Raw genomic sequence first — 243,793 nt, forward strand, 5'->3', positions numbered from 1 at the left:
CGGGATGAAAACGAGCTCACACTTGAGATGGTCAAAGTAAAGCTAATCGACGAAGCGGATAAGCAGAAGAGCGAAACGGGAGACACGGCTCTGAGAGTTGGATCTAGCCATCAGCAGCAAAAACCAGTGGATCTTTCGTACTACTTCTGCGGAAAGTTGGGGCACCGCAAACGGAACTGTAAAGCGTTCTTGGCGGCGAAGAATAGTAACGATAAAAATATGAAGAAGAAGTCAAAAGAAAAGGCGAAAACAGTGCGCGAAGACGACCAAAAGTCGTTTACGTTTATAGGCCTTTTCATGTGACAGATCCGTCTATGCATTTGTTTACATCGGTGGAGGACCGGTGCTAACACAGGCCTGTCATTTTCATAGAAGAACTGTCAAAGTGCATCCCGATCAGCTGATTTGAGACGTCATGTGAATAGGCCTATGGTGCGGTCGTAAGATTTTTGAGCTGGTGCGTGGTTAATTGACGTCGCACGTAGCTAACGACAAAAATTTGTTCGTTCGGTTGGATAAAAGTGCGCTTCCGAGTATTTCGGCGGCGGATGGCAAAATGCTCCGCACGGAAGGCATCGGAGATTGTACAATATAGTGCGTGAACGATCGCGGTGAAAACGTTTCGGTAACGTTGACGGAAGTGATTTTTGCTCCGGAGCTCGAAAGTAATCTCGTGTCGGTAGAAAAACTTTCGAACAAGGGTGTGCGCACTGAATTCGACGGTGAAAAGTGCAAACTGTTGCACGGACAGAAAGTCGTCGCTGTTGCTGACAAAATCAGTGGACTTTATCGTTTGAATTTGGCCGGTGAGCGGTTTTTGCTAGTGAGTGATAAACGGCATAGTGAAGAATGCCTGCATATGTGGCATCGTCGGCTAGAAGTCTGGAAGCACTCAAGGAAGCGGTGCGTAAAGGCTTGGTGTCTGGAATGTGTGTTAGTGAGTGCGGAATCAGGGTAACATGCGAATGCTGTATCAAGGCGAAGCTGGCTAGACCGTCGTTTCCACAGGTAGCTGAGAAAACGTCGAAGAAGGTACTCGACATAGTACACAGCGAAGTCTGCGGTCCGATGACGGAGACCCCGGGCGGCTGTAAGTCCCAGACAACCAAAATGTACGTATAATGAAATCACCTGGAGGTTTTGTATGTGCAAAATTCCACTTATAAGATGTCGCGAAAAGGCCTTCTACGTACAAAAGTGGAGGCGATATACGTGCATTATGTGATGAACAATAGCATATAATGCGAGAGTGTAAATTTTCTACCGAACCTGTGATCTTATGCGACTTAACCTATGATAACAAATGTTGATTTGACAACTGCTACGGATTGATTCGATTTACTTTGTACGAGTGTACGAGACAAAACAAAACGTACGAATGAACTCAGAAAAAAGCGTTTTATGCGAGGAAACTCATCAGTCTGATGATTTTATCCACCGTGTTTTGCGATCTTGATGTAGTTTGTATGAATAAACGAGTTATAACGTGAAATTTCATGCGACTTCTGGTTGTCTGGGGTACTATATGACCATGATCGACGACCATAGCAGGTACACTATGGTGTACTTTCTCAAAGAAAAATCGGAGGTCGAAGACAGGATCCGCGACTATGTCCGATTCACACAGAACCAGCTAGGTAAGAAGCCGAAGGTCATTCGCTCGGATAGAGGAGGTGAGTACACCAGCAAACGACTCCGTAAATTTTATGCTGAGGAGGGTATTAAGCCTGAATACACCGCCGGGTATGCTCCCCAACAGAATGGGGTGGCGGAGCGAAAAAACAGGACGCTCAATGAAATGGGGTTGTGTATGTTACTGAATGCAGGACTGCCAAAACGTTTTTGGGCAGAGGCGGTCAACACGGCCGCGCACATCCAGAACGGATTGCCGTCAACAGCTGATGACAAAACTCCTTTCGAGCATTGGTTTGGCAGGAAGCCGGACCTGAAGGGCATGAAGATTTTCGGGTGTGCTGCATATGCGTGGATTCCTCCTCAAAAGCGTAAAAAGTTCGATGTCAAAGCCGAGAAACTTACCTTTGTCGGCTACTCTTCCAAGAACAAAGCTTACAGGCTACTGGATGCACACACTGGCAGTATTGTTGTGAGCCGAGATGTGAGATTCGTGGAATTTGACGAGACAAAACCGGGAATCATCGGAAGAGACGCAGAGGAAATCGAACGTTACACGGATGAAGAAATGTTCGTACGACTTGGAAATCCGTCGGAGAAGGTGGTTCCTCCTGCTCCGTTGGAAGATGGCGTTGTTAACCGTAGTCTCGACACAGAGGAAGAATTTTTCGGTTGTGAAAGTAGCTCGGATGATGGCGAGGACCGTCTTCTAGGTTTGGAGAATGAACCGATTCAGGAGAATTTGGAGAATGCTTCAGGTGGATTGAGAAGATCTACCAGGAGGAATATTGGTCTACCACCGGAGAGATTTCGAGAAACCATTGGCCTTGCCGCAGCGGTGGCATGTGAGCCGAAAAGCTATGCAGAGGCGTTGGCTAGTCCCGAGAGCGTCAAGTGGAAAGCGGCTATGGCAGAAAAAATGGCTTCGTTGCAAGAGAATGGTACCTGGAACGTCGTCAAGCTACCAACGGGACGTAAAGCTGTTGGATCACGATGGGTGTATAAGCGCAAGGAGAGTGCCAACGGGGACGTCGTTCGTTTCAAAGCTAGGCTCGTTGCCCAAGGCTTTCGACAAAAGTTTGGGTACGACTACGACCAAGTTTTTGCGCCGGTTGTTAGGCAAACCTCCTTTCGCACCATTCTAACCGTTGCTAGCAGCAGGAAAATGTTGACAAGGCACGTTGACATAAAAACGGCGTTGAAGCTTGGAGTACTTCGGGCAGCTATTGGAGTAAAGTCGGCTGAAGTTGAGGAGGAGTGTTGAGCCCCCTGAGCGGCGACAATTTCATTGACAGAGAGATACTATGACACATTGACTGTGTAATGCGTTTGTTTACCTCTGCTTAATAAAACTAGATTCATTCTTTTGTTAGTTCACGTTCAGTACACACGTATTTATTATTGCTTCCCTGATCCGAGTTCTTTTTCCATTGCGGCCACTCCGACAGTTGCATGCTAGTCCGTTGTCTAGTGTGGTGCATCCTTCGAAGAGCAAATCGTCCACTCGAAGCATTAACGTGTCGGTGTCTTTTTTTAGAGACCTCTGTGCGTGCTCCAGGCCTACAACTTCTTCGTATCATCACCCACCTCTAACTGATAATATCCTTTCTTCAGGTCAAGCTTTGAAAAATACTTGCCTTCCTGAAGCGCCCCAAAAATCTCCTTGATCACAAGAAACGGATGACGATCGCCCAGCAGGAAGGGGTTGACCGTGATACGGTAATCTGCGCACTGTCGATGAATCCTTTTAAAGAACGGCGACAAGTGACGTACCTCATCCGGCCTCTTACGATGGTGCTTTCGATAGAATTTCATTTACTTCTAGTCGGTCCAGTTCCGCTTCCGCCTTCTCCTTGAATGCGGAGAGAAATCTTCGCTGTATTGTTCCCTCAAACATGTAAATCGCATCTCCGCATTGTATGTGCCGACTTCTCGGAAACCAGATCCATTGTAGCAAATGAATTGATTCATCTTTAGATTCGATGTTCAACGGTAGCGCAGAAAACAATGTATCGTGAAGTTTCTTAAAAACAGCATTCACCGGACTACCGGTGTCCACATCGACACTAATAGGGACATCCGTTGACTTAAATCCGTACCATCATCGGTGAGGTTATATCCATCGTGTTGACCCTCCAAGTGGTTTACTCTTGAACCTCGCTTCTCTGCTCCAAACGATTTTTTTTCTTCTCCTTTGGTTGCTCCGACGTCTTCGTGGAGCGAACTTTTGCCAAGTGATCCTTCTTTTCACAGAACTTGCACACGTAACTTTTGTATTGGCACTTCCAGAAATCGCGGTCCGGTCTACCCAAGGGTGGAACTGGCGGCTCTTTATTGCTACCCCCGACGTGTCGCTGGTTCTAAAATGTAAACAACCATACATTATAACGACCAAACAATGGTAAAGGCGTAATCAATTTTCTCGAAAACATATATTTTGGGAATTTAGCAGAATTTGCTGATTAAATTGCCAACATCGCACTGCAGTAGCACGTCGCAAATAACTGCTTGCAAACAATATCTTTCAAACGCATTCATCACCCACAATTTTACGAATAATAATTTTCACTTTTCTGCGTTAAGCCTTAAAACTGGTTCTGGACTTAGGTTGGCGGCTTTTTAATTTTACTCCCATTTGACAGCCGCCCTCCACCCTTGGGTCTACCATAGTCCAGAACGCCTCGCTGTTGTTGGGTACATTCTTTATTCAGCGCAATCTTCATCAAATCGTCGAAACTCGTTGCAGCATCTTCCTCGCTCAAAAATGGACCTACAAAGGAGGCCCACCACGAACAAAGTCTTGATAAACGTGTTCAGATCTTCTCCAAAATCGCATTCGACAGTTAGCTTCTTCAGGCGTTCCACAACCAATTTGGCATCTCCTTGCCGGGCTTTAAAAAAACCGTGCTCGTTCTCGGAACACAACCAGCGTCGGGGCAAACCGCTGTTTCAGCGACTCGCAGATCTCGGAAATTTTTTTTCTGTTGTGGCAGCTCCGGGAAGCACAAATTTTCCTCCATTTGATACACCTCCATGGAAACGGCCGTCAACAGTCGAGCTACTCTTCGCTTAGTCTTAAGTTTAAAGAGATCAATACATAAATAAATGAATGAAAATTGATACGTCCACATTTCGGGAAATCCGTCCTCTGAATCATTAGCATTTAGTACAAAACTGTCCAACCTTTTAGAATCGCGGGACAAATCTCGGAAAATTATGTGTGATTGGCCAAAAATAAAACCCAGAATTATGTGAGTCTTTTTATTGGGATTTCGTTACCAGAACTCGGAATTGAAAAACGCGGATACTTCGAGAATAATAAGGGAGCTTTATTTAAATGCGACTATACTGCACGTAGAACAATTTGAATATGGGTCACAGCTTACAATGACCTTGTTGGGTTGGTTGCTATGCAACAGGCATTGCCACCCAGCACGGCATAAAAATTTACAAGGCAGACTCTTTACTGATGTAAATATCAAGTTTGATTGTAAAAATGTGACGTCACTCCTATCGTACCATATACCTTCCGGACAACTAGCTCATTTTTTTCGCAAATTTGTTCGAGGTGGATAGGAATGACGTTGTCAAGTAGCTGTCAGCTTTCGGAATATACCACCTTCTTAATAAAGTACAACGTGCCACCCAGCATGGATGGAATGATCAAATTAATTGGCTTACTTGAAATAACGAACGATATTTTCGGCAACCGACCTGGCAACGAAATAAGGACTATGATTGGAAACTCGGTACCTGGAATGTCAGGACGTTAAATGAACCCGGACGAGTGAGCCTTTTGGCTCGTGAATTGCAGAAGTTTGGAGTGAGCGTGGCTGCTATTCAGGAAGTAAGATGGCCTAGAACTGGAGAACGTGAATTCAGGGCGGTGGATCCCGTCGCCAACACCAGTGTTGCATTTGAATGCGTTCAGTTTGCGTTCCAGTTCAAACTTTTGAACGAGAGATCAAGTAGGCTTGAACAATGAGCAGTTCAAAAATTTGAACCCGTGCGAGCTGAAAATTGAACGTGAAATGAAAACTGTCGTCATGGGAGATAAACGATATACCGTTTTGATTCATATTACGGACACTTAAGGCCTCAGTGAACTATAACCCAGCTTGGACTATACAAAATAAATCATTCTGTATGATTTTTTAGCGTTATCGAGCGTCGGAAGCCCTTAACTTTCGGATGGTGGGTAAAGAATACGCGTCCGTAACTTGAATAAATTTAAATAAATCAATACGGTTGGCCTTTTCATGATTCTTATTCCGGACGCTCCCTCACTTTTGCCTCATATTCCGGACGCTTTGATTCGAATTACGGACAGCTCATGATAATCATTAACACTCCGACAGCTATGACTACTTTCACTTACACGAAGTGCTGTGACCCAAAATTAGTAGGAACGGTATTTTCAACTCGCTATATCTCAGTGAGTTTTCATTCGATTTCTAATCTTTTTTCACGTATCAATTTTCCCAGGTATCAAGATTACTGCAAAATGTTGAGAACTCAAATTTGTACAGTATTTTTTTTTTTTTTAAAGACAATTTACACCGTCTTCAGCCAAAGGCTGCACAGACTGAACATTCACGAACATTAGGCAACGGACAACACGGAACACCCAGTAGTCCAGTGATGAACTTTTCGTTTGACGAAAAGTTTCCACCGACTGGAGTGGGAATCGAACCCACGCTTCGTGGAACAATACGCCTAAACGACTGACGCCGCTAACCGCACGGCCACGAAGCCACAAATTATAATCTTGAGAACTGAAAAACCCGAGGCAAGTCTTAAAAAAATGCTGTTTTTTGATAATAACTTTCTTTTTATCGCGAAGATCTATACATATTTTTTGCTTAAAATGAGCACAATCTCATAAGACATTAGAAAATGAAAACTTTTTGGTAGTTTATCTTAAAAAGAACCACACAATCTTCACAAATTTACGTATAATACAGATAAAATGCTTATTTTGTTTGAAACTTGAAATTTATCGCAATGACCAATACATATTATCACCTTTAAATGTACATATGTATATAGTGAACAACTTTCCAGAACAATGTTGTAAATTTATCTTTCAAGAAACTACAAAATTTTCACTAAAATACGTATAATACAGAAAAAAAATACTTATTTTGTTTGTAACTTGAAATTTCTCGAGATGACCAATAGATATTATCACTTTCAAATGTACATATGTATTTAATGAACAACATTCAAGAACAATAATGTAAGTTTGAAACTCAAGAAACTACACAATTTTCCCAAAACTACGTATAATACAGAGAAAATACTCATTTTTGTTTGTAACTTGAAATTTCTCGAGATGACCAATACATATTATCACCTTCAAATGTACATATGTTTTTGGTGAGATACTTTCCAGCACAATGTTGTAAATATATCTCTCAAGAAACTACAAAATTTTCACTAAAATACGTATAATACAGAGAAAATGCTCATTTCTGTTTGTAACTTGAAATTTCTCGAGATGACCAATACACATTAACACTTTCAAATGTACATATGTATTTAGTGAACAACATTCAAGAACAATAATGTAAGTTTGAAACTCAAGAAACTACACAATTTTCCCAAAACTACGTATAATACAGAGAAAATACTCATTTTTGTTTGTAACTTGAAATTTCTAGAGATGACCAATACACATTAACACTTTCAAATGTACATATGTTTTTGGTGAGATACTTTCCAGCACAATGTTGTAAATATATCTCTCAAGAAACTACAAAATTTTCACTAAAATACGTATAATACAGAGAAAATGCTCATTTCTGTTTGTAACTTGAAATTTCTCGAGATGACCAATACACATTAACACTTTCAAATGTACATATGTATTTAGTGAACAACATTCAAGAACAATAATGTAAGTTTGAAACTCAAGAAACTACACAATTTTTCCAAAACTACGTATAATACAGAGAAAATACTCATTTTTGTTTGTAACTTGAAATTTCTAGAGATGACCAATACACATTAACACTTTCAAATGTACATATGTATATAAAGAACCACTTTGCAGAACAATGTTGTAAGTTTAACTTTCAAGGAATTACAAAATTTTCCCAAAACTACGTATAATACAGAGAAAATACTCATTCTGGTTTGTAACTCGAAATTTCTAGAGATGACCAATACATACTATCACCTTCAAATGTACGTATGTATTTAGTAAACAACTTTCCAGAACAATGTTGTAAATTTATCTTTCAAGAAACTACAAAATTTTCACTAAATTACATATAATACAGAGAAAATACTCATTTTTGTTTGTAACTTGAAATTTCTAGAGATGACCAATACATATTATCACCTTCAAATGTACATATAAATATAGTGAACAATTTTGAGTGAGTTGAATAATTCAAGTGTTTTATGTTTTGCATAGTAAACGAAATAAGATTACAATAAATTTGTGTGTTTCTTATCACTTTAGTTGTCGCGCTCTTGTATTTTGTACAACACTGGTGAAAAAGCTCGTTTTTTGCTCACAACAGCAGTGTGGTGGTTCTGACGGCGGCAAACCGCGCGACGACTGGATGGTTAAATATGTTTTAGAGTTTTTCAACAATGAGAATGACTTCGAAAATAATCCTTTAGCACCGCAATTCAGAATAGAAATTAACGATACTATTGTTGCAGTAGGTCGAACCATTGCAAAACTCAACCGCCGGTAGAAAACTAGTTGTAACTTCATACAGATTTGAGTCAAAAATGGTCAAAAATAAATTCTGCTTTCATTGTGAAGTTTTTATGTCGCATTATAACACCTTAAAATTTTCAAAAACAAATAAACTTTGTTTTTTGATGACTGTGTTGTAATCCGAATGATTTAATATTGCAGTAGGACGCTAATGCATCTATATTTCTAATGGACATATCCGAGTCATATTTTTTCAATATTTTTTGAACTAACATTATTTTTTCACGCTTCACTAAAAAATAATATTCATGATCCACACTTACAAAATCTAAAAAGTGTCTAAATTTATAATGGAGCCAGAATGCTTTCACCGGCAGCTAAATACTGCAAAAGCATTCGCAAATTTTTCTTCTCCGTAATCTCTAAAAATCAAAGAATTCATAAAGGTCGCCAAATTTGGCTATATACTAAGAAACTATAAAAATTTTGATATTTCGGATGCCGCATCAATGAAAAAGGTACCAATATATCTGGAGGTTTGGCAAACTTTAGACACAACGCCTTCAGTTTATTTTCAAAAAGTGCTAGACGATTGTGATAGCCACTGACATTTTCAGAGTTAATACGAATCAGGAGTATGTATTTCTTAGCACCATCCCTAATCGCACCATCAGTCCAATCTGAAGTCAACAGAGCATCCTTTACTAGAAGTAGTTCTGGATCAGTAATGATTGCATTCTTAATTTCCGAAACGTCTACAGCCACTGAATCTGTAATGGCGCTAATGTAGAGTTAATCATCACATTTGTCTACGTCTTCGTTAATTGTCGTTAGAGATAGCCGAGATAATGAATCTGCTATATTTTGTTTACCAGGCCTATATACAATCCTAAACTTGAACGGTTGCAGCCTAAGTACCCACCTTTCAATGCGTCCGGGAGGCTGTGATGTGGAAGATTGCAGTTAATGGGCGGTGATCGGTTTCGAGTTCGAAGACTCTGCCAAGTAGGTATAATTTGAATTTTTCAACGCACCACACTATTGCCAGCGCTTCTTTTTCTGTTTGGCAATATCGACGCTCTGTTGGTGAAAGGCTCTTGCTAGCATACGATATAACGATGGGTTTATCATCATATTCGTCTTCGAACTGTATCAAAACAGCTCCTAAACCAACGGGCGATGCATCCGCAATGACTCTAGTTCGACGGTGGTTATCGAAAAAACCGAGCGTTGGCGCTGAGCATACAGCCCGTTTCAGATTATTGAACGCTATCTCGTGCTTCGTCGTCCAGTCGAATTTTTGTCCACTGACTGTCAACTGCCGTAGGTCGAATGTTTTAGTTGCTAAATCGGGAATAAATCTTCCTACATAGCAAACGAGTCCCAAAAAACTTCGAACTTCTTCGGCAGATGTAGGCGATCTGAACTGCTGCACTGCTGTTATCTTATCTTCCGTTGGTCTAACGCCTTGCTGAGAAATGTCATGACCCAAAAATTCTGTTTCTGTAACTTTGAATTTACATTTCTTAGTGTTCAACACGACATTGTGCACGGAGAAAATGCAAAATACTAATTAGATTGAAATTTATTATTTGTATTTCATTTAAAGTGTTTATTTTTTACAAATTATATTAATTATGCATTTCCAATATTTATTTTATACTAGTCCGTGCATTAACGGAAATTATTGATACTCATGCATTTGTGTTGTCTGTTGCTACACTTGGGACTTTGTTTTTTGTTTGTTGCAGTTTTGGTATATTAAGATGGCCGGAGGAACAATTTTCATCTGTGTTCGCGAGTATTAAGTTTTTCTTCTTGATTCGATAGTGGGAAATAAATGAAAATAGCCGTGATTAAACTAATGGAGCTCTGAGATTGTGTGAGAAATGCCGGACACACTTTTCGCGGTCCGGAAGGGCATTGTATTGACCAAACTAGAGTCAGTTTCCTCCTGGAGGTGGATGAGATTGATAGCGACCAAAAGGCATGGTAAGTTAGATTATCTGTTTACCCGCATGGATTGTGATTGAATGTTTTCATCCATTTTCAGGATATTTTTTCATCCAGCATCCAGCAAAACACTCATGAGGCTGATCATCCGTAAGGGATCTCAAAATGGACAGCAAACGAGATGAACCATACGCCGGAACAAAGGAACCCGGAAAACACACCGGGAAGATGAGGAGTGTCCATGTATGAGAGTGCACATTTATAATGAGTATTATCTACACGCTAAGAAAATAAAATACTGGATAAGTTAAATATCATTCTAAAACCATATTTGGTCTATTCACTCATTGGAATGAATATAAAAGCAATATGCATTGCTAGTATAAACGTTCATTATATTTGAGCATGCTTATATCAAGAATAATCCTTCTGGCTGATAAAGATGAAAAAAACTATGAATTTGATAAAAACTGTTTTTATATCATTTAGGAAATATGAAAACAAAATAACAAAAATGAAAGTGAAAGAAAACGATAATTTTATTCATAATTATGATGTAAAGCACCTTTTGCTGACACGAACATTTAATTATTACACATTGAACTATGCCAGTGAAGGCGTTAAGGACGACCCAACTTGTTCCACTCGTCTACTCTTGCTCAATAAAGTAGTTCGGTAGTTCCGCACCATTCTTATTATCTGCTTAATTCTGCTAGGCAAAATCCTGTCGGCAACGTTTCCGCTGGTGGTGTCCGTCGTTGCACTCCAGATCCAATGGCCGGAACTTTTGGGTAGAATTCTGAATGAACAAAAATGTTTCCTAATGATGCAATTACGGAGCCGCTGAATCAAAGAACTTACCTATAGCAACACATGCTAGTTCCATATGAACAATTTATTATACTTTTCACTTTTTTAGGGAAACAATTATTAATTTAGTAACGCACGATCACCTGGCTTGAGGACAAGCGAAAACAAAATGTCTGAATCGAATTGGGTGATGTCAGTTATTTCATTAAGTCCCTAGACTAAAATTAGCCGCATAATACGCATTGAAAATAATAAATTATCAAAATGTTTACAAATGCATAAAAGATATTAGTGCAAAGCATATCCTTTATTCGTTACAATGAATAAAGATGTGTAAAGATTATAAAGTAATATATATTACACTAATTAGCATTTTCCATTTTATCCGTGTATGGATCAATGCACGAGTTCACTAATTTGACGTTTGAGCGGTGCCAAGTTCACGCGTTCCCATGGTCACATAAATAACATGGCACCGCTCAAACGTCAACGAGTGATGTCGTGCATTGGTCCATAGTGAATGACATGTTAATTTAATCATGAACATATTGATTGATTCAATAAATGGGATTCAGTTTGTTTTATTTTATTCGTACGGTATTTGCGGGTCATTTTCTTATATATCTGGTTCAGATTTTTTTATAAACAAAAGATCAACGGCGGTATAGAAATAGGGGCGTAATAAGCATTACGATTATTAAACGCTTTTTATACTATGAAAGCATATTCCAGAAATATGCATTACAAGGGGTGAATAGACCGAATATGGTTTTAGAATGGTATTTAAGCCAACTAGTATTTTATTTTCTTAGCGTGTGTGCTTCTAATGTGCGTAGAACACTTTCTAAAGCAGCGTCATGTTCAGCCTCCGTCTTCCCATGCATAAAAATGTCATCTTGATAGTTGAAAGAGTTTGGACAATTGCTCAGAATTTGCTCGATAATACGTTGGAAATGTTCTGACGCACTGCAGATTCCGAACATCAACCTGGTGTATCGAAACATACCAAGATGAGTAATAAATGTCGTTATGTGTCGACTTAACTCGTGCAATTCCACTTGGTGGTACGCATCCTTAATATCAAGACAAGAGAACCACTTGCAACCGTTTAACCTGATCATAGAAGTTTCCTAAATAATTTAATTTGAACTATTAAATTGTCTAATACAATACCTTGCGAGAAGATCATCAAGCGTAGGAATCATGTGATACTCTCTTCTGATTGCGGTATTAGCTCGACGCATATCAATGCACAGTCGAACATCACCGTTATCCTTGATAACAATTACTACGGGGGAAACCCACGGGCTGGGACCGTTAACTCCTTCAATAATACCCATTCTTAGAAGTCGGTTGATTTGATCTTCAACTTGTCGACGGTAGTTGTATGATGTGTAGTGTTGAATTTCAAAAACATACTTGGCAAGCCTTATACAATTTTCGGCTCTGGGGGTTTTGACCCCCAAAACCCCCCTTGGTTACGCCACTGCTACGAATGATACAGAGAAAATACCATTCTGGTTTGTAACTTGAAATTTCTCGCAATGATTCATACATATTATCACCTTCAAATGTACATATGTATTTAGTGAACAACTTTCTAGATCAATGTTGTAAACTTAACATTCAAAAAACTTCAAAATTCTCCCAAAACTGCGTATAATACAGAAAAAAATACATACTTGTTTGTAACTTGAAATTTCTCGAGATGACCAATACATATTATCACCTTCAAATGTTCATTGTATTTAGTGAACAGCTTTCCACAACAATGTTGTTAGTTTAACTTTCAAAGAACTTCAAAATATTCACTAAAATACGTATAATACAGAAAAAGAATAATATTGTTTGTAACTTGAAATTTCTCGCGATGATCCATACATATTATCACTTTCAAATGTAAACATGTATTTAGTAAACAACTTTTAAGAACAATGTGGTAAGTTGAACATTCAAGAAACTACCAAATTTTCCCAAAAATACGTATAATAAGGACTGTTCATTTTATAAAAGTGGACACTTTTATGCTATATCTTTTTTTATTTATTGATAAAATCGTAATCGGTTTTCGGTACATCGGTCAGCTATTAAAATATAAGATCTTAGAAAATGCTTTTGGTTGAAGAGCTAAATAGTTTTTCCAAAAACTTCTAAGAAAAGCTGTTCGTCAAAGTTTAACATTATTTTCGCAAAACAAAAATCCTAATTTTTATGAACAAATTATATGTTTGTATCCTTACTATTCTACTGAAGGTATAACTTTAAAAAAATCAATTATATTCCACCATTCTCTGACATTAGGTTACTTTAGTGATTTACCCATTTATGATCAAAATCCTTTCATTCCTAGCAAAAGAGAAAAGTAAAAAGCCTGTTAAAGAGCAATGGGTACACGACGGACATGCTGAGCAACGGGCGTCACAGTTTCATCGATATCGATTCGAATTTTAACACCTTTAATTACAGGAAATATGTCAACGGCATTCTCAGAAACATGTTGGATGGAATCCGAGTTGTTGACACTAGGCAAACCAATCAGCAGCACTCCCAATCGTTTTGCAGTGTCTCTACCAAGCAAATTCTGCTTACCTACTTTTATTAAGTAGAAGGCGGCAACAAAACTCATATCATTGCCCTCCACAATCGCTTTATTTGCATCGAACGTGCAAATGATGTCCAATGAATCCTTTTGTGCATATGCTGATAGACGTTTTGTGGACGGTTTCACATTGTCGACTGCAGCATTCCTGCTTTGCAAGTAGACCCATGTCTGTTGATCAATGATGTTGTATTTATTTGCTGCCCGAGTCAATCATCATTTCAACGAGTATATTGTCCACCTTGCACTAAACCATTTCATCGTGGTTATCGCTGATTGCGTATATGAAGGAATCCTGCACTTGAGTTTCCGGCTTCATGTCACGTGTTGTAGTGATTTCATTATTGTTAATCGCATTAACTTTTTGTGTTTTGTGACCGCGATGGTTTGGATTTTCAGCAGATGGTTTGCGCACCCAAGTACCTTTGTTGGAACCAAAATGACACTTCTTGGCAAAATGTCCAACACGGTTGCAGTGGTGGCATTGAACGTCTTTGGCTGGACACTTTTCTCCTGGCTTGTTGACAAACGTGTTACCACGACTTGCTTCCAACAGATTTCCAGCACCGGAGGTATGTTGGCCAAGCTCGCGAATCTGATGCTGAACGTAGTTAGGTCATCCAAGTTGATATTGGGCTTTTCTAAAATTTTCCGTCGGAGTTCGGGAGGCGCAAGCATGACGATCTTGTCTATAACTGCTGCATCTCTGCTCTCTTTTTCCGATGATCCAAATCGACATTTGTTGGCCAGAACTTTGGCCCGCAACAAAAACTTGTCCAATGTTTCTCCGGCATCTGGTTTTTGAGTCCAAAATGAATATCTCTCGAATGTGTCATGCTGCTTGGGAGCAAAGTAATGGTCGAGTCGACGAATCATACTATCAAATTCGTCCTCTTCATCCTCGCACTCTTGGTTTACCTCAGGCAAGCTTTCGTAAAGCCGTTGGAGTTGACGACCAGAAACAGCAAGGAAAATGCTCTTCAATTTTCTCTTCTTTTTCTTGCTCATGACGGCCGCGATATACTCGAACTGCTTTTTATAGTCAAACCACTTTTGCCTGAGTTCCGTTATTGGAACGCTATCGCATTCAAAAGGTGGTAGTTTGAACAGTTGTTCTTCCATGTCTGAGAAATGATTGAAATTAATTTCAATAATACCATGTGAATGGTGTAAGTACATATATTACAGAATTGTTTTGAATCTTTTAGTCTAGTTAACATGGGGTTACCATAAGCAACCTATTACCGATCGCCTGACCAAACGGACCGATCCATTGTTTTGGCAGTTTCTTTTTTTTTTGTAATGAACTAGCCTTTTTTCCGCCTGACTCAACGGATCAAAACCGCTTTTGAGGCAGTTCACTTTTAAGGTGAACTTGTTTTTTTTCCGCCTAACACTGAGGCAGTTCGCTGTTTAAACGAACTTGTTTTTTTTCGCCTGACTCAACGGATCTAAACCGCTCCTGAGGCAGTTCCCTTCTTTGGTGAACTTGGTCTTCCTTTCGCCTGACACTGAGGTAGTTCGCTGATAAAACGAACTTGATTTTTTTTCCGCCTGACACTGAGGCAGTTCACTGTTGAAGCAAACTTGTTTTTTTTTTCATTCCGCCTGACTCAACGGATGAAATCCGTTCCTGAGGCAGTTCTCATGTAGAGGGAACTTGTTTTTTTTTTCTTTTACCCGCGTATCGCAATCTGTTGCTGGGTAACCGCTTGTTTAGCTTGACTTTTCTTTCTGGAACAATCTCCCAACATTTGTTAAAAACTAATTTGGTTTACCTTCTGATTTTGTTTGCTTGAATCACCGCAGGTTCTACTCGTCGCCAATATGTGATATTATTCACTAATTTCTAAAATTGTGCATATATTGCAATTTTAGGGAAAACTTTCCGTTTTACGGTGCAACGAAAAGCTACCGCAGCTGTCACATCACTGATTTGCACTGGTGAATCATCAGTAGGCTTCAATGATACATTGGATACCGTCTTGATGATCGTTGTTTGTTGTTATTTTTCATAGCGTTTTCTCTTTTAAGCATACTATGATTGAATTGTTTGCTTCAATGATGGAATGATTTCGAAGCCTGCGGTAGAACTTTGACAGCTGCGGTAGAACTCTGCGGCTACCGCAAACCGGCAAATTTTCTTAACAACCGTAATATATCCACTTATCCGCGAGCGGGAATGGCGTCTTGTGGGTGCTTCTTGATGGTGGGTGGGATTCAAAGTTTGACGTTTGTTGGAGGTCGTCAAAGCAAGGGCACCCACCAGTGAAAATTTTGTCCACGCTGGGTTTGATGTTTGCAAAATATCAATGTGAAAAAGCGGTACGTTTTGATAAAAGTTTAACTTGAACAATTCGAATTCCATCGAAGAAAAGTTGTTGAAATACCAACTGCTAGAGTGAGCACACTGTCGGAAGAAAGTTTATTTTTATATTTAACCAGAAATTCGCCCAACCAAGCTAACATCAATTTCGTAAGAATTCAAGCTTTCAGAAGCTATAACAACAACTTTCTCACCAAGCTCCTCTCGTAAAACAAAACACTCTTCTTGCAGCATATCCGGAACCTACACTATCTGAACATCCTGTTCCTCAGAAATATGTGTTCCGCAGGAACGTAGCATCGGGATAGCTCGAGAGTTCATTCATCTTCATGGATGATCCTAGCTTGTTTGTGCCATCGGCGTCGCTCTGTTTGCTTAGAATTGGGATAGGCTGGGAATCTGTGGAAGGACACTGTTTTCGGTATGCATTTTAATATATATTTACACATTTAGATTTACATTTTTTTCCAAAACTATCATCACCTATCATGGTTTAAGACAATTGCCAAATTTACTCTCCGATAGATGCTTCTTTTTCTCCTCTGGGTGACAAGACTGCTGTCTCCGGTAGGAAACTTGCTTTGACGACCTCCAACAAACGTCAAATTTTGAATCCCACCCACCATCAAGCAGCACCCACAAGCCGCCATTCCCGCTCGCAGATAAGTGGATAGAAATAACTATCTTAGGGTTTATTAATATTTAGTTCGCAAAGTAATATGGACTGACAACGTGTGTTCACTCAAAGATCTCAGTTTTCAAACTGACGGTCTGAACTTCAGGCCTACTATGTTTCTTCAGATTCACCACACTACTGAAAAGGAATCGCTAAAGAAATTTCTCGCCGATTCCTTGCAGAAATTTTCTACAGCGACTCCCATTTGAACTGACATTTCTTTTCAACTGCGTACTGCGATCAGAAAATAGCGCATTCTTGATCGATTTCTTGCACAAATTTCCCATGCATCAAGATAGGCCAAGAAATTACTTGTCAGCAGCGAATCAGGCTTATACCTACAAATTCATCCAGAGACATGTCTTGTTGGATTGGTGTAGATTCCTCGATGATTTTTCCAAAGGCTTGCCAGTCCGCCTCTGAGTACTTCCAACGGCGCCTAAGGGTTATTTTCGGTGTTTTTGAATAGCACTAACAAGGATCATGGGGAAATGGTCACTCCCGCATGTGCCTCCATTAACACACCATAGAAAATTAGTTGCTATTTGATTGGAGGTAATCGTCAAGTCGATCGCAGAGGTTTTCCCTGAGGCATTATCAAATCTCGTATGGTCCCCATTATTCAAAAGCGAGAGATTGTGCGTGAGCAGAAGTTCTTCTAATTTGATCCCTTTACGGTCAGAGATGGGACTGCCCCATATGATGCTATAGGCATTGAAATCACCCAAGATGAAAGGTTGCGGTAATTCTTGCAGTAGTTTGGTGATCTTGGAACTCACTAGGCGTGGTTTTAGGCGATAAATACAAGGATACGAATGTTGCTGCAACGGGATGCTTCATGGTGATTGCGACTGCTGGTAACGGCGTTTGCAGATCTAAAAACGAGAACGATGAGTCACATCGGGCGGCGATGGACACGACGTTTCTGTGCCGCGAGAGGTGGTCTTCCCGAAAACGCCATTCGTAGTTTTTCAGGAGATTGGTAACTTGGTAACTTATAGCCTACGATCGTTGTAGTTTCTCCAGAGTCCTCTTATGTTCCTTTGAAAAGCAATGGTACTCGTGCTTGTCGAGTGTTCATCGGGTGATGCGCTGTAACTTAGTGATCGATCAGGAAGAGAAAGTTCGCATGATTTTTTATACTTGGAAAGCAAGCTGGAAGCCCCTTTCTTCTTGTCTGTTCACTAGTTCGGGACGAGTTTTAGCTTTGTGTTTTACTGATGATGATACTAGAGCAGAGGGTGCATCGGAGGCTTCCAGAATGCTTGTTACTTGACCTCCCATTGTTGTATGTTCCAGCGAGGAATTGCTATTTGCGCTTGTAGATTGGCACGTTCTATTTACCATGATAGATGTAGCCCCGGAAGAGTGAAGAAATCTCGCATAACCTGAGATCTCGCCCTAAAAGCCATTGGGAACCGAGTGTGTAGCTGTTTGTTACCAAGCAAACGAATGGATTTACGCGTTGTTCAACAATGTTACGATGAAGAGAAGATCCTTTTCTATCTCCCAGTCGTGATAGTTTTCATCCTGGGTCATTCAATTGCTTAGAATCAGGGAGCTACACACTCGGTTACCAATGGCTTTTAGAGATCACCAGAGACGGACGGTGTGTTTTGCAGATTTTTGGTACTTGTACCATTGCGTACTACTTACGAGTACAGAGCAAGTTCTCCACGATCGTCGGTATGCGAGTTGGTTGTTGGGGCTGCATGGTTCTCATTTGATTGAGATGCTGTTTTATGGGAAGTTGGCAGAAGAGGTTTGCTTACAGCTTTACGATTCGTCTTGATACGCAATCGCTATTGCAAATAGGTTTTCCTTGATTTGCTGGTAGTTAGCGCACTTGAGCTGTTCCCGCGTTTATTGTTCGTTGCCATCCTTTACGGATACATTGCAATTTTCAGTCAGATGGGTCTGAACACATTTGACGCACTTTGGTATTAGATTGCAATGCTTTGAGCCTTTTCCGTATCATTGGCATCGATAACGCTGTGTGTTTTAACATTTTTTTTCCATCTAACCTAATTTTCTGCTAGTCGTGGAGCCTTACGGTTCCATTAGCACTTCACTGCTCAAATGATGCGTGAAGTACTCAAGCAAACTTGCGCTCATTATCTCCGTTATTTTCTTGTGTGTGTCAATAAGCTTCGTGATGACCAACAGGCAATATCTTACACCTTTCGTGTGATTATCAAGGATATTATTTTGCCTGAGTAAGTTGCGAATATGCTTTGCATCTTGCTTCATGCATGGACGGGCAGTGTTCCCTCTTGTTGGTTGGAGTTTTATTATTGCGGCTGTTTCTGGCTTGTGCATTGTCATTTTGATCGACTAGTTCGTATTCGTGACCGTTTACTTTCGGCATATGGTTGGCTCGGGTATTGTTGAGACAAGGCATTGTTCCTACATTCATTTCGTTTTGTTTGTTTTCTCGCTTGTTTCGTTTAACTTTTTGCCCTCCACTAATGGAACCTTCATTGTTAAACGACTAATCATTTCGATTTTTGTTGTAGATTCTCTGAATAAGAATCTGCGATGACCCACACGGTTCCGATGTGTTTCGGTCAGATATTTTGACCCCAGCCTTGAAAATGTTCTTGGTAGGTATCAGGTATCAGAAGGCCGGCTCCAAAGGCACGTTCCCCACCAGTTGGGAGATTTGTGACATCGCCATATTTGAGCCTATTTCATCATCTACCCGATGGGAGAGGAAAGGGAAGGGAAAGATGGGAGGAAATAGGAGTGGGGTCCCTTGAAGAGGGAAGATCGCATTAGCGAAATGAGAGCATGTAGCTCCATACCACAATGGGTTCGAACAGCGCCCTAAAAAGGGCACTGCAAAACGCATGAGCTTAAAGAGAGCTTATAGCTCATTACCACAGCGGGTTAAGAATAACAGAATGTCCTGAAGATTCAGGCTTCTGAATTCAGTTTCACTTAATAAGTGTTTGCCAAGTAATTGGAATCGCATTTGCGCAAAAACTGGACAGTTACATATCAGGTGATACGAAGTTCCATAATCGGAGTCACAACTATCACACACAAATGAGTCAGCACGCTGAATATTTGCCATGTGATAGTTGAGTCGGCAGTGGCCTGTCAACGCTCTGACCAAGAGACTGCAATTCTGCTTTGACAGATTTGTTAAATACTTCGCCACCCTTGGAGATGGCTAAGTAATGTACAATTTTGTTTGACGACACGACTCCAAACTATTCCAATATTGCTTGTGCTGAGTTGCCGCCCAAGAGTTTATCTTAAGCTTCACCCAGCACTTCGAAATTGGAATCGCGAGCTAGCTCATCAGCCAATTCATTTCCAACGATGGAAGAATGGCCAGGTACCCATACAAGGTTTACAAAGTTGACTGAATTCAGTTCCTCAATTTGAGTTCGACATGCGATAACAAGCTTCGACCTTGAGTTGGCCGAAGCGAGAGCTTTTATAGCAGCTTGACTATCTGAACAGAAGTATATTGACAATTCGAGTGACAATTAGAAGTTCGGCAGTCAAAACTTCGGCGAAGTTCGGCGTCAGCATTCTAATTTGGTGCTTCACCGACGCATAAGGATTGCCTTTGTCGGCGTAGCACTTCGGTAGAATGCCGACGCCGAACTTCGGCGAACTTTCGGTGATATTTCATTTCTCTTATGAACTTCGGTCTAAAGTTAATCTGAATGCACAATATGACTTTACCCATTACGCGCTGTTGAAGTGCTGATTGCACTCCACACATAAGGGCAAATATTTCCGCCTGAAAAACGGTGCAGTTTCTACCAAGTGAGTAAAACTGATTCAGCCTTAGCTCACGAGAATATACTCCTGCACCAGCTCTACCTTCAAGAAGGGAGCCATCAGTGTAACATACTATATTGTTTGATATACTTCTTTCCAAACATTTTGAGCGATTTCTACAAGATTTTTTATGAAAATCATCAAAAGATTCATAATTAGTTAAAATACTTTCTAAAGTTCCCAACGCATTACACTATTGACTAAAATCCACCAAGAAAATATGTTTATTCTTTGTCCAATGAAAATTTTCTGAGAACTTTTGAATGTTATCTGAAAGATGCTCTGAAAAATTCCGAAGAAATTTATAGTTCATATGGTTAGATGTTTCAGGCAAAATTTTCAAATTATTGTGAAATACAATTTTTTAAAGAAATCCTCCCAAACATCCATCTGTTTTTAGGCAGAGTTTTGAAATTTTTTGCCCTGAAGAACTAGGAAGAATTTAGGAGCTTATGCTCGAAATAGAATTCGAAAAGAAAAACAAATATATTTCATTTTTTCAAGATATTCGTACAGAAACCGAAGAAAATTGTTTAAGATTTGAAAAGATTTTTTTTTATAAATTTTGCGTAGATTTAGTCAAGTTTTCCTTTAGAAGTGTTATTCCAAAACAGCAATGTGGAAATCACAAACTTTGTAACTAATCAATAGTAAATTACTTGAAATACATCAAAGAGTAGCCCCTCAATTATGTATTCAAATGATAATTAATATAACCATTGTCTTTGAAAGCTGTTTTCACAGTAAGATACCAAATAAAAAGGAAGTATTTACAAAAATTTTAAAAGTTTTTTTCAGAACCTTTTAATTGAATTTCACGGTGGATGAGAAGGTTAATCAAGGATCTATTAGAAGAAAGTTAACCATATATACTTTCGATGAAAAAAAAAAACAAATAAACAAGAAAAATCTCAACCACTGCCAGGTCAAATCATAATAAAAAATATCGAAGAGGTGTAAAAAGTAACATTCAACCATTCTACTACAATCTTTTATGGAGCATTAAAGGAGTTTCAGCTTGTATAGAACATTTTTTAGGTTATTAAAAATGTATTATAGATTCTAAAATTATGTCTGCTGTGGGAATTTTCGAGCAGTAAAAAATCAAATGAAGATTTAAAAATTACTCAACATTTTTTCAAAATGACACTTGAAATTCTCGCGTTTAGTATCATACAGGCGTATCTGCAATGATCGATTTCTCTTCGTCGATTTTCTCTTTGGAGTACTACACGAAATATAATCGATTTTCGCAACATTTCACGATGCAGAGAGACAAAGGACGATGAATACTTTCTAATGAATCATAAACTGCAATCGAATAAAGCCGTCGAGCAAGTAATTAGCTAAAGAGAAAATCGATGAAGAGAAATCGATCATTGTAGTTACGCCCTTATGATACTGAACGCAAGAATTATGTGTAAGACCGATCAATACGAAGCGAGAGCTTTGCTTAGAATCCTGTCCTTGATTTGACCAATTTTCTGTTGAAATTCTGCCCAGAGTTTTGTTGATCCCGCTCAGGATTATGTTAGATTCATACACATTAGGGTGCGGCTTATTTTTCGAAAGTTCTCAAAACAAAAAATTCGTGTGCTCTTCTGGATTTGAATCACGTGAAAAGGGAAACCTCAAATATGATCCAAAAATATTGAGATTTAGAGGTAGCGCAAGCGACTTGAAGGTGAATTTTCAAGTTATAAAATATGACCTTCAGTGACTTCATGAAAAATGATTTTTTACTAGAAAGAGGAAAAATTTAGAGAAAACTACTTTTAACTAAAACTAATTTTGATATTAGGCAAATTTGTACACTTTTCTACGAAAATTTCTCTTAGGATCCAGCCTGGGATTGAGTGACACTGTTTTCTACGAATTTGGTCATGATTCTGCAACCTTTTTCAAGGCTTAGAATGTAGGCGGGAATGTGTTTCTTGTAATTTAAACCCCTCTACCAGCAGCTTCTTTTTTTACCACGAAAAAGAATATTCAAATCGTGATAACATTTTTGTTTCTCAATATTTGCACCATTGTTTTACAAGTTCACATAAAAGACTCTTTTAGGTTATGAATCCATTTCCATACCAAACATTGATGATCTACTTTTGAAGATATTCCAATGTTCCTTGGGGGACCGACGGCTGCATCAAATCGCTTCATTTTTTTTCACAACCTGCTGTCATTAATGTATTGTTCCGAAGAGTGAATATCCGAATACGACAAAAATTCTGTAGCCTGAGAAATTAACGTGAGTTATGGCTAGGCGTCGGTCCCCTAAGGAATTTCGGAAAATCTCCCGATCCAGATGACCAATAATCAATATAATAAATCAATATCATCAATATCATTGAAGAGTTTTTTTTAGAATTTGTGAAAAAATTGTCCTAAAATATCAAGAAACAAAAAAGTTATCGCGAATTGATTTTTTCTTATTGCGGTAAACACTGGAGCTACTAGTAGAGGGGTTAATAAATAACTCTAGTGATCGAAACATATAGTCTAACTTCTACCATACATACAAATCTAAATAATAAAAATATTTGTTTCTTCTCATTAACAAACTTAATTTAGGTGTAATTATCTGAACTTCAACCTTAAAAATATATACAAGGTATGAACAATGTATTTTGAAATGCCTATTATTGCATATTTTGTTAAAAACTTTTCAGAAATTGTTTCATATTTTTCTATATTATGTCCAATAATTCTTTTGAAATTGTTACTGATAAGATTTTTTCAATGTTCCCTAATTTAATATCTTCAAAATAAACACCAAGTGTTTCACGCATTTTGGCGCCCCTGTAGGCTGGCGCCCTTGGCGGGTGCCAACCTGGCCAACCGCACGCTACGGCACTGAGAGCAAGAAAGTGCTTCTTGTTTAAGATATATGTGTAGTGGCGCAACGTCGAAAAGGGCCTCGAGCGCTGCTGTGGGAGTTGTGTTTCGGTCCGATATTTCGACCCCAGCCTTGAAAATGTTCTTGGTAGACTTCGTTCGGCCGCGATTTTTTTAAAATTAGATTAACTAACGACGTAATATATATGCAGCAGAAGAAACGGGTATGCGTTCGCTACGAGATACAACACGTAAAGCGAACTCGCTTGCATGAGCCTACAAAAAGCACTGTCTCTCCTGTCTAAATCCACCAAATTCAAAAATACTGATTACGATTAGCTTTCGGTAACTCAAAACATGAGTACACACAAGAATACGTTTAGAGTACTTTTCTAACAATGAACAATTCATGGAGTTTTCTTTCGATTCTTACCATCCTCCATCAAAATTTAATACATCAAAAAACTATATTTACCAATTCACCTTCACCTCCCGCTGGGATCATTTTCGTACTTGATGGGAATTCCACTGCGCCCTTCCTCGACAACGGCCGGCGCATCTCGACCCAGATTTTGCTCCAACCCTTGCCACGATCGACCTTGCAGAACATCCCCGGAGCTTACCTGAGCCACCTCATTCTTGCCACGGAGCTGAACCTCCCGGCAATCGGTGGAACCATTCGTGGCCTCTTCCTTGACCCGATTCACGTTACGAACCTTCCCAGTTACCAAACTGACATCCGCTGGAGCTTCATTGGCCAACCCGGCGTCGAACTCCCTGTACAATCGTCCATTGGGAAGGACATCGCCAAAGTCGGAGCTGTAGCTTTCCGGGAACTGGCCACTCCAGGCCGGATTGAACGCCAGCTCGCACTCGAAAACCGATACCAGTGGTTTGAAGAAGTCCCTCGAAGTGAACATATCGTTCTCCGGACATCCGATCAGCACGAAGCAATCGATCTCCACGAAATTGGCCAGCTTGGCCGGATTGATCTTGCCCACGGAAATTATGTACGTCCGAACGCCACGAGCCTTGGCCATCTTCTGAATACGGTTGACGACGTCCAGGTATCCGCTGGCCGTAAGAGTGGCCACTACGATCCCCAGCGAACTGGCATCCTTGCACTTTTCGATGTAATAGAACCGCCTTCGCAGCCATTTGGAATCTAGGGGATAGGCATGGGCCAAGGAGCTGGTATCCGAATCGAAACGGAACCATTTGCTCGCTTTGATCCCGTTGGCTGTGTTGAAGAAGCTCTGATTATCCCGACCAATATAAATGCAAACGGAGCCATCGAAGGAACGGCCGCTCAACTTCCAGCATAGTAAATCCGGCTGCTCTCCGGATAAGGCCAGCTGACCGACTGTAACGTTCTTGAAACTAGCTCCAATTCGTTCTTCCACTTCCTGAGCAATGTGAGCAAAACTCACATCGTAGAATATTCCCAAATTGATGTCAGGATCGGGAAATTCTCTTTCCAGGGCCTCCACAAACCGATCAACGCTAATTCCGCCCTTGACAAAGATATATTTTATGGGCAATCGAACCGATCGGCTAAGGCAAGCATGTCCAAAATGTATCATCGCATCGGCACCGATATGCGAGGCAGCAATCTCATCCACACAGCAACTTCCATAGGAAGTGTCCCCCAGAATGTGAATGCCAGCCGAGGAGGACTCTGATTGTAACTGCTCGGCAATCATTGTGCTGTACGGGAGCATTGCGTCCGGGAATTGAAGGCAAACCTAAAATGATTTCAAAGGATCAGTAACCACTTTACCAAAGCATCAAACCAATTTCGTTAGGCACCTTTTTGAAGCCATTTTCCCGGATCCAAGCGCTACATTCCGCCAGTTGAGTTTCGCACCAGAAATCGTTCAACTGGATGTCGACAGTCTCGGGCTCCTCCCCCACCTGTCGTTCGATTGCGGCCGCATCGCTGGAACTGAATGCAGAGGTCATGCTGGCAGAACTTACTTGCTTCAGAAAGCTAACAATCACTCGAAAAACTACCGAAAATTGCGGTTTTTTTTATTACGAAATGCAAGCGCTACACGAAATGGATGGTTTGTGTTTACTTTCACATTTTTTTTTTTTTTTTTTTTTTTTTGGATTGTCTTTTCGACTGGCTAAGACCACGAGTTGGTCCATCTCGCCGCCGTTGGCTTGTGGTGATAAAGATCCGTTATTTCTCTATGGGTGTTCGACGTCTTGTGGGCTGTTTGTTCTCAAATGTGGAGGTTGTTCCTTTTCAGGAAGTATACTATTTGTTTCATGTCTTCTTCATTTCTGTTCTGGAGTATGGTTTCTAGCGGCTGCATATATTCCAAAACTGGATATTCGGCTCTTTCTCTATCGTATCGTGGGCATTCGTACAGGATGTGTTTCAAATCTTCGGTTGTATCACACCATTCACATTGGTCGTCTTCTTCCCACCCCCACTTGAATTTCCGGTCCTTGGTGAGACAATGTCCAGATCTAATTCTGTTTAGAACCTTGATTTCGTCTGCGTTGAGTGTTAGGTGTTTGCTCCATATCTGTTTGTACGGACGATCTAGAATTTGGTAGTGCCATTTTCCTTTGTCGTTCGATTGTTCTTGGTATTTTCTTTTCCAGCTGTCCCATATCTCGTGGTTGCTTAGGATGAGGGCATCGCTCATAGTGATTCCGTTGAAAAAGGATTGTAGTTTTTTCGTTTGTTCGACGGCTTCTAGGTCTGCTCTCTCGTTTCCGTCGATGCCCATGTGGCTAGGAATCCACTGAATTCTGATGGGATTCCCTCGTATTCCATATAGTTCTTTGTAGATTTCTGCTAGCAAGTAATTTCCTTCAAAGCTTTTACTGTTCAATAGCATCTCACAGGCGCTTCTAGAATCCGTGAAGATCACTGCTTTTTTGTAGCCCTTGCTTTTGACCAACTCTACTGCCTTGAGTATGCCAAAAAGCTCGGCGTTCGTGATGGAGAAATTGTTGTTGATCCCTTCGGAGACGATGCTTGAGTCTGTTTCGTCATATACTGCAAAAGCTGTTCCCGATGTCGTTTTGGAGGCGTCCGTATATACTCTGTTGTGTAGCTTGTAGGTCGTTTGGGCTGCATCCAAGAATAACTTCCGCCATATTGTTGGACACGCATTGTCCTTCTTCGGTTGATCTTTCGCTAGGGTTGTTTTCACAATTTGACTGAAGTCCACTCTCATGAAGTACCGCATACGCATTAGAAATGGTAGTTCTCGATCCGATGGTTGAACCTGATAGAGCAGATCTGTGTGTTTGTCGGCCGTCTCCGTGAGGTGTGATTCATTTCCCATTTCTCTGCTCAGCGTATCACCAATGAACCTCATCAGTGGTGTCCTGTACCACATGGCTCTTATCAGTTCCCGTTTTGTGAGTGCCTCGATTCGTTGTTCCATGGGTAGTTGTCCAGACTCAGCCAGCATGACGTGTACCGGGGTGCTGGTGAGATAATTCATAGCCTTGCGAATGTAGGCGTTCTGTAACACTCGTAGCTTGTTGAGGTTTGTCGTTGCAGCATTTCCATAAACCGTTGCCCCATATTCCATGCGGCTCCTGATTAAGGCGTTCCCTATTTTAATCAGGGTTTCTGGATTCGCTCCACTGGACTTTCTCGACAGCATTTTTAACAATCCCAGCTTCTTTCCGGCCTTTTCTACCACCGAATCAATGTGCTTTCTATGTGATAGACTCCTATCCATGATGTATCCAAGATACGGGTGTGTGTTGACGAGTTGTATGGATTCGCCTCGAACGCTCACTTTGATGTGGTTTGTGTGCTTCCTAGTGAACGGTACTATCGCTGATTTGTGTGGACTTACTTTCAAATTTAGGTCTTGCAGTTTGGTGAAAATTCGTTGAAGGAACCTGTTGCAGCGTTCAGCTGCTTCTTCGACCGAGTCTGCTTTTATTATGGCTGCAAAGTCGTCCGCAAATTGAACCAACTCCTCATCCTCCGAAGAAAGTTCGTGTAGCGCAGCTGTGTATAGATTAAACAGCAACGGCGATAGCGGGCATCCTTGTGGGAGTCCTTCAGATATTTCCATCTTTACTGAGTTGGTTTCCGTCTTTAGTTGCATTTGTCGACATCTAAGGTACTCATGCAGCCATGAGATGAGTTTTTCGGGAATCCTCGCTTTGGCCAAGATCTTAAGAAGTGTTCCAGTATTCACAGAGTCATACGCTTTGCTGACGTCCAAGAAGATGACAAAGACTTCCTTTTTCATTTCTTTCGCTTTGTGGATCGAGTTAACAACATAGTTTATGCAGGTTGATGCTGATACATTTTTCCTAAAGCCGAACGATAGCTCCGGTAACAGCCTGTTGATTTCTACTATTTCAGACATCCGATCCTTTACCACCGCGTTGATCAGCTTAATTTCAATGTTCATGAGGGCAATAGGACGCAGGTTGTTTAGCTGATCTGCTTCGCCTGATTTTTTAGGGATCGGCCGCACCTCCGTAATCCTCCACGATTCCGGTATTTCTTCCGTTACAAACACCTCGCTCAACATCTCGCAGATTTTGCGTTGCATCTCCGGGTTCAGCTCCTTTAGCACTGCATACGAAAAACCGTTCGGGCCTGGTGCTGAATGGTTTTTCCTCTGCCTAAGGACGTGCAAGATTTCCTCATCTTTTATAGCCATTTCATAGCCTTCCAGTTCCTTGTCCGTACTGGTACTCGGCATGTGTACTTCGTGCAGTTTATTACTGAAGTATGTATCCATAAACTTCTGTCCCTCCTCCGCTGTTAGATTGACCAGCTTCCTGTGTTTGCCCGTGAGCGCGGTATCGATTCCTTTCACCAGGTTCCATAGATGACGGGCTGGGGTGGACTCGTCTATCTTCTCAGTGAGTTCTCTGACATAACCTCTTTTGATCTTCCTGACTTCCTTTTTGAAGCGGGCTCTCTCCTTCTTCAGTTTAATGAAGTTTGACTCCGTTTTGTTTCGATTATAGGCTCTTAATGCTTCCCTTTTGGTTTCGTACAGCCTCCCAATCTCGTCGGTCCACCATGGCTTCAGAAAGTTGATCTTTTTGTTCTTCAGGGTGTACGAACTTGCTTTCACTGCTTCGTCAATCACTTCCACCATTTCCTTGGGGTCATATATAAACTGCGGCCTTATGCTGTTGAGGTGTTCTACGAGCTTTTGTTTGTTGATCTTGGTGAAGTTTCTCTCATTCCTCGGAATTTCGTCAGTAATTCCTAAACGAACGGCCATGTGTACACTGCCAAACTCTTCCTCTTTAACTGCCCAGCAGGATTTCCTCGCCACTCCAGTTGATACCAGCGTCAGATCTATAGCTGAGTTTTTTCCACCGGGTTGGCTGATCATGGTAGGTGATCCATCATTCAATAATACCAAGTTGGACAGGTCGATCAGTCTGCGAAGATTTCTCCCTCGACTACATGCGGCAAATTCCGGGCTCCACGAAGGATGATGGGCGTTGAGATCTGCACCTATTACAACCTCCCCTCGCAATTCTTCCAAAAATTTGAAGAACTTTTCCAGATCCGCTCTATCTTCATTTGCGGATCGTCTTACTGGTGGAAGATATGCGGAGATCAAGTTGATGGGGTTGGAGCCTTTTATTATCTTTATCCCGACCACTTCAAGCGCATCGAAGTCCGGGAGGTCAAGCCTTTTGTAGGCTAGTTCTTGGCGAATCAAAATTCCGACCCCACCATATCCTTCGGGTCGGCGTTTGGACACTAGCTGGTATCCTTTGAAGCTAAAGGGCTCATTTTCCTTTAGCCATATCTCTTGCAGTAGGGCTATTGAGATGTTATCGTAGGTCATGCATGCAAATAGTTCTTCTCGTTTTTCCATTAGTCGTAAGCTTTGGATGTTATGTTGGATGATGTTGAAAGTGTTATTGTCCATTGCTGTTGTTAGTTGATCTATTCTCGGTATTAACTTCGAGTCTTCCGTTCTTTATTATTGTTTCTAGTTGCATGCTGACCTCGATGAGAAGTTGATCTGTCTCTATTTCCGTTCTCTCTTGTTGGATGCGTTGGCTCAGCTTCTTCTGGACTGCGATGATCGGTTCCATCCACAACTGGACCCGACACAGGCGTAGGATGTCTTGTCTCAGCTGTGCAAGAAGCCTTTCGATTTCCGTAGCTCTGTGTGGGTTACCCTCCGCTACCACACTGTAACTTGTTCTGGATTCGCGACGAATCGACAGAACGCTGTTTTCGCGTGACGTGTTGCTTCCTGCGGTTGCTCGTCTCACTCCCTTTGTCCTGTGACTTTTCCGTGTAGCTCCTGTATATAGCGGTTGAGTCTCTTCGGAATCTGTAAGTCCGGGATATTCGGACTCGTCCTGCAGGCCATCGTATCTGTTCTGGGTTCTCGGATACGATTTTTCCGCTTCGGCATATGGCACTTTTCTGGCTTCCATCTCCTTGACGATCTTCCTCCTTCTATCCCTCTCCGGACATGTGTTGCTGTTTGCGGCGTGTCCTTGTTTGCAGTTAACGCAGCAAGGTGGGTCTGCACACTCCGCACTTGTCTCGTGCTCCTTACCACAGTTTCTACACTTCTCCTTACCGGCGCACTTTTTCCTCGTGTGACCGAACCTCCAGCAAGAGGAGCATTGCTTCACTGGAAACACGTACAATTCCGGTCGAAAGTTGGCTCCAAAAATGCTGATCACCCTTGGTAGCTCTTGCCCTTGCACCGTGACTTTGACATTTCGTGTTGGCTTGAGTGTCCCCTGTTCTTTTCTCAACATCCTTTCGACTTTTACCACCCGGAACTCCGTAGTTGTTTCGCTTGCCAGTTCTTCGTCGGTTATCTCCATAGGTACATCGCGGACGAAACATATCGTTTGCGTCTGTCCCTGTGGAGAGTACAGCGCCAGGTTTTTAGATGCCAGGTTGATCTTCAACAGTTGAGCTGGGTCAACCTTCCCGTCCAGCTCTAACTTGAACCGGAACATTCCGATTTTGGTGATCTCTCTGCATCGCTTGAACCCAGCCTCCGCTAAAAACTTCCCCACCATCGCGGGATGTTGTGGGTACGGTTCATCATATTTCGCTGGTTCCAGGTAGAGCGTGTCCGTTAGTTGCACCGTTTGCGTAGGAGACTTTGGTTGGGACTGCGATGCCCTATTTGTCCCCCGTCCTGGGACTGCCTTCGATAACGAAGTCGTACTCCGCGTTGCGATTTTCCTCATGCTAGCTACCATCCTGCTTTTTCTTCTGTCTTAAACTATTTTTACTTAAAAGCTAGTTTCTCTTATTCTTCGGTTTATTGAAATCAACTTTTATCTTAAAAAAATATTTTTCTCTGCTATTTACAAGTTTCCTGAACGAGTTCAAAAATTTCTCTAGGTGTCTATTTCTAATAATTATTGCTCGACACACTCGCACTGCTACTCTCCTGCCCGTTACTCTGCTCGAATTTTTTATCCGGTAGTTCCACACTATTCCGCTTCCTTCTCAGCAGGATCCTCGGTGTGTCCACTTCAGCGACCACCTCCTTCAGACAGGTGCCTGAACGAGCCTTCCTGGCGTCACTCGTTCGTAATCAGGAACCTCGAAAAACACCGGAAAGTTACTAATTTTCGGAGACTGAAAAATCGAACGTATAAAACGCGCCGGTCCACGAACAAAACTTCTTTCACATTTTTTGTCGATGAACGTGCAGCTCGTGCGGTGGAGGATGGAAGGAAAACAATCATTACAATCATCAAAACTCAGCTGTCAAAAAAGGGGAACGTAGCGATGATGGAAGATGAAGTACTGTGCGATTTCTGTGTTGATGTTGAATCGGTTGAAATATCTCGCATAATTAAGGTGAACCATGTCGTAATCCAAACATGGCCGTCACAATGGCCGTCTTGTGGTCACGATTTCAAAGGCACTTATCTGCAGAATTAATCGACGTGCGAAGTCTGTTGGAACGTTTTCGGATGTATTTTCGGAGTTCTATGAAGCACGTTGTCTTTGGGGTTAGGCGAGCTCAAAGCTATTTATTAAGGGGATAATTATAAGTTTTAGGCGAAACCCACCCCCTAAAGCGTTATGAAATTTGTGAATGAGCCCTTATCCGTCGGCGAAGCACTAAATTAGAATGCCGACGCCGAATTTCACCTACACGGAGACGGAATTCAACTCAATTTTGGGTTGTTTCAACGCAATTCCGTAGTTGAGCCCAATAACTCAATTTTGGCTAAATTTCCAAGGTCCCCACTAGGTAGTTTGGCTTTAATTCCATTAGAAAAATATACTCAATTTTGGGTTGATTTAACGCAAAGTTGAGTTCTTTCCACCCAAACATAAGAAAAGTTGCATTTACCCAAATTTGGCTTATTGGGCCAAAGTACCCCCATTGGGTAGATGCAGCTCTCTCTATTTTTGACAACATTCGTGTGGGAGAATGAGAAAACCGAGAGATTTTGGGTTGAAACTATAATCGATATACTTAATTTTGGGTAAAGTAAACTCAAAAATTAGGTAAAAATATTTCTCCGTGTAAGTTTGAGCTTCTAACTGTCACTCGAATTGTCAATATTTTGCCCACAGCGTGAGCACCACGAAACAGTTTGTGAACCCCTGAACCGATTGTCGCACAGCACTATTTTACCGGTTCAGATTTGACGTTTCCCTTCGCGAAAAAGGGAAAATCAAAAATCTCTGCAGCCGCGGCCCTTCGTTTCGGTTGCTCGTCGATCAAGAGCAGAGAATTTTTATTCGTGTCGATATGTTTGTGGTGATCGGATGTGATTGCGTCCGCTGAATAATTTTCGATTGCCATCAGTGCCGTTGAGTGTCCCCGCCCGCGCGTCTATAGTGTCGTTTTGACCAAGGTTAGATACCTTGGTTTTGTCCGCGATTGTGACGAGCCCCCCCGGGGGAAGCTGGCTGTGATCCACAGTCCAGAGACAGAAGTTCTGCCATGGGAAGTGCGAATCGGGACCAATCGAGTGGTGAAAAAATCTGGTGCGGATTAACTTGTGTTGTTGGGTGGAAGGAAAAGCAATAATAGTCGATTTATGGCCGCTGATGGCGATTGTGGAATAAGTGGATGCGTTGTAAAAAGTGAATTTCCCCGTGCGTGAACAAAAACTGCGTGAAAAGTTGCTGCAAAGAATCATTACTGTGAGTCAAGGATTGCTTCGGTTTTTGTCCCCCTTCTGCTGAGTGCGGATAAGATTGAGTGAATGTGTGTGAGAGTCTTGCATTTCTGATTACGACAGAAAACCGATGGATAGGACATGAGATAGGAACCGGGGCCAAGCAGATGAAGAATCATGAAACGATGGGTGGAGCCGCCCAAGGAGGTGGATTTGTCTGTCTCGGGGTTCGATGGAAGTTGGGTGTTGGAATTCCTTGGAAAGGACGAGAAGAGGGACGAGATTTTGATCGATTATGTAAATATTCGGACCAGCTGAAAGTTCATACTGTGAATTGAAACGGAGTGATTACGGATAGATTATCCGAAGGAATTAGATCTTTCGCTAAGCGAAATGAGTAATACGGGAACTTCAATCCCCCTGCAACGCTCCAGTAGGAGAGCGGTGGAAAGCTTGATTGTCTACAACAGCGTTGCCAAAGATTGGCTAATCAACAGTATCACTAATTCGAATTCAAAGAAGTGGATTACAACACATCATTTGATAAGAAATGGTACATTCCACGTTCTATCGGGATTAATAAGAAAAAAAAAACAAAATTCAAGAGATTTAGTCGGACTTACGGGTTTACGATAAGATGCAAGATAAAGCACTAGATACACAGCTTTGAGAATAATCATAGACATTCCGATGGATGTCTGAAAGCTACTCCTAAATCGATCCTATGAAAGCAACAGAGGTAAAACAATTTGCAAGTATTTGATAATCCGTAATTTCACCAAGGGTACCATCCTTCTGATCGGGCTGGATTTTGATATAATGAAATAAACCTCACAATGCTTTTATGGGATTTCGATTAAGGTAGAAGCACTGGTTTTCATCAGTCTAAGACATTTGTTTGAATATTGTATGGAGCATTCCGAGTTATATGGCGTGAAATTGTTGACGCGGCTCCATTGTAATAACAATGTAATACCAATAAATTAATGAATGAATGGAGCCTAAAGCCTGATTAAAGTCCGCGGCTACAAAGCAAAGCCATGCTGAAGGTTTCTGGTTTCGATTCCCGGTCGGTCCAGGATCTTTTCGTAATGGAAATTTCCTTGACTTCCCTGGGCATAGAGTATCATCGTACCTGCCACACGATATACGAATGCGAAAATGGCAACTTTGGCAAAGAAAGCTCTCAGTATTTATTAACTGGAAGTAATCATAAGAGCACTAAGCTGAGAAGCAGGCTCTGTCGCAGTGAGGATTATCAATTTGCTTACCAACCCAATAAATCTACAGTCACAGCTCTTAAAGAACTGGTTAAGGACTGTTTATTTTATAAAGTGGACACCTTTTTTAAGCTATATTTTTTTTATTTATTGATAAAATCGTAATCGGTTTTCTGTGTATCGTTCAACTATTATTCTACAATGCTATGAAACAGTGGCGATTCCCTAACCTCAAATCTGCCTGTTCCACGAATAGAAATTCTTGAATTTCAGCAATAAATTTGCATGTAATGAGTAGAGATTTGTTAGAAAGGACGATTTCAATAATTAACGTTTTGATTTATAATCTAAATTTGTCGAAATAGTCATTTTTAGAGTCCTAGAACAGGTAGAAAGTGAGGTTACGAGCATTGGCGTAAATACAGGGGGTCTCAGCCCTCCCTAGAAGAGTTTAAGCCCCCCCTAGAAAATTAAAACCCTATGTCAAGTACGTATCTTGTTTGAGAATTTGTTTTGATCATGCCAAGCCCCCTCTAGGCTAAAGTTTAAGTTACGCTAATGGTTACGAGTCGCCCCTGCTATGAAAATATAAAATCTCACAAAACGCTTTTGGTTGAAGAATTAAATAGATTTCCCAAAAACTCCTAAAAAAACTGCTCATCAAAGTTAAGCATTATTTTTCGCATAACAAAAATCCTTATTTTTATGAACAAATTGTGTGTTGGTATCCTTTACTATTCTAATATAGGTAGACCATTACAAACAATAATAAAATTGGTTCGCATTAGTAAAGAAACTATATTTGTATAAATGAAAGCTAAATCGTGAGTTTTAATTGCATTCTCAAATATAAATTTTACTCTTTATGGTCGTTATATTGAAAAATCTCATACTTTTAAAATCATTTACGCATATTTATCGATCTACAGTAAATTGTAGGAGTGTTTCTTCGAATATTTTTATCGGAAATCTCAGAATGACATCATAAAAATAAGACGTAGAAAATAAATTTGATTCAATTATACCAGTATTGCCAGTTTTGATGATTATCATTGTGCTTTGAGAGGTCTTCTGAAAATAAAACATTAATTTTGTTCTTCTATTGTACTTAAAATAATGTGGACTTCACCGAGGCATTTAGCCGCATCGTGCTAAGGAGTGTGGGTTCGATTCCAGCCTCAGACTTTTCGAGAGGAAAGTTTTCCGACTGTGCCACTGGGCGTTGCATGCTGGTCCGTTGTCTAGTGTGGTGCTTCCTTCAAAGGGCAAATAGCCCACTGGAAGCATTAACGTGTAATGTCTTTATTAAAGAAAAAAAATGTAACATGTGGACTAAATTAGCAACTCCTTGAAGGCATTGGTTATTTTTCATATTAATACTATACTTGTACTTCCGTCAGGATGTGCTTTGAACCTAAAAAATATACTCATGTCAGTTACATTCCAAATTAAAATATTTTTCATCAAAAAAAAAATCTGTGAAAAAAGGATTTCATGGTATCCGATAAATTGTTGCTCCAAAAATAATTTGAAATTTTGCTGCAGGCTTTTGATTGATGATGCTTTCAAATAGCAAGCCTTTTATAAAATCGAAAAAAATATCGAATTTTCCAGATTTTTTAATAATCGTTGGTTTTGATAATCTCCAAAAATCGATCGTTCAAAACTTTGTGCCCTATTCGTGTGAAATTTAATTATTTTGGTATTTTGGTTATCACAAAATTGTACAGCATTGAACGATGTACAGAAAACCGATTGCGATTACAATAATAAATTAAAAAAGATATTGCAGGTACAAGGTGTCCACTTTATAAAATGAACAGTCCTTACAACAAATTGTCAACAATAGAATCCATGCTTCACAGAAAAGAATTAGTTCTTATGGCATTTCTGGATGTTCTAGAAGCGTTTGATATTGCGTCCTATCCTCTTCTTATTTTTCTTGGCATTAACGTCCTCACTGGGGCAGAGCCTGCTTCTCAGCTTAGTGTTCTTATGAGCACTTCCACATTTATTAACTGAGAGCTTTCTTTGCCAAAGTTGCCTTGCCATTTTCGCATTCGTATATCGTGTGGCAGGTACGATGATACTCTATGCCCAGGGAAGTTAAGGAAATTTCCATTACGAAAAGATCCTGGACAGACCGAGAATCGAAAAAAAACCGTCAATAAAAATTCATTGAAAATTTTAGCTAGAGCAGCTTCTTAGGAGTTCGAATAGCTGTAGTAATTGTTTTACGCATAAATAAAGTATGATTCAAGATAATCTTCGGAGAGATTCGCACAAAATTAAGATGGTACAGTCAACTTTCTACATCTCGCCATCTTTCCCTATGTCGATTATTTTCTGATCTCCCAATCTCGATGGTCCCTTCGATATCGAGATATGGAGAGTCGACTGTAATAAGATTCTTACAAAAAGGCAAGATTCAAGCGAAAACTTGGAAAGGACATTGAAAAAATCTTAAGCACTGTGGCGTACCGAAAGCACTGCGTCACCGCGCTGCAGCAACATGCAAAGGGGCACGAGCGTGGCGTCGAAAACCGTCAAGCGTTGCGGCGATGCAGCACTTCATCCTTGGAGATCTGTTGGTGCTTAGCAATCAGCTGGTTGTTGATTCAAACTACTATATAAGTCATCCAATTTCCATTCCCTAGTTAGTTTAAGAACCAGCTTCAATACAGTTACAAGCCAATCTTCAAACAAGTCGTCATCAATATCCTACATTTTGGTGATGGAAGGAGAAAGGAAGTTCAAGTTGGAGATTCATGGCCACTCTACGAAGAACGTTCGAAGCAGTTTTTTGTGGCCCGGAAAGGAGATGCAGAATCGGTCCTGTTATGGTCCACACGTAGCCTCTTCAGTCGATTGTGATTTTGGAGAAGATCTGAACACGTTTATCAAGACTTTGTTCGTGGTGGGCCTCCGTTGTAGCTCCATTTTTGAGCGAGAAGATGCTGCAACAAGTTTCGACGATTTGATAAAGATTGCGTTAAAGAAAGAATTTACCCTACAAAAGCGAAGCGTTCTGGACGTGCATAAATCCAGCATGGAGCAGACAAGAAGCAGTGAGGTCCTGGAGCGAAGCGTTTTGCCTGGGTTAGAGAAAACCACGATTTCCGAAAGTGTCAATACAAAAGTTACGTGTGTAAGCTATGTGATAAGACGAATGCGCTATTCGTTTCGAGATGGAAACAGGGAGTCCGGTGAATGCCGTTACCAAGGATCTTTATGATATTTTGTTTTCTGCGCTGCCGCTGAACATTGGATGGATCTGGTTTCCGAGCGATCGCCACTTTCATTACGGAAATGCGATACAACGACCACGTGTCCACGGAGGAGATTTACGTGTTCGAGAGAACAAGACAGCCGTTGCTGAGCCGGCGGACCATTTGCCGCTGGAATTTGAAAATCGATTTTTGCCACGTTTCGAAGGAGGTTAAAAAAAGACACGGACACGTTAATGCTTCCAGTGGACGATTTGCCCTTTAAAGGAAGCACCACACTAGACAACGGACCAGCATGCAACGCCCACTAGCACAGTCGAAATACTTTCCTGACGAAAAGTTTTCCGGACTGCGGCTTGAATCGAACCCACACTCCTTGACATGATGCGGCTAAATGCTTGGTAACATTAACCGCACGGCTATGAAGTCCACAAGTTGATTGCAAGAAGCAGCTGAAGCCGCCATTAAGCATGCTGAAATTGTCGATGGTGAGTTGGACCATTTCAAGCATGGCAAGGTTTGACTAGCCCTCAAGGAAGAAGCAGTCCCGTAATTCTGCAAGCCCCGAAAGGTTCCTCTCGCTTTCAAGCAGAAGGTGGGTGTGGAACTGGACCGACTGGAAGAAAATGGAATTATTTCGAAAGCATCATCGTCACAGGGAATGAGGTACGCCACTTGTTCCCGTTCTCAGAAAGGATTCGTCGATACGACTGTTTGCAGATTACCGTATCACGCTCCCCCATTCCTGCAGGAAGATCGTCATCCATTTCCTGTGATCGAGGAGATTTTGGCGGCGCTTCAGATAAGTAAGTATTTTTTAAAGTTCGACCTGAAGAACGCGTATTATCAGCTAGAAGAGGTGATACAAAGAAGCTGTTGGCCTGGAGCACACACAGGGGTGTCTACTGGATGAAATGACTTCCGTTCGGAACGAAGCCAGCGTGTCCCTTTTTTCAAGCGACATTGGAGAAAGTTCTTCAAGGCTGCCGTGGAACAGTTGTTTACCTGGACGATAAAATGGTGTCAGGCCGGACCATTACGGAGCACTGGAGGCCTGTACAAACCCGGCTCAAGGAGGCCGAATTTCTGCTGAACAAAATGAAGTGTGAGTTTTCCGTTTAAGAAGTTGGTTATCTTGGTCACGTTATCGATCAGGATGGCTTACACGAGGATCCTGAGAAGGTGTAAGCAATCGCGGATGTAACATCTCTGAAATATGTCAAGCAAGCTCGAGCGTTTGTGGGCCTGGCCAACTATTATGTCTAATTTTGTCCAAGCTTGCTGCCATTGTAGGACGACGTCAAGTTTTTGTGAACAATAATCGGCAGAAGGCTTTTGAGACAGCGAAGAAATTTATTTCCGAAGACACAGTACCTATTCACTACGATCCAAAACTTCCAGTCAAGCTTTATTGTGACGCTTCGAATGAAGGAATTGGAGCAGTGAATATTCACGAGTTCCCGGATAAAAGCAAGCGTCCCATCTCATTTGCGTCCAGGATCTATAAGAAGCCATAAGCTAATTGCTCGGTATTCGACAAGGAAGCACTGGCCATTTATTACGGAATCAACAAATTAACTATTTCCAAGGCCGGCATTTTGTGTTAATGACAGACCACAAGCCTTTGACTGGTCTGTTCAGTTCCAAAGGTGTCCCGGAGATGGCAGCTGGTCGACTTCAACGTTGGGCGGCGTTCCTATCAGGTTACTATTACGATATTCGACACGTGAAAGGAGTGAAATATGTTCTCGCAGATTATTTGTCCCGGTATCCCACCGGAAGTGACGAGTGGACAGTAGATGAAGATGAGGACGAATTAGCAAGTTTTCTGAATATCATCGAAGCTGAAACTTGTTCACTGGTTGACCGTAAACAAATCGTTATTGAAAGCCGACGTGACAAGTTGCTTAGAGTACACGTGGACCATTTCTCGTTCCGAACTTCGAAAGAATCGATCGAGAGGATTTTGGAGTTTATCGGCAGATTTGGTTCCATCGATACACTGGTATCGGACAATGGAACTGTGTTTTCTTCGGAAGAATTTCAAGCTTTCTGTTCATGCTGAGGATGAAATCTGTTCATGTTCCTGATGCGAGCGAAAGTCATCAAAAAGCTAGGTTCACTCCTCTATGAATGTATGGTAGCAGAGCTAGGAGTTATCAAGTTTATGAGTCATCAATTGCTGAAATATCGATTCGATGACTATGAGGAAGACACAAAGAGAACTACCAATAACGATGTACAGCTTCCAAATGAACAATCTGATGACGAAATGGACTATGTTTCAATGAGTGAATCGGATACTTAGGAGCAAACCGTACAACTACGTCTAGTTGGATCCTTCTTCTTCTTCTTCCTGGCATTACGTCCCCACTGGGACAGAGCCTGCTTCTCAGCATAGTGTTCTTATGAGCACTTCCACAGTTATTAACTGAGATCTTTCTTTGCCGATTGACCATTTTTGCATGTGTATATCGTGTGGCAGGTACGAAGATACTCTATGCCCTGGGATGTCGAGAAAATTTCCAACCCGAAAAGATCCTCGACCGGTGGGATTCGAACCCACGACCCTCAGCTTGATCTTGCTGAATAGCTGCGCGTTTACCGCTACGGCTATCTGGGCCCCTAGTTGGATCCTATGTTACCAAATACAATCGAGTGTTAACACAACCACTTCGCTTTGTGGCGTATTGAAAGCACTGCGTCACCGCGCTGCAGCAACAAGCAAGGCGACACAAGCAAGCGTTGCGACGATGCAGCCTTGGAGATCTGTTTGTGCCTAGCAAACCTTCCCTAGTCAGTTTAAGAACCAGCTTCAATAAAGAAACAAGCCAATCTTCAAACAAGTCTTCATCAATGTCTAACAAGCACAATGCTCAAGATATTGCTTAATTCAAAATTCTCACATATTCCTAGGTAATATTGTGATAAAATCCTAGATAGACTTCATACAGATTTCATACCACGAAACTTTAAATATCAAAAAAAGATGACATTCGCAGTCCTGGGAAGAACTCTCAAAATTCTAGCAACAGTTCTTTCAGATTCATGACTAAGGTTCGCACAAAATTTTATAACAGTAAAGTACGAATATGAGGGAAAAGCTGTGAAATTTGTTTTCCTAACATTGTTCATTGGGAGTGCAATATGAAATTCTGGCCCGCTCTATACTGCCCATGTTTGTATGGTCGACGTAACCAGCAGCACTATCTTTGCTGGGAAAATGCGTTTTTGTGTTCCCAGCTGCAGTCTTGAATCTTTCAACAATTCCGGTCGAATAATATGTGCATATGCTAAAGATTGAAGTTCAAAAGTTGACTGGGGGAGACTTATTGAGTAACTTCTCACTTTTGTCATCTGCAAACGTGTACGTCGTTTTATCAGTCAAATCAGTGAGTTTGATGAACGATTACTGTCATAGACAAACCGGGTGTTTCTTCGAATATGTTGGTGTATTTGCTCATGTCAATCCGTTTTCCTCTCATAGTTCAAATATTTCAGAACAAATAAACGCTGTATATTAGGCGTATTATTAAGTGTATTATGAGGAAAAGAATGCATGTCAATGAAAAAATGCATTTTGGTTATATAGGCGCTTACACCAACCATGCGAATATGGGCAGTATAATGATGTTTCTTGTATTTGACTCGCGGTTTGTAAAGTCTGGGCAAGCCTGATTTAATCTCTAATAGTCCTCAGGAAATTCTCCCACAAAACATATTTGAAATATTTCGTATAACTTCTTGCCTCTAGCTCTTAGTGTTCCGCTGAAAATATTATTGGCTTAGGCCAGCAGAACCAGTTTCGGCCACATGATAGAGAAGGTAATAATAGTGGAGACAACTGCAGACTTAGATTTATCGGATACAGTTTACTCGATCTAAAATTGAAAGATCTATCGTGCGATCACTATCCTAAATTTTACCTACAAAGTACTATCACAGATTATCTTTCAGGTCTACCACTAATTGCAAATGATTTTGTGGGCAGTCATGAAGCTCGTTCTATCAATGGCCGCTTGATGACGGACTAAATCTTCACTGTACCCTAAATTATTTAGCAATGCCGTGAATATCGAGTCTCAACGCGTTACCTGTTCATCGATTTTAAAGCGGCATACGATAGTATTGGCCGCAAAGAGCTATGGAAAATTATGGACGAGTACAGCTTTCCAGAGAAACTCACAAGATTAATAAGAGCAACGAAGGACGTTGTGCAGAATAGCGTGAAGATTTCAGGCTGTCATGCGAAGAGTCAGGTTTCACAACCGAGGTACGATTTTAACAAGATCCAGTAAATTTGTTTGCTTCGGATATGGATATTGTCGGCAGGACCTGCACGGTGTACACGGTGTATGGCAGCGTAGAATGAATTAGGAGCACGTAAGACTCCTCGGTGAGCCCAGTATCCAGGAGATGGAGAAAGCCGGAAGAAATCGCTGGGCAGGGTATGTTGCAAGACTGCTGGACAACAACCCTGCGAAATTGATGTTCGCCGTCGATTCCGGTTGGTACAAGAAGACGTGTAGCGAAATGGCTTGATCAGATGAACAGGATCTTAAAAACGTGGGCCGAAATCCAACTTCGATATAGCTATAAATCGAGTAAAATGGCGTAACATCGTTAACGAGGTTTTATCAAATTAATTGATATAATACCAAGTAAATAAAATAACAGCCAGCCCAACTCCAGTAAATTTGGCAACCACTATCCACGGTTCGGTTTGTTATGGCTCTCAGCTGGGTGGGATTGAGTCCACGAGAATGAGAGCGAATAAAATCCGACATAAACAGCGGACTCTCTCACGGCTGACCGACCAAACCAAGCAACGAACGACGCAACACTTCAAGCATGATTTTTCAAATAGGCGTAACTAACATTTGGAAGGATTCGAGAAAAATGCAATGCAATATATTGTTAAGCATTTTAAATCCTATTTAAAATGTTTTGCATTTTTTTCTATTACTTTATCTACTATAAGTTGAAAAAAGAACACTGTTTCTAACCACTATTAAACAACTCGGATTTGTTTTGAATTAGATTGAAAAACTGGTACAATTATCGAATAAACCCTTTTGCTTTGTGCTGCTCACATACACCTTGATGGTTCGTCGATATCATACCTTGATTGATACATACACCTTGCTTGATGCGTCGGTTTGACAGTTCGTTTTTCACATGCGTCACGTCATATACACCAGTATTGTTTTGTAGTTGCACATACACCGGTTTGCAAATTCCCATAAAACTTAATAAAGTTAGTTTTTACGTTCAACTATACAACGAATATTGGTTTCCGAATGATTCCAATTTCATCTTAACTAACAGGAGCACCTGACGGAGCCGTGAATAAGAAAAGTAGATGGAGAACAGTTCTTGTGAGAAATTTGGTAAGAAATATTGTCTAGAACCGAATATTGATGGTGTTCCACATCAGTTTGCCGACGCGTCAGCTAGCTGCAGCTGTGGAAATCCGAATTTCTCGATTTCCAACATGTTTAGTGATTCCCAAACAGTATGACGTATCTGCTGATTAAAATTTTATGTATTGATTTTGCATATAGGTCGCTTTACTATGAGCAATATGTACGGTGTATGTGCTAGAATGAAAAATGTTGACAGTTGAGTCGCTCTAGAAACGTAGGGTGTATGTAGCCAAATTGAAACACTGAGTAAAGTGCACATAGGGCAGAATTGAAATTTATTTCAAAAAAGCGAAAAATGGTTTTAGGAATACTTTTATAGGCTCAATATGTAGATTACGCGTTTGTCAAGCCCATGCAAAGCAATTCTCGATTTGTTTATTTTTGCAGATACGTCGGATTGAAGAATTATGCTTGACTTTTAACTTCAACAGCGGCAGCAGCAGGTATTTATAATGGCTGTTGTTGATGTTGCTCGTTGGGCAATGTGCCGTTCGTTGGGCCTTGCGTGGGTCCTCTTGTGTTATTTTTGCACACTCCTTCAATTTCTCACTCTTTCTTTCTCTCGGTTTACGGTCAGCTCTGTTCAGTTTGGGTTGGCCCCGTGAGATGGGACCTGACTTGGCTCAGTCTCAAACCAGTCCGCGAGAAGTGAACATCGCGCAAGTTACGAACCACGGTTACGATTTCAACGAAAGTTTAACTATAGGTACATACCTATTCGAAGCGCCCCTTCCGCAACCCTTCCCTGCACCGGAAACCGTTTGTAAGCGATTACAAACACGGTTTCTGGATTGGTTTCGGGCCGCGCAGCATCTCCTGGATATCTTTACCCGAGTGTGATGCGAGTATGGGCCCATAACTATATTTTTGAGTGAGTGTGGACGTGCATGTGTGCGGTGTGTTCGGGATTAGACAGTCGGAAAATTTTACCAAACTTGTTCTCTAATGAAAGTTGCTTTTCTCCGTTTCCCAGGAAGACGAGACACGGAAAAGTCCAAAACGATAGCCGCCTCGGCCAGTGTCGGTAAATTCCTGTCGGCTAAGGAAAAGTGCTCATTGAGTGGGTGTGTGTCTGTGATCACTCTCACCCTAGCAGTGTGCGAAGAAAACTTGGCTCCACGCGCGAAAATGGGTGTTTAAAATTAAATAGCGGATGAAATGTCACGCTGCTTGGATGAGTGAATCGCGAGTGTAAGAAGAAAAAAGTGCGGTTCTAATTTTCCCTTTAATCCAGAGAAAGAGAGAGTGTACGTTCTAAGGTGAGATTGGGATAGAGGTGACGTCATCGAACGTTGGAAAGACACATCAGAGTTCTAGTGAATCGAAGTTTCGGATATTGTGCGTGACGCGAAGCAGGCGAAAGGTGAATCAGGACCGAAAACAGGTACCGTTTTCACGTTCGTGATTGTGTTTTGTCCGGTGTCTGTGTCCATCATCAGGGCATTCTGTGTTGTTTTATTTTGGCGGTGGTTAGTGTGTGTGTGAAAGGGATAGAATAGAGAGAGAGCGCGAACGAGAGCGCACGGCACCTCTGCTGGCGAGGAAGTTTTCAAACAGCTGATAAGCAAGTGCGCCGGGCCCGGAGCAGAGCCGCTCTGCCGGAATTGCATGTCGAAAGGGGGTCGGCGGGTGCTGCCAGTGAGAAACGAGCGGGTTTAGGGAGGATTCGATTCTTCTGACCAGCGAACAGCTGTGACACACAGTATCAGGTGAGTCAGAGTTTTATGGAGTCGGGGATATGAAAAGAATAAAAATGGGTAAGAGACGGACGTAATCTGGGATTGAACAGAGGAAGTTTTATCAATTTTTTCAAAATACTTAACTATTTTTTTATCTCTAGACAACTTAATCTCTGAATACTTAACCAAAGAATCTTTGAGATACAGAACTCCCACAGACTACAATAAGATCTTAACCGAACGAAATCAACTAGTTCAATCTTTGGTAGCTTTCCTTCGACAATTTCTGAGTTTCCCAACCGCAAGCTTTACGGTTTCCTAAAACTAACATAGATTAGTAAGAAGCAAATGTGAATTAGTAAAAATAAATCAATTCAATTTGGCTCCGTTATGCCGAGTGGCGCTTGAGCCTGTTATATTGAAGTAAAAAATTCTAACGAAAGATTCGTTGAATCTCTAATGAAAGATTAAACGAATCTTAAACGTTAAATCGTTGAATCTCTAACAAGAGGTTCGTTGAATATCTTTACAGAGATTCGTTGATTCTCTGTATATAGATTCGTTGATTCTATTTACAGAGATTCGCTGAATCTTTAACGAGAGCTTCGTTGATTCTCTAACGAATGATTCGTTGAATCTCTGACGAGAGATTCGTTGAATCTCTGACGAGAGATTCGTTGAATCTCTGACGAGAGATTTGTTGAATCTCTGACGAGAGATTCGTTGAATCTCTGACGAGAGATTCGTTGAATCTCTGACGAGAGATTCGTTGAATCTCTGACGAGAGATTCGTTGAATCTCTGACGAGAGATTCGTTGAATCTCTGACGAGAGATTCGATGAATCTCTGACGAGAGATTCGTTGAATCTCTGACGAGAGATTCGTTGAATCTCTGACGAGAGATTCGTTGAATCACTGACGAGAGATTCGTTGACTCTTTGACGAGAGATTCATTGAATATCTGACGAGAGATTCGTTGAATCTCTGACGAGAGATTCGTTGAATCTCTGACGAGAGATTCGTTGAATCTCTGACGACAGATTCGTTGAATCTCTGACGAGAGATTCGTTGAATCTCTGACGAGAGATTCGTTGAATCTCTGACGAGAGATTCGTTGAATCTCTGACGAGAGATTCGTTGAATCTCTGACGAGAGATTCGTTGAATCTCTGACGAGAGATTCGTTGAATCTCTGACGAGAGATTCGTTGAATCTCTGACGAGAGATTCGTTGAATCTCTGACGAGAGATTCGTTGAATCTCTGACGAGAGATTCGTTGAATCTCTGACGAGAGATGCGTTGAATCTCTGACGAGAGATTCGTTGAATCTCTGACGAGAGATTTGTTGAATCACTGACGAGAGATTCGTTGACTCTTTGACGAGAGATTCATTGAATATCTGACGAGAGATTCGTTGAATCTCTGACGTGAGATTTGTTGAATCTCCACAGTGATGTGTTAAATCTCTACAGAGATTCGTTGAACCTCCACAGAGAAATTCGTTGAATCTCGACAGAGGGATTCAATGAATCTCCACAGATAGATTCGTTGAACCTCTTCAGAGACATTCGTTGAACCTCTAGAAAATGATTCGTTGAATCTACTCATAGATTCATTGAATCTCCACAGAGGGATTCGTTTAATCTCCCCAGAGAGATTCGTTGAATCTCTTCACAGATATTCGTTAAATTTCTTCAATAGATGAGTTGAATCTTTCCACAGATATTCGTTGAATCTCTTCACAGAGTTTCGTTGAATCTCTTCACAGAGATGAGTTGAATCTCTTCACAGAGATGAGTTGAATATCTTCACAGAGATTTGTTGGATCTTTTCACAGAGATTCGTTGAATCTCTCCACATAGATTCGATGAATGTCTCCACAAGTTCGTTGAATCTCTTCACAGAGATTCGTTTAATCTCTCCAATGACATTCGTTGAATCTGTCCACACAGATTCGTTGAATCTGTACACACAGCTTCGTTGAATCTGTCCACATAGATTCGTTGAATCTCTCCTCAAAGATTCCTTAAATCTCTCCTCAGAGATTCGTTGAATCTCTCCACAGAGATTAATTGAATCTCTCCACTGAGATTCGTCAAATCTCTCCACAGAAATTCATTGAATCTCTCCACGGATACTCGTTTGATCTCTTCACAGATATTCATTGAATCTCTTCACAGGGATTCGTTTAATCTCTTCACAGATATTCATTGAATCTCTTTACAGAGATTCGTTGAATCTCTTCACAGGGATTCGTTGAATCTCTTCACAGAGATTCATTGAATCTCCTCACAGAGATTCGTTGAATCTTTCCACAGAGACTCGTTGAATCTCTCCATAGAGATTCGTTAAATCTCTCAGAAATTCGTTGAATCTCTCCACAGAGATTCGATAAATTTCTCTACAGAGAATCGGTGAATCTCTCTACATATATTCGTTCAATCTCTGACGAGAGATTTGTTGAATCTCTAACAAGATATCCATAACAAGGGATTTGTTAGATCTCTGACGAGAGATTAGTTGAATCTCATTCTCTTTGCAGAGATTCATTGCATATTTTTACAGAGATTGCATCTCTTTACAGAGATTCATTGAATCTCTACAGAGATTCGTTGAATCTCTCAACAGAGATTTGTTGAATCTCTCCACAGAAATTCGTTGAATCTCTCTTCAGAGATTCGATGAATCTCTACAGAGAATCGGTGAATCTCTCTACATATATTCGTTCAATCTCTGACGAGAGATTCGTTGAATCTTTAACAAGAGATTCTTTAAATCCACAACAAGGGATTTGTTAGATCTCTAACGAGAGATTAGTTAGTCATTCTCTTTGCAGAGATCCATTGCATATTTTTACAGAGATTGCATCTCTTTACAGAGATTCGTTGAATCTCTACAGAGATTCGTTGAATCTCTACAGAGATTCGTTGAATCTCTCTACAGAGATTCGTTGAATCTCTCCTCAGAGATTCGTTGAATCCCTCTACAGAGATTCGTTGAATATCGCTACAGAGATTCGTTGAATCTCTCTACATAGATTCGTTGAATCTCTCCACAGAGGTTCGTTGAATCTTTTCACAGAGATTCGTTGAATCTCTCCACAGGGATTCGTTGAATCTCTGACCAGAGATTCGTTGAATCTCCCCACGGAGATTAGTTGAATCTCTCCACAAAGATTCGTTGAATCATTTTACAGAGATTCGTTGAATCTCTCCACAGAGATTCGTTGAATATCTCCACAGAGATTCGTTCAATTTCTTCACAGTGATTCGTTGAATCTCTCCACAGAAATTTGTTGAATCTCTCTACAGAGATTCGAAGAATCTCTCTACAGAAATTCGTTTAATCTCTCTACAGAGAATCGGTGAATCTCTCTACATATATTCGTTGAATCTCTGACGAGAGATTCGTTGAATCTCCAACAAGAGATTCTTTAAATCCACTTTTGTTGTTTTGACGAGAGATTAGTTGAATCTCATTTTCTTTGCAGAGATTCATTGCATATTTTTACAGAGATTGCATCTCTTTACATAGATATATTGAATCTCTCTACAGAGATTCTTTGAATCTCTCTACAGAGATTCTTTGAATCTCTCTACAGAGATTCTTTGAATCTCCCTACAGAAATTCGTTGAATCTCGCCACAGAGATTCGTTGAATATCGCTACAGAGATTCGTTGAATCTCTACAGAGATTCGTTGAATCTCTCTACAGAGGTTCGTTGAATCTCTCCACAGAGATTCGTTGAATCTCTCCACAGAGGTTCGTTGAATCTTTTCACAGGGATTCGTTGAATCTCTCCACAGAGATTCGTTGAATCTCTTAACAGAGATTTTTGGAGATACTTAGAATTTCCACAAAGATTCGTTGAATCTCTATGGAAAGAGATTCGTTGAATCTCTACACAGAAATTAATTGAACATCTCCTTAGAGATTCTATAAATCTCTCCTTAGAGATTCTATGAATCTCTCGGCAGAGATTCTATGAATCTCTCGACAGAGATTCTATGAATCTCTTTAAAGAGATTCGTTAAACGTTTTCAAAAAGATTCGTTGAATCTCTTCACATAGATTTGTTGAAGTTCTAGTCAGAGATTCTTTGAAGCTTTCAAAAGAGGCACGTTGATTCTCTACAAAGAGACTTGTCGAAGCTCTCTTGATTCATTTGCTTCAATCCTTAAATTCCGCAAACCTCAATTCGCACAATTTGGGGCCATAGGCTTCACACACTTTGTCGCCATTGCTCGCAACAATGTCTCGCCAGCATTCTTCGCTATCTCGGTTGCCAATACCGCCATCGCCGTCGCCGCCGCCACACTCGTCGGCGGCATATCTATCAACTTAAATGATTGTCCGTCGGCGGCAGAGTGACAATAGTGCGGCTCTGGGTGGTGCCAATGAATTAATCGAGACATTTCGATCGAGCAAATTATTCAGTCCGCCAACCAAAAGCCAAGCCGCCGCCATTCGATTTGGTTTTTCCCCAGATTGCATTTTTCGTCGGCTTGACGGTTGCCAAAAGAAAAACGGGAACGCTGGTTCGCTTCCAATTAGCTGCTGGTGGGTCAGTGGTGTGAAATTGGTGGGCCTTTCGCAGGATTTTCTTTAGTTAGTTGCTGTCGATTAAAAAACGACGTAAGTAAGATTTTTTATTTTCGAAAATCAACCACTACTTACACACCTTTTTGTTATATGAAGTGACATAGCGACGTAATCACGAATCATATCAGTCAGTGTTTCATGCGTCGATTTCACACTGGTACAAAAACGTCGTAAGTAATTGAATAAAATGGCGTATCATTCCGTCATCAAGTTTTTATGGAATAACATAAGCTGATTGCATGCGAAGTTTAAGCGATACCGGACGATAAAATTTGAAAAAGGGGAATTAATTCTAAAACAGTTTTAGAAGAAAAAAAATTGTTTTTTCTCAATTAATTTTCTCAAAATCGTATGAAAGTTAATAACGTCCATTTGAAAAAGTAATCTAGATTTGTTTCAATTGATTTACGTTCCAAACCCTGGGGCTGCCATAGAAGTTATGACAGACTCGTTAGGTCAAATTTTCAAATTTGTTGGGACTTTGATCACTTAAAGATATCCCATTTAGAGTTACTTTTCCTTGACGAATCGTTTTCCAGCATTCTACCCTACCCTTCTGAAACGTCCTTTTATTGTAACATGCATAACCCATTTCCAGGAAATGTTCACACCTCATTTTTCGCAACAATGTTCGCAACATTCATGCGTGCCCAGATCAAATTGTTCATCAATTAGGGCTCAATTGAACATGCAACTTTACGAAGCCACGTGCATGTTACCATAATCGGTTTGATTGAACGCTTTTACATTATCTTTTTACAACTTCAGTTAGCCCCTCTGCCCGCGATGCTTTTGGATTCGAATCCACCACCAACCACCACCAAACGGACGAGCTGCAACCATCACAAGTGCTTTTCATTCACGGTTTCTATTTTGAAATCGATAATGATGCCGCGGTTCTCCGATCGGATCGAGAGGAGAGTCAGTGTGGAACGAGACCGATGTGGTTCGATTTTTCCTTTATCTTCACCGCGGCCAGCCAGACAGTGGTCTAGATTTGGAAAATCATGGCAAATATTACGCAATTTACATATTTCTTAAAGACTTATTCAAATAGCCGCAAGTCAGAAGAGTAAACAAACTTAGTATATCGATCTTACGTGTTTAGCAGAGGAATTTTTACACGTTCCACTTCCCACGTTCAATATTCGGAACAAAATGACGTGATTCAATTCCCGGTCGGTCCAGGATCTTTTCTTAATATAAATTTCCTTGACTTCCATGGGAGTAGAATAGCATCGTACCTGTCACACGATATAGAATGCAAAAATGGCAACTTTGGCATAGGAAGCCCTCACTTAATAACTCTAGATAAAACATGGGGGCCCAGATAGCCGTAGCGGTAAACACGCAGCTATTCAGCAAGACCAAGCTGAGGGTCGTGGGTTCGAATCCCACCGGTCGAGCATCTTTTCGGGTTGGAAATTTTCTCGACTTCCCAGGGCATAGAGTATCTTCGTACCTGCCACACGATATACACATGCAAAAATGGTCATTGGCATAGAAAGCTCTCAGTTAATAACTGTGGAAGTGCTCATAAGAACACTAAGCTGAGAAGCAGGCTCTGTCCCAGTGGGGACGTAACGCCAGAAAGAAGAAGAAAACATAATATCCGACCAGGAAAACTGATGTTGAAAACAAAATTTGCACAAGTTTTAGTGATACTGAAACAGTTGAGTTTTAAGGCAAAAATTCAGTTCAGTTTTTTTATGTGCACCTATTGAGGATCAAAACACGAAGAAAAATTATTTTCTACTGAAATTTTGGTTTTTGCCAGCTATTTAGAAAACTGAACCTCTGTGCAAAGCAGTGCGGTGTTTGGACTTGGACCAGCGACAATTTTCCGCGCCGACTTTCTTTCGGCACGCACCAACCGAGAGGGAGAGTTCGGTATCAGCTGCTCTGCTGTGGCAAATCAGACAGCGATCGATCGATCGGTTGACCTAGTGCTTTCTATCCTATCATGGGAGGACCATTTTTGGCAGGCTTCTCGGTGCAAGTGATCTATCGTTCGGTTGGCTTGTTGGTGTAGAGAGGAGGAGGAGGAGAAAGCTTTCCCCGAGTTGTAGTCCGACCGTTGCTGGTTGTGTGGTAGCATCACAGAAAAATGGACGTAACTGTTCCACAGGTTCTTCGGAAATTTATACTCAGGATTCTCGAAGAAAAGCTCAAGGGTTTTCCTATTCATTTCTACAGAGGCTTCTACTGGAATACTTAAGAAATTCATCTAGAGATTTCTCCACCAATTTTTACAGGAATTTGTCTAAAAGTCTAACGATTTTCGTTTTCGAGCAATTCTTAAAGCGATTTTTTCAAGGAAACTTTACAACAGTTTCTCCAGTAGTTCCTACGCCGATTTTTTCAGTACTTCTTCCAGCCATTATCATATCTATTTTCTCAATGGCCATACAGGGTCTTATGCACTCAAAGCATCGTTTATGTCCATGTATGTTGAAAACTAGTGAGATTGAAAAAAACCGCGGCTTTCCAAGTCATTTTTAACGATTTTTAACTTTTACGGATGTTCCGGATCTTCCGGAAGGCATATTTCAGTTTTTCAAGGAAACTTCCATGAAAGTGACTCCTTAAACCACTTGACTATCTTTCATGTTGCACGATTGACTGTTCCTACAAAACTTAAGTAGTTAAATGACAGTTTAGTATTATAAAACGGTTCAGGAAAGGAAGTTGATCATTTTTTCACCCGACTTGACCCAGGAGGACACCGGAATAACTCCGGCCACAGGCAAAATTTTGGGCCACTTTCTCCAGCATAGGAAAATAGAAGAGTTTGGATTTCATGTAGTGAAAGAAGTTTGCAAATCGGATAGAAAATAGCTTCACGAGAATTTTTTGATTTTTTTTTCTTAACCCGGTCGGATACGAGTTAACATCCAAATGAGCTAGAAAATTGGTGCCCTCGGCAAAGCTGTTCAGCAGATCAATGGCGATCTGACGGTGAATAGTAGAATTCGCTAGGTGGCCCTAGTAAAAAGAAATCTTTAATCTTCTCTACCTCAAGATTCCTATCAGCTAGAAGCTTTGGTAAAGATATTCAGCAGATTGAGGGCTAACTGGAGGTGAAAAATATTGGCACCAATGTATGACCGCCCTGAAATTTTTACCTATACGTTACTCAAACAGTTATAAAGTGTGCCAGATATATAATAATACAAAAAAAAACAATGAAACTGCATTTCATAGATTATAAGAGAAGCCATGAAAACCAACCTTTAATATGGTTCTATAAATCAATATCAAAAATTATAAATATATAGTTATGGAGAGATCACTGTAGCGCCATTTTTCGGATTTCTCCTCAACTCAAGTGTGTGACAGGATAAGCAGGGTGTCAAGTACCTGGAAAAACCTGGAATTATCAGGGAATTTTATTCAATCTGGAAAAAAGCCTGGATTTCTCAGGGAATTACGATTATAAGCAGGGAAATTACTTTGAGGCAGTAATTCATGGTATAAAATGTTTATGACAAAGGATTTTTGAGACAAAATACAGAGTCTAAAAAGTATCTTTTTTGATAAAAGGTCTATGGTCTCTATTTTAACCAAGATGGTTTCTAAAGTATCTTTTTTCCTAATATCTTGCTTGCAGTGGAGTCTGATGTAAAATTCTACAGAAGAAGCTTTTTGAGAAGCTTCCAGAAATAGTTACGAGACTATTCAACTGATTCTTCATGAATTTCTTCTTATATTTTCCGAGAAAAAACGTCAGGAATTATCCTAGTGGTTTCTCCAGAGATTTCTTATGAAATACTTGCAAGGACAAATACAAAGTTCTCTTCAGAAATTCTTCTAGAGATTTTTCTAGCAATTCTCCCAATAATTTTCAAAGAATGTTTAAAGGAATTTCTCCAGAATTTGCTTCAGGAAATCCTTGAGCATTTCAACGTTACTACCTCCAGTAATTTTCTCATGGATTACTTTGAATTTGTTTTTCCAAAGACTGTCCTAGGACTTTTTTCAGACATTTTTTTGCTAACTTTTCAACCGAATTCTCCAGCTGTTACTCTAAGAGATCTTCCAAATATTCTCACATAATTTCTTTTAAAAAAACCGCAAAGGTTAATTCATGAGTTTTTAATGAAATTCGTTCTAAGTTCTTTTTTAAACCCGACAAAAATCTGTAAGCCATTTCATCCACGGTCACTCAAAAGAATTGCTCCAAAAATTCCTCGAGGGATTATTCGAGTAAATCTTTAGAGAATATTTCAAATAATGAGACCTGTGTTTCGTGATTCAGTTTCTCCAAATTTTCTTCCAGGAGTCTCGCCAACGTTTCATTAAAATAATATGGAAGTTCTTCCAAACATTTCTTAATGCATTTCTCGAAGACATCCCCATAGATTCTTCAAAAGTTCATTCAAGGTTCCACGCCAGTTACCACTACAGCAATTTTTCCAAGAAATCCTTCGATCATTCCTACGAATTTTTTTAGAGATTTTGTCCAATGTTTTTCACAGAGATTGATTTGGTTTGTTTTTATTTATTATCTTAGCAATTCATTTAAAAAATCTTCTAAAATTTCGTCAAGAGTTACTATAGAATTTCATATTGTAACTCTAAGATTTGCTTGAGAAATTCATTTAAGACTTCCGTGAGAAATGTCTTAGCAATCACTGGAGTAATTCCTAAAGATATTCTTAGAGAAATTCCTAGTTAAAATTGTAAAGAAATTCTGAAGGACAATTTTGTATGAAATCCTGAGCAATCCCTGTAGGCATCGGATAAATTTCTGGTTGAATATTCCAACATGTTTAGAACCAGAGGCTTGGATGATGTTCTAGGAAAACCAATTGGATAGTCGCCGGACAATAACCTTGAAGACTGAAAGCTTACTTGAAAAATATCTGAAACTACATATGAAGTACTTCCTTATGGGATCTCTGAGATAATTTCTGTGGTAATTTTTGCAAAAATCCAGGTTGTATTTTGAGATATTCAAAAGAAAGTCCTTAAAGGAATTCCTTAGGAAAATTCTTGAAGTGATTTCATTGGAAATAATTACTAGATGAACTCTCGAGGATAAAAAAAATATCTATTTATCTATCTAAACTAAAGAAATCTTCGGATTTATATCTGAATCTATTGGACATTTTTTGATGAAATTCCTTTAGAAAAAGTCGTGAGAAATCAAAAAAAAAGTTTAAGGAGTTTAAGGAAATGTCTGGTCTGATTCCACGACGCTAGTCAGTGTAGTTATCTTGCATCTTGAGGTGGAAACATGCCAACGTCAGCTTTATTCACATAAGAGAGGATTGATGAAGAAAAAGCGATCAAGTTACATTTGCCCTAATTCTAGCATACGCTTGAATTAGGTTTCACCGTTAGACACCAACCTTTGTCTTTCCAGTTTGTTGATATATTGGAGATTGAAAAAAAAAAGTTACTAGCGTTACCTAGCGGTTGAATTTTCAATCAGACTTTTAGTCAATCTGCTGAATATCTTTGCCGAAAACACCAACCTTGTAGCTGATAAGGATCTTGAGATACAGATGATTGAACCTAGCGGATGAATTCTCAATCAGATTTTTCATCGCCATATAGATAGATAAGGATTTTGAGGTAGATAATATTGAAGATATCCTTCTACAAGCGCCACCTAGCGGATGAATTTCCAATATTTACCGTCAGATAGCCCTTGATAAACTGAACAGCTTTGTCAAAGAAACCAACCTTGTAGCTGATAAGGATTTTGAAATACAGATGATTGAAAAAAAAAAAATGAATAGCGCTACTTAGCGGATGAATTCTCACTCAGATTTTTCACTATCAGATAGCTTTTGATCTGCTGAATAACTTTGCCAAATACACCAACATTCTAGCTCATTTGGATGTTGAGATTTCCGTTTGAGGCCAAATTTGGACCTCTCGTGTCCACATTTTTCTGCTACCTAGAAAATGGGGGATGCGTCAGGGGGGATGTCTCACCCAAGGATTGTAAGAGCAATCAACCACATTTACTTCAAAATTTATTTCAAATTGAGTGATCTAATGGTCTTCGAAATGTAAGCCAATTAAAAATTCAAGGGTCGTCTTGGGCTTTTGAGGGTTTATCTCTTTAGAATTCCACGCTTCAAGAGGCTTTTAAAGCTATTCCTTAAAACGATTGCTAAACTGCTTAGTTTTGTACCATGTAGGTTCAGTCCAACCTTGTTATATGCCATACAACATACATAGATAAGAGTGATGAGAGAAATTTCTATAGTATTTTTTGAAGATACATATGTTGCCTATTGGTTGAAACCTGGAAGAAATTTGAAGGAAACTCTTGCAAATTTCTGCTTCAATTCTTGAAGATGTTCAAATCAAAATCCTAAAGTAAACCAATAGAAGAACCACAGTAACGAGAGCAATAATACTTGTCGTAATAACACGAGTAATACTTGTCGCAATTAAAAACTGAAAAAAAAAATAGAAATCTGCACAAACATTTGAAAATAGCTCAAGAGGTCTTGGGCTTTTTTTGTTTGTTAGTATTGGTGAGCATGAGCGAGTTAAATTGGGCTTAACAGCAATTAGCAAAGTTATTATTTACCAATATCGTTGTGCCCTTTTCTAATGTTTGTCTAGAAATATTCATAGAGAAATCCCGCTGAATTTTAATAAAAGACCTATGTAAAAATGAGAGATTCTCTCCTTTCCATTTGCGCTTTTTCCATTATAGCAGTGCAATGCCGTTTCATACAAAAAACGCAGCAGACGAGCTTAATGTGACTCAGTTAAGGTGAAGATGAATCGAAGCCAAAGTTCAAATTTTGAATGTTTAGTTCTGCAGATCCGTGCTCTTGAAAATTTGAACTTTGGCTTCAATTCATCTTCACCTTAAAGAGAAACTAATCAAAAAGAGCATCTTAGTTTTACATAGGTCATTTTGAAAAGTTACACGAGAAATGTCTGATTGGATTCTATGAAAATTCTTATGAAAACTCTCATCTCCTGGTTCCTGATTGGATTGGCTTTGGTCTCTTTTTGGTTCCTGTTCGGTCTCTGTTTTCAAACGAGAGGACCCTAGAGTTCCTATTTTCAGGACACTTAGTCGCTACCAGCCCTGCAGGAATTGGGTGGCAAAATACGCTATCCCTTCGTAATTCTGGGGAATTTCTTGATGAATAACTGGTTGAATCTTTGAGAAATCCTGAACAACAATAATGAAGAAAATTTCAAGAAATCAGTGGAGGCGTCTCTAGAAAAATTACTGGTTCTATTCTCAATGATGTTTTAAACGGAAATCTTAAACGTATCAATACAAGAATCACTTGATGAATTCCTAGAAAGATATTCTTGTGAAATCTCTCAAAGAATATTTGGTGAAATTCCTGAAAAAAATATATTGGTTGAATCTCTGGAAAAAATCCTGAGCTTGTCCTTAGAAAATCCGGGTTTAAATCTTGAAGGCATCTTGAACGAAATTCCTGGAGAACTTTCCTTAGCAAGTTCATACAAGAATCCCAAAACGAACTCCTGATGAAATCTCGCATAACTTTTCAAAAGGACCTATCTAACAGAAGCTCTCTTTTTATTGCGTTTCTGTATGATCCGCTAGCAAAGGATCTTTCGATCTTTAGTAAAAAACTTCCCAATAACTTCAGTATTGCACTGTTATAATCAAAAGACAGCGAGAGAGGAGAGAATATCTCATTGTTACCTAGGTCCTCTAGTAAAGTTCAGCAAGAAATCGTCGGAGTAATATCTAGAGGAAATTTTGGGCAAATAACTGAGCTAATTTGTATTTAAATTCCTGGGGAAAATCACTCGCTCACTGAGGAATTCTTATGCAAATTCTTATTTCCTGATTCTTATTTGGTTTATCGGTGGCGAGTGGTGGTTTGGCCGCCTACAATATTTTTGAATCAACCGTTAAAAAGGTGGTCGATGAACAATGATGAGAGTGTGACGTCTGTTTGTCTGTGATCGAAGGTTCCTCGTTGGTTAGCTTGGCACCACACACATGTATCTGCCAACAATCAGCCAGCGGTTCGCCTAATTGGCGTGGCTTTGTTTTCTGTTTTGGCCCATTGCGAGCAGATATTATGAAATTTTTGCACCAGGGTTCGAAAATTAGTCCGCTTCCTGAGCCGTCGAAGGAAGTTTAGGTAATGGACCTGCTTCTTCTGGGTGTTACGCAAAGCCTATTTTGAAAACCAAAAATGAAAAATGACTTGGAACGATCCATGACAGGCGGCACCCCTGCTGGTGTTTTGCAGGATTCATTAGCATGGTGGTTTGTTTCAGTGTAGGACCTGTATGAAATCTTGATGTTGTGTCGTCTTTGTGGATTAATTTAATGGCTTTTTTGGAAGCGGAGGTGCACAAGACAAGCCGCGATTTGACCATGGCTCGGAGAAGAAAGTGATACTGTTATGGGTGCTTTATCGCGATACGGCGTGCGGTTGATTGCCAATTAGTTCACGGTAGATGGATGAGTGATTGTTTAGTGCTCAGCGGTTCGATTTAGTGATCTATTTTTAGATTTCAACTGTTTTGAAATTTGATATTGATCAAATCTCTGCTTCAATATGTTAGCTTAATTTGTTACAGTGTTGATTTGATTTTGAGTGTATTTCAGCGAAGTTTCATCAGTTTGCAGAGGCGACTCGTAACCTCACTCACTTCTACGAATCTAAAAATGAATAATTCGGCAAATTTAGTTTATAAAACACAAAGTAAATGGTTGTAATCTTTCTTTCTAACAAAGCTCTATTTGTTAGATGCTAATTTGTAGCTGAAAATCCAGAATGTGTAATCGTGGAACAGGTAGATTTGAGGTTAGGGAATCGCCACTGAATTTGGTAAAAGGATATTTCGAAGCTAAGCATCTATGCTCTCATTTGGAGACATTTCCGACGTCTAATAAGATCCTCTCCACATACCAGCGTCACCAATCAATTCACTTGTTCGTTCAAAATCTGGAACCGGACGCACTTGATCGTTGGCAGCTCTAATGGACATCCAGCTCGATTGACGCGCGACATCGTCGGACACGGCCAATATTGGTCGAAGATGTCATTAATATTAATATTAATAATCAATTGAATGCCGCCCTACAACGTCGTTGGCGACTGCATGATTGGTGCGTGCCAACTTCAGTGACGTAGATCACGACACCCGATAGGTACCTCCACTAAACGATATGTATGTCAAAGCCGAAGGAGTGCACGACTTTCTGTACATGATTCAACGGATAGTCAGTCTGTCGGGGTAATCGATTGTGTTCAACTTGAGTACGTACAATTATGCAAAATTATGCACAATCGACGAAGGGCAACGCGTCATGTCCATATTAAATTTACAGTGGAATAGTACTTTCTCCTATCAATTGAGACATTATTGTATCTTATCGTTTAGGTCAGGCCCGTTCAACCTTTTTGAACTGCGGGCCCAATCTCAGAAACAATATTGTGCGGTGTTTCTAATAGCTAATAACATACATATTGAAAATTAATTAACTCATTACACGTGGTAAAGATGGATAAATTATGAGTGAAATCATGAAAAAAAAAAACACGTGCTCAGGTGAGATTCAAAATCACGACTTTTATATGCCAGACGAGTGCTTTACCAACTAAGCTACCGGGCCAGTGGCTGCAATTGGTAATTGGATTGGTCTATTGAATTTATGAAATATTATGTTTCGGATGTCATTGGCACAAATACGAATTGATCATTAGGCTGTTAACAATTGTAGAAGTCCTGATAGAACACTAAGCTGAAAATTAGGTTCTGTCCCAGTATGAACGGATAACCAGAAAAACGAAATTAACCTAGTTATAAATCAAAATTTAAAAGGAAGAAGGGTTGCTTGAGTGCAAACAAATATTGACTCGATCCTTTGAATTATATCAATTCCCACCAGTGTAAGACATCCAATTCCACATTCACACGGAAAAAATGCTCCAATTTTCTCGTTAACCCCCAATCAATTGGGTACCACCTCGAACGATAACAGCCAATCGTAAACTTGTCCTTGTCATGTTAACTACATAGATATTGTGAAAGACACCGCTGCCAGTCAAGCCAAATTAACTCGTCACATACATGGATTCCTCCTCTCTAGTCGGTTGATTGATTGCGTGTTCTGATTTTGTTCCGATGATACCTACGCATTACTTGGTGTCTTCTAGGAAGGCTTAAACGTGTACCGCTCACTTGGACGGATTGACACAAGTACCTACGCAAGTAGCCTTGGTGCAATTTCTGAAATTAATTACATTACCCCTTTGGCAAGCGTTCAATTTGTCGTCGTACACAGTATCCATCTTTGCAACTACTACGTCGTTAAACATCGAAATCAGGTTGCGCAAAGCGAAAAAATGTCAATCCATCAGGGAGGCAAATTACCCGCCTATTTCAACGCACTGATAATCAACTGTACTGGCGAGCATCTCTTTCGCGTCACAATGAAAAAGGGCCAATCCACAGATTTTTGGATTTCTAAAAAATGCATTTTCAATTCTTCGTATTAAAATCAGTAATTATTAATTTGATTAAAAAAACTACCATATGCTTGGCCTTTTTGTTCACTTCAAATGAACAAGAGAGAGGCATTAGCCGTTTTCTCCATGCTAAGTTCAAAAAAAATTTACGGAATTTTTCGATTGTAGGCCCTTTTTATAACGAGAGATGTGTTCATTGGCCGTTTGAGGCAGAGGGGCTATAAATCTCGATAACTTATTCAAATAAACTCAAGTCAAAAAAGTATACAAACCTAGTTTATTGATTCTACGTGTTTCGCAGACGAAATTTCACACGTTTCGCTTTAAACCAATTCGATTTTTCACTTAAGAACGTTTAATTTTTGGATTTACAAAACGACGTAAGTAAGAGTTTCGACTTTCCCATCCTAACCACTACTTTCACCGCTCCGTTCTATGGAGAGACAAAGTGACTTAACCACGAATCAAAACAAAACACTACTTGAGTCGATTTCACACTGGTACAAAAACATCGTAAGTAACTTAATGATATGGCTTATCATTTTGTCACACATTTCTTGTGGGAAACAATAGAAACTACCTAGCGAGCTGATTGCATGCAAAATTTATGCGATGTACACGGCGAAAAAACGTTAAAAAAATAATTTTAAAACAGTTTTAGAAGATAGGTTGTAATTCTTCTTAATTATTTTTCAAAACTTTTTGAAAGTTACTTACGTCGATTTGAAAAAGTAGTTGCTGAGTGTTGAGGGATAAGTACTATCGAATGGTACCAAAATAAACTTTGCTTACATTTGGATCATTGGCCCTTTGGAATCGTAACGCAAGATCTCGCGGTTGGCTAGTTTGACTTCTTTGTGCGCTCGCTTTGTGGCAGGTTAGGGAAATTGAAAATTGACTGTCGCTTTCCTTTCCATCGCAACGGTCGGTGCTGTGGTCACCTTGCAGTCCGGTTCGGTTACGTCCTATTAACTCTGCTGGGTGTTGTGTGCCGGTTGATCGGAGAGACGCGTATCGATTTTCTCGAGTTTTGCATTCAGCTTATTTTTACCCCCCGACAGATCGATCAATCGGTGACGTCAAACAAAGGAGGTTCGGATGCCAAGTTTAGATTTTGTGCCAGAGCTTCGGGTTGAAAACGAAGCCAAATGCGACTTTAAATTATAGCTGGGGAAGCTGAATTCAGTTATATTATGCTCAAAGCCATGAACATAAAATCTGAAAATTTACGTCACACATAAGTTTTATTTTCTATTTATAAACTACCTTAAAAAATTATATGAAGCTTTTAGCATATTTCAGTAGCGCAACCAGGATTTGGCTTTAGGGGGGGTTTTGTAATGTTTTTATTTTTTTAGAAAAGAAAAGTTTGTAGAAAATTCCGTGTGGAGAATTTTAAAAATTCTCATTTTTATATTAAATTTATCGCTAGCCAAAGAGAATCTTTTGTAGCTGACGAAATTTTCAAGAAGTTTTCCGACAAACGCTTGTGGGAAAAGAAATATTTCATGTTTTTCAAAATTTAGCGTAGATTTCACTTTTTAAATAACATTCCAGTATTCTGTTATGGTCTGTTCGAAAGTTTATTCATTTGGATGCATATATATTAGCATGATAGCGCTCTTCGCCTGTGATGTTCCTTCACCCCTCTACCAGCAGCTTTGTTTTTTTTTCCGCAAAAATATATTCAAATCGCGATAACTTCCTCAAGGAATTTTCGAATATCTCCGAATCCGGATGACCAATATCGACACAGATTCTAACAATATGAGCTCTTTGAGAATATGTGAAAAAATGGTGCAAAAATATCAAGAAACAGAAAAGTTATCGCATTTTTTTCTTAGAATACGAACTTAGAAGAACATAGCTGCTTATACAACTTACTGTTCCGGATTTTTCTGGATTGTAGTGTTGAATTTCAAAACTATATTTGGTAATTCTTATAAATTTTTCTGCCCTGGGAGGGGTTTTGACCCCCAAAACCCCCCCCTTGGTTGCACCACTGGCATATTTGTATGTGTCACACTGTAAAAGTAAAACTGATTTAAACTGGTAGCCGCTATTTTCATACTTATTTGCTTTGAAAAATAATTGGGTAACATGTAGTTTCGGCATTTTCGTTTTTACGTCAAATGGGGTCTTTCTAAAAACTGTAAAGCTCAGAATTTGCATTGTCATTTCTAGCATTTGTCTACTTCTTACGTCTACTTCTTTCTTGTCTGTCGAAATACAGACGATTTGGACAACAATAACCTCTTACGACGAAGAGAACCAACCTGCCGAATATGCAAAAGTCCCCTTAGGCACTCAAACAAATTCAGCTTTGATGCGTAACAACACACCAAAAGCTATAAATTTCCTTCACAAAGATGACTCATTCATTCAGAATTTATAACTTTTCCACAGTCATTTACACACTTACACTGTATCCTTAGAAAAAGTGCCATCAAGCGTCATCCACATCCACCGGAACACGCCTCGACGAGATTTCCTAAACAAGCCGCCGCCATTGAGCCTGAGGTGTTGTTTACTCATATTTTATCTTCACCGGGTGTCGGCGCGTGTGGCAAAAACCTGCGGCGAAATTTAGGAAACTGAAGTTGTCGTTCCCTCCCAACGTTACGGACGGGATACGAGATTAACATGCGGACAGCAAACACGTTCACCGCAGTCGGTATAAAAGGCGTCATCATCATCCCGTGGACTCCCGTGTTCCATTTTCGTCGCAAGTCCACACTGCTCGCGCGTTGCTTGTTAGAGGTGCACGCGCAAAAAAAGTTACACATTATTGAGTACGACCCACAACTGGTAAGAATTGCACTTCGATCCAAAAGAATAAGGGATGGGACTTTCCGCTTATTCTCGAAGTGCATATTTTTAGCAAATCTCAAGTTATCGATCAATAACGACGTCGACCAAGTCCTTACAGTCAGTCGGAATGGGGAAGAAATGTTAGTGTGTAATGATTGTCTCTGCTAGAGACCGGGAATTAGTGTTGATAGACTCACACTCAAATCTCAATCAATATGCTCTACCGTGAGAGCAAACCCCTTTGGAGATCTGCTTCGCAAATCTCACGCTTGGGATTTTGATGCAAAATCACTTATTCAACTCAAACCGTAAAAAATGATTCAGTTGCAAAACCCGTCAAAAACTCGTGAAACCCGAATGTTGTTGTTTACGTTAGAAAGGATTACTATAATTTTACCATACTAACAAGAAATTATTGCCGTGTGTGAGTAAACTGTGGAAATACGAGACAACGAGTCAAAAAGTTGAGCCAACTTATTCATGTTTTTTTAACTGCTGAGTTGTGTGATTGACAACTCACGCATGAAAAATATCAAGCGTTTGAATTGAAATTGAGTTTTTCACAACACTGCCGAGAATACCTCTGCATCTTCACAGTCATCACGGGAGGAGTGTTTATCATTGAAGGAGTAAAAAGATGTATTCAATGATGTGATCCATGGATAAGGAGGCGTATTTTATACGACTCTTGCTTAAAACTTGTTTTGCATTTTTGTCTTGCGGTGAAAATATCTCTTGTAGCCGCAGAGTATTCCGTCTACTTAATTTTCGTCGATATTTATAATGTCGAACTATTCAAAGGATATTTTTGGTAATGATGAAAAAATAAAAATGTGTTATCACGAACATGAAACGAGCTCACTATTTGGTAATCCATCCTATTCAATCCATTCGAATTCAATATATTTTCGCGAACGCACAACATAAATACTCTGTGTGTCATAAAACTTATCAAAAATAAGAAGAATTCTGCATATGATCGATTTTAATAGACTTGTAAAACTGACACAACTTATGTGTTTTTGAGTTTTTGAGTGAAGCGCACTCAATTTTGTGTTACTTTTTCTAAGCGTATATGTGCGCTCGATTGAGAATGACTCATTTCCGTCACTTGCCTTGGGATTGGAAGCAGACTGCTGCTGCTGCTGGCTGGGTTTGACCTTTTGCAACTCTTCTCGTGACACCACCATCAGCCGGTGGGATGTGACATGGGGACATGGTTCTTTTTTCGGCGGTGACAGACAACCTTCGCATCGTCATCGCCGGTCGTATATGTTGCACTGGCACTTGCAGATCAGCGATTTACTTGGGCCTAGAACGTGGCTTTGAGTGACACAGAGTGACAGAGTCATGGGATATAAATGGAATTTGCTGGAAGCTGCTTTAATTGGCATAACCCTTTCTTTTGGCAAAGTACGGTCGGAGCTCTACGGATGTTAGACGACATAGATTCAAATGAATATTGTACAGTAGAGATCTAGGGCGTGACCAGGATTTACATTAACGGATGGGAGTCGAATGATCTAAAAGGCTTTGCTCAACAACTTTTCTCAAAATGAATATTTATGAGTATTTTAAAAAATCTCCAGGAGAAATTTCTTCAACGGGGTTTCCATCAAAGACTCTGAATTTTTTGCAGGCATATCCTGAAAAAAGTTCTATTCTACAAGGGATCTGTCAACAATTCCTCACAATTTCAATTCGTAATTCGAGTTCAGATTTTTTATGAGCCATTTTAGATATTTCTCTTGAAAAGCTATATCATGAATTCCCGAAATTTTAGAAAGTTTCCTCTATAAACTACTTTAAGTTTTCCGAGAGTTCATCAAAGTATGCGTCTAAGAATTCCTGTAACGACTTATCCAAATATTATGGGGAATTATGGGGATGCACAGGCTTTGCATAATTCGCTTTGAGTATGAAGCACGATCAAAGCAAGCAAAGAAAAACATCCCATCTGTTGCGGTCCACGATCGTCATTGTATCGCAAGGTGTAACAAGTCTGATAAATGGAAGCCGTGAGCGAGGGCCCCAAAGAGAGAGCGATGATAAAACCCATTTTACTCGCTTGTTTACCGTTTGGGATTCTTTACTGGCACGATAAACAATCCACGAACTTCCAATAGCAATAGTGTGCCCCAGGCTTGGAGCATGTTTATAGGGGTTTTATCATACACTACTATCCCCCCAATCTGATCAAAGTTGTAGCAGTATACGATAAACAGTCTCTCATAATGTGCAGCATGTTATGATAGTTACAGAGAGCGATACGTGAGCGATTCTCTCAATTTTCTCAGGATTCAATCCCTGGGGATGCATGTTATAATCTTATAAAGTTTGATACGTCGCAAGATAGGTTTTATTCATTTCTGCAAAGTGGCCTCTTCCCCGGGGGCACCAGGTTCCCGGAGTGTCCATGTCAGTTCCCAATGTGGCCAAAAGTCTCACAATGAATCCTAATGTGCATATTTTGTAAAATCGTGAAGTTTGATGTGTCACAAGCGAGGTTTCAGATGCGTCAAAAAGTGGCCAACTTCACGGCAATGGAGGTTACCCCAGTACTCCCCTGAATATATCCGAAACCACGGTCATTACCGGAATGTCGAACTCAGTCCCTGAAACTAGAAGAATTTTGTGACCGATCCATGAAAAAATCTTCAAAATCCGTCAAAAACCGGCTGAGAACCATCAATTTGAATTTTAAAATTATAGTCGAAAAGGGGGTTGGGGACGTAAGTGTTAAAAATTGCGAAGTTAAAAAGGCAAAATATTATGTAACTAATAACCTGCATTTTGACGTTCCTTCAAGATCTTCAGTTAAATTTGTAGGCATCCTAATATTTCGGAAAATTGTTCCTATTCGCCTCATTTTACGGTAAATGGGATTTTGCTCTAGCTGTTGATAGCATTTAGAAAAGGAAAGGTTAAAATTCACTTACGACACCCGTAATGGTTGAAATGCTATCGACTGAGGGAACTGTTTTTAGCGTTGCAGTCTGTAGAAATCAAAAGCTAATTCGTTCCGATTTCCGACGTTTCGATGTATTTAACACATTTTTCAAAGATTCAGGAATTTTGCAAATCCTATAGAACCAAAAGCTTTTTCGTCAAGTAACTCTTAACTGTCAAGCGATAAACATTCAAACAAACTTCCTACAAACATTTTAAAAAATATTAATAATTTATACTAGGTTCAAATATACTAAATTGTTATAATTACTGGCACAAAAACACTTGGTTCAAAATCTAATTCTATTTTTGTTCTCTTTATTGCAAATCTACTTGTCTAACTCGTTTTGATCTTAATTTACTATTCAATATTGTATGCCTGCTGACTGTCAAGTTTGGTTGTGTGTTGTTTGTTCCAGATATTCTTCGAGAAAATGGCGTTCATCTCTCTGTGTCGTTGTATTCTATTCTTTTGTTTTTGATTGAGTGTAAGACAGCAGCATACTGTGAAGAGACCCGTGACACAGGTAGATCACCTTTATGTGCGTTACAAGGTAAGATCTACCGAACCGAACCTTAGCATCATACTATTTATATCAGGGTGTCTACTACCTGGAAAAACCTGGATATCTCAGGGAATTTTATTCAACCTGGAAAAACCTGGAATTCTCAGGAAATTTTGACTACACTCAGGGAAATTATTTTGAAACAGTAATAGATGATAGAATATGTGGTTTTTGTGACAAAAATCTCCTCAACCATAAATTTTGTCGGCTGCGCCGCTATCAAAACGCCGAACATGTTAGTCCTTTTAACGATTTTTAATTAATCAGTATAAAACATGTTTAGACAAGGATTCAGAACTTAAGGTTGCTAAATTGGCAAAGGCAAGTACAGTTCCAGTTGGGTGTCGTTCATGAGTTGAAAACTTAAAAAAAATACAAAATTGCTTTTTTCGCCTACTATACAAAATAAATAAACATCTGGTGCAAAATTCTAGAGGCTTCAGAGAAACCTACAAAACCTATTATTCCACAAGCTTTTAATGATATTTATCTCATATATTCAGAAGCCTTCAGGATTTCTAGTAATTTCTTCAGTGATTTCTTTTTGAATACTTTCATAAATTTCTTCAGGGATGCGATTTTTCAATGGATGCTTAGAGGAATTTCTTCAGGATTTGGTCCAAAAATCTTAGAGCGCTCTAACGATTCCACAAAAGTTTATTCTTTTCTACACTTTACCATAAAAACCTACAATAATTCCTAAGCCGATTTTTTCATTTATTCCTGGCATTTTAATAGGGATTTTTTTTAAATATTTATCCTCGATTACTTTCAGTAATTGCTCAAAAAATTCTTCAGGTGTTATTCGATGATGTCTATTATAAACTTTTCAAAGAACTCTTCGATAAATTTGTTTCTAGGATTCCTCATAAAGTTGCTTCAGAAGTTTCTCTTGGAATGTCTCCAGCATATCATCAACATATCCCGCTTCAAACACTCCTTTGATATTTTTTCTGTAAAATCTCCCAATCTCCATAGATTTTTTAAAACTTTATTCAAGGTTCAGGGATTCGGTCCAAACACTTCAATAATTTTCTTCAAAACGTCTTGTAGAACATTATTTGGAGATAATATTTGTTTATATTTTTTTCGAAAGAACTTCATCAAACATTTAGGAGGTCTTTCAGAGATCCTCTAGGGAATTCAAGGAAGTCGCACTTAGAACTCACACAAAATTACTCCATGATTTTCTTTCAAAATTCAACGCAGATTTTTTTTTTCAAAAACAATATAAAAATTTTGCTTGAAATTTATATAAATAACTAGAAAATATATAAAGATTTTCAATGAAAATTATTAAAAAAAAAATGGAGGAATTACTGTATTAGTTTTTGAAGATACTCTAAACGGAAATGCTGGAGGAAGTCCTAGAGAAATCAATGAAATAATTTTTGGATGGATGATTCCTGATGTGGTTACCTTATTAAAAATCCAGATTGAATTAATGAAGGTATATAACATTTTAATTGGAATAATTATTAGAAAGTTCATGAAAAAAATCAAAACAAACTCCTGAAGAGATCTGCGGAGTAATACGTGAAAGAAATCTATAGTAAATCAAGCTGTTATACTGGAAATTTCAAAAAGGCCCTTAGAATTATACATAGAAAAATGTCTGTTCAAGGTAGCAATCAAACTCTCATCTCGCGCTTCCTGTTTAGAATCTCTTATTATCCATAAGGCGCTCCGTGCTCGTGGCCACTACTGTGCCGGATTCTGTTCGTCTGTATCTGCTATACCGATACAGATCTCTTTTTAACTTATCTATATTTACATCTGCTTTCACTCTCTTCTACTCTTTTACTCTCACACCGAGCAGGTAGGAGAGAGCTCTGCGGTTCAGTCCAATCGATTTCCATAAGCCATAGTCCTTTGCTCTTGCGGTGGTTCATTTTGCTGTGTTCCTAAGTCGTTTGAGGCTAGCTGCCTACGAAGAGGGTCAGTTTGTCTCAGTCACCATCTGATACTGACGGAGGATGGATGTGCTCCCCCAAAGCACGGTCCTCCGTGTGGCGTCTTCTGGTGGCTGGACGGGTTTTTTTGTGGAGGGGCTGGGAATTGAATCCATGACCTTCCGCTTATGAAGCGAAAGCGTAACCTCAAGGCTATGGACCCCCCCAATCCGTACAAACTTTGAAGACATGGCTCTATACAATCAAGCATAATATATTCAATATTCTTGCATGGTTTTAAACATTGGCTTATTATATTCTTAAGAAGTAAGTTTGACACATTTACGATTTCAAATAATTGCAAAACGAACCCAAATGTATTGAGATGCCTTAAAAGGAGCTGTTTTCCGAGCTTTATGACATAAGAGAAAAGTCCATAGAACTCACTGGAGTTGAACCGCACAATTTTCTATTTCCAGTCTAACTTGAAGCCACTAGTAGATTACTTCAAATAATAATAGGACATTTGGATTCATCTCTTTTAGGTTTTAGGGATAACATATCTCCAGTATGACTAGCGGCCCTCAGGAAAAACGTCTCCGAAAAATTTAAATTTGCCTATCTCAGTTACAGATAATTATTTCGAAATTGTTTAAAGTTGTATTTTGTGTTAACAAATAGTTGAATTATAAATGGTACATGGACATTGACTTTTTCATTGTTTTCAATGCGACATCATCTTTCCAATATTTTGCTGTTCGGATAATTTGCGGACACCCTGTACATATGAATCCCATTTTAAGAGAAAGGATATGAGAAAGGCCATTTCAGATCATTGGATAAACATTCTTGATTTTCGCGGTAAACAACAAAAATCACCTTTTTTTAATATTTTCCTAGATAAATTTATTTTTAAAGATACCTTTCATTTGATAAAAAATAGTTTTTAATCATCTTAAATAAACTATTCGTATGTTTTGGGACTTTCTTTAACCTAGAATTATTTTTTAAAACATGGAAAACTCAGGTAATTTCATTTCTGTAAATGAGTAGACACCCTGTTATATCCTAGACTTATCGTTCTAGTAATTCAAGGATTTGCTGTATTTAGTCCTGTTACCGGTAGCAATTAGCACACTTTGGATTTAACATCAACAATTAAACATTATCTTGTAGATGCCATGGAAGCCTCTCAAGGCTTAACTTGACACAAGGGAAAAAATCGGATCTCCTGAATGTCCTAATCTTTCGAAGATTAGCAATTGCCGGTATTCACGAAACATTCGAGAATCCATATTACTGAACGATCATCTTTGTTTGAAATGCTTTTGTTTGTAATAAAAAGCTCTATGTTTTTTTTTTAACCTTTCTGAGGCAAAGCTTTAAAGGTTGTTCTTCTCATACAGTGGCCCAAATTCATATTCGTATAGGGCACCAACGACTTTACTTCCCTTCCGAAGGAGAGGACAACATCGAGCGATACGTCGAGAAGGAGTGCTGATGGGCAGGATGCATCGATCGCAATTGAGAGTCGTGATTCAACTGCACTCACTACTCCAGGACCAACAGCGGATATGCAACGACAGCAATTACGAGACTAACTATCGCTCCATATGGGCACAGCAGTTACGCAGTTTCGTAGGACAGTCCGCATGTCCCGGGACCGGATACCAAAGCTGCGGCATTCCTACCGGCTGACAAGTGCAGTAAGCATCCAAAATCAGGATATTCTGCCACAGTACTTGGAAGCCGTGGAGAATCTTGAGGATCTGCATTTTATCATGTGTTCATCTGCAGTAGCTGTAGTTACGACGTTGTGATTACGAACGCGCCCGCAAGGAGAAGCTGGCACAATGCACGGAAACCCGCATGGATGCGATGCATTGAGAGTCGGATCGCCACAACGACGATGGGATGTGGTTGGCAGAAGAAGATAGACAGTGTTTTGGAATTGGAGACATGACCACGGTCGTGGTAACCGCTCAGGATATACGTGAAGCTACCCGGTATACCAGGAATTGGGCTGCACTAGGACCTAGTTTTGTCCACAATTTTTTATATGAAAACTCACAACGATCCATGGGCGAATGGCAGAAGGCTTCAATATGGTACTAGGAGACCCCACGCAGCTACCGGAACTCATTACCAGGGGTGTCACAGTTCTTCCGCCAAAGGACCAACACAGCTGACCCAGCGATCAATAACGTGCCTTTCAAGTCTGTACAAAGTGCTATCGTCGGTAATAGCGAGGAGGATGCAGGAACATTGCGACGCCAACAACGTGATGACCGAGGAACAGAAAGGGTGTCGCAGAAACACACAAGGCTGCAAAGATCAGGATATCGTAGATGCAGTCATTGTAGGACATGCTACCCAAAAGCAAAGGAGCCTGACTACGAAAAGGCATACGACTCAGTACCGCACTCGTACCTTCTCAAGGTACTGCAGTTGTATAAGGTAGACGGGAACGTCATCAGGCAACACGCGATGGAGAGGTGGAGCACATCCCTACACATTATCGACAGTCCAGCTGTGTTACGGTCCAGTACTCTCAGTATCAGGAGGGGGATTTTTCAAGGCGATACCTTTAGTCCGCTGTGGTTTTGCCTGACCATGAAAGTCCTCAGCAAAACACTCAACTAATGCAACTTTGGTTACCAACTGAAAAGTTACCCACACCGTCTATATGGACGACCTGAAGCTATTTGCGGAATCAGTGCAGAGGCTGCATCAGCTGTTGCAGCTAGTTACGACATTCAGTAATGACATCCGAATGGAGTTTGGGATTGACAAATATCATTTAATTCATCTACGACGGGGTCAAGTTATTGATGCCAGCTGTTTCCGCGTCAACGAGCAGGCGAAGATTCTGAATATTGTTGAAGGCGAAATGTATAAATACCTCGGATTTCTGCAACTTACAGGTATTCGCCACACGATGATCGAGAAGGAGCTGCAGGAAAAGTTCTTGTCACGTGTCAACTGTATTTTGAAGAGCTTTCTGTCTGCCGACAACAAAGTGAAGCTGATCAACGCGTTTGCTGTGTACCTGTTGACGTATAGTTTCGGAGTGGTAAAGTGGACCAAGACTGACTTGGAGGCGATCGAACGAGCAGTACGAGTGGCGTTCACCAAGCATCGAATGCGCCTCCCAAAATCGTCCATTGAGAGAGTTACCCTGACACGTGCATCAGGAGGAAGAGGCGTCACCAATATCCAGGCATTATGAGTCTCCCAGATCCATCAGCTGCGGGCATATTTCGTAGAAGGCCAGAACCGTCACGAAATTTACCACACTGTATGTCGTTGCCAGATGTCCAGTATTAGCTGGATCAGCTTATCTCGATCGTCATTACGAAGTTTCCAAGTGGTGCTTGTTCTTAAGCAAAACTTGGTGGATCGATTTGTGCCCTACTGCAAATACCTGCCTGACCAGGTTCAGGAAAATAGTTGCATAAAGTTCTACTGGGATCGCGGGATCATAACGTCATCCGTGCCATTCGCTCCGACATTGTAGTCTATGACAAAAGGACGAACCTGGAGGACGTCCGTATAGTTCCGGTAGTCCTCTCAGCGTCCGAAATTGTCCCAAAATCTCTCCTAAGGTCCCTAGACGAGCTGGTATTGAAGAAGGACATACACTGCATCCAAAAGACGATTCCTGAATCACAACTGAGAAGCTCATCCAGCAAACTCATCAGGATGATAAAAACTGAGAAGCGAGATCTACAGAACCGGATCCCCTTTGGCATACAGAATGTACGGTGTAGGTGAAAGTTTCCAACATTTATTGCTGAGAAGTGTCAAAACTCTATAATTATAATAAAATCAATAGAGTTTTCAGCTTAAGCGGATGTTTGGTTCTTCAGATTTGTTTAATCTTCGCTTGTTTTCAGGCGACCCTGTACGAATATGAATTTGAGTTACTGTATGTTAGCCTTATTTGATTGAATGCAGAACCTAAGCGCTAATTGTTTTGTATTACGTTTCTAAAACCTTTCAAATAATTCAAACATATAAACGCTGAATTGCAACCAATGAAAGAAAGCTTTCAAAAAATGTCGATCAAAGATCCTTTGTTACTGTAGCACCAACGAAGACACGCACCATGGGCAGCCTACTGACTGCCATCGCACTGCTGGATGTTCCGTTCCTCCATGAACCACATTATGCATTCCAAACGAATTAAAAGACCGGCTATCAGCGATGCGTGTGCGCACATGTTATTATCATGAAATTTGTTATTGTTCAGCAGAGCCGCGGGCAACAGGGTTGGGCTGGGAGACCCACTCAAAGAGGCTAAAAAGCCGAAAGGCAGCGACGCGAGGCGACACACAGTGACAGCATTTAATGCACAATTTGGTCGAAAGTATAAATATCGCTCAAGGAACACTATATTTGGTTAGATGTTTAGTACAGAAATAGTGGTTTTGTTAGAATAGCATCCTGAATATTGAAAAAAAAAAATGTTCACTGACAACTCTATAGTTCCACTGTTGTAAAAAATAAAATGGACACCAATCGATCTGAAATTTTAGGTAGTTGCTTTTCAATACTGATGAAGCCAGAAAAAACATCAGTTAATAATCAGCAAACATTTTTTTTTAAATTTTGGGCAGTTTAAGGCCACTCTGTGCGGCAGTGCATCGAACGCCACGAAAGTAAACAAATGCGGCGTGTGTGCGCGACTGGTTTTCATCGATTTGCCTCGCACTGCCTGGTTCGTCGTTGATTTTTTACCGTTGTTGGTATGATGCCATGCTTCGGCCTCTTCTTCATCGGAGTCATCTTACTATTCCTATTCGCCCGCCGCGCACGCATACTTTCGTTGCGGTGGTGGACCCACCGAACAGAGAGAAGTATGGCATTGCCTATGAGATAACAGCAAGCAGGCTCAGCATCTTTTGAGAAGCGATAAAAAAACGAGCCGGAGAAATGTATCAATATAACTCTCGTTCGGGAAATTTTCTTGACATAACCGAAGTCGCCAGTCGTGTGCGTATTCAAAGGCTTTTGTGGTGTTCGCGATGACGATTGCGACGATCCCGAGAGTGACGCAAGACACAATATACTAAAGCTGAACTTGAGTGGGAATTTAAAACAATAAATCCCAAGCCAGGGTTAAGGTGTAGCCATTTGGCGTCGCTTGATCGGAAGCCATTGAACCAGTGCAGAGGACACAGCACTCTCCCTACATGTATGTAGCTCGGAACCGAGGTCGACTCCTATTTCGGCACGGCAATCAATTACGGTCGCCATATAATGGAGATATAATCCTAGCGATTACAAGCTTGTTTTTGGGGTTTGTGTGGATGTAAATGAAGGGATTAAAACGAGATATTGAATGCAAGGGGAAGTGAAAGTCTCAGAAGTGAGCAATTACATCCTATTGATCAGCATGACATAAATGGTTTTTGAGGTTTGAAGAAGCGTTTAAGTAGGGTTCCCACTTACTGGGATTTTCCCAGTTTTTAAATCCCAACATTTCCCATTATGATTGACAATTATTTAATTTCCTAAAACTAAACACCAGCAATTCAAATACATTCAATGGTTGGTAGCTAGTCTCTTTTTAGAAGATTTTTTTTGAAACTCTTACGGGATTTTCCCAAGTTCTTCCGAAATTTCTTCTCAGGCTACTCAAAAAAAAAAGCTTCAGAAATTCTTCGAGTGATTTTTTCTTAGATAACTTATGGAATACTTTTGATGATTCCTTCAGGAGTCTCTCAGGTAATTCCGGTAGAGATTTCTTCGCGATTTCTCTCAGAAGTTGGTCCGGGAATTCTTTCAATGATTTTCAAAGGAACTATTAGAGGAATTTCTTCATAATTTGTTTCAGGAAATTCTTGAGCACTTAAACGCTACTAGCTCCAGTGATTTCCGCGGGGGTTGAAAATTTTTCCAGTGACTATCCTATGTTTTCCTCCAGAGATGTTTCCACTTACGCTTTCACCGATTTCTCCTGTTGTGACTCTAGGAGGTTCATACTGGTGGTGAAAATACACAAAGGTTATACCAGAGTTTTTTTTAAAATAAATTCCAGTTCTTCCAGTTTATTTCCATAAGGGTTCTTCCAAGAACTCAACTACGATTCATCCCAGAATTTGCTTCGAATAATCCTGCTGGAAATCTATTATGTAGTCTCCCTGGAATGCCTCATGATTCTCCAGATTTTTATGTTATTATTTCCAGCAATTATTTGTTGAGGGATTCTGTCTGATGTTTTTAAGAAATTTCTTCAGTTCTTCCGGAGATCCGAGCAAGAATTTATCGAAAATTAGGCCGTTTTTTTGAAAGATTGGCGTGATGAAAAACAGCCCATTTCGATGAGAAATTGTAAAATATATTTTACTATATTGGTTCCAGAATGGAAAACCAGGTCTCACAGGAAGTCTGTCAGAATTAGAGTTCTGATAACTAGCTGAAAATAAACCCTGGAAAACCAGGACTTATCAGGTTATTTCAGCTACACTCAAGGAAATTATTTTTAAGCAGTAATATATGGTAGAATATATCCTTTTTGTAACAAAAAATATTTTCAATTTAGTAGCTATAAATCGCTACTTGAGATGTTAAGTAATGCTTTTTTTTATTTGTTTTAATTTTTAGAGTGTTGGTCACTATTTTAACACATGTTTCTAAGATGTCTCTATTTTTGGTTAAGGTCTCTGGAGACATTTCAATCAAAATGGTCTCTAAAGTCACTTTTTTGCCTTAATCTGCTTGCAGTGAATCCTGGTGCAACATTCTAGAGACTCCAAAGAAATCCTCAGAGACTATTGTATAAGTTCCTAATTATGTTTTTCTTAGATTCAGAGGATGCTTCATGAACTTAAGTAATATCTCCAAAGATTCACTTTATAATTTACTTAGGAGCTCCTTCAAAGATGTTACCAAAAATTTTTCAATGTATACTTCGAGGAATTTCTTCAGAATTCGGTTCAGGAAATCCTAGAGCACTCCAACGTTTTTACCTCCAGTAATTTTCACAGATATTACTCTGAAAAAAAAAAAAAATTCAGATGTTTTTCCACTGATTCTTTCGGCGCCTACTCCTGTTGTTTCTTTTACGAAATTTCCCACAGATCCTACAGGATTTTTTCCACAAAGGTTTATTCCAGAATTGAAAAAAATGGCATTTCTCCGAGAAACTACAAAAATTCCTACGCCGATTTAGTTTTTTTCATTGAAGTGTTCCAAGTATTTTTATACGGATTCATTTAGAAATTCATCTACGATTTCTCTTAGGAATTGCTCAAAAATTCCTTCAGGCATTATTCGATGAATTCTATTATAAACTTTTCCATGAATTCCTCGATAAATTCCATCTGGGAATCGACATTAAGTTCCTTCAGAAATTTCTCTCGGTTTAGTTATTCGATGTTCATAATTACAGTTATTCGATCATTCATAGATAAATTTCTAAAGAAATTCTGTCCGAATTTCTTCAAAATGTCTTGTAGGACATTCAAAGATTCGTATGTTTTTTCAGTAATTTTAGCAATTGATCAACAAAATCTTAGGAGAATTTTCATTAGGAATTTTTTTTTCAGAGATCCTCGTAGGAATTAATCAAGGCATACTTAGAGCTACTACAAATTGTATCAGAGGTGACTCTAGGATTTTCATTAAAAATTCTTTTTTTTCCAAAAAACTCCAAAAATTACTTCTAAAAATTTTCTTTGATATTTCCCTGGAGACATCCCTAGATGAATTAATTGTCTTCTTTGATGATTCCCTGGGGAAAATTTTCAAGCAAATTTGGAGGAATTCCTGAAGGAATTTTCAATTCTTGAATAAAAGGAAGGAATTTTCAATACCTGACGAACTGGAACGTAGGAGGAAGTCCTAGGACTTCTAAGAATCAATGGATAAATTTCTGGAGAACTTGTCTGAAACGATCTTTGAAGGTTCCTGATGGAATCTCCGAAGTAAATTCTGTGACTATTCTTAGAAAATTCCAAACTAAATTCTTTAAGGTAACTTAAACGAAATTTTAGAAAGAATTACATAGAAAGTTAATGAAAACTCATATAACATACCCTTTAAGAGATTTTCTGAACAATATGTGGGAGAAATTCATAGTAAAACTAATAGTAGACAAGTATTACTGCTGCCCTATATAATTTTTAAACCGAACGCATGATTTTACGTCAGACATAAACGTCTACTCAATTCTCTTATAGTTTGTATTGGTTTGAGTCTGAACAACAAATTCTTTTGTTATTTTTTTTATTTTATGCCTAACCCATAGATTTGAAATCAGATTTTGGGTAAACTACGTTTTCCGTGTCAGAAGAGTCAGATAGAAATAGCCCCAGTGTAAAAATCCCAGAGGTTTTTGTCGGCGAAGTAAACATCAAACATGAACTGAAGTGTCAAGGTTGAAATTTCAACGCATTTTATTCAGAATATAGCTTAATGTAATTATGCATTAGCTGTTGTTTGAGCAAGACACAGTGCCAAAGTAATTTTCATGTTTTTTCTTAAGGTGAAACATCTCAGAATCCAAAGATGGCCGACTCGTGTGCCCCTACTCACGTTTTCAAAGGCACTAATCTGGAAAAATAGTTGGCAAACCTTTCTGATCAGTTTATTTTAGGCTTTTTGCTTGTACACAAAGCCATAATTAAAAGTTCACTGTTGGATGCTTTCTTTGCGAGATTAGTGCCTTTGAAATTTTAGTGTAATCTTAGAAGTTTGATTCCGAAGTGTTTCACCTTAAGTGCTATTAAGTAAAAACAAGATTTTATAAAACATTGTATAGCCCTATTGAGCATCATCAACTGATACATGACCAAATCTAGACATATATAAAATTTAAATATAACATGTGTGTTGCTTGTACTATTGGACTTTTTCGCTGTTGATTAATTTTAGTGTTTTATTTTTCTCTGTTAATGCGGGAATTAACTTTTTTGTAACTTTTTATAATCCCAGTTAATTTTCAAAATGGTCAAATTGTGTGATTTATTTTTCGAAATTTTAAGTTCTCAATTTACAAAAAAGCTGCCTAAGATCTTTTTTTTGTATATCTCGTGCAGTTGTTCATGTTGGATTTTCTGACATATTAACTTAGCAAGAAATCGTAAATATTTTCGAAGCTGCATCATCAATCAGTCAAAATATTTTCTTTTCATGTTTTGAACCCACGAAAAAAATCTTCTATGCCACCGCTGCAACATAACCCAAACCGTGTCAACGTCTTTCACACTAGATATCGCGTTGTGGCGGCCGCGAACAAGATATTTTTAACAACAACCGAAAAACTTGTGCAAGCGATTCCAACTATTTGACATGGTTTTTTCTTCCTTCATCCACTAGCACTGCACTAACCAGCCGGCACATTCAGTTTCTCATCCACTCCGCACTCAAGACATGAGTGTGATATCCCACGTTTTCCACGACAACGGCTCCGACGCACAGAGGTTCAGATGGCAAAACCCAATTTAAAAAAATGGGTTTAAGCTTAAAAACAAAGTCAAACATTTATCTGTAAAATCAGATAATTAGATGCATACACAAGAATTTTAACAGAAAACTATTTTATCAAGTTGATTTTTGCTTCAAAAAATGTTCTTTATGCCAAATATTCTTTATGCCAAATGACTTAGACCCCGCGGAAATATTTTGCTCTTTCAAGACTTCTGAGCTACGTGGAAAGTGCGATGGAAAAAAACCCGTATGTTTTCACGTAGCAATGACGTTTGGATTATTTTGAGTGTAAGAATTCGCTTAGAAAAGATTCTTCTTACCTCTGTTTATCTAAATAGCAGTTTTGTAAAAAATGGAAACTTCAAATTGTATGGAAAACTACAATTCTGTTAGAATTTCATTCTGTGGAAATCGAAGAAAGGCAATTTTGTCCAAAAAAAACATGTCCCACAACACTTTTAATAGACTATCATAGTAAAATCTAAAAAAATCATTTCGAACATGTTTCGAATATGTGGACCACCGTGCGACGACCGAAAGTTATGAAAGAGAAGACCATCAAGATTATCGCAAGAAAACAAGCAGCTCTAATTTGTCACACCCAATGGTTGCTTGTCTTAGTTTTTAGTGGCTGCGTTTAGGAGAGATAGACAAAAAAAATGCTTTTCTGGGACTATTTTTAAACACTAGTGTCGGCCGACCAGTCAGTCAGTCAGTGGGTTTGTAGTCGAAAAATCGCATCTCACTCTAGGACCGATGACCGCTGAAGGCAAGGTGAAGTGGCTGCTGCACTGATTTTAGATTTGAATGTTGTGATATGAGCAACGAGAAGACCCATCAGTTACATAGTTGTATTACTGTAACTTTACTGATGATGTTTTTGTTACTGTTACGCACTCCTCTTGATTTAGTTTCTCATCATGTGCAATATACAAGTTGCATTGTTGCTGCAGCCCAGCTGTACGCATCTGCCGTGACTTTCGAAAGGGGCAATTGTATGTGACTTACGTAAATAGGTTGGGTTATATGAGGTCGGGGAATGTAACCAATTGAGAGTTCAACCGACCAGCGGACGCTATAAGAGATCATGGGCTTGCGGTTATTTGTTAGCTTTTAGTTTTAGTCGAATTAAGATAATCATCCATGATAATGAGGCAAATTGTGCATATTTTTAAGATTGATTCCTTACTTATAAGTAGCATGAACTAGTGGTGCTCATTTGTAACGTAACGCTAAATGCGTCCATTTTTAAATTGAGTTTTCTTTTTTTGTGTCATTTTTATATGACTTTCGTTTGTATTGAATGTAACGCATAAGTTTTACTCATCGCTCCCCTTCAAGCATTACGTAATTTGTGAATAACTCCATATTAATGAAGAGGTTTTAATATTTTCAACAATTTCGTTATCTCTGTTTAACTATTGATTGATAGAAGCTTCTTTATAAAAGGTACCTAAAAATTTAAATGAAAATATGCAGCCTTATTCGTAAATTACTTTAAGCCCTTGTACGATACCAAAAAAGGGATCTGATTTTTTTTGCCATTGATTATATTTTTTCCTTTGATGTATCTGTTGAATTGTCTTTGAAATCTTTGATAATTCTTCACCGGTTTATTCTAATGACTTAATTAATATTACTATTAGTTTTGCTTGTTATTCACGTAGCTACTCCATTCTAACCATTTATTTTTCTTCTACTCTCTTTCAGGTATGGATACGTAATTACTACAAGATTGACTCCAAGAGGTCTGTGGATAGCCCGTAAACCAGTTATGTTAAACTGCACAATTTCGTACAATTTCTTACAAATAGTATATGAATACCTCTGTTTAGTTGCAATGCAATTTGTGCAACTTTCCCGGCGGCTTCGTTGATCAGCGTTGTTATAATATCATGTAGGATAGAAAACGCAGTGGTTTGTAATTAAGAAACGATAGCGTTTATTGAAGTGTTCTTGAGGAGAGTCAGATTAGGAATTTTTACAAATTTTCTTATTGATTATAAAAAAAAAACAAGTTGCTAAGGTCATTCTGTAACACCAACGGTATTTTTGATGCCAATTACACCAATACCCCTTCTTAACCTTCCGTGTGCATTGGGGTCATTTTTGGCCAATCGGCACGGTAAATAAGCTGTAACTTTGTAGAGAAAAGAGATATAAATCTGAAATTTTCTGACTTTTCCTAACTTTTGAAAACGAACATTTCCGTGCTAATGCATTAAGGGTCAAAAATGACCCATGGCTTTAAAACGCTCTCAAAAATCCATTTCTTAACCGATTTTCGTTCTTTTAGCTTTATATGAAAGATATGGAACTCTTCTTGAGTATGGCCATTCTGGGCATAAGGGCACAAGGGAACCTGGAACCTGTTTCAGAAGGAACTGGCGTATATCATATTCAGCAGTTTTTACACATGTATATAACGACGGTTCAAATTTCATGGTTTTTCATTCCGATTTACAAGAGCACCAAGAGGACCAACATTCAGATTTGGTCGGTATTTCGGAGTATTTCGGAACCGGTTCCGCAAGGGTGTGATGTGGACATTTTCAGACCATTATATAGTACCATAATGCGACGACACAAAATACATGATTTTTCATCCAGATCCCAGACAACCAGAAATCGCATGAAAGTTCATGTTACAACTCGTTTATTCATACTAATTACATCAAACTCGTAAAACACCGTTGATAAACTCGTCAGATTGATGAGCTTCCTCGCATAAAACACTTCTTTTCTGAGTTCATTTGTACATTTTGTTTCGTCTCGTACACTCGTACAAAGTAAGTCGAATCAGTCCGTAGCAGCTGTCAAATTGACATTTGTTATCATTAGTTAAGTCGCATAAGATCACAGGTTAGTTCGGTGGAATATTTATACACTCGCATTGTATGTTATTATTCATCACATAATATATGTACGCATATCGCCTCCAATTTTGTACGTAGAAGGCCTTTCCGCGACATGTTATAAGTGAAATGTTGCACATACAAAGCCTCCAGGTGATTTCGTTATACGTACATTTTGGTTGTCTGGGATGTAAATGGACACCATGCCACATACCTGGCGTGGAGCAGAGCCTGCTTCTAAGTATTTATTAACGCCATCTTACTATTTTTGCCTATGTATATCGCTTGGCAAGCACGATGATATTGTATGCCTGGGAAGTCGAAAAAATTTCCAACCCGGAAAGATCCTCGTCCAGTGGGATTCGAACCCATTCCCTCTTAGTTTGGTCTAGCTGAGAAGCTGCGTGTTTACCGCCGGGCTTCTCAAACATAAAAATATTATATTACAATATTATTTCCGTTACGGCCAAATTAGAAAAAAAAAAATGATTATGCAGTCAACTCAGCATAACTGGATTTTGAACGGACCAGAGAACAAGGGAGGTATACCGTAAAAGCTAGAGTAACCTGACCAATGGATTACAACAGAGTTGAAACAGATTTTGCTATTCCGTTAGCGCGTTTTTTCTAAAAAAGTATGTTATAATTTTTAATGATTAGTAGTTAAAATAATAAAAATTATAACACAATTTACTCTAAACTAAACTAAACTGAAATAAAATATGTTGTAATTCAAACAAAAGTGTGACTCATTATGTTTCGAATCAAACCCAAATATAACTCATTTTGTTATTTTCCATTACTGAATAATAGCAAAATTTGTTATAAGCAATTGCTCTCACAAATTTTATGAAAAATGTGTTATAATTATGTTCTAACTAGTAACAAATTTGAAGCAGCTTTTGTTAATATGGTTTTGTTTCAATTATGTTTAAATTCCTTCCATGAATTCAAAGTACTTCTAGCAAAAATGAAACAAAATTTGATATTTGTAATAAATCTTGATATAATCGTGCAACAATATTGTTGTAATCCACTGGTCGGTAGTAGATAAAATAACAATAAATTCAATACAATTTCCTCTCTACTAAACAAAATTGAAACGAAATATAATATAATTTAAACAAAAATGTAACTTATTATGTTTCAAATCAAACAAAAAAATAACTCAGTTTGTCATTATTCATAACTTAATTATAACAAAATTTGTTATGTTTTTTACATGAATAAACGCGCACATGTATAAGTAACTTCTCTCAGATTTTTTATCACGATTTGTTTTATAATTATGTTATAAATTTAAACAAATTTGAAATAGCCTTTGTTAATAATCAATTGATTTTGTTTTAATTATATAAGGACATTGTTACAACTCAACGTGCATGAACAAAAATGAAATAAAATTTGATATTTGTAACAAATCTTGATATAATTGTGATACAATTTTGTTGTAATCCACTGATTGCATTCTGTGCACGTGCTGCAGCCTTATGTGCAGGAGCCATAAGATCCAAGATAATCTCTACTGTAATCCTTACAGCGATTTTTCCGTGGGTTCCACAAGCGGTTACCTTGAGATTTCTCCAAGAAACAAATTTTGTTTGCTACCAGACTGTTTCCAATAGAACTCCAGAAATACCAGCAGTTCCATCAGGAATATTGCCAGAAGTTCCTCCAGGGATTTTTCCGGGAATTTCTGCAGGGATATTTGTACAGGGATTTCGCCAAGATTTACTGCGGGAATGTCTCCAGTGATTCCTCCATAGATTTCTCCAGTAAAATTTTAACTAGAATTTCTCCAGGAATTTCTCGAACGATTCCTCAGGGAACTTTTTCACTCAGGCTTCCCAGACACCCGTCTAGAATCACATAACAAGATTATAACATATTGTCACAATAGCTGTTAAATTAACAGAAGTTCATATAACTTTGTCAAGATGGCTTTGTTCTTAACTTGTCACATTTTTTTTTGTATCAGATTAATTGCATGACATTTGTTATATTTTTTACATTGCATGTGTAAGTTGGTTGTAAATAATATCTAAAGTTATGAACAATAACAAAATTTGCAATAATGTGGTTTTGTTGTGACAGGTCGGTAACACGTTTTGTAATCATATTGGTATAATTTTAATAGGATTTGTTATATTCTATATTTATTTGGCGTTAAATTTGTTTTTCCAACTACTAGCGGTATATGTTTTATAACAACTGGTCTTATAATAAAATCATATAAGAGCAAACCTGTTATAATCATGTTTCTTCTATCTGGTCGGGGACTCTTCTTACCATTCCTCTAGGAATATTTCTACAAGGATTTATGCAGTGATGTCTATAAGGCTTCCTCCAAGTTACAATACAACGATTTCTTGATATTTCTCCATTTGTTTCTCCAGAATATTCTCGGATAGTCTTCTCGAGATTCTTCTACGAATTATTCCTGAGACTTCCTCCGGGATCGCTCCCGAAATTCTCCTGGAGAAATTCATCTAGGGATTCTACAATATATAACTTCTTGAATTCCTTTAGGGATTCCTCAAAAGTTTACTTTAGGAATTCCCTCAGGCATGCATCCAGGAAATCGCTACATGAATTCTTTTAAGGATTTTTATAAGGTAATCTTACAGGAATTCCCCTTCAAATTTCTTGAGAGACTCGTTCTGGACCTCCAAAAACTCCTCCGGGATATCTTCGAGAATCCTCTATAAATTCCTTTATAGATTTACCCATGAATTCCTCCAGAGATTTCATCAACATGAATAATAATTCATCCTGCATTTCATCTGCGATTTTTTCAAAGATTCCTCTAGGAACTCCTTTTCTCAAGAAGATGTTTGAAAGAAAATAGATGAGGTCCTGAAAAGATTCCTAGAGCAATCCCTGGAGAAACCTTAAAAAAAAAAACACCTTCACGTAAATGCTTCCAGTGCACCTTTTGTCCTTTGAAAGAAGCACCACACCTGACCACGGACTAGCATGCAACGCCCAATTTCACAATCGAAACACGTCCTTGACGAAAAGTTTTCCTAACTGAAGCGGGAATCGAACCCACACTCCTTTGTCGATGCGGATAAATGCGTTGTAATTCTAGAAAAATAGAGTAATCCCTTGAAGAATCCCCGGTTGATTCCTGGAAAAATGTTTGAAGTAATTCTTGCAAGAGCCAATCGAGGGATTCTTAGAAGAATTCTCTAGAAGATTCATGAAAAATCCCTGGAACATAAAATATGCTCTTTGGCTCCGCGGTTTATTTTTTACCGGCTTTTTTATAATAAAGACTGCGTAGACGAAAAGCATATTTCATTAAAATGTGCAATTGATTGTCAGTTCGGTTAAGAAGGCCGTCGCGAGCAGATGTGTCCTATTCAGTTCCGCGAATTCAGACGATTGTGATTTTTTTTTTTTTCATTTCAAAGGGTGATAGTGAAGCCGGTGTTTTGAAAATCGGGATAGCAATTGCTGTCGAAGAAATAATGTGTGATCTACTTGAAGCAGTGAATTTTCTAATGAATGGCACATAAGTTGAAGAAAATTAGCGATTCTTTTCTTAGAAGCTATTGTATGAGCATGGAGGGCCGAACGGCAGAGAAAATGAACTGACTTGTGAGTGTATGTGTGAATTAAAGTTGAAGAAAAAAAATGTGATTCGTTATGGGAAAACAACGATGGTTATGCTGAAAAATCTGGTGAGTTTGTTCCGATCACATTGCGCTACTATATGCGCAAATATTTCCTTCCAGCTTTCGACGCGTTTCCGGTTAAGGCAATATTCCTAGCGGATTTCGAAATTATGGAGTAAACAGCAAAACCAAAGTGCGTAGTCATGAGGGAGAAATTGTAATTGTGGATGTGAAAGCGTACTATTGACATATCCACCGATCAAACGAACTTGCTCGGTTCGGGGGATCTGACACTTGAGCGGGGCATACTTCTGAATGTTGAATGTGCTCAGACCCCGCTCAAGTGTCAAAGTTCCCGGACCGAGCGAGTTCGGTTCACTGGTGAATGGGTCAACGTGCGTTTTTTTAAAAATTGTATCTGTGTGGGTGACTCGAAGCATGCTGTCCAGTTGCTCGGATTTATCATGATGTTGCTTGTACGCTGCGGTAGGTCGGTCTATACCGAAATGCTGTTGCTCGTGTGGAGAGCATGCAAAAAAGCACCGATTTTCCGTATCAAGTCCACATGTATTTGTGTTATGAGTGTATGATGCGGCATGGCCTACGATGTTTTTTTTCCCCCATTTGCATTTGATTTGTCGCTGAACTGATGTGACAGACTACGGCCAGGGTTGGCAGATTTAGATATCGAATGAATTAAATGTTTCTATGTATCGATGATTAATTGTAGGAATCAGACAGGTTTTATAACATGCGAACAATCTTGGAGACGAACAATTGCCGTAACATTGTATTTTTAATGAAAATGGTTTAGTTGATTCAAATTTTTGTAGAGCTTAACCTGCCCAATTTCTCCTGTTTAATTTGTTTAAACATTTTTTTTTTATATTGACAACGGTTTATTGTATTATTTCAACGATTAGAGATGCTTTTTACCTTTTGACATTTATTCCATTTTCACTTGGGCCCTTATAAAGTTAACAACCATACTACAGTCAAACCTCCAAGAGTCGGTATTGAAGTCATATTCAAATATTCTTTGGAAGGCTGTTTGAAGAGACCATCATCGAAACCATGATTATTTATCTATTCAATGTAGTATGGTTCCATGAGTCAATATCAAGTAACAAATTCGACTCATGGAGGATTTACCATATTTTCATTCCAATATAATCATATATATAACAACACATTTCTCGTTAAACTACAATAATACGATGGAATCACAAAAATATTGGGTGTTTGTGTTAGAATTCTTAATTCCAGTTTAATTTGACGGGTTCTCTAGATGGCGAAGCAGCTCACACACAATTTGACATCACAGTTCATCATCATCTATAGTCGAATAATTAAAATATCTAGCATTAAGTCAATCTGCAACTTGCATCGTTTTCGTGCTCAATCACTATTCCCACAGGATTCCATTATTCGATCAAGCACCGTGCTTTCAACATAGGGCGCACACGTTTTCACAATCGCAAATTGTTGTGCTTTGGTGTTCTATTATATTACTGGTTATGAGTGAAAATATCTTTTTTATGTGAAATTTATGTAATTCAATGATTCGTTAATATTATGTTACACATATGCATTCGAGTGAGTGCATCAGGGCAGCGGGTAATACCCGTGCAATACACGAGAATGGAGTTGACCAACATGACAGTATGTAGGAGATAAAATATTATATAATACATTCTTTATAGAAAGCAGGTTAATCTACTTTAACTGCTGTAGCAAAAATGAACATCACAACAAACCTTCGCATGGCAAGTTTTACATATATTTTAAACTAAACAGTTCATTAATATTTTACAAGCCTTGAAGTAGATTCTAAAATTTCCCGGGTTCGTCAACGTGTATGAAGAAAAAAAGGATTTACTAAATTTATTATATTCTCACCACATAAATCTTTCTTGTAGGTATTCTAACAACGAAACAAAGGCGGTTCCAGTAGGACAAACTCGTTTTATTATAGTTGTTTTATTCCTTTTTAATTTATTTATAATTATTTTTTTTATTGCTTGCTCCAATATTATTATTTAATACTGTCATGCGAGGGGATATTGGGCCATGGGGGTAACTATGGGCCATTACTTTTACAGCAAACAAATACAATAATAATGGCAACAATGTAGGTAGTTTCAAAAATACGTTAGAAATAGCCAAATGCTAGCCCATATTAATCATGTCACGCCCTAGGTCCAATTTCACCCCACATGGCAGTATATTATATTTCGTTATAAAACATTCCACTATTACTACATATAATAAATTATGGGGAGGGAGGGGAACATCAGGGCATCATTGAAGTGCAGCTGGACGATGGAGTGGAGTGCCAGCCGGAGTCTAGAAGAATGCGCCGTAACATCCTTGTAGATCTTCTAAACATTGTCATTGTATTTTTTTCAGGCTAGTTGGCACAAACTGTGTTTAATATTTTAATCATCTTTCATTCAACGATTCCAGATTATTGCATGATATCTTACATTTTTATATCTTAAATTATTGCATTTAATTTTATTACATAACAATCATTTAATTAAATCATATAACATGGGTGATATTGGGAGGGTGCATCAGGGCATCATTGAAGTTACAGCTGGACAATGTAGTGGAGTGCCAGCTGAAGTCAAGGGTTGAAGTAACCGTAACATCCTTGTAGATGAGTTCTTCTATCCCAACAGTTGTAATGGATTTGACGCGCCCTTCTTATAACAAACCATCGCGTGGATAACTTCGCAGATATTGCAAATTTCATTATACTTTCTGTTGGATCATGTTATTGGAAGGTGATTCTATATTTCCCGCGGGTTTCGCGTAAGTGCTTTGACTTACGGGTCCACCATACCCTCTTTTGGCCTTTCAAACAATAGTATGTTGAATTCAGTTGGATAATGAAGGTTGTCCACATGCAGAGCAAGATTCAAGCTAGGATGGTGGCTACCTACTTACATACATATATACAAAGAAACAAGTTTTCAATCTTATTCCTTATAGCTACTAGTCCAGTGGAGGTGCATGAATTACTTATTTATAATTGGTTTGTTATACTAATTCATTGACATAATTTCCAGAAGCATCATGGAGTCATCGGAGATACTAACATAATCACTGCTATTAATATTTCAGCATGTCGTTCTATTCCGGAAATTGTAATTCGTCCTTATTTTGCAGACTACCTAACGAGCTTCAATTCATCACAATTAAAGAATGGAAATTCTGAAACATCTATATCCATATCATATACAACTATAAATTCAATTTTATATATTTTATTATAATTATTTTATTTATTATATGCGGGGTATTGAGAGGGTGCATTACACGAGAAGAAGAGAATAACTCGCCAATAACTTATGCATACCATATTTTGGTATCATACCACAATTAGGTATTGTTCAGTTATCAATACCTCATTTTGGTATTATAATGGTATTTGAAAAACATGTTTAAAACAATTAAAAATACTTCATTTTGGTATTCGACAGCTATTGAGGACTGCTGGAGGTATTGAACTAGTATTGAAAAATCTCACTTTTATATGAAAATCCATCAAGTATTATTTAGGTATTACAATACCTGATCAAATTATCAGCTTGGTATTTGTAGAATATGCAGATGGTATTATTTGTGGTATTTTACCTCTTATGCAGGGCTCATTCATACCTCATTCAGGTTGTAAGTATTGGAAATTATCTGGTATGGAATACCTCAATTTGGTATTCAGTAGTTATTTTCTTCTGCTCGGGTAGGGCATCAGAGAAGTCACAGATGGACGATGTAGTAGGTGGTCAGCCGGAATCTAGGAGAATGTGCCATCCTTGCACTACATGCTGCTACTTATAAACGACTTTAATGTAATTGTCTTTGTTTACTACAGTAGGCTACAGCGAATGAAACGAAGCGTCGGATGTAATATTATTTTGTATGTCCTCCCTAAACAGATGGAAGCTGGAAATTTGTTTATTTTTATCATTCTTCCCTCGACTAGCCTAATATCATCAGTAGCACAAATATTCAAAAGAAAAATATATGTCGGCCGATATAATACTGCATGCTGTTTCACTGCGTCATATTTTATTGTTAATACCATTTTATTTTCATATTTTATTATCATATTATTATATATATTATAATCTTATCTACTATATAACATATCACTATAATTGAATTTCTCATGTTTTGGGGAGGGAGGGAGCATCAGGGCATCATTGAATTTACAACTGGACAATGAAGTGGAGTGCCAATCGGAGTCAGGAGGAAAAGTGTTAGTCATTCGCGGCTAGTACTTTTCTCTCCAACAGTTGTAAAAGATTTGACGCGCCCTTCTTCTAACAAACCTTTCCGTGGAAAGCTTGACCAGTATTGCAAATTCTAATACTCAATCTGTTGGATCATATGGCTGGAAGGAGATTCTCTATTTCCCGCGGGTTTCGCGTAAGTGTTTCTACTTACGGGTCCGCCACCCCCTTTTTGGCCCTTCATACAGCGATATGTTGAATGCAGATTGGTAATAAAATTTGACCTTACTGTTGAGTGGAGCCGCATGCAGAGCAAGACTCAAGCAAGGATTGGTGGCTACCTACATACATACATACACATACAAAATGTGCAATTGATTGTCTACCAGCCCATCCTTCGGCAATTTCTAGAGGAAATCATTAAGATTTTTTTTAAAGCAATCCTTTGTGATATTCCTGATGAAAAAGCTGAAGAAATCCCTGCAGGAATCGCTGCAGAGGTTTTACTAGAGAAATCCATGATTCCATGAAGAGATTTAACAAAAAAATCAATGTAAAGCATTTACTGGAGGAATATTTGTAGAGATTTTCGTAAAATAATCCCTGAAGTAGTTTTTAGCATAATGTATGACTTAATTCCTGCAGGAATTCATAGGAGAATCACTGAAGGAATTTCAAGAAGAACTCTTAGAGGAATCCCTGTTGGTGGTTCAGAACGAGTCCCAGTTTGTCTGGAGAAATTATTAAAATAATTCATGTCGCGATTTTCCTTGTGGTAACTCTGGGAGAATTCCTCCAAGAAATTTTTGAGGAATTTGTAAGTTGCGAAACAACTGTAAAAATTCCTGATAGAATCCCTGGAGTAATTTCGAGTAGGAATCCAAGAAGAAATTTTCGGAATGATTCCTGGAAGCATCTTAAGAGGGCTACTCGGAGATATCTTTGTATGTTTCCGTGGAGGAATCATCAGAGAAAATTCTGAAGAAATCACTAGATAAATATCTTGAGTAACTATTGAAACAAAATGTCCTAGTGTAACTCTTAAAGAAATTCATGGGGGAAACCTTGAAGATATGAACATTAACATACTCTAACAATCCCTTCATAAAAAAGTGTTGCCTTGAAGATTCTCTGCAAGAATCCTTGATTTTCTAGAGGAATCTCTGAAAGAATACCAGAAAAAATCGCTTAAAAATTATCTGGAGAAATTCCGCAGCTTTCCTGAAAGATTTCCTGGAACAGATCTTGGAGGATTTCTGGGAGAAACTCCTGGAAGAATCCCAGTAAAAAATTTACTTTAGTAATCACTACACCCAAAAGTTGAAACCGTCATTATAGGCGTTTTCTGCGTCTATTGATGGCGGAAAAGTGTTCTTCTGAGCGACATGACGTTTTTGAGCGTCTATTGATAGGCAGATAATCCGGTCATTGAGTCGAGCAGTTTTTACGGTACAAATGGGGAAGTACAACTTGATATGCTTTTTGCACCACGCATACCAACAAGCGGGTTTAGTGCTGTGGTATAGTATTTGGTTCTCACGCTCATGACCATGGATCGATCCTGGTTGTTGTCGCATGTGTATTTATTTTTCATGTGCGTAGATCACCAACACATGTATTAAAAAATAAAACTTCCACACATATGCCTTTTAAGTGCATGTATTGGAAGTATGGAAACACGCAAAAAACCGAGAGGGTGCAAACCAGTTTCGAACCATAATCATCGGATTGACTAGCACACTATTTATCTACTGCTCCAAACTTACTCTTGAAATGAAGTGTAACCAAAGTCGATGTGGTTTTACGTTTCATATGCATGATTGCTCATGCTATTGATAAACATGTGAACATGTGTTATCCCCAGCAAAATAAAGATATACAGTCAAGTCTCCTTTAAAGCGTTAATCATCGTATGTTGAACAAGTTTTAATGTATATTCATAATAATTTATCACCTACCAGAGTAGCCACATTCTCTATTGTACAACTTACTTAAGGACTGTTCATTTTATAAAGTTGACACCTTGTGCATGCTATATCTTTATAATATATCAATAAAATCGTAATCGGTTTTCTGTATACAGTATCGTTCGACTATTATATTATTGCACGATGGTGTTATAACAAAAAAGCCATCAAAATAATTATAATTCACACGAATAAGGAACAATGTTTAGAATGGTCAAAGATTGGTAGGTCTGGAGCCAAGTATAATAGTTGAGTATACCAAAACACAATTCATTCATAAAAATTCGGATTTTTGGTATGTGAAAAATATTGTTTAAGTTTGAAGAACATCTTTTCTAGGAAGTTTTTGTCGAAACTTCTTTGTTCTTCTTTGTAAGATTTCCATATAAGAGGAAAATAATAGTATTACGATGCACAGAAAACCGATTATGATTTCATTGATAAACTAGCTAACCCAGCGTGACTAGCCACGTTCCATAAGAATTTTCAAGCAAAAACCTCTTTTAAAGATTAATAATGTTTATGTTCAATTGCAAAATGATAACATGGACGGAGAAATTTCTCTGTTGATAAATATGCCATTGGTGTATGAATAATAAGCTGAGACACGCATGATATTTATGAACGCAAAATCGCCCAAATTTATGCTCTAATAATACTCCATTGTTATAGTGCCGTTATTCTGATCTGAAATAATTACAGCCTTAAATGCTGTTGTGAAATATTTCAAAAGTTTCAGAAGCTTCAATAAATTAGAGAGAAGAATCTGACTGAAAATTGTAGAATATTCCATTGAATCCCGATTAACCAGGGCTACAATTTCTGTATAGATCTTTGTGCTGCGATGGCGATCTTCAACGATTTAAAACGAATCGAATTGTAATTAGGGGACTATCGACTAATGAATATATCGAGTCATCGAACAGGAATGCTTTGGAAAGCTCTTTTAGGGGACCATTATAGTTACCATAAAAAATATTTTTATTTTGCCTTCATAAGTCGATATCGAACCATGGAACATCGACTCAAGAAGGTTGTGTAAATAAAAAAAACTAGAATATTCGGCCCACAATCATGTTTATCTTTCCTTTGCATATATCTTATTTGTTTTTGAACCTTATATTGAAATGACGAAACCCGTAATGAATCACATTTTCAACATGCATTGGAATTTAAGTGCGGTCGAACAGCATAAAGTTGGTTTGTTTACATTTTGATTACCGTCCAAGTTCATAAAACCGGAAAACTACAATGATAAAAAGATCGTGACTTTTATACGAATTAGGAAGGACAAAGCTCCGGAAAACTCTAGAACACCCTGTGCAATAGCTGTTATAGTGCTCCACAATTTGCAATAGGGTCCTAAAATGGTTAATGAAATCTTGTTTTCATTTAATAACACGAAAGATCATATTACTGCAACTACTTTAGCAATTTTTCTCGCTCAAATAACGGATATATCATATTAAAACTTTAATTTCAAAATTGGATCCATAAATGAACCTTGACACTTGAGATCATGTTTGACGTTCGCTTAGTCGACAAAAATATCACAGGGGTTTTAGTTTTAACACTGGGGTTGTTCCTATCTGACATTTCGGAAGGGACACGGAAAACAAAATACACCCAAAATTTGAGTTCAAATCAAGGAGTGTGACAAAATCTATAGAAACATAAAAAAAATGTTTTTTGTACTTAAACAAATAAAAAACATTAAAATATTGAGTAAACATGTGTTTTTGGCCTGAACGTAAGTGTTTGGCACTCAAATTGGGACAGGGCTTTAGGACCCTATTGTAATGTTGTAACATTCAAATGGACTTTTGCAGTGCTCTTAATTTGACTGTTGTTGTGCTCTTAAATTGCTGGTGTATGCTGCTCAATGAAACCTTTCAAAGCGTTACTGACAGACAGAATACTCTGGGATTTTATTTACATGATAGAAAAGATATAGCATAAACAAGGTGTCCTCTTTATAAAATGAATAGTCTTGAAAACATGAAAACTCTGTGGAATCTTTTGCTGGTGCTATTCAAATAAAACAAGATCACGGTTCTACTTTCACATTGATAAAAAAATATCGATCCAATGCTGATGAATGCTACCCAGAATGAGCCGATTATAAGAAACCGTGCCCCATATATGGGATTAAATTTTAACCATGGTTTTAGTATAATAGTAAAAGAGTTTTCTATAGATGAATCGATCATTTTGACCCAAGAACAACTTCTGCAAATTGGCTATGAGTTTTTGCAAGCAATTTATTTTAAGAATTATGGCACCGATATATTGATTTTAGAACAGAACGTTCAGTGGGGAGATTGTAGTAAACCGTTTGGAGAAGTCAAGAGAACATATATACTGATTTTTTTTATCATGAAAAATATGAAAACAAAATTTTATTTTTATATAACGCAATAATCTTTTTTTATCATTTTTAATTTTGACTATCTATGAATTGTGATAGGAATTAGTTGTTCAGGACAAAATTTCATGATAGAGACATTTTCGATAAGAAAGTTTTTCTAAGAACAACTAATGCTGCCCATAAAGGCCCATATTGAAAAAAGTAGGCACTGAGAAAATAGCGCTCAAACTTTGAAGTTTTTCTTTCATACAAATGTTTATAATTTTCTATTAGGGGCCGTCCATAAATAACGTAGCATTTTTCACTGATTTTTTACACCCCCCTTCCCTCTCGTACCGTTTCGTCACAAATGCTGATACTTCCCCTTGGAAAATACGTAGCATATCAAGCACCCCCCCCCCCCTTCTTCTTCTTTTTGGCATTGACGTCCTCACTGGGACAGAGCCTGCTTCTCAGCTTAGTGTTCTTATGAGCACTTCCACAGTTATTAACTGAGAGCTTTCTATGCCAAAGTTGCCATTTTCACATTCGTATATCGTGTGGCAGGTACGATGATACTCTATGCCCAGGGAAGTCCAGAAAATTTCCTTTACGAAAAGATCCTGGACCAACGGGGAATTGAACCCAGACACCTTCAGCATGGCTTTGCTTTGTAGCCGCGGACTCTAACCACTCGGCTAAGGAAGGCTCCCCTTTATATTTTTTTATTAATTTTCCTCAGTGATTGGGTTGAAACAAAAAATTAGAATTCAGAAGTTCAATACAAAATTTGATATTAATTACTGACTAAAATGTAAGGATAATCTAATCTAACAGTATGATTTACAGTAGCGCTCGAAAGTTATTTGGAAAACAGTTTCAAATAAACACAGTTTGCTGTTACATAATTTTGGTATCTAGTTTCATATAGGCTAAATTGTATTACTTTTGCTGTTGTTACCAAGACAAACAAGTTTACTTTAGAAAATGTGAAAAAAAAATGATTGGATTGATGAGGCTCGTTATTGTTGAGTTAGGGTACAATATATTTCTAGTTTATTTTTAGTTAGAACAGAAATTTCGTTATTAGAGGATTGTTTTTTTTTAAATTATTCTTTGTTAGGAAATAGATTTCAATGAAAATGAACAATAAAATATATAAATTCGAAATGAATTATTATCCAAATTCAAATCCATTCAAATCTATATTCAGTGGCCAGATAAAGAAAAGATTACACTTGATATATTTGGAATGTTTAGAAAATTTTAGCGATTATTATACAAATTATTTATCTCTATTAATATTTGAGCTGAACTTCATTATCTTTCTTCATAATAAAATAAACCTACACAACCTATAATGAAACAGTTAAATAATAAAAAATTATCAAATTACCAAGTTATCAATAAAATTGAATGATAGGGCAATTTCGATATCACTCGAATCTGTTGTCCTCATTAATATTCAGGCTATTCCATCAAGAGCATTGATACATCAAAACAAATCGATGAGTTGATTGAGTGAGATCTCCTGTAACATTGAATGCATAATACACGGTATAAATATCTTGTTTCATGTAATATTTGCCGAAAAGAGCATATTTTATTGTCTTGATAACGGCTGACTTTATGACTTGTTAACAAATGAGAAAACAATGTACTCCAAGTAGTTAAAGCATTGATTATTAATTTATTTATTCAACTTTGATTTTGTTTATTTATAAATTTATCAATTAAGACCCGAATATAATATAATATTAACATAACCATTTAAAGCTTTGAAAAATCTGTTTGATTGCATTTATCAAGAAAATCTAAAATTGATGAATGTTTTGAAGCTGAATCATCATTTTATAAACCAAGTTTATAAGTCAAACAAAACAGAGGACAGAGCCTGCATCTCAGCTTGCATCTCAGTGTTCTTATGAGCACTTCCACAGTTATTAACTGAGAGCTTACTGTGCCAATGACCATTTTTGCTTGCGTATATCGTGTGGCAGGAACGAAGATACTCTATGCTCTGGGAAGTCGAGAAAATTTCCAACCCGAAAAGATCCTCGACCGGTGGGATTCGAACCCACGACCCTCAGCTTGGTCTTGCTGAATAGCTGCGCGTTTACCGCTACGGCTATATGGGCCCCGTAAAGATCCCCCTCCCCCCTAAATAGCTACGTCATTTATGGACAACCCCTTATATTTCTTCCTGACATATTTAACACAACCGCATAGCTAACTAATTTTGCTTCTAATAATCAGCAAAAAATAATAAACTTGAACACAATTCACGTTTTGCAGCTGAAATTTAAATGAAAAGTTCATATGGAGACTGGTATGCCTTTATTTTTCAATATGGGACCGCACCAACTTCATATTTTCCAATACATTTTCAAACAATGTGTGTTTATTTTTATATGCATAACAAAATGCAGATTAAAATAAGTTTTATTGCACTCATTCGATAACTGTCAAGCAATGATACATAGTTTTGACATCATGAATGGTCTAAAGCATGACTTCAAATCGACAATATGTTGAGCATTATTATTATAAGTAAATATAGAGTTGATCTGGTGGTAGGTCATTTGGCATAATAATCATTTGACATAAAGTCGTTTGGCATAATGAGTCTGAAACCAAGGACGTCTCAAGATGATATTCGTTTTTACGTTTTTCAGTCAGTTGATTTAAAAAAGGCACTTAATGCAACAATGATACGCTCTTGAATAAACTAAAACATATTGGGAAAGTTATTGCAAAAACTATTGCATTACTTATCCAGAAATCCTTTCTTTTAAATATTTATTCTTCTTTGGGCTCATTCGCTAATTTCACACAACGCTTGAGGGGGTGGGTGGGGGTCAGTAAGTTGTTACAGGTCATACAAAAATTTTATAATATTCATACAAAAAGCGTTACGAGGGGGTGGGTGGGTGTCCAAAATGACTATTTTTCGTCTTATTTTATGAACAAACCTTATTGAGTTTCGTTATTGGAATAATTTTTTGCACTGAAGACTTTGATATATCAATAAATAAAATATTTAGCACAAATTTACCCTTCCTTCAAACATTTCAAAATAATATGTAACCATAAATATAAAAACTGAAGATTTAAAATTAAAATGAATTTCGCCTTCTCTTATGCATAGGCTGTTCTTTCGAGCTATATTGTTTTTAGATATTGTTTTTTGTTTCCAACTAATATAAAAGCAACAATCGATAACATTGATCTGCTCAAGTTATCAGCGAAAAGAGAAATCGATTACTGCAGTTACTCCGATGATTCTGAACGCATTTTTTTGATGTTCTTTCGTTTTATTATGTCACAATAATTTTTGACGTCCAATAACCTAATGTTTTAATAATAAATTTTGCCTTCTTTTAAAAATAGGTTGTTCTTCATATAAGATCATAAGATAAAATTTTGTAAAGCTATCTGTCTATCTATCTATCTATCTATCTATCTATCTATCTACCTTTCTATCTATCTAAGCGCTTGCACAACCAATATTGAAAAACATCCTGGAAATACTGGAAATGATTCCAGTATTTTCTTGTCGACATTCATATTTGCAGCATATCGTATACAATATGACACAAACATTAAAATGGCCAGGCCCACTGTGCAGACTTTTGTTTTAAGATAATTGAAAGATTTACGACCATCAGATTATTCACGAATGAATAACATGGTGAACGAACATTTTTAAATTTTATAAGTGAAGAAATGGGGACAACCGTACAGACCGTTTCATTAAGAGGGAAAGGTAAAATCGTTGGAAGTGGCGTAGCTAAGAAAGTTAATGCACACTTCATCGCTGTGTTCCTTTTCCTGGGATGGGACATAGGTATTTCCCCCGTATGTCCTGGCTCTAGAGCCTTGGCTTAAGCGCCATTACTCGCTCTCTGAAACGAAAAGAAATTTAAATCTGATCCCTCTCCTATTATGCTGTGAATTCAGATAAATGTGTATAAAAACACACAAAATCATCACATTGAACAAAAAAAAAGTATTTTGAAATTTCTCACCAAAACTGCAACTCTGCATCAATTCTTATGCAGCAGAAACTAAATTTGGGGGCAACATGAATGACACATGAATGTGTCTTCGATCAAACACATACAAACTCTAAGTTTTCATAAACAAAAACTTTATTACCCGTTAACGGTAGACTCAATAATGCAACGCATTAGAAAAAAATGAACATTTTCTGTTCACATCAAATATGTAAACTGTTCATACCACACTCTTTCTTCTTAGAAGTTTTGTCTTCACAAGGTTTCATATACCATGCAGGCCATAGCATTTAAACAAAATATTAAATTCTCCTAGTAAGCCAATAAGTCATCACAGTAAGTTTCCTTGGAAACACACGTGTTGAGCAAAATCAATTGCATCAAATTTTTCACCTTCCGGCCGACAGCGTGACACTTTTTCGATTAACAAGGCTGTAGTAGCACACTCTGCTGAACAAAGTGATTTATTTTCACTACACATTTGTTCAATCCAATTTTCCTTAATTAGATTTCATAATTTCACTTCAATCAATTTCCTACGTGACTTTTACACTTAGATAAAATTTAGTAAATCTAATGCATAAACATTTTTATATATTACTGATTTATCAATTCTTATGAGCACTTCCACAGTTATTAACTGAGAGCTTACTATGCCAATGACCATTTTTGCATACATATATCGTGTGGCAGGAACGAAGATACTCTATGCTCTGGGAAGTCGAGAAAATTTCCAACCCGAAAAGATCCTCGACCGGTGGGATTCGAACCCACGACCCTCAGCTTGGTCTTGCTGAATAGCTGCGCGTTTACCGCTACAGCTATATGGGCCCCGTAAAGATCCCCCTACCCCCCCTAAATAGCTACGTCATTTATGGACGACTCCTTACATTTCTTCCTGACATATTTAACACAACCGCATAGCTAGCTAATTTTGCTTCTAATGATCAGCAAAAAATAATAAACTTGAACACAATTCACGTTTTGCAGCTGAAATTTAAATGAAAAGTTCATATGGAGACTGGTATGCCTTTATTTTTCAATATGGGACTGCACCAACTTCATATTTTCCAATACATTTTCAAACAATGTGTGTTTATTTTTATATGCATAATAAAATGCAGATTAAAATAAGTTTTATTGCACTCATTCGATAACTGTCAAGCAATGATACATAGTTTTGACATCATGAATGCTCTAAAGCATGACTTTAAATCGACAATATGTTGAGCATTATTATTATAAGTAAATATAGAGTTGATCTGGTGGTAGGTCATTTGGCATAATAATCATTTGACATAAAGTCGTTTGGCATAATGAGTCTGAAACCAAGGACGTCTCAAGATGATATTCGTTTTTACGTTTTTATTGAATCCCTCTGACGACATCAGGCTTATTTAGAGTCAGTTGATTTAAAAAAGGCACTTGATGCAACAATGATATGCTCTTGAATAAACTAAAACATATTGGGAAAGTTATTGTCAAAACTATTTCATTACTTATCCAGAAATCCTTTCTTTCAAATATTTATTCTTCTTTGGGCTTATTCGCTAATTTCACACAACGCTTGAGGGGGTGGGTGGGGGTCAGTAAGTTGTTACAGGTCATACAAAAATTTCATAATATTCATACAAAAAGCGTTACGAGGGGGTGGGTGGGTGTCCAAAATTACTATTTTTCGTCTTATGAAATTTATGAACAAACCTTATTGAGTTTCGTTATTGGTATATATTATCAATAAATAAAATATTTAGCACAAATTTACCCTTCCTTCAAACATTTCGAAATAAAATGTAATCATAAATATAAAAACTGAAGATTTAAAATTAAAATGAATTTCGCCTTCTATTATGTATAGGCTGTTCTTTCGAGCTATATTGTTTTTAGATATTGTTTTTTGTTTCCAACTAATATAAAAGCAACAATCGATAACATTGATCTGCTCAAGTTATCAGCGAAAAGAGAAATCGATTACTGCAGTTACTCCGATGATTCTGAACGCATTTTTTTGATGTTCTTTCGTTTTATTATGTCACAATAATTTTTGACGTCCAATAACCTAATGTTTTAATAATAAATTTTGCCTTCTTTTAAAAATAGGTTGTTCTTCATATAAGATCATAAGATAAAATTTTGTAAAGCTATCTATCTATCTATATATCTATCTATCTATCTATCTAAGCGTTTGCACAACCAATATTGAAAAGCATCCTGGAAATACTGGAAATGATTCCAATATTTTCTTGTCGACATTCATATTTGCAGCATATCGTATACAATATGACACAAACATTAAAATGGCCAGGCCCACTGTGCAGACTTGGGTTTTAAGATAATTGAAAGATTTACGACCATCAGATTATTCACGAATGAATAACATGGTGAACGAACATTTTTCAATTTTATTAGTGAAGAAATGGGGACCACCGTACCGACCGGTTCATTAAGAGGGAAAGGTAAAATCGTTGGAAGTGGCGTAGCTAAGAAAATTAATGCACACTTCATCGCTGTGTTCCTTTTCCTGGGATGGGACACAGGTATTTCCCCCGTATGTCCTGGCTCTAGAGCCTTGGCTTAAGCGCCATTACTCGCTCTCTGAAACGAAAAGAAATTTAAATCTGACCCCTCTCCTATTATGCTGTGAATTCAGATAAATGTGTATAAAAACACACAAAATCATCACATTGAACAAAAAAAAGGTATTTTGAAATTTCTCACCAAAACTGCAACTCTGCATCAATTCTTATGCAGCAGAAACTAAATTTGGGGGCAACATGAATGACATTATGTTTTATTATCTTACCTGAATGTGTCTTCGATCAAGCACATACAAACTCTAAGTTTTCATAAACAAAAACTTTATTACCCGTTAACGGTAGACTAAATAATGCAACGCATTAGAAAAAAATGAACATTTTCTGTTCACATCAAATATGTAAACTGATCATACCACACTCTTTCTTCTTAGAAGTTTTGTCTTCACAAGGTTTCATATACCATGTAAGTATCATAGCATGCCATAGCATTTAAACAAAATATTAAATTCTCCTAGTAAGCCGACAAGTCATCACAGTCAGTTTCCTTGGAAACACACGTGTTGAGCAAAATCAATTGCATCAAATTTTTCACCTTCCGGCCGACAGCGTGACACTTTTTCGATTGCCAAGGCTGTAGTAGCACACTCTGCTGAACAAAGTGATTTATTTTCACTACACATTTGTTCAATCCAATCTTCCTTAATTAGATTTCATAATTTCACTTCAATCAATTTCCTACGTGACTTTTACACTTAGATAAAATTTAGTAAAGCTAATACATAAACATTTTTATAAATTACTGATTTATCAATTCTTGCAAGCAACGCATTTAGAATGATCATTACTTTAGAACCTGCTAATATTTCTATATAAATAATTTTATAACAAACACATGATATCTATTCGAGATATGTTGAAAAAACATTATTTTAATCAATTTTCCATTCTTTCGATAATGTTTTTGATGTACACTTTCAAAATTCATATTTTTTCCATCTTTTACTAAGTAATTTTCTTCAAGTGTTTCGTTCCAACTGGGACAGAGCTTGATCCACGGCGGAATGTTCTATGAGCGTTCCCTTTATTATTAACTGCGAACATTCTTTGCCTATTTACTATTTTCAAATATGTATATCACAACAAGCTCAAAGACACCCTATTTTCTGGGATGTAGAAAAAATATTGTTTGGAAAAGATCTTCACGGGTTTTATTTAGATATGCGGCTTGGCAAACCTCTGAACGAGCACAAACACCAAAAAATCCACTTAAGGGTATACAAAATCATTTCGTGACGCGTTCACCATTATTTTGCGATTATGTTGTGCACATAAGTTTTTTTAGAATTATTATTTATGTATATCAATTCCAAAAATATAAAAAATCTGGCTTTGGTGTAAAATGTTGAGTGCGATAATTAAACCTTATTGTAATTTCTGTAAATTCCAGTTAGGTACTATTGCATCTTCTTTACAAAAAAAAATATAACGGTAAATGTAAATGACTGCTAATAAGAGCGGTTTAAGATTTAAAAAAAGTTTGAAATTCAAATCCCCATATCTTTCTTAGGGGTCGTCCATAAACCACGTGAACATTTTTCCTGACTTTTCAGTCACCTCCTCCCCCCTCGTGCTTTTGTGTGGTTTTGACGAATAACCCCCCGCTCACCCAATGATCATGTGTTTCATTTGTTCATGAATGAAACAGAAATTTGAAAAATGGGAGAAGAGATATTTATGAATTGGTTTGCTATTATTAAGCGAAATGTGAGATTATAGTGTGACAAACTTCTGCAAAAATCCCTAACAAAAATAGCTCAAAAAAGATTTGTTTCTACTGCAGTGTTCCTTATTATTGTTTGAGGAATTAGTTTTCACTTAGAGATAATTTTGTATTAACATTACAGTACTAACATGTGGGGAACATTTTTTCAAATTTTGTCATAGTAATTTCCATAGAAATCTTAATCGTCTTCTAATCGTTGTTGGTAAAGAAGATATGACATATTGAATTTTAAAACTTTTTTTTTAAACTTGAACCATCCGACTGCTAATGAAACCTTTCAGGTTTAGTTGATGGGGGAATTTTCTTTGAAACACAAATGGGTGGACCGTGGTCTTTGGCTAGATACCCCCTCCCCGCTAAATGATCACATGGTTTATCAACGGCCTCTATTTTGATAAGTAATTGTTAGAAGATACATAAAACATCCATGTCGTGATAATTGTTCCACTTCTAATATTGCGAAAGAATTACGGTAATCCAGTTTGCTGTATGCACACTTAGATGTTTGATTACAATATTACATCGTCAAATAAATCAAATCCCACAAACCCTGGGTCTCCTACTTCGAGGAGTCTCATACCGTCCCCAACCATGCGACTAATAGGAGACCAAAATGTAAATAAATTAAAAGTAAATCAATCAGCAAACGTCAACGATAAAATTCTGCTTATAAAGCGCCCGACTGTTATAGTCAAGTGTGTTTATTTGTTTCTCCCTAATATATTACCCAATCCAACACGCACGGCATGAAATTCTATTTCCACTGCAAATGTATAAGTTATTGCCGATAATATAGATATACAAACATATAGATTTTGACTCTGGTATAAGTAAGAAATTCCCGCAGCACCGCGTTGGTACTTTAAATATATTTATAGAACATATCATCTCACCCCTTCTCGCACTTGGCTGTCCAACGAGTGTTGTATTTTGCTCCTCTTGCAGGTTGTTCTCCGTGACAAGATGGTTCCATGTTGTGTGATGTAGAGACCCATACATGAGAAACTATGATAGGCATGTGGTGTAAGTTAATGTTTAAGGATCCAAAGGTTGCGGTTTCGAATCCAGTCTTTGTTATTAATTTTTTTGTTTTTCATATTTTGGTGTCTAAGGCAAATTTCTTGAGGCGGAGCCTTGGGGCAATCGGGTATATGGGGTAGCTAACAAGGGAAGGTCACGATGGTGTTACACGGGGTTTTCAACCGGACTATTTTTGTTGGATTGAACAAGTCGAAATATGTAAAACCCCAAAGCCTTTCGGGTGAAGAGCCAGGGAGATGTAGTATGTTGTTAACAAAATGTTAATAAAATCTTAAATTTGTTTTACCAAATTAGGATGATAGAAGAAATGAATGTAATGTTTGGAATGATACTAATAAAGAAATAAAAAAAAACATGTACATCGTAATGTTCTGAATGGCTTCAACGGATGACGCATGAGTTTGGATACTAAGTTCAAATAATGACTTATTCAGTAGGTACAAGAATGTTGACACTTTTGACCGGGTTAAATCCGCTCGATAAAGGCAATAAATACATTATTTGGAAAAAAGATAAGGCTGATACAAATATTAATTTTCTTTTATGTCACCCCCCCCCCCTTTCGAAAATCCGAAAATTTTGAAGGGGAGAAAAAAAAGATTCATCATTTTTTTGACATCAGTTAGGTTTTTTCAATTTGCAAGTAAAAAACAAGTAAAAACATGATCCAGAGGACGATTAAAAACAGTTTAACAACTATCATTAAAAAAAGAAAATTCGAAAAACTAACTTTTTTTTTTCATTTTTATTTGTTTGTTCCCTATTTATTTTTATCCCCCCCTCGTAACTTCCAAGTGGTCTCGGACATAGAAGAAATTTAATATTTGTATCAGCCTAACTTAACTTTACATAAAATGAGTAGTGGAAAATCGGTAAAATAGAATGGTGTTTGATTTTCGATGATGTTAATACTTTTAATAAAAGTAACATTGTTGCTAAATAAATAACTTAACTCAAGAAAATTGTTTTAAAAAGAATAAAATGTTTATTATGTATTTATGTGTGTTTTTTTTTGTATTCATACACTAACAAATGAGGCCATTTGAAATCACAGATCTGACTGTTATTTTTTTAGTTTCAGTTCAGTCATTTAAAACGACAATATTTTCACTTGTCCCACTAGTTTCCAAAATTTTCAATATTTACCTTGGCACAAACATTAAATTTAAATATAGCATAGATTTAGTAAGAAACAATCTGAAAAATATAGTAGATCTTATTCATTTTATTTTTTTAAGAACCATCTCTGTACGATTTCCTTTACCCATTTGTCACACGGTACCTTATTTCGATAGTCACTCAAGCAAAATGATTATCTAAATACAGGGACCGGAATCTATTATGATAATTCGCCACAAGAAATCGGGTTGAATTTCATAAATTTGCCTGAAGAACCAAAAAATAAAAACAAAATAAATACTCGCGCTTACTCGGAATCGAACCAAGGACCTCCCGATTCATAAACCAGTGCTATCTCTACGCACCTATCGACGGCTTGATGGAAGAATTGACAAAAGCAATATATAAAGCGTTTTATATTGCAATATTCATCCCATTCCTCTGACATGTCCACCATCCATTTGCCGCGTGACCATTTGCCTAAGTGTGCGTTTCCGATGCCATCATTCGGCTTCGGATTGGTTGTGCAATTGTGTGGGTCGGGTGTAAACATTTAGATTGCTCGAATTTTCAAGTCCAATGTGCTCGATTTCATTTGACGGGTTTGCCCGTCTACGCTTAGGAGGCGAATCTTACCATCAATAGGTGGATTTAGCACCTAATACGCTAGGAGGGAAATCCGCCATCCGATTTATTTTGGGTGTAGAGACATTCTTGCAGAAACTTCTTGCGAAATCTCTAAAGGAATCCCTGTAAATGTCTAAGCTGTCTTGGTAGTGTTATTCGAACAACACGCCAAGCCGTGCACATAGGGGGCGTTAGCCAAAAAGAAGGACGTTTCAAGTAATACTGTTCTATATGGTATATCCTCTTCAACATCTAATCCAATTCCACTCGCCGTTCCCTTACGGTACCTATCCATCTAGTATTCATTGCTTTCTTTTCCATGCTCCCTCTTACTTCAAGTAAAATAGACCGATATGCCGGTAACCAAATTAAATGCCTGTAAATATTGTTTGCAGGAATCCTAGGACGAATTGCTTTTCGAATCCCAGGAGAAACTCCAGGAGGAATTGCTAAGATATTCAGCCTATCAAGAGCCCTATCAAAACTGATCTAAAATGTCTTATGGACAACAATATTTCTTCCTAGAGCAATCTTTGGCAAATGTCCTAGTGAAGAAATTGCTGTAAGAATTACGGTAGAGATTATTCGTGAAGGAATTTTCGAAATAATTCCTGGAGAATTCTCTGGAAGAACCTCTGGAGATATTTAGAGAGTGATTCTTGAAGGAATATCTGAAGGTTTTTCTAAAAGGCTGTCTGGTGCCCTATTTGAGTAGGTCTCAAAATTGCGATTGATGTCAAAAGTTATAAAGTTATAAGTTAGAATTATGTCGAATGATTTCGATTCCTCATATAACATTTTCTTTACTAATTTGGTAACAACGGAAATAAAATTCAAGTATGATAACTTTATGTTTAAGAGACCCATGTAGCCTCAGCGGTAAACGCGCAGCTTTTCAGTCAGATAAAACTAATGGGCATGGGTCGATTCGCACCGGTCTAGGATTCTTTCGGGTTGGAAATTTTTTCGACTTCCCAGGTATACAATATCATCATGCCTTGGCATATATACATAGGCAAAAATAGTCAGATGGCAAACCTCCCCATTTATAAATGCTGAGAAGCAGGCTCTGTTCCACTAGGTGCGTAATGCCAGGTATATGGCATGGTGTCCATTTACATCTGGATGAAAAATCATGTATTTTGAGCCGTCGCATTATGGTACTATATAATGGTCTGAAAATGTCCACATCACACCCTAGCGGAACCGGTTCCGGAATACTCCGAAATAGCGGCCAAATCTAAATGTTGGTCCTATTGGTGCTCTTGTAAATCGGAATGAAAAACCATGAAATTTGAACCGTCGTTATATACCAGTTCCTTCTGAAACAGGTTCCAGGTTCCCTTGTGCCCTTGTGCCCAGAATGGCTATACTGACAAACAATTTCCAAGGTTCCATTCTTGAGTTCCATATCTTTCATATAAAGCTAAAAGAACGAAAATCGGTTCAAAAATGGATTTTTGAGAGCGTTTTAAAGTCATGGGTCATTTTTGACCCTTAATGCATAATGTGTAACTTTTTCTTAATGCATTAGGAAGGTTAATCGGTCAATCCAAGGAGTTTCTGGAATGCGATTAGTATCAAAAAACTTTGAGGAAAAATATGGCAGATAAACTGTTTCTAGCAACTCAGCCGCAAGATCGCATTTATGTTCGACGAATTAGAACAAAAATGCGGTCTTTAGGCAGAGTTGCTGGATTTGCATCTCTCGTTGAACCGCTACAGCCATTCCAGATGATTGCTATTTTTGCTACGGGTGCAAAGGTTTCATCATAATCCAATCCCGTCTTATGTTGAAAGCCCTTGGAAACAAGACGAGCTTTATATCAGACAGGGTTTTTCTCTTTACCTTCATTGATGCGGAACACACATTTAGTTTTGATTGGTTTTATTTCCTCGAGACAATCTTCTAGACGCTAAACCTGATTTTGCTTAAAAGAATGTATTTCATCCTTCATAGCTTGAAATCAGAATTCTTCAACAGGGTGCCCAAAGATCCCTTGGTGTGTTTCAGCATCTGTAGACAGAAATTGAACGACAGAGAACATTCTTCTAGTAAGGAAATCTTCAAATTTACCGAGGAGCCTTCACTCCCGTTCACCATGCCTCGTGGTTTTCATTTTAAGGTATGAACCATGTTCTTGTTGCGTAGTGAGCGCCACCGGTGTTGGAGAGTATGTTTCAGTGTCATTTACGGACTCATCATAAGTCAATAGCGTCAGTTGCGTTGCACCAAATCCGACAACGTAGATTACATTTCCTTCTTGTTCGGATCATGGTTCATTAATCGTTTCTTGCTGGACATCATAATGGATATCAGCTTCTAGATTGACGTCTTGATGATCAGCACACAAGTTTGCCATACCTCTATTGAGCTTTATTTCTCCAACTTTTGGTCCAAAGATACCGTCACTTCAGCTTTGGTCATACGCTTCACCGATAGCAAGTTTGCTCGCAAATCCGGGATAAGCAGTAGTACCCCGACCAGACGGAAGAATAAAGAATATAACAGAATGTGTTCCTCTGATATGTTTTTTTCTTATCACCAGTAGTCAAAATAACAAAAATTCTAACAAAATTTGCACCAAATTAAACTAAAATATAATAAACCCTGTTACAATTATATCAAAATTATTACAGAATGTGTTGCAAGGACGTTACAAAATAACAAAATTATTGCAAACTATGTTACTGTTTATGACAGCGGATGTTATTAGTAACAAACTTATAGATGCGATGTCAAAAATATAACAAATGTTGTTATAAATGTGTTACTGAAAATATAACAAGTTGAGAACAAAGCCATCTTGAAAAGTTTATCATCTTCTGTTATTTTTAACTGCTGCTGATAGGAATGTGTAATAATCTTTTTATTTGGTTTTGGTCGGGACGTCATAAACAGTCATACTCACGCCTAGATGTTTGACTCCACAAATAGTACCTTTATACCACGCAGCTATGGACTGGTCATCTTTTGCCACACCATTTATTACAGGTTGTTCAATAACTTTAAAAAAAAAATTATAGTCTCAAAACAAAACCTAAAGGTTTCTCACAAGAGCCTATCGTTGTTGTACCAGTGTTGTAAACACGCGACCTTTTGCATTACTCTCTTAAAAAGGTTAAACAAAATCGGGCTCCTGTGGAACAACGCATTTGATGAAAAATCGATTTTGTGCTAATTTTTGCTTCATATTCACTAATTTCATGTCACATTGAGATGCTTCATATGGCGAAACATTTTTGTGTCATATACTCTGCGAACGAGTAAAATAAATCAAAAAAGAAGTTTCAGAAAATATTGAAATTATACACATGATGTGTTGGTTCACAAGCGCTCGATTTTGTGCGAATCGTATTCATTTTTGTGTAACTTTTTTTGAACGTACGCACACTTCGTTGCCATGGTGCGCAGTGAGTTTATTCGTCTTAACTCATTCGCTACCGTCACTTTTTACTCGATAAATCGAACTACGTGAAACACAAAAACTATGAAATTAATGTCATCTGACATAATGACATTTTCGTTAATTTTATATATTGCATTATTTCAGGCAAACTAAACAATAGCCATGGATTTCAATGTATCTCAGATCGCAATCGAATGAATAAGAGTCTGCAGATCTGTCACGCTGAAATTAAATATGAAGACTAAATTCAGAAAATTCGTATCACGCAAAGGGCAGATTGGTTTGTAGCAATAGTGATACTTAGTTGGGCCTAGAAACCCTTACAAGTTGATAATTTATAACATTGTGGATAGTGTCAGATCCGAGGAAAAGACAAACCCGAAACATTTTAATGACCCCCTCTCAACTTGTCAATGTAATACGGATACCGCTCCCACCCGGGGACTCATATTTCACTGAACCATATCTCCACCTAAAATTGCACCCATCCAACAACAGGGAAATAAACCAAAACCCATCCGTAGTCAATTGGTGGGTGTAGAACTCCGGCCGACCGCGAGTGCACCAGATGTCGATATTGTTTCGATCGATCTGCTCCACCTCCTAAATGTCCCTCACACGGACTGTACACAGTAAAAAATAAACAATAAATTTTATGCAAGAACTTTCAAGTTAATAAAACAATTCTATGTTCAAGAAAATTACAAATTTTCGAGTTGAAATGTTTGGGAAATCTAAGTGTGTTCCTACAAATTTGGTTGTTCAGAGATAGTTTTTGAAGTTATTTTCAACATGCAGTTCAAAACGTAAACAGATCCGAACGTCAACAATTCCATTTTGAGTAGTAACACAAAACTGGAAGCAATTTAATCTCACTTTTCTCATCGTGGTGGGATGACAGGAAGGTATCGGTCACGAATCCCACTTTCTACACCAGGGTTCGTATCCCAGCTTTTATATTTTTTTTATGTTTTCTAAAAAAGCTTCTATTGATTGCTAGATCTCCATTTTCAACTATTCCGGCTGTAATTTTACAATATATTTATAACGAGACTAATATGCAGCTGACGTAATATTACAAATTATTTTTTACCTACATGGTACAATTGGCCCGTGTCAGTGCACCACCTTCATTGTCGATAGGCAGCGAGCTATGAAAACGTTGATGATCATTTTCCCGGAAGTTGGGGCATACTGGAAGATTTTACCCATTCGATTATTATTATTTTTGGTTCCAGCAACCATTTCGCGCTGCGCCACTTTGATTCGTTCCGATCCGACAGTCAGTCATCGTGCGAGGAGCGGCGCGGAACCTTGATTTTTCCTCCCATTGTAGCGGGTTTGGAATGTTACGACACGATGACAGTTACTGCACCACGGCCGGTGTGTGTGGTGGGCCATGGAGGAAGCCAGAGGGTTCGTTGTCCCCCCTGGCCGATGGAAAGAATTGGCTATGGAAATTATTTTGAGTTTAAATTTTTCGAAGATTGTCTCTAGCACTCATATCTATAAATTACGTTATGATACATTACTTGGAACAGTTTTGGACTTCACCAAAAAAAAAAGCTTCTAAAAAAGATTTCACCAGAAATTATTTTAAAGTTTTTTAAAGTGAAATCTGGACAAAAATCTTTCATGCAATTCAAAATCTTTCTGTCAAGAATATTGCAAAAAAAAAAAATCTACACATTTTTTTAAGAATTCATCAAGAAACATTTTTATGGACAATTTACATGTTTCTCTATGAATTCCTATTGGGATTCCACTTTCCACTTCAGAATTTATTTCATAAATCGTACCTGAAAATACCTCGAATTTTTCCAGAGAATCCTCAACAATATCTTAAAGCATGTTTTGGGAATACTTGTAATAAGTTCTAACTCTAGAAGTTCATTTATTAATTCCTCAGAGAATTGCTCTTAGGTCTTCTCCAGAAATTATTCTATGGGGTCATAGAAAAATAACGTCCATCATTTGGGGGAGTTGGGGTGGGGTGTATTTCGTCTATGGAAGTGTGACAGTGCATGTATTAGGTATTGAAAAGAGGACGTCATATTTGAATAGTCCCTATGTAAAAATACTGTTAAAAGGTTTTACAAAAAAACACAAGGAATTGCTTAATGAATTGTTCAAGGAATTTCAGCAAAGAACATACTGGGAAGAAACTTACCTGGAATAGTGCTTAGAGCACACGCTTTTCACACCGAGGACCTGGGATCGAAACCCATCCCCGAAAAAGTCACTTATGGCATTTACGTTTACGTTGTAGTGACGACTTCGTTTGGAAGAGAAGTAAAGCCGTTGATCCCAGGATTTGACTATAGCCCAGGCCTAAAAATCTCGTTAATAAAAATAAAAGCATACTAGGAGGTTTATTTGAATTCCTTCAAGTAGACATTTATCTAGAATTCCCATTTAGTAACTGTATGTTTTCAAGAATTACTTGTATTATTGTCTCATTCCAACTCCATTAACTCTCTTAAGGATCCCTTCAAATTCTCTTTTTGTTTTTCTTAGGTTTATTTTAATTCAATACAATCTCATAAAAAATCTGTGTTTTGCTAAGATTATCGGAGAATCTGTAATTATTAAACGAGTTTTCCAAGAATTCAAACAGAAATTTCAATAAGAACATTTCCAAGTATTGCTCTCTGTAGGGATTCTCTAAAAAAAAACTCTTCGTAGAAGAGCATTACGGAGCACACACCAGAGCTTGTATTTCAATGCCTAATTGTTGTTGCTACGCTTGCTTTTCAAAAGCACAAGCTCATGGAAAAGTGGTAGTCAAAAACTGTCAAATCGTGTTGAAAATCTTTGAAAACTTAAATTACTGAGAAATAAGTATACCTATTTCTACAAGCATTACTTAGATAAAAATAATCCTACAGCGATTACGAAAGGAATTTCTACAAACAATTATCTGGATTTGTCTAACAATTTAATCATTAAATTCTCTCTCGAGTACTGTTAAGGATTTTTTTTTTGAAAGCTGATCACAAGTTTCTTCGGAAATATTGCCAATTTCCGTTTGTTCTTTCGTTAAATAATGCAGAGAAGAAAGGAACTAAACCAGAAACCTTATTTGAAACATGTCGCATATATTTCTACTGGAATCATTCCTGCGATTTCTCTAAATATCCAAACAGGTATTCTTGCAAGGATAACTCAGGAATAATTTCAGAAATGAAAACCGAATTTTGTACTATACCATTTAATTCCACTAGAGTTTGTATCTTTTGACAGATATGCGTATTTTGACCTCAACTGTAAGGCTGTCTTTAGTGTCGTACATCCAACGCAGGCCTCTACCGACATTTGAGAGTGAAGCCACTACCCGGACTCATCAAGCTTACTGACAAAACTCTGAAGAATTGTATGGCGATCCTTGGCAAGGCTTGTTTGGAAGAGCCAAAACCCATTCTTACACAAATCAAAGGACTTCCGAAAACCCACAAACCAGAGAAAGAGATGCGAGTAATCATGTCAGCAGTCGGATCCCCCAGCCATAAACTGGCGAAATGGTTAGTCAAGGAATTTCAGAGAATGCCGAAACCCGTCACCACTGCACTAGGTCGGTCAAAAATACCTAGAAGTTCTCCCAGAAATTATTGGGGTCAGGAAACATCGAGGATGACGAGATTATGGTGTCTTTCGACGTAGCGGCTCATTTCCCCAGCATTCCAGTAAGGGATTTTCTAATAATATTCTCGAGCACTGGTTATTATTCCCAAGGACGCATGTAGCATGGAAAGGACATACATGACGTTCGCAGGGTTGTGCATGGACGAGAACTACGACCAATTTCGAAGAAACTTCTACAAGCAGACGGAAGAAGCCATTCTTTTCCAATCTCACTCTGTTTTGTGCGAGCTATTCATGGCGAATCTTGAGGAAAATTTAAAGAAACAAGTAGTTTTACCGGATAAATTATGGAGTTACGTCGAAAACATTTTCAACGCTATCAAGCGAAGGATCTACCTAGGATTTTGGATATCAACAGCGTAGACAAAGATATCAAGTTTATCAACGAGGAGGAGGAAGTAGGATTAATATCGTTTCGGATCTTTTTGTCATAAGGGAAGAAAGTTCATCGTTCAAATTCGAAATATATAAGAAGCCTACAAACACCCAGCGAGTAATTCCCTACAGTTTTTGTTCCACAGCATAAGAGCACAGAATGCAAACTCTACCCCTAAGGGAAGACGTAAAAACCAAGGAGCTGGGATATATTTTCGAGACGGCAAGGATCAACGGATGCAAGAAAAGGACGATAAAAGCTATCATCGACAAAAAGAAATGGCAGCATACTCGGAGCACTTTGACGACACTCGCCCCTATCACCGAACTCTTGAAGAGAGTTTTCATCCGAAATGACAGACAAATCACCAATCATCTCCGCCCAAAGCTAAGGAATTTCAGAATCGATTTGGTGTTTTCCAGCAGAAACAACAAACTCGAGACTTCGTTAGACTCTACCAAGAATCCGGTTAATACACTGAACAAGGCTGGCGTTTACAAAATCAGATGTTCTCACTACAGCAAGGTTTATGATGGTGGAGATCCTGAGACGAATTTCTGGGAAACATGTTGTCGAATTCTTTGAAGGAATTCTCAGAGAAACTCTCTGAGAGGTACCTCTAAAAACTCATGAGTTATTCCTGGATGCAGTTGATATAATCTATCTTGGAGGAACTATAAGAAATCCTTATGTAATCCAACGATCGTGTACAACATGAAACGCCGGATGAACCTTTAAAATTTAACGTTTCACGAAAAAAGGGTGCAAAGGCTGTGTAAAACGAACATTTTTGCTCGAATTTCGTGAAAGAACTTTCGAGGTCGATTGCCCTCCTTATATAAATCCTGGCTACGCCCATCGTGGCCGCTGTTAGATGTAACTCTCCGGTGCGGGTTTTCGTTTTGTTCCACCCGGAGCAGTGCGGCGGTGTCGGAAAAATTGGAAAATTACTTAATGGGAACCCACATTAACTTCGATTAATTTTAATAATTGCATTCGATTGTAAAAGAAAGGTGCCGAATGCAGTTTTCTGCGCAAGCTTTTGCCACCCTGGTGGGAACGGCGGAGTGTGAAACAACTTCTGTTGCCTTTGAATCGTCCGTCCGCTGTCGTTGTCGTTGGCGTTGCACAACGTAATGAAGTGGGAAATACGGGCCCGCAACCGATTGGCGACGGGTTTTTGGAAATGTTACCGATTCTCTTTGATTTTAATTGGTAGGTCACTAATGGCTGTGATGCAAGCGATCGGAAAAAGTTTTGCTGCAAAATGAGTTTGGTCGGTGCGAAATGTTTTCGAAATAATGTTTTCGTTTGGTGTGTGCCCGTAATTGAATGATTTGTTGGGGAAACCACATATGTTCGACTTCTTGTGGAGGGCTTCCTGTTCCTTCTGATAATGTTCACGGCTATGAGAGATAATCATGCTGATGATTGCTTGATGCGATTTCCTAACAAACAATAAACTGATATCGTTTGACGTTATTTCTGTAAATGAAGCAATAATTTCATATTGTTGCATTATTCAAAAAAAAAAAAATCGAAAATATTCGCTTAAAATGAAAAGAAACTGATTTGAGGAAAAGCTTAGCCTAACTGTACATATCGCCTAAAAAATATTCTTAAAATGGCTTAGGGCGCCACAAGATTAGACAGTTTGGGAAACGTTGCGTAAAGGCCCAGATGTAAAAAAAAAACATTTGCTGTATCTATCCTCGACAAGATCGTTTTTCATCCCGATATTATTTTGTTCCCCGTTCTTTCAGTTTTGAGACAACCTGTCTCAAAATCTCACCTTTTCGCAAGATTGCCTCAGTCCATTGGTCCGTTTCTTCCGACAACCACAATTACCCAATGATTAACGACGAACCATTTCTCTTGGCAGTGCAATACACTTCGGGTCGCCAACGTTCGTAAACATCCGCAAATTTATGCGGTTCTGATCTGTCCTTATTTGTAAACTGACAATTCACTTTCAAGGTTTGCTGTAAACCTTTTGGCATTTCGACTCAACGAATCGTTTCCACTTGAAAATAATTCCATCTGAATCACAACAAACGGAAAATCACTTTCCTGCCAATCCACGTGAGTCTCAATTTCCAGAAAATACGCAACCTAGAACGATTCGCGGGAAAATTGCCAACAGATGATATTCGCTCCTCAGTCCTCATTCTTCTGCCATAGGCTCCCTTCTGTTGCAACTGCACTAGAAGCTGAGAAACAGAAATAGTTAGCAGGGTACGAAATGGGGCGCGAAACGTGAATCAAGAAAAATACCAACATTTTTCCCATTCCTTTGAACAGCAATAACAGTAGCCGCCCGCAAGTCGACCAGTCGTCATCATCATCATCGTCTGCTGAAATCGAGAGTGCAAATAGTGTTTCTCGAATTCGGATACCATCAAGATTTCTGCGTTTCCATAAGATGGGGGTGAAGTTATTTGATCGGCTCACTTGGGAACCTCTGATGTACCGGGTTACACTCGTTAATACGGACCGCGCCGTCCGTCCGTCCCTGTTGAATGCTCAAAACGAAATATAGACAAGATCTTGAGTTGCATTTGCGACGATAATGGCGACCATCAATTGAGTGCGATGTGCACTATGCGGCAGGAACTTACTTTGGATGGCCAAAATTTCTAGCGCTCTGGGGATGCTTCTTAGAGGTTTGATATCTTGTCTTGATAAATTTTCTCGAGTGAATTAAAGCTTCGTTATGATGGTATTGAATTAGACCTAGATGAATTACAATTTATTCTTCTTCTTGACATTACGTCCTCACTGGGACAGAGCCTGTTTCTCAGCTTAGTGTACAATGAATGACCGTAGAACACAAAGTTAAACGAATAAATAGTTAGAAATTTATGAAGAATAAAATCTTGGAAAGCAGAAGTCGCATTCTCCTCTTTAATTTTACTCCAGGATCGTTTGTGTAAAATTGTTCCGGGTTATATATTTACAAAATGTCCACGAGTAAAGTAATATTTTGTCGAAATAAAAACCACTGACGGTTCAGTAGTTTTTATTTCGATTTTCATTCATTCCCGCAGAATTCCTAAAAATCTCATAAAGTTCTCAGAGAATAACCGCATGAACATGACTCTTATGTGATTCCTACAAAATTCCCAAAGCATTTACAAGGGATTTAGTATTCTCAGGAATACTAATTGTTTTCCACATAACTCTCACAGGATTTCCTAAACTCACACAGGATCCTTTCAGAATTTCCACAGAACCTTCAAAAGAATCCCAGCTTTCCCGTAGGATTCCCAATGTGTTTTCAAACTATTTGCTCTCTATTTCCGCAGTATTTCCTCATCATTTGTACAGTATTTCAGAATAACTCTCACAGGATTCCCACTGAATGTCCAAGATTCTCACAGGAATCACTAGATTCCTATTTGGGATTGTCCATAAACCACGTTGTCATTTTGTTTGGATTCTCGACCCCCCTCCCCTTTCCTCCCCCTCGTGGGGGAAATTTGTATGGACCGTGGTCATTGGCAAAAACGTGGTTTATAGACGACCCCTTGGATCATTCTCACTGCAAAGCCAGCATCTTCACTGTAATACCAGCATCTCCTCACTCATACTTCAATCCTAGGATCCAGACCGGACATTTTAAGATCCACATTAGAATCCCAGGATTCACCTTGGAAATCATGAACCCATGTTTCAATCCGAGGATCCACACTTAAATCACAAGATCCACACTGGAATCCCAAGGTCCTTACTGGAAGCTCAAGATCCTCATTGAAATCTCAGGTTTCACAGTGGAATTCCACGACCCACTTTACAATCCCAGCATCCAAACTGGAATATCAGCAGGGTTTCTACTACCTGGAAAAATCTGGAAAATCTGGAATTATCAGGGAATTTTATTCAATCTGTAAAAACCTGGAAGTCTCAGGTAATTTCTATCTCAATCAGGGAAATTATTTTGAGGCGGTAATTTATGGTAGAATATGTTCACGACAAAAGATTTTTGCGTCGGAACTCGAAGCAACTATTATTTGCAATAATATTCTTTTCAATCGAAAAGAATATTATTGCTGCGCCGCTATCAAAACGTTAGCTAGTCAATGAGGATTTTTTTCGAGTATGCAATTGTATCCACTTACCAAACATTGACGTTTTCAATATCACTATATTTAATCAGTAAAAGATTAAATATAGTGATAGCCTAGCTCTAGCCGGTAAAGGATTAATTGTAGCCTAGCCCTAGCCGGCCCTAGGGTAGGTTGTTTTTAGAAAATTGGTCTTTATTTTTATGTGAGTCTCTTAACAGTCTCTATTGTTGATGAAAGCTCTGAAATCTCTATTTGATCAAAGTGGTCTCTAAAGAATCTTTTTTCCTTATCTTGCTAGCAGATAATTATGATGCAAAATTTCTACCATATTTCTCAAGAACAGCTTCAGGAATTATCCTAGTGGTTTCTCCAGGGATTTCATCAAAAAACTGTCAGTAACTAATACAGAATTCTCTCCAGAAATTCTACCAATTCTTTCAGTAATTTTTCACAGGATGCTTAAAGGAATTCCTCCAAAATTTGCTTCAGGAAATTCTTAAGCGCTTCAACTTTACTACCTCCAGTAGTTTTCTCAGGGATTATTTTGAACAATTTTCCAAAGACTATCCTAGGACTTCCTCCTGGTATTTTTTCACTAACTTTCCAACCGAACTCTCCAGTTGTTTCTCTAAGAGGTCTTCCAAAGATTTCCACAGACTTGTTTTTTTCAAGAAAGCCCGCAAAGGTTTTTTGGTAAAATTCGTTAAAGGATTTTTTCCCAAGACACCCGACATAATATCTTCGCCATTTCATCTACGGTTATTCCTAAGAATTGCTTCAGAAATTTCTCGAGGGGTTATTCGAGGGAATCTATCAACAACATTTCAAATAATTCCTTAAAATCGACCTGTGTTTCATTATTGAGTTTCCCCAGATTTTTTTTTCTTGGAATTTGCCCAGCACTTCATCCAAGGATTACAGGAGTTCTTTCAGACATTTTTCAATGAAATTCACATGGAATATTCAAAAGTTCATTTAAGGTTCCACACCTGTTAACACTACAGCATTTTTTCAAGAAATCCTGCGATCATTCCTACACAATTTTTTTTAGGAATTTCGTCCTATGTTTTTCCAGGAGTTCCTTCGCAAAATCCTGCAGGATATTATCCGTAGATCCATTTTTTTTTCGCTCTTAATCAGGTATCTTAGCTATATCATGTTTGGTTTTTTATTAGGTATCAATAATCTAGAAAATCTTGTAAATTTTCCAAGAGTGAGTTCTTCTAGAAATCCTTATTCGTCAAGGGTGGTTTAAGAACTTACACAAGTTTTAACAGAAGTTACCCTAAGATTTGTGTTAAGAATACGTAACGTCTCAGATTTCTGGAAAATTTTATTCATTCAGAAATACTCCTTGATTTTTTTTGAAAACTTTCTTGAGAAATCTCTTAGTTATCATTATGACTTCCCAAAGAAATCTTCACACTTAAAATGAATCGCAGTATCCTGTGAAATATATCACTGAATTCGAACTGTAAACAACAAAAATAAAGATTTTCCTGTGAAATCTATTATTTTACCGAAAAAGTCCGTGAAATCGACTATTTTACCGTAGAAAATCCGTGAAATCTACTATTTTACCGTAAAAAATCCGTGAAACAAACAATTTTACTGTACTAACGAACAGTTCGGTAAAAGCATTATTTTCACCGAACTTCTGTGAAATCGTGTGACAGCCGCTCTGGCAGGCATGAGCTTCCTTTTGTTTCAGTTTTTGCACACCATTATCAAGCAGTGTAAGCTGGCTTAGTGGTAGCAAGCCTGCTTCCTGATCGAAAGGTCGATTCCCGGTTGAACCGTTTTCTTGTTTTTCTTTATGATTTTGTTCAATCATTTTACAGATTGTTCGGTGACTTTTCACCGAACCTTCAGCTGTTGAGATTACGGTGAAATTTCACTGTAATCCGTAATTTTTTTTAAGTGTGTTAGGGGGAATCTCTGTAGTCATTCCTGAAGTTATCCTTAGAGAAATTTATAGTTAAAATGTTAAAGAAATTCTGAAAGAAAATTTTGTTGAAAATTCAGAGAAATCCTTGGAGACATCTGTAGTAGTTTCTGGTTGAATATTCTAACATGTTCTAAATGAGAGTCTTCAAAAACCGATAGAAGTATCATCGGATAAAATCCTGGAGGACTAAGAGAAATCTTAAAAAAAATATATATGAAGGAATTCCTGTTGGAAAAATATTACATGTTGATTGAGTGTTGTGTTAATCTGATTTGCAAAGAATCATATTTATGTAACTATTGCGACGTATTTATCTGATTCAGTTTGTCATAAGTTCGACGAAAGCCAATGCAGCTCTAGAGCTACCATATGAAAGAGAGTGTTAATTTAGAATTAGTGGCGTCTCGTCCTAAGGTGCACTTGGTTCACTACACAGTCGAAGATTTCGGCTTTAGGACATTTCGTCGAATGACATTTGGTCGAATGACGTTTGGTCGAATGACATTTGGAAAGTACATTTGGTCGAATTGCTTTGGACCTTTTTTTTTGCTGGAATGACGTTTAGTTGAACGGAAATTTGGTTGAAAGCTTATTTTTAAATGGTTTATTATCACTCAGTAAATTTAATTATTGTTTTCTAAGTTTTGCAAAGCTGTTGAGATAATGTATTATTTTAAGTAATCTGAATCATTACCTGTTGTTGAATAAAAAATGGGACATTGTATGTCGTCTTTTTCTCAAATTCCATACATCTTTTGATTAAATGAAATTTTCGGAAATAGTTGTTCATTGACTGAAATATTTAGCCCTAGTGAATTTATTATTCTTTGATATTATCATCATTCTTTGAAAAAATGCTCAAGTTTTTATTTTTTTACTCAACGCTGTGAAGGCTTGCATTATTAATTACTCTTTTGAAATGTCATCGTTCTTTGTAATAAACTGCTGATCTTCATCTGATGGAAGAATTCGGAGAGAGTACTTGGGATCTTTCTTCGAATTCCGTGTCTTTCTGCTTACGGAAGTGGGTCAGATTTTTGAATGTGGAAATCATAATTAAAACGGCAGGAAAAAGTTGCTTTAGGGAAAACATTTATGGCCATCTGGCTTATTGTTACTTCCAGCTTAATAAAATTCCCCAATCAAATATATGGCTTTGATGACCTTGGATGAATAACATAGTTTGCAGTAAAAGCTTTGAATTATTAAAAATTTGCTGATTCTATGAATCGGGTAAAGGAAGACGAGCTTACTGAGGAGACAAAAAATGGCTTGCTTCCATTTAAGATCAACTTATCTCGAATTGCAGAACATGCCTGAACGAAAAAGCAGCATGAAACATTAAAAACGCAAGAGGTTGATCAATATGTTGAGAGAGCGTTCATCAAATAGAATATCAAAATTTTGCTAATCGTTCAGAGATTGTTAGTAAAATGGCTGATTCTTTTTCAATTATTCAATCACTCTTGTATTGAGCATGAGCATGAGCATGAGCATGATTGACCGCCCGCAGATGCTACTCCGTTATTGCAAGAACAGCTGTACTTACACAGGGAATCAACAGACGCTACTCGGGAGCAGTAGCATCCTCAATGTGTATGTACTGGTGCTCCCATTATTATAACAAACAATAACGGCGCCGGCTGCGTCCAAATGCAGGTCAATTTAGGGATGGGAGGGAAATGTTGACGTGTTACTTGCTTTATGGAAGCCGAGGAGTCCTCTGCACTTCCACAAGTAAACACTGGAAGGTTGGATATGGGGTAGGGATTCGTTTTGGTAAACGATAAATATATAATTTGAAATGAATGCGCCTAACCGGATTCGCGATATTACACGATAAACGCATTGAACGCCGAACAAGTGTTCGTCACTCGCCCCCATAGGAACAAGCGCCAAGATCAAAGGATCAAACACAACTAACGCGTTCCGCGACCCGCGAACGGCGCGCAAAACGATCGATCCGGCCCTCGTCACCCGCCCTCCTAAGAGCAAGCGTCAAGGTCGAAGGATCAAACACAACTAACTATCGCGGCACTTTTTTCACTACTGATCGACCAACGCGCGACATGTTTGGTCCTGCCCTCGTCACCCGCCCTTGCAAGAGCAAGCGTCAAGGTCGAAGGATCAAACACAACTCACTTTTTCAATTATTCAATCACTCTTGTATTAGCGACAAAATGCTACTCTCGACTATAGTCAGACTAAACGTAAAATTCTGTTTCCATACGATTAAGATTCGACCACTTACCTTTCCACGAAATGTCGGTTCGACCAAATATCATATGCTTTCTGTTGCAACTAAACCTTTTCGACCAAATGTCCATTCGACGAAATGTCCATTCGACCAAATGTACTTTCGACCAAACGTCATTCGACTAAATGTCATTCGACCAAATGTCTTTCGACCAAATGTCATAGATTCGAAGATTTCAAACTACAGTCGGGTCTCCTATTAAACGCATTCCTATAACGCGCACTCCTATAAGACACACTAGAGCATTATAGGAGATCCAGGATTATGGGATTTCATCACTTTGGGGGTCTTGTTGAATATCTCGTATGCCATAAGAAATAGCACAGTACTGTCTTTAGTTTCAGTGCTAAGTACGATCTACCTTTAGGAGTTAAGGATCATCCTTTTAGTTGAAAACATGGCCGGTAGGGGCGCTTTTTCTTCAGTAGCTCAAGGGCTATAACTGTGCGAGCCTGTTAATTTATAACTTTGCCTCAAGGCGGTGATAGTGAGCATGTAATTTCTGTTTTGCAGATTTCTCGGCATCTTATTTGCTTAGAAAGATGGCGTATTCGGTGAAAATTTTCAGTAGCTCATGGGCTAATTTTATTTGATTCATGATACTCAAGATTTTGCCAGTTGGTGGCGCTATCGAACGCGAAACTATTGTTTTGCAGATATCTCAGAATGCTTACATTAAAAAAAATGACTTGTTCGGTAAAGTTGCTCAATAGCTCACGGTTTGTCATTATTTTGGCCATAAAATATAAAATTTTGAAACAAGGTAGCGTTAGTGAGTATTAAACTTTCGTATGGCGTCTTCGGCAAAGTTGTTTAGAAGCTCAAGAGCTAGAATTATTTGAACCAAGAGATATGAAATTTTGGCACCAGGTGGCGCTTGTGAGCATGATATTTATATTTGGCACATATCTCAGGATCTTGACAACAGTTTCATGCTAACTGGAGCTGCCTGGTGGCCACATTTTGGATCACTTAGGTTGAACTAAGATAGTCTTTGACTCACTAAATTTATCGAAGATTCTTAGATATCCAATAAACATGTGTTTAATGTTCACTAGCGCTGCATGGTTGATAACGTTTAATCTCATGGCTCGAATAAATTATCATTTACACAAGCGGCACCTGGTGCCAAAATTATGAATCAGCCGAATAATGATAGCCTTTGAGCTACTCAACATTTATTTTGAAAACGCCATCTTTCAATTCACATTCCAATTCACATGCTCCATTGATTCAGTTATGTACTTGTTCTTAGTTTAACTATAACTTTGATAAATCCAAATATCAAAATACAGTTACATCTCTCGACTTCAAGTTATGTTCAAAAATCTACTTACTTCTAACTTGCGAAGAATAGTAAAGTTAATTAGATAATCGGCACTCACGCAAGTGATCTCGTATCGAATCAAAGTTCAACTTTCTAAGTGGTCTGGCTACTGAGCTATCCGCAAACCAAAAGTTTCATGCTCACTGGCGCCGCCTGGTGGCAAAATCTCGAATATCTTGGCTCAAATATTCCTAGTCGTACTACTGAACAACTTTGCCGAAGACGCCGAGCTATCCGCACCGGAATCCCAGAATCCACACGGGAATCTAAGAATCCATACTGAACACCTAGGATCCCTGCCGAAATCCGAAATCACATTATAATCCCAGAATCCATATCGAAATCCTTCGATTCACGCTACAATTCCCAGGATCCACACTAGAAAACCAGATTCTACAATGAAATCCCAAGATCCATACTGAAATCTCAAGATTTACATTGTTATCAGAGGATCATCACTGAAATACCAGAATTCAGGTTCTACACTGTAATCTCAAGATCTGCACTGAAATCTTAAGATCTACATTGGGATTCCATTTAAACTGGAATACCTGGCCCCACACTGGAATCTCGAAATTCGCACTGGAATCGCACTGGAATCCATGGATCCACACTTCAATCCCAATATTTTCACTAAAATTGGCGATCTATATTATAACCCCAGGATGTGCACTGGAGATACAGGATCCGTCATAGAATCCTATTATCCACATTCGAATCCCAAGTTTCATACTGAAACTCTGCGACCCACATTACATTCCCTGGATCCACACTGAAATCCTACGTTCTACACTACAATTCTAATATAGACAAACACCAGGATCCATATTAGAGTCCCATTCACATCTCGAAAGATCTGCACTGAAATATCAGGATCCACACTGGGTCGATTCTACAATCGCTCAGGTATCTGCGATTTGGAAACCACGCTTAAGTTGAGAAGCAGGCTCTGTCCCAGTTGAGACGTAATGCCAAGAAGAGGAAAAAATAAGCTCTTTTATCGTATAGATATTGCGTTGGCTCGTTTTACCCTGACAGCGTAGTTTACACCAAGTTTTCCTAAACGAGAACATTCTTTGCCAATTGACCATTTTTGCATCCGTATATCGAGTGGCAAGCTACTATGTGCCCTGGGAAGTCGAGAAAATCTTCATAACGATCATCCACTGGTGGGATTTGAACCCACCATCCCCAGATTTGTCTTGCTGAATAGCTGCGCGTTTAACGCTAAGGCTACCTTAGCATGTAAGTATTTTCAGAAAAAATGCTTGAACTTTGTTATTCTACAACTTTACTCAAAACGCTAACCCTAAAAACAAAAATCCTAATACATTGTTTTGCTCGGGAATATGTTTTTACTTAAGTTGAAGATGAATCAAAGCCAAACCTCAAATTTTCAAGAGCACATATCTGGAGAACCGAACTTCCGTTTAAGCGGAAAACTTGATTGATTGATCCCTAGCTGACGATGACCAATCGATCAAATATTCAACTCAAACGAAAAATCGGTTCCCTAGATTTGTGCTTTTGAATATTTAGCAGTTGGCTTTGCTTAATCTTCACCTTAACCTCAAATTAAATTTCTACAAATATATAGAAGAAAATTCACTTAAACGTCATCCAAGACCTCTTTGACTCTTAGAGGTTTTGATCGTCTTTTTCTGAAAAAGTTCCATAGTGCGGCGTGGGTCTAATGGAATTTGTGCTGTTTAGATCCCCCTTCCCTCCTCTCCACCGCACCCAATCCAAAATCATCAAAACACAAGCGGGCACTTGTTTCTCGTGATTGCATGTTGCTATAATGGGCGACGAGGGTACCCACGCTTGCGCCAGATGACTACGACGATGGTCGCCTATGGCCAATGGCGTCCGGATGCTGCGGCCGAGTGGAGCCCACTTACAACTTTTGGTGGTGGTGTTGCTGCAGCACTGCCGCAGCAATTGGGGATGGATGGAGCTGGCGGCCAAGTCAAGGACTTCAACCGACAGGCAGCTGGTTTGGTGCCTTGTCCTCGTCCGCCAATTTTGTTTGAATTTGCATTCGAAATATGAGCCAACTAGCAGCAGCACCCCGTTGGAGATATTAGGTGGGCTTTTGATTGCGCGTCGTAGGATCTCGAGTATGTGCGACGGCGGCGGCGTGTTGTGTAGTTATGGTCAACAAGTGCAAAATTGCAGAACGAAGATTTTGTGGACCAGCAATGTGGGTGATTGAGAGCGATTGAAATGAGTTCATGAGCAAATTGCAGCGTATGCTGGTTGTTGTTGCCTTTCACGCACAGCAAAGTGGTACCGAAAAGCTATAATTTGTTTCCAAAAACGAATTTTTATTGAAAAGGTTATGAGGATAAGATTTTGATCATGTGCAGAATTATGTGTTAATCTTTCACGTAGATTTTCTATCTTATGCAAACTGAAGGTCACATATTTTATGTGATGGCGAAAGTAGTGAAATGTTGTAAAGTAGCTTGTTTAAACAACGATATATGATCGCAGTAGAAATTGATAACAAAATGATAAGAAATTTTGTTACCTTATTATCGTCATTTGATAACTGATTTTGTTATCATCTTGGCTGAATTAAAAGCCAACAAAACAAAAATGAGAACTCGAATTTGATCGTCGAATAACAAAGTAACAGTAAATTCTGTTATCACTGAGTACATATTGATAACTAAATGTGTATCATCTTTTTTTTAATATTATGATCATAGGGCAATTCGCTAATGTTGAACGGATAAAATCCTCGTCTATTGTTGAACAGTCCGTGTATTCCTTATGACGTGTTCAACAATTAGCGAGCATTTTAGCTGTTCAACAATTGGCGAATTACCCTAGATCACGGAAAATGTTTAAGAGATGAATGTTCTGGCTCAAACTTTCCCTTCAAATAAATATAAAAATGTTATGGAAAATATGTGCGATGACATATATTGTTGGATTCGATTCCCACTTGAGCAGGTGGATTTTTCATTATTTCACTCATAATATGTCTATTTCTAGCACATGTAATAAGTTATTTAATTTGGAAAACGTGCCACTGGAGGTCTTCTTGATTCCAAAAACATTCTTCACTCGCTATACGCCAATGATCGTCATGTAGCGTTGCCAAATTCCATTGCTTCATTGGAAAACGTGTAGTCAAGCATCTTAATCCAAACTCATCTCACGGTACGCTGAAATCCGGCGACGATTTATTGGTCCATATTGCACCATCACTCGGTTGATGACGCCGAAGCGCAACAGAAGAATGGAATCTCTTCTCTGCCTGTCGGTGAAGAAAGATCGCGGCTCCTAGTAGTAGCTTGTCATGCGAAACTAATTGCCGGAGCATATGTTTGAATGTTCGGAAATTGTTACGTGGCCATCTTCAATACCTGTGGCGATTGCTTACCGTACCACTCACCGGAGACTATTGCGAAACGTAAACAAGCGATTTCAAAGATATCATTCCGGTGATTTGTTGTTGATGCCGGCCAGTTAGTAGACCAGAGCGCCACCCCCGCAATATGATAGCCCATATTTCTTCTGCCCGAACCCGCGTCAAGGTTGACTGCCCGCATAAGCTCCAACCGTTGCAAACTTCGTCGATGGTGAGTTTTTCCTACAATCCGTATAATTACGTGTTTTTTCGGAGCCGGGATATTAGCTGCGCAGCGGTAGCCCCCGGTAATGATCAACTCGATGTGATTTGATAGACGACGAGAAAGTTATGATCGCGGAATAATAGCGAAACGACTGTACTTCTCATCGGTCGATTATTCTGAAAAAAGTGACGCGGCTTTGGTTTTCGCCGGTCATTGACATCCAATGGCACACGCCATGTTCAAAGGGGGTTATAAAGCAACTTTTATTTGCCTCTGATTTTTATTCACAGGAAACTCGAGCACTCAACAGTGAAGAAGTCTCCAAGTCGCAGACAAAATAGGCCGGTCTAGTCTTACTACCCAAGCAGGTAGAAAATCTGACCAAGAGCATACTTTGTTGTTCTAAAATAATTACTGACGATCATAATCAGCTATTGGTTTGTTGGAGATAAGAGATAAAAGATCAAGAATAATATCAAACATCAATATGGAGAAGTAGGGAAGGTGTACCGGTATTCGCCATGTACCAGTTATTCGCCACCCCAGATTTTATACCGTTTTACTTCATATATGGTTGCCAATTGTTTAGTGTTTGCTAAATTGCTTTGAGATGATACGGAAACATTCTTGGAAACCGCAAAATTTTCTCAGAAAATAATAGAAAAAAATCATTTTCCTTAATTTTTTTGCTCCTTTGGACCTATTTTTCGCCACCTGTTCCTGAATTCGCCACCCTCCATAAGAAATCAACGTAAGTGGCGAATTCAGGAACCGAAATTAAAATGGTGGCGAATACTGGTGCAAGTGGTCCAGTATTCGCCACCACCATTTTTAATACAAAAACAAAGTTTCTGATTAGTTTTTATATTTTCCCTGCTGAGCATGGATTGAAAGCTTTCGTTTAATGTCCAGACAGTAACCAAAGGTCTTTTGATTTATAAATAAACAATATTTTTCCTTAGGGTGGCCAAAACTGGTACACTTACCCTATTAAGATATTATAAGATCAAAACAATATCTGGAAAGTTTATTGATTGACCAACAAATCAATATCAAAATATGATCTGACAGATGGCGAAGAATCAAAATAATCAAAAAGCCGGCAACCAGTATCGAACCCTCGACCTTCAGATTCATACACAGAGATGCTAACCAATCGGCTATGCCTATCAGATGGAAGATCCCTGAAATGAGAGCATGATTTTCTTCGCTTTTTGAGACTACTTCTTGCTCCTAAAGGTTGCCCTGACGTCACATTGTTCAGTCCCGCTATTTTCCTGTTGAATGTGTTTTGTTTCATGTCAAGAACTCATTTTGATCTTGTTTACCTATTTTCAGATTTTGAGATATAGTGCTGAGATTTACAAAATTTTCGAACATCTTTTCAATATCAAATTGAGATATGCGATCATAATTTGTTCATTTCGAGATGTGATTTTGGTTTTTCCGTCTGGCCGGGTAGCGAGTACTGAATTTTGAGAAAATTGAGAGAATCTTCCACTTATCGCTCTCTGCAACAATCATGATCCGCAACACATCATGAGAACCTGTTTATCATATCCTGCTATAACTCTGATTAGATCGCGGGAAAACATTGGTTGATGAAACCCATCTAAACAAGCTCCAAACCTGGGGAACACTGTTGCTGTCGGATGTTTATCAGATTGTTTATCATGGGAATAAAATAAAACACCTATCCCCAATGATAAATAGGCGAGCAAAATGGGTCCTTGCTTTTTTTTGGGCTCTCGTTTGCTGCTCTTATTTATCAAGCTAGGATATAAATGACCGTTTCCTTTGTGAAATTTGTATCTCTAAAGTTTATGTACAATACTGAAGTTAAGTTGAATGTCTCAGTGTGGAAGAGCTGGATTCCAAGCCGTTTCACCTTAAGACTACCAATCCAATGCAGAACAGGCTTAGCCACAGCTTCTGAACTACGCGAGAATTATCGAAGTCTATACATAATTCTTGGAGCAACAAATCCTCGAAGTAGAAAAATGTTAGAATAATATAAAAAATCACCGTTTGACGGTACATGAAAGTTGTATAATAACCCCCTTCTAACATAGCGTTTGCCAACCGCCTCTTCAATCCTCCATTACTTCGACATCAGCTTTCGCGCGATGTGTCACCTCCACCGCACCTCGCTTTTTTGTTGTTGAACGTCGCATTTATTCGGATGGTAGGCAATTTTGCTTGTTTTTTCTCCGGTTCACGCATTTTTCGGCTATTATTTCGAGCTCTCTGCTGTTTTGTTTACAATTCAGCTGAATTATTTTTATTGAACCGCACGCTTTTCATCTATCCGCGCTTGTTCCCCTCCTCCTAGCGGTTCGACGGCCGCCAACAGGTCGTGAAATTGTCTCCGAAAACGGAGCGATCTAGCTCTCTCTATAAACCACACCCTACGCGCCAAACCTTCGATACGTAGCAAAAGCAGTCAATGTTCGCCCCAACCCAGGTGACAGCACGTTGGTTTTTGTTTCTACCAATCATTTGATACGGTTCCATGAGTATTGGCCTCAAGAGGGTACCGCCGCCGCGTGCTAGGCGGTGATGTCGGAAACCTGTGAAGCAATGATGTGTCATCGATAATGGCACAACCTGTTGAACCCGCAGCGTGGCACGGGGATCGGCTGGGGAGACTTTCCATTGCGCTGGCACTGAACTAGCCAGCAACCTGCTTCCGCTGCCTGGGTGGAGGTTTCACTTTTCTGCATGAGTTATTCGTTGATAGTAATTGATGCATAATGTTTAGTTGTTTTTAGACCTAACGTACATAATAGCACTTTTTTATGTACGCTTATACCACCTAGATTTCATGACAAAATCAAATTTGTGTTAGCCTTAGCGGAAGTACTTTGGAGACAGTATAGATAGATAGATTCAGTTAGTTATAGCGGGCGTCAGTACAATGGATTTGTTTCATTCCAAAGATAGTAATTCCAACAATATTAACTAAATCGTGAACGTACGATTATTATAAAAGCCATCGATTTGTTTATTTGTTGAACTTCATCTTTCTATCAATTTTCCTATTTGTTTGATTGGAGGCATTATTATATTCTCATTGTATTTCCATAAATGACATAATATATGTTCTTGCAGGACTGCTTTTGAACTTCGATGGTATCAATAATTAATTCTATTTTTTTCTGCATATTTATTTCACAATTTCTCTCGAACCCAATATAGAAGACAAAATACTATTCCATATACAATTCCTTCAAAACAGTGGTTTACAACCAGTGGTCCGCGAATCCTTTAGGAGCCCTGGGGGTCCGCGGAACCATTGCACCAATGACACAATAAAAACATCATAGTCGGGTTCAGCATGGATTCCACTTCTAGTACCATGTTCGGTCTATTGGTACTACACTCGGTACCCACTTTTGACGGCGTTCTAGATTTTGTTCTATTATAGCTTTATTACCTCATGTACCATAATATCCGTGTTACCGGTACTATACAAAGTTTTCGAAAAACTGCTCACCCAACGCCTTTTAGATTTTTTGGATTCTAAGGTGTTCTTCTGTAACAAGCAATACGGTTTTCGTAAACGCTCCTCAACTCAAATAGCAGTGCATGAACTATTAGATAAGCTGTCAGATACGATTGTTCGTCATAAGAACATTGCTGGTTGTCTGTTCTTGATTTTGTCAAAGGCTTTCGATACAATCGATCACGGGTTTGTTCTGAAATAACTTGAGGCTTGTGGAATTCGGGTCTTCTTAACAACTTGCTAAGGAGTAGAGTGTCCATTTCCCGGCCATTGTGCTCGTCCCGGGTTTCGGGTCAAAAATCTAAGCTTGTCCCGGGAAATCCCGGGATCCCGGGATTTATCAAATTTTCAACAAAACTAGCATTTCGGTTAAAATAGAAGTGCAAATTTAACAACAATTTTTTTTCAATGAAATGAACAGATAGTGTCAATTTTCAAAATAATATTGCAATTATATCAAATCACATTTCTGATAGGACTTTATTTTTCTAACCTTACAAAAATCAAAATTTAGCTTGACTAATTATGGGTTTGCTATGGATTTTTTTCAAATTCTCAATAACACCTATGAATGGAAGTATGATAAAAACTTTAGTCATAATTTTAAAGCAATTTGCTTCGAACATTTGAAAAAACTTTAGAACAAAAAAAAGATTAAAGATCATCGAAAGTATTGTAGATCATGCTAAAAGTTAATTACTGAAAATTATTGACTGAAGTTTAGGTTACCTTCAAATTTGATATCTCAGCATAGGCTTGTAAAAACGGCTAAAGTTGAAAAGAAAAGCTTGAAACTTTACAACTAGACAAAAAAATGTGTTTCTTGCTTAGTAAGTTAATCTTTTCATAGAAATAATTACTCGTTTATTTTTTTTCTCATTATACTTTTCTATTTTATCAAATAAGGCACGATAGTGAGGAAAAATGTCATTGTTTTTCATTGAAATTTAGTGGTTTTTATAAAATTCTACGTACATTTCGGGAATCCCCGGATTTACGGGATGTCAGAAGTAAAATCCCGGGAAACGGGAAATCCCGAAATTTGTCAAATCCCGGGATTTTTTTATTCCGGGATGCACGGTGTGCTGGAACACACATTTTATCGAACTTGCATGAGCCTCCGATCTTTTTTCACTAAAAGTTAGCTTTGATAGTCATAAAACGCTTGCGGAATATTAAAAAATCTTTATCGGCAAAAAATTGAAAAATGTCGATTTTTGTACTTTTACTCTTCTCCCATATATGAGTTCATAGGAGAATATTAGAGTTCCACTAATATTGATGCATTGCAACAGCTCAAAGACTTATTTGATATAGGTACCTTGATAACGAATTGATTACAGACGTTTCAAATTAAGCATAATTTTTACCTACATTCACACAATGTGTCCAGCCAATGGTGGTATGCCGTTTATTAACGAATTCGCATTTTTACACAGTTAGAAAAAATCACCGACGTCGGTAATTCGTTTACCGTAATCTCAACAGCTGAACGGTCGGTAATCCGTTCGGTAAACCAAAAAATTACCGAAAGGACTATAATTTGAACCAGACGGATGAGCTGTCAAAATTACCGGTAGATCGGTAGTGGTTACCGAAGTTCCGCTTCTACTCGGTAATGGTATTTACCAAATCATCGGTTATTTTGGATTGAGGAAGCGAAATTGCAGATATTTTTGCAATATAATAAATCAATTCATACGCTTATTTTTACAACAAAAAATTATTAACTTGGCACACATAATCTCCTTTATGGCACAAGTCTTAATTGGTGGGACACGTTCCCTCTCTCGACATGCTCTTTACCATAACGAAATGCTGCTGACTCCAGGCGCATCCTTGAAGGGTTCATATTCGTCGTGCTCCTTTCATTCCTATAACATTTCATTTTTTCATTTCATTTATTTAGTTAACATCTACACAGATAACACTGAATCAACAATTTCACGCCAAAAAAAAAAAAAAAATACTCGGTTCGTGGCAGCATCTCTCCATCCTCGGTTCTGCCCCACGCTCGCCAAATCGATACGCACTTGATCCGCCCACCTAGCTCGCTGCGCTCCACGCCTTCTTGTACCAACCGGATCCGAAGCGAATACCATCTTTGCAGGGTTGCTGTCCGGCATTCTTGCAATATGCCCTGCCCATCGTATCCTTCCAGCTTTGGCCACCTTCTGGATACTGGGTTCGCCGTAGAGTTGGGCGAGCTCGTGGTTCATCCTTCGCCGCCACACACCGTTCTCCTGCACACCGCCGAAGATCGTCCTAAGCACCCGACGTTCGAAGACTCCAAGTGCTTGCAGGTCCTCCTCGAGCATCGTCCACGTTTCATGCCCGTAGAGGACTACCGGCCTTATGAGCGTTTTGTACATGGTACATTTGGTGCGGGCGTGAATCTTTTTTGACCGCAGCTTCTTCTGGAGGCCATAGTAGGCCCGACTTCCACTGATGATGCGCCTCCGTATTTCACGGCTAACGTTATTGTCAGCCGTCAGCAAGGATCCAAGGTAGACGAACTCGTCGACCACCTCGAACGTATCCCCGTCTATCGTAACACTGCTACCTAGGCGAGCCCTGTCGCGCTCGGCCCCACCAGCTAGCATGTACTTTGTCTTGGCCGCATTCACCACCAGTCCAACTTTTGCTGCCTCGCGTTTCAGGCGGGTGTACAGGTCTGCCACCTTTTCAAATGTTCGGCCGACGATGTCCATATCATCCGCGAAGCAAACAAATTGACTAGATCTCGTAAAAATCGTACCCCGGCTGTTAAGCCCGGCTCTCCGCATAACACCTTCTAGCGCAATATTGAACAACAGGCACGAAAGTCCATCACCTTGTCGTAGTCCCCGGTGGGATCCAAACGAACTGGAGTGTTCGCCTGAAACCTTCACACAATTTTGCACACCTTCCATCGTCGCTCTCATCAGTCTCGTGAGCTTCCTGGGAAAGCTGTTCTCGTCCATGATTTTCCATAGCTCTACGCGGTCGATACTGTCGTATGCCGCCTTGAAATCGATGAAAAGGTGATGCGTTGGGACCTGGTATTCACGACATTTTTGGAGGATTTGCCGTACAGTAAAGATCTGGTCCGTTGTCGATCGGCCGTCAACGAAGCCGGCTTGATAACTTCCCACGAACTCGTTTACTACAGGTGACAGACGACGGAAGATGATCTGGGATAGCACTTTGTAGGCCGCATTTAGAATGGTGATCGCTCGAAAGTTCTCACAATCTAACTTGTCGCCTTTCTTGTAGATAGGGCAGATTACCCCTTCCTTCCACTCCTCCGGTAGCTGTTCTGTTTCCCAGATTGTGCCTATCAGCCGGTGCAGACAAATGGCCAGCCTTTCCGGACCCATCTTTATGAGTTCAGCTCCGATACCATCCTTACCAGCAGCTTTATTGTTCTTGAGCTGGTGAATTGCATCCTTAACCTCCCTCAAAGTGGGGGCTGGTTGGTTTCCATCTTCCGCAGTACTGACGAAGGCATTTCCTCCGTTGTCCCGTCCTTCATTGCCTGTGCTCTTAGCACCATTCAGGTGCTTGTCGAAGTGCTGCTTCCACCTTTCGATCACCTCACGCTCGTCCGTCAGAATGCTCCCATCCTTATCCCTGCACATCTCGGCTCGCGGCACGAAGCCGTTGCGGGATGCGTTGAGCTTCTGATAGAACCTACGCGTTTCCTGAGACCGGCACAGCTGTTCCATCTCCTCGCACTCCGTCTCCTCCAGGCGGCGTTTTTTCTCCCGAAAGAGGCGGGTCTGCTGTTGCCGTTTCCGTTTATAGCGTTCCACGTTCTGCCGGGTCTTTTGCTGCAGCATGACCGCCCGCGCTGCATTCTTCTCCTTCAAAACCTCCTAGCACTCCTCGTCGAACCAATCGTTCCGTCGACTCCGTCCTACGTACCCGACGTTGCTCTCAGCTGCATCGTTGATGGCTGCTTTTACTGTTCTCCAGCAGTCCTCAAGAGGGGCTTCGTCCAGCTCACCCTCTTCCGGTAATGCAGCCTCGAGTTGCTGCGCGTATGCCGCTGCGACATCCGGTTGCTTGAGCCGCTCTAGGTCATACCGGGGCGGCCGTCGGTACCGTACGTTGTTAACGACGGAGAGTTTTGGGCGCAGTTTGACCATCACCAGATAGTGGTCAGAGTCGATGTTAGCGCCACGATAGGTCCTGACGTCGATAATGTCGGAGAAGTGCCGACCATCAATCAGAACGTGGTCGATTTGCGATTCTGTCTGCTGTGGTGATCTCCAGGTGTATCGGTACGGAAGGCTGTGCTGGAAGTAGGTGCTACGAATGGCCATATTTTTGGAGGCGGCAAAATCAATTAGTCGTAGGCCGTTTTCGTTCGTCAGCCGGTGGGCGCTGAACTTTCCAATCGTCGGTCTGAATTCCTCCTCCTGGCCAACCTGAGCGTTTAGATCTCCTATGATGATTTTGACGTCGTGGCTTGGGCAGCTGTCGTACTCGCGTTCGAGCTGCGCGTAAAAAGCGTCTTTATCATCATCAATGCTTCCGGAGTGAGGGCTGTGCACGTTTATTATGCTGAAGTTGAAGAACCGGCCTTTGATCCTCAACTTGCACATTCCCTCATTGATCGGCCATTTCTATAACAACAAGTATATATGTACAGATGCCTTACAGATCATGCTCAGATGTGAGCCAAAAAATAAATAACTAACCTGTAAAGTCACCTCCCAATTACTTCTTCCAAGCAGATATTGAAGAACGTTTCCCAAAAACAAACGGAATGGAACGGGTCTACATATTAGATCGCGGTTTATGTAAAAGAGTCGATTGAAAACACCATCATTGCGAATTTGACGTTTCTTGTTCCAAGTTACCGACTACGGTGTTCATTACCTACAGTTCAGCAGAATATTTCACCGAAGTCAGCACTTGAGCTTGTTTAACGATTTATCGGTTATTTTGTAATTTTGTATTTTTGTCTTGAGAAGTTTTTGGTAGAAGCTTTAAATATACGTCAACATCTATAATGTCGAACAATTCAAAATATGTTTTAAATAATGACGAAAACTGAAAATTACATGTATATATTTTAAATTATATGAAACAGGAATAATGCCGACACTTGTAGTGACGAACTATACATAGTTTGTTTGAAAATTACATATGAGTATTACTGTGCATTTTGTCTCGATATGGTAGAAGTTTAAAAAAATACGTCAACATACACAATGTCGAACAATTCAAAAGATAATTTTTAATAATGTCAAAAAGAGAAAAATATGTGTATATTCGAAATTGTATAAGAAAAAAGCATAATGCCGACACGTATAGTGACGAACCATACAAAGTTTGTTTTAATATTACTTAAAAGTTACGCTTTCATGAAAAAATGTGTTATCACAAGCATGAAACGAACTCACCAGTTGATAATCCCGTCCCGAAAACAAACCGTCTTGCTTGTGCCTTCCCAAATACCTACCCAGCAAGATGCTCCAAAACAGGAAAACAAATCTCCAGTGACGAAAACACGCGCGAAACCGTGAGCAAAACCTATCAGACGACGCAAAATCGAACTGTCCCGCTTGGGCTTCACGAAGCCTCAATCGATATACCACAGGCATTCAAGATATAAACAAAAATTACTATGGAAGATTGATAAAATCCATTATCAAATACATGCATTTTATCTGATTTACAATTCTGCAATTAATGCAACATTGATTTCTGAAGAGTTTTAGAATAGTACTTAGAACTTGAGTAAAAGAGATCCACTTACAATTTTCTTACTGAAACTAATGTCAAATATTCTGTAAAGTTATAACGTGTTGATTCAAAGTGTCCGGATGCTTCGAATCCCGGACACCGGCCTTCAATCACTTAAAAAATATTTTTTCGACTACTTTTATGCATGGAGATTGTAGAAGACATTTTGTTTATGGATCCTAGGCGAAAAAAAAAAATGGAATTTTGTCCAAAAACTCCGTGAAAAAGGCCAATGTTCGGCTTTCGAAGCGTCCAGCAATTCGATGCAGCACGGTATTTATTCACGCCATTTTATAAGCTGATATCACGATCAAATCAATTTGTTCGGAACTGCCTAGGATACGGAATTAATGGTTCCAAATTGGCAGTCGTAAATAATATTAAATAATTATTGGATTCGTAGACGTACGTAGATTCTACTTATCAAATATTTAAGTAGTTTTTTTTCTTGATATTAGGTTTTGCTGTACAGTGGATACTCGAGCATCGCTATTTTTTTAATTGCAGATTTATTGCAAATCTTTAACATGTTGCAAACAAAAAGTAGTTAAATGCGAGTAGTCTTCATTCTTTGTAATATAAACATGTTGCAATAAACGAATGATCACTGTGTCCTTATAGTTATAGTTCCACCTCTCTTAGTAAGCCACCGCAATCATTTTTTATTTAGAAAATTACAGCGGATTTAGAAAATTGAAGCGAAATGTCGAAAGCATACAAAAACTGAGATTTTCCATAGCTATCTTGTCCAACGTGGAGTACTTGTCCTAACTAACAAAGATAACCAAGTTGCAGAGATTAAAATAGAAATAATTTAAAAATTTATTCGGCCCTGTGATGCTATATGCTACATGAGCCCTTGGTTAAAAGTAATAAAATGTCCGATTTTAGATTTCTTCAAATTTTATTTACATTGTTTTAGATTTTTGAAGAAATGAAGATTCATGAAAAGTATTATCATACTCGATCTGGTAAATCGTCCACCTACACAGCAAAAAATAAGTTTCAATATCATGTTATTTTAGCTGCACATCAGTCCCGTCGCAAATATGATGTACAATCACATAATTTAAACGTATAAATTCGGACAACTACTGCTAAATATCGAGGTGTAGCAATCGATAGAACTGGTTTGACGAGTTGACAAAAATATGTAAAAGTCAGACTGGGATTTGATCCCTGATCTAGCGAATGGGAGTTGCGTCCCATACCTCTAGATCATCTCATCATACTGAAGGTGGTGAGCTAAATTTCATTCAAGTTTTGTGTTGCTACTCGAAACACGCTTTGAGCGCAATTCTGTTTGAAAATCGATGTAATCGAATTGAATTACGTCCGATTCTTGATACATAGCCAAAAATTACGTAGTTCTATATATTTTTTTCGGTGAAGATTTTCAACAGAGAAAGGACTACTATATAATATACTACATTTATTAGTTGGGAATTTCACCGTATGATGGAACTATCTAAAACATGGTTTTCTGATTCGCCCAAGCGATAATGACGTTGTGTTACTGGATCTTAGGATGATTCCAAATTCGGATGATTTAAAATATTGATGTCTTCAGCAAAGTTGCTCATTAGTCTAAAACAGGCCTGCCAAACCTTTTTGAAACGCAAGCCAAATTTCAGCAAGAGTATTTGACGGCGGGTCATATCCAACAAATACATTTTCGCAAAATTTCACAAACATAAGTCAATAAAAAAGAAACCGAATTCTGAGTAGGTTCCCTATATAATTCTCAAATATTGAAAACAAAATGCTGCTGAGTATCTAACCGCGGATTATGCAAGAACTGTGCACATAATTATATAGTCTAGGCCAACTTTTTATATGAATCCTGCCTTTCAGTCCAAGATTATATAGGGAACCTACTCAGAATTCGGTCAAAATACTACCTGTCCATTAAAGTCCTACCCAAGATTCCAATAGAATTATGTCCTGGATTTTTTTTTTTGAAAATGCTGTATAAGATTTTGTGAGAATTTTGCCTAGGACTTTTGCCGTGCACAGAATTTTTCTCAAGATATATTTTGTAATCCTGTTCAGAAAACTGAGATATTGTTGTCTTGCTTTTTATATGAATCCTGTTTAAAATTCCATCAGAATCCTATCTAGGATTATGTTATTGCCCTGTCCATAATTGTGTAAGAGTTATGTTCCAGATTCATTGTTTTATTTTTACGAGCATACCTACTGCTGACGATTCTGTAAGAATCATGCCCAAGATTTCAATAAAATGCGTGTCAATGATTTTTTTTAGATTTTATGAGAGTCCTGCCTATAATTTAGTGAGATTTTATTTTAAACAACTTTTGTTATAACTTGATCAAAATTCATTTTTTTCTACTAAGTAGTAAAAAACGAGCCTTGACATTATGGATTTCAAAACGGTCTTTTCGTGCTACATTATTATGAAGAAAACTTCTAACGGTTATTCAAATTCGAAAAAAAAATACTTATAATCTGGCTAACTTAACCCAAGCCCAGTCACATGCGTGTACTGACAATGAGTACACGCTCCTTAAACAAAGCTCGCTTTTCATACACAGCTCAAGCGAGATGGTCATGGCAATTGTTGAATGGGCGTCCGCTCTTTCAAATTGTTTTCAAATTGAGCTTGAAATTAAATAAAAAAGGAAATGATTGGACTTGGTATGTTCTTAACTTCAAATTGATATAACAATCAACGGGCCAGATATGAGACGAACATATGAACTGTGCTGTGCTTGGTTAGTAAGGCATTCAATAACTAGGATGCGCTTGTAAGAATTAAAAATTTAAAAAATCAAACGTTGGCTTATGTAGTTTGTATGGAAGGCTGTTGTTTTCGGTGAAGTTGTACGATAGATCAACGACTATATACTGCCTAAAAAAGCATAACTGTCTCATATGGATTTTCAAGCCAACACCATTTTGTATCGCTTAATTCATGTTTTAATGTATACTTTACTGTGCATAGGCGGCGTCCACAAATTACGTAACGCTCGAAGGGGGGGAGGGGTAGGCTCAAACGTTACGACCCATACAAAATTTTTAAAATTTCCATACAAAAAACGTTACGGAGGGGGGGAGGGGGTCGAAAATTTTCAATTTTAGCGTTACGTAATAAATGGATGCCGCCATATAAAAATTAACACACTTTGTTTTAAAATGTTGTGGAAAAATATGAAGTTGATGCAGTCCCATATTGAAAAATACCATGAATAGCTGTCATCATGACCCTCCGAGCTTGTGTTCTCTGCGCGATTCCACCTTTCGATAATCTTGCATCTGTCCGTCCTGTCGATGCTCCCATCCTTATCCCTGCACATTTCTATTCGCGTCACGAAGCCTTTTGGTGTAACTTCCGCGTTGTATGAGAACGGTACAGCAACTCCATCTCTTGACATGCCACCTTCCAAGCTATGCTTCTGGACCCAGTTCAGGCATGTTTGCTGTTTCTGCGCTGCAGTCTGTATCGTTCCATGTTTCGCCGCGTACTGTGCTGCAGCATTGCATCCAGTCTTCTGACACTTGTCGAACTAATCGTTTCTTGAACTTAGTTTCACGTATCTGACAACGCTTTCGGCGGCGTCATTAGGTATGGTTCTGATAAGTGCTGACATTGGTTATGTCGGATAAGTGTCTTCCATCGATCAAAACGTGGTTTATTTGCGATTTTGTTTGCTGTGGTGATTTCTAGCTGTACCGATACGGGAGGCTGTGAAGGATATGGTGCTACGAAAGGCCATGTTCTTGGAGCCGGTCGAATCTACCATTTGTAGGACATTCTCGTTTGTCAGCTGTAGGCGCTGAAGTTTCCGACCAACAATCTTAACACCCGTCGGAAGGGGCAGCCTCAGTACGTTATCGTACATCGCATTCCATAATAGTATTGCCTAGTATTGAACCATGAGGTACTCCCGCGGTAATTCGAATGCTTTTCTGCTCTTCCTGACATAGAGGAAGAGACAGAGTCCTTCCAGTAAAATAGCTTTCTAGAAGCCTACACAACCGCACCGAAACTTTGAGACTGTGAAGTGCGTGGTCTATCGCCTCCCAGCTAGCGCTTTTAAAGGCATTTTTTACATCTAAAGTGTATCCAGAGAACGGATGATTTGATTTTATGCTCGGTTATCACCTTGCAGTCTGAACGACAGGCTGGATAGCGTCCAGAGTAGATTTATCATTCCTGAATCCTAACTACTTGTTAAAAAGGCTATCCGCACCTTACGTTGGGGTACTACCTGTTCTGTTGAAGATCGACCTCTCCAACAACTTGTCTCTCGTATCTAGCAGACATATAGATCCTATACGCCCGCGGATCACCTGGTGGTGGCGTGACAGTGCCATTCCATCATCTGCCGGAATACCACTGTCACGCCACTGTGAAACGTTTTCACACTGATCGTGACCTATGACGCATTGTGAAGCGCGAAGTTCGATCTTTACATCAGAGCGACGAAGATGTAGGTACCGAAGCGCCATCATGAAATCGCAACTCACCTCCACGGTTGAGTGGTGCCACAACTACTCCACCAACACCTTTTTTTTTGTGGGGCTCTTGGTCAATTCGACTATCGGTCATTCGGGCTCCTGCAAGCCGTACTCGACGATGATCATTCGGCGTGAAATCGGTGCTCATCGAAGATGATGATAATAATAGCGCGCATTACAATTGAACTCGCGTAGACTGCATGGGTGGTTCAAAATATAAAAAAAAGTTTAAAATTCCTCACCTTCCATACAACACTTATGATAAAACAGAGTTCTGTTTAATTTGCATCAATTTTAGTGACCCAAAGATGTTGAAGATTTATATGAAAAACATATCAAGTCATTTAAATCAGCTCTGAAATTGCCAAACATTTCACACAACTTTGTTTTTAGCGTAAGGATTGTACTAAAGATATGGGAGATTGGATTTTTTGTAATTTGAACTGCCCTGATGTAAACGTATGTAAAATAAAGTGCAAAAGGCCACCTCGGTCAGTGAATGGCAGAGATAGATCTCAAATATCGAATGAAGAAAGCATCGAGCGGAGGAAGGGCACCTATCTCCATTGAATGAGAATGTTGCGTACAGAAGAGCACGTAAGTGAAATGCAACGCATAGCCCAGAAAACTGCAGCAGCTCACACCTTGATCAAAAAACAGCCAGTCAGTATGGTAATATGTTGCGTAACGCGAATCAAAGGCCTCAGCTTCTAAACTGAATGGCTCCGTAGCGTGTAATTGAAATAAAAAAAAGAAATGGTTTCGATTTACCGAATCGGGCTCTCGGCTCTGTTACCGAACTGTTTTACATGGTGTTGTGGCAGCAGCAACAAGTGTTAATTTTGATTTTGTGAAACGCTTCTCTGGCCGCCCGGCCGGGAATTAGGGTCGGTACTGAACTGGGGCTGGGAGGGAACCATTAGAGCCTCCGCGTTGCAACCAACAACAACAACAACGATTTGTAACACACTGACCGAGATTGTGCAATTTGTCTTTGATGATGTGTGGTGGAAGGTTTGTACGCACTGCGATTGAAGGTTCGATAATTGGTAGGTAAATTGAGATGGAGCTGATAAATATATGAACATTGTTTGGGCAAATATTTACAAATGTATGTTCATGTAAATTGAAAGTGTTATGATGCAAGTCATATCGGGTATTGCTATGAAGTCAAATTTAACAATCAGGAGCACTGTTCATCATCAATTTTAATTTTATCAAATTCTTGTTTTAGCAACGATATTTCTAGACTAACATGTGAAAAGGGTGGAACAATCATTGCCTAAGGATTCCCTATAAAAACCCAGGCGCATTCCGAGGTATTTTTTTCAAACTTACTACGGTAGCAAATGGCTGGGAACCAAACCTACCATGGTAAAATAATTCAAGTATTAGTTGAAACATGTCTTGGGTGAATGTGAGAAGCTTTAGTTTGCAAAAGTTGTTCCATCATTTTTGTATAGTCATCATTATTCTATAGTCTACGATTGTTTATTTTTCAACAGCTTTGATGCAACGCTTATAAGTAATATTTTGTCTTAATTGAACCGTCTAACGAATCTAAATGTAATGTAATGTAATGAGTATGAATTTAATAGAATATTTTCTCTAATTTTCAGGTAAATTCTTCAATAACAAGCTAAATTGTGAATGGTATGAGATGCGATTACGATAGTGTATTCTCTCAACCAACCGTAAATATTGCTTATTTTGTTTGGAAGGCTGATCTTTTTCAGCGTAAAAGTCTCGAAAATTTTCACTACCCTACAGAAAATGTATCCAATTTTGTATAATCTAAAGTCAATGACCGAGAAAAGAAGCCATGGAGCTCATGATGGGCAAACAACAACTCTATAATTCGATAATCTGCTCAAAGTTCGACGACTGAAACAGTCAGAAGATTTGAACGCTCGAATAAACAATTTTAAGTTAACGAAGAGTTGAGAAAAGTTAGTGGAGAGATAGAGTGAGATGTAAGTCGAACAGTGTTAACACTGTTAGTTGCGCTGTACATGAGTTATATTTTTGGTTTATCCATTGAATCATTTGAAAGGTTTCGGATTTAAGTCCAAATTTGTTAGGGCACTTAGAGTATTTCTAAATGAATGACATCATTTCCGATACATGGTCAGTGGATATCCGTTCCGATAGGAACCCTAAAGGGACACTTTTGGAATATCATCCATTGATACCTTTCAACAGCTCAGAATTCATGATTTTTCACCCACAAGTGATTAAATAATTTGTCATGATTTTTAAAGTGGTTCTGATCATTTTTGATATTCACTGGTAGGTTCCTATATGGAGGCCTATAGGAACCTACCAGTGAATATCAAAAATGATCAGAACCACTTTAAAAATCATGACAAATTATGGTCGAACTGAAAAAAAATATATATATATTCTGTCAAAAAGATCAACTTTACAAGGATTTTTCAAAAAATTTCATAAGGTTTCTTGCATATCCCTATTTTTTATCGAAATACCCTAACTCATAGTTTCCCAAACTGTGGGTCGCAACTCCCTGGGGGGTCGTGAGTCAGTCTTTGGTGGGTCGCAAAAAAAAATCCAAAGTGTGAATTTATTTCCAAAGTGTTTTTATGTTTCTCTTTGGCCATTGGGTGGAACATATACATCATTTTCTTAATTAATCATTGAAACATTTTTTCCAGTGATCAGGCATTGGGTGAGTCTATCAAAACTCTTCAAAGGCTAAGATCTAAGGCTAAAACATTTGAATAATTATTAAAATAAAAGGGTAGTAAACAATAGAACCACTAACAGCCTTCTTCAGTCGTTCCTTCAAAATAATCCATATTAATTCTACCGTCGAACTTCCATGATTCAAATTGCGGGATCATCAGTTCATGGAAATATCGAGTAATGGGACAAATCTTTTTTGGGAAGCATCAGGCTTCTCCCATATTTAAGCTAAGATTTTGTATTTGGAAGGATAAAAAAAAAAATTTTTGTAGAAAATTTCCCTTACATTTTGTAAGGAACAGTTTTGGCTGCAAAATTTGCTTTTCTTGAGTTAAGTGTGCATGATAACCCTTAAATTTGAAAATATCAAATTTTCTCTGACAGAATATTTTTTGACTTTTAGGGTTCAAAAAATCGTGTGGCAATTTTGAGCAATAGAACATCGGCTCATGGAGGTTCGGCTTAATCGTAAACTTTTCCGAGAATATAATATTTTTTCATGGGGTTTTGATGAATGTTGAAGCGTTTAAACAATTATAAGTGGTGATGTAAGAGTTGTTAATGTTAATTAGAGATGGGCGACTCACTCACGAATCATTCAAAAGAGTCGACTCTCGAAAATGAGTGAACGAATCATGGTTCTTTTCGAAAGAGTCACGATTCATTTGAATCGACAATTTTGTAAAAGGGCTTTTAAAATTTACTAGGAATAACATTTTCAAGTTGAATTTATCATAGCCAAGCAACTTGAAAATGTATGAATAATTAAAGTTGTTGTACAAAAAATATTCTCATTTAAAAATGGTTATATTTTTCGTTTATTGTGCGAGTACATGATTCATTTTTGATTTTATAAAATGAGCCACCGAATCGGTCAAAAGAGTCGATTCACTTTTGTGAGTGAGTCACTTACGATTCACTCCCAAAAATTGACGATTTTGCACATCTCTAGTATGCATGTAAAGTATCGAAACTTTGCTAAAACCATTGTTTCGCTTTGAAAAACTTGTTGGACAATAGAGGCCCCCAGAACCAGTTTCGGCCAGAGATTTAACTTTGATTCCTAAATTGGCCAATCACATAGATTTCTTATGAGAGTGTCCAATTTAGGTGTATGGAAGTTAAAAATTTTAAGGAAAATGAATGGGTTTTCTTATGTTTTGAACCAATTGAGATGAGTAAATTAATGAAGCTCTATCATGTGAATGTGATCTACTGAACACAAAAGGTTTCATGCTGATTGGCTATGTAAAACGATGTATAATCGACTATGACTACAACTGGCGTATGGCCAAAACCGGTGCTTCTACCCTATCAAAAATATAACTCGTATGTGATTTTTCCTGAAAATTTCATTAAAATCAATCAAACAATGACGAAGTTATAGAATTTTGAAATTTAGACAGCATGCCGTTAACTTTAAAATCTTGTGAGTTACAAGCAAATTTTGAGTTTTTTAAGTGTATTTTTGAAATGAATTTTCTCAATTTAAAAAAATTACATTCTCCCAGTTTTTGCAGAAAATATTGCCTATTGTATGGCCTTTCTAATGCCACTGAAAGAAATATTTTGTCGAACCAACTCCATGAGTTATGGGCATCTAAAGATTGCATAGTTTTTCACTTAAATTTGCTTATAACTTCAAAATCACAAGAGTTACAAGATTGCGATGTTCAGCAAAAATGTGTATCTTTACTTCCTCTGCAACTCTTCTTAAGACCACATTTACGTAAAACTGAAAATAAAAAAGTTAGATCAAAATAACTGATATTTTGGGTTCACCCTAAGTTAAAACTTTCAAAATCAATTTACTTCGCTCAAATGAAGAGTTAGATCAAAAGCCGGAAAAACTACGCTCCAACTCGTGGAAAATTTTCAAAACAATATTTTTGAGAAGATAATGGCTAGAGATGCTAGTATTAGAAAGTCAGCAGAAATTAATAACGCCAAACAATTTTTCGACTGGGCTGTGTCGCAAAAGGTGAAAGACCAATTTAAAAAAGATTGGGAATTTATCTATGCAACTGAAAATGACTATTCAGAGGCTTAAAAATTGCTTTAGGAAAGATTTTCTAACCTTGTTCCAATTCCTGGAACAAAAAAATATCATTCATTTATACCAAAAGACGAACGAAGCATTTTTGCTAGTGAATTAACAGATGCACATGAAAACCAAGAAAATACAGCATGCTTTGTTTTTAATAAAACAAAGAAACAAAAATCTGCTGGTGTTAGCAACCAAAGACAATCTTCCCGGTTGAAAAAAATAGATAGTATTAAGATGAAAATTTAAGTTATATACTGAATAATTGAATTAATAAAATAAAAAAAAATAATAATGATCTTATATGTTCCATACAAAAGAAAGAATCCCTTTTCAGTGTAATGAAAAATTGAGGCAGAAACAGTTTTTTTTTTAGTTTTTCTTAGCGGTGTAATTTTTCATGAAAAATATCATCCATTCCGACTTATACTTCATTAAAACCAATCCCATATCTTTTTTTCAGATGTTTTAGAAGATTTGCAATTGCTTTGATAAAAAATCTTTGTTTTTCCGATGCTTCGATTGAAAATTGGTTTTCAAAGAAAAGGCTAATATGGTCATTTTCCACAAAATTAACCATAACTCAAAAACGGAAAAAAAAGTACATTTCAAAAATTTCAGCGATTAAAGTTTATGAAATTACCTTTTCAAAAATATATTTTTGAAAGTTTTCCACTAGTTGGAACATAATTTTTCCGGCTTTTCTCTACGAATTTTCTCAACGGTGGAAAATTTTGTGGAAAACTGTTTCCAGTTAATATTTTTTTTATTCTTGAGAAAATTTGATTTCATTTTCATAAAAAACTTTGTTTCTACGATGCTTCTTTCTTGAGTTATGATTTTTCAAAGAAAAGGCTCAAAATGGCACACTTGCACATTTTTTACAAAATTGGCCATAACTCAAAAACGAAAAAAAAAAGTACATTTCAAAAATTTCAGCGATTAAAGCTTATGAAATTATCTTCTCAAAAATATTGTTTTGAAAATTTTCCACGAGTTGGAGCATAGTTTTTCCGGCTTTTCTTTACGAATTTTCTCAACGGTGGAAAATTTTGTGGAAAATTTTTTCCAGTTAATATTTTTTTATTCCTGAGAAAATTTGCTTTCATTTTCATGAAAAAACTTTGTTTCTACGATGCTTCGTTATGATTTTTCAAAGTAAGTAGTGTCAAGGGAAAACAAAAAAATTCCAACTGAGCTTTTCGAGAAAATAAGCGACTCTGAATTTTTCTCAATTTTTTTTATTCATATATTGATGAGCCCTGCCTGTGGAAAAAGTTTCATGAAAATCTGAGACCCTTCGGCCCACTTTGTACGGAAATAAAAAAAAATCCCCTTCTCTGAAGACATCGAACGTTAAGACTCACCAGCTGCTATAACTTTTCACAATAGGAAAAAGTCATACTTTGCAAGCTACACAAACATTTCCGGGCTATACAAACATTTAAAATTAAGTTCTGTAACGATTTTGAATTCTATTAAACAAAATAAAAACAAGCCAGAATATTATGCCAGAAAAATAATTTTGGTTGCAAGATGAAATTAGCTCAGTAATGCCGTATAGCACTTGAGCCTTTAAAAAATCAGTTGATTGCGGAAGATTTTTGTGCCATCTAAGTGCAATGTGTCATTGAAAACATTTGAACATGCTTAACAGTATTCGGCATTATTATATTTAAGATTAATGTGTTTATTGGTCACACCTCTAAAATAGCGTAACTCCAGTTTTTTATCTTCTCGTTTAAAACTTCACCCAGAAGTTTCAAAGAAACTCTTTAAACCAGCTTTGATTCAAATTTGAATATTATACTTATTCTGATAATCACGGCCAAGTTACAGTCTGTGCAGCTAAATGACGGTGTCCGTGTCTTTTAAATATTTCAGATTTGCTTTGAATTTGTGAACGCATACAATCAAAAGAGCGTAAATTCAAAACGCCCATTTTTATTGAAATGTTTTGTCGAAATTCTAGCCAAAAGTTGTTCTGTGAACAATTGTTCATGTGTAATTGAACTATCAAACGAAAAACAATTATTTTTTTTTGAATACATTTCTCGCGTTCAGTATTATAAGGGCGTAACTGTAATGATCAATTTCTCTTCATCGATTTTCTCTTTAGCCAATTACTTGGTCGGGTGATTGTTTTTGGCTGCTATTTTCGATTCAGTGGAAATAGCTCACCGTACTTGATCTTGCTGGGTCGTATAATATTACGAGAATTGATTGAATTACGTGTGCTAACCGAAAGAGAAAATCGACGAATAAAAATCGATCACCGCAAATACGCCTGTATGATACTCAATGAAAGATTTTATTTTTAAGATTGTGTTCTTTGCAACCATAGGCTTTGAAACCACTTTGCTCCTTTATTATACCTACAAAGTCAGACATTCTGAAAGTTATTATGGAATCAATCTTTCATACGCATACACATATTTTTCACATCCCCAATTCCGGCAGTCGCGTTCTTCTCATTGCAAAGTTGCAACATCCCCCGCAAGCTCGCATGGAGATTTCACCACTACCCGCGCAAGCGATGATAGCAGAGAAGTATTGCCGTTGTCGTCTCGTCATCAGAGGGTAACGTTCTCGACACAAAGAACGGCGGCGGCGTCTGTCTAGTGGTCTTGGCGTTTAGGGAAGTCGCTCGTTCCAGGAATAAGCTTCTCCCTCGGTGGCGGTCGGTCGTCCGATGGTGATGTGAGGAATCATTTCCTTATGTTCGCTGTATTCAAACGTATCGTAGGGTAGGTGTACCGGTATTCGCCACAGAAAAAATAAAAAAATATTTACAGATCAATTAAAAGATTTTTGAATACTGTCAATAAGTTAAATGAGAGCTTCCAGGACAGGGAAAATATAAAAATTGGTCAGAGATCGAGTACCAGTATTTGCCATGATTTCAATTTCGGTTCCTGAATTCGCCACTAACATTGATTTTTGTGGAGGATGATGAATTCAGGAACATCATGGCGAAAAAAGTGTTAAAAATCTCAAATTTAAGAAATTTTTTAGCTTCTAGCGATTTTTGGGGTTTTTGAGAATGTTGCTACAATTTTTTTTTTTGATTTAATGAGCATTAAACGATGTATGCCCATTTGTATAATCTAGGGTGGTGAATACCGGTACATCTTCCCTATTGAATGGACGTCTCGTCGCTGTAGACGTAGCGTGGAGAGATGCTAATTTGAACGTGATTCGTAAAATTGATACCGCCTGATACCATTGTTGATTAATCAGTTTATTGTTGTTTGGATTGGAGCCATTGATGGGCGTTTGATGATCGAGAATGATGTTGTCTAATAAGGTTGAAGAATAGAATCCTTACTGGGATCAATGCTTTCGATGTAGTGGAGCACGTTCTTGGTTTTTATATATTACTTTGGGAGGGCAAGGAATTTTAATTTGTATATTGAGCAATTTTTTCATTGGTTTTCTATTGAAATGGTGTATTGATTCATTTGCTTCCAGAAAATTGCCGGTTGTGAATATAAATTTGTCTATACATGTACCGAAAACGGATAGAATGAACGTTTAAGAAACTTATGCACGTGGTACTGTCCATGGTATGGTCTTCCAAGGTTTTGTGTCTCATGTGTCGATGGTTCCTCCAGTATCTAGTCATGGAGGTTATACTGTAGCTGTTTGCTATATTGCGTAATTTTGTTATGTTGTATTAGAAGCAAAGAGGTGATCATAGAAACATACTAAACTAAAAAATTCTAATTGTAATAATTATATATCAATCCTTTTAATAACGAGTTATAAAGAGTTGACTGCATAAAAAAATCCAATTTTAAATCATTTTCAATGTTACAATATTAATATATACTTCATGATAAATTACGATCATGTACACTGAACTCAGATGCTATAATTGGATTCATTCGACCTAGAAACAAAAATGTCCGAAAACAGACAACAATACTGTCAAAGTGCACCCAATTTGTACACTAAGCTCCCAATTTTGTTTAAAATTCTTCGCGGACATAAATCACACACTTGCATACAAGCAAGACATTTTCACAACGTTTGTTTTCTTATTATTTCAGTGGAACCGTAATTAAACTTGTTTCGCCCCAAACGGAACCGTGTAGTTCCCAAGCTTTAAAATTTACGCCACCCAAAAAAACATTGCGAGACAAGCCCAGACAGGCACGCCAAAACAGACGTGACACAATTCGTAGAACAACGAAACAACGCAACCCACAATATGAAGACACACAGGCGATGACGACGCGCCCAAATAACCTTAAAATGCAAACTAAATACTTAATAATCCATCAACGGATCCGTCCCACCTCTAAGAAAAAAAAAACAGCTCGAAACGGAACTCGTCCGTTTGAAAACAATAACAACACAACAATCGTGAATTAAAATAAATAACTTGAAAAAAGGAAAGAATCAACAACGGATCGGCATATCTAATATACATAGCAAACAGAACTTGACTGCTACAAAACCAAAAATCACGCCGCAGTCCGGGACGAAAAAGCAAGTTTCAGAAGAAGGCAAAAAGCATACACACCGAGACACGCCGCCGCACAGAGGGGTGACTGGAACAAATTCGTGGCCGTTATTCAAGTTAAAAAAATGGAAACTTGAATTTTGAATTCACATGTAAATAATAAAACACGATGACATTGCATTGGTATCAATTTTTTTTGACGATTATTGTTTTCATTTTACTTTTTTTTTCGGTAGTCCAAAACTCAGTAATTTTCAGTAATCCCTAAAAAAAGGAAAAAAAAGGTGCAAAGCTTATTCTCAGAAAAATATTTTTTCTAGAGTAAGCTTATAAGCTTCTTTTCGGAAAAAGCAAGACAGCTTCCGCCTAAAGAATATCTTTGGCAAACGCTGAAAAGCATATACTCAGATGAAATTTAAATTTTCTGAACAAAATTTATGAACAGAATAATCTTGGAAGCTTCTCCCAGAAGAAAAAAACTAGAAAACTTCTGCCAAGAAGAAGCTAGAAACATCCCAGATGAAGCTGAAATCTATTTCCAAAAGGAAGTTGGAAAGCTTAGAATAAATTAGGAAGCTGTTTCCCAAAAGGAGCTGATATTTCTCTAGAATAATTTTGTTCCTAGAAGTAGCCGATATGCGTCTACTCCGAAGAAGCTGAAAAGCTTCTTCTCATAAGCAGCTGACAAGCATTTTTCTAGATGCTCAAAATAAATTTAAAAGCTTGCGCGCAGAAAAAGACTGAAAGTTTCTTCTAAGAAGCATTTGAAAAGCTTCAAGAAAAAACCTGGATATCTCCCCAGAAGAAGCAGAAAAGCTTCTTTTCATAACAAGTAAAGAATCTTTTTTCATAATAAAGAAGTTAGGAAGCTTTTATCATAAAGAAAACAGAGATCTTCTATTTAGAAGGAAAGTTTTCCTGAAAACGAAGAAGAAGAGGTTTTCTTCTTTTTTTTTCATGGAGAAAATAAAAGCTTATCCCTCAAAGAGAATCTAAAAAGAAGGCTTAAAATCAAAGCTAGAATGTAAATCTATGACAAAAGGTCGAAGGACAAAAGGTCGAAAGGACAGAAGGTCGAAAGGACAGAAGGTCGAAAGGACAGAAGGTCGAAAGACAAAAGATCGAAAGGACAAAAGGTCGAAGAACAAAAAAGAAGAGACAAAAGGTCGAAAATCTTTTTTCAAAGAAGGAAAAAATTCCCACTAAGCAAATCATTTTCGACCTTTTGTCCTTTCGACGTTTTGTCTTTCCTTTTTGTCCATATATCACCAAATAACGTTTATTCAAGTTTTTGGAGTTCTAAAACTTAGAATAGTTAGAAAAGTAAAATCAATTTTTATGCGTCAAACATTTAGGACTATCTCTCAAAAAATATTTTTTCGCTTCTCCCCATGATCAAAACTTGAGAAGTTTCTTTTCAGAATAAAATTAAGCTTTTTCACAGATGATAACAGAAGATGAAAATTTTTTGACCAGGAGAAACTGAAAAGCTTCTTCGAAGATTAAACTTTAAGTCTTCCCAGAAGAAGTTGAAAGATTTTACCAGAAAAAAAGGAAGCTTTTTTCAAGATACGACGGGAAGCTTCTACCATTACTTTGAAAATATATTTTCAAGAAGAAGCTGGAAAGCTAAAGAAAGAAGAAGTCGAAAGATTTTATCAGAAAAAAATGGAAGCTTCTTTCAAGATACGATTGGGAAGCTTCTACCATTACTTTGAAAATATATTTTCAGGAAGAAGCTGGAAAGCTAAAGTTGATAATAAACTGGAAAGCTACTTTCGAGAAGCAGGTGAAAAGCATTTTCATAAAAGGATGGGAATGTTTGCTAGAAGAAGAAATTGGAAAGCTGCTAAGAAGAAGCATGAAAGCTTGTAGAGACACGAAGCTTGGAAACTTTTTCCAATATAAAGCTTGAAAGCTCCTTCAAAGAAGAAGCTTAAGAACTTCTTCCAAGGAGATACTTAAAAACTTCATCCAAGAAGAAGCTTGAAAATTTTCTTCAAGATGCTTTAACACTTCTTCAAATAAGAAGCTCATGAAGAAACTTGAAAACTTCTTCCAAGAAGAAGCTTGAAAACTTCTTCCTAGAAGAAGTTTGAAAACTTCTTCAAAGAAGAAGCCTTACAACTTCTTCCTAGAAGAAGGCTTTAAACTTCTTCCTAGAAGAAGCTTAAAAACTTCTTCCAAAAAGAAGCTTGGAAACTTCTTCCAAGAAGAAGCTTGAATTTTTTTTTTCCAAGAAGAAGCTTGAAAACTTCTTTTAAAAAGAAGTTTGAAAACTTCTTCCAAGAAAAAGCTTGAAAACTTCTTAAAGAAGAAGCTTGAAAACTTCTTCCAAGAAGAAGCTTGAAAACTTCCACAAATAAGCTTGCAAACTTCTTCCATAAAGAAGCTTGAAAACTTCTTCCATGAAGAAGCTTGAAAACTTCTTCCGTGAGGAAGCTTGAAAACTTCTTCCGTGAGGAAGCTTAAAAACTTCTTCCGTGAGGAAGATTGAAAACTTCTTCCGTGAAGAAGCTTGAAAACTTCTTCCAAGAAGAAGCTTGAAAACTTCTTCCAAGAAGAAGCTTGAAAACTTCTTCCAAGAAGAAGCTTGAAAACTGCTTCCAAGAAGAAGCTTGGAAACTTCTTGCAAGAAGAAGTTTGAAAACTTCTTCAAAGAAGAAGCCTTACAACTTCTTCCTAGAACAAGCCTTAAAACTTCTTCCTAGAAGAAGTTTGAAAACTTCATCCAAAAAGAAGCTTGGAAACTTCTTCCAAGAAGAAGCTTGAAAACTTTTTCCAAGAAGAAGTTTGAAAACTTCTTTTAAAAAGAAGTTTGAAAACTTCTTCCATGAAGAAGCTTGAAAACTTCTTCCTAGAAGAAGCTTAAAAACTTCATCCAAGAAGAAGCTTGGAAACTTCTTCCAAGAAGAAGCTTGAAAACTTTTTCCAAGAAGAAGTTTGAAAACTTCTTCCTAGAAAAAGCTTGAAAACTTCTTCCTAGAAGAAGCTTGAAAACTTCCACAAATAAGCTTGCAAACTTCTTCCATGAAGAAGCTTGAAAACTTCTTTCTAGAAGAAGCTTAAAAACTTCATCCAAGAAGAAGCTTGGAAACTTCTTCCAAGAAGAATCTTGAAAACTTCTTAAAGAAGAAGCTTGAAAACTTCCACAAATAAGCTTGCAAACTTCTTCCATGAAGAAGCTTGAAAACTTCTTCCTAGAAGAAGCTTAAAAACTTCATCCAAGAAGAAGCTTGGAAACTTCTTCCAAGAAGAAGCTTGAAAACTTTTTCCAAGAAGAAGCTTGAAAACTTTTTCCAAGAAGAAGTTTGAAAACTTCTTTTAAAAAGAAGTTTGAAAACTTCTTCCTAGAAAAAGCTTGAAAACTTCTTCCTAGAAGAAGCTTAAAAACTTCTTAAAGAAGAAGTTTGAAAACTTCCACAAATAAGCTTGCAAACTTCTTCCATGAAGAAGCTTGAATACTTCTTCCATGAAGAAGCTTGAAAATTTCTTCCGTGAGGAAGCTTGGAAACTTCTTCCGTGAGGAAGCTTGAAAACTTCTTCCGTGTGGAAGATTGAAAACTTCTTCCGTGAAGAAGCTTGAAAACTTCTTCCAAGAAGAAGCTTCAAATCTTTTTCCAAAAAAGCTTGAAAACTTCTTCCAAGAAGAAACATAAAAATTTCATCCAAGAAGAAGCTTGAAAACTTCTTCCAAGAAGAAGCTTGCAAACTTCTTCCAAGAAGAAACATGATAATTTCTTCCAAGAAGAAGCTTGAAAACTTCTTCCAAGAAGAAGCTTGAAAACTTCTTCCAAGAAAAAGCTTGAAAAATTCTTCAAATAAGAAGGTTGGAAACTTCTTTTAAAAATAATCTTTGAAAGTTCAACCGAGAAGCAGCCTAATAAATAATTCCATGATGAAGTTTGAAAATTTCAAAAAACCTGGGAAGCCTCTTTCATGAAAAAGCTTTCTATCCAGAATTATCAGAAAAGTTTCATTTGAGAATTAACTGGAAAGTTTCTTCTCAGAATTAGCTGGGACGTTTACTCCCCGAAATAGTTGAAATATTTCTTCCCAAACGAAAGTGAAAGGCTTCTTCTAAGAAAAAGTTTAAATGCTTCTTCCAAGCTGGAATGCTTCTTCCAAGAATTAACTGGAATGCTTCTTCCAAGAAGAAGTTGTAAAGCTCCTTCCAAAAAATAGTTGTAAAGCGTCTTCCTAGAAGATGCTGGAATGCTCCTTCCGAGAAGAAGCTGGAATGCTTCTTTCAAGAATTAACTGTTTCAACTTAAATAGTTAACAATTCTCTCGTTTTGTCGTTTTGTCATTTCGACTATTCGAGCACAAAATAATTTTGGTCAAAGATTGACCCAAATTACTCCTGTGCGCGCCGCCGTACCGATTGGTGTGCTTGTCTTCTCGGTGGCTTTGTTTACGAAATTAGTCGCGTCGTTTGCACGCGTCTCAACGGTTTGTTTGCCTCTGTTTGTAAGTGCTCTTCCGCCCAATATGTCGTAATACACCTTGAGCAGGAGAAAACTACCCTACCGACAGTGAACAGTCGACACATCATCCCGTCAGGTTGTTATGAGTTTTATAAAACGCAACGTAAGAAGCGTTCTTTGTTCTTCAGAACTACGTGATTTGTCTCGCGCCACACCACAGTCTCAAGGTCTCAAGGAATGAGGAGGAAAAACTACACTGAAGATACTTCGCCTACGATTTTCATATGATCGTTCTTTTGAAACACTTCAGATGAAAATCCTTATGAAAAGCATACGATTTTTTATGAAATCTTTTCATAAGAATATCATATTGAAGTAAAAACTTTTTCTTTTGGTAAAATTTCATAGTCGATTCGTCTGATTTCCGAACTAGCAATATCCTCAGTGTAGAAATCCCAGGAGATTCCTACCAGGCGAAAAAAACGCAACTGACTTGATGACCATCGTCCACTGTCCAGTTGTGACCGGTGATAGTTACCGGCGGTTAGTAACCTCTCGGCCGTTGTTCGTCGGTGGCATATATCCATAGACAAAAGCCGGTGAAGAGCGAGAATTGAGAGGGCTTATTAAATATGATTGCCGCCGTATAGCGTTGTAGTTTATGAACTGCGCTCGTTATAGACGTTGGTTGACCTGTGATATGCTGCAACCACAAATGTGCAGAGATATATCGGTGGATGACCGGTACGGCAAAGATGAATGATGATTACCGGAACCGTTACGAGTGCAGTTGTTTGGGCTAACTAGTGGTGGAGTGTGACGTTTGTCTTTATGATTGCTGAAGGAAAAAAAAACTTAAATCTTACATTGCAGAAGATGACAACAGAAGCAATGTTTTACAAGGCTTTCAATGTGATTAAATTTTTCCAGCTTTTGGCCTTAGGACGCATGAAACTTTCAAATACTAAAATAAATTGAGGTACCATAATTTCAAGAATTCATGGAGTTATTTTCGTAAGCTAGAACGATGGGAGAGAAATCAGATGCACTTTTCAATGTCATAAAGATATGAATGTAGATTATAGAGATTATTATATGATTGAAAGAATCTAGTGATTAAGCTTTCTTTAAAACAAGATAACCTATACTCTTGTCATATTTTAATAAATTCAACTCACCGAAGAGTGTGACTAATCTTCCCAAATTAGAACAATGAAGTCGGCAGACTTGTCACTCTTGTGTCCTAACGACTGTCTTTCGCCACAAGCGAGCGCGTCACCGTTATTGTTAGCAAGAAGTACCCGACCGAACGATGACACAATCCATAAAGCATATGCGTGTTGCATATGTGTATACAACGGTCGTGACCTTCAGTTGGTGCCGTCGAAAAATGCAAGAAACTGTTAAAAGAAAGCTTCTCGTTCATAGCGTAGTCTTTCTTGTGGTCGTCATAGCGCCATGGGAGCTGTTATCTCATTTCGTTGACTGATACCTAGAAGGTCCGTTCAACTGGCTAGGGTAGCTGACTTGTAGTTGTGGGAAGTCTTGTCATCATTTAACACCATATGGACGACGGGATAGTGGCTCACATAGACCTGCCGACTGGAATACATATGAAACATACATCGATGGTAATCTTGATGTTAACATTTCTTTGCAAACAAAACTTGATATCGACAATACTCCCGAAACTTTAACAAATTTCATTGTGGAAGCAAGGGGCATTGCAATACCAAAATGAAAAAATGAATCCGAATCCGTGATTATAGACGATGATCTTCAACGCACTCGCGATCTTGCTATGAAAATTATATGGAATTTAAAAACGATTTTCTAAATTAGGAAACAAAAATTTTGAAAACAAAATTTCTCAATTGGACTCTGGCTCTAAGCCCTTTTGGAAATTATCAAAAAAATTGAAAAAAAAACCTCAGAAGCCAATTACGGCCTTGAAAGACGAACACAAATTATAACCAACTAACTCATTAATCGAATTGAAAATCAAATTACTCAGGATTTCGAATGCATTCTCAATTAAATGAATGTTTTCGAAAATTCCTGAGAGACTGATTTGGATGATGTGAAAACCATTATAAAAAAATAAAAAAAAAACAATATGAAAGCTCCTGGCGAGTATGGAATTTTCTACATCCACATCAAGAAACTTTCTGAGAGTAGCTTATTATTCTTGATTGATATATTCAACAAAAGTCCGCAGTTGGCATATTTTCCTGACAAATGGAAAAATCACAAGGTTTTACCAATTTTAAAACCGTACAAAAATCCTGTAGAAGCTTCCAGCTATCATCCAATCAGCTTGCTTTCCTCCATCAGTAAACCTTTTTAAAAGCTCATTTTGAACAGAATGGTGCTCCACATCAACAAAAATTCAACTTTTGTGATTTACATGGACATCCGATCACTCATCAACTGTTACGGGTAACTAATTTGATTCGTTCCAATAAATCTGGAGGCTATCCTACTGCTCTTGGTTTTCTAGACATAGAAAAAGCATTCGACAGTGTTTGACATGAAAGTTTGATTGTAAAATTAAAAAAAAACTTAAATTTTCCAACATACATTGTTAGAATAATCCGAAGTTATCTGTTAAATCGTACACTTCAGGCTAATTATCAGAACCTCAGGTCTGAAAGACTTCCTGTAAGAACTGGTGCTCATCAAGGCAGCATTTTGGGACCAATATTAGGCAGCGTCCATTTATTACGTAACGCTAAAATTGGAAATTTTTGGACCCCCTCCCCCCCTCCGTAACGCTTTTTTGTATGAAAAGTTTCAATTTTGTGTATGAGCCGTAACGCTTGAGCCTACTCCCCCTCCCCCTAGAGCGTTACGTAATTTGTGGATGCCGCCTTATACAATATTTTCACATCTGACTTACCTGAGTTACCTCAGGGATGTCAAAAATCTTTGTTTGCGGATGACACAGGCCTCTCCGCCAAAGGACGAAGCCTGCGTGTCATCTGTAGTTGATTGCAAAAAAGTTTGGATATTTTTTCTTCATACTTGTAAAGATGGAAGATTTCTCCTAATGCTTCCAAAACTCAACTAATAATATTCCCACATAAACCAAAAGCTCTTTATTTGAATCCTTCAAGTAGACATGTTGTCACATTTAGAGGGGTATCAGTAAATTGCTCAAATGAAGTTAAGTATCTAAGGCTCATGCTACATAAGAATTTAACTTTCAAAAATCACATTGAGGGCATTCAAGCCAAATGTAATAAATATGTAAAATGTCTTTATCTTCTTATTAATAAAAATCAGAATTTTGTCTTGAGGTTAGGATAAATCGGAGCCAAACTTCAAATTTTCAAGAGCACAAATCTGGAGAATCTAACATCCGTTTAAGCTGAAAACTTTATCGATTGGTCACAAGCTGGTATAGTACCAATGAGCTACATAGAATATCCAATGTTGAAACATTGGAACAAATGTCAAATAAAATAATTTCAGGCAAAAATAGTTGCAATCTTTTATTGCCACGATTAATGCGTTATATATTTAGGTAAAGTTAGGTTATGTAAACTGAAAGCGTTTTTTTTTTCTCTTATAAGCAGGTGATATCAACTCACCTCTAAAAAATCTGAACTGCTACGGCAAATAAAATGTAATATGTGTTAAAAAAAATTGATAAAATCTTAATTTTTTTTACCAAATTAGGATGATAGTGTTGTCTAATAACACAGAACACCTAGATATAAGAAATTCCAGTTTCATTCCGTAGATTCCTGTTTGATCTCTTTTTTTCAGACAGGTCTTCAAGAATGTAAAGATCGCCACTAGCCTGATACGTACCTACCTAACTGCTGTTGCTAATAACATGCAAAAAGCAGCTAATGAGGCTCACCTAGACGGGCAGAGACCTCGGAAATTCTACTTCCTTACTATCGTCCAGAATCCATACACCTACCGTGTTTACAATAAATAAATCCATCAGATACCAGATGTTTAACCATAAAACCCTATAATAAAAACGATGACGATGTCAATTGCCGCACCGCGCGGGGGGAACCTTTTTCCAAATATGGTCAAAAGGAAGTTTCATTGAGCCCATCGTTCACACAAATCAGCCACATTACAATACAACAGTCGGTGGGAACCGGCTAACGGGGCACAGCACAATGGTGCCGATCATAGGACAAAACTCGGAAAATAAGGAAACACCTACCCAAAAACAGTAGCTATGTGAAATGTAGAGACTAATGTAATTTTCAATGTAACTTTTTTATTTTAATATGAATACACTTGTAACTTCCTGAGCCTAGTGGTTAGAGCCCACGGCTACAAAGCAATGCCATGCTGAAGGTGTCTGGGTTCGAATCCCGGTCGGTCCAGGATCTTTTCGTGATGTAAATTTCCTTGACTTCCCTGGGCATAGAGTATCATCGTAACTGCCACACGATACACGAATGCGAAAATGGCAACTTTGGCGAAGAAAGCTCTCAGTTAATAAGTGTGGAAGTGCTCATTGAGCACTAAGCTGAGAAGCATTATTTGTTCCAGTGAGGACGTAATGCCAAAAAGAAGAAAAAGACTTAACGATTTTGCAACAAAAATTGTAATATTTTATTCATTTTATCATGATACAGGTAATCTTTCAAATAACACTGCGTTTGCCAAATGTTAATAAATTCCTAATTCCTTTCTTTTAATGTTTTCAACGACAATCTCGAGAGTGTTTTGATAATCAAACCATAGGGGCTGTCCATAAATTACGTAAGACATTTTTTTTTAGATTTTTCAACCCCCCCTGGTAGGATTTTTTTTGTATGAAAATCCAAAATAAATTGTATGGCGCCTAAGAAATCTCAAACCCCTCCTCCCCCCATAAACCCTTACGTAATTAATGGTGTCCTTATCCGATTTTGAATTAACTAATTTATAACCGCTTCGTAGAACAACTGGAACCACTGTGCACAGCGAGCAAGCACGCGACATATGACGAAACCGGCGAAGAGTGGTGACAGTGGCGAAGGCGGTGGGCCTTTGAGATAAGATTTGGATTTCTTGTATGATTTCGCGTGGCTAGCTGTGAGATGGCATGAGGATTTCGTAGAAGGCTGCCCGAGGGGAAATGTCGATGTTGTGCGCTACTGCAAAATATGGCTTTGTGACCATCTAAGGTCACAAAGTGTCGTGATGCGGCTCGCGACGGAAGCTTAAGTCTTGAGGCAATTACCCAGTGAGGGTGATTCCGGTTGGATTGCAGAGTCCGGTGGGTTACCATTGAACAGAGGTGCGCGACTATTTCAAAGGCACGGTGTGTCTAAAACCGTTATGAATAAAAAAAATGATTATCAATTTTTCACTCCCATTCGAAAGATATGGTATTTTAGCATCCCCTCCGAAAATTTGAACACATTTCATCGATTTAGAAGTACAATACCGTTTTGACTCATATTCCGAACACTTGAGGCTAACCGTGACTTCAAATCCATCTCATGGGCAAAAATTAGATGATATTTGTGAAAATTACAATTTCTTCGCACAGTCTGACTGTTGGCTGTTGGGTATGCCAACGAGAATGAATATTTAATTATTTAACTATTTGTTTGGTATTGTTCTTATAAAAAAAGTATGGAACAACCTTTTGATTCAAAGGCTGAACACTGCGTTCATTCTGCCTCATATTCGGAACATCTTGATTCAAATTCCGAACAGCACGAATAAATCGTATTCAAACGAATATTTTCGCAAATAAACTTATCTGAGCTAGTCCTACTAACCTCGAACTAGCAAATCTTCACTACTCCCGAGGTCTTAAATGCATTGGAATATGTTTAAATTGAATTGCAATTGACTGCCATTTGGTATCAATTTGATGACATATTTCAGCGAAACATTTCAACCAATCGCCATACAAAACCCGAGTGTTCGGAATATGAGTCTGTTTGGAATTTGAGACAAAACGAGACTAACTTTATTAACGAGATTTTCAACCATGGGATATTAACTTGGGACTAACGGCTTTAAAGCTCTACTTCCCTTCCGAAGAAAGTCGTCACTATAACCTTTTACGTTATAGGTGACTAACCTCGGGGATGGGATTCGATTTCAGGTCCTCGGCGTGAGAGGCGTGAGTTCTAACCACTACACTAGGCCCGTCCCCAGTTCGTTGAAACGTCATTTAACTTATGTTAATTATTCCAAAATATTTAATTCCCAATGTGTACCAAATGTTTTGAAAAGATCACACCACATAGGTTTTTCAATCAAGATATCCGAGAATTTTCCTTGTTTTTGGTACAAAAATGTACTGGAAGCCTGGAGAGAATAGAGCCAAAGAATATGATCTAAAATAGTATCCGATCTTACTTTATAATTTTATTTTATATAGTTTTCTACATTCACTAACGAGACGCAATCAAAGAACCAAACACTACTAAACTCTTATTTTTCAAGCAAAAGGGTCTCTAAAATAACTTTTTTCACTGTCAAACCTGGTGTTAAATTCTAGAGGCTTTAGAATAACCTTCAGAGATTTTATCATCAGATTTTTTTTTTCTCAAACTTCTATAGAAAACATTGCAGGAACTCTTTTAGCGAATTCTCCGGAGATTTATCCTAGAATACTTCCAGTAACTCGTGCAGGAACCAAAAGAATGTTGTAGAGAATTTTCTAGAATTTGCTGCAAGAAATCGTTGAGTAGAAGTGTTCAACGCTACTACCTCTAATAATTTTCACAGAGACACTATGAAAACTATCAAGAGACCATCTCAGTATTTCCTCCAGAAACACTTCCATTTTTTTCACTGTTTTAGATATTTGCTAGCCTGAAAAGCTTACAAGAACTCCTGCAGGAGTTAATACGCCTATTTTTTGAGTGATTCTTCCAACAATTTTTATCTCATGAAATCATCCATAGTTACTCCCAGGAATTGAGGCATACACTCCTCCAGGCATTATGCCAGGACATCGATTGAAAACTCTTACAGTAATTCATAAACAAATTCAAAATGATATTCCTCATAAAGTTCCTTCAAAAATTTCTCTTTGATTTTCTCCAGAATTTCACCTCTAGTAACTTCTTCAGTAAAATCTCTATGAATCTATCAAAGGTTTCGATCCAAATCCAGTACATATTCCAGTAATTCATCTGATTGTTCCTACACTTTTTGTTCGATTCCTTTTCACGTTTTTCAAGGATTTCATTTAGAAAATCCTGCGGGCTATTTTCCAGAGATTCATTTGAATATTTTTCCAATAATTATCTTTGCAATTCATTTATAAAGTCCTCCAACACTTTATCAAGAGTCCAGGAGTTCTTTCAAAGACTTTTGTAAGAATTTATAAGCGTACCAAATCCATTTATTTCCGTTTTTCTTATTTTATTTTCAAACTCAACTTTAACTACAATTTTAAATTTTGAAAATAAGTGGATGTTCAGTAGCTGAATTACATGCTCCATGTTCTTCATAAAATTGAGCTTGATGTTGGAGTTTTGAAGTTCGTTATGAGAAAGCCCATCTTTCACTTCTCGATAAAGAAATAAACTTAATTTCAATCTGGGCAAAGGCACAACCTTGTGATCAGCTTGATTGCTGTCAGGTCTCGGGGCTTAAATGTATCTTTACTCTGAAGAGAAAGATGCACACTAGTGGTGTCAATGGTGATAATAATCAAAAGTGTTTTCTAATGAACACTATTGATTACCATCGCCGTGAACTGATACTTTACGTGGTCTATGATGAAGCGACCCTTGTTTGTTTTTTCTATACGCATTTTATTTATACTTCCAGACACTCATCCGGAGCATTATTTTATTTGTTTTAATGTGCATCAAAACCTCCTAACATTGAAGAAATCGCGCTGAACAGGAACACGCATGGCCGTACAAGGATACAGCAGAATCTTATTAAATCCGTTTCTTATACCAATAATATCGCAATTTACTAATTACTAATTATAACACTCTCTTCTCGTCAGCTAGCGTCATTTCAGGATTAAGTTTTTCATCATAGCATTGAATATATTATAAAAACTGATAAAGTGTTCAAATTGAAGCATGGAACATATGCGTTATGAAAGAAGTTTTGTGTGGTCAAACGAATGCCGTCAGACTAAAAAAACTTGTGACTAATCGCTATCTCTATTTATAGGTACCCGTAACCGCAAATAGGAATAGTAACTCATGAGAAAAAACTAGGATATAAGTGAGTAGGAAATAATCACTAACACCCCCAACACTGAAAAGGTAAGCACATATACTATTCCATTAATTCCATTCTAAAATAAATCTGATTAAGGAGTGTTATCTTAGACGCGTACTCGGAGGTAGTTTTAGTGAAAACAGGTAGCCCAGTGTAAGTTATTAGTATAATCTGCGCTTGTGATTGCTGTGCGATGCGCTTCATTATTGCAGGACATTGTTCTCATTATTATTGCGGCCTTCAGCCCCTCGACGAGATCACCTTAAGAAGATATATGAATAATCTCGTTGCTGGTTTTGAAAATAGTGATAATGTAATAATATAGTGAGATGACGTTATTGTGTCGAATAAGTTTGTGTGGTTAATAGTAGTAAGCTACAAAGATGGTGATTATTCGAGTGATGATAGTTGGTGATATTATGAATATTAGTGATATAAGCAACAAAAACCTTACTTTTATTTTAATGAAGATAATGATATTGAGTGTTGATATGATTTATTTATTACAGTGATTATTTTGTAATGAGAAGTTTTATACTTTAAACCTGATAGAGCAGTAGTGTTGTGTTGCGGCTGGGTTATAGATGTGATGTTAATAACAAAATTGGTACAGATAATGGTGACGCTGTTAGTAGAAATTCAGTTGATAATAAAGATAGTGATATCAATACCAGTGAATAGTGCTATGAAGTAATCTAATAGTTATCAAGTGAAGTGATAGTGTGAAAAGAACGTTTTCCACCTTCTACCGTAACCTTCTGAGACAGATCGCAACAGTGTCTTCTTGGAAGCCATCTTTCCGTGCACGTCTGGTGAACTGCTTCAGAAGGATTACGTCCTCTTTTCTATGTAAAGTCTAGTTTAGAGCTTTGGACAGTATTCACTGTACGGCTAGCAACATACAAAAAAAAAAAAAAAAAAAAAAAAAAAAAAAAAAAAAAAAAAAAAAAAAAAAAAAAAAAACTTAATTTCAATCGAACTTTGACAAATGATGTAGGTCAAATTGGTTAAATAAAATATCACTGGGTTCTTACAAAACCTTGAGCGATAATTTCGCACAATTCTGAGAAGATTTCAAGCACAGCCCTGTGCAAGATTCTTTAAAATATTAGACATTTCTCCAAAAATTTTAGGCACGATTCTCACAAAACCACTAGCATGAATTTTATGTAAAACTGGTGCAGGATTTTTATGTGTGTTGGGTATGATTCTTACTGAATCTTTAGCAGTATCTTCGAATCTGGTACATAACCATAGGGTAGGGCATTCACACATTCCAAGATGGGTTTCTAAAAAAAATCTTACCTGGAGCCAAATTAAATACTAGAGAGCAATTCAATGAATTCCTGAACAGGATTACAAAACAAATCTTAAACAAGATTCAGGCATAATGCTATGCATACATTTTCACAAAATCATGCGCCTAATCCTTATTTAATCTCAGGCGAAATTCTCGCAAAATCTTGGGTAGCTTTCTCGAAAAATGTTGGAGATGTTATTTTTAGAATTCTGGGAAGGACTTTCTTATAAAAACTCGGATTGCAATCTCAAAAAAAATAAGGTAAGATGTTCAAAAAAAAAAAACTCAAGAATCTGCAAGATTTTTTTTTTTCAAATTAAAAAAAATAGGTTTTGACTGATTTTGCTCGATTTTATAAAAAAAAAACTTTCTGTGGACTACGAATAATTTGGCCCGCAACCAAATGTTGTTGCTGAGATTTGACCCACCGTTAAAAAAATGATTGCGCCTAAAACGTTAATTTTAGATACAACCACTTTTTCTAAGAAAATCTCTGATAACTCTGCAACCATAAGATATAGAACAGTAGTGTCTTCGGCAAAAAGTTGCGCAATCAAAAGTTCTAAAAGCGCTCGGAACAAAGTTTTTCCAAGAAATTATCGTATTAAAAGTTATAAAAAAAACTGTTTTTTAAGGACCACCCTAACTTATTTGTTTAAAAACATCATAATTCGTGAACCGTAAGAGATAGAAACTTGAGTACTTCGGCGAAGTTGTTCAAAATTGGTTGTTCCAAAATATTGTAGAACATTGTACAGGCCTAAATGCGTAAACAAAAATGATTATACAGGTCGGACTCGATTATCCGGAGTATCGATTTTTTTACTCCGGATAATCGAATCCTCCGGATAATCGAATCACTAAGAAAAATATTGAAATCTTCGATAAAAGAACTTATTATATCATCTTTTTTCGTTGTTTTGACTATATGATGCGGTGGCCAGAAATTATTTCTAGAATCAGTAGGGGTCTTTACAAGAAAAACGAAAATTTTATCAGCATACACAAAAAAACACTTTTTTAAACCCCCCTTTCCTTCAAAAAACAAATTCCGGATAATCGATTCTAAAATTCCGGATTGCGTACACTAGAGCAGCGAGCTCGATTTGGCGCACGGGGTCATCTACGCTTAATACCTTCAGGGCCGTTGGGGTTGGGGGACCACTTAGCGTCCACGTAAGGACTTATAATTTTTACCTGATTTTTTTCTTACCAAAACGAGCACTCTACAATGACGAACTCATAACGCATCGCATTTTCGAAAAATAAGGGTCAGCCTATCGACACTATAATGTGCAGTGCTGATAAATGTCAAAATTTTAGAAAAGTAAAAGATTCTTTCACATTACCCCGAATACCATTACCCCGAATGTAGCATTACCCCGAATTCCATCATCCCGAATGCTGTTTCCCCGAATTTACAATTATCTTGACACGATGACATTGATGACATTTCCCCATGAAATTTGAATTGTAATGGGTAATATCATTCAGGGTTGTGGGCCATTTGGGGATATGGAATTCGGGGTAATGGCATTCGGTTCAATGACATTCGGGGTAATGGCGTTCGGGATAATGTGGTAGAATCGATATTCATCACATTTATCAGCCCTGGTCGCTACTAGCTCTGCCCATGCGATCAAAATCAATCGCTTTAGTTTGCGATTGCTTTGAAGAAATATCTTTTAAATTTAATAGATGCTTTAGAAGTTTTATGTATGAAATATTGGTATGAACAATGAATCTATATTAAAGGAATAATGAAAAACACATCAAAGATGGTTTATTTATAAATACAATCCTTGATACTGGCCCAAAATTTCATACTTTGTATATGGCATACTTTTTGAAAAATGTTGACAAATTTTCAGAAAAGGTGCACTAATGCTATATATTTTGTATACCATATCAATCTTATACACATTAGTTTTTCGTTTTTAGAATCCTTTTATTCTTAAAATAATATAAGGCTTATTTTAATATGCTATTAATTCTAATATTCTATTAAATACACAAACTTCGATACTTGTGATCCCGTCAGCGAAATGTCTTCATCAAATTCACAGGGAGGATACTTGATAATAAATAATTCATAAAATCATATATGCATGCAGAATGGTGGCAGAATTATAGTTCTTTTTTTCATTAATAACGGTCTACAGACACACCGTGACTGTCGGTGAGGGTGGCTACACTTACGATCGGAGACCTTGGCGAAGACAAGAATTTCGTCAACGAACTCTCGATGCGACGACCTGCTGCTGGAGTATGCTTCGAGCAGATTGATTGGTGTTTGTTTGTGTTGCTTCTTTCTCTTCTTGGGGCGTTGCGGCGGTGGGTGCGATGTTGATTTGCCATATCTCCGAAAGGCGTAAGTGGTGAATGGGTTTCGATTCTCGACTCGTAGTTTAGTTGCAGCTGACGAGCTCGCGTGAGTAGGTGTAAATTGTTTGCGCGTTGACGGCTATTAGTCCGGTGTCGTGTCTCGGTAAAACGGTCGTTTGTATAGTGGATTCTGACAAAGACGGAGGACGGCGCTAGCTGCGCCTATTAGCGGAGTACGGCAGCGTAGGACTTGGATTGACCTTATCCTGGATGGAGTGGATTCGAGCAAAGTGGTCTTAATACGGTTTATTAGACGCGCTGAGGAAAGTTAAGGGCTTGTGTGCGTGTATTCACTGAATACATTTATGAGAGAGATTTACAAGTGCTTTGCGGAGAGGGCGATAATAGATCTAATAATGGGGTCTTCGTTAGCATTGTGGTGACGTATACGGCAATAAAGGATTGCCATTCTGGGTTCGATTCCCCGTACGATTAGGAATCTCCTGTTTGGAGAAATTTCCTTGATCGTCATGAGTCATCATAATTTACTTTAGACAAGGAAATTTCTCAGTTGATGTACTTTTAAAACACTAAACCGAGAAGCAGGTTCTGTTGTAGTGGGGGTGTGCTGCCAAGAAGAAGAAAAGTAATGGTCGTAGTCATACTCGGTAATTTTCTTGAATTGGCATAGTTTGTTCCAGGCAGACACTTATCAAACATGATTCATTACCGAAAGGTAGATGATAAGAAAAGAGAGGGTTGGTCCAATTATGGAACAAATAAAGATTATGATCAGCCTTATTCTGTAATATCAACTGATGGAATTTGAACTTGCCACCATCAGCATGGTTTAACGTAATAGCTGCGCGTTTACTGCTAGGACTAGTTGAACCCCAAGTTACCTTTCACAAATCCTACTAATTTCTTAATTATTATTTATCGTTTTCTACCAGCCGAGTAGAAGTTTTAACAAATATCGAAAAATTAAACATTACATATACTTTGCATTTGGGATAAACGGAGAAATTGAAGTGCGTAACCGCTACGCCATGGAACGCAGCAGTTACCCTGGATTCGATTTCAACTCGATAATCACGTCCCTAGTCAGTGATTTTCAATAGCGATCTATACCGATTCGTTTTGAATCGTTGACGATCGCCATCGTTGTCTTTCGCAAAACGTACCTTTTTCAGAAGAATTAGATGCCCATCCAACAACAACGCTCGTGGCGCAACGGTAGTGCGCCCTATCTAGTCAATTGGGAGTCGTGAGTTCGATTCCCACCGAGAAGACGTGCAACTTATTTTCAAATTTTACTTCAATTCTTCCATTTAACCCAATTGCAAAGTATACGAAATGATTAGTTTTTTGAGCGTAGTACTGAATATTGCAGCACCTTGAAAAATTTAGCATCACATAAAAAGAATATTATCTCGTGATTCTGAAGTACTAGATCAATGTATTTTTGAGGTTATCTTGAAAAATACGTCTTTGAGCTCCTGCGATTTTTTATTTTTGTTGAAAAAACTTTTATCACTGGATTTTGGGTGATGCTAAACTTAAAAGTGCTGCAATACTCAGTATTGCAACGATTCCATACTTATAGTGGGTAGTGTATACCTAATTATAAATATTACAGCAACTTAAACTGCCCATAAATGCTTATCAGTCCCATGTTTGTTGAATTTACTATTCTCGTAGGACAATTATCATTTATACAGGACGTCAAAATTTGATTTTTTAAATCTATTTTGCATGAAGAGATTTTACTCCATGTCTCATTTTACTATGCCTATAAATTATTTTAAATTTCGTCACAATTGTTCTACATTTCCCGTTTTTTTTTCTATCCCTTTCCAGAATGAATCCCGCAATCAGTGAGCATGAGGCCGCGTCGCTGGCCGCAGAAATGTTCGATCATTTCTGCGCGGCCACAACCATGCGCCAGATTCTCGGTTTGTACAGAAACATGTGTGATATCCTGAACCTGAGGCCCGGTCCGCTGAATGAATTCTACCCAAAGTTCAAAGCGAAAATCCGCAACTGGAAGGCGCAAGCGCTGTGGAAGAAGTTCGACGCCCGGGCCTCCCATCGGGTTTACAACAAAGGTACCGCCGCTAGCGGAACCCGTGTACTAGTCATCGGCGCAGGACCCTGCGGTCTGCGTACGGCAATCGAAGCACAACTTCTCGGTGCTAAAGTGGTAAGTACAGGCTTGTTCCCTTGATCAATTTGATCCCCATTAGCCGCGTAACTGACCCCGGTTTCTTTAGGTTGTGGTAGAAAAACGTGATAGGATTTCTAGGAATAACGTACTACATCTGTGGCCATTTCTGATCACCGATCTCAAAGCGCTCGGAGCGAAAAAGTTCTACGGTAAGTTCTGCGCCGGTTCGATCGATCACATCTCGATCCGGCAGCTGCAGTGTATCCTGCTGAAGGTTGCTCTGCTGTTGGGTGTCGAGGTGCACGAAGGGTTATCCTTCATACGAGAACTCGAACCCAAAGATGGCTGTGGTTGGCGAGCGGCCGTATCTCCAGAGGATCACGCCGTGTCGCACTACGAGTTCGACGTGCTGATCGGTGCCGACGGTAAACGTAACACTCTGGAAGGCTTCAAGCGGAAGGAGTTCCGTGGTAAACTCGCAATCGCCATCACTGCCAACTTTATCAACAAGAAAACAGAAGCCGAAGCCAAGGTGGAAGAAATCAGCGGCGTAGCGTTCATCTTCAACCAGTCGTTCTTCAAGGAACTCTACCAAACAACCGGTATCGATCTGGAGAACATCGTTTACTACAAAGACGAAACACATTACTTCGTGATGACCGCCAAAAAGCACAGTCTGCTAGACAAAGGTGTGATAATACAGGATTACGGTGATCCAGCAGAATTACTGTCATCCGCAAACGTTGACACGTCCAAGCTACTGGACTACGCACGAGAAGCGGCAAACTTCTCAACGAAATACCAAATGCCAAACCTCGAGTTTGCGGTCAATCACTACGGTAAGCCGGACGTGGCGATGTTCGACTTCACGTCGATGTTCGCGGCAGACAACTCCTGCAAAATCACAGTTCGCAAAAACTACCGGTTACTTTCCTGCCTCGTGGGTGACAGTCTTCTGGAACCGTTCTGGCCCACTGGATCCGGTTGTGCCCGAGGCTTCCTGTCCAGTATGGACGCGGCCTACGCAATAAAACTGTTCTCCAACTCGAAAAACAGCGCTCTGGGAGTGATCGCACAGCGCGAATCTATCTATCGGTTACTGGCGCAAACGACTCCGGAGAATCTGCACCGGGACATCGGAGCGTACACGTTGGACCCATCGACGCGGTATCCCAACCTGAACAAATCCTCCGTGAACATGATCCAGGTGAAACACCTGCTGGACACCGACGACCTGGCCCTGTTGGATCAAATGTTCCTGGACACGAACGCGCTGACGGCGGGACCGGAAGTGATCGTAACGAAGCGGAAACGGCGAACCAACGATACGGTACCGTTGGGTACTGTGCTGCTGCGGTGGGTCAAGTCCCAGCTCAAGGGTAACGACTTTGTGCAGGAGTTGACCGATGCGGCGCAGTGCTTTACCAATGGGCGGGTGTTGTGCACTCTGATCAATCGGTACCGGCCCGATTTGGTGAACTTGGACGAGCTGGACGGTTGCGGCCCGGATGAGTGCAACGAGCTGGCGATATCGATCTTCGAGGATCATCTAGGTGAGTTGTGGGGCACAGAGTGGTGGTGTGCGTTGCAGTGGATTCGGAATGCAAATGTAGTGCAGTGTTGATGTTGGATGGTTTTCATTGCCGAGAAAGTTTCTATGAAGCGATAATGTGGTGCAAATCTACAGATGTGTTTGATGGAACATATGTAGTTCACTAGATTGTTTACTCATTCTCTTCTTTCTACTCTTTGTTAGAACCTTAAGGATTTTTTATGGCGTCCTTATAAGATTTTTTCCAAGATCTATTGCGGATTTCTTTACTTTTTCTGATTCCGTATAAACACTGCCGGATTCAAATGAAGATCATTGGCGGATTTCTGACAAAATTAAGTCCAAAATATCTGTCCGAGAGATCTGTATGGCCTTATTGAAGGTCATCGAGCTTGTTATAAGCAAACCTTCTGTAAATCCTGCAAAAAAATTAGGGAAATTAAAATTCCTGAAAGATAATCGTAGTGACACGTCTCAAGTAAGCACAAGCCCACTTATTCGCCTTTTTAGTCCCATAGGGCTGTTATACGTCTGCTATAAAGCATGACAGCGCTATTTGTTTTTTTTTAAGTAGCGTCATCTGGACGATGCTTTCAGAATCCTTGGATGAATCCTTATAGAAATTTCTGGTTGAATTGATGAAAATCAACGGAAATCCAATTTGGATTACTTGGGAACACACTGCTGTTCTTCTTCTTCTTGGCATTAACGTCCTCACTGGGACAGAGCCTGCTTCTCAGCTTAATGTTCTTATGATCACTTCCACAGTTATTAACTGAGAGCTTTCTTTGCCAAAGTTGCCATTTTCGCATTACGAAATTTTCATTACAAAAAGATCCTGGACCGACCGGGAATCGAACCCAGACACCTTCAGCATGGCTTTGCCCGCTAGCAGCGGGCTATAACCATTCGGCTAAGAAAGGCCCCACACACTGCTGTTATTTGATATGAATTTCTCACGACATCCTTAGACAAATGAGATGAAAAAATCTTCTTATACCATTGGAAAATTTCCTTTCCTAGTTTCTATTAGGGAGGGAAAAAGTAGTAGTAGTAATAAGAAAAAAAATGGCTTCGCAGATTCTTGGAAAACTTCTATAGAATTCCATAAAAAAAATTCTGGAACAATTTCTATCATTACCAAATGAAATTTTTACAACAACTTGTGGAAGAATCCTTCCAGAGACTCCGCCACTTGTTCCTGATAAATTGTTTCACATATTCATTGTGGAAGCTTCAGAAATTGTTTAAGCAATCCTGCCGGAGATTCTTTTAGAAAGGATTTTCTTTTTTGTCAAGGTGTGCTTTCAGGAATTTCTTCAATTTATTTCCAGAAAATTTCAATTACATTTCTTAGCTTTTGGAGGAATTCGTTTAGGGATTTGCCTCATTGGCGTTTTCCGAACCTTAAAACTATCTGTTCTACGAATAGAAATTCATGAATTTTTACAACAAATGTGCACCTACTCAGTAAGGAATAGTTGAAATAGATGATTTCAATAGTTCAATTTTAGAATCGTAGAACTGGTAAAAAGTGAGGTTACGAGTCGCCTCGGATTTATCTACTCCTGTAGTATATTGTCCAGGGTTTCGATTGTTAATTTTCCAGTGATGATTACAGCAATTCAACTGGAGATCTATCTAAACCTCCTAAAGCTTCAAGACGTTTCTTCATAGGGTCCTGATGAGATACGCGCCATACAATTTATTTATTTTTTGTTTTCATACAAAAAATCTTATCAAGGGGGAAGGGGGGGGGGGTTAAAAATCACGAAAATTGCTTTACGTAATAAGTGTACCGCCCCTTGAATGACTTTTTGCAGGAGCTTGAAAGGCTTCTTTTCGGGAGCTTTAAAGGCTTCATTACAGAAGCTTGAAAGGCTTCTCTGCTAAAGCTTGAAGAGCTGTTCTTCACACGCTTCGATGAATGCTATTAAGAAGCTTGAAAGTTTTCTCTTCAGAAGCTTAAAAGGCTTCTCTTCAAAAGCTTGAAACGATTATCTTCTGAAGCTTTAAAGGCTTCGTTTCAAAAACTTGAATGACTTATTTTTAGGAGCTTGAAAGGATTATTTTCAGAAGCTTTAAATGCTTCTTTCAGAAGCTTGAAGGGCTTCTCTTCAGAAGCTTGAAAGGCTTCTCTTCGGAAGCTTGAAAGGCTTCTCTTCAGAAGCTTGAAAGGCTTCTCTTCGGAAGCTTGAAAGGCTTCTCTTCAAAAGCTTGAAAGGCTTCTCTTCAGAAGCTTGAAAAGCTTCCTCTCAGAAGCTTGAAAGGCTTCTCTTCAGAAGCTTTGGAAAGCTTCTCTTCAGAAGCTTGAAAGGCTTCTCTTCAGAAGCTTGAAAGCTTCTCTTCAGAAACTTGAAAAGCTTCTCTACAGAAGCTTGGAAGGCTTCTCTTCAGAAACTTGAAAGTCTTCTCTTCAGAAACTTGAAAGGCTTCTCTTGAGAAGGTTGAAAAGTTTGTTTTCAGAAGCTTGAAAGGCTTTTCTGTAGAAGCTTGAAAAGCTTCTCTTCAGAAGCTTGACAGGCTTCTCTTCAGAAGCTAGAAAAGCTTCTCTTCAGAAGCTAGAAAAACTTCTCTTCAGAAGCTTGCTAGGCTTCTCTTCATAAGCGTGAAAGGCTCCCCTTCAGAAGCTTAAAAGATTTCTCTTCAGAAGCTTGAAAGGCTTCTCTTCAGAAGCTTGGAAAGCTTCTCTGCAGAAGCTTGAAAGGCTTCTCTTCAGAAGCTTGAAAAGTTTCTCTGCAGAAGCGTGAAAGGCTACTTCTCAGAAGCTTGAAAGGCTTCTCTTCATAAGTGTGAAAGGCTACTTCTCAGAAGCTTAAAAGGCTCCTCTTCAGAAGCTTGAAAGGCTCCTCTTCAGAAGATTGAAAAGCTTCTCTTCAGAAGCTTGACAGGCTTCTATTCAGAAGCTTCAAAGCTTCTCTGCAGAAGCTTGAAAGGCTTCTCTTCAGCTTGGGAGGCATCTTTTCAGAAGCTTGAAAGGCTTATCTTCAGAAGCTTTAAAAGCTTCTCTTCAGAATCTTGGAATTTTTGGAAGCTTGGAAAGCTTCTCTTCAAAAGCTTGAAAGGCTTCTTCTCAGAAGCTGCTTCTTCTCAGAAGCTTGAAATGCCTTTTTCAGAAGCTTGAAAAGCTTCTCTTCAGAATCTTGGAAGGCTTCTTCTCAGAAGCTTAAAATGCTTCTTTTCAGAAACTTGAAATGCCTTTTTCAGAAGCTTGGAAGGCCTCCTTTCAGAAGCTTGAAAGGCCTCTCTGCAGAAACTTAAAAAGCTTCTCTTCAGAAGCTTGAAAGGCTTCTTCTCAGAAGCTTGGAAGGCTTCTTCTCATAAACTTGGAAGGCTTCTTCTCAGAAGCTTGGAAGGCTTCTTCTCAGAAGCTTGGAAGGCTTCTTCTCAGAAGCTTTTTTAGATGTTTGAAAGTCGTCTCTTCGAAAACTTGAAATGCTTCTTTTCTGGAGCTCGGAAGTCTTCTTTTTCAGAAGCTTGAAAGGCCTCTCTTCAGAAGCTTGAAAGGCTTTTTGGAGCTTGAAAGGCAGGTAAGCTATGGCTTGAGAGATTTTCTTGTAGAAGATTGAAAGGCTTCTCTACAGAAGCTTGAAAGGCTTTTTTTTCACAAGCTTGGAAGAACTCTCTTCAGAAGCATAAAAGGCTTCTCTTCAAAAGCTTGTAACGATTCTCTTATGAAGCTTTAAAGGTTTCTATTCAGTTTGAATGTTTTTTTTTTCAGAAGTTTGAAAGGCATTTTTTACGGAAGCATTTAACCCTCTAATACCCAACCCCGCCTTTAGACGGGGTACACTTTGGAATTTTGTGTATTTTTTCGTAGCTCGGAAATCAAAATGATTTTATTTTTGGCTTATACCTTGACTCATAACACGCATATAAGAAAAGTTTTTTATGACTTTTGGAACTTTTTTGTATTTTTAGAAATTGTTCGAAAAATTGCATTCTTATATAACCTACAAATGCCTGGGCTTCATTTAACGTGTAATATAAAAAATCGTAACTTTTATATTTTTCTACGATTCACCTATCACGAACGAAGAGCCTGGTGGTATTAAAATCATTTCAAACCTGTTTTTCCGTTAATTACACGGAAAATAAAATACGCTCCGAAAAAAAATTAAAAATTTAATATTTTTCAAAATACCGTAACAATTAAAATTTTTATTATTGCCAAAAATCAACAACTAGAAAAGGCTTCAAGAAAAAATGAAAAAAGCTAGGGATGTTCAAAAATAAAAATTATAAAAATCAAAAACCAAAATTTAAAAATTTGCGAATAAAAATAAATAAATGCCCAAAACATGTTTAGAAAATAAAAATTTGGGTATTAGAGGGTTAAGGCTTCATTACAGAAGCTTGAAAGGCTTCTCTTCCGAAATAGTTTGCAAACGCTTTTGATCTTCTTGTTTTAAGCTTTCTGATAGTGTACAAAGCCACAATAAAAAGTGCACTGTTGTTGGATGCTATCTACACGAGACTAGTGCCTTTAAAGTTTTAGTGCAATCTTAGAAGTTTGATTCCAAACTGTTTCGCCTAATAGGCGTCACGAAAAGGGTAATCTGTTAGTTTGCAAATTGAACTGAGACTGAGCGCATGTGAGCGGTTCCACAGAAAATGACGACTTTTTTTTCCCAAATTTCATTTTTATATTTTTTGATTTGGATGAAATTTTGCACATGCTTTCTTTATGCCCAAAAATGCCTTTTTGCATCATCGGCTCGCCATTTTGACTCTAGCCTTACTTTTGAGGAGGGCCTAAGAAAAAAATCCTTAATAATTTTCAAACAATTATAACTTAGAAACGGTTTGTCCGATCAGTTTGGTGCCTCCCGCAAAGTTTTAGGTTATTGTTGGGACTATGTGGAAAAAAATATACACTGTAAAAAAAAATGTTGTAATTTTTTATATATCGAAAATAAAGCTTAAAAATCAATTTTCTCAAAAATAGTATTTTTGTTTTTTTTTTATTTTTTTATATGTTAAAGTAGACAAAAAATGAAGTCTTTTGCACAGTGGGTCAAGATGGACAAAAAAGTTATGATTTAAAAAAAAAAGGTAAACTTGTTGAAAATGGTCTGGTCTGAGAATTCTTACTTGCCATACAATTTATTTTTCATTTTCATACAAAAAATCTTACCATGGGAGGAGGGGGGGTTGAAAAACCCCGAAAATTGTCTTACGTAATTAATGGACAGCCCCAAAGCATATGCCAAATTTCAGCCAAATCAAAAAATACAAAAGTAAACCGACATTCGAATTCAAATGGAACCGCTCAGTTTATTATTGTCTAGCGTTAGAACGCTTCGATTACACCTGTACTCAAGAAAAGCTATAAGTCATGTATGTTCAAATGCGTTCATGTAAGTAGGTACTTTCTTCGATGTTCGCCAGGTTTCAGAGCTTTGCAAACTTTAGGCTTTGCAATATCGATAGGAAAACTTCCTAGAAATCTGAACTTTGCACACTTCAAGTAGACATCTTCGACGAAATTAACGTCCACGCACGAACTTTGCATTCCACTGCAGCCACTTCCAAGTTACAAAAAAAACGCCAAAATCCGAACGGTAAGAACGCACCCTTCCCCCGCCCTCTTCCAGCAATCCCGCGAATCATGTCCGGTCAGGAATCGCTCACCTTAGCCGGCGTGGACTCCAAGCTGTGGCTCAACTATCTGGAGCAGATTTGCGAGGTGTTCCGCGGGGAAATTCCGCACGTCAAGCACCCCAAGCTGGACTACGCGGAGTTCAAGCAGAAGCAGCAGATCGACAGCATGGAGGAGTTCTCCAAGCTGCGACGGTTCGCGGCCCTGAAGGCTACGGCACCGGCCGCCGTTCCGGTGATCGTGCCTGGTCCCGGAGCCGTTGCCGGCTTAGGGCGGAAGTCAACCAACTATCACGAAGAGGAACGCATCAAACGGAGCCGCAGGGTGCTGGGAGCGGAATCTAGTCCAAGTAATTAAATCCTAATCGGATCGGAGGGTGTTCGCGGAGCTAATGTTTGATTTTTATTCGTTTGCAGTGGCCTCACCACAGACCGACACGACGAAACGAGCGAAGAAACGCCGCAGCTACGAAAAGTTTGGCAACATTGTAAGTATCGCGAGCGTCGGTCGCTTTCTGGTGGCCGTCTGTCTCGTCCATTTCGCCTTTCAGCCACCATTCGCTCGGATGGTCGGTTTCGATCGATTCTTCCTAGAACATCCCGTACACCGGCAGCTCGTCGCTGCCTTGTCCAGCGGCGGTCCCTAGACCTAGCTGCCAATCCATCCACAAAACACCAACCAACCTACCATCATCATCACTGTAGCGTATAGTAGTCGTAGTTGTAGATCATTTCTTGTTGGATCTTTGGATCTGTAGAGTTCATATGTACAGGTGCTTTGTAGATATAGTTTAGAGACGAACGAAGGTTTGAGCTGCTTTAAAACTCGGTCATGTAGATCATAGTACAACGTTGCATGCTTTTAACTCTTCATTACATTTAATGTACTTCATTTGGTTTATAACTGTTTGCATCGGTTTCACACTATTCATGATAATGCTAGCCATCTCTCTGTTGCGAATTCAAATCAATTATCAATTTTCTTCATTCGAATTAGGATGAGAATGGCAATATTGCCCCTGGATCCCCACCCGGATCAGATACAGACAGTACAGACATTCCCGAATCCTTAGCTGCTATCGCTAGTCTTACTCCCACAAATCCAACACCTTCCCTTTGTAGTATTACAAGCACTTCCGACCCTACTCCCACTTTTACCGTTCCTCAATCAGTAGGCCCTACCTCAACCGGAGGTATGGATGGCACTAGAACTACCTTTGATAGCACCTATGACAGCGGCACCACCAGCAACATCAACAGCACTAGTAGGATGATGATGATGATGAACCCACAATCCCATTCCACACAACACCGTCACCAGCACAACTTCTATCAGTACTCCTCTTTCTCGATAGCACTGCTATTGATTCCGCTAGGAGTGTTCCTCTACTGCACTTCCGTTGGTGCACTAGAGCGGTTAGTCGATAGCTACCTAGTGGCGCTACTAGGCATAGACGATTTTTAGTCAAGAAATGTAAACGAGTGATACTAGGCTATAGATAATATGACGAACTCTGTATTTTTCCCCTTTTAAACGAATAGTGAATACAAGCGAGAATAGATACCGTTGTACTTAAGAGCATTTCCGCATAGTCCGATCCAGAACGATCTCTATCTCCCAAATCCGAATTGTATAAATGTATACTTATAATTTCAAACTAATCCACATAACACCGCCTAATCTTTTACATTAGCAAAGCTAAGTGACGCTACTTCACTGTAAATAAAACAAAGACTACCCAGAAAAAAACCCTCTCGATAAGACACAAACACAAAAACACCACTTCAGTCGAAGAAAACAAATAAATATCCACAACCGGCGTAATTCCAAAGCTAATTTGCGCGTTTGGGTGAGCAAGAGCAAACGCTACTAGTGATAAGTCAACCGTATATTTGAAAATAAATCGATTTTTACGCGTCATAATCGCCGGTCTCTGTTTCGCTTTCGTACAAATAACAAAAAAAAAAATAATAGGACTGCAAATGACGGTTTTGAAATAATTGGAACTTTTTCCGCTACCGGCTTTGCAACCGAGTGATGGTTATTGATTGCCGTTTCGCAACAGTTTGGTTTTTGTTTGGGCGTGTGTGAAGGGGCCTGTTCAGAACCGATGCAATCGGTACGATGATGTTTGGCTCTATTGGAAAATTAAGATTTGCACTTCTCGTCCGTGTAGTTTGGCACGAAAAATGATAGTACCATGGAATGGTGAATTATTCATTTTTTTCTCAACCGAAGTTGATCATCATCGAGCGTGCAGTGTCAAGGCTGAGGTTTATGACATTTTAGTAGCTATGCCACGTGCGACAGCAGCTGTTGTGTATGTGTATATTTTTTATTGCAGAACCTGGTGTCATGTCAGGAGTTTCGCCACTATCGATTAACGTCGAAAGGTCAAGGCTACGCTGGTCTTCGTATGGTGGTTCATTCGTCGGCGACTCCACTTCGTATTAATGTGCAATGGGATGGGAGGGAATGATACTGCTGGGATGGCATTGTTACTGCATCTGTTACTTTCTAGATTTATAGAATCAGTTATATCTATGAGATATTTAGAACTTCATTTGAAATTAATTGTTTCTGTCGACCGAGTATTACTATATCAATTAGGGCTGTTCCCCTCGTAAACTTTTGTACAAATATCGCCTATTGAATGAACTGTTACATGAACAACCTCATACCAATAATCTTGCAAATATATTTACATACTAAACGTTAGATGTAGTTTGCAACAGATTTATCCTGAACAAAATTCGAAGCGTTGGGTACGGTATTTCCACATTATCATATCTATAGATCAGCGAAGGTCCACGAAGGCACTGTAGCAAATCTTCGCGAACATTAAATAAGAGTTGAATGAATACTGAAAGTGCTCCAGTGGTTTCTTATTCTATCTACCAATGATACAAGGTTTGGAGTGTTTGCCAGAGAAAATTCTCTTACGAAAAGATCCTAGACCGACTGGGAATCGAACCCAGACACCTTCAGCATGGCTTTGCTTTGTAGCCGCGGACTTTAACCTTTCGGCTAAGGAATGCCCCAACAGCAAGAACTCAAAGAGCTCAAATTTATCATGGATTTCGCTACAGAATCAAAAAACCTCACCATCAAGGAACAACTTGTTGAGTCCATTTTAATTTACGAATACTGTTAGGCAAATTTAAGGCAAAACTACACTTCATCGAATCGCAATCAATAGATGAACAAATCAGGACGACGATCAATCGTCTCAATTCGATTCAATCAACCGCTTTGTGTGTTTACCAGACGAATTCCTCAACCATATAATCCAAACGTCACAGTTCTGCCTCATTACCTCTCAGTCAGATTGCCCTACACGGTTTGCAATTGCTCCTTATCGACAAAACAACGATATGCACGTACACGGGGATTAGCCGGCAATTTACACACCAAGCCACCTTGCCAAATGGTACGAACAATACCTACAGTCGCTGTATATAGGGCACCTGCTGCTGCCGAATTGAGACAGCGCAGAGCTGAATGCATTACGTCAACTGCCCTACTGGGTTTGCTGTGCTGTTGCAGTTACATGCATGTGAGTAGAGCAGTAGGGCGGTTCAAAATTCAAAAAGGTTTGAAAATTCAATCTTTCATGTCTTCCTTATTATCCTTACGATAAAAATAGTGCTCAGCGGAATTTTCAGCTTTTTTTGGTGGTGATTTAAAGGTGGCCTAAAGACGATGTGTTTGTGGAAATTACTATGGAGAAATTGTTAAAAAGTAACAACCACTTAATACTCTAATATCAGTATATGTTTCAGCTACATTATATTTGAAAAATAAGTTTTCTTTATGAGATTTATTCTTACATCTCAGTACTAACATTTTTGTTTGGAACATTTTTAATTTTTTTTCCATAGTAATTTCTTTGAAATTCATTTGTTAGTAATGTAATTGGCCTCTTATAAATCGAAAAAGCTGAAAATTTCACAGGAAACCATTATTATTTTCGTGAGGATGGTAAGTAAGATATGGGAGATCGGATTTTCAAACTTTTTCGAATTTTGATCCACCCTAGTGGAGCAGTGGTAGCACCCATCCTTAACACCCGATGGCGTTTGTTTGCTGCCATCGAACAGATGATTACAGAGTGCGGAGTGAGAGCCCTCCCTCACCCAGTAGCATGCCCTTTACACCGTCAGGTAGCGCGTGAAACTCACTCAACGCCATACCGTTCGGTGCAGTTTTTCAGTCCAGATCATAGGTTTCCAAACTGTGGGTCGCGACCCACTTAGGCATCGTCAACCAATGTCATGGGGGTCTTGATAAATGTTATGTAACAGGGTTTCCGACCATTTGGCCGAATGCCGTTTGGCCGAACGGATCGTTCGGCCGAATTTCGAACAAAAAAAAAAATCAAATTGCTAATGTGTAGGATTCAATAGTGTAGACCAATAACTGATTACTTGACTTGTTTATTTTTATAATGTCATGTTTGTCGCTACATACGTGCTTCAATAGAATGATAAAATCAACCCGTTAATTCAGGACGGAATTGTGAACTCCGCACATCGCGTCAAGATTCATAGCTGATGGTTGTTTCGTCTCTGGGTCACCAACGGTGTGCTAGGGAGAAGCTATGACAAAAGATCGAAAGAACAGAAGGTCGAAAGACAAAAGGTCGAAAGGACAAAAGGTTGAAGAACGAAAAAGTAGGGACTTTTTTCAAGGAAGGAAAAATTTCCCACCAAGTAAATAATTTTGACTTTTTGTACATTCGACCTTTTGTCTTTCGACGTTTTGTCCTTTCAACCTTTTGTCTTTCGACCTTTTGTCCGTAAACCGCTAGAGATGATAATTTATTGATTTTAACGATTACATCAGATATTTTCGTTCTTTTAAACATAGGATATTCTTTCTTGTTTTACTGGTTTTATAACTCTTGACAATAATTCGGCTTATATTATAATTGGGATATCGTCAAATCATCGGCATTTCTTTTTAGTTATACTGATATAATGATTATTTGCATTACACTTGAATAAATTTTCATAAGAAATTAATCCTTCTTTTGATCGTAGGCTGTTCTTTCAAAAAAAGTCGTAAATCATTTTAGTTACTGTCAAAAGCAATGCGAAAACCTCTGCTGGCAGCTATTGCCGCTAGCAGAAAAGTGAATAATTGCTTACATTTAAGATGTTCTTTTTCCTGCACCGGGTGTTTCTTGAACTAACACTAAAAAGCTGATTGTTTGTATATCAATGATGATTTATCCTTGTTTAAAAATAAGCAGAAAAAAGTTCTTTGAAAATTGGCTTGGAAATTCATTACAAATGCATGCTAGCTGAAGTTCACTATTGGTTTTTAGTTTCGGCCAAATGGCGTTCGGCCAAACGGCATTCAGCCAAATGACCTGGAACCATGATTTTCAGGAAAAATTACAAATCATGTCATGTCATAAAAAATTTATATATAATGATTTCCAACCTCAGTAGTGAGCATACATCCACTCATATACTTTTTATCCTAACGGTTCGTTTTAAACGGAACAGTGCTTGGAGCTGTACAAGCAGGTCTAATCTAATGAGTTTTACAAGCAGGTCTAATGACCTGAGAACTGAACCTGATGATTTTGATAAAATTTCTTGCATTTTCCCCTTCATTTCCATCTCGAAACCCAGTAATGTAATGAATAAGCGTCTTTAGTAAACTTTTCCAAATCACGAAATTTCAATTCTTGTTGCTAAGGACTTTTTTTTATTCTCGAGCCTTGTTGAGACCATTTTAAACGCGATGTATAAAATATATCTCATTTTTCACAGTTTTTGGAAAAATTTCATGAGGAATCGATGAACGAATTGATTGACATTTACAGATTCTTAGGCATGTTTTCGGTCCTCGGATTTGAATGAACTCTATGTTACAAAACGCAATCAACTGTTGATAAAGAGACAAAGTAGTGTGAAATCACTTCAAAATTATTTGGCCGAAAGGGTCATTTGGCCGAATGCCGTTTGGCCGAAATAGGAAATAATAGTGAATAACAGTTAGCATGTTATTGTTGTGAATTTCGAAGCTGAATTTCGAAGAACTTATTCAACTTATTTTTAAAGAAGGTTAATCATCATTAATATACACATAATTGGCTTTTTGATGTTAGTTCTACAAACAGTCAGTGCTGAAAGAAGAACATCCTGAACTCAAGCAAATATTCACTTTTCTGCTAGTGGTGAGAGCTGCCAGCAGAAGTTTTTGCATTGTGTTTGATAGTCAGCTTTTGACAGTAGCTAAAACGGTTCACGAATTATTAGTCCTCGAATCGTATTAAGTAAATTATTTCATAATTCAAGTACACGCAAATTTTGGTTTCTTCTTTTCACATCGGAGAAACTGTGAGCTTTTTCCACGTAATTGTTCACCGAGTCAATTGGTTTACTGCTTTACACAAGCAACGGTGTAGAGCTCTGTTCACGCGTTGCAATTGGAGGAGAAACAGAAAGAACAGCCTATGATCAAAAGAAGGAAAAATCTCGTATGAAAATTTAAGCAAGTGCGATGCAAACAATTTTTGTATTAGTATAACAACAAAGAACTTCCGATGATTTAAAGAAGGTAAAATTCCCGATTAAAATATAAGCTGAATTATTGCCAATAGTAACGAAACCAGTAAAACTCGAAAGAAAAGCCTATGCTTAAAATAAGGAAAAACTTCAAATGAAATCAACCATGAGCTTTGAGTCTTGATGCAATGAGTGGAGTTCACAACTTAGTCAATTTTATCATTCTCTTGCAGTCAAACGGCATTCGGCCAAATGGCATTCGGCCAAATGGCATTCGGCCAAATGGCATTCGGCCAAATGGCGTTTGGCCAAATGGCATTCGGCCAAATGGCGTTTGGCCAAGCGGCATTAGGCCAAACGGCGTTCGGCCAAATCGATCTATCTACTCTCTTTTTGTTTGCACTCCTAAGAAAGCTCATTTTAAAAAACCAAAGTAGACATAACTTACCGATTTTCAAAAAAAAAACAAAATGCTTGTATTATGCATTCATATTTTTTTCAGCTCATGTGATTTTCAAAACATGAATCGGAAACTGAGATTTTTATAAAAGACAACGTGGGTTTGAATAATTTGTGGATCCAGATTATATTGGAATTATTTTAAAACTGAAATTCATGTAAAAATCCAAAAAATGTTTATTTTAAAATTGGAAAATTGGTGACATTTTTGTGAGAAAGCATTATGACTAGACAACTATTTGCTTTATTGTTAATCCATAAAACCCCGGATTTCTCGTCACTACTAATATTTATATTTTCATGACACGCTTTTTAATCAGGAAATTTGATCGTCTGCGAGAAGGGACGATTCAAATACAGGGGATAGGCAAAATGATTGAGATAGGCAAATTTTTTCCTAAATTCAAATGCTTATAACTTAATGAAAAATTTATAAAATTCGATGCATCCGAAAGCAGTGGACAGCAAATTTTGTCTAGTTTCAGTAACTTGCTTGGTCATGAATATTGGCCACCGACCACCGGAGATATTCCGGATTTTCCGAGGTCCTGTCCAAATGGCATTTTTTTTGTCGCTTGTATTTTTGTGCGGTGTGAAGTTGTATAGATGTTTACAATTTTCCTAGAAACTAGAACTAATAGGAAGTTGAATGCCGGTGGACGCATAAAGATTCGTTGAAAATTTTCAGAAATATGACCATTTCCGTAAAACTGATTCCGGAAAATATGGTCAGTCATGTTTGTATTACCAATCACGTAAATATTATTCGTAGCTATATCTTCAAAATGATGGTTCCAGCAGCATATTCAGAACCATTAGATGCACTGACCACTTCATAGTCGGTTCCAGGTGCCCTAGTGGAAGTGGCCAATTAGGAACATGTCTGGAGCCATATCAATATGGGCATCAAACTTCAATATTTTCAAAGGTGATACTTCTGGAAGCAATTTCAGCACCACCGGCTGCCCCTGTATGTTCATCGTTTTTCGGGATTTCTAGAAATCCTCCCCCCTCTGTCTCGCTTTTTCCAATACCTTACACACGTACTGTCACACTTTCGTAGACTCCTTCCCTTCCCCCAAAAGATGGACGTCATTTTTGAATGACACCTAAACCTAGTTTTCAAGAGATATTTGAGAAGTTAAGGAAAAATTTGAGTACTTCAGAATAATTGAGAGCAAAAAACCCTAATACTACGTAATTAAATATATCGGATAAATTTGCGATACAAGAAAATCATTGAATATGATAGTTGTCGTACGACTCTTATGAATATGCGATTCAGGTTCACATTTTTTGGCGAATAAGTAGGAGAACATGGTCCAATTCGAACCTAGTAACAATTTTATGGTCATTTTTTCAGCCTGACTCAACTCGCACAGTCTTCTTTCAAAGAGATCCGAAATGGATCAATCCTGTTCCAATTCGGACCACCCTGTATTTTATCGTGTTTTGCTATGATAGTAATGATATATAAATCCGATTTGTTTGGTATCACGCTTATTAATCTTCTTCTGTAAAAGCAAGCATAAAGAATAATCTCAATGCGTGACAAATTTCAATTTAGTTCGAGTAAGATCTAGCTGAAGTAAATTGCGAATTTCATTATGAAAAAAGTGAGTGATATCCGAATTTGGTTCAACTTGGGTACAGTCAAATCTTCCTAACTCGATGGGTATCGAGACATAAAACACACATTTTTCAATTTTGGAACTTTTTGTTATTTTGACAAATTACATTTGAAAAAGTAATTTTAACCTATATCAACACTTAGAAACTGCGCATGAAAATATAGGGTCAAAGAAGTGAACTTGTATGGAAAACTGAAACAGACAGCATCTGAGCCTCGGATCATCAAGTTGGAAAAATATCGACTTACATTTATTATGTAGCGTATGTTTTGAGTATTTTAATGATCTATTGAGAAATTTAGCTTGATGGTCCGAATTAGAACAGGATCCGAATTGGACCAAGTTCACCCATATATTATTCAAACTCACATATATTCAATATTATTTCCACATTTAAATCAGTACTTAAGTTTACTTTATAATTTTTCTATGTAATTTTTGAAAAGATAATGATCAAAACTTTAGCAAATTATAGCATTCGATACAATCATTTAAATTATATATCAGGAGGGCGATTCTAAAAAATATTGGCCTTAAAGGGGTGAAGGTCTAAAAAGTTTGAGAAACACTGTCCTAGATGATTCATCAGTTCTATTTTGGACGTTGCCATCGTCGTCGTCGTCGTACCACATATAGAGAGTGCTCGCGACGCAGCACTTCGTTCGTGAGCCTATGATGATGCAAAACAAAACCGTGTTGTTCTAGTTTTCACCGAGAGGAAGTTCCGTCTCCACCTGAACAGCACACCGTCTGCATGCTACCTTTCCTTTTTGCTGGTGCAATACGAAGACTCTATATTAGTCTCTATAATGGAGTATGTACCTGTACCGTCCCGTGAAAAGTAAGTAGTTCATGTGCTTCGTCTCCTGTCTTGGGTTCCCGTAAGCCTAGAGGTACCATATAAATGCATCCATTAAAACCTGCTTATATGGCGTGGAACGCTGCTAATCTGAGCTTTGAAGGTTTATGATATTACGCAACCATAGTCGAAGATATCCCACACGGGATGGTCATCATCATTTTTCAGCGACTCACTTCACATAAGCACAGACCTAGAGTGTTCCAGGCTTTATACTTAAGAGAACGTGGCGCAATGCAACTAAAATTTTCCCGTTGCATTGTACGGTGTTTTTTTTTTCTACAAGAGAGAAGAAAATGAGCATTTCTTTATTTGCATTAATGTGCAGTTGCGCCGCGAGTGCACTTACTTGACTAGCATTATTCATGGCTTCTTGCTATTAGGTCCCAGAGAATCACATCCAGCTATTAGGCGGTATGTAAATCGGTAATTAACATCGAATGCAACACGAATATGAATTCTACCGTTTCGAGCTGTTACTGTAGTAATTGTCGTCGCCACCGTTGACGGGGATCAATGAATGTTAGGAGTCATCTCGACTCGTTACAGTGGTTTATCATATTTTAAATCATTTTTTTTTGCTTTCACGTCCGTAAAACTAATTTTACATCAAAAAATTCTTAAAAACAATTGATTACAAACTCCGATAATAGTCTGCCAGACAAAATTCAAAGTTTTCGTCAGATAACGGTACAGTCATCTGCCAAAATAAGAGTTTCGCTTGTAAGTAGTCCCACAAATGGGCACAAATAGTATGTCAAAATGGGAAATGATTTCTACACAAATATGGGTGATTTTCTCAATTGGTGAGCTCGTTTCATACTGTCTTTTTGTTTAGAAATAAAACACTAATCATAACAGTAAGTATATGAGCCATTACATTTTGAAGACAATACGTATGTTTTTGACTACTAGGATAGTTCAAAAAATCGTTAAATTGAATATGAACTAAATCCAACTGTAAATGAGCTGCAACATAAAATAATACAAAAAAAAGTTATTTTTCTTTAACAAGAAGACACTATACAGTGTGCAGTGTACATATAAATAAGTAAGTAGCTGAGAAGAGCACTCCACCAATTAGTTACTGCAGCAGCACGCTGACAAGCTCCACTCGAGTTCTCACCCTGTTTTACCAGTACAAACCTCTCGCCAAGTATGTAAATCGTGCCTCCCTCTTGTTTCTAAACCGCCATGTAAGCAGTTCAACATGATGCAGGAATTTAAAAAATGACACCCATAAATGATGTGCAATGTTGCAAGTAATACTTGTTGCAACTCGCCCTATCTGTTGGCAGCAGCTTGTCCAACAGAAACAATCGTACCCATTATTGTACAGCTCTAGCAGCCTGATGACCGGTGATGGATGTTTGCGTTTCCTGCAGTGGAAGATATTGTAACAGCTTGGCACCTGACTGACTTGGGAGCTCTAGCTGCAACAGTTCTCCGTTTCTGCTGTTCATTTGATAGGTATATCAAAACAGAAGCCGGCAACGAATGGCTCCTTGCCGTCGACGCTGGTATCGGTTGGCTTGGCGCCTCCTCCACAAGAAGCACCGCACCAAAGTTATGGTTTAATCACGAACTACTAGCTACACGAAGGAACGCTTTAATAGACGACCGGTAGTTTTATGCAGTAGTCGCAGGGCTGGTAGCGGGACCCTTTTTAGACACTTATTGCGAGTCTCTAAAAAGTATGTGCTTTTGATATGATGTTTCTTAAGTCTTCAACAAAATGGTCTCTGAAGTCACTTTTTCTGTATTCTGCAGAGAAACTATCAAAGACAGAATTCCACATGCACTTTAAAGGTTAAAAGACACCGACACCTTAATGCTTCCAGTGGACGATTTTGTCCTTTGAAGGGAGCACCACACTAGACAACGGACTAGCATGCAACGCCCAGTGGCACAGTCGAAATACGTTCCTGACGAAAAGTTTTCCGGACTGAAGCGGGAATCGAACCCACACTCCTCGACTAGATGCGGCTAAATGCTTAGTAACTCTAACCGCACGGCTACGAAGCCCACATTGTAAAGGTTACGTTTTAGATTCCTCAAGAGAAACATTCAAGAACTCTCCGAGTGATTTCTTCTGGAATACTGTAAGGGATTTTTACCTGGAACTCAAAGATACTTCCAACGATTTTTCTAGGGATGCTTAGAGAAATATCCAGTCATTGAAGAATTCGTTCTCATTTGTTTTCGAAGGATGATCAAAGCAAGTCAAAAAACATCCAATCTGTATCAGTCCATGATCGGCATAATTGAATAGCGAACGAAAACCCCAAGGAGTAAGCGATGATTGATGATGAGCGATGACCCATTTCTCTCGCCAGTTTACCATTGGGAGTCATTTTTTATCATGAACCGTTATCCCCCCTACCTAATCAGAGCTGTAGCAGAAGATGATAAACATACTCTCATGATATGTTGCGCATCATGATTGTTACATGCTACTCTCAATTCGCTCCAAATTCAATTCCTGCAAACAGTAATACGAGCAGTAATACTTGTAGTAGTGACACGAAGAATGCCGACGAAAAGTGTTAGATATATCCTTGGAGAAATGTTTCGTCAAGTTATATAAGAATTGAAACTTTTGGTTTCTGTTAAATTTATTTTTATTCTTACTTTTCCAGATAAGAGGTCTCTAAAATTCCTGTTTTCAAGACACCCAGTGTTGCTACCAGCCCTGTACTCACAGGAACAAGATCTATGTTTGACACTCACGCAAGGCCCCCCTATGTGCACTAAAGTGGTGGTTGGTCAGTCGCCAGATCGCTCGGTACCGGGCTGGCTAGTGCAAATTTATTTGCACAATAAACTAATTGACTCATAAAAAGCGGACATGGTACATGTTGAAGTACGATGCGAGTGTTTCGTCTATGAGTAATTCTTGTCTAGTTGGTTTGAACGTGGAATCGAATCTGAATCTTCTATAGATCATACGCAATTCGTACAGGATTTACTGAAGCGTGATACAAGTATGACGGATACCTACTGAACTACTAGAGGATTTTTATCGTCAGATCCAGCACTTATCAGCTCGGACTATAGTTCCACTTTGCTCGATTTCAGTGGGTAACCCATTTAATGCAATAATAAAAATTGAAAATTCTCCATATAGAATGGAGCATTTTCATTTTCTTATAGTCGCAAGCACCTTTTGCCTTTTCAGTGCACTGCGTTAGTTATATCACACACAGTAAATACAGTAGCTACCTAGTTCAGCTCCGAGTGAGTCGGCGCGAGTCATCGACCGTTACGCATCAGTTAAGACCTATTGACGGTGCGATGCGCCGCCAAGTCGTCCCACGTGAATACAGTTGAACCGGTAGCGTACGCGCGCTGCCATTGCATTGCATTGTAGGTTAGAAGTCCCATTCATCGGAGCACCCGGGGGGATATCCCAACAATGAATGGGTAAATAAGGCACTATAACTAAAATAGTAAATTTCATTGAATAATGTAATTGAATGAAATTGATTATTATCGTTTTCATCATTATTCATAAAAAATTATATTTCTTCTCCCGTTTCAATCTCGAAATAGAAGAAAATATTTTATAATAATTTCTTTGAATTTTGATCGAATTAAAATAGTATTTCGATGATTAATTCTTGAGAGAGGTCCGTTAATACCCCATACAGGGGTTGAATTCGAGAAAATTAAGAGTATCTCTCACTTATCGCTCTCTGTAACAATCATGATCCGCAATACATCATGACAGTCTGTTCATCGTCTACTGCTACAACTATGATTATATCGGGGGGATAACAGTACATGATAAAACTTATGTGGAGGGCGATCTTGCTATCAGATATTCGGGGATTGTTTATCATGCCAGTAGAGTAAAATACCTACTCCCAATTGAAAATTAGCGAGAAAAATGGGTCCTTCGCTGCTGCTATTTATCAAGCTTATATCATTTTGCGAAACATTGCAGATCAAGGACCGATACAGATGCGATGTTTTCTTTGTTTGCTTTGACATGCTTCGAAATCAATTGAAAGCGAATTCTGCAAGGCCTGATTCCATATCTACTGTTTTTCAGAGAGGGCTACTGATCGTAAAGGTCAAATTTTGCATCTTGTGATGATAATGAATAAAATAACTGTCAAATGGGGTTTTCTTGGTCAGTCGCGGTAGTTAGGTGTAAATCACTTTCTGGTTGAAAAACTTTTTTGGACTTTAGAACAAATTGCGGAAATAAATCTGTAGAGTGCAAGGAAATTATTCCTGCAAAAAAAAAAACGTACGAAAACGAGAAGAAATCCATGTATACATTCTTGATGAATCCTCTGACGAACTTATAGATGTACCGCAGAAATTCTTAGAAGAATACCTTTTGAAATTCTTGAAAGAATTCCTGAAAATATTGTTTATAGGATCGCCAGAGCAATCTTTAGAAGCATTCAGAAAATATTTGAAGAAAAATAGAGGAAACAGAGAAAGATCAATGAATAGCTCTTCTACATTCATATGTAGTAGAATTAGTTCTTATTGAATTTCGAAGCACGATCAAAGAAAATGAAGAAAAATATCTGTACAGGTCTATAATCATGGCAATGATTCGCAAGTTGTAACAAGCTTGATAAATAAGAGCGAACGAGAAAACTGAAAAAGATCAATGATGGCAGGATCCCTGATCGTAGATGAATCTGGAGAAATCTCCGCCAAATATTTTTGGATGAAATTTCGTCACTGAGTTTTTTTTTTGAGAAAATCTTTGAAAACCTGTGTAGTAAACACTGATGAGATCTCTTTGTACATTCCTTAGAAATATTGAAAAACATGCTGAAGAAGCATGGGAGAAAGTTTCGAAAAAATTCTAATAAAATTGATTGCAAGGACTCCAAAGTTCAAGAGAAAAAAAAATATCTCGATCAACGTCTGGAGGGTCCCTTATTTATTTATTTATTTATTTATTTATTTATTTATTTATTTCCCTTATAGAATTTCTAGAGTAATTTCTGGATAAATACTTGAAGATTTTTAAATTTATCCCTGGTACAATATATGGAGGAGTTTCAGAAGTCATACAAAAATCTGCGGAAATTTCGTTAAGAAATGCTTCAACTAGTCTTGGAAGAAATTCTTTCAGGAATTCCTATAAGAATTTATTGGAGATGCTTCAAATTACAGAAATGCCAGAAATGCCTTTCAGATTCTTTAGATTCATCGTTAAAAATAACCCTGACAAATATCCAATTCTTCTAGGTATCGCAAAAGCTGATGCAATTCTTGCAGTAAGCTCCGAAGGAATCTATGAACAATTCGAAGGAATTTAAAGATAAATTTGAAAAGAACTTCTGAGATTAATACCAAGAGAAATTTTCTCTCGAAGTAACGAACCCTTCAAAGTTTGTTGAACGAATAGCTAAACGCAACGTTCCAACAGCTGTCAGGATCAAAGCATGTGTTATCATATTTTACTTATATAAAAACTCGATTGGCTGGATCATCACAGAACATTCTTATACCGACACTTACAATGGCCAACCATTTTAAGTTTGTTGAATAAAGTGAACCTTTTGCAAGTCTACACTTTTACACTTACACTTTTACACATCCAAAGTGTTTTAATTACAAAAATAAAAGTAGAAGGAAAAACGCGTTTTAGAAAAATGTGTAAAATATAAATATTGTATGAATAAGAGTTAATGACGACATTCACAGTGTTTATGCCGACATTCACATTAATAGTTTGTTAAGAAATCATATTAACCTCCCACCGTTGTAACGATTAAATGTGCAGTCGTACATATCTTACAGGTTTAAAATAAAAACATGAAACGAGCTCACCAATTGGTCCTTCATCCTTGACTGAGCAGCCACAATCCACTTACAACTTCACTTAACTGAGAAAGAGAAAAATAACACTTGATTTTCATGCAAAAAACCGCTCTCTATTCCTGATGAGTTCTTCAGAAGACATCAAAAATTTGAACCCAAAAGGGAGATTTTTGGAGATCGTTGACGAATTTCTTTTGAAGTCTCTTAGAAGCCCTATTAACAAGTTATTTGAAATATCCATAACTAGAGGGTCTTGCCCGGGATTTCCCGGGACAAAAATCCCGGGATATCCCAGGATCTGAAAAATACCGGATCCCGAAATATTTTCGGAAATCCCGGGAATTCCCAAAATAATAATGTAATGTATGTAGCCGAGAGATATTTTGACACTTGTTTATGAGCTGAGAATTAGAATAGTATTGAATTGGCTTCTTGATAGGCTTGAAGGGACCTCTACTATCTTTCGTTCAAAGCTTTGAATGCTGTCCGTGTAAAATTACTGGCCATAAGATAATAGTGCATTTAGTTTGCAGAAGTTTCGATGGGCATATTAAACTAAACTAGGTGTAATGAATTTCATATAAGACTAAGATCCATTAGTCAATATTGAAGAGACTAACTTATCTATAACTTGATGATCAAAAATATTTCACAAATTTGTTTGCGAGGACCGTCAGAGTAATCCAAAAAGTTTTTTTTCTTTATCTGGTTCCATTAGTTTATATTGAGTTGGGAAACACTGATTCTTCAAATTTGTACTGTATTTCCATAGTGTTTATTTTTTTGAACGAAATGTGATAATGGAATAGAAAAAAAAGGTATAATGAGATTAGTGCCTCTCGTTTTCCCATTATATTTTAGTGATGTAATCGCGACAAGGATAGAAGATATTTTTCCACATAAATAACCTAATTGTCACGAAAGCATCTAAAAAATGTATGCAGTTCGTAAATCTCAGACGAATGACTTGTTGATGATTCTGTTTAAACTTGTTGTCTTTAGATAAAACAAAGTGGGGATGAATTCCTGACATGGCATTGTGGATAAATATCAGCAGCATATTTCATAAAGCTTCTTACTGTCGAGTTTCAGTTAACTCAGCCGAGAAAAACTTCAGATGCCAGTGAATCATGGAGTTATCAAATTAGTTCAGTACTCTAATAGTTGTAAATATTTTTTTTATTGAATCATAAATAGGAGAACAGCAATTATCTGAAAATAAATAACTAAATTCCTTTCAATATGGGGTAGAGAAATACTTGGGAATTTCCACGATTGGATTGAGGGTTTCACTTGGCAGAATTTTCTGAAACTTTAAAACTGAAATCTCCAAGTGCACAAGTCTGATGAATCTGACAACTGTTTGCGTTGAAAATTTGATCGATTGCTTGCTTCCTGGAGATGAACAATTGTTCAAATTTACAACGCGGAGTCTTATTTGGTTCTCTTGAAAATAGGAGGTGTGGCTTCGTTCTATAATCACCTTAAACTTCGGATAATTTTAGAACATTCTATACTAGGCTTCAAAAAATTTGGAGTCATCCCGGGATTCCGGGAAATCCCGAGATCATGGAAAAAAAATCCCGAATCCCGGGATATTATTCGGAAATCCAAGATTTTTTTTTTTTCAAGCTCGACAAACAAGACCCTCCATCCATAACAGATTACGTAGGTGATATCTGATAGATTTCCGACAATAACTTCAGAGAATTACTTGGAGGTCACTTGTGGAAATATCTCAAATTTAGTAAAACTCTTTTTGTAGAATTTTGAGACAAATTTTAACTTAGAAGGTTTGTTGAATTTCTGGCTCTCCTTTCCAAAAGTGCCATAGCGGAATCTTAGAAGGACACTTGGTAGACTTTTTTAGAAACATAGAAAAAGTTCAAGAGTATCATACCAATACTCTTACTTCTGTGATGGATTCCAGACGCCTTTAACCCGTGAGTGAAAGCAAAAATACTAAAACCCTCACCACTCAGCGAATACTTAACGGATTCAAATATTTTTTTGTCATTATACTGGCCCACATTTCTAGTTTCTAAAAGTGGCCAAGGGATCTTGTGAATGTTACTGTGGTCGGAGATATTCTGGTGGGTCACTGGGTCAGGTCGGGTAAAAAAGGGCTAATTTTTGGGACACGTCAAGTTGTCTTTATTTATTTGCAATGGCAATCATTTGAATTTGTATAAACCATTAAGATCTGATATTCAACATTATAAATGAAGAGGTAAGCACCATTTAGAATGTACTGGATGTGGCCACTCGGGATTATGCCGTAAAGCACTGGCTATAGATTTTTTAAATACTAAACCGTTTCAATTGTCTAACAGTAGAGATTAAACATAATAATTTACTGAAATACGTTCCCATGGGCTTGACACTTATGTTTAGATACAAATTGGCCACTTTGTCGTAAATTTGAGGCATCCTGGGGACTCAAAATGGTTATTTTAAGGGTCAAATTCCTTGATATAGTGGCCACGTTATAGCCGATTCAGGAAATTATCTGTTATTTGAAATTTGCCTATCTCCACAGAAGGGGCAGCACACTTTTCAGCCGACCTGACCCAGTAACACACCAGAATAACTCCAGGCACATGAATATTCCAGAAATTCTTTAATCACGTTCAGAAACTATATATGTGTGCCAGTATACTGACAAAAAATAATTTAAATCCGTTAAGTACTCGCTGAGCGGTGAGAGTTTAAGTAATTTTTCTTTCACTCAGGCCTATACGGGTTAAGAATATTCGTTGATTTTTTCAATATCTTCGGCAAATTTGTCCTACGATTTTAAAGAAGGCATTTGGTACGCATTTTAAATCGACTTTTTTGATGCAGCCCTGTCTCAAGTATTCTCCATGTTTTGAAAATGTTCGAGATCAGGCGGTAAGCATCCCTTTATTAACATACAGAGAGTGCTGAGACCCAACATAAATCTAGTCACTCATGTTGCATAGTTTCAGCGTAGTCCTCTGTCTTCGTCAACGCAAGCGCCACATTGTCTGTCATTACGCCTAAACCAAGCGCGGAAACATGTTGGGCAATCACTGCGCATTAAAAAACCCTCCAAAACCTGTTCCAATCGTACCCATAGATTGAAACTTGCTCCTTCGGAACCATCGTATATCAAGACAACAGCCACAACGACGACGACAACAGCATAAACCGGATGACGTAAATTATCGATATTACCTCATATAACTATGCTTCCATCCAATGGTGCCTGGCAGTGCGCGGTGGAACCATACACAGGTGCAGGAGTCAACCAAGCACAAAGCATGACTGCTGGTTCCCCAACTTGGGCCTGGTGGTACTTTCTAAGCCGGTTCGCAATGCTTTCGCCCATATGGTATGGATGCGACCCGCTATCCTTTCACCAACTATTAGCTAACACAAAACAAAAACCATTCGGAGACCGGGGCGCCGACTTTGAGGTTGATGACAACTTCCGGGTTCTGAAGGTATTGAACGTCCAATTTGACGGGTTCCGAAGGTCGATAAACAATTAAGCTTCGAATTTGTTTACAACACCTCGTAAAAACCCGGTAAACTCCGACCCTCGATATCACTTGGTATAATTGGTTTGGTAGAGAGCTTCAAACGAAGTACGACTCTGAGCGTCGACGGTCGCGCCTAATGGCAGATTAATGTTTTATGGTCAATTATAATTGCATTAGTTGAATCACGGTTTTCCTCCCCTGATGACGCCTTCGGCGCTTCCCCCTTTCAAAGCTTAGGATTTCAGGGAGATCGTGATTGATGAAAGGCGGTAAACTGCGGTTCGCGTGGAGAAACATTTCACGATCAAGTGCACCCATGAACCAAAGCTAGATCGCTTCAACAGTTCAATCCGATCGTCCAAGCTGGATCTATGCGGGGCACAGTGGCCGCACTTCATACATATGTTGGCCAAAAGTATAAATCTTTCTCAAATCGTTCAGAAATCTTTATTCATTGCTAACATCAGGGATTAGTCGCTGAACCAAAAAATCGACATTTCGAGTACATTTGGCACAATCTGTTAAGAATAACATACCGAGTGTCCACAAAAAAGTACAAACGTGTAATTAACCATCATCGATTTGAATAAAATTCTGGTCAAATGTTCATTAGCTTGATAGACGACAAAGCCAATCGAACCACCCCTCGGCTATAACATAAAATCATGATTTTGATTACATTATTCAATTCAATATTGAAAATAAAATAATTAAAACAAAAAAACTATGATCTGACAACATATTTGTGCCTTTTTAATTGTCTTTTGTGTGTTGTGTTCTTAATCATCCCAGAATATATTAACTTTGCATTGAGTGAAAAATTCTTCATCAAAATCTAAGATTGCTTGAGATTTTATATGGATAATTCGAACTTATATCATAAAACCGCAATTTCTCAAAATTGGTCAAAATTTCCCGGGGAGTGAGGTGTTTTCGATTGTAAAATGACTGATAAACACGATGGAATCAAATTTTTTGAAATTAAGATATACTTATTTGACAAAAAATTGATTTAAAGTTTTTAATAGAAAATAAGTGGCAACATTGTATTGAACAAAAATAGTTTTCCTAGACTCCTTGAATGATTTCCATCAAAAGTGCCGAGGATCATTTGTCCATATGTCTAATAGAGATTCGAAAATATAAATTGAAGAATGTAATCAGAACCATGGGTTTTGTCGAAATTTGCAATTACGAAGGGTGGGGGGAGGTGTCCGATTGGCATGAAAATTTGCGTTTTTCATGTGAAGATTTGACCAAAATTTGGCTGAAATCGGTGCTGGTCGATTACACGTGCTGTGCAGTGTTATGAGAAACTCAAATTCTCATAACTTACAATTGAGTTGTCAATCACGCAACATAGAATCATGGATGAGTTAGCTCACCTGTTTGACTCATTTTGTCGTATTTCCACAGTTTACTGTTACAATTATAGCAGTATTTTTTACATAAACAACGGCATTCGGTTTTCACGATTTTTTTGGCGGGCTTTATGTCTGAATCATTTTTGACGGCTTGATTATGATTGAGAGATTTTACACGAAAATTGATTGAGATTTGAGTGTGGGTCTGTCAACACTGGTGCTGAGGACACTTGATGAAATGGAATATTCAATATGTATTTCTTGAATTTAACAACAAAACCGAATCCACATGACAATTCATTGAAATGTAATTATTTGCATACTACTTTGAAGTTACAAGTCTGAGGATCTGATTCAATGTGAATTGAATCAAATTTAAAATTTTCATATCTTGGCGTAAAAATGCGCAAATAAAGCCACAGTACACACGCCTAAATGAAGCTACACAAATTTGAGTACGATTCGCAGATAATCGAGTTCTTCTGGACTTACACATGATGTGCATAATATTAACACATTCTGAAAACTGCTCCTATGGTCATTTCTTTTGCCTTTTTGTCAAAGATAAAGCATCTTAATGAGATAAGTAATTTGTGAAAATGAATCATAAATGAGCACAAAATTGAAATTCAGCATGTGTGGAAAGTACACAAAAATGTATTGGTCCAAAAGAGTCTGATTTTGTGTAACATTTTTTTTAAGAAAACTTCAAATACTATGAAACATTTGTTACACATTGAAGGGTGAATGATCATTCAAAAGCGTTTCCTAGATATCGAACATTAGCTTTGAAAAATTGCAGAATTTTCGAAGGATTTCCATGTCATATAGTATTGGACAAAACATTTGCAACTTTTTAGATGTTCCATACATAATGATCAACTTTGCTAAGATAGATTTCAGGTATTGATAAACCGATTTGAATGAAATTTTCATGCACATCAGACAAAATTTGAATTTGACCATATATTTTTTATTATTATTTTTATTACTTGAAAGAAATAACGATTTAAATAAAGTGGAATTTTCGACGAAACATTCAAAACTATTTATCTGAAAATCAAATAGTCTGTCTTCGAACTTGTTCAATTCGTCAAAATCTACAATTTTGCTGAAGTTACAGTGGGATTCCGTTTTGGCAACAAAGTCGAAATTTTCAGTTGCTAAAAACTGAACCGTGCCAAAATTGGAACCCATATTTTAAATTTTATTTTTCATCTATTGGTTTCGAAAACATCATTAGAATGTTAATACATCATGATGAATCGAGACTTCGGAAAGGTTTACTTCGAAGCATTTTCTCGTAGTGTTATACTATGCTATGGATCTATAGCCCCGTAACGATACTTCTGGCAAACGTTCTACATACTTTTTACGCCTCAACATCTTCAGTGATATTTGAGAAACTTTATGTACACTTTTTGTGTGAGTGGGCCATGTCAAATCAATCATCCCATAAATGACATTTATTCAAGAACTGGACATTTTCCTAAAACTATGTAAGAATACGAAAAACTAAAATTAATTTTTTTGTTCTTATAAAAACGTATTGACGAAACAAAAGCGCTGGGTATTGCAAAACGGCATGACCTGTTTTCTATTTAAATGAACATTTAAAATCATTTTAACTTTTGGACTTTAGCGTAACATTTGACAAAATTCTGTAAGTTTAGAATTGTTCCTTTAATTTATGTTTCTGATAAAGTAAAGCATAATGAATAATTGACTGCAGTCAAAAGGGCAAACATAAACATGAGATAATTGCCCATAAATGCGACTCGTAATTTTGTAGAATTTAGTTTTTACTTGAAGTAAATTTTAATTGAGCTTGATATATGTTTTACACCTACCTTATGAAATCAACCTCAGGAGCCTGATAGGAATCTTCAGGTTCTCATAAGGAATCTACAGAAAAAAGCAGGGGCTCTGAAGTATATTGCCAAGAATCCGTGGGATCTCGTCTAGAATTCATAGGATCATTCTAAGGATTTTTCTAGGGATTAACATCTTGAGATTCCGCTGCAATACTGCTTGAAAATTTTCAAAAGTTTATTGTTATTAGGCTACTAATAGCACACCTCTCATTCCTCTGGAAACCTTTTCAAAATCCTCGAGATTTCACCAGAAATACTCAAAATATCACTAGTATTTCACATTATCTCGCTTACAATTTACAGGACGCCCTAGAAATCATAAGAGTTTATTAGGAATCACCTGATTTTGGACATAATCCCCCATAACCAATTATGCATTCTCAGGATCCCGCAAGAAATCCACAGTGCACACTTGGAATCTGCAAACATACTCATAAATCCGTCTACAGAGGCAGGTTCCGTCATTGATTTCAAAATTTTCAAAAGCAGTTTTTTCGTTCGAAATTAAGAAAATTTACAGGGAAATGTATTCACTGTATTGTATTCTCCAATCGAAACACAGTGAACATATTTTCATCGAATCTTTTTTAGTTTTCAACAGAAAAAGTGCTTTTGAAGTTTCGATGATTACGATGACAGAGCCTTGAACGTTAAATTTCTGAAAAGCCCCCCAACAACCACGAATGCCCTAAGGGTACTCCAGGGTACAGTTAGGAAACACATAGACCCAGCTCGTAAGAACCATTCTGGATATGTTGAGACCCGTATCCTTGATGTAGAATTATAAATTGTCTCTTAACAAATCTAACGCTTTACAAATTCTACAACAAAGAGAGAACGTAGTTCTAAATAGATTACTCAAAAAGATAAATATACACGCCAATACCACAGACAAAAACACTCTCAAAAGTTTGGACTGTGTTCGCATTTGTCATGGTACCGGTGGAGTTCTTAAAAAATAATATACAATTTTATTATATGAACTCTTTTCATGGGATATATGTCAACACTTCTGCAATTCTCCAGAATAACGCAATTTATTTAATGAAATTTCTTGAAAGTTAAGATTGACGATAATTTTGCTGCATTTGTATCTATTACTGCGATGTGTTTTTACATACAATCCATAATAATAAGGATAGTGAGCCATAAAGTAGAAATGAGATTTATGATTGTAACTCTGGATGAGTCATAGATTTTTGTTGCTCTTTTGGAGGTGATTGTGCTTTGTTCAAATAAGCTGTTCCAAATCTGAAAAATCTGTTTTTTTTTTGTGTAGCAGCTACTGGCAGACTCAAGTGGGCTGATCGCTCAATATTAATGCCTAAGAGATTGGTCTCTGGTTGAGATACTGGTGGAGGTTATTGGCTTTATGAAACGTTGCGAAAGCATGACCAAAGACCATCGTGAAGTAAATAAGCGCGTACGGGAGTCCTTAGAAGTTAATGAGATTTGGGGAATATAGACGGAAATGGAGCTCTGAAATGTAGTCGGTGCTATTCAAATGACTAAAACAACAGACACGATAATATTTACGAAAAAATGCAAATTTTAATGTAATTCAAAAATGTTGCCAAAAACGGATCCTTTTTGTTGCCAAAATCGGGGGGTGCCAAAAACGGAATCCCACTGTATAATGAAGCAATTCCATCAATTTATTTAGTTATGACAATTATAAAAAAAAAAAACGTCAGAATCACTTAAGTCAAACCGTTTTTTGCTTCTGAACTCGTGGTTAGTAAAATCACTCAATAATATACATGTGTTGAAATTCAAGTTATGTCTGAAGAACTTTGAAAATTTCATTCAAATCGGTCCATGAGTGATCTAATTCTCTAAAGTTGATTATTTTGTAAGGAAAATTGAAAAAGTTGCAAATGTATTGTCCAATCCTGTACCAAGTGTATTCTGTATAAGTGTATACATTCTGAAACGGAAAATATATCAAATATGACGAATTCCATGTCAAATCGGTCAGTCACAGGACTCGACCATCTTAGATTTGCAGTAAGTTTTGCACATGTTTTTGTTTTAGTAAAATAAGTGTTCTCCTTACAAAAATCGATTATTTTGACTCAAGAATAACTTTTGAAAATGGCCAACATGATAATCATAATGGTTTAGAATGATTTCAAGATTCTCATTGTATCATCAAAACGTATTCACGTATCAAATTTTTTTAAATCGTTCAGAAGTTGTTCTTAGAAAAACTTTTTTATTTAACATTTCTCCATCAAGAAACTTTGTTTTAAACATCTGTTTCCTATCAAGATTCTATAATGAAAATTTAAAAAATATTAAAAATGGACTTTTTGTGTAATTTAAAATTTAAGTTTTATTTTTGATTTTTTTCATGAAAATTAAAATATTTTTCAGTGTATATTTTTTCTTGTAGTCCAAGCGAATCTATGATAAAAGATCGAAAGACAAAAGGTCGAAGAACCAAAAAGAAGGGACAAAAGGTCGAAAATCTTTTTTCAAACAAGGAAAAAATTCCCACCATGCGAATCGTTTTCGACCTTTTGTCCTTTCGACCTTTTGTCTTTCGACCTTTTGTCCATAAACCAGTCCAAGCAGTTCACTACAACTTCTTCATTGAACCTTTTTTTGTAAAATCAGCAGTTTCGGAGTTGATTTTTTTTTTTTCAAATAAATTGCATGCAAAAAATTATACGCCATTTTCAAAAATTATTCTTGAGTCAAAATTATCGATCTTTCTATGGAAAACACTTATTCTTCCATACCAAAAGCATGTGCAAAATTTTATCCAAATCGAAGGTTGTTACAATTTTTATTTTTTTTCTGCTCATTCTGGCTGAAATTCGTCATATGATTTAAAACACATTTAAAACAAAAAATCAGATCTATTTTTTCGAATTTCACCTGCTTAGCTAGATTTGATTACGATTTACTATAGAAACAGTGGTTTTAATGAAACAATATACACGAAATTTTAAACATCAAAAGGTCAATTTTAGCTGGCATCTCTACAGTTCGCATGATGTAAAAATTTAAATATACACAAATTGATCAAAAATTTTGCACGAGCATGAGCATGATTGACTGCCCGCAGATGCTACTCCGTTATTGCAAGAACAGCTGTACTTACACAGGGAACCAACAGACACTACTCGGGATCAGTAGCATCCTCAATATGTAAGTACTGGTGCTCTCATTATTATAACAAACAATAACGGCGCCGGCTGCGTCCGAATGCAGGTCAATTTAGAGATGGGAAAGATATGTTGACGTGTTACTTGCTTTATGGAAGCCGAGGAGTTCTCTGCACTTCCACAAGTAGACAATGAATGCGTTAAACCTGATTCGCGATATTACTCGATAAAACCATTGAACGCCGAACAAGTGTTCGTCGCTCGCCCCGCAGGAGCAAGCGACAAGATTAAAGGATCAAACAATACTAACGCGATCCGCGATACTATTCCACCGTGGTACGCGAACGGGGCGCGACATGTACGATCCTGCCCCCGTCGCCCGCCCCCGCAGGAGCAAGCAACCAGGTTGCAGGGTCAAACATTAATAACGAACAGATCACTCACTACCGTACTACCGACGCGCGACATGTTTGATCCTGCCCTCATCGCCCGCCCCCGCAGGAGCAAGCGTCAAGGTCGAAGGATCAAACATTACTCTACACAAATTGATCAAAAATTTTGAGGAATTACTATTCAATTCTAAAGAAAGTTAGTTGATTTTTGGCCAGCTTCGGACCACTGTGCAGCGGTGCGGCGATGATGATTTGTGTGTTGCCAAATTGGCCTTGAAATGAGCTTGAAACTAAGCTTAGACGCTTCACCATTGAAGGAACGAGATCGGCAGTAAAAGTGGACTCCAAGTAGATCTGAAGTCGGTGTAATTCAACGGATTATTGTTTTATTGTGATATCGTTTGGCGCTCACTTACGGTGAAGTGGGGGTGTGGAAGGCAACCATTAGGCTTTCGGTTTCCGACAAGAGGCGATTTACGATGGGGAATTGTTGCAGCGCCATGCAACTAATCGGGAAAAGCTAGAAGGCGCAAGCAATCAATTTCACAGTGCGGATTTACTTGGCATTAGGGAATAAGAGCCTTCAACTTCAGGCAGAGCTAATTTCTTTTGGGGTTTATTAAATGCTGCTAAAGTTTTTCGATTATTATAATTGTATTCAAATTTATAGCAGTAAACCAGTTCAATTTCGCATCCTGCGCCTCCTTATGATTTTGAATTTCTGTTTCGATCTCAAAAATGTAATCATGACGGTAGTATGATCATCATTTGAGACATTTAAATCGAGAGACCTAGACCTAAACCATAAATAGAGAGGTCTGATCCAAAAATAGAAATCACAGCTTTTTAATCATTAATGAGTATCATTTCATTTAAAGAACTGAATCTTCCATTTTTGTGAGTATCAATAGAAAATATCTAAACTTTTTTGCCATCTACTGTAGATGACACGCACGCTTCGTCCTTTGCTGGAAAGATCTGTGTCATCCTCGAACAAAGATTTTTGAAGTTCTAGGAATAACTCAGGTATACATCTTCTTCCTGACGTTAGTTTTCTTCTTGAAGAGCCTGCTTCTCAGTATTGGGTTCTTATGAGCACTTACACAGTTATTATCTAAGAGCTTCTTTGTCATTGACCATTTTTGCTTATCTATATCGTGTGACTAGAACGAAAATGTTCTATGTCCTAGGAAGCCGAGAAAATGTTCATTACGAAGAGATCCTCGACCGGTTGGATTTGAATCCACGACTCTCAGCTTGCTGAATAGCTGCGCGTTTACCGCAACGGATGTATGGGCCTCTAATATATAATAGCTCAAGTATGTCATATGTAAAAATATTGCACAATAAAGGTCCCAGAATACTGCCAGTTTAAGTTGAGATATTACCCGAATTGTTCAAATCCCGCTGGTACTGGGATTTGAACACACCACTATCGGTATAGTCTTGCTGAATAGCTCTGCGTTTGCTGCTACGGTTTTGGAAGTCCAAGATAATAGTTGTTAATGGTTGCTTATTGAAGAGAAAACGGAGATATTAACTTCATAACACTTGGGATATTGCCCTTTATGTTTTATTATCATAACGTGCTCTTTAGAACACTCATATTATCTTTGATCGCAATGAATTGCTTTCTTCCTTGTGCTGTTGTCGGTGTTCTGCAATTCGTCTGACTATCCGTCAATCTAGCAATAATGCATCGCTCATACGTAGCGTGTTTTGGAATTCCTGCGAACAAAGCCGACACTGCACGCCAGTCGGTGCAACCTTCACACAAACGCCGTATTTGATGAACACAACTCGCTTGGATCAAACTCCCCCGCGAATCGCGAATCCGCAAGCCGACCAGTTCTTGCACTTTGATTGCTCTTGCTCGCCCATCGTCGCCCGGTTGAAACTCATATAACTACAATTGACACTGGTAGATGCAGACGTGTAAGATAGCCATACAGCGCCAGCTAGCGTTCGCCTTTTAATTACACAGGAATGAATCAAACAAACAACTCAACAGCAACACAAAGGATGTACATTTTATACCATTATGATTGATAGCTTGTTGTAAAGTTCGCTATAAGTGTTCTGCGCGTGTGCTATAGCGGTCGAAGTAACGCTTGCCGTTTTGCATATGAACAATCTACATTACTTACATTTGTGCACTCCTGCTTCTTACCCATTAGATCATATATATAACCGTATTAACCCACTTGAATTTAGGATTAAAATTGTAGAATAGATTCGATTCCGTGTCAGTAGTAGAATTAAACTTCCCCTCTCTCCATTCTCCATCATATTTCCGTTACTTGTGTGTTTTATGCATATAAACTTTCTTCCCTTCTACAACTTATCACATCAACTTACCGCCTACGCGCTCATCGCTCTCCTACATATAGTCTTTTATTATTTTTGCATGCTGAATAAATTGGAACTTGATTGAAATTGTAAATCCAAGTTTGCGTTTTCTTTCCGCCCATCATCGCTCGTTCGCTTGCTCTCGCTCGGCACATCTAAGCTCAGATAGGTAGAGTAGGGTGGCCCAGAATGATAAAACTATAACAATCTTAAGTTACACTCTTCATTATTTTTTCTTGTTTGGACCTTCAGAAGCTACTTTGAAATTTTGAGAAGAATTCGTTATTTCTAAGAAACAATTTTTCCCGATATTCGATATTCTCCCCACAAAGTTCAAGTTGGTTAGCCCCCCTTTAAGGTTAACGGATTCCACTCAAACTTTTACAAATGAACAAATTTGTGGGCGTAACTTGAGATTTTTACAGTTTGATTTTTCCCATATTAAAATGGGCCACCCTTATGTAGAAGAGGCAAGCCGCCGTCGTTGGCAGTCAAGTTCATATTTCATATAGGTACTCTCGTCTCGGCCAGCAAAACCCATCCCAAAAACGATCACAAAACTAAAACTAGATTTGGTAACGGTTGTGTAATGAGCCCCCCTTGATTTCCACCCCCTTTCTCTTCGTGTGCGTGTCTCTCTCTTTCTCCCGTACGATGTATTCGTGTCTATTGTGTAGGAGGAGCGAACCCGGCGCCTGCAGGAGATCGAAGCGAACCGGCTCGATCGGCAGACGAAGCGACGCCTGGCCCGGGCCCAGCAGACCCAAAACTTCTTCACCAGTCTTCACATGCTGCAAGCGAACACTTTACTGCGCGAAAGTGGCGACGACAGCTCCAGTGCCTTCGAGGACTACTCGCTGTTTCTGTACCGGCAGTCGGCGCCGGAGTTCACCGATCGCGTCAAGGAGCTGGAACGGAAGCTGCTCTATCCCGTAAGGAGGTTTCACGTGCGAGGCAAATGATTCGAGTGCCCGCGTATGATTGATGGTGTGACTTTGTTGGACGTTTGTGTGGCATGCGCTCCAGATGATTAACTCTTAACTTACAGCGATCTACTCTTCTGGGGATATGTTTGATTGGCTTATCAGAATTACATACATCCTACTTAACCTTCCCGATGCATTAAGTGCATTAAGAAAATGTTACATATTATGACAATGACTTTGAAACCCAAGAATCCATTTTTGAACCAATTTTCATTTGACTTGCTCTAAGCAAAATATATGAAACCCAAGAATATAACCATTACCCATGCACAGTGTTTGGAAATATGGTCATTCAGTTTTTTACTTGTATGATATAACGGCTCAGATTTCATGGTTTTTATTCCGATTTATAAGAATATCAGGGCATGGTGTTATCATTTTTAGAAAAAGATGCCTTTTCAAAGACCAAAAATATAAAGGGTAAAATACGGATACCGTAAATTCGGGTTAAATTGATTAACGTCTCAGACGATTTTATTTCTTACTAATGGAGCACAATGCAACCTATAGTAAATTAACGTTATTTGTTTTACTTATTGTCGAATTTTGTGTTGTGTAATTTTTTAGGGTTAAAGAATGCTTATATCTATAAAAATATGTAAAATTCCATAATCGTGTTTGATGTGGAATTGGTAGCCATCTATAAACTTCTTGTTTTAAACAAGGTTTCGGACATAGTGTCAACCTGAAAGATTGCAAGGATGATACAAATATATCCTCAAAATAGATTTTATCATCAAAATTCCTACCAATTTGATCATTTTGTTGAAATGATTGAATTTTTGTTAGATATCCGATAAATATTCCCTTGGTAAGAATTTAGTAAGCATATTTGGATTCAGAGAGCCCAAAATTAAGTATATGAAGTTGTTTTCAAAAGTAACAGTAATATTTTTAATAAATGATCAATTTCACTCCGAAACATTTTTTTTATTTTAGAGACGATTTTCAGTACTAAAACCACATCTGTATGAAAATTTCAGTACATGAGCCAATTAGACTCGCCGTCGTACTTGTTTTCCTGCATTCAGTTGTTTGGCATTGACAATATTATAAAAAGCAGACATAAAAACAGTGAAAAATGATCAATTTTACCCGAAATTACGGTACCCTGAATCAGTTCTACTCCTTCTGTATCATGGCAATTTGATAAAGTAATACATAGATATAATTCCACGGATAGAAATTCATGAGTTTTATCCAGAAGTAAAAGATCTAAAACAGTTTACTGTGTTTTTTGTCGATTTCGTGCGCTCTTTGAAAAGCCCCTTAACCGTTGAGTTTAGCAATTTAGTTTGTTCGGAGAAGTTTCTATGTATATTAAAGCTCATATTTTTGTTACATAAAAATTCGTGTTTTTGCAGAAAATGTCATCACGCTATTTTTTGAAATGACAAAGTCACTAAAATTACTCTTTTTCTCTAGTTTTCTTATGCAAATTTTGTTAGAAATTCCATAACTCATTAGGGAGATTTTTAAAAATAATCTTGAAGCTTCTAGGAATCTGTGGATTCTGTGCGGTTCTTGAACAGAACATGAAGTTTCTTATCGGGATCTTGAGAATCCATGCAAGATCTTGGAGAATCCAATTGGTATCATGCGTATTCTTGGAGTGGTTCTGAGCTTCATCGCAATCTAGCATGCTCCTGGAGTTTGCTGTGGGACTCTCTGAACTACGACGACAGTTCCTAACAAACTTCCTGAAATTCCTGAAAATTTCTAACCAATTTTTGTAAAGAATCTGAGTGGCTCAGCGGAGTCTATAAATTGTTAGCGATATCCAGAGAATTAAAAATCCCAATTATCTCTTGAGAATTTCTAGCAGAGTTTTGAGCGAGATCTCAGCCAAATCCAAGGATACCAACTGATATCATAAGGATTCTTAGCGGGCTTCACATGTTTTCTAACGCAGTCCTTAGTGGCACGCTTTGGATTATCTGTGGATTACTAAGGATTCCTAACAATTTCCAATTATATCGTATAATATACTTGTATATTCAGGTAACAATAGAAGCTGAATAATAGTTTATTCAGCTGAAAAGAGGCTGTATAAACAGCATTGTAGCTGGATAAGCTGTTATTCATCTACCAATGTTACCTGGGTAGTCATTTTGCTTGCTAATTTTATTATGTATATTTCTATGTTGCACTTCACTATTCTAAGGGTCTCAAAGAATCTCTAGACAGAGTGTCTACTACCTGGAAAAACCTGAAAAACCTAGATTTATCAGGGTATTTTATTAAACCTGGAGAAACCTGGAATTCTCAGGGAATTTCGATAACAATCAGGGAAATTTCTTTGAGGTAGTAATTCATGGTAGAATATGTTCATTACAAAGGATATTCACGTCAAAACCCCCAAAATTTTTTGGCGCTATCAGAACGCTCCTTGAGCAGTTTAGTGAGGATCTTTTCGGGTATTATCGAGTTCCTAAGACATGATTGAATTTTCTGATTAATATTTGATCAGTAATGGAGTTCACATACGGTATTGGACAAAACATTTGATTGATTTTTCCAATCACAAGTTCAAAAGCAGTTACGGTTTGACTAAAGTGATTTTTTTGGCGATTTTTTACCAACCATATTGAGGGAATAGATTCATGGTATCTTGTAGCAAAGTTGTAGATTTTACGGAATGAACAAGTTTTTGTGTAAATTGTGTAAATGTTTTGAGATAAATAGTTTTGATTTTTTTCGTCGAAAATTACACTGCAGTTAAACCAGATTGTGCTACTTTTCTCCGAACGACCTATTTCTCCGAAAGCCATTTCCCCGAACAGTGATGCGGTTTAAAAAGGTGCAAGAATAGTCAAGGTGGTGAACTAGAAAGAACGATAAGCAATTAAAAGAAGGCGATATTGGATCATTTTCGACTAAACACATATTGCCAAAAATGCTGAGGATAAAACTCGAAAGAACCGCCATTCAAATAAAGAAGGGTGCATATTAGAGTGGTTCAAAAAAACGTTTTTGCTCCAGACCGCTAATTCGATTCTATATCGAATTCTGAGTGTCCTCACAAAATTTGAGCTCATTTGGATGAAAACTGAGACTGCACAAGCCCTTTAAAGTTTATATGGGAATTACTATGAGTAAAGCAACCAATTCATTCAATCGGTCATAGTATTCGCCCATGTGCTCTTGGAGATTAGAACTACGTTGATACGGTGAGATACAATAATCAGCTACAACTTTGCCGAAAACTGTTTTCAAATAGGACGCCTCAGTAATCAGTTATTGATTTATATCCAGTCACAAATTTTTCAGCAGCGCTCATTTAACTTCTGAACAGGCAACATTGCTGCACCTGGCGCGAAAGATAGCACGCACAAATCATGGCTACTATAAGTAGATGAAAAAACCGAATTTAGTACTATACCATTTAATTCCACTAGAGTTTGTATCCTTTGACAGATACGCGTATTTCGACCTCAACTGTAAGGCCGTCTTCAATGTCATGTACTAGATTCGACTTGTACACGACACTGAAGACGGCCTTACAGTTGAGGTCGAAATACGCGTATCTGTCAAAGGATACAAACTCTAGTGGAATTAAATGGTATAGTACTAAATTCGGTTTTTTCATCTACTTATAGGTATTCTACTAAACAGCTCGAAGATTTATTATCATGGCTACTATGTTTTACTGCATCTATCCAGTGATGCCTGCAGAGCAGCCCAATAATTATAGCCAAAGTTTTACAACTCTTTCAAAAATCAATAACTATTTACTGAGGCGTCCGATGTAAAAACGGTCTTCGGCAAAGTTGTAGCTGATTATTGTTTCTCACAGTATCAACGTAGTTCTAATCTCCAAAAGCACATGGGCAAACACTATGACCAGTTGAATGAATTGCTTGCTTTTCCTATAGTAATTCCCATATAAACTTTAAAGGGCTTGTGCAGTCTCAGTTTTCATCCAAATGAGCTCAAATTTTGGGAGGAAATTCAGAATTTGATCTAGAATCGAATGAGCAGTGTGGAGCAAAAACGATTTTTTGAACCACTCTTGCATATTCGATGATCGGTTCGTTCTCCACCTTCAAATGTAAAAAGTTATGACAATTATGAAGGCAAAAAACTTTTCGGGGAACTGGGCTATTCGGGGAACCGGCATTCGGGGAAAAGTAGTGGTTGTGGTTAAACCGTTATTACTTATAAACTCGTCACTGGAAGAATTATTCAAAAATATATGTTAAAATTGAAGTTAAATGTGATGTTCTGTGAAAATTTAATTTAAATCGGTCCATAAAGCACTGAGATCTAGTTTACCAAAGTTGGTCATTTTGTATGGGAAATTGAAAAAGTTGCAAATGTTTTGTCCAATACTGTAGGTATCTTCATGCACGATTTTTTAAATTATTTGAAATTTGAAGAACTGATTTTGCTAAGTTAAGAATCTGGAATTCGAAAAAAAAACTTTACATTTAAAATGTCGAAACAATCAATTTTAGGACTGGTAGAAGGTCTCTATTTTCAAGCAAGTATATAAAAAGTCTCTATTTTTTATGAAATGTTTTTTAAGGCTTTTTTACCATCCAAAATGATCACAAAAGTCTTTTTTTGAGGCAGTAATTCATGGTAGAGTATGTTCATGACAAAGGATATTTGCGTCAAAACCCCCGACAAATTTCGGCTGTACCGCTATCAAAACGCTCCTTGAGCTGTTCAGTGAGAATCTTTTCGGGTGTGATATTTTATTGACTTCCCAAGACATGATTGAATTTTTTGAATAATATTTGATCAGTAATGGATTTACATATCTTCTGCAAAATTTTTAAATTATTCGAAATTTGACAAATCTCCCAAAATCAGAGATTTATTTGGAATCCAAAAAATTTCAATTTTAAATATCGAAGCAATCAATTTTTGGACTGGTAGAGGGTCTCTTAGAGACTTGGTCTCTATTTTAAAGTAAGTCTCTAAAAAGTCTCTTAATTTTTATGAATGGTCTCTTTTTGGCCATATTTTGCTTACAGTTTTTTAGACTTTTAAAAAAATTCTTCAAATATTTCATCTTTGATTTCTTGAAAAGCTTTAGGAATTCTCCAGAGATTTCATCTGGAATACTTATAGGGAGTCCTACAGGGATCTCTCCAGAAATTCTTCTAGAGAATCCTCTACCGATTCTTCCCGATATTTCAGCGATTTTTTCCAAATATTTTATCTGGAATATTTTCAGGGACTTCTACAGGGAACTCTTTTAGATATTCCTCCACCAACTCTCCGAGATATTACAGCGATTTTTCAAACAATATCTTGAGAAAATTCTTACTATCTCCAGTAATTTACTTGAGGATCACTTGAGGAAATTTTTTACAAACACTACTAAATATTTTTCCACTAATCCTTCGACCGAATTTCGAGTTTTTACTTTAGGAGATCTTCCGAATATTTGTTTTTCTCCGAAAATCTGCAAAGGTGAGTCCTAGAGCTTTAAAAAAATTTTCAGGGATTTTTTTTTTCACAAGAAATCTGACGTCATTTAATCTAATCGGTAACTCCAAAGGATTACTCCAAACAAAATCCTCGAGGCGTAATTAAAGAACAACTTTTAAGAACTTTTCAAAGAATTCCTCAAACTCGACCTTGTGTTTCATCATTGAGTTCATTTTAGGATTTTATTCAGAATTTCGTCGAAGAATTTCAACTGCAGATCTTTCGAAAGTTTCACAAAAATCCCCTCGAATCTACAAAAGTTTAATCAAGGTGCTATACTAACAACTAACACTGCAGCATTTTTCCAGAAAATCCTCTTGCACATTTTTTGAGGGATTCTGTCCGATGTTGTTCAACCATTTCCTTCAGAAAATGCTGCATGATTTTATCCAGAAATTTGATTGATTCCATTTTTCCTGATGATCTATGAGATAATCTCTATGGTTATATTTGGTAAAATCCTGGTTGTTGAGATATCCAAAACAAAATTTGTTGGTGAATTTCTTAGGAAAATTTACGAAGGGATTCCATGGGAAATAATCACTGAATGAACTCCTGAATTAATTTAAGAGATGAGCTAGCCTCGGGCTGCAATCCTCTCAAATACGAGAATCAACTCATCTATTTTAACATAATGAAATCTTCGTGGTAATATGTGAATTTTTATGGAATTTCTGACGAAATTCTTTAAGAAAATCACTGAAAAAAGCATACGGTAATACGAGCAGTATTACTTGTCGTAATGTCACTAGGAATTAAAAAAATAGATATTTCTGGGCTGCTTTTATGAGGAACCAAACTTATCTCCTGTTTCTGTTAGGTTTCGTTTTTTTCCTGTTTGCTCTTTGTTTGGTTCCGGTTCGATCTCTTTTTTTTAGGGAAACAATTCCTGAACTTCCAATTCTCGGGGTCTAGAGCATCCGTGATCTATAACTCCTGACTGCTACCGGATTCTTGGAACAGATTTCAATAAGCCTTCAGGAACTCTCCCAGAGATTCAGAATTTCCACTAAAGATTTCTTCAGGAATTGTCTCCAGAAATTTTGTAAAGAACTTCCCCTGCAAGAACTCATGAAAAAGTTTAAGAGATGAACTAGCCTCGGGCTGCAAATCTCTCAAATAAAGAAATCTATCCCTCTATCTTATCCTATTGAAATCTTTGGAGTAATATCTGAATCTTTGAGCAGTACAGTGGGGAACCGAAATCCGTACAGGCTCAAAATCCGTACACTGCATACAAAAAATGGACGGATTTAGATTCATTTATTAGGTGTACGGATTTCGATCCCGCACGGTAGTACTTGTAGAAATGTCACGAGGAATTAAAAATAAACATCTCTGAGCTGATTTCATGAGAAATCAAATTCTTATCTCCTGTTTCTGTTAGGTTTCGTGTTTTGGTTCCGGTTTGATCTCTCTTTTGTCTTTTTTCAGGGAAAAGATCTCTGAACTTTCTATTTTTGGGGTCTAGTTTATCCGTGATCTATAACTCCAGACTGCTACCGGAATCTAGGAACAGGTTTCGATATGCCTTCAGGAAGTGTCCTAGTGATTCAGGATTTTAACTAAAGATTTATTTTGGAATTGTCTCCAGAAAACTCTGTCAAGGATGATCCGTGCAATTGCAAACAGGATTCTTTAGAGGAATTCTTAGGGATTCCTCCAAAAGTCCCACTAGGGATTTTTCAAGAGATTTACGGACAAAAGGTCAGAAGACAAAGCGCCAAAAGGACGAAGAGTCGAAAAACTAAACGTCGAAAAGACAAAAGGCTGAAAAGACAAAGTCAAAAATGTTCTTCTTGGTGTGAATTTTTTTCCTTGAATGAAAAAAATGGGTCCTTTTGTCTCTTCGATCTTCTGTCTTTCTGGCGTTTTGTCTTTCGAACTTTTGTCATAAATACTCTTAAATGTAATGCCATCAGGAGTTCCTCCAGGAATTTTACTAAGCGTTCCTCCAGAAATTCCACTAGGGATTTGTTTAGGAATTCCACCAAAGATATTGCCATAATTCTACCAAGGATTCTTGTAAATATTCTGTGGAATCGCTCCAAGGGTTCTTCCAGGAATTCTGCCAGAGATATTTCCTAGAATTCCACCAAGGATTCTTTCAAGAGTTCTGCCTGAGATTCCAAATGTCCCTTGTGATTTGTTCAGGGATTCCTCCATAAATTTCACCAGGAATTTCCTCAACAATATCTATATGAGGAATACCTCCAAGAATTTTACCTGGGATTGCTCCTGGAATTTTCCCCAAAGATGCCTCCAGGAATTCCACCTAGGAATTCCATTAGAGATTCCCCTAGAAACTCATACTCGGATTCCTCCACACATTCTGGGACTGATCCTTTTCTTTTCGTTCAGGCATTCTTCAAGAAATGTCTTCATGAATTTCTCCAAAACTGTCTCCTGAGATTACTTCAGAATTTATTCCAAATATTCCTTGGGGCTTTCCTCAATGATTACTCAAGAGAATTCCTTCAGACATTCATAACAGAGATTTATGCATATATAAGGACATGTGTAATTTTGAGTTTTAAAAACACTTGAAGCGCTGGTTGTGCATTCTGTTTTCGCCTTGAAGCGAATAGAAAAGCAGTTACAAATCCACGAAATTACGCTTAGGTTATATTTCAAAGTTACAGGCCGATACTTTCCCAAAATTCAAATCAGCGAAGAGCATGATCGCGATGTTCTATCGACAGCCATTCAACCAGACATTGGAGGACCCAGAAGAGTAGATTTGCTTCCGACGACGATTACGGTCATCGTCCCCTGCCAATACTGATCAGCTGTGTGTTTGCGTCCGTTTGTTCCCCCCTAATCATCCGCCAGTCCACCAAGAATCGATTGCTCCGATTCCACCACTAGGTACTTGTGTCCGTTGTTTTTGCTTCCCATTAACAGCTCGTTCGTAAGTGCAGAGTGTAAATCGTGAAAGGAATTTTATGTGTTACTCACCGATACTTGCCGTTTGATTCGGGCATCGTGTTTACGATCGTCGGGAGTGCTCGCGTGCCCCCAAAAATGAAAACGATGCGAGTTTGGTGCAAACATGTGTTTTAAAATTAAACGTGGATTCGGAACCGTCGCCGCAGTGCGTGCGATTGCGGTCTTTGACTTTTCGTTGTTTGCTGTGTCGAGTTTTTTGCATGGTGTCCGTTTTGGGGCGACAGGTTGTTTAGCATGCACGATCGATTGGGACCTACTAGCATGACAGTATCCAATAAACACTTTTGAACTAGAACGAAAGAAAAATCGCATGGCATGAACATTAGTTTTAGAGAACTCACCCCATGTTGTAGAACGTAGATTGTGTAGATAGTTAACTCACCTGGTTGTAACCTGCTTCACTGATCCCTGCCCTAATCTCCTACAATGTGGTCCTTCCTAATCGCACGATGTGTAATTCGTTGACGCGTCGTCCCGCCTCTGTCTTTAACGAGCAAGATCAATCGCGGCAATACCGAAACTCTTTCCTTTCTATTCCGGCCACTCTCAGGATCGCGATCGCGGTCTAGCTGCGGCGTACCCGAAAGGTCTCGCCGGAGCCGATGGCGAACAGATTAGCGATCGGATCAAATCGATGGAGCAGCGGATCGGAGGGAAGCATGTTCCGATCACCGAGAAGAAGCCGAAAGATCTGCTGCGGGCGATCGGCAAGATCGACAGCAGCGATTGGAATGTGAAGGAGATCGAGAAGAAAATCGAACAATCGAAGAAAGCGACCGACATTGGCAAGAGCCGTGAACGAGTTCCGAAGTGGAACCGCGAGCAATTTTTAGCTCGGCAGAACAAACTCACGCAGCAGCCGGACGATGAAAAGTACAGGGACATCGACAGTTCACTGAAGGCGATCGATCGACAGCTGAAGGAGGGCCACAATCTCGATCTCGGCGAGCGTGGCAAGAATAAGGTGGCTTCCATCGCTGGACAGCTACTCAGTACGAAGCAACAACAGCAACAGCAGCAGCATCAACAACAACAGCAACAATCGAGTCAGAAATCGGTAATATCTTGAATATTAATTGATTGATCTCAGTACTGATCGAAAATCTATTTTAGACATCCAAGGCCGCGTTGGTTCTCACTTCATCAGGCGTAGCGGAGAAGTGCCACTTCTGCAAGCAGCGCGTTTATTTGATGGAAAAGATTTCCGCGGAGAACCTGACTTTACACAGATCCTGCCTCAAGTGCCACCACTGCCATACTAATCTTCGGCTCGGTAAGTATAACCTGATCGTATAGAACTGTGATCCGTTCTAACAAGTTATGTAATTCAACAGGAGGATACGCCTTCGATCGGGACGATCCGGAGGGTAAGTTCTACTGTACACAGCACTTCAAGCTGCCATCAAAAACGTACAACAAACCGGTGCCAAAGAAGTCGTTGCCTCGAACACCGCAAGCAGACAAACAGCCCCTGGCAGCCGCAGCGGCGGCAGCCTCAACTACACAGCCTTCCACGCCGGACTCCAAATCATCGGGCTTCATCAACTTCGATCTGTTGGATCGTGGTGAAACTCCGGAGCGTATCGAGTTCGAAAACGCCGACGAATCCATCTCGGACGGCGAGGTACCGATGGAGGTCATCGACGAAAACGAGTGGACCGATCGGAACTTCGGCACCGAATCGGACGAATCGGAGGAGGAAACGTCCAGCTCGGATGAGTCGGAGAGCGACAGCGATTCGGACTACGAGGAAGCCGCAGGGTCTCCGCTCGGGGCGCAGACACTGCAGCTGGCGTCCGAGTGGATCAGCGATAAGCGGTTCAACAGCATGGTTGACAGTGACGATGACTTCTATGGATACTCTAGTGAAGGTAAGACTATTCAATTCAATGTGTAAGTTGATTTCATTGTAATTATTCTTTATTTTCTAGATGATGAAGCTGATTCGCAAACGGAAGGCGAGGAGCTGGCTCGGGCACGAGAGATGCGGATGCAGGAGGTAAAACTGATGCCTCCTCCAACGCTTCCAACCGACACCGAAACTGAGGTGAGTGATGAACACAATTTCCACATTTCTACCTTTCTAGAATCCCCTTGGTGATGGTAGTTCTTTAATTTATATCTTCTTTTTCTTTCTTTTGTACTATGAAACGCACTTGTGAAATTGTCCAATCAAAACCAAAAAAAATCGCAAATAATTTAGGTTGCCTCAACGCAACAGCCTCCACCAGTAGATTCTTCCGTATTCCCTAATCTTAGCGCCCCTAATGTTAATAACCCACCACCGCTGGAGCCAGCAGAATCCGCTGAAGATAGGGCTCTGAAGGAGAAAATGCTCCAGAAGCTTAGCGTTCGCGAGCAATGGCTGAATTCTTCTGCCAGCCCGTCTTTGTCAACACCTGTCACCACAGAGGCGCCCAAACCCAAAACTTCCTTCTTTGGAGGCCTCATGAACAGTCTTAGCACGCTTATCAAATCGGACAAACCAGCACCCAAACCCCAAACGCCTCTCTCTTCGTCAGCTTTACTTGCACCACCAACTTCCAACGAACCAAAACCGACTACTCCAATTCAAACACCATCCAAAAACGAACCTCCACCGGCATCCCCGTCGCCATCAATACGTCAAATGAAGTCCTCCACCGCACTCAAACCACCACCATCGCCAACACCTTCCCTGAAGAAGCAGAAACGTCCTGATGTACCTCCATCCCCAACACCATCACGCAAAAAATCGAAAACCCCTGAGATTCCACCTTCCCCAACACCATCCCTGAAAAAGCACCGCAAGCACAAGAAGTCTTCCGCTTCTCCTACTCCCTCTGCCGGTAGCGAAGATGCCGCCTTTGACGAAATGTTCAAAGACGACCTGAGCAGTGGTCGCAGTACTCCCATTTCCAAACGTCGCAGCCGTCCAAAGTCATCCAGCGCTATTCGAGAGGATGCCGATGAGTTCCTCGAGCAAATCAAAAAGGACCAAGCTGCGCTAGACAGACGCATGAAGAAGGTTGAGGCTAAGAAGTTCCAAAGCAATATGCAGTCGATCAAGTCCGCCGTAGAGGGACCCCGAATTGTTGGAGTTCGTAGCGAAAAGGATGTCTCAAAATTTTTCACCTCCGCCAAGAAAGACCAGTTTGAACCGAAACCGAAACATCTTCCTAACAAGGACGTATCTGCGTTGCAAGGAGTCAATCTGTCTAAGTATTTCCCAACTAGTAGTTCGACTCCCACCAGCGCCAAAGCAAGTATCGGAACACCGTCTTCCGTGTCCAGCGTTGAGGGGTCTCCAATGGCATCACGAAAGAAACCAGATGATGTTGAACTGATGAAATACTTTGGTCCTAATACAACGAAGTCTTCACCATCGACTCCATCATCTTCAAAGGTATCTCCAGCGATATCGAGGAAGAACAGCGTTGAATCTCCGGGTGTAACTCGTAAAGCAATGCCTGTCGCCATCGGTGCCAAGCCAGTTACTCCAGCTGTATTAGCCCCGAAGCCTCCGGTTGTACCGCTCCCTCCAAAGAAAAATATCCTAGCTTTCCAGGTCGTCAAAAAGTCCAAGACTGATACCACCGTACAACCTGCAGCCCCAGTAAAAAATAGCCTGGCTTTCCAACCCGTGGCCAAACAAAAGTCACCTTCGCCAAAACCCGTCTCGAATGTAGCTAGTTCTCCTCCAAAGAGTACGATCCTGAGAAAATCTCCCAACTCAGACGAAAAACTGTTTGAAAATCTATTGAAAGACGCTCAAGAATCCCCCAAACCAATTTCCAAACAATCACACATCCAAAAACTACCCAGCCCTCCTAAGCAACCTGCAACTCCCGAAGACGAACTATTTGAAGATCTGCTCAGAGAAATCGACGGATCGCCAAAATCTCCCCGTAAGATTCCTTCCCCAAAGGCTTCAAAAAAGTCCTTAACACCTCCGAAACGCCAATCTCCCAATCTTGACGATAAACTTTTTGACGATTTGCTAGAAGAAGGTGACGAGTCCCTGCTAGACAATTTTGACGAGATTCTTGGTCTACCGAAAAAGCGACAAAGTCCCAAACAGGTAAAGAAGAAAAAGTCTCCTCCGAAAAAGTCCCCACCGCGTGTATCGCCCAAACATTCTCCACCAGCCGCGAAAAAGCCCAGCATCCCCCGAATGACGGTCAAGCGACCACCGTTCAAGATCATTGTTCCAGTTAAAATGCAGGAGACGCTGGAGGAGATCTACCTCGCCAGTCTGTCGAAGCTCGATTCACGCTCGACGTCGACTTCCAGTTTGAACAGCAAAGTTAGCGACCCTGGTGATCTAGGTAAGGTCGATGAAGTTTTCGAGAAGCTGCTCGAAGAACCGGAACCGACGCCGGTCGAGAAACCGGCAGAACCGTTTAATATTCAGCCCTTTCAGGCCCCCCAGACGAAAGCCAAGTCGAGTTCCAATGGAGTCAAGCCGCCAGAAGAAAAAGCTACTAGTAAGGAAGAAACGCAGCAGAGGACCGTGGTGTCACCGGTATTGCCGGTAGTTACACCTTCAACTCCAACACAAGCGAAGAAAATCATATCTCAAACAGCAACTCCGTCGGAAACTCCCAAAATGCAACGTAAAACTGCTCAGAATGGACCTACAACCGATTCTAATATGACGGTTGTAGTCAAAGAATCTAAAATTCCCGTATCGACACCTGTCTTGGCAAGAAAGGTGACAAGTTCTCCTGTATCAACTCCAACTATGGCCAGGAAGGTTTCTCAGATCTCTACGGCTATTATCGTAGACGATCAAACGAAGAAATCAAATCCAGAAGTCACTCCATCAAAGTCTACGGGACCGACACCGGCAAAGGTTATGATCACTCAAAACATAATTGCTCCCAAATCAGTCGCAATTGTTCAAAAGGATCTTCCGGTGGATAAGCCTTCTCCGGTGATTCAGGATGGAATTTCGAAATTGACGGACATATCTTTGCCTAATTCACCACTGACTGTGCGGAAACCAATCCCGTTGAAGTCGTCTGTTGGACTAGGCACGGATTCTCAGAGTAGGACCAATGATAGTCCCAAGTCTGTATCGCTGGGAAACGCAAAGAATGTAGAGATTCCTGAGGTACCTTTTACTCCAGTGATGCGCCGAAAAGCAGTTCAACCAGAAAAAGTTCGCGAGATCGAGGTCGCTACTAAGTCAACTACGGTTATGCCTCAAAAAACTAACTCCTCAAATGAAGCTGCGGCAGCAGTTTCTACGATTGCTTCTGGTGCTAAATTTACTCCACTGACCACGCCCAAAATGCCTCCAAAGTTGGTTAATTCGACTGCAACTTCTGTGAATGCTCCTATCGAAAAGCAAGGATCTACCGATAAAATAACACCTAAGACAACTCCAGTGATGCCTCGAAAACTGGTTCAGACTCAAATTGAACAAACTGTAATTCCATACACTTTGGATCGGAAGGCCACACTCCAGCCCGAACCAATCAAGGCTCGCAAAGTGGACAAACCAGAAGCTATTTCTACAAGAAGTCCTAACGAAAAGTCATCAATCGAATCAACGCACGTGACTCAACAAAAGGTACTCCTACCAGAAACGCCGAAATCTACGGAAAGTTCCGGAAAATCTAATCTACTGAATAAAACCATTCCTACAATCCTATCCGATGCGGCAAAGCCTTCGGTAAATTCTAAGGAAGAAGCTCCAATTCCAACAAAAGTTTCCCCTAAGACTGACACTCAACCTCCACGAGAACGCAAACTATCCTCCGACGAAATCTGTTTCGAAGAACTTCGCAAGAAACACGAAGCTATTTTCCGTGGTCAAGACAGTTCAACTGAAGCCACGCAATCGAAGCATACAGCTGAACCTCAACTGGTGCGGGTGAAAGAAGTGGATGTTCCTCGAACGCTGTCGGAATTCCGTAGTGCCATGATCATCAGACATCCCCATACAGAGGACAAAGCGGGAGAAGAAGCCACCCCTGTAATGCGTGAGAAGATCAACGAACTGGCCAATGAGCTTATGCCGGGAGCGAACCTCGATGATGTAGTTGACGAAATACCCATTCCCGCCGAGCGTAAGAAGTCCTCCTTCCAGAAAATGTTCAACAAGCTTCAACGTGCCAAAACCATTGCTGCACCGGAAGGCTCTTCGCTGAAGAGTCTTCTGACACCTTTCCGACGGGAGGAGTGCAAAATGGAAGTTATTCGCGAGGGATCCATCAAAAAACGATCGCCGGACCCCGCGAAGCCCAAGCCGTTTGAAGAACCGAAAAATCTGATGCAGATCAACCTGGATCGCTCGAAGCAAATCAAGGAAAAATACACGAAACAGAAGGCGCCTTCACCCCCGAAACCGGTGACATCTTCTACGCCGAAAGAGAAAACAACCCCTCCATCGTTGGAACGGAAGTCTTCGTTCAAAATTCAAACTAATGTCGTTGAAGCTCAAATTCCGCCCAAGTCGGCGCCTGTACCAGTAGAGAGGAAGCAATCGATCAAAAAGCAAAGTCCACCTTTGGTCACCGAGTCATCTATGAATAAGAAAATATCTGAAAAGGGAGACCAAGGTCCGTCAAAACCTATCCCAATGGAACGAAAGCTATCGATCAAGAAGCAGAGTCCACCCTTGAGTGCGGAGAGTACACCAAAATCCCTGGAAAGAAAATCTTCCGTTAGGAGTCAACAATCTACACAAGTTCTTGAGATGCCAAAGTCGATCGAACGACGACCTTCATTCAAATTGCCAGTTCCGAAGGACATTGATCGACAGCAGAGTATTCTTAGTCGAGAACCGAAGAGCAAGGATCATGAAGTTCGCAACTTTGATGACCTGCTCGACAGTGTTGATGCACGAGATATGATCAATTTCGATGATTTGCTGTCTTCCGGAGATGAACTTGATCAGAAACGATCCGTCAAGTCGAACAACGCTGCTCTTTTGGAACCGGCTCCAATACCAGCTCCTCGTAGAAGAAGTCCAAGCGTGCAGGAAGCTGCCAGAAATAACTCGCTGTCTGAGAAAGACTTCAAGCAAACTTCGAAGGAGTTGACGGAGAAATTCTTATCGAAGACACAACCAAAGCCAGAGGCACTTACGAAGGTAGATCCAAAATTGGAACTAATGATGACCACGTTGACAGAACCGGCTGAAATTATGGAGCAAACGGATTTGTCTAAGGATTCAAGCCTCTTGAACGCTTCGTCTTGCGATCTACCAGACATAGTGAATATAACCAAGAAGCAGGCTATCGAAGCACAGCCAGCTTTGAAGATCTTGGATCACACAGAAAAGATCAAACAGATAACCTCGCACATCCCTCAAGAGATTCAAGTTTACACTCTGCATACGGAGGATCATAAACCGGCTGAACCGCAACCATCAACCAGTGGAGTTACCAGTGACTATGCCAGCATCTTGAAAGACATTTCTTCCGGCTTGATGGGAACTGACATAGTAGAGCCAGTATTCTACGAACCCCCTCCCACGATCGATAGGAAACCCAAATCCGACTTCACAACGTATAAACAGATACTGCAGGACAAAGCTAGAGAACCGGCTGAACACAATTCGCAGCAACCGCAACGTCCACTTCGTAAGCCCAAGCCAACAGAACGAAGTGTTTCGCCAGCGGTTGGCGGACGTCCATTCGATAATTCGATTTGCATCGACCCCTGGCGTGCAAAGAGATCCTCTAGTATTGAAAATCTTGTGGTTGAACAGGTGTTCGTCAAGAAGGACGATAAAGTTGTTGATACGTTCTACATTGTTCCGGAGCAACAGAAAAAATTGAAGCGAAGATCGAAATCCTTCGATAGGTTGCAGGTTCCCGGGTACTCGGGTAGACGACATAGCAAAAAGTCTTTAGAAGAGCTGCGCGATTTTGGATTTGACATTGAACCTCCGGGTACTTGCAAAAATCTAGTAAACCCTCGTTTACGACATCTGAACTTTGACGAATCAGATGAAGATCTATCGAATCTAAGGAACAACCGGAGACGAGAGAACCTCAGGAAATGTCAATCATCTACTGATACATCTAAACTAGATGTGGAGGCGAGCAGAGTCGACATTGATCGGGAATCTCCGATTCCTCGCAGCACAGACTTTTCCAAATGGGAAGCCATCCTAGATCGTGGTATTCCATACTATAAAGAGCCTCCAGTTCACAAGAAAGAGGATATCAAGTCATTGGAAAGGAAGTTGGAGGATTTGAAAACCGAGTGCAAACCTCGGAGAAAGATTTCCGGAAAGACCCCAGCCATCCCGAAAGACTACGATCCGGAAGAATACGTTCCAAGAATCAATCGTAGAGCTTTGGATGCGTATGATGTTCCTGATTCTGACCTTCCAAAGTGGTATGATCCGGATGAATATGTTCCAAGAGCCCAACGTAACCATGCTTTTGATCATGAAATCCCTGTCAGCAGTGCAGTCAGATCACGTCGGTTGAATGATTTTGATATCCCTACCAGTAGCACCTCGCGTCCTCAAAGATCATCTGCGTACGAAATGGACGTTCCGATCAGTCGAACAGGTGGAAGATACTATCCCGAACCTTTGCATCTGGATGATCTTCCAATGACACATACTTTACCCAAATCAAAGATCACTTCATCACACGTGCCTTACACTTCAAGTAGGACCTATGACTTGCCAAGCAGGGATGTCCCTAGAACTAGATATTCCCATCGCCCCACTGCTGACAGTGGTACCATCGTAAATCGCAGCCAAAGGCTGCACGAGAAGGCAAATAAGTACATCCGTTCACAAGTAACCAAAAATGATCCCAATCCGTACATTCGCGAGATGTTGGAGAATGAGAGCGATGACGATGCATATCCAATAACTACATCCACCTCTCATCGCGTCCCTATTACCACAAGTTCGTTCCATCCAATTTCTACCTACGGTACTTCCGGGTCGGCTGCCATGAGCCGTATCGCTACAAAAGCCATTACCCAACCATCTCGGATGACTCACTACACTCGTAAGGACGTTCCTTCTTCCTCGGGTAGTGGCAGTAGATCTTACCGTAGAGGAGGCGGCGATCACCACGATCGCCGAGACAATTGTACCATCTCCTAAGCAAAACAAAAATACTTCCCACCAAATCGTACAAAATTCGCCGTCCGGAAACCACCAGTCCAAATTAGAACATTCGTATCTCATTCACTATAACAAAACATAGAAAATACATCGCAACACTTGTCCGCATCAAACAATCCCGGATTTTGGGTACGATTTAAGCTGAAAAGAAGACAGGGAAGGAAATTCGATCGTTATAAAGCGTTGAAGACTGAGAATACCGAAAGACAGAGAAAGAGACAGAGAGGTAATCAAGGTGTTTCGGTGTGAATCTGTTTGAAAATTGGCGTTGTTTGTTATTCTTACTGATTTCTGCGATGAATCATAATCATTGTTTTGCTGCCTCTAAACCGTGTGATCGAGAATGATCACCGCATCGCGATTGAATGGTTGTACTTCTCGTTATTAACCACAAAACATCGAAAATCATCGAATCATTCAGTTCCAAATAAAAACCCTCAAAGACTTTCACAGCTGCATTCATGAACCGTGTGCTTATTCGAATCATTCAAAATACTTACACTGAAAGACTTGAAAATATCGAACGAATCTTCTTTCGATTAAATCGTACCCGAAAACGCTTCAATCACTATTGGAAACCAATCGCTAACGTAAACGTTGTTGCTACTAACACGTCGTGTCAGCCAGATCGAAATTTCAGTTACAATGTGCTCTGGCTTTTTATCTAAACCCGTTCTTTGCCGCCCTAACACCAGCTCTAGAAAAGCGCAAAGCCAATGCGATGTTTTCATTTTCTGACTTTCTGCTGTTTTATGGCTCTTCTTTCTCCATGTCAACTATCATGGCCTAACCGTTTGTTTACGTACTCTCGTTTTGTCTTGCAGGGTGCATCCGATTCGGAGTCGGCCTCGGAGGAGATCAACTCGGCGACGGAGATTTCCACCGATTCCGAGTTCGACCACGAGCCCAGCCATCGACTGCCGCCGCAAATCATCATCAACGATACGCACCTGCGACGACCAGCTAAAGTACAGGTAAGTGAGTTGGCATGTGCTACGCGAAGCAAACAAATTTACCGAATCTTTTGAAAATGCCCCTATCAGGGCATCCCGGAAAAATAGTTTGGCTTTTGGGAGAAGCTTTCCAGGTTCTCTGGAAAAGTTTTTATATTCTTGGAAGAGCTTCGGCGAAGCTTTCCAGCTTCTCGGGAACAGCTTTCCGAATTCTTGGGAGAAGCTTTCCAGCTTCTTGAGAGAAGCTTTCCAGCTTCTTGGAAAAAACTTTCCACTTTCTTGGGAGAAGCTTTTCAGCTTCTTGCGAGAAGCTTTCCAACTTCTTGCGAGAAGCTTTCCAGCTTTTCGCGAGAAGGTGCTTAGTTTTTTCCAAGAAGCTACCCAGCTTCTTGCGAGATGCTTTCCAGCTTCTTGGGAGAAGCTTTCCAGCTTATTGGGAGAAGCTTTCCAGCTTTTTGGGAGAAGCTTTCCAGCTTCTTGGGAGAAGCTTTCCAGCTTCTTGGGAGAAGCTTTCCAGCTTCTTGGGAGAAGCTTTCCAGCTTCTTGGGAGAAGCTTTCCAGCTTCTTGGGAGAAGCTTTTCAGCTTCTTGGGAGAAGCTTTCCAGCTTCTTGGGAGAAGCTTTCCTGCTTCTTGGGAGAAGCTTTCCAGCTTCTTGGGAGAAGCTTTCCAGCTTCTTGGGAGAAGCTTTCCAGCTTCTTGGGAGAAGCTTTCCAGCTTCTTGGGAGAAGCTTTCCAGCTTCTTGGGAGAAGCTTTCCAGCTTCTTGGGAGAAGCTTTCCAGCTTCTTGGGAGAAGCTTTCCAGCTTCTTGGGAGAAGCTTTCCAGCTTCTTGGGAGAAGCTTTCCAGCTTCTTGGGAGAAGCTTTCCAGCTTCTTGGGAGAAGCTTTCCAGCTTCTTGGGAGAAGCTTTCCAGCTTCTTGGGAGAAGCTTTCCAGCTTCTTGGGAGAAGCTTTCCAGCTTCTTGGGAGAAGCTTTCCAGCTTCTTGGGAGAAGCTTTCCAGCTTCTTGGGAGAAGCTTTCCAGCTTCTTGGGAGAAGCTTTCCAGCTTCTTGGGAGAAGCTTTCCAGCTTCTTGGGAGAAGCTTTCCAGCTTCTTGGGAGAAGCTTTCCAGCTTCTTGGGAGAAGCTTTCCAGCTTCTTGGGAGAAGCTTTCCAGCTTCTTGGGAGAAGCTTTCCAGCTTCTTGGGAGAAGCTTTCCAGCTTCTTGGGAGAAGCTTTCCAGCTTCTTGGGAGAAGCTTTCCAGCTTCTTGGGAGAAGCTTTCCAGCTTCTTGGGAGAAGCTTTCCAGCTTCTTGGGAGAAGCTTTCCAGCTTCTTGGGAGAAGCTTTCCAGCTTTTTGGGAGAAGCTTTCCAGCTTCTTGGGAGAAGCTTTCCAGCTTCTTGGGAGAAGCTTTCCAGCTTCTTGGGAGAAGCTTTCCAGCTTCTTGGGAGAAGCTTTCCAGCTTCTTGGGAGAAGCTTTCCAGCTTCTTGGGAGAAGCTTTCCAGCTTCTTGGGAGAAGCTTTCCAGCTTCTTGGGAGAAGCTTTCCAGCTTCTTGGGAGAAGCTTTCCAGCTTCTTGGGAGAAGCTTTCCAGCTTCTTGGGAGAAGCTTTCCAGCTTCTTGGAGGAAGCTTTTTCTTTGCGTATGTCACTCTCTGGCATTGTTCATCAAGTCAGTCTATGCGTCTTCGTCTTCGTCGTTCGTTATCACGTGTCGATTGAAGTGTAGAACTAGCCCTCGTGTGTTAAAATACACTCTAATAAAGATATAAAAAAAAAAAAAAAACGTGTCGATTGTTCACTCAACCACTAACAATTATCATTCTCATTTCAGGTAAAGCAAATGACAATCGAAAATGGCGTCCGTCAGCGACGGCAGTTTGTCTACACCAATCCGCAGCAGCGCTCGACCTCCCCCACCGAATTGTCGTTCCGGTATGACCGCACCGGGCGCCGGGACATCCACCTGGAGTTCAAACCCCTGGTGGAGGTCGATCCAACGATCAAGCTCAGCCAGAATCGGGCACCTCTTTCCATTCCACGACCCGGCGACTACACGCTCAGCAAAACCGCCAGCACCGAAGGCATCGCTTCGAAGAAGAGTTTGGAGCTGAAGAAGAAGTATCTACTCGGAGAACCGGCGGGCGGTACCGGAGTGCTCAAAAGTGGCTCTGCGTCGGCGCTGGATTCCAAGTTTAAGAGCTTCCATTCGAACATCACCGAGTGTCAGAAGTTACTCAATCCGGCACCGGAGATCAGCCCTACTATGCAGACGTTCCTGCAGAAGACGGCTCCAGCTCCACCGCCGTCGTTGCTATCACTTAGAAAAGAAGCACTGTTGTCGGGAAGTAACGACGAGAAGGAGAACGTGTACGATGGTAAAATGATGGCCGGGCTTGGAAGTCAGAAGAGGTACGCCGAGACGGTTAATGCCACTTTGGTGGAGAACAAGCTTAATGAGATGAAACGCGAGGAGGAAGGAAAAAGAGACGATCGACCAAACAACAATGAGCGAATTATCGAAACGATCGATCTGATCACTCCGGAGAAGGAGAAGAAGGTAGATGGCTATCGACAGGAGGAGAATGGGGAAAGGAAAAATGAGGAAGATGGGGATAAGATTGTGGAGATGAGAAATATTTCCAACTTGAAGCATATGTACATAGATTTGACGGCGGATTCGCCGAACTGTGATCGGTCATTGGTGGAAACGACATTGAACTTCAGCATGACTCCACCTTCGGCTAGAGGAGGTGTGATGCAGAGTAATGGAGAGCTCAAGAACAGCGTTCCAGATATTATAAGCAATATAAAGATCGATAAGAACGAGAACACGGTTGAGGAGATCATGGTGGAAGAAGAGGAACGCACGAGAAGCCCAGCGCATGAAACGTCGATACAAGTTCCTGACATGGCATGGAGTCAAGACCAGGATGAAGAGGAATTGTGCGAAGATGACGAGGAAGACGATGATGACATCGATTCCGACAGTATATCAGATTCTTCAACGTCAAGTACTTCCAGTGTGGAAGATATTCCACACTTTATTCTAGATTCAACCACTAGTCCGGAAACGCAGCACGATGAGCGGTTTGTGCCTCGAGTGGAGATCCGGGACACCGCTGGAGAGTTGATGCAAATCGATAGTCTAATGATCATCGATGGAAAATACATTGGCGATCCGGAAGATCTTAAACTGTTGGAGAAGCTGCCGCCGGATACTAAAATAGCAGCGGAAATATCTCAGCAGGAGATGAATCTTGATAGCATCTGCGTTGCTTTGGTTGAAGAACCCAAAGGTGAAACAACTGAAGATGACGATGAAGAACGTGATCGAACTCCAACACCGCCACAACAAGTCGAAAATTTGATTGCGCCTATTCCTCTTCCGGTGCAAGAACTGGAATTGGGACAAGATACCCCCAAGTCTGCCCCAACAACTCAACCGTCTAGTCCTACTAATCCAAAGCCTGAGCTGAAGTTTGACTCCCGCAACGAGAACAAGCTGGAGTCGATGATAAACCTTCCGTTGGTGCTAGATCGTAACGATCAACCTGTAGAGAAACCAAGAAATCTCAATTTCACTAGTCGTAGATCGCCGGATACCGACGCCGAAAAGACTCCCCTGGCGCCCTCGCAGCTTCTGCCGCAACTGGCAAAAGCAGAGGGTTCCGATTCGGAAACAGAACTTACAGCGCAGAACCTTACAGAAACTGAACTTTCCGATTGGGCTGCCGACGATGCCGTTTCGGAAAACTTCGTTGACATTGAGTTCGCATTGAACTCCAACAAAGGAACGATCAAACGGAACAAACCGAAACACGGCCGATTGCAGCAGAAGAAATCCATATCCACTCCGTTGGCACCGATTGTCGTGTCCAAGCAGACGCAGCATCATCAATCTTCTGAAGATGGCATCATGAAAAATCTTGCCATTGAAGACATTGAATTCATGGACACGGGCTCGGAGGAAGAAAGCTGCATAGAAACCTATTCCACCACAAACAGGGCGATGTTGAAAAATCGAGGTTATGTCGAATTTGTGGATCCGAGTGATTCTCGAAAGCTTCCCTACACGATCGTGGGAAGCAATCAGAATCAAAGCTACTCGCAAACCTCCAAGCCAGCGTTGGTGGAAGCCATCAACAAGCAAGTGGCCGGAGTGGACTACATCGAACAGGGTGCATATTTGCTCAACAGCGGTTCGGCGGACGATTCCAAGACTCCCATGAACGAGGAGCCTCCGACGAAGATAACGTTTAGTGCGCTGGCCGCGCAGAACAAGGTGCTACAGAATGCGCAACAGCAACCGGACAGTTTGATTGACATGGAAGAGGATAGTTTATTGGTGGTAACCTCATCGCAGGGGACCGGAGAGACGACAACAGAGGAAAGTGAAGCTCCAACGATTGTGGCGGGTGTTCTGGACCGAACCGGAACGGCTACAACTGGAAGTGGTAGCAGCGGAAGAGGTAGCGTTAGTTCTTTCAGTTCAAAACACCTGGAAGCGGAAAAGTCCTCAGGTAGTCCCGTTCGAAAGATATCCACGGAGTCTAGTTCGGCGGGCAAACGAAGCAGTTTGGAGAGGAACTTGCGAAAAGACTCTTTGAAGAACAATATCGAAGATATTGGGTACGATGAGTACGTGAAGAGGTTGCAGCATAAAATCGCACAGATCAGCAGTGCGAGGGATTCAATAGAGGTGAAAAAGAACAAACGAAAAACATCAAAAGGCGAAATCGGTTCAGACGAGAAGCCAACTGAATTGATCGAACATACACCAGAACCGGTTGTGAAGCCTACGGTTTCCAGCATTTACAATGAGCAAAGTTCAATCGAAGTGCCAAAAAGCGTGGAGAAGAAGATTGAGGAGATCACAAAGGAACGCGTCAAGCAGAAAGACATCATTCACGATCTAGTCATGGATAAATTGCAAACCAAGAAGCAACTAAATGCTGAAAAGCGTCTTAACCGGAGTCGTAATCGCAACAACGCTCTCGGCCATCCACCACTTCCTCCAAGTCAGCCTCAATCTACTGTCTATCAACCAATCGCACCTGAGCGGAGGAACCGACTGCTTGGCCAAGAGGTCAATGGTGGCATCCTCAATCAACCTTACAGCGCGACTTCTTTAACGCATTCAACACCGACAGCACCAACCACCCAACCAAACAAAGAGAACATCGCTTTCAAAACTCCCGCCAACTACATGGTCACTCCACGGAATGCTGCCACTAGCGTGAAGAAACCCCCAGACGAAACACTTACCCTAACAGAGCAACTACGAGAAGAGGCACGGGCACGAGCGCGACTCAAATCCAACCAAGATCTAGGCCTATCACCGGAAGACCGAGTTCAACTATTGCGCAAAAAGTTCCACATCAACTTGCGGGAACTGAACGATCAGGAATCGCAACTCCAACAGCAGAACAAATCCGATGACACCAAGTTCAACGAACGGCACCACACCAAACTGATGACCTCCAAGAGCGTCAACGATGTGTCGATACTGAAAAATCTGAGCAACGATCCAGACTTCATTTCGCCAACGGATGGCACCGGCACCGGCGCCGGGTCCATGATGATCGGAAGCAAGCTGAACGACTATGTTTCCGATCCGAATTTGGTGCAGAGCCCAGGGGTAGGTTTGATCAGAATCTCCATCATAACTGTATTTACCAGTAATTTTCTATGACTAAGCTGCATGTCTGGGTACAACTTTAAACAAAATGTAGGGGCCGTTATGAATTTAAGTTTTTTTAAAAGGAGTTTTGAATAAAAAGATCAACAAAGTTTTGAATTACCGTAAAATGGGGCGAATAGAAACACTCTCCGACATGTTTGAATGTGTGCAACTTAAACCGTGTAGATAAAAACCATTTTTTTCTATCTTTATTAATGAGATTTTTAGCCCTGGACTAGTTCATCTCGGGATCAACGGCTTTACTTCCCTTCCGAAGGAAGTCGTCACTGAAATTTTTAGTGACTATCTCGGGGATGGGATTCGATCCCAGGTTCTCGGCGTGAGAGGCGTGTGTTCTTACCACTACACCAGGTCCGTCCCCTAAAACCATTTTTATTTCTCTCAAATATGGGTCCTGTCTTCCTTAGCTGAGACCCCAATTGCCGTTAAAAACAAAAATTATTTCGTACAAATATTTGTAAAAATGTTGTATGTTTCTATTCACCCCGCAATGGGGCGAATAGATACACTGGTCAGTAAATATCAATATTTTTTTCATTTAAATGGAAAAATAAACACTTGTTTGAGTGCATCTTAAAGAAATATCATAACAAATTCACCTAATGAAAAAAAATTAAAATTATTAAAAACAATTTCAATTTTTGATCATGTTGCAAATTGTTAAAAATGGCGGATGTTTCAAGCTATCAAAAATGGTTGCGATTTCAATATTTTCTTCTTATTATGTTTAAGCAAAATATAACTAAATTTATTTAATATTTGAAAAATCCCGAAAATTGCCTTACGTAATAAATGGACCGCCCCTTGCTGCTTTTTGTATTTCTTTTTCGGCTTTATCCGCCTCAAACTGCTGGTAGTGCTGGTAGTTGGGAGCGTGGCTTGTGTCTTCGATGGAACGCGAAATACTTTATTGAAACAATCGCTCTGTTCACCAGCAGAAGTAGATATTTGATTACTGATTCCAGTAACTCTTGATGGCGGCTTATTTATCGTTAGGCAGCGTCCATTTATTACGTAACGCTAAAATTGGAAATTTTCGAGTCTACGAGCTTCAGGTTTTTTTTTCTTGTTCTTAAGAAGATTTCTTAGGAACACGTTCTGGTTTGGTATCGATAGATACCTTGTTACAAAATTATACCTTATAAACCACAACTGTTGTACAGAGTACTACAGCGCGACAGCCCAAAGGTTAACAATATTAAAATGCCTTATAAATCTATTTAAATTAATGCTTTAATGGTTATGCCGCAAAGAGGTGTAACTCAAAATTTCAAAGATCTTCTTCGTCAAAACTTCGTTTAGCGGTTACAAATTACTAAACAAATTAATATTGCACTGAGATCTAATGATATACTCCATTGATAACCTCGGTGAATGAAACCCGTTTAAAAATGTCTGATATCTTTTTAAGTTTTGGATTAACGTTATAGAAAGGGCGTGACTTTGCAACAAGCCCAAAGATATTCTTCAAATTTCGCCCAGGTATGCAACGTAGTCAAAGAAGACGACTGATGAACACAGATTTGATGGTGTTTTTACTGATAATAACGGTCTGGGAGCACCGTGGAGCAATGAATTCCTTCAACTAAATGTCCATTCCAATCTATTTCAGCTGACCATCACCAACGGGAGCGCAGGCGACGAGGTGCGACTTCGACTACGAAGCAAGTGCAAGGACCGCGAACGCAGGAAAAGTCTCATCGAGAAGGTATCGGACTTTTTCATCAGCCGAAAGAAAGAAAACAGCGTATCGAGCAACAATTCGTCGCCCACCAAAGAGAACAAAAAGGGCGAACAGCAGGGCGATGTTCTGGCGGCTCCGGCCACTAGTAGCGGCAGTTCGACGACCAGGACGGGATCTACCTCGACGGGCGGAGGATTTTTGAGGTTCAAAATCTCACCGAAGCTGAAGGATAAGTCGAAGGTGAGTCGGAATTTCACAACATCTCATATGTGACATATCATTCGCGTTCTTCGGTGGAAGATTGCAATAATCGCTTTCCTATTGGTTCCTCTTTCAGTCGTGTTTCGATGTGAGGAATATTGGGTTTGGTGTAAGGATCAAAAATTTCCTATTAATTTGGCTTTAACACTAGATTTTGATTTAAGTTAGGGGTCGTCCATATTCACGTAGTACCTTAAGTGGTAAATTATAGAACGTTTGATATAATGCTCATTTGATATAACGAGCATATAGTATATATTCAAATTAGGTATCTGAGAGATGAGAGCATATGGTATAAGTGATATTTGGCATAATATCAAATTTGATAAGAAAGGGGCATTTGATATAACGGACATACGAAATAAATGCACTTACAGGGTGTCGATTACCTGGAAAAACCTGGAAAGTCAGGGAATGTCAGGGAATTCAATTTTATACCTGGAAAGTCAGGGAAAGTCAGGGAATTTCACTAGAGGTCAGGGAAAAACATAAATACTACAACATCAAACAAGTTGATTGTCTGCAAAGTTACTGATTAGGCCAACTCAGCAATAATAATCATGATGTTTACATTTAATACGATTAATTGAAACAAAATTGGTGATCACTCTTTCAAAATAGTAGTACACCATTGACAAAACGCTTTCTTGACAAAAAAAAATAATTCTTGAATGAAAAGCATCAACAATGTCGAAGGGCAGTTGGCGTAGATTGTTCCAAAGATATTTAGTTCTAAACTTTCCTAAATCCACTCATTGCCTAGTTCCGCTAATTTTGCTCGAAATCTTGAGGAAAAATTGAGTTCACTCCATCGAATCATGTCAAACATTACAAGTTTGCTCAAAATATCCTAGTAAAACTGGTAAAACGATAAATAGAGAAAAAAATGAAGGTTCTCATTTTCAAGAGCACGAAGCTGCTGGACAGGATTTTTCCAGAATTTTAATCAGGTTATTTCTAAAAAATAGTATATATTAAGATTATACCGCAAAGTGCTCTTATACTGATTTTTTTCCATTTTGAAATTTCTGAAAATTGCGTGAGTTAGAGTTCAAGCGTTATTTCAGGATTTTTATCAGGAGCTTAATTACAAGTATGTCCAGTTTGTTTTTCTTAGATTGTACTCGAAAAAAATCTCCATAAAATGGCCATAAAATGCTTGGAAGCTGAATTTTCTGGAATTTGGTTTGAAGAAATCTGCTCGATAGTCCATTGGCAGTTTGTGAGATTACTTGGAGATACTCATTGAAAATTCTTGAAAGAGTTCCTCCGAGCATTGCTAGATGCTCGAGAAATTCAAAGGGAACATCAGAAAACTTATTATTAGCGCGTTATTCAATATCAAAATGCATTCCATTGAAAATATAATGATGAATTCGAGAAAAAAATCATATCGGAATACTTAAATATTAGCTGAAATAAATAACCTGTAACGAATCATTTTGAAAAGTTATTGGAAGTATTCTATGAAAAAATGAATACATTTTGCAAAAAAAATCTTTGCGATTACTGAAAAAAAATCATAATGAACACATTGAGCGAATGCGTATTTTAAGTCCATAAAAAGGATACAATTTTCGATTACTCTCGGCTAGTTTTCAAGTTTTATATAAGTACGACGTGTTGCATTCATTCATAGTGATGATAATCTCATCAAATGTCAAAAAAAGAGATAGAAAATTAGGTCGGAAAGGTATCGGGACAACATGAACACTTTCGTGAAATTTAGTGAATACAATATTCTTAATGACTGAACGACTGTCTTCTTTTTATGTTAAAAGGCTCTTTCTTAATCACAATAGCAAGAAAAAGCTTCTCTGGTTTCGTTACTTTGAACAAAAAATAGATTGTTCCACCTCCCTGTCTCATTTGAAGCAGAGAAAAAGTTAAAGCCAACTTTAAATGGACAATTGAAGCAAAACATAAACTTGTATATCGGCAAAAAATTTATAAAGAATACGGATTGCATACAGTGTAAACATTTATGATGAAATATGTATGTTTTCAAAGGATAAGGTCCATCTTGCCCGATGTGCTCATCATGACCCTAATCCTCCTATATCTGAAGAAAAAAGTTAAGGAGTTTCTGAGAGAAATATTAGACAAGTTCCTGAAGAAGTATTGAAGGAATACTTGAAAAAATACGATTGAGAATTAAAAACAGCAATTTCTGAGAAATATCTGTTGAATTCCTTGAAGCGATTCTCTAAGAAAGTTCTTTATTAATGGCTGGAATTTTACCTGGAAACAGAAATAGTCAACATTCAGGTTGAATGTAATAGTCGTTTATGCCAGAAACTTATGAAATCATATATGAGTTAGCTCAGTATCCGAGTACTTCCTTTTTTACAACTTTAAATGCATATTTGCGCTTGAAGGTTTCAAAAGGGTATGGTCAATAGATGATAGTATTTTCTGAAGTTGTACTCAGCTTTTTCAGCTTTATTCATACGAATTATCAAGTTTAAAAGGTAAATGTGCTCATTTTTTTCATATTTTTTTGAAAAAACGCTCAAGAAAGTTATCTGACAGGTGTATTTAAGTAAAGTAAAAGCTTTTGCTCAGTTTATTCATACGATATGAAACCAAACCAACAAATCAGCATGGTCTGGAATTTTTCTGGAAATTGACTGGAAGGTCAGGGAAAGTCAGGGAAATTTATTTTCAAAATTGAGTCGACACCCTGACTTAGAAGGCTGCACAGAACTTCTCACCCCAATTTGAATTTTTGATAACACGTGGACATTTTGGGGAACAGAAGTGTTTCCGAAATATCCACGGAGAGCGAGTAGGGATTCAAAAAACCAGGTTTTCTATGTCCACGTGGTATATGGATGACCCTGACCAATATTTTTAATCTACTTCTATTCTTTTGATTTTATTGAGTGCTGTTTAACTAACTGTTCTAATTACACAAGTTTCAATTGATTAGCACATGGAATGAGTTAAACCGTTTGACTTTACCAACAAAAACTTGTAAGAGAATACCTTTCACTAATGTCTCGTATGTTCCCGCTCTCTAGACCAAGGAGGGTTCTCCGTACGAACGGTGCGCCTCCGAAGATTACCTAAAGCAGCCCCCATCGAGTACTAGTCCGTCTGGGCGCGAAACCATGACCAGTTCCGTCACGACGGGTTCACCGTCCTCGTCGGTCAATGCCGCGTCAGCAGTTGCCGCCGGCAATCGGTTCACTCCGATCGGTCGCAAGGAAGCCGAAGAGTTGGAACCACCGCCGATTCCGCCACTGCCACTCAACTATCAGCGATCCGACGGTAAGTTTCTGCTATTTTTGTGTAGCTTTTCCTTAACTGTACATTTGTGTGATTTTATTTCCCCAGACGAAAGTTGCACCACAAACGAGCCAAAGAACGAACTGAAAAAACTACGTGCAATGACGAAGGCATCGCGTCAAGCTGAATTGAAAAGGTTAGTTAGATCAATTTCATAGAATACCACAGGACTGGTAGCAGTTTAAAGTTTTGGTATCTATTGTAATGCGAATCTGTAGAAAGTCTCTATTTTGAATGAAAGGTCCCTAAGGTCTCTTTTTTGAATAAAATGGTCTCTAAAGTCACCTCTTTTTAATCTATGATAAAAGATCGAAAGAGAAAGCATCGAAAGAAAGCAAATTCTGGTACAAAATTCTAGAGGCTTCAGAAACATTTTCAAAGATTCTTACGCGACGATTCTAAAGGTTCTTCCGGAGTCTCTTTTCGGATTCCTCGAGGAAAAGCTTCAGGAAGGAACTTTACTAGTGATTTAAAATGCAATATTTTCAGAGACTCATCTAGGGATTCATAATCTGGAGATTCATAAACCAACTCTGCCAGGAATTCTTCCAGAAATTCCTTCAGCGATTTTCAAGAAATGCTTCCTAATTGATTTCAAGAAATCCGTGAGCACTATCTCCAGTATATCCCAGGAACTATTTTAGCATTTTGTCCAGAGATTTTTACACAGATGGTTTCAATGAACTTCTAATAAAATCCTCAAATATTTATTCAGGAATTTTTAAAGCATTTTGCTTAAGGATTTTTCATAATGTTTCGTTTCTGTATGAGTTCCTTTGAGAATTCCTCCATAGTTTCTTTCTGAGCATTGCTTTAAAAACTTTTCCAGAGATGTTTTTAGGAATTCTATTACAAACTCGTCTAGGAATTCCAAAAGATTTGTCTTGAAGTTTCTTCAAAAATTTATTTCATTTCATTAACGCTCTTCTACCAGTCCGAAATATGCTTTCAACTTATAAACCTTATCACTTTTCCTCCCCTTTCCCCGCAGACTGAGAATTGCTCAAGAGATACAACGAGAACAGGAGGAGATCGAGGTGAAGATCAAGGACCTGGAGACTCGGGGCGTCGAGATCGAGAAGGAACTGCGCGGTGAGAGCGAATCGCTGGAGAAGAACATCGAGAACCTCGGTGCCAACGACGAAGGTCTGGTCAAGGAGTGGCTGGAGATCATGCGTAACATCACCCGTCTGAAAGTGCGCGACGAGGAGCTGACCATACGGCAGCAGGAGCTCCAGCTGGAACACCGGCACGCGCAGCTCAAGGAGGAACTGAACATGCGACTGTCCTGTAGCAGTAAGCATCATTCCGGGGCGAAATCAAATTTTCTCAAGGGAGCGATTCTAAAGCAATTGTTTTCCGTAGAGCTCGACAAAAACTCGTCGGACGTTGCGGCCGAGGGGGCTATCCTGAACGAAATGTTGGAAATTGTGGCCAAACGGCAAGCGCTAAGACCTTCGCTGGATGCTGCGGCGGCGGCGGCTGCTGCGGCAGCGGCTGCCGTCGGAGTGCCCCATTCCGTTGTCCTGCCATCCCCGTCCACGCGGATGACGCAAGATTCCGATGTAAGCACTGGTGATGAAGATGATGGTGATAATGATGATGATGGTAGTGTTAATGATGATGCGAATGTTCTTGCTAAGGATGGTGGTGATGATGGTGATAACACTTGTGTGACAGTAGACAGTGGTAGTATTAACGGTTTTCTTAGTTGTTTTAAAATTGGCAGCAAAGGATCGAAAACTAGTTCTAGGGCTGGTCATTGCTCTAAGTTTGCTGTTTTCGGTTCTATGTTGCTAGGTTTGTTAGCTAGTTTGTACTATTATGAGTTATTTTTGAGTTTTTATGATTAGCTTTAGTTAGATTTATGTTTTAGACACTTTTTGTTTATATTTGCACTTGCACCATATTATGCATATTCAAGTTTATTATATTCAAATTTGCATGCTGTTTTGAATTGATGTCATGTATGAATTAAGTTTATAATACACTTCATAATAATTTTGCATTTCACATCCGCGGTAAACAAGTATGGCTCTTGATGTTTAAAATGTCTTTTGTCCATCGCAAGGTTGATTGATCAATTGTAAAATAGTAATTAAATTTTTGCACAATTTGAGCGGAAAGAATTGTTTGCTACTTGACCATTAATACATTTTGTATAACGTGTGTCAGGTACAAAGACAATCTATGCCTAGAAAAACCGAGAATATTTCCAACTCGAAGAGACAGGCGATTATTAAATGAGAGCCTTCTTTGCCAATTGACCATTTTGCATGTGTACATCATGGCTGACGAAGATACTTTTTGTCCTGGGAAGTCTAGAAAATTTCCTCTTACGGAAAGGTCCTCAACCGTTGGTACTCGAATAGCTTGGTCTTGCTGAATAGCTGCGCGTTAACCGCAACGGCTATCTTGGCCCCAGATAATTTGCATCAGAATATAGCCTCTGAACTTTAAGAGAATGATGTACAATATTTTAAAACAATTCTTTGCATAATTCTGTCGTAAATCCACATTGGATTCTGTCAAAATTCCACCTAGTATTATTTGAAAATCCTATGCAGGGTTTGTTTTCAAAATCATGTCTCGAATATAGCAAGCAACTTGCGCAGGACTCTGTGAGAATTGTTACTGGGATTCCGACAGAATTTACATTAATTCTAATATCCAGATCGGTAAACTAGAGAAAATTTGTACGAAACCTGCCAAAATTCTGCTAGAAATTAACTCATGTTCATGTAAAGTTCAAGATTTCATGAGAATTATTTCACCGATTCGTTATTAACCTAAGAGACCTTGTGAGAATTCTATGAGAATCAATTTACTTAATATTTGTATTAGGATTGTCAAAATGTGATACAATGGAAGTTTAAAGTGAAAAGCAGTCCAGCAGACTTGCGAAAAATTTACCTTGAAAGCCTTCTTCAAAAACTTACTGCAGTATGACCCATAAACAATGCAGAATATTGTGAACGTAATAAGTTCTATGAAACCACCAAAGACGAAGAGAACATAGCTGTCGAGAATGCAACAAATTATTCTGTAATGTTTTAATGTAGTTTTTATAAGATAAAATGAAAATGAAGCTTAAATTTCATTCATAGTTGGTTTGTTTAATCTTATCAGACATTGTTTTTCGTTTTGGACATGATTTGCATGTAGGCATAGAGTTCAATATCTTTGTGATGATAACTTCAAAAACGTCAGCGATGGGTTGAGATTCTTCACAGGACTTGTCTCGAACATTCGCTCATGTCAAATGAGAGAAGAGATTTTTATCTGAAGCGCTGTAGACCTAAACATATTTTAGATTAACCATCTTTTTCTGGAGAACCATGATTGATTGAAATTTCATGTAAGTGTTATATGCGGCTCTGCTGCTGAAAACCTATTGTACTTATTCTGGTGAGATGAGTCGAATGATGTGGTAATGGTCGACTTGCGTCCATACTCTTAACATAAGGTCTCAGCAAGACTCGTCTCGACTCACGCGATGCGCAGAATAAGCCTGTATGATCCGCTGATCACCTAAGTTGTCTCTAATCAAAAGAACAAATTTCTTCAAAAAGTTTGTATAGACCTTAGTATTCATTTTTTATTAAACTGCTACAAACGACTAAGGCGCATTGAACTGGTCTACTATAAAAAGCCGAATAACAAAAGGCCGACACATACAAAAGGCTGAATCACAGAACGCCAAACCTCAAAAAGCCAAAAACACCAAAGTTCGAAACTTACAAAAGGCCGAAACCACAAAAGATCGATTCACAAAAGATAGAAACCATATAAAGCCAACATTTTGAAATCAAATTTCTTTTTTCTATCTAGCCTGTTACTTCAATAGTCGCGTTTTTTTTGTACAGTACATGTGGACAAACCTTGCGTCAATTGGAAGGGGGTGTGGGTCATTTAGCATAAAGCCATTTGTCATAAGGACATTTGGCATAACGCCATTTGGCATAAAGGACAATTGGCATAATTTGGGGTCACAAACAAAATGGTCATTTGGTATAACTATTTTTCATCAAGAACAAGCATCTTTTGAAAGAAGGGGTATAATTCTGGTCATGCCATATGGTTGATATGCCAAATGACCTTATACCAAATGGACCGTTCCCATTGGAAGGGTACATATACGATGAAAAACATTCTTAGTAAGCTTAGTATTCTTATGAGCAATTAAGGAAGGAAGAAAAATCGTCCTCTGTTTGCATTATTCTGGGAAAATGCTTGGATTTGACACTGAATCGATGCTATGCATATCCTTCGGATGTTCAATTCAGCCTTAAGTGATTGAGCCTCTGGTGGTTTCGCCCTTATGTGATTCGGCTTTATTTATTCGGTTCGGTTCGGATTTTTTTTACAGTCCCCATAAAACGCAAATGCTCCCCGAATCATGACCCTCTAGCAAAATATTTGATTGTGATCATGAAAAACGCTGGAGACCTCTTCCATCATGTTAGGCCAAACAAATTTGTATTTTAAACAATTTAATCCAATTTTTTAAGTGGAAAGTTAATCAACAGTATGCAATGACTAAAGGTGTTTTTTCTTTCACCCCTATTTACCCAGCAAATGACTGTATAATTAACTTATGTCAAATACGGTTTTAATTGATTTGGTGTTTTTTCGACTTTACTTAGCTTAGCTTAGATTAGACTGACTACACATATCAATGGTTGTTATTCCGTGATTGACCGAAGTCAGTGAAAATGCACAAAGAATCAACTAGAAGTTCGGCTGGATTGGCCATAATCTTCTTCAGTGTGCATAATTCAGTGCCTCTATTTATACAGGGTCAATAACGGTGCCGGCCACGTCCTTGCAGTCAGGTGGGATTGGGGGAAGGAATGTTATTGTGTAACCTTTGCTATTTGGAGACCGTGTTTGCCTCTGCATCTCCACAAAGGTTACTGGGAGGGATGTTTGTTAATGGGGAGGATCGTTGGGTCACAGGATTCACTTTGATAAGCGATTAGACCATGATAAATATTTTGACGCGAGCAAAGGATCCGCTTCGCGATCCGCGCCACTAATTAATCATGCCACGCGAGCGACGCGCGACACGATTGATCCTGCTCACATCACCCGCCCCCGCAGGAGCAAGTGACGCGAGCAAAGGATCAAACACTACTCAATTTGGTGTTTTACGACTTTCCTGAACATAAAGTGCAATTTTAATTACTTCACGATACCCTAATGCAAAATAGTGAATAAGGTTCTCAGTTAAAAATAAAGGATTCATGAACAAATTACTGTGCTTGAATAAAATAAAAGAATAAGATATATACATTATTCATCATAAAGCCCTGCTGAAAAACTACGCACTTGTTTTTCTGGAAACTTGAAGTTTTTCAAAGCACTTCCACTACCAAGTGCCATTGTGTTTGTTTGTTAAGATTGGAGATATATCTTGCTGAAAGTATCGATCAAACGACATTTTTTGTCGAGAATCAATTTGAAAAAATACCTATCTCAACTTGGTGTATGCGTGAACATCTAGAGGATAGAAAACATTCGTTTTAAATCCATGTTTGTCTTGGAGAAATGATGGGGTTCGACCGTTGATGTTGGGGTTCGACATTGTTTTCTTTAACATCACGTTACAGATAGAGCCCCTGTTTGTAGTCCCTGAGAACATTGTAGACATTAACCCTTCTTCTTCTTCTTTCTGGCGTTACGTCCCAACTGGGACAAAGCCTGCTTCTCAGATCAGTGTTCTTATGAGCACTTCCACAGTTATTAACTGAGAGCTTTCTTTGCCGATTGTTCATTTTTGCATGTGTATATCGTGTGGCAGGTACGATGATACTCTATGCCCTGGGAATCGAGAAAATTTCCTTTACGAAAAGATCCTCGACCAGTGGGATTCGAACCCACGACCCTCAGCATGGTCATACTGAATAGCTGCGCGTTTACCGCTACGGCTATCTGGGCCCCTTATACTCAAATTTTTATTTTCTATCTAAATATCATTTTTCGTTATCTAAAATCGTTCTAAACACGTTTTGGGCAATGATTTATTTTTATTCGCGAATTTGTGAATTTTGGTTTTTGATTTTTATACTTTTTATTTTTGAACATCCCTATCCTTTTTCATATTTTTCTTGAAGCCTGTTCTGGTTACTGATTTTTGGCAAAAATAAAAAAAAAATAAATTTTCACAATACTTTTGAAAATATTAAATCAAGCGTGTGCTAGAATAAGGGCGTAAGTCGCATCATCGATTTCTCTTCATCGATCCTCTCTTCCGTTAATAAAGGTGACAAGATACAAGTTTGTCACCATTTTTTGACCTCAGGACGCAAGATTGCATCGCTGCCTAGCGTAATGAAGTGAAAAAATGCTAACAAACCCGCATCTTGTCACCTTTATTGACAGAAGAGAGGATCGATGAAGAGAAATCGATCATGCGACTTACGCCCTTATTTTAGCACACGCTTGAAATATCCAATTTTTTCTGGAACATATTTTATTTTCCGTGAAAAAAAATTCGAAAACATTTATTTTTCGTGGAAAAAAATAGGTTTGAAATTATTTTTATACCACCATGTGCTTCTTCTATGAAAGGTTGATTGTAGAAAATTATAAAAGGTGCAATTTTTTGTATTACACGGTAAATGAACTTCAGACATTTGTAGGTACTGAAGAATACAAAAAAAAATTAAAAAAATATGTGTCCTTTTATGCGTAATCTAAGCCAAGGTTTAAGCCAAAAATAAAATCATTTTTATTTTTGAGTTACGAAAAATTACACAAAATTTCAAAGTGTACCCCGTTATAAGGCGGGGTTGGGTATTAGAGGGTTAAAATGGTTAAAAAAATCATTTATGCTCCACACCGCTCATTCAATACTAGAACAAATTCTTGGTGTCCTCCCAAATTTTGAGCTTATTTGGATGAAAACTGAGACTGCACAAGACCTTTAAAGTTTGTATGGGAATTACTATGAGAAAAGCAAACAATTCATTGAATTGGTCATAGTGTTAGCTCACAAGCTCTTGAGGGTTAGAACAATGCTATACTGTTAGATACTTCTTCCAGCTACAACTTTGCCGAATACCGTATTCAAATCGAACGTCTCAGTAATTAGTTATTGATTTATGTCCAATCGGAAATTCTTTTACAGTGCTCATTCATCGTCTAAACAGGCAACTTTTCTGCATTTGGTGCGAAAGATAGCACCCACAAATTATGGCGATTCGAAAACCGTCTTCTGTAAAGTTGTAGCTGACAAATGTATCTAACAGTATCAGCATTGCTCTAACCCTCAAGATCGAGTGGGCAAACACTATGATCGATTGAATGAATTGTTTGCGTTTCTCATAGTGATTACCATACAAACTTCGAAGGGCTTGTGCCCTAGGATTTGATCTAGAATCGAATAAGCAGTGTGGAGCAAAAACGATTTTTTGGACCACCCTAGTAGACATGTTACTGGAGACTCCTTTAAGACTGTCCAACAGATTTCATGCGTTTATTTTTTGCAGATGTCCTGGAGAATTTTCTATCAATATTCCCAGACAAAAATCTTAAGGAATTTATTGCTGATATTTTGGAACAAGACAATTCTTACGGGATATAAGTCCCAATTCTGTGACTCTGTTTTGCTAGATGATTTCTTTAAAATTTCCCTATGAAATATTGGCGCGTTGCCTATTGAAAACATTAACGAAGTTTATGAAAGCGATAATATAGAAATTTGTTAAGAATTTCAAAGACATTCCGAGTGGAATTGTTAAAGCAACATTAGAAGAAATTTAAATGAATTATAAGTGAAAATTCTTGTAGGGGGGTCTGTGGCCTTGAGGTTACGCTTTCGCTTCATAAGCGGAAGGTCATGGGTTCGATTCCCAGCCCCTTTACAAAAAACCCGTCCAGCCACCAGAAAGACGCATCACGGAGGACCGTGCTTTGGGGAGCACATCTATCCTCCGTCAGTATCAGATGGTGACTGAGACAAACTGACCCTCTTCGCAGGCAGCCAGCCTCACTAACAGCAGAGTTCTCTCCTACCTGCTCGGTGTGAGAGTAAAAGAGTAGGAGAGAGTGTAAGTAGATGTAAATATATATAAGTTGAAAATAGATCTGTAGCGGTAAAGAAGCTACAGATCAACTGATTCCGGCACAGTAGTGGCCACGAGCACAGAGTGCCCTATAAAAAAAGTGAAAATTCTTAAGAGATTAACTTTACAAAATCTGATGATGCATGCAATGTTTTGAACGATATACTTTATTGTTTCTTTACGAACTACACTAACTTTTAGTCTAGAGCTCCAAAATACCGGTAATAAATAAATTATGAGGTGCTAAATCTATTGCCGTTTTCAGAAAAAACATAGCACGTCAAATTTTTGAGATATCGCGTGTTGAAAATGCATCATTTTTTCGATTTCAGCCAACTTGCATGCAAGTTCACCAGATTTGTTTGCATAATTTGCAACAGAATTCAGTTATTATGCGTTGAATAATAATTATCAACAAAGTTCACAAAACTTTCGATGCTCAGAATTTAGTTATTGATGATTTAGAAAAGTATTGTATTTTGCCATATAGAAACGAAAAGTTTTATATGTAGACTGCGAACATGTTGAAAAAGTCGATTTAATTTTAATTTAATCGAGCAATTGAAACCAAACTGAATCGTAAATGAAAGTTAAAGTTATATTTTGCATCCTTGATGGATTTCCTAATATTTTGATGAATCATGCTTTAACTCTTTCTTTCCCACAGCTTTGATTGAAAATTTAACTGTCAAAATGGAGTTTCAAAAAAAAAAAAGTGCTTGAACAAAACTTACTAGAGACACATAGTTTGATTCTTAAGACACACAAACATGTAATTGTTTACGCTGTGTTAAAAAAAATGCTTGCAAAATCGCTCAGGAATACTTCAGAGTTTCGAACGAATTTTATTGTGAATATTGAGTTTTTATTTAGTTCTGAATTGGATTTCTGCTGATATTCCATACGGTTAGAAATATTATAATTTAGTAAAACGTTTTGAGCTGTTTTTGTTAGAATATCTTATTTTTTACACAATTACCGAAAAACTCATGACGATTTTGTAATGAACTCTTACTTGCTCGGGAGAATTATTCCTAACCAGTGGTCCCGGAAAACTTCGTTGTTAAACGTCATGTAATCCCCATACAAAATGACATATTTGTCTTTTCTCGTTTTTCCGGAAACTTTCAAAAACTTTTTGATCGCACTAATCACGTCGCAGCCCTTGTCGAGTGAAACTGTGAAAAATTTACGTCAATCCGTTCATCCGTTCTCAAACCATTTCGTGACATACACACACATTTTTATTTATATACTAGTGGTCCCGGCAAACTTCGTCTTGCCATCAAGTAGGCTGTTGAAAAACGCGTTTGATCGTCACATATAAAATGACAGTTTCGTTCGCGCTCGTTTTTTCAACTTTCCCGGTGAATATCCTGGGATTTTTATACACACGAACACGTCGGAACCCCTGACGAACAAAACTGAGAAAGAATCATTCAAATCCGTTGACCCGTTCGTAAGCCATTTCGTGACATACAAACAGCATTCCATTTTTATTTATATAGATAGATTCAATCTAAAGTTGAAAAAAGTCTGTCTGAAATGATGAAGAATTATTTGAGCATTTCTCACTCACATTTGCTTAAACACAACAATAAGATTAATTTACATGCGAAAAATATTGTGGCCAAATAGGTTAGGGCGGACAAGAGCACCTTAAGGATAAACTGATTTTTGTATGACGTTATGGTGTTAAAATTAATACAATCAGTCTCAAAACTGATGGGTGCTCATCTTGCCCCGGTGGCTATTTTGTTCCGTCTTACCCAATGCGTACAATAGATTAAAAAAAAAACCCTCCGACATAAGAACCAATTCGTTCTGTTGACCTATTCGACCTAATGGCCTATATAGTATTTCAATCCTACGGTCTGAGACCTCAAAGGCTAAATCATGACACATGGCTTTGAAATGCTTTTGTCAGTAACCTTTGCGCTTTTGAAGGGAAGCAATACAGAAGGTACCTAGACAAAGTAAATAATTCTGAAAGGCACAGCTGAGAAGCAGGATCTGGCATCCCCTATGCCAAGGAGGCGGAGAAATTTTGATTTTCGTTATCTGGAAATTAAGGTCTCCCTCCTATCATTATCATATTTGTTTGGTGCTTCAAAATGAAACAGTTTGATTTTGCTTGATACGATCCAGTAATGCCCCGCTCAAATGTGTATTGAAACACATTTTCATCCATTTTACATACTGATTTATAATAAGTGTACAGCACTGACATGATATATTTGAGTGACGCTTTTATCGCCATTTCCACCTAGCTAGTTGTTTACCATCAACATCACCTAATCACATTTAACCATTTCACCAATTATTCCATATCCTTTGTTTTTCGTGTTTTAGTTGACCTAGTTTTTAATGCTGTTGCACTAGAAAACCTGTAATGTAGCCTAATTAGCACCCAATAAACTATTTTGATTTATTTAATGAAATACTCTAGAGTTGATTTTTTGTTCCTTAATATTGTTTTTTTTTTGCTTATTTTTTGAATAACTTATACCACATTAATCGCATTTCTTACCTTTTTCACAGATTTAAACACAGCAGCCAATGTGATCTAAAAAAGGGGTCTCGCACTCTCCACCTATCTCACTCCCATGGAGCAATTGAATGGAACTGTGTTGCACCTAAACCGACCTAAACCGACCGACAAATCATGGAAGAGCCCTTTGCGAGTAACTTCTCCGATTTCCGGGTAGATCTCTTCTGCCAACCCAACCTGTGTAGATATGAGAGTTAAGTGCTAAACAGTTGGCATTGTGTACAAAGATTGATTCGATAGATGATGGTGCATCGCTATGAAAAAGTGATTCCATTCCCTTAGGAGGACGCGTGGAAAATCGCTGTGAGGAAATGGGTATTTGAAATTTTCGAAATTCGTTCGGAAATTTGATGCACAGAAGACAGGGAATGCTATAGTAAGCTGCCAGGGACACAGGTCAAAGACATTGTTTTTTTGTTATTTTTAGGAGCAAAGACGATCGAATTTTTGTTTGTTTTAGACTGTCATTTCAGATTTTCTTTATTATGTCGTTATTGGAAATGTGTTGCCGATACTATTAAGCTACGTTTATTATTATTTGTTGACCATCGCATTGTAGAGATTTGCATGACAGGGTTTTGTTGCTTTTTACTTTCATTACAAGTGTACGTTTTGCCTTTTTCTTTGTTTGTTGTACAAAGTGTGCATCAGAGTTCTAAAATACACTTTCTCAAGGATTTTTGCTCTACTATTTTACTGTGCAAATATTTTAATCACTATCTTTCGTTTCATTTAATATGTCCTGCAATGACTGTACAGTTAACCCATATTAGGTCTTTAGTTTAATTATTTTTTATTTACTTTCAATAGTCAAATATACAAACAGTTAACATATTCACACAGATACCGACACACACACTGACACGTGAATCATACACAGATAATGTAGACTCGGAGAAAATTGCACAGGGGCGGACGCACAGATGGATCTTGAAATAAGGATTACTAACGTATTATTTGAAACGTTCTCCTAAAAATATCTATCATTCAGTTAGTCACACACGACCTCCAGGTGGTAGACTTGTTACTCGAATTACAATTTGCACAGAAAACAACAGATGGTCAAACACCTATAAAAGTGATTCACGCGACATTGTTCAAAACGATCTTCTTCGTCGTGTTGAACAAATAATGCAAACTATACACAATCGGTCCTACATAGAAGAAGGTGAAACTTACAACTGACAGTTTAATCTCTGCTAGTAGCTTCGTTCCAAAATTCGCTAGTTAGAATCGTAACGATATTTTTCTTGTGACTTTTTGCAGTATTACGTAACTTTTAGAGGGCGCGGAAGGGGGAGATAAATTTTAACAAAGAAAAGGGAAATAGTGAACCAATTTAGCCGGTCCTAATCGTTATAGATGAAGATAATAATGACAATTAACTACTAATCCAAATGACTGTACTGAGAGTACGATAAAATAAACGCAAAAGATACGAGTTTTGATTTTTTTGGTTTCTGATAGAAGATAGTAGGAATTTATCACGGAACGGAATTTTCGAGAGCTCGTTGGCTCGTGTTACAGGAAACAGGAAATTGATGAACGAACATGTGTTACATTGAAAGCAATCGCGGGAGTCAGCGTTGTAGATAGTTTCTAACAAGCAGAACCGCTTCGAAAAGGATCTTATACCATAAACGCGTTATATTGCAGTTTGTATAGAATGATAGTGCTTTTTGACCTCGTGTTCGGATAAAGCAACGGACGCGAAATAGAATATCTATATTTGTACGCGTTGTGCGCAAATAAAATGCAATTGCTAATTTTCTCTACCAGACTAACCGACACAAAATGAAAGCTAATGTTGCTCGAAATCCGTGCGAGGAAATCATAACGAACAAATAAACAGAACAAATAACAACAACAGAACAGTGAACACATTATTTTCTAATAAATTTTCAACATTAAACTACTGCTAATCGAAACAGAGAGAACAAAATGCAAATGTGAACAAACTAATACAAGAACAAGTAAACCAAGGAAGCTTTAATACATTTTGAACAAAGGGATAGATAACGAAAAAGAAACAAGAAAAGTAAAACTAAAAAAAAATAATAAAACAGAAAAATTATGCCGATGATAAAAAAATGTGCGACGTTTTCTTGCCTAAAACAATTCGAAACTAAACTAAAATCAAACTGTCTAAGGTTAAAATACTTCTACTCAGAATAATAAAAGTAAAAAAAAAAAATTTGATTAGGCCCAATTTGACGTTTTCGCGTGCTTGTAGTGTTTTTGTTTTCGTTCGCCTGGGCAGTGCGTTGCGAAGGCCGAAGCTGATGCCGAGATCGTGACTTTTCAGTCGAGGATGGATTACTAATTGGTGAGCTCGATTCATGCTTGTGATAACACACATCTGTATAATAGCAACGTTACTTGTATGTATTTGTTCGAACTAAATTAAGTTTGTATGCCAAACGACTATTATACCAAACAACTGACATGCCAAACGGGATACATACTCAATCTCAGAATTTCATTTCGGTAAAGTTTAATGACGAATACACTCGGTAAAGCTTAGTTTTACTGAAATCTCGTTTAATTTTGACAGATAAATAAAACTTCAAAATTCGAATTGACGAATTTCAGCAATTTACATATAGGACCGGAATTCGGCAATTTAATTTGCCATATTAATCCGCAAAACTTTTAGTTCTCCGAATTTTGGCAAAGCACATCTGTCAAAATCAAAAACAGCGCTGCCACTGTTGAAAACACATTAACATGTTGAACGCATTAAGACTTCTTGAAATTCTATCTCAAATTTGAGATTTATTATTCGGAGGTTGTTATCAAGTAAGTAAATTACTTTTTATTTGATAATAAGCAAAATCGATCTTGCGGGTCTTCCTAAGCCGAGTGGTTAGAGTCCGCGGCTACAAAGCAAAGGCATGCTGAAGGCGTCTGGGTTCGATTCCCGGCCGGTCCAGGATCTTTTCGTTATTGAAAATTCCTTGACTTCCCTGGGCATAGAGTATTATCGTACCTGTCACACGATATAGGGGAAAGTGGGGCAGTTGGATTGATGACCTATCCAGTTCCTTAGACATTCATAGCTTTAT

The 243,793-nt window shown here is 38.6% G+C and overlaps 2 protein-coding genes across 20 annotated transcripts; one reads left to right on the forward strand and one right to left on the reverse strand.

The window, feature by feature from the left end:
- Positions 1-23,753: 23,753 nt before the first annotated feature.
- Positions 23,754-25,392, reverse strand: LOC5566507 (2-(3-amino-3-carboxypropyl)histidine synthase subunit 2). The gene is made up of 2 exons (XM_001650846.2): positions 25,115-25,392; positions 23,754-25,050 (listed from the first exon to the last, which is right to left on the reverse strand). Exons 1-2 carry the CDS (start codon positions 25,265-25,267, stop codon positions 23,791-23,793), a joined length of 1,413 nt encoding a protein of 470 aa, XP_001650896.2. The 5' UTR covers positions 25,268-25,392; the 3' UTR covers positions 23,754-23,790.
- A 6,578-nt stretch (positions 25,393-31,970) lies between these two features.
- Positions 31,971-242,682, forward strand: LOC5568484 (F-actin-methionine sulfoxide oxidase Mical). 19 transcript variants are annotated; one of them, XM_021840381.1, is made up of 20 exons: positions 31,991-32,426; positions 43,248-43,983; positions 164,448-164,790; positions 164,861-166,307; positions 171,904-172,257; positions 172,325-172,395; positions 200,450-200,704; positions 209,700-210,206; positions 210,263-210,422; positions 210,484-211,020; positions 211,081-211,196; positions 219,062-219,211; positions 221,003-224,809; positions 226,485-226,796; positions 226,894-226,926; positions 229,841-230,090; positions 230,157-230,244; positions 231,100-231,404; positions 231,474-231,797; positions 240,719-242,682. In XM_021840381.1, the coding sequence occupies exons 3-20, from the start codon at positions 164,449-164,451 to the stop codon at positions 240,745-240,747; spliced, it is 9,087 nt and encodes a 3,028-aa protein (XP_021696073.1). In that variant the 5' UTR covers positions 31,991-32,426; positions 43,248-43,983; position 164,448; the 3' UTR covers positions 240,748-242,682. The 19 variants fall into 19 exon arrangements, 5 of the variants coding, with proteins under 5 accessions (XP_021696073.1, XP_021696081.1, XP_021696076.1 ...); XM_021840389.1 differs by having other exon boundaries at positions 231,474-231,673; XM_021840384.1 differs by lacking the exon at positions 226,894-226,926.
- The last annotated feature ends 1,111 nt before the right edge of the window (positions 242,683-243,793 follow it).

The sequence above is a fragment of the Aedes aegypti genome, chromosome 1 (assembly GCF_002204515.2).
Source record: "Aedes aegypti strain LVP_AGWG chromosome 1, AaegL5.0 Primary Assembly, whole genome shotgun sequence".
Taxonomy (NCBI): Eukaryota; Metazoa; Arthropoda; class Insecta; order Diptera; family Culicidae; genus Aedes; species Aedes aegypti.

Coding starts and splice junctions, on each gene's coding strand:
- LOC5568484 (XM_021840381.1), top strand. CDS start 164,449: ATGAATCCCGCAATCAGTGAGCATGAGGCCGCGTCGCTGGCCGCAGAA. Junction 226,927..229,840: donor TGAGGAATATTGGGTTTGGT/GTAAGGATCAAA, acceptor CCCGCTCTCTAG/ACCAAGGAGGGTTCTCCGTA. Junction 230,245..231,099: donor CGTCAAGCTGAATTGAAAAG/GTTAGTTAGATC, acceptor CTTTCCCCGCAG/ACTGAGAATTGCTCAAGAGA.
- LOC5566507 (XM_001650846.2), bottom strand. CDS start 25,267: ATGACCTCTGCATTCAGTTCCAGCGATGCGGCCGCAATCGAACGACAG. Junction 25,051..25,114: donor GGGAAAATGGCTTCAAAAAG/GTGCCTAACGAA, acceptor AAATCATTTTAG/GTTTGCCTTCAATTCCCGGA.